This window comes from Halichoerus grypus, chromosome 14, assembly GCF_964656455.1.
Source record: "Halichoerus grypus chromosome 14, mHalGry1.hap1.1, whole genome shotgun sequence".
In the NCBI taxonomy this organism is placed as follows: domain Eukaryota; kingdom Metazoa; phylum Chordata; class Mammalia; order Carnivora; family Phocidae; genus Halichoerus; species Halichoerus grypus.
This window is the reverse complement of record NC_135725.1, coordinates 29,698,093-29,942,517: the sequence shown is the minus strand read 5'-3', so window position 1 is coordinate 29,942,517 and position 244,425 is coordinate 29,698,093. Positions and strand designations below refer to the sequence as shown.

At 40.4% G+C, this 244,425-nt stretch overlaps 3 protein-coding genes, 2 long non-coding RNA genes, 1 other non-coding gene and 3 pseudogenes across 19 annotated transcripts; 4 read left to right on the top strand and 5 right to left on the bottom strand.

Annotated features, from left to right (window-relative positions):
- Positions 1 to 9,209: 9,209 nt before the first annotated feature.
- On the bottom strand, positions 9,210 to 15,279 carry LOC144380110 (uncharacterized). The gene is made up of 2 exons (XR_013443925.1): positions 15,144 to 15,279; positions 9,210 to 9,921 (listed from the first exon to the last, which is right to left on the bottom strand). It is a non-coding gene; the product is annotated as an uncharacterized LOC144380110 (long non-coding RNA).
- On the top strand, positions 15,190 to 25,513 carry PRXL2C (peroxiredoxin like 2C). Its single transcript, XM_036074729.2, has 6 exons — positions 15,190 to 15,399; positions 15,834 to 15,902; positions 16,794 to 16,847; positions 17,007 to 17,112; positions 21,510 to 21,641; positions 24,148 to 25,513. The coding sequence occupies exons 1-6, from the start codon at positions 15,190 to 15,192 to the stop codon at positions 24,273 to 24,275; spliced, it is 699 nt and encodes a 232-aa protein (XP_035930622.1). The 3' UTR covers positions 24,276 to 25,513.
- On the bottom strand, positions 15,740 to 45,497 carry LOC118524528 (uncharacterized). The gene is made up of 3 exons (XR_013443926.1): positions 45,342 to 45,497; positions 42,975 to 43,154; positions 15,740 to 16,069 (listed from the first exon to the last, which is right to left on the bottom strand). It is a non-coding gene; the product is annotated as an uncharacterized LOC118524528 (long non-coding RNA).
- CDC14B (cell division cycle 14B) lies at positions 44,788 to 153,478 on the top strand. Of its 13 annotated transcripts, none has more exons than XM_078062143.1 (16): positions 44,788 to 45,062; positions 52,604 to 52,630; positions 101,451 to 101,541; positions 102,070 to 102,145; positions 104,453 to 104,545; positions 117,550 to 117,626; positions 124,053 to 124,119; positions 126,761 to 126,823; positions 129,547 to 129,634; positions 129,941 to 130,171; positions 134,176 to 134,314; positions 134,485 to 134,644; positions 135,341 to 135,438; positions 144,796 to 144,912; positions 149,319 to 149,370; positions 149,685 to 153,478. In XM_078062143.1, exons 1-16 carry the CDS (start codon positions 44,903 to 44,905, stop codon positions 149,703 to 149,705), a joined length of 1,560 nt encoding a protein of 519 aa, XP_077918269.1. In that variant the 5' UTR covers positions 44,788 to 44,902; the 3' UTR covers positions 149,706 to 153,478. The 13 variants fall into 13 exon arrangements, 12 of the variants coding, with proteins under 12 accessions (XP_077918269.1, XP_035930607.1, XP_035930610.1 ...); XM_036074714.2 differs by having other exon boundaries at positions 149,319 to 149,384; XR_013443924.1 differs by lacking the exons at positions 149,319 to 149,370; positions 149,685 to 153,478 and adding an exon at positions 143,944 to 144,108.
- A 7,423-nt stretch (positions 153,479 to 160,901) lies between these two features.
- HABP4 (hyaluronan binding protein 4) lies at positions 160,902 to 203,304 on the bottom strand. 2 transcript variants are annotated; one of them, XM_036074730.2, is made up of 8 exons: positions 202,809 to 203,304; positions 198,010 to 198,172; positions 191,390 to 191,530; positions 191,089 to 191,157; positions 182,272 to 182,355; positions 166,951 to 167,122; positions 163,965 to 164,150; positions 160,902 to 162,483 (listed from the first exon to the last, which is right to left on the bottom strand). In XM_036074730.2, exons 1-8 carry the CDS (start codon positions 203,197 to 203,199, stop codon positions 162,427 to 162,429), a joined length of 1,263 nt encoding a protein of 420 aa, XP_035930623.1. In that variant the 5' UTR covers positions 203,200 to 203,304; the 3' UTR covers positions 160,902 to 162,426. The 2 variants fall into 2 exon arrangements, with proteins under 2 accessions (XP_035930623.1, XP_035930624.1); XM_036074731.2 differs by having other exon boundaries at positions 202,845 to 203,304.
- Positions 203,305 to 205,465: 2,161 nt separating this feature from the next.
- On the top strand, positions 205,466 to 205,795 carry LOC118524523 (ATP synthase F(0) complex subunit j, mitochondrial pseudogene; annotated as a pseudogene).
- Positions 205,796 to 213,286: 7,491 nt separating this feature from the next.
- On the bottom strand, positions 213,287 to 213,393 carry LOC118524532 (U6 spliceosomal RNA). The gene has a single exon (XR_004911686.1). It is a non-coding gene; the product is annotated as a U6 spliceosomal RNA (small nuclear RNA).
- Positions 213,394 to 226,703: 13,310 nt separating this feature from the next.
- LOC118524524 (large ribosomal subunit protein uL6 pseudogene) lies at positions 226,704 to 237,460 on the top strand (annotated as a pseudogene).
- A 1,546-nt stretch (positions 237,461 to 239,006) lies between these two features.
- LOC118524530 (chloride intracellular channel protein 1-like) lies at positions 239,007 to 239,931 on the bottom strand (annotated as a pseudogene).
- Between the last annotated feature and the right edge of the window lie 4,494 nt (positions 239,932 to 244,425).

The window sequence follows — 244,425 nt, the reverse complement described above, 5'->3', positions numbered from 1 at the left end:
AATTATTTTGAAGGATGCCTGGCTGGTTCAGTCAGTAGAGCATACGACTCTTAATCTCAGGGTTGTAAGGTTGAGCCCCACATTGGGCCTAGAGTTTACTTAAAAAAAACTTTTTTTTAAAGAATTATTTTGAGGGCGCCTGGGTGGCTCAGTTGTTAAGCGTCTGCCTTCGGCTCAGGTCATGATCCCAGGGTCCTGGGATCGAGTCCCACATCGGGCTCCCTGCTCGGCAGGAAGCCTGCTTCTCCCTCTCCCACTCCCCCTGCTTGTGTTCCTGCTCTCGCTTTCTCTCTCTCTCTGTCAAATAAATAAATAAAATCTTTAAAAAAAAAAAAAAGAATTATTTTGAGTAAAATAATAGATTTTTTAATTCCCCCTGCCAGACAAAAAAGTCAAGCCACAGTACCTTCCTAACTAATCTACTTTTATCAAATGTAGACCACCTCATCTTCATCCCCATGGATCCATCTTTTACAGTGCAGCAAATGCAAGTTTTGTGAAGCATTTCAGTGACTTACCATCGCTGATAAGATAAAACAGAGCTCTTTATCCGGGATTATAAGACCCTACACTATCTGACTCCTACCTACCTACCTACACTACCTACCCCTCCACATTCATCTTCCATGAGCTTATGCCTCACTCTCTCAGCTCTGACCAAGAAACCTTTTTTTAATCCCCTTTTTCTGTCTTGCTCCTTTCCACCACATGGCCTTTGTCCTTCTGTTCTCTCTCCGTGGAAAGCTCTTCCTTCCTCATCTTCACCTAGATAACTCTAATCCTATACATATTAAGTATTCTGTTCTTGGGTAAGCCTTCTCTGGCCTCCTGGTCTAGGCCACATCCTACCCTTTTAGGTATTCATAGTATCTGAACTCCCTAAAAGTGTATATCCCAGTTATAGTCCACAAGTTGGTATCAGGCATTTTAAGTTTGATAATTAATAGTATCTTAGTCTCTTCCAGATAAATGGTGTCTTTTAGATTACAGTCTTCAGAAGAAAATTATCTTTCAGACTTCCTCCCTTTCTCTAAGATGACACTATTTAGAGTAGCTGAACACATCTTACCCCCCTTAGCCTTGAGTGAGTGGGAAGCAAACGGGAGCATGTGGGAGAGAGTGGGTCAAAAAAGTCAAAGCAAGAGGTGGGAGCTTCTATTCCTGAGGAGGGAGAGAGTCTGACATCTGGGGAGATTGCTTTAGGAGCGGCCCCAAAGGAACCTAAAGGAATAGGCTCAGTGTTTCTCCAACGTCTTAGGCAGCACATTTGTTTTTTTCATCACTGATCATCAGTCTTGCTCATCTTGGCTTCATCATTTTCTAACAGGGTTTTTTGTCTCTTTTTTTTTTTTTAAGCCCTAGATCAACCTCAGATGGTGCCATAGAAAACATTATCTCCCAGGAGTCTAGGTTCCTGTCTGTCTCCACTGGATCCACACAAGGACTCTGAGTAGTGCAGGAATAATGTATCTCCCTAAGATTCCCACCTAATGGTGAAACCACATGCCAGTGTTTGTGGTAAAAATTTCTATGAACTCCTATTTATCCTACCCCTCACACATATAATGGTAATGTGTTACAGTTTTCACTGGCCTTGTATGCTTTTATATTTTAGAGCCCAAGGGATTTCTAGAAGAAGATGAAAAAGAGTTAGACAGCGTCAAATATAGACATCTTCAAAGGGAAAGAGATCAGTTAAAGTTTCTTTTACTTACTGAAATATGTTCTTGCATATTTTATTGTTTTTGTCATCTTGCTTGTTATAAATATTCTTTTCTATAAGTGAAAAATATGGTCTAAATATATATTTTTGGCTTCATGTTTGAAAGTGTATTAAATGGGGAAGAAACGGTGTCTGAGATTCAGAGGAGGGGACTGGCACAGAACCTGGACGGGTTGTTGCTGGAGGGAGCTGGTTATGTTGGGGTAGAAGTGGGTGTGAATATGTTGAAGAAGAGGGAGCTTCCTCACCCAAGAGCTCAGACTGGAGCTCTTGGGTGAGGAATCAAAGTGAAAGGTGCCAGGCTTATCCTGGGCTCATTTGATTTTTTAGGGAGGAGGAAGTCAGTGAGGCAGAAAAAAAAAATAGTGTCACAATTTTGGTGGGGAGGAGGCGGATCTCCCACTGATCATCTTCAGTTACTGTAACCTCCAGTTACACCCACGGGAGTTTAGGGTAGAACACAGCTTTACAAGGAATATAGCTGGTACTTTCTTATCATGGAGAGAGGAAGTCGTCCAGTTTCTAGGGTGATGCCCTCTAAGTTACCCACCCAAGATGTGGAATCAGTTAACTGGTGAATGAACAAATAAATGCCATTGAGTAATTCAAGAGGCGATACAAATATAGTTTGAACAGGAAGGGCAAAAAAAAAAAAAAAAAAAAAAAAGGCAGATGTATTCCTCTAGCCCTGTTGGGCAAAAAGTCCTGCCAGAGTTTTCCCTCATCATGGGAGTCTTCAGTGGTGAAAAGGGGAGGGAAAGGGTCGAGTCTTTGTGGTTGTTGTCGCCATTCATTTATTCCACACAAACAGTGATTATCCATCATGTGCCAGATTGTGTTCTAGGAACTGGGGTGTGAAACAATGATTCTAGCAGAGAAGACAGAAATAAATTAGTAAAAGGCCTGGAATGTGAGACAGTAACAGGTGCTAAGGGGGAGCTGAAAGCAGAGGTTGCGATTGTGATGGTGACGTGTGAGCTATCTACTGCTACTGGGCAAATTACGCCAGTACTCAGGAGGCTTCAGACAACAGTACATCTTATTACCCTTCACAGATGCTGTGGAGCAGGTGAGCCAGGTGTTTCCGACACAGTCTCTCACAAGGGTGCCGGCAAGATGTCAACCAGGGCTACAATCATGAGCCCCAGCAGAAGCTAGTTCTTGTGACTTATCCTCAGAAGTCACAGAGCGTCACTTGTGTATTTCTTATCTCTTACTGCTTAACAAATACCCCAAAACTTAGTGGCTTAAAACAAAACAAACATTTAGTAGATTGGTCTCTGAGTCAAAAATTGAGACGAGACAGTGGAAATTGTCTCCTCTCAGCCACGTCCTCAGCTGGGACACTTAAAGCCTGGGCATCTGAGATCATCTGAGCTTGATTGAGGCTAAAGGGATCCACTTCCGGGGAGCTCACTCAAATGTCTGGCTAGTTGCTTCCTCTCAGCCTGAGCTGCTTGGCGCATGGGCCCTTCCCCAGTCTGTTTGAATGTCTTTAACATGGCAGCTGAATTCCCCAGAGCAAGCAATCCGAGAAACAGAGACAGAGAGGGCGAGAGGTGTAAAAGCCAGCCCTTGTAACCATTTATGACCTGGCCTCAGAAGTCACATAGTCTCACTTTTTGAATGGAGAATGGGAGAGGTGCCTGAATGGCTCAGTTGGTTAAGCATGCAACTCTTGATTTTGGCTCAGGTCATGATCTCAGTGTCGTGAGATTGAGCCCTGTGTCGGGCTTCACGCTGAGCCTGGAGTCTGCTTAGGATTCTTTCTTTCCTTCTCCCTCCGCCCCTCCCTACTCGTGCTTTCTCTCTCTCAACAAAAAAAAAAAAAAAAGGTAAAATAAACTTTTTTGAATAGAGAATGGGAGCGGGAAAGTGTGTGTTTGTTTTACCATTTATTCAGCATAAACATAATTGTCTATCACGTGTGTTATATGCCCTGTTATATTTTAGGTGTTCTTGGGGTTAGAATGGTGATTGAAACAGGTCCCAAAAGTATCACTTTTTAGTGAAGAAGACAAAAAATAAATTAGTAAATTATAATATGTTTGACAGGCACCTAACTGGCTCAGTCAGAAGAGCATGCGACTCTTGATCTTGGGGTTGTGAGTTCGAGCCCCACATTGGGTGTAGAGATTACTTAAAAATAAAATCTTTAGGGGCGCCTGGGTGGCTGAGTCAGTTAAGCGTCTGCCTTCGGCTCACGTCATGATCCCAGGGTCCTGGGACTCCCTGCTCAGCGGGGAGCCTGCTTCTCCCTCTCCCTCTGCCCCTGCCCCCCATGCTCGCTCTCTCTCGCTCTCTCTCTCAAATAAATAAATAAAATCTTTTAAAAAAATAAATAGGAGTGCCTGGGTGGCTCAGTCATTGTCTACCTTCAGCTCAGGTCATGATCCCAGCGTCCTGGGATCGAGCCCTGCATCTGGCTTCCTGCTCGGCGGGAGGCCTGCTTCTCCCTCTCCCGCTCCCCCTGCTTGTGTTCCCTCTCTAGCTGTCTCTCTCTCTGTCAAATAAATAAAATCTTTAAAATAAATAAATAAATAAATAAAATTAAATCTTTTATATATATATGTTTGATGGTGATGCATGCTAAGAAGACACCTTAGGAGGTTGCAGTATTTGGTAGGCTGATATCCAGTCCCAAGTTTCTTTTGCCTTCTCCAGAACACTTTCTACGGGTGAAGCTCATACTCTCTGTTCCCTCCCGAAGGTCCTCACCTGTCCTTCATTTACCTGGGTTTGTTTTCCTTCCTTAAATTCTATCACAGCAACAAATAAAGTAACAGTAGCAATGACCCCCCCACCCCAGTGAGTCTATTGTACTGCAGCGCCCCTCAAATTGGATCTGATTTTCCACTGGCCTAAGTCCCCAGATCTTCTCACTTGGCCCCAAATTTAGTCTCTCAGTTCCTTGTCAGAGGCCACAGGGAACCCTTTGGCCTTCAGTTTCCCATGTGGCAGGAAGTTTTGGCTCCTATAGGGAATCCCTGTGGCTATCCAGGTCTGCTGAGTAGGATGACCAACCGCAGTCTCTCAGCTGCCCTGGCCCTGGGGAGCCAGAGTTTACATTGGAGCACACCTCGTTTTTCTCACCCACATGTACAGAAGTGGGCCCTGACACAGAGGGTCACTGGAATTCAAGTGGATTCCCTGATGGGCACCAACTCCTCCACCAAGATCCCAGCACACCAGGATGGATTCCACAGCCCTTTGGACGAACTTCTGCTCCTGTACAGCTCAACAGGGCAATGATAACCTTCTTTAATTAAAATAAATAAATAAATAAATAAATAAAAATAATTAATGCTGTTATTTTTGTGCTGAAGGTGCTGTTCCCCAACTCATGTACCCAAAGGACCGTGGTTTCCTATCAAACCCAGGGACAGTTCAAAGTGAGCTGGGACCTTCAAACTGGGATGTACTGAAGTCTTTGAGAAAAAGAAAGGAAAATAAATATTTATCTAAAGTGTTGCAACCCAGTTAATCTGATTTATATGTGAATTTTCTCATCTTCAGCTCACACTTTACCAGAGGGAGACCTCTGGTCCTAGTTCTGGGGCTGCCCTCACAAAAGGGATCATACTTAGCCCCCATCACCTAGAAACGTTTTGCTGGACACATTTACCCCTAATGTCCAGGCCCAAGAAAAGGGGCAAAGAGAGGCTGGTGTCCCTTCTCTGACTGACTGCTAGGAAGAAAGTCTTCCCAAGGCTGTAAGACTCTGGCTCACTCTCAGTAAAAATAATGGCAGCAGTCACCCTTCCAGAAGGCTCTGCCGTACCTGACAAGACCTCCTACAGCTGGCATTCTTGAGAACATCTAATCTACTGCTCTCTCCTCTCTCTTCCTCTCTCTCTCAGTCTATAAGTATTACATGGGCATAATCCTGTGGCCAGGCAATGCATAAACACACATAGGAACACACCAAATCTCCTCATAACTCTTCTGAGTGTGGTTTCCAAAGTCTCCATAGTCTCCAAAATTCCCGGAAACACCTCCCCAGTCACAGCATGTAACGAGTAGGCAGAGGCCAACTCTCATATACTGTCCCTGGGACCCAGCACTTCTTATTTCTGTCTTCGCTTCTCTCCTTGTTAGAAGGCTTTCTAGTCAGGATCATACCCATCCCGGGGAGTCAGCCCGAGCATGCCTCCCCAGCAGCATCTCCCGCAGTGTATGAGAAGGACCACTGGTGGTTCAGCATGGTGAGCCACACTATTCTGAGCAAACAGGGTTTCCAAGAGGTGTGCACGTTTATCAGTAAGGTTTAAAACCAGAATCTGGCCTGCAGTGGCTGAGGCACACGATAGTGTCCAAATCATGATGTCTCGGAATGACGACAGACTGTTAGGCACTGTTGTCTAAATCTTCACTCAGACCTGGTAGCAAAATGATGTTTTTGTTCTGTTTTGTTTTGTTTTTCTAAAGCAAACTCTATACCGAATGTGGGGCTCAAACTCATCACCCTGAGATCAAGAGTTGCATGCTCTACCGACTAAGCCAGCCAGGCACTCCACTCTGTTACTAGTTTTCCCCTCATATTTTAATTCATTTTTCCTAATCTGACAGAATAATTCAAATAAATTCGCCTTCAGATAAATTCACCAAAACTTAGGTTTGATTTTACTTTTGAGCTATTTCCAGTCTATGTTTTCAACTAGCAAAAGAGATGGTGAGTTGTAACTTCATTTTGTCCTAACATACGTCAGGTATCTTCAGAATAAAAAATTCAGTTCTACGTGCTGGGGGTTACAGAGAACAACATATATGAACTAAATCTTCTTGAGAATTAGTTCTTGGCAACAAAAATCACCATCGTCTGTAGAATCAGTATAATTTCGACAGTTAGTTACAACAGTTTTGGTTACAAGTAGGAAAACAGTATGGAAACAGCTTAAGTCACAGAGATATTTGTTATCAGGATTCAAAGGTGACTCACGGAACCTAGGGGCTGAGATGCAGCCCAAACTTAGTAATGAACTGAAACCAAAGATTCAATTATGCCAGGAAGTCTTTATCCTTCGTGCACTCTGTCCGCATGTGTGCTTTGCTCTCTTTCTCAGCGGGCTGAACTTCTATACAACAGGGCAGAATGTGTCTTCTCAAAGGTATACATTCACATCTGCCTTGTTTGAGAGACCAGCCAGACTGAGATTGGAAAGAGGGAGTGGGAAGACTGGGGGACCAGTCCATGAGCTCAGGTTTCCTACAACTGGCATTTTAGAGAACATCTAGTCTAGTACTCTCTCTCTCCTCTCTCTCTCTTTTTCTCTCTCTCAGTTTATAAGTATTACATGGACATACTCTTGTGGCCATGCAATACATAAACATACATAGGAACACAGCAAAATCTCCTCATAATTCCAATTCTCCTTTCTGCATCAAGGATAAGCACCATTAACAGTTATATATGCTTCCAGTTTGCTGCTTCTGTGCCCGTATCTGTACCTATATTCATATCTCTGTCTGTCTATCTATATCAGTACACTTGTAATAAAACAGATTACCCTCCATAATGTCAATGCCTCATCAAATCAATTGAGGCTCTTAAGAAAAACGTCAGGTTTCTTGAGAAGGAAGCAATTCTGCCTCAAGATTGCAACATAGAAGCCCTGCTTGAGTTTCTAGCCTGTGTATCTCAGACTCAAGACTGCAACACGAAATTATCCCTGAATTTCCAGCCTTCTGGCATGCCCAATACATTTCAAACTTGCCAACCCCCATATCCTATTGGTTTAATTTCCCTAGAGAACACCGACTAATACAAATTTTGCTACTGAGAATGGTTCTAGAGGAACACAATCTCAAAGTTGGGTTTCTTGAATTGGTTCTGGGGCTTCTGGATTTGCTTCTCTAATCTGGCTACATTTAAAGGCACTAATAACTCTATTTTCAGTAGGCAAGAGAACACTGATAGTTCACAGCATGATGTGGCAATAGAGATAAACAAATATTACCATTGAATATCCCTAATCAATATTAATAAGAGGCATGGCCCTGGGTGACAATGTATTTGATACCTTAGAACATTTTGTCAAACTAACAAGTATAATGAGATTGGCTGGTTACTCCTAATTGCATTGGACAGAGTGAGAAAAGAAAAGGAAGTGCTCAAGGATTTGAAATCCCAGCTTGATGCTGAACAAATTACTTGAAGTTTTCTACATCTTGAAAAATCCTTATCTCCACAGGGCACCTGGGTGGCTCAGTCGGTTAAGCATCTGCCTTTGGCTCAGGTCATGATCTCGGGGTCCTGGGATCAAGTCCCACATCGGGCTCCTTGGTCAGCAGAGAGCCTGCTTCTCCCTCTGCCTGTCCCTGCTGCTTGTGCTCTCTCTCTCTCTGACAAATAAATAAATACAATCTTAAAAAATAAATAAATAAAACTTTTGTTTTTATCTAATTTTAGATGTACAGATGAACTGCAAAACAGTATAGAGTTCCTATTTACCCTTTACTCACTTACCTCTGTTAACATCTTACATGACTATGATATATTTGTCAAAACTAAAATACTAACATTGGTACAATGCAACTCATTGAAGTACAGACTTTATTTGGATTTCCCGTTTTTCCACTAATGTCCTCTTTCTGTCCCAGGATCCAATTCAAGATACCATGTTGTCTTTCGTTGTCATGATTCTTATCTCTCACTTATGATCTATAATCTTTGACTTTTATGACCTTTAACACCTTTGAATAGTATAGGCCAGGTATTTACAAATGTCCCTCAATTTTTGTTTATCTAGAGATTTATTGTTCCAGTTTTTTCCCTTTCTTCTTTCCTGATGTCTAAAGCTTTCCAGAAATTCTTTTTATTTTTTATTTTATTTATTTTTTTAAAGATTTTATTCATTTATTTGAGAGAGAGAGAGAGCACAAGCAGGGGGGAGCAGCAGAGGGAGAGAAAGAAGCAGGCTTCCTGCTGAGCAGGGAGCCTGATATGGGGCTCGATCCCAAGACCCTGAGATCATGACCTGAGCTGAAGGCAGCCATTTAGCCAACTGAGCCATCCAGGTGCCCTATTTTTAATTTTTTTAAGTAAACTCTACCCCCAACGTAGGGCTTGAACTCACGACCCCAAGATCAAGAGTCACATTCTCTACTGACTAAGCCAGCCAGCGCCCCTCTAGAATTCTTGTGTAGTAAAAATAATGCCTTACAAATGTAGGACATTTTGTGGTTTACAAACCAACATCAAACACCTGGGTTTGTGTGCTTGCACTCTCTCTTTCTTTCTTTTCTTTTTTTTTTTTAAGATTTTATTTATTTATTTGACAGAGACAGAGATAGCAAGAGCAGGAACACAAGCAGGGGAGTGGGAGAGGGAGAAGCAGGTTTCCCCCAGAGCAGGGAGCCCGATGTGGGACTGATCCCAGGACCTTGGGATCATGACCTGAGCCGAAGGCAGACACTGAACGACCCAAGGCGCCCTCTCCCTTTCTTTCTGACAAATAAATAAATTTTAAAAAAAGAGAAAGAAATGGACAAGAAACAAATAATTATTTAATCATAATTGTAACAAATGCTTAAAAATAAAGTGTGCAGTGCACCAAATAACCAGAAGGTAGCAGGACAGGGTTCTCCAGCTGCGCTAGAATAGTGGTGAATTAATAACAGATACCTGGGTTCAACCAGGCAGTTTTGGGGAGTTTTGACTAGCTGTTGGGAGACCACTGTGAAAATTATTGTTGGAGTCAGTGGTTAGAAACAAAGCCAAGGAAATCTGAACATCTACAGTCAAGTGAGGCTCGTCTCTGGAATAATCTGAATGGAAACAGAACTGGCTGGGTGTTAGGTTGACGGGTTTCTGTGGACTGGCCAGCCTGCAGCTGGACGTGTCTTCTGAGCTCGGCCCTGCCTATTTCAACCAGTGGGACACCACAGTCCCGGGAAGCGCTCCGACTGCTCCCCTTCATCCTGGGTCCACACTGGCTGGTGAGCGCTGTCCCAGCACCGCCGTTCCTCACCCGTGCATTCCGCAGTCAGACACGATTCACAGAGGCTGAGCATGCGGCAGGCCTCACGCCAGTCTGTGAAGACAGCACCGTGCTGCACCAGGCAAGGAGCGTACCGTCTCCGTTAGAGCTTCCCAAACATTCTTGGTTCAGAGCACCCTTAGGGGCTTTACAAGTTAGGTCCAAACAACTTAATGAGCATTTATATCTGAATAACTTCATAGCTTTTTGAAGATATACCTATAAATTAAAAGAAAATGAAGTATTTGTATTTCATTCTAGGATGGGTGTACCTGTTGGGCACTACACAACTTCTCAAACTTTGAAATCAGATTGGACACCACCCCTCATTTCCTGTTCCACAGTGATTTTTGTGTGGTTCTAGCTTTTTATCACAACTGTTGAAAACCCAGCTTTGCAAAGATATGTAGTAGGAAGAAATGTCAAATCTTGAATTATCTCTACTCACAGGCAGGATGTCAGACAGATGCCCTGTTTCCTCAAATATTTAAAATATCCTGCTGTAAATATCCTGTGAGTGCACTGTGGTACCCCGACACCTATATCTTGATTTAGCAACAGATCTCTGCTTTAAAATGTCTAAACCCACCGCAGGGCTTCTCAGACTGAGGGCACTTATATATGTGTCCAATAATGTACGTATCTTCACACAAATGAAAGCCAGAGGACTCAGGATCAGTGTCTTCTGCGCTTTGTGGCGGACTACTCACAAATACTTCCTCAGCACTCTGCCCTTGATATGGGGCACTCTAAAGGGCTTCAACTAGACAAATACAGTAGAGGATCATATTTTCTGAACTGCAAATCCGGGTACAAAGGTGGGTGAACTTATAAAGACGAAGACTGTTACAGGGCCCTGCCCTAGGAATTCTGGACACCTGGTCACCACCCATGAAACACCCCAGTGCAGGATTAACCTCCAAGTCCACAGCCAGCTAGGTCTCCTGGAGGAGGCAGGAACCCCTAATCCCCCCTATGCCTGCCTGCCTGCAGCCCGCCTTAGGAGACATTCAGGTGGAACTAGAAGCATGCCTAAGAGACTATCTGGCGTCAATCTCAAAAATAAAACCACCAGTTATTTTACCAGCAAAACGAGTTTACTTGGCAATAGCAGAGGAACTGCAAGTTGGGACAAACTATGGCAAACCACAGGCAAGTCTAAAGAAACAAGGGACGTTCAGCTTTTATTAGGTTTTAGGGAAAATTTGGGAGGTTTGTTTTGAACAAAAGTTCCCTGGAGAAGAATGTGAGGTCTGTCATTGGCTGCGAGCAGTGGTTAGCACACTGCCAGGGCAGAGGGGGTCTCCTACGTCTTAAGAGCAGGATGTGAAAGGTGTCCTCTCTTGTCAAGATGATTCTTATCTTCCTTCCTCCTGCTGGTTTTACGGGCTGCAAGGAGTGGTACTTGCATGAAAGCTTTCCCTTCAGGGCTTCATTTTAAACGAGGTGTCCTTTACTCATTTTCACACTGGTAGAGACTTCTACAAAACTCCACTGTCCCTCCCAGGTCACCTTTTACACACACAGGTGGGTTATCTCACTTGAGGAGTCTGGCAAATAGCTTTAGTTAAAAAACATCTGGGGGAGGGGTGCCTGGGTGGCTCAGTCGGTTAAACGTCTGCCTTCGGCTCAGGTCATGATCCCAGGGTCCTGGGATCGAGCCCCACATCGGGCTCCCTGCTCCACGGGAAGCCTGCTTCTCCCTCTCCCACTCCCCCTGCTTGTGTTCCCCCTCTCTCTGTGTCTCTCTCTGTCAAATAAATAAATCTTTAAAAAAAAAAACAAACCATCTGGGGGAGGGGCGCCTGGATGGCTCAGTTGGTTAAGCATCTGCCTTCCACTCAGGTCACGATCCCAGGGTCCTGGGATTGGCCTGCATCGGGCTCCCCGCTCAGTGGAAAGTCTGCTTCTCTCTCTCTCCCTGTGCCCCTCCACCCTGCTCGTGCTCTCTTGCTCTGTCTCTCTCTCAAATAAATAAATAAAATCTTAAAAACAAAAAAAAAATCTGGGGGAGGGGGAAGACTCTTGAAACACTCTAGTACATTTCTAAAAGAGGTTATTTATTTTAAGTAGGCTCCACACCCAACATGGAGCCCAACGTGGGGCTTGACCTCACAACCCTGAGATCAAGACCTGAGCTGAGATCAAGAGTCAGAGGCTCAACCGACTGAGCCACCCAGGTGCCCCTAAAATAGGTTTATTTTACTGACTCTTTAAAAGTGGATCTGAGTGGTTAAGCATACAACTCTTGATTTCAGCTCAGGTCATGATCGCAGGTTCAAGAGATCGAGCCCCAGTTAGGCGGCGGGGGGTGGAGGGGGGCGGGCGGCGGTGGTGGTGGTGGTCCATGCTCAGCAGAGAGTCTGCATGAGATTCTCTCTCTCCCTCTCCCTCTGCCTCTCCCCCCCTAAAATAAATAAATAAATCTTTAAAAAAAAAAACAGAAGTGGAACTGAGGTTGGAAGTAACCTAAGAGCTCATCAATAGGCAAATGGATAAGGAAGATGAGGTGTGTGTGTGCGCGTGCACCTGCGCGCACACGCACACACACACACAGGAATATTATGCAGCCATAAAAAAGGACGAGATCGTGACATTTATGACAACACACATAAAGAGTATTACGCTAAATGAAATAAGACTAAGACAAATACCATATAATTTCATTCATATGTGGAATCTAAAAAAAATAAAACAATTAGGCAAATAAAAAAGCAGAATCAGACCTGTAAACACAGAGAAAAAACTCATGGTTGCCAGAGGGGGTAGGGAGTAGATGAGCAAAATGGGTGAAGGGGTGTGGGAGATACAGGTTTCCAGCTATGAAATGAATAAGTCACAGGGATAAAATGTACTGCATACAGAATAGAGTCAATGATATTATAATAGTGTTGTATGGTGACAGATGGGAGCTACACTTGTGGTGAACATAGCACGTTTAAACGTGTTGAATCACTCTGTTGTACACCTGAAACGAATGCAACGTTGTGTGCCAATACAACATTCAAATACAAAAATTAATAATAAAAAATTTGGTTGTCCTGCACAAAGAGGTTGAAATTATGCATCTTAGCTTTTTGTTGTCTGTGATAATTCCACAAACTGCTGCAATCCCACCTTGTTCCAAGACTTAATACAAAAATATTTAAATTGCTCTCTCTCTCTCACACACACATACACACACACACACACACACAGAGTGGAACTAAAGGAGTTTTCTCCAGTGATGAAAATGTCCCATATTTTCACAGGGGTGTGAATAACAGAGGTGGACAATCAGGAAAAACTTATTCAACTGTGGAAAAATGCATAGAAAAATGACAGAGTAAAAATTATCGGTAGAAACTAACTGGTCAGTACAGGAGTGTTCATTGTACAATTCTTTCAATTTGGGGGCATGTTTTAAAATGTCCATGATATGTACACCTGAAACTAATATAACACTGTATGTTAACTATACTGGAATTAAAATTAAAAATTTAATAAAAAATAAAAATGAAAAATAAAAACTCCTTGCTTAATCAAGGTAAAAAAAATGCACATCCAATGACCCATTCATTATTCTCCTGGGCATATACTCAACAGAAATGCATAAACATAAATCAAGAGACATGTATTTTAAACCTTACAGTGGCATCATTCATACTGAGCAGAGTTCTATTGGCAAAATGAGTAATATTTATTCACAGATACAAGAATTGGGGGAGAAAGCCCATTCAGGTCCTTAAGAAATAAGTGTCAAAGATAATTTTGCTTTTTATGTTTAATAATTATACAACAAATTATGTAATGACTTATGTTTTGATCATTTCCCAATTCAGGAGGAAAGAAAATTTTTAAATAAAAAAGTAAAATGTCCATGATAAAATGTTAGAAATTTTTAAATTAAAAATTAAAGATTTATTTATTTTTATTTTTTAAAGATTTTATTTATTTATTTGACAGAGAGAGAGCGCTCGAGAGCACAAGCAGGGGGAGTGGCAGGCAAAGGCAGTGGGAGAAGCCGACTCCCCACAGAGTAGGGGAGCCCATGTGGGACTTGATCTCAGGACCCTGGGATCATGATCTGAGCCAAAGGCAGTCGCTTAACCAACTGAGCCACCCAGGCGCCACAAGATTTATTTTAAAAATTTAACTTGGAGCTCCTGGGTGGCTCAATCAAGCCTCTGACTCTTGATTTCAGCTCGAGTCTGGGGTTGGTGAGTTCAAGCCCTGCGTGGTGCTGGGGGTGAAGACTACTTTTTAAAAAAGTCTTTTCTTTTTTTTTTAAGATTTTATTTATTTATTTGAGAGAGAAAGTGCAGAGGGAGAGAGAGAAGCAGACTACCCGCTGAGCAGAGAGCCCTACTGAGGTCTTGATCCCAGGACCCTGAGATCATGATCTGAGCCGAAGACAGACGCCTAACGACTAAGCCACCCTGGTGCCCCCCCAAAAGTCTTTTTTAAATCAAAATTTTATTTATTTATTTGAGAGAGAGAGAGAATGCTCACAAGCTCCAGTGGGAGAGGCAGAGGAAGAGGGAGCGAGAGTCCTAAGCAGACTCTGTGCTCAGGGGGAGATGATGAGGGGCTCAAGCTCACCACCCTGAGATCAGGACCTCAGCGAAAACCGAGTCCAACGTGCTTAACCGATTGTGCCACCCAGAGCCAGAGCCCGCACCCCCTGAAAAAAAAGTCTTGAAAAAATAAAATAAAAATAAATAAAACTTAATTCTACACGTAAGATATGATCATTACACTGTATATTAATGTTACCTCAAACAAAACACCAGAACTAAGGAGGGGATGGGTTAAAAACAGAATAGAAGTAAAATACAACAAATTTGCTGGATCACTGATTTGGTTGTTCTGAGTAGAAAATTCTTTAAGTTGGTAACTGCTTCTGTAGAATCATCGGTAAGTAACGGGCCCAGGCAGCTATGGAGGGAGGGGCCTGCTTCCTTCCTAAACAACCTTTTCTCACCTCGGACCCGTCTCCCTCTTCCTACCTAGGAGGCTGAGTCAGAAAACGCGCGGGCGGTTTGCGCTTGCCTGCGCACCGCTAACCTCCGGGCGGCTGGGTGTGCCCCGCCCAGTCCCCGCACAGCCCGGTCTCCCAGCACCCCGACCGAGCGCCCCGCGGGACCGAACCCCGCGCGGCTCCCTTCCTTGTGCTCCGCCCTGCGCTCCGTCCCGCCCCTCCCGGGTGGCGCCCCGCCCCACCCGCGTTCTGCTCCGCCCCTCCCGGGTTGCGCCCCGCCCCGCCGCGACGAAGCTCGCCTCGGCCTGTAGCGACCGTTTTCTGACTCAGCCAGAGGGGCTCTGGCTCTGTGTGGCACGCAGCTCCGCCCCCTGCGTCCCGCCCCGCTCCGCCCTCCGTTCCGCCCCGCCCTGCGCCCCGTGCTCCTCCCGGATTGCCCCGCCCCGTGCGCCCAGCTCGGCCGCGACCCCGCTCGTCTAACCTGCGCGGTCCGCTTGGGCACGGTGGGCGCGAACCCGGGCAGGCAGATGCAGGGCGCTGTGGCCGAGCCCGCCCTCGCCCCGGTTACGCGGCAGGTCAGCGGCCGCGCCGCCCCAGCCGCAGTCCCGAGCGGCCCCGAGCGCGGGCAGCCCCTGGCCGCAGCGGTAGCCGAGCTGCCGGTGCTGGACGCCTCCGGGAGGCAGGTGCCGTTCGGCGCGCTGTTTCGGGAGCGTCGGGCCGTCGTAGTCTTCGTGCGGGTGAGCGCGGGCAGCGGGGCGGCCCGGAGTAGGGACTCTGCCGGCAGGCTGGGATGGAGGTTGCTTCTACAGCTTCGGCTGGGGGGACATCGGGTCCTTCGAAAGGCCCAAGACCCGAGAGTGCGGTCCAGCTGGGCCTGGCCCTTCCCACTGCCGTCCACTAGAGGCTTCTGGAATGCGAACAGCTCCTCTCGCTTCCTTTAATAGGAATGGAAAAACAGCCCGCCAAGCCAAGTCCATTTTCCCAGCAAAGGAGGAGGCCTAAGGGAGTGGGTGCGGCCCAGTTTTAACGCATCTCGGGCGCCCTTCGCGCCTTTTTCTACCCGCTGTGAGTGGCATTAATTAGCGTCACGCGTAACGAAGTACTTGGGTCTTTTCTGAACCCTGAGGGTATTGGTCGCTAACTTGTCCTTTTTGACGTGTTCGGATTTCAGCATTTCCTGTGTTACATTTGCAAGGAATACGTAGAAGATCTGGCCAAAATCCCCAAGAGTTTTTTACAAGTAAGTTTCCTGAGAGTGAGCAGCAGCGTGCCCTGCTTCAGGGCGACCTTGTGAAAGTCACCTGTCATTTCTAAGTAGACCGGTGGGATGAGGTGCAGAGTACGACTCCTCTCCAGAACAGACCCTCGCAAACCCTGATTATCACCTTCCCACACATCTTCCAACACCTTCAAAAAAGAGAGAGACGTTAGAGATCTATTTCTGTCCTACTTTATTCGCTACTGCCTGCTTATAAACGTACTATAATAATTTCAATGTTAGTAACCTATTTGCAAATGTTGAATGATAATGACCAAAAGCACGGATGCTAGAAATTATTAATATTTTATTTCCCTTATTCTTTTTTAATAAGAACACTCCAAATAGTTGTTCATTATAGGAAAATACTAATATATCTTAAAGGTTAAAATTTGTATTTGTTAGGATGTGCCTTCCACATTCCTGTGACAACCACATACATATGTTCTTTTCAGGCACATATACATTTGTCCCCACGTGAGCTTTTGAGTGAAGCAATTGGGCAACCTTTGTAAAACTATGATCTGTTTTCATCAGGCCTTATTAATTGGGATGTGAAAAAATGAAACTGATTAACCCTACTTCAATAATTTTTATTCTTTTTTAGTGTACGCCTTTGGGGGGAGCATAGAGAATTTTTTTGAGAATTATTGACTACATTATTTTGAAGTTCTTAGCAAGAGATCAACTGAATTAACCGAACATTTTAGCATACATTGCTTTGCTTTGACTCACACAATTTTGCTGTTTATTCCATTCTTCTAGAAGCCTATAGGTGGCATTAGAATGGAACAAAAGAGTTGGACGAGGGGAAGTTTTATAAAATATATATAATTTCTGGTAATATGTACCTGTCCCTTTTTTCTCCTAAAGGAAGCAGATGTCACCCTAATAGTGATTGGACAGTCATCCTACCATCATATCGAGGTAAATATATCGGCAATTGAGAAACTAACAAATTAAATCTATTTCAGACATAAAAATTATTTGAACCACTAAGTGTAGGTTAAATTTGCTAAAATAAAGGTAGGTTATCATTACTTTTCTCTCATTTTTACTTATACAAATCCAAATATCTTTTTTTAGCCTTTCTGCAAACTGACTGGGTATTCTCATGAAATCTATGTTGATCCTGAGAGAGAAATTTATAAAAAATTGGGAATGAAAAGAGGTGAAGAAATTGCCTCCTCAGGTAAGACATGACACGTCTCATCAGAAAACGCTAATGGTGCATTTGCACATTTCTGTATGTATGCATGGGGAAAGAAATGGTAAATTCATAAATCAGCCTGCTTTTTATGATTCTAGTAAGTGGGCCAGATACAGCAGACTCTCAAAGGTTCCTTTCCTGGGCGTAATCACATAGAAGACTATTGGCAAAGCACTAAATGAGTGAAAAAAGCAAATTGCAGGACAGTGTTTTCAGTATGATTCTATTTTTGTGGAAATAAAAACCATTTTTGTAAAGATCAGGAGTACGTGTGTGTGTGTGTGTGTGTGTGTGTGTAATAAAAAAAGTTTTAGGGGCGCCTGGGTGGCTCAGTCGTTGAGCGTCTGCCTTCAGCTCAGGTCATGATCCCAGGGTCCTGGGATCGAGCCCCGCATTGGGCTCCCTGCTCAGCGGGAAGCCTGCTTCTCCCTCTCCCACTCCCCCTGCTTGTGTTCCCTCTCTCGCTGTGTCTCTCTCTGTCAAATAAATAAATAAATACAATCTTTAAAAAAAAAAAGGTTTTAAAAGATATTGCCATGCTTACCCCAAGGTATGGAAGTTAGAAAAGTGGCCTTTGTATTTTTAACAATGAGTACATTTTACTTTCGTAATTAAATGAAAAATAATATTGCTTGAGTCAATATATTTTCTTACCTCAACACCATGGCTTTGAATACTCTATGTTCTTTAATTGATAAAATGTTAGTTTTCATTTGAAGCCCAACTCAAAGGGGCTCTTAATAGCCCCTCCTGTAGAAGTTATTCCTTCCCTCATTGTACCTGAATAGCCCCTTGTACTTTATCATACACTCTATCAGTGCACTTAAAGTGTCCAGATAGTATAGTTAGTTGAAGAGTTTGAGGTTTTGTCTTTATGTGGTCCACATTCCTGCCTTTAATGCAATTCTTTGTAATTTAACAGAGCTTCGTCAGCTTTAGGTGAACTGTTTCTGTATTAAGTAGAAAGAATGGCTTCTGAAATGCCAGTTGAAAGAACTCAAACTCAAATCATTCATTCTCAACAAATATTGTTGAGCTCCTGTCTGTAATCTGCACTTTGTTGGATGCTCCCAAGAGGACAGTGATAAACAGCCCCCTGCCATCCTGAAATTCATACTCTATTCTGGGAGACAGAAGCAAACAGCTGATTACAATACAATTTAAGGGCTTGTAATAGAGAACATGTACTAGGAATACCTATGCCGGAAATATGAGGGGAGAGAAGAATCTCAGAAGGCTTTACGGAGGAGGTGTCATCTAAGCCCACTCTTAAAGGAGTTAGCTGGGTGAAGTGAGGCTGGGGAAGGGTGCTGCTGACCGAAAGCAGCACATGCAAAGGCACACAGGCATGAAAAACTGTGACTCTTGGACAAGCACAGGTCCCTGTGTCAGGCCGGAGTCTAGCCAATTGGGGAATTGGTGTGAGCCAAGGGACAGGTTGTGGCTAATTCGGGCCAAGTCTGGGGTGACATGCCAAGGAGTTTGGATTTGTTCTGGAGGAGTGGGGGTGTCATACAAGCATTTGAAGTGATGAAGTCGTAGTCCTGTGTCCAGAGTGGATGAGTAATTGGAACTCACCAAACCAGAGCCAGTGATACGGTTGTAGTAGGTTGTAGTAATAGACTAGAAAGAAATGACAGTGGAGATGGAGAGGAGATGGGTCAGGAGCTATTTATGACATAGAGTTGACATGATCCCTTTACTGATGTTTTTAAGGAAAGCAACCTAAACTTTATTAAAACTAATGATGAGCTAGCATAAACACGGAGTGTGCTCTTTCCTTTTTCTCCTTGGTATAGGAAATTGCAGTGTGTACATTGTGAGCCTTACTTCTTGGTAGACTGTTTTCTGTGTTGTAACAGTCCCAGCTGTGCAAGTTGTTTATCATTTAGCACTTTAGATCTAAACTGTGAGTTTCACCTTAGTAACACCTCATGGTTCATCGGCTCATCACTCAATAAAAATACAGAATTGCAAAGAAAACAGTTGAATTCTAAACAAAATATATGCTTGTAATTATTAGAGAAGGTATATTCAAATCTTTTAAACTCCTGTGACCTGTGTCAAAGTACTGTATTTCCAACCAGAAAATATTATTCTCTCATAAAATCAACTTTTAAAAGTTCCTCTCTGAAAGAGCAGAAATCTCAGAATAGTCCCACTTGAAGAGTAAGACTCTAAAAAATATAATAATACATCAAAAACTAATGATGTAATGTACGGTGATTAACATAACATAATAAAAAAATAAAAAAGATCAAAAAAATATAATAATTTTAAATTAATGGACATTTTATAAAGACAATAAGAAAATAAGGCCCTTAAATGCCAGGGAGTAATGGGTTTGTAGAAGACTAAAAAACAGGAGTTTTTTTTTTTTTTTAAAGATTTTATTTATTTATTTGAGAGAGAGAGAGAGAGAATGAGAGAGATAGCATGGGGGGGGGGAGGGTCAGAGGGAGAAGCAGACTCCCCGCCAAGCAGGGAGCCTGATGTGGGACTCGATCCCGGGACTCCAGGATCATGACCTGAGCCGAAGGCAGTCGCTTAACCAACTGAGCCACCCAGGCGCCCCTAAAAAACAGGAGTTTTATACAAAAGAACTAAATTCAAATGGGCAAAATTAGGTTGTGTTTGTGGCAAAGATTGTTAAATTTTAGGTCATGGAATCTCCTTCAATTGAATTTCTGAAATTTCAGAAATATTAAATGATCCCTTCTTTGGACATGAAGAGATAGTTTGGGTTTCTGAATATTTATTTTAGACATAGAATCCTAGAAAACAGTAAAATTTAGTCTTTTACTCATGTCTCTAAGGTAATGGGCCTGTATTTGTTTCTTGTTGAGATAAATGTCCATCATAATAGAAATATGAAAGAAATAGAAGAGTCAGAGAGAGGAAGGGAAATGATAGGTACCTGGAAATACTAAGGATTCAGGCAGGTTAAAGGCAGCATAACCATCAAAATAAAAAAATATAAAACTGTTTAAAAAGTTCCTGGAAGCAAGACATAAAAGGCAGGGATGGGGAAAGATAAGTTACGAGAAGGGTAAAGAGAGTGGGTCCCTTTGCTCAGAGGGAGCGGAAGTGAAGTATTAGTCCGTGTGGGAAAGGAGATGGAAAAACTGACAGCCAGGGGGAGCTGGGGAGGCGCTGGACTAGCTGCTGTCACAGACAGCTCCCCAAGTCTCAGCGGCACAGCACGGGAGAGGTTAGTTCTTCTGTTCAAGATGGCATATCTATTCAGATGCCTTTCCTCCAAGCAGCAGTACAGCAGGGAGCCAGGGGGAGGGGCCCAGGCCCCTTTCACCTTGTGGCTCTGTCATTTTCATCCCAGGGCTTCCAGGAATGTAGAAGGAACATGGAGGTTTTAAGGAGCTGGCCGGGAAGTGGCCCGTATCATTCTACTCATGGGTTAGAACATAGTCACATGGCCATAAGGAACTGCCGGGAAGACTGGAAATGTAGTTCAGCTGTGGGCCCAGAAAGAGGAAGTGGGTTTTGAGGAGCATATACTGGTCTGTGCCACAGTGTCTCTTGAAAGGGAGTGTAGTTACGTATTAGTAGGTGAGAAATTAAACAGAGGATAAATGATGTATTAAAAGGGAAAGCATTAAGGGCACCTGGCTGGCTCAGTCAGTACGGCATGTGGCTCTTGATCTTGGGGTTGTGAGTTGGAGCCCCATGTTGGGTATGGAGATTACTTAAAATCTTTTTAAAAAAAAAAATGGTGGGAGAAAGCACTGTCAGTTTGCGAAGTCTGTAGCGGACATTTTTCTGTGGCAGATGATTGGGGTATATCATCACTTCTTTAAAGTAGTAGTTCTCAAGCAGGGTACATTTGGTGTTATCTGGAGACACTTTTGGTTTGTCACAGCGTGGTGAAGGTACGGCAGCATCTAGTGGGTATGCAGGACAGTGATGCTGCTAACCACCCTGCGTTGCACTGGATGAAGACTTACGTGGTCCAGAATGTCAATAGGGAAAGGCTGAGAAACCTTTCTTTGAAGGAAGAAAAGACAAGTTGGAAGTAAGATAACACAAGAAAAAATATTTCAAGGGGGATGGGCAAAAATGGGTGAAGGGGAGTGGGAGATACAGGCTTCGGGTATGGACTGAATAAGTCACGGGGCTGAAAGGTACAGCACAGGGAATAGAGTCAGCGATACTGTACTGGCCTCGTATGCTGGCAGGTGGCAGCTAACCTGCAGTGAGCCCAGCCCGGGTGCAGGGCCGCAGCATCACCACAGTCTACACCAGTGCGTGCTGTGTCAACTACACCTCAAAAAAAAGAAGTTTTATAGAAGCACTAACATTATCTTCTGGTATCTAATTGAATATAAAATGATAATATCTAAAGACAATTCCCAATATTTCAGGAAAGAGCCCCCATATAAAATCAAATATACTCTCAGGAAGCATTCGGAGCCTGTGGAGGGCAGTGACTGGCCCTCTTTTTGATTTTCAAGGAGACCCTGCTCAGCAAGGCGGAACCCTCATCTTAGGTCCAGGTAAGCGTCAAAGCCCAGATCCAGCGGCACACTTTTTGTGCCTTTTAGAAGTTAGGAGGCCACACAGTTTCTTCATAAAATAGATACCAGGTAAAAATGGCAATTTGACATTGTAACAGTCACGATTCTGTGCTTATAGGGGTCACCTTTGTTTTCAAACGCTTCTGTGTATTTTGGTGTCTGTTTATTGGGTGTAATGTGCCCATCATTCTGTGCCTGAGTGATTTCAGGTATTTGGGATAGGAAAGTCAGCGGTGGTTTGGTCAATTCTATTTGTCTATAAAACTGTTTAAAAAGTTCCTGGAAGAGGGGCACCTGGGTGGGTCAGCCGCTTGTGCACCAGATACTTGATTCCAGCTCAGGTCATGGTCTCAGGGTCCTGGGATTGAGCCCCGTGTCAGGCTCCATGTTCAGTGGGGAGTCTGCTTGTCTCCTTCTCCCTCTGCCCCTCCCCACCTCCCTAAAATAAATAAATAAATCTTTAAAAAAAAAAAGTTCATGGAAGAGAGGGGCACCTAGGTGGCTCAGTTGGTTAAGCGTCAGATGCTTGATTTTAGCTCAGGTCATGATCTCAGGGTCGTGAGATCGAGCCCTGTGTGGGCTGCACTCAGCAGGGAGTTTGCTCGAGATCCTCTCTCTTTCCCTTCCCCTCTCCCCACGCTCGAGTGCTCTCTAAAATAAATAAATATTTTTTAAAAAAAAAGTTCATGGAAGTGAACATTTCCACATAGAACAAACCATCAAGCCTTTTTTTTTTTTCCTCAATAGAAGAATCAATCCAGTTACTTATATCTAACAAGGCTAGAAGACTTGCTCAGTGTCAGAAAGCAAGTTAGCTCCAGCGACAGCTCATTCAGTAACAATTACTATAAGCCACATAGTTTTAATAGCTTTATTGATGACTTTGGGCCACCTGAAATTTCTTTGGCTCCACACTGCTAAATGGTTGAGTGTTAGATCTCTACCATGGTCAAGTATTGTAGTCAGGGACAGGCACTCACATATGACAGTGTAAATCACTAAATTGTAAATAGATTTTCTTGGTTCTTCTTCCTCTTGAAAATTGTCCACATTAGCGAGCATAGCTTCTAGGGAGTTATAAAATTAACATTTACTTTAATAAACTCCACATGTCTAAAAGTCTTTAGAAGGAGGCTTTTGACCAAGCATTATGGCTTTTTGGCTTTCTGCAGCTGGAGCACTTTAGCTAGCTAAAACCTGTAATTTAATCCCTCTTTCCCTCTCTTGTGAATTTACACCAGTTAGACTAGAAAAAAAGAGAAGCCCTGTTTTATGAGAATGAGTCCTCTAGATTAGCCCTGAATGACCTTGAGCCATATTTTTGGATGGCTTGTTTCCATCTTCAGACCCGATTTGAGTCCCTAATCTCCATGTCTCAGCATCATTTGACCACATGTTCAGATGTGTAAGGGTGACCCAGCGCACAGAGCATCATTTGTGTGCCAAGTTGGGAACATAATTGAGTATGTGAGGAGTATGTAAGGAGTATATTTTGATACTACCTGCTGGAAGAAATGTAGCTCCTCTAAGGGAAGAGCTGGGTATACTTATTTATAGAAACCTTTCATGGTTAAACCTGTATTTCACTTTGCCTTATTTGATAATAAGCTAATTTATGATATTAAATATACAGTGATTACTGTAGATTACTGATGCCTTTTTTTTTTAAGATTTTATTTATTTGACAGAGAGCACAAGCAGGGGGAGTGGCGGGCAGAGGGAGAAGCAGACTCCCCACTGAGCAAGGAGCCTGATGCAGGACTCGATCCCAGGACCCTGGGATCATGACCTGAGCCAAAGGCAGATGCTTAACTGACTGAGCCACCCAGGCGCCCAAAAACATGCCTCTTATAATATTTACTTAATCTTATGTTTTAAGTTAAAATTCTGGTCTTGAGTCCAAGAATCAAAGTAAAAAAGACCCTAGACCTATAAATTATGACTTTTTAATTTGAGCAGATAAAAGGATTGTGGACGTCTAAGTGTATTGTAACTGACTGTCTCAATGCCCTGATTTTTTAGCCTCTTTTGGTCTATGATTGTATTGCAGATAACCTATTAAATCAGTGTTTGGCAGTGAATTTTTTTTTTTTTTTTGAAGCAAGTGATTTATTCCATTATTACATTTAAGAAACAGATGTGATTTTCCAGCTTGATATTTATGCTAGTTCCATATTCTGCCTGTCTGTTTGACATGATATTTTATTTAATTACATCTAATAAAACCTAACGGAGGTTATAATTTAAGAATCTTTCCCCTTGGATCTCATAAAACATTAAGTATCACTCTTATTTAACCATAATCCATGTCATGCTTTATTACCTTAATTTAAAATTATTAGGGCATTATACAGAGAATATTATGAACTCCAGGCAATCAATTTTTCCCTTTAGACTAATTAAAAGTTGAAAAGATTCCTTGATTCTAATAAGCAATAAATCTAATGAATCTATATGCCTACCTTTGCCTTTTATTCTCTTCTAGGTAACAACATCCATTTTATACACCGTGATAAAAATAGGTTGGATCACAAACCCATCAACTCTGTTTTACAGCTTGTAGGAGTTCAGCACGTGGACTTTACAAGCAGACCTTCAGTTATCCATGTGTAATGGCATAGACTGTTGTCACTTTCAAATGGACCCTTGGGATAGGACCTGAAATGTTCAGAGTCGGGTATCCTTGTGCAGTGTCTAACTTGGCATGTCGCAGCCTTTGACGAGTTATGGAAACATGGAGAGACCATGTACCAGTCATTGCATGCTGGGAGGCATTAGTTGTCAAAAATATGATCTATATTTATAATTCTATAGCTTTTAAAATTTTATGTAAAATACAATTTTATTTATATAAAACTTTAAAAGCTATAAAATTAGAAATACCATTCTATATTTTGCATTATGGTATATCCATTCAATGAAAGTTTCTGTTGGCCATTAAAATAATAAATTCTTTTGAAGAACATATAAATGGAAAGGTAAGCAACTCACCATCATTTTATCTAGTTTTGAAAAAAGCAGGATATCAAATTCTGTAAATAATATAATCATATTTTTTATATGTTTATATTTTTGTATGCTTAGGAAAAAATATAGGAAATAAACACACCAGAATATTGCCAGTAGGTACCTCTATATGGTAGGATTACAGGTGTCTTTATTTTCTTTTCCATACTTTATCTCCGAACTATTGTATAATGAGCATGATTCATTTTCTTGGCCAGGATAAGTTCTTTAAATTTATATGAAGAATATATTCCTACATAACAAGTTCTGCAAAGTTGCATTTATATAGGCTGCTGTCCACATGTTTCTATCCTCACTGCTTTACTCAGAGGACATATGGCAAACCAGACCTTCTGCATAGGCTGTGTCCAAAGCACCTTGTACCACACACCCACTGCCCATTTCACTAGGTTTTTTGTGGGGAGGAGTAAAAGGAGAAAAAAATGTCTTATGTATTTAAGATAATGTATTTAAAATATGCTTCAGTATGCTTTTTGAAAGGATTTTAAGAATTGTTTAAACTAAAAAAAAAAACTTTGTAACTTAAATGTACGCTGGTTTGGTTGCCAGATTGCTTTTATTTAGTGTATTGTTGTCATCTTTTATTTCTCTAGAATCTTAATAGGTTTAGTTGCAAAGAAATTCTGATGAAAAGTATGGTAAGAGCAAAATGTTGGTAATTATTAGCAAGTATATACTGCTTTGAACTTATAAACTTTTATATCAAGCATATGAGGTCACACACAAATATATTTCAAGTATCCAAATATTTTAATGTATGTTTGTGTATATATACATAAACATTTTTTAATCAATAAAAATGGAATTTCTCATGAAATTTAAAATTAAGCAATTTTGTGCTGTTTTTTATAGTAAGGAAGGACTGGTGACCCAGATCCCTTTGCTGATTTTAGACTTACAACTGCTGAATAATAGCTTACACAAAACTTTATATATTTATAAACGTATAGTACATTTTCCTAAGATACATAAATGTTCTTTATGTAGCTTTAGGGAGATAACAGACAAACAGTGCAGTGGTAAATTGCCGACCCAAACAAACATATTTAATACGAAAAAACTTTTTGTTGTTTAAAGATTTTATTTGTTTGTTTATTTATTTATTTATTATTTGCGGGGGGGAAAGGAGCGGAGGGAGAGAGACAAGTAGATCCTGCCCTGAACACAGAGCCTGATGAGGGACTCAATCCCACAACCCCAAAATTGTGACCTGAGCAGAAATCAAGAGTTGGGTGCCTAACCGACTGAGCTACCCAGGCACCCCAATACAAAAATTATTTCTCATAGGCACTGTGAAATATATAAACATGCTCTGTACCCAATAATGTACTAGACTCAAAATTTTGTAAAACCTTCCTACAATAAATACATAGCAATACTATTCGAAGAATACTATCTAGCACTTTTATCGTGCTAATTATTTGCCAGGTAGTATTCCAAGTGCTTAACATACATTAGCTCTATAGAATTGACATCATCATCATGCCCATTTCACAGAGAAGAAACATCTTTTTTTTAAGCTGAACTTTCAGTAAGAAAGGAAACCACCAGGGCCAAAAGCAGAAGTAGAAACAAGGCTGATCACCATGCCCTGAAGCTGTTGATTGCCCTGAGGTTTGTGCTCATCCCAGGAATGTTCCTCAGCCAACTCAAAGGCCTTGTGCAGTAGAGAGTTAAAACTAAGACCACCACATAAGTATGGCCTGCGACCTATGCCTGAGACCTGAGACTTCCTGGGGCTTCTAAGAGCTACAACTGCACCACAGGCAGATCCATCCATATTCTCACCAACTTGTTTCTATTTTTTTTTTTTAGATGTTTGTTTTTTAAGTAATCTCTACATCCAACATGGGGCTCGAACTCACAACCTGGAGATCAAAAATCTCATGCTCTACTGACCCAGCCAGGTGCCCCTGTTATTATTTTTTTTTATATAATGGCCATTCTAATGGGTGTGCAGTTGTATCTTACTGTAGTTTTGACAAAATTTATCAATTTTTTAAACATGTATATACAATAACCAAAGAAAAAATATGAGCAGCTGATGTTGAGTAATAATTTTTTTTAAGTAAGCTCCATGCCCAGTGGGGAGCCCCATACAGGGCTCAATCTCACAACCTTGAGTGAGACTTGAGCCGAGATCAAGAGTCTGATGCTTAACTGACTGAGCCACCCAGGTGCCCCTGAATAATATTTTTTTTAAAAAACAAGCATGACACCCTGGACTTTCTATGTTGTCCACCACTAAGCAGACATTAGAAATGTTTGAAGTGTTAAAGAACTGCTTTTGTAAATCGACCTGTGTTGTCCTCACTGATAACATTTTTTTTAAATGGGTCCTATATGTTTTGATTTCTTTTAAGTTGGAAATCTTTAATGAGTTTAATGAATGGTGTGCCAAAAACTCTCATTTTGAAGCTTTTAGCAAATCATATGACTGGAAACAAACCTTACAAATGGGAAGACACTGAAATCTGGCTTTTTTTTTTTTTTTAAGATTTTATTTATTTATTTGACAAAGTGAGAGCACAAGCAGGGAGAGTGGCAGGCAGAGGGAGAAGTAGGCTCCCTGCTGAGTAAGGAGCCTGATGCGGGACTCGATCCCAGGACCCATGACCTGAGCCGAAGGCAGACACTTAACCAACTGAGCCACCCAGGTCTCCCTGTGGCATAAAGTTTTAAGAAGTATATATATTGTTTAAGGATACCTACATATGTCTGACAGTTTTAAAGAAATGCAAGGCAGTGATAAATAGCAAATTAAGGAGAATGAATATCTTTGGGGAAATGAAGGTAGAAGTGATTAGAGTGTACAGAAATGGTGTTTGGCTGGGTTGGCAAAATTTCATTTAAGTGATGTAGCTGGGTACATGGGTATCTGTTCCATCATTCTTTGTACCTTTTGTATTCTTTTGTATATGCACACATACAAATATATCATAGCCTGTTTTGTAGATGTATTAATTGGGTTGTACCTTATATTATTGTCTAATAATTGCCTTTACAGGATAAATATTTTACATTTATTTATTTTTTAAGATTATTTGAGACAGAGCAATAGCAAGAGAGAGCACGAGCAGTGGCGGGGGAGGTGTGGGGGGATGGGTAGGGGGAGAGGGAGAAGCCAGGCTCCCCGTTGAGCAGGGAGCCCACTTCTCGGCTCAATCCCAGGACTCTGGGATTACAACCTGAGCCAAAGGCAGACGCTTAACTGACTGAGCCACCTAGGTGCCCTGACTGTTTCACATTTATACATAGAAAGTGGAAAAGCAATTTTTACACCTTCAAAACATGTAGCTTTACTAAGCTGTACATTCAGTTCCCGCCTAGAACAGCAGCACAGCGGTGTCTTTCTTGTTTGGGATCTGTGCTGCAGTTACTGCCTTACAGGGGATGTGGTAATGAGGGAGAAGATGTTTTCCAGGGCTAGTTATGTGTTAGGTATTATGGGAGATTTAAATGACAGATACAGCAGAATCTTTGCCTTTAATCATTCAGACTATATTTAAGGAGGGCAGGAAGAGTATCAGGGCAACTAACAAAATAGGTACTAAATGATAAACAGCCCTTTGCAGGGTGCAGAAAACCTTACAGTGATTTGAATGTCTTGGAGGGGAAGGCAGGAGATTGGAGTGCTTGGAGGTTTGCACGTGAATTTTTAAAAGCAGCTCACAAGAACCACAAGTGTAATTAGCCTTATTCATCATGATGAGGTATTTGATCAAAGCTCTTATGGAAGTAAAACTTGTTTCTAGAAAATTATTTTTAATCTTACGCCAGTCTTATATGCCATTTTTAAAAATAGGTAAGCACTCAGAGTATTTTTAAGATTTCTTTAGAAATCATTCCAGCTCTGTTATTTAACTTTACTCTGAGAGCAGCCTCTAATCACTGACATTTCCAGACGTTGACTCCTAAAGACTTAAAATGCCACATGTGAATGTATTTACTAACTTGATATAAATAAAGAATAGCTTCAAAATTCCAAGAACATGCATACATTTCTCATAAGCACAACATTCATCATTCTTTCTGCTTAAACCAGTATACTTTCCTCTCCATTTTTCTAGACTAAAAGCTTATATTTTGATATTTTGTTGCCCATGTCCGTATTGGCAAGTATGAGGGCCTCCTGTGAATTAATGCTGTGTGCCACACAAGAGGAAAATAAAGCAAAAGAAAATGCTTTCAAAAATGTATTGGAGGATTAACAAGTCAGGAAACAACAGATGTTGGTGAGGATGCAGAGAAAGGGAAATCCTCTTACACTGTTGGTGGGAATGCAAGCTGGTGCAGCCACTCTGGAAAACAGTATGGAGGCTTCTCAAAAAGTTGAAAATAGAACTACCCTATGACACAGCAATTGCACAACCAGTTATTTATCCAAATGATACAAAAACAGTGATTCGAAGGGGCACATGCACCCCGATGTTTATAGCAGCACTATCCATAATAGCCAAACTATGGAAAGAGCCCAAATGTCCATTGACTGATGAATGGATAAAAAAGAGGTGGTATCTATACACAACGGAATCTTACTCAGCCATCAAAAAGTATGAAATCTTGCCATTTTCAACAACATGAATGGAGCTAGACAGTATAATGCTAAGTGAATAAGTCAATCAGAGAAAGACATACCATATGATCTCGTTCATATGTGGAATTTAAGAAACAAAACAGATGAACATAGCGGAAGGGAAGGAAAAATAAGATAAAAACAAAGAGGGAGGCAAACCATAAGAGACTTTTTTTTTTAGAGAGAGAGAGCACAAGCAGGGGGAGCAGCAAGCAGAGGGAGAAGGAGAAGCAGGCTCCCCGTGGTGGAGCAGGGAGCCCGATGTGGGGCTCGATCCCAGGACCCTGGGATCATGACCTGAGCCGAAGGCAGACACTTAACTGACTGAGCCACCCAGGCGCCCCAAGAGACTCTTAACTAAGGAACAAACTGAGGGTTGCTGGAGGGGAGGTGGGTGGGGTGTGGGGTAAATGGGTGATGGGCATTAAGGAGGGCCTTTGTTATAATGAGCACTGGGTGTTATATACAAGTGATGAATCACATTCTACCCCTGAAACTACTGCACAAACAAGCAAAAAAACCAACCAAACAAAAAGTATTGGAGGGGCACCTGGCTGGCTTGTTGGTAGAGCATGTGACTCTTGATCTCAAGGTTATAAGTTTGAAACTCATGTTGGATGTAGAGATTACTTAAAAACAAAATTGAAAAAAAAAAAAAATATATATATTGGAGGCATTTTTCCAAAGACAAACAGATGGACAACGGGTATATGATGAGATGATTAACATCACTGATCATCAGGGAGATGCAAATCAAAACCACAATCAGGTATCACCTCACCCCTGTCAGAACGGCTAAAATAAAAAAGATAAGAAATAACAAGTGTTGTTGGCAAGGATGTGGAGAAAAGGGAACTCTCAAGTACTGTTGGTGAGAATATAATTGGTGTAGCTACTATGGAAAACAGTATGGAGGTTCTTCAAAAAATTGAAAGTAGAGCTACAATAAGATCCAGCAATTGCACTTCTGAATATTTATCCAAAAAAATGAAAACATAAACTCAAAAAGATATCTGCACCTTCATGCACATTGCAGCATTATTTACAATAATCAGGACATGGGAGCAACCTAAGTATCCATCAAAGGATGAATGGATAAAGAAAATGCATATATGTGTGTGTATGTATACATATACATATACATGCACACACACAATGGAATATTACTTAGCCATAAGAAGAATGAAATCTTGCCATTTACTGTTAACATGGAGGACCTTGAGGGCATTAAACTAAGTGAAATAAGTTAGATAAAAAAAGATAAATACTGCATTCTCTCACTTATACGTAGAATCTAAAAACGAAACAAAACCAAGTTCATGAATACAGAGAGTAGACAGTTGGTTGCCTGTGGCATGGGTAGGCAAAATGGGTGAAGTGGGTCAAAAAGTACAATTTCCAGTTTTAAAATAAGTAAGTCATGGGAATGTAATGTACAGCATGATGACTAGTTAATACCTTACTGTGGGGCACCTGGGTGGCTCAGTCTTTTGAGTGCCCAACTCTTGATTTTGGCTCAGGTCATGATCTTGGTCATGGGATCGAGCCCCATGTCAATTCCATGCTCAGTGTGGAGTCTGCTTGTCCCTCTCCCTGCCCCTCTGCTCTCCCTCCACCCCTCCCTACCACTCTCTCGCTCTCTCTAAAATAATAAATAAAATCTTTAAATAATACCTTACTAGGGCGCCTGGGTGGCTCAGTTGGTTAAGCGACTGCCTTCGGCTCAGGTCATGATCCTGGAGTCCCCGGATCGAGTCCCACATCAGGCTCCCTGTTCAGCAGGGGGTCTGCTTCTCCCTCTGACCCTCTTCCCTCTCGTGCTCTGTCTCTCATTCTCTCTCTCTCTCAAATAAATAAATAAATAAAATCTTTAAAAAAAATAAATAAAAATAAATAAATAATACCTTACTGCATATTTTTTTTAGAGAAGGGGGAGGGGCAGAGGGAGAGGGAGAGAGAGAATCGCAGGCTCCACACCCAGTGCAGAGCCCAATGAGGGGCTGGACGTGGGGCTCCACGTGGAGCTTGATTCTCCGTCTCACAACCCTGAGATCATGACCCAAGCTGCAATCAGGAGGTGCCACTTAACCAACTGAGCCACCCAGGCACCCCACCTTACTGAATATGTGACAGTAGCTGAGAGTGGATCTTGAACATTCTCATTACAAGAAAGACAAATTTTGTAACTATGTATGGTGACAGATGTTAACTGGACTTATTGTGATCATTTTGCAATATATACAAATATCAAATCATTGTATTGTACACCTGAAACTAATATGATGTTATATCAATTATACCTGCATAAAAAAACATTGGAAACAATGATCCATGTATGTTGTGTAATTAGGAAAATAAAATATTGTACTAGAACCATTCTGGCAGAGAGACCTGTGACCAAGGAGAAACAATTTAAGCATCTTTCAGCTACTTTTTTAAGGAGAGAAAAGGTATTCGTTTACTAATGTTGATAAGTTATTCTCTTTTTTTAAAAAAGATTTTATTTATTTGCGAGAGAGAATGAGAGAGAGAGAAGGAGCAGGGGGAAGGGCAAAGGGAGAGGAAGAGAGAGCAGGGAGCCCGATGCTGGGCTCGATCATGGGACTCCAGGATTATGACCTGAGCCGAAGGCAGACGCTTAACTGACCGAGCCACCCAAGCGCCCGTGTTAAGAAATTATTCTAATATTGACTTAGAATGTATATGCTGCAGTGTAATCAAACACATCTCCATTAAAAATTATCAAATTCATTCTGTAAGTTTTCTTATGTCATTTTGTTTTAAGATATAAAGGTAAACCACTCACAGGGTATATAACAGATGTGAGCTTGTATATGCAGAGACTTATACCTGTATACAAAAATATTGAATTTTGAGCCAGGTGGATATATTATCTATTTAATGAAAAGTTATTTTGTAAGTAATAATCAAATTGTCATTGCATTACCTTGTCTACATTAGTTGACACTTACAGAAGACTCAGCTAAAAATGGAGTGCAGCAAAGAATATCAACCTCATTGTTTTATAATGCCAGTTCTCATGTTCTCTTGAACAATACTATTTTCTGTTTCCCACACAGAAAGCAGATATGCTCACACTGGTAATCGGGCAAATGTAAAGTAAATCAATGAGATGGGTAGAGCGTGTGACTCTTGATTTCAGGGCTGTGAGTTCGAGCCTCCACGTTGGGTGTAGAGATTACTTAAAAAAAAAAAAAGAAAAAGAAATGCTATTTAAACACAAAACAAAAACAGCATTGAGCTGCTATCTCCCTACCATGTGAGAGGGGGTTACAGAGTTAGTGCTGCCAGGGGCACAGGTCAGGGTGGGAAGTGGTGGTAAGGGCCTCCAGAAAGAGGGCACAGAAAGTGCGAGAGTAGAGAGGAGCATGGCACTTTGGGGACTCTGGGAGGGTATGTGGCTGAGCACGCAAGCAGGGAAGGAATCGCAGGAGGAGAAGTTGTAGATGAGGCCAGAGTCAGGTCTCAGAGGCCTTTTAAAATATTTGATCCCAGTGAAGAGAGCCAGACCTTCCTGAAGGAATAACTGATTCCAGGGCAGGGGCGGGGTGAGGACAAGTTAAACCCGGAACATCTTGTGCCAGAAAGTAAGAAAACACTAAACAATTGATGGGGACATGTCAGTGGGACACAGAAGCTAACATGAAGTACCATCCACTAGTCAAGTTGGGGACAATTTGATCAAAATATATAATGACACTATGGGATTTATAGAAAACAAGAAATGAATAATCCATAATCCACCCATCCATATGCATACATACATATGTACATACATACATACATACAAAAAAAAAGCAGCTCCTCTTTCCAAAGAATGCCAATTAATAAACGTAGAACATAATTAGAAAGTCACCAGTCTGTACCATTATAGTAACTGATTCAGAATCATCAGTGTGTACTAAATCACTGGGTGGAAGTTTGTGGTCTTAAAGTATCTCCCCACAAATTATTAATTACAAAGGGAAAAGTTATACCTTTATCGTGGAAAAAACTGGCAGGTAACACCTTAATGAACCCAGTGGTCAATGTTCATAATTACCCAGAATAAGGCAAACTGTCATCCTGGTCCTCCTAACCTGACACATCGAGAATGCACCATCAGGGCAGAAAACTGCAAAAATGCACATCCTCAGGCTAGCTGTTAGGAAAAGGACTGTTTCCTGGGTCAAGGAAAAAAATGCTAAAAAGGACATTATTAGGACAATTGGTGAATTGTGAAGATGGACTAAATATTTGATAATTGTACTGTAGGAATGTTAAATTTCCTGAATTTGACAATAACATTATGGTTATATAGGAAAATGTCCCTGTTCTTAGGAGATAGAGGTCATGATATCTGTAATATTCTCTCAAGTGGTTCAGACAGTAAGCTTTTCTCCCTAAATTAACTTATAGGTTTGAAATTTTCAAACTAAACTAAAATAATAATAATGATGACTCTCACAGAAATGTGTACGATGGTCCAGAAGATAAATTCAAGACTCTCTAAATGGGGCAGGGAGCTGTTAGAACATTTTAGTTGATAAAATGATATGATTAGATTTGCCATTTTGAAAGTTTACTATGGAGCAGTGTGGAGCATGGTCCAGGAAATGGACATGCTGGCCAAAGGACAAGTTTGACCTGCAAACTCTTCACTTCTAAATACATTGTACTGTTATTTTGGCAGCTAGATTGAAGTCAGAAACGTTCTTTTTTATATAATATTTAGTAGTTCATAAGCTAAAAGGATTAAGTTAATACATTAAATGTGAAAACATAATTGCTTTTCTTTCCATAAATATTATTAAATGACAATTCACTTTTTTTTTTTTAAAGATTTTATTTATTCGTTTGACAGAGAGAGAGAGAGAGAGCACAAACAGGGGGAGCGGCAGGCAGAGGGAGAGGAAGAAACAGGCTCCCCGCTGAGCAGGGATCCCGACGTGGGCTCGATCCCAGGACCGCGGGATCATGACCTGAGCTGAAGGCAGACTCTGAACTGACTGAGCCACCCAGGCACCCCAACAATTCACTTTTATGGACAATTTCTAGAAGCTGACTGCCTATATTATGGGTCATTTCTGCTTTCTGTTTTTGTCTTTTGCATAGCCCCTAACCTTGGATAAAACAATTCACTGCTCACTTGAATCTGCATTTAAAAATGAAATTATGGGTGCCTGGGTAGTGCAGTCAGTTAAGCATAGGACTCTTGGTTTCCGCTCAGGTCATGATCCTCAGGGTCATGAGATCAAGCCCTGCGTTGCATGGAGTTGGCCTGAGACTCTCTCTCCTTCTCCCTCTCCACCCGCCTCTCTCAAATAAATAATCTTTCAAAAAATGAAATTAATAGAGAATCCAACTTAATTTGTCCATTTGTGCTCTGGTATCATTGAAGAAGGAAAAAAAAAGATAGTAAAAACCTCCCACCAAATAAGAATATGTATTTTACTCTTTCCTGTCCTCTCTATTCCTATGGAAAATAGTGGGTGGGAGGGAGAAACAAGACTGGGCTAGGATCTCCTCATAGACAAGGCAATTTGTAACAAAAAGACAGAAAAATCACCCAATATATTAGAATTGCTGGCTAGTTCTCTTCCAAAGTCTTTGCAGGGAATATTCTCCCAGCCACAACAGGAGATAAAGAATAAATTGCTTTTACACTTCTACAGCTACAGAAGTGACTTGAAATTGATGCCTTTAATTTACTTCTAACTGTGTGGATAAGGGCAGAGTCAGACAAGGGATGTCTTTCTTGTCCTGCAACAATTGGAAAGACAAATGTGTGTAGTGAAGGTGGAGGCTATTAGCTACTTCACATTACCTGATTATCTCTGCTGATTACTACCCACAGCACGCTCACTTCTACCACTCTGGAGCCCCAATGGGAGGTCTGGTGGAGTGGGGCCGGCAGCTAGGGCCAAATGCAGGGACAACTTGGGTCTGCAGCGAATTTTGTAGCTCAGTGCTGTCTGAGGAAGAGGACCAAGATCCCAGCCAGGAGAGCCTGTCCCACTCAGTCAGGGTGAGTAGGAGGGAAGGTTCAGAAGCTGAGGTATGGTGCCAAAGGGGTGTCAGAGGTGGAGATGGAGGGCAGCAAGGAGGGACAAAGGAAGGGTGGCAGATGGACTGGAATGGCAAGGGGGATGGTCTGGACATGGGCTTGGCATAGGGAATCATGCTTACGTTTCATGAATGGTATTTCTGTAAGGACCACTGATTCTGTATCTTGTTTTGGGTGGTGGTTACACAGGTATATATAACTTTAAAACTCACTGAACTAACATCCAGATCTTTGCTTTTATTGCATGTTAATTATATCTCATTTTTTTAAAAAGCCCATTGGAAGTAAATACAGCAGGAAATCACAATCTTATGGTGCCCCTAGAGCTTACTGTGAACATAAGGTTAATAAATCCTCATAAGAGCCTCCTTGATACTTACAAAAATGAGGTGATGAGACACCACACTGCCCCAAACTCCAGACTAAAATAAAGAGTTTCATTTCAAAGTTCTGTTGGGCCTTGGTGTAAATGAAAGTGTCCCTGATGTAGTGGATTCTGCTTTGGTCAGGCAGTAATAGGTATAATTTCTTTTGCCCCAGTAGGCCTCCGGGCATTATAAGAAGCCAGAAGGAGGAACTGAAATTAGTCGGGACAGTAATTTAAAATACTATCTCCCTTGTGAACAAAAGAAGCTGAGAAGTCTATATTTAATGAAAAATGTTTGCATTCCTATGGATTTAGGCTGTACCTTCTTCCAATAACAGTGGTAGGATCAAAGCACAATACACAAAGTCATGCTCAAAATAAACCTATGGTGGTTTACTTATTGAAGTAAGAAAGGACTTAAATAAATTCAAAGATATACCTTTTCCTTTAAAGAAAATTAACATTTTAAGAAATTCCTGGGGCGCCTGAGTGACTCAGTTGGTTAGGCTTCTGCCTTTGGCTTGGGTCATGACCCCGGAGTCCCGGGATTGAGCCCAGCATTGGGCTCTCTGCTCAGTGGGGAGTCTGCTTCTCCCTCTCCCTCTGCCCCTTCCCCCTGCTCATGCTCTCTCTATCTCAAATAAATTGGAAAAAAAAAATTCCTATTAAAGAAATTCAGTATTCTAACTATGTCAATTTTCTTCAAGTTAATCTAGAAATTGAATACTATCCTAGGCAAAAATCACAGAAAGAATTTTAAAATATGTAAGAATATAGGGGCACCTAGCTGGCTCAGTGGGTAGAGCATGTGACTCTTGATCGTGGGGTTGTAAGTTTGAACCCACGTTGAGTGTAGAGATTATTTAAAAATAGTCTTTAAATATGTAAGAATATAGAGAAAAATTGACTTTGATTATGAAAATTTTCAAACATAAAAAAGTGGAAAGAATGAAAAAATAAATAACCATTACCTGGATTCAACAATTTTTTTTTCTGGATTCAACAATTCTTAATGCTCTGCCATAGTTGCTTCATAGGTAGATAGATACACAGGCAAATGGATAGATAGAATGAGATAAAGAATACATGTTTACTGAACCATTTTAAAGTGTTACACTCTAATACTTTATCCATAAATTCTTCAGTATGAATTTTCATAGATATTATCAGTTGGCTTGGGCTGCTATAACAAAGTATCATAGACTTGGTGGGGTTTTTTTTGTTTGTTTTTTTTAAGATTTTAATTTTAAGTAATCTTTACACCCAACATGGGGCTCAAACTTACTACCCTGAAATCAGGAGTCACATGCTCTACTGCCTGAGCCAGCCAGGTGCCCCAAGACTGGGTGGTTTAAACAAGAGACATTTATTTCTCACAGTTTTGGAGCCTGGGGAGTCCAGGATCAAGGCGCTGGCTGATTTGGTTCCTGGGGAGGACTTTGTTCCTGGCTTGCAGATGGCCACCTTCTAGCTGTGTCCTCATATGGCAGAGAGAGAACTATCTCTTTTCTCTTTTCTACTTCTTATAGGAGTGATAATCAAAATATGAAGGCCACACCCTCTTGACCTCAGCTAAACCTAATTACCTCTCAAAGGTCCATCCCCAAAACACCATCACATTGGAGATTAGGACTTCAACATATGAATTGGGCCGGGGAAGTAGGGGGAGGGGGGAAATTCAGTCCATAGCACTAGAGTAAGTCCATTCTTCTACATAATTGCATTATCATCATACCCCAATTAACAATATTTCCCTAATATCACATAATGCCCAATCCATATTCAAATGTCACCAGTTGTCCTAAACATACCACTTATAGCTGGTTTGTTCAGACCAGAGACTACACATTGCATTTGATTTTATGCCTCTTAACGCTCTTTTTACTTACCACAGGTCTCCTCATCCACTTGACCTGTTTTTTCCCATGACATTTACTTGTTGAAGAGATAGACTTTGTAAAAGGTCCACATGTTAGATTGTTTTCTTATAAGTCATTTAACTTATTCCCCCCACCCCCTGTATTTCCTGTAAACTGAAGTCAGATCTCAAGACTTGATTGGGTAAACATTTTTGGCTCTAATATTTTATCGGTGATGCTGTGTTCATCAAGAAGCATACAATCAAGCCCTGCATTGAGCTCCATGTGGGGCTCTGTGCTCATTTAGGAAAGAAAAATAGTAAGGAGGAAATTACCCACTGGACACCAAACCGTAATACTATAAAGCTACTGTAATCTAAACAGTGTACAGAGATATAGGAATAGGCTAATATTAATAGAAAATTAATATTAATAAAAAGATTACTCAAATAGCAAAGAGACTAGAATCAGGCCATAGTATATATAAGAACTGTACATATATATGGGTAGCAGTTCAAATTAATGGGGAAGGGCGCCTGGGTGGCTCAGTTGGTTAAGCGACTGCCTTCGGCTCAGGTCATGATCCTGGAGTCCCGGGATCGAGTCCCACATCGGGCTCCCTGCTCAGCGGGGAGTCTGCTTCTCCCTCTGACCCTCCTCCCTCTCATGCTCTCTGTCTCTCATTGTCTCTCTCGCAAATAAATAAAAATCTAAAAAAAAAAAAAAATAATAAAAAATAAAAAAAATAAATTAATTAATGGGGAAAAGATAGGTTATGTGATAAAAAGGAAAAGGATAGATCCTTACTTTATTCTATATCTCCAAATAAATTCCAGGTAGATTAAAGAGCTAAATATAATAACATCTCTAAAAGAAATAGAAAATAAAGAATACTTTTAAAATACTGGGACAAGAAAAATAAGATACAACACTTAGAAACCTTAAAAAATGACTGGTAAGGGGTGCTGGGCTGGCTCAGTCAGTGGAGTGTGTGACTCTTGATCTTGTGGCTGTGAGTTTAAGCCCCACATTGGGTGGAGAGATTACTTAAAAATAAAATCTTAAAAAAAAAATCTTAAAAAAAAAGGACTGGTAAAATTGATCAGACATTAAAACACATAAAACTAGGGGCGCCTGGGTGGCTCAGCTGGTTAAGTGTCTGCCTTGGGCTCGGGTCATGATCCCGGGGTCCTGGGATTGAGCCCTGCGTCGGGCTCTCTGCTCAGTGGAGTCTGCTTCTCCCTCTCCCTCTGCCTGCCGCTCCCCCTGCTTGTGCTGTCTCTGTCAAATAAATAAAATCTTTTAAAAAAAATAAAACACATAAAACTTCTGTAGCAACATGAATATAGTAATATGACAAAGATTAAGTAATTATCAGCAAAGATTGAAGAGCTGATATCCATAATATATAAACAGCTCCCACCAATCTAAAAGAAAACAGATGGAGAAATGAACAAAGGACATGAATAAGAAATTCTTAGAAAATATACTGAGCACTTTATAACATGCTCAGCTTTACTAGTGATCAGAGAAATGCAATGAAAATTACAGTAAACTATTACTTTTTATTCTCCAACTTAAAAATATTGGTTCTATCTAGTGATTTCAAGGGTGTACAAAAACAGGTACTCTAAGATATTGTTAGTGTCCATCAAAATTTAAAAAGTGGATACTCTCCGATCCAGCAATTCCACCTCCTGTTGATATACATGTTAGGATATTCAATGCAGGACTGTTTGTAATAGTGCGCCCCCACCCAATACAACCTAAGTGTCCATCCATAGGAAAATAAATTATGGAAAACATACAAGGGAAATCCATGCAGCCATTAGAGTGAATGAAGTTGGCTATAAGGACTGAAAAGGGAAATGTTCAGGATGCAGTATTAAGAAAAAAAACAAAAAACAAAAAACAAAACCCACTTCACAGAATATGCACACTATGAAACAATTTATTTAAATAAATCTTTTAAATCTAAATACAGACTTTTTTTTTTTAGATTTTATTTATTTGAGAGAGAGAGAAAGCAAGAGACAGAGCATGAGTGAGGACAGGGGCAGAGGGTGAGGAAGAGGGAGAAGCAGACTCCCCACTGAGCAGGGAGCCCAAGGAACACAGGGCTCAATACGAGGATCCTGGGATCATGACCTGAGCCAAAGGCAGATGCTTAACCAACTGAGCTACCCAGGCATCCCTAAATGCAGACTGTTAAAGGTGGTTATCTATGAGGGTAGGATTGGGGTATGAGGGTGAAGGAGAACTTTTTTGGTACATGTTTTTATATATATACATATATATATATATATATATTTAATTTCTGTTTCTAAAAATACAATCACACATTCATGCATTATTTGGTCATTTGGGATAAAAACAAAGAAAAAGAAAAATACCTCACTCAAGAATCTTTGAGGTAAAAAGCCACTATCACAAAGTTATACCTACATTTAAGAAGCTACCTACTAAGGAGGATGAGCATGTTCATTCATTCAGTCTTAGAAACATTTAGCCAAGGAGAGCATGCTGATCCTCATGTATCCTTTTCCATTTCTCCCAGGTTACTAAATTCTACTCTACTGATACACTAAATATCTGACAATAAGTCAAATGTGTGTTAGCATTTTTCAAAAGGTGAAGTGAGAGAGAGCTGGGTGCTGCTCGCTCAGTGCCCCAGGCATAGGCCTAGGCTTTGGGGTGTAAGCACTCTTAGTCATTCTCTAATCTCAAGACTCAATATAACCAGAATCCTCACCATTCTCTAGCCCCTTCCACCCTACCATTCCATTATTATAATTATTGTTGTTGTTTGTGTGGGAGGAAGTGTACATAACCCAAAACCACCAAATTAACATCAGGAATATTGTTTTAAAAATCTACATTGTTATGGGACACCTGGCTGGTTAAGTGTCTGCCTTCGGCTGGGGTCATGATACCAGGGTCCTAGGATCGAGTCCCACATCGGGCTCCTTGCCCCGCAGGGAGCCTGCTTCTCCCTCTGCTTGCCGTTCCTCCTGCTGTGCGCGCACTCTCTCTCTCCCTCTCTCTGACAAATAAATTTAAAAATATCTTTAAAAAAAAAATCTACAATGTTAGCATGTGGTCTGAGGTCCAAAAAAAAAACAATCAAACTGTATGACATTTACACAACTATACAGGTTACTTCAGAAACGGACCTACAAGGAAAGATCCATTCAAACTCTGTCCTTAACCTGTGAAGAATGGTGCTGGCCCCAAGAAAGAGCCACTGCAGGACTTGGGATAACTGCCATGACCTGTCAAATGAGGGATTCCTCACCTACAAAATAAAAACAATAATATTTAACAGGGCATTTGTGTGAAGCTCCTACCACTGTGTACAGCATGTGGTGGTAGCTTAATAAACATCCATTTTCTCCCCTTTTTACAATTCTAAGAGATTTTCCGTCTCAGGGTCAGGAACATGGGGGATTTCAGATTAATGCTGAGAATACCAGAATATCCAATGAAATAAAACCAACTCTTTTTTTTTTTTTTAAGTAATCTCTACACCTAACTTGGGGCTTGAACTTATAACCCTGAGATCAAGAATTGCATGCTCTACAGACTGAGCCAGCCATGTGCCCCCAAACCAACTTTTTAAAAAAAAATGCTAGTGAAGATTTTAGTGTGTCCATTTTCCCATATACCTGCCACCTAAACCCTCTAGCTTTATGGAAATTTGACCTTATACAAATTACTTTTTTTTTTTAAAGATTTTATTTATTTATTTGACAGAGAGAGAGACAGCATGAGAGGGAACACAAGCAGGGGGAGTGGGAGAGGGAGAAGCAGGCTTCCCGCAGAGCAGGGAGCCTGATGCGGGGCTCGATCCCAGGACCCTGGGATCAAAACCTGAGCCAAAGGCAGACGTTTAACAACTGAGCCACCCGGGCACCCCTACAAATTATTTATTTTCATATCATTAAGCTATAATTTACTTATAATTTGAAATTGAAACTTAGTATCATTAAAAAAATTTTTTTAAGATTTTAATTTTAAGTTTTTTGTTTTTTAAGATTTTATTTTTTTTTTGACAGAGAGATAGAGAGCACAAGTAGGCAAAGAGGCAGGCAGAGGGAGAGGGAGAAGCCGGCTCCCCGCTGAGCAGGGAGGCCTATGTGGGCCTACATCCCAGGACCTGGAGATCATGACCTGAGCCAAAGGCAGACGCTTAACCATCTGAGCCACCAAGGCATCCCGAGAAGCTTCGAAATTTTAACATAATGTATCTATGGACCAGTTTCTACTAATTTTAAGGTAAGATTTCAAACTTTCAGAGTGTGACTTATCTGAAATATACATACCAGAAAATGTTCCAAAAAAAGTAAATGTTCCATAATTCTATTCTTTTCAGGGTGAATTTACCTAGGAGAAAGGAATATTTTAGAGAACCTCTTCCCTTCTTTTTTTGCTTTTCACTGTGCTGCCCATAAGGTTGAGGATTACAACCAGATGCATCTGTTCTCTAAGCTCAGACAGTTGGGGAAAGACAAGCCGCAGTCCTGAAGACAGTGTTTAGGTTCTCACTCCAGCCCTGCCCCTGTCACTTCTGTGCAACCCCACATCCTCACTGTAAAAGGGCAGCCTTGAACCAAATATTGTGTAAAGTTCCTTCAAGCTCTAAAATTTTATGATCAATGGTCAAACAGTGAACAACAAACTAACCAATCAACCAAGCAAACTAAACTACATTTCCTATGGCCTATTTCTCAGAGCCTGGAGATCAGCTTATTGGACATCAGGAACAGTCAAATTGCTCAAGTGCAACACACAAAAAACAAGTATCAGTAAGAAATAGCACTTTTCTACCACTACCTAAACATGACCTAAAAACAAAATATGAATAGGGTTTAAAATTTCGATGTGTGTACTTAGCATATGGACTTCCTATCCCCAAGAATGTGAAACATTTCTGCAAAATTACCAACTGTAATTATATATTTTCTCTCTTAATGATGTTATGCTAACAAAACCATAAAATTCTGTTTCTAAAACATGAAAATGCTTAAACAACATAATTATCTGTACTTAATATATTTTTTCTCTTTTATTGGAATCATAGGCATTTTGTTAGAATTTCCAGCCTCAACACTAAGTTTGAAGGAGAAAATGAACTGCTGTAAGTGAACTTCCTGGCACTTCAGTCTTAGTTTGACATTTAGGTAAGTCACCCTCAAATAAATAGAATATCATGGGGTATTTGAATTTCTTTCACTCCAGGGATCCAATAAAACAATTCCCATGTAATATCTATTCAAAACAAGACCTAGTCGGATGTTAACTAGACTTGCTGTGGTGATCATTTTGCAATATATACAAATATCAAATCATTATGTTGTACACCTGAACCTAATATAACGTTATATGTCAATTATACCTCAATAAACAAAAGACTTACTTTTGCAAAATTCCAAATAGTCTAGGAAAAGGTGGCCTTTCCACGGCTGAGCCCCTAAGGCCAGTAAGGCCTCCTATTTCCGGTCAAAGCAGAGGACCTGGGAGGATAGGTTTCTGCTGAATTTAGACTCATTTGCATAGCATTCCACAAGCTCCCAATTCTCTTGCTTCATTGCTGCCCCTGCAGACAAACAGGTAGACCATTTTTAATTTAAGGCCTTCACTGATTTCCTTAGGGGAAACGGGATGAAAGAACATGATTACTAAGCTGGTCTAAGTGGCTGATCTGTAGTTCCAGACTGTTCAGCTGAGTCAGTGATGCAGAACCTTCTTTCCCCAGCCCCCTTTCCTCCTTAATTAGCAGCGCTAAAGGGTAAAGGCCTTCAACAATAGAAGTCAAATAGCCCCCCCGGGAAGTACTCCATCAAAATTTGCATTTCTGAGACGCTTCTAGGGGGACTGACTCAAATTCATCTTTCTCTAGAATTCTAGAGGTTGGCAGTAATTGCGGAACTGCAGGATAAAACGTTAAAATGCTGGTGAAAAATTAGGAACAGCTTGCAAGACGTAAAATTCGGGGCGATGAAATCTAAAGATTGCCCTCCAATCTATTCACCTTCTTAGATGCTACCATGCAAATTTGTTTAAAGTCCCTCCAAAATGACAGTTTTGGTTAAGTTCCAGAAATATCAGGCATTATTTTAACCCAGAAGAAAAAGGTATGACTCCAGTTTGCAGGATTAAAGTTCAAGGATTAAATTCGCCACTTGCTTCAATACTTCAATAATTGGACCTGTCGACACTTTAGGTAAGAAAAACTCAGCAACTGGTGTATAAAATTACTGAGTTAAATGCGAGTACTAGATTCCAAGATGAACTACGAGACAAACCGTACGGTGTATCATGTTTCCACGGTAGGTTTATCGACCCCCTAAGAAGCCCTGGCTTAGTCTTTTTGAATGCTGGGCACACTCATAGGTCGATAAAGAGTGTAGGTGATTTAAATAGTTCGTCGGTTGTGATACCAACTTTACCTCAAGTCTACAGAGCGGCGGACAATTTAATCAGTCCATACTCTTTTCCAAGCCAGCAGCCATGGCAAGAATCCTTTTCACTTGGCGCGATTACAAGGAAAACCCTGAAATACTTTTAAAAATACACATGCCAAAGAACTGGAGTTAAGTTATTAGGATGGGGCTGTGTAAAGCTTCGGTGACTCACTAAAGGAAGTTGGGACCTGGGGTCTCAGCACCGGAGGAAAACAGAAAAAACAAAAGTTGGGGGCAGGCGGAGGGTCGCGAGCACACTTTTATATTTGATTGGCGGAACCACTCAGACTTTTCTTTATGGCGTCACCAGGTACCTGCCTGTAGAAAGGCCCCGTCTGCGTGACGTCACGCCTCACTGACCAATGAAAAGCCCCAGTCTGCGGGCCCCGAGGAGGGTTGTGGGCCCTTTTTTGTGAATGAAGCTCCACGGAACAGCCCCCCTGGGGTCCCCGGGAGCCGCGGCCCGCTGTGCTCCCGCGCCTCGGCAGCAGCGTCCGCGGCTGCGGTGGGCGCGCACGGTTACCCCGGGCAGCCCCAGCCGCCGGCGGCAGCACCGTCGCCTCGGCCGCGCCAGCGGGCTGCGGGCACCTGGGGACGGGCTGGGGGGCGCCGGCGGCGGCAGGAGGCGCTGTAGCCAGGGCTGCGGCGCGGGTCCCGCGGCGGCCGCAGGAGGGAGCGGGGCAGGCGCGGTGGGCCCGGCCCCTCCTCCGGCTCCTGCGCGGCCGCCTCCCGCCAGGCTCGACCGGCGCCCGCCGTCCCCGCAGCGCCGCTCTGCGCCCGCCGCCCCGAGCGCCCGCGCGCGGGGCTGGCGGGGGCCTCGGCGGGCGAGCGGGCGCGCGGGGCCATGGTCGTGGCCCCCTGACGGGCCGCGGCCGCCTCCATGAAGCGGAAGAGCGAGCGGCGGCCGAGCTGGGCCGCCGCGCCCCCCTGCTCGCGGCGCTGCTCGGCGTCCTCGCAGGGAGTGAAAAAGAGCCGCAGCTCCACGTCGCAGGAACTGCACCGCCTGGACCAGCAGGACGACCTGTACCTGGACATCACCGGTGAGCCGGCGAGCGAGCGCGTGGCGGGGCGCCCCAGGCACTCGGCACCCCGCGCGGGGGTCCTAGCCCACCCTCCCAGGCAGTGGAGGCGCCTCCCGGGGCCCGACTGACACGCCTCCGCCCCCACTCCCATAAAAGCCCCACCGGCCACACCCCCTTCAGCGGCCCGGCTCCCTGGGAGCGCCCCCCTACCCCGACTTTCCATCTGCGTGTGTTGCGAGCTGTAACTTTATCCGTTTTGCACTCTCCTACCCCGGCAAGATGGGCCGCGAGGGTCACCTTTCTTAAATTGCTGGCGTCAGCTCGGCGCCTCAGGCTTTTTCTAAGTTCGGGTTCATAGCGCCTCCCCGGGCTGCAAGCTCGGTTGGCCCTCACAGGAGCCTGAACCTCTCAATCAGCCCAGAGGATTCCCCGAGCGCGCGGAACGCGCCGGCCGGGGAGCAGCTGCCCTGTTTGTTGGGCGTTCGCCCCACCTCGGCTGCTGTGGAGGAAATGGAGTCCCGCCTCGTGCGGCGTTCCCACGTCCTCGCGCGGGTGCGCACCGCCCTCGCCCCCTCCCCAGCGCGCGCGAGCACACCCGGACCTCCTCGGGCTAGCTCCTCTGCCTTGCTTCCACAAGGAATGTGTCACACTGATGGTTTGTGAGCCGCTCTGCGTGCCGAATGCCCAGAGTTGTCACTTTTGAGAAATCGCAGCCAGCCAGAGCAGGTAGAAAAGCAGCCCTTTGATAGCTCTTTTCTTATTAGTGCTGATTCTACAGTTCTTGAAGACTAATAAATCCAATTTGGCAGCTGTTGGATTTGCCAGGATTGACACTAAAGCGTGTGAAGGCATTAAATGTGATGATGTACGTGGAAACGCTTTGTAAACAGCATAGCTGTCTACAATTTTGAGGGAATTTGCAGTGTTTTCTGTGGCGCGGGATGTGTAAGCCTTGGCGTGTGGGATTTTATATATAAACTGTTTCCCGCCCTTAGCCTTTGATAAGCCAGGTGAGCTGGAGTGGTCAGAATATTAATTTAGAAAGGGTTCGGGCAAACACAAATTTAGTAGAAATTGTTTTCTAGCTTGATGGACAGTTGGAAACTGAAGGTCCATTTTAATAAAGCTGCGAGTAGAGGGGAAGGTTTCTCGGCGCGGGGTGGATGGCCCCTGGGAACTGTGGAGGGAGGAAGGGGTTGCCTTAAGTGCCCGTCTCCGGCTGGCACCTGCCCGGGTCCACCGTAGCGCGTGGCGCTGGTGGAGATGCAGCCAGCTTTCTGAGGCTGAGACCGGGTCCCAACAGGCGGTGCACTCCCGGGGAGATAGCCTCGCCAAGGAGGGCTCCGGGGTGGGGGTGGGGGCGGGTAACGACACCACACATTCCTTACGCCTTTGTTGTCTATACCTCTTCAAAGGAACTTTGCTTCATAGCGTTTAATTTTAGGGCAAGTAACGCACCCTTCGTTCCAAAGGTGCACAGGAGTTTACAGTGAAAAGTTGGTCGCAGCCTCCTGGTGTCCTTCCCCAGAGGCAACTGAAGTTCCGAGTTTCCTATGAATCCTTCCAGAAAGAGACTGTGTGTATATACACCTGTGTATTCTCTATCATACTCAAGCATGGTAGCATACATGTTGTTTTGCACATTGTTTTTTCTTCGCAGTATTCTCTCAGCAGAACGGTTAGTACATGCAAAACTGCTTCATTTGATTTTAATTACTGCGTAGGCCAAAGTAGATATGGTTTTAGAAAATAAAATTATAAAGTACATGTGGATTTAAATGTGTTTTTTTTAAGATTTCATTTTATTTATTTATTTTTAAGTAATTTCTACACTCAACGTGGGGCTGGAACTCACAACCCCGAGATCAAGAATCGCATGCTCTACCGACTGAGCCGGCCAGGCGCCCCCTAAATACATATGTTTTATAATTTGTTTAGACAGCTCCCTATTGATGAGCATTTAGGTTGTCTCCATCAAAAGGAAGTTTTGTAAAGTCAAGCCATTGGGCTAGATCTTCTTCCTCCTTCATGGCGGGCTTTGCTGAACACAATAATGATTTAACTTCAGAAAATATTGCTAAGCCGAATATTGAGGAAAGAGGTGGTGCATTATATAAAATCAAAATGCTGTTATTTAGATTACAAGCCCAGATAATGGAAGGGTCCAGTCTCAGGGGGGACGTAAGGGAGTCAACTTTGCCTGGAATTTTTCCAGGTATCCCTTAGTGACAGTCTTGGCTTCTTAGAAAAATGATACTGAATCAGTCTGTTTCAGGTGATAAATAAGACAAATTAAAGTAACTTTGGGGCGATGGGGTGAAAAAAAATAAAGTAACTTTGGATGCAGGGTGCAGATTACTTTTTATTGGGTTTGGAGGGAAGGCTTGAAACCTCATCAACAAGTGGCAACCTGGTCCCATCCTCCCCAACTTGTTTTTCCCTCTGTTTTCTTAATATTTTTCAAGTTGAGCATTAGGAAAGGAGATATATATAGTTAGTCTCCCCAGTAATATTTTCTTTCCTTTTTCTGTGCATACTTAAGTTTCTATAAATTGTGCCATATCAGCAAGAAGAGTCCTCTTTTAATGGCTGTATGAGATTGCATTGTATGGCTGAATTGTGATTTATATAATGGCAATAAGTAAATGGTTATGTGGGGGGTTTTCAGTCCCTGTAAATGGCAGCAGTCGCATCAGTGTATGTATCTACCTACATGTATGATTGTCTCTGCAGAGCAAAGTAGAAGTGAAGAGGCCAGGCCAAAATATACAGAGGTTTATCCATTCATTGGTGGACTTTTTTGGTGATTATGAATAATGCTGCTATGAACATTGATGTACAAGTTTTTGTGTGGAGACGTTTTCAGTTGCTTTGCATATACACACCTAGGAGTGGAATTGCAGATTTGCATGGTAACGCCATGTTTAACCTGCCAGACTTTTCCAAAGCTGCTGTACCACCAGCATTTCCCACCAGCAATTTATTCCTCATCCTCACCAACACCTTTTACAGGATTGTGAAGATTCTTTACCAGTGGGGTTGGTTCATAAAAATTAATGCACATTATCACTTTTGCCCACTCTGCCCTTAAATACATTAAATTTTTTTTTACTTTATTGCCTTGTTATTTTTATTGCAACCTATTTTATTTGTTAAGTCAAATTCCATTCCCATAGATTGCAGTATATTTCATGGTGGTGTATACATTTTTTTTTGCAGTATATTTCATGGTGGTGTATACATTTTTTTTTTTAAGATTGATTGATTTATTTTAGAAAGAGAGAATAAGAGAGAGTTCCAGTGCCTGCGGTGGGGGGGGTGGGGTGGGGTGGGGAGAGGAAGAGAGAGAATCTCAAGCTGACTCCCCAGTGAGCACAGAGCCCATTGGGGCTCCATCCCAGGACGCTGAGCCGCAATCAAAAGTCTGTCTCTTAACTGACTGAGCCACCCATGCACCCCTGGTGTATATGTTTAATACAGGATGCTTAATGCCTATTTTTGTTCCCTGTAGTCCTTTGTTTTTGTTTGTTTGTTTGTTTTTTTAAAGATTTTATTTATTTCCTTGACAGAGAGAGAGACAGCAAGAGAGGGAACACAAGCAGGGAGAATGGGAGAGGGAGAAGCAGGCCTCCCTGCGAGCAGGGAGCCCAACGCGGGGCCCGATCCCAGGACCCTGGGATCATGACCTAAGCCGAAGGCAGACACTTAATGACTGAGCCACTCAGGCGCCCCATCCCTGTAGTCCTTTGTTATGTGGTCACTTTTTTTAGTTTCTAGCCAGCCACCTGGCTGCACTGGCCATTTACTAGGAGCTGACCGATGTTTTATTCCCATGTGGACCCCATCTACCTCTCATTGGCCATTTACTCAGTTCTTGCCATGTGCAATGACGTGGATTTTTACATAAGCTGTATTCCTGGTGCAGTTCCAGTGTATTATGTTAAAAAAAAGATCATAAAAGATAAAAACTGTAAACTGTATACATTAATGTGAAAGAGATACTGAGCAAAGATATAATCAGAATGAGTTATCAGTCAGGGAAGCTGGGAAAGAAGGGAAGAGAAGAGGGTTTTTGGTCGGCTTTGGAATTAGATCTCTCTCAAGATGGGAGAAGTACCAAAGGAAAAATGTTGGACACAGGTTTTTGATTTTCCTGTGAACCTCCTTGCAGTCAGAAGTCTGAATCTTTTTATCTCTATATTCCTATCCCTTAAATAGGGCCATAAATGATAGTGTACATTCTCCTTTCCTCTTTATTAATATAGGAAAAAATTTTAAAGACTATGAAATTATCGTATTATCCCTATGCTTGATAATTTATAGGATTTAATAGTTGGTACAGAACTTAAATTTATTTTACTTCTTTATTTTTTAAACTTCTGACTAGTAAAAGTAATTGGTAATAACTATTGGCTAAAAAAGATTTTTGATGGTTTGTCTTAAAAATTTTTTTTTCTTTCAGTATCTGCCATGATAGTCTATCTCTTTAAGACTGTCTATATTATAACAGTAAATAATTTTATTGGAGAAGCTCTAGTTGAGGTCAGGATTGTCATTTAAAAGCACCAATTAATGGTATATCAGATACTCATCAAATTAAACAGATACAGCACTGCCTCTACCCCCCCTTCTTTTCTTTTTAGGATTTAAAAAATTCACATTAGACATTATTAGACAGGGAAAATTTATTCATTAATTCAAGAAGTATTTAATGAATGCTTACTATGTAAAATAGTCCTGCATATTCATTGTTTGCTGTGATAGAAGTGTATTTTTCTTGATAAAAAAGGAATACAGTTACCTGGGGCACTGATTCAAGGAGGAAATAAATTCATTTTTCTTCAAGACTTTCACGTAGTAGATTATTGAGTTTCAATAATTGAAGCTCATCAAAGTATGTAGTGTTCGTTTTCCTTCTTGCTTATGACTTATTTCTAATTTATTTTCTTGATTTATGTGCTTAAGTCTTCAACATCTTTACTTCTGATGGTGTCATGTTAGTTACCTGTTTTAGGTCTAAATCCTTAGGTACTGGGGCACCACACACAAAAACTTAACATAGTTGTGTTGTTACTCTTTCAGTGGACAGAGTGGTTGGGCACAGAGATGAAGGGAAAGTGGAATAACTGGATGACAGAGATGGTACTAATGCTAGGAGTCGCCATTTGGTGCCTGCTGTAATTTCTCTGTGCCTTGGAATGGGAATGAATTTCACCAATTCTTGTGCGGGAGAGCTGGAATGAAACCACGTTGTGGATTTTTAGAATGGAAGGATGGCATTGGGTGCGTACCAGTGACATTTCTTGGAAGTTTCTGAGATAGTCTCTGGGGATCTCTGAATTGACAGGACAGGTGTTTTGTTATTTGAAAGAATTTCAAGAGATCATCTTGAAATACCACAACCATCCACTTTTCTCTCAGAAGCTAACACAAGAGATAAGTGATTTTGACCAAATTGATGCACTTTCTTTTGGGGAAAGCCATACTACCTGGCTTTTATTCTTTCCAACAGATAAAGCTATTTCAGCAGAGTTGTACATAAATGATTTGTTGGCCATGTACTATTTAGTCGTGTGTTTACATAGACTAGCAGGTGATGTCCTAGTAGATACTCCATAAGTCGTAGCTTGTAAAGTTGAATTTAGATAATTACCTAGTGAATTTGGAAACATGAGCAAACTACATACACAGTTCAGGTCCTCCTGCACTCATGCTGTTGTCCATATTGGCTGTCATCACAGCCCAGATTTTCTAGATAGTTCATTCATTCAACCAAATTGTAATGAATACCTACTCTGCCAGGCTTTTTTTTTTTTTTTTTCCTTCCCCTCAAATGGTAAAAATAGGTCACTGCTGGAGATAATCCCTGTTCTCATGGAGTTTTCCGTGCTAATTGAGAAAATGAAACTTGGAAGGTCTGGGGGTAAACTAGCTGAAACTTGGAGGGTCTGAGGAATAACTAGCTTAAAGAGGAGCCATATCGTGGTTGAAATCTTTGGGGATGAAAAACTGTTCATCGGGTATTTGAAGAGTTAATTCTAGTGGTTAGGCATGCGGACACCAGGGACAGCTAGTGTCTGCCTTCAGGGGAACTGAACACAGCTGGATTATTAATAACCTTTTGGAGCCTCTTTTCTCTCATCTGTTTGAAAGTAAAAAGTGCACAGCGTTGTTGGAAGAACTGAAGCAGATGCATGTGAAGTGCCTGGCTTGGTGCCTCCTTGACAGCCAGGCTCCATAAACGGTCTCTAGTATTACAAGGGCGCCTGCAGTGGCCCAGGGATACCAAGGGCAGACTGAGACAGTCACCATGGCTGGAAAGGTTTCCAGCTCAGAAGCAAACATTTCCCCCATACGTGTACATGCACAAAGGGTTCAGTGAATCAGCACAGTGAAAATGCAAGTGTGTTCCTTTCTCTGCTTCTGAGAGTGATCTTCAGGGCAGAAGCGCTCCGGGTGAGGCTGGTTCAGTATTTGTCAAAGCGCTGGAAGAGATTTAGCACTGCATTGACAATCTTTTCTGCCTTGGGAAAAATGTTACCGTTTCTCTTTAAAGATTCCTTGTAAGAGGAAGAATAAACCAGAGCCGTTTCTTCCTTTTTGAGGCTGTTACGTATTTTTATTACACTGAAGAGTCTGTATATTGCCTTATATTAAATTGCAGCTAAGCTTATGGGGGGGGGCTTTGTAAAGATGAAAAGGCCTCATGGGAGAGCCTCAGGTAGAAGGTTATGGAAAATAAAACAAATTCTTTACTGATAGAATATAAACTCTTCAGAGTGGTTAAAGCATAACTGTGCCCTGGAACATCGTTTTAAAAGAGTATTTCACAGATCCAAAAGATTGGATACTGGTGGTGCGTATTATAAGCAGTAGGACATTTTTTTGTTGTTATTTTGAGTAAAACAAAATTGCCTTTCATTGGGCCTTTCCGTGCTTAATTTGTGGCATGGAGACCCAATGTATTTGGAAAGGATGGGAATTAGACATAAATAAGAAATTACATGTTTAAATCTTTTCCTTTAATTACACTGAGAACAAAATAATTTTAGTAGCCGGTATTTTATTTTCCTTTCCATACTAGCTACAGAGTATTTTTAATCTTAGTTCCTTAAGGTCCTTCACATTAAAATTACTTTTACATAATTATCTGTCAGTTGAATGAAAAGCATGGATAGACTGGTTTCAAACATTTCAAAGCTGTTCCTCATTTAGGACAGGCACCTTTATGAGTGAGGTAAGTAGGTACAGGGGTTGTGGGCAAAAAAAGTGGTCAGATTGATACAGACACAGAAACTGGTTCGGTAGGAGCTAACCAATCTTCAGATATCATTTCTTTACATTATTTGGTTTTTAGCTTCTGAGGTTAGTCACTTAATTTCTAGAAGTGCTGACTACCATATTAGACAGGGATTACCTTAGAAAACATTTTCTAAAATAAAATTGATTTTAATTTCCTAAATACAAGGCTATTTAACTGGAATGTGTGCGTCTCATCTGGATTCTCTAGTTTATATGAAAGTTTTACGCCCTTCTCTCTCTTTCTCTTTTTTCTATAGCTTTTCATGGATACTGCTCCAACAAAGGTATTCAGATCATTGACTCTACTTTGCAGTGCTTTCTGATGATTTTAAAACTGTAGATTTAATCTGTTAGTTGTCATTCTTGGTTCCGTCCCTTCCTGTTTGCTTTGTCTTAAATTTAGTCTTGGGTAGCAGATTCAGTTTTCTATAACTGTAGAGTATCCTTTGTATGTTTATGACTTAAGTTGAAATTTGTCTTTATATGAAAAGTTTTGTTGGTTTCTGTGTACAGGTAATGCTGACAGTAGTTTCTGTGATATTTTACTGGGTTAATTATTAATGCTATGTTTGCGATAGTGGATGTTTTTGGTAATACTAAACTTTTTCTATTATAATTGAATCTCACTTTTGTAGCCTCTTGCTGAAAGGATGCATAGAATGAGTTGTTATAACCACAGCTTTTCTTGATTTGTTTTTTTCTTTTGCGAAGTCACTTAGTTCTTTCTAGGCATTTCTTTGCTTAATGGACAGGCTTATATCTTATTTATTATTTTTGGCACGAGGAAATACTCATGAAATGCCAACTTAAACTTTGGGAATGGGGAAGCTCTTTCATATTCTGTTAAAAAATTGAAAGTATTCTGATTCCATTTCATTTTCAAGTACCTCAAATAAGGCCAGTTATCAAAAGAACAAATACAAGTGGCTCCATATGTATAATAATTCTAATTAAAAAAATTTCTGCCTTTATTCTCTTGGTCTTTTATTCAGCTCCTTTAATTCTTAGTATTATTTACATTCTAGAGGAGCAGTTCTCTTAGAGGGCTTTATTCACCAGTCAGTTCAAAGATTTGGTCCCATTGTCTTGGAGTCTGAAAAGCTGAGGAAGGTGGGCTGGGTAAATTTATTCTAATTGTGTAATATCACATATTGACTTCATTTCTCAGGTAGTTCACTTTTATACTATTAAAATTTGGTTGCCAGTGTACTTTTCACAAAAGAAAAACATCTTGTTCCCAATGTCGATGGTGTTTGTTGTTCCTTCAAGTTCTAATTTGAAAGTAAAATTACTTTCTTGGCACTGCAGTTTATGACATTGATCTTTTTATACCCAATCCATAATGCTATAATATCATCACAGATTCTGAATTCTGCAAAGCCCTCCATTTTAGGACCATCTCAGCTGAATCATTCTCTGCATTTTGCTCATTTATACTCATTTGTAGTTGTATGAATTGTGCTATGGAATTAATTAGTGTATCCATTTAACAAATATTTATTGAGCAACTACCTTGAACAAGGGATTGAGCCAGGTGTTATTGAGGAAGGGAGGAGATGTGAAGATTTACAGCAACATCCCTGAAAGAATGAGAAGGCATAGACTATTAAGTCATCATCTCAGTGAAGACAGGTAATGAAGGAATCAGTCATTATGTAGTTTTGCTCTCTTCATTTACACAATGTCAGTTTGAGAGAATTTTGTGATGGAAATGTCACTCCGTAATTCCTACACAAAGTGAATTATTTTTTCCAGTGTGTGGTGAAAACGATCTGTCTTAAGGTGTCTTTCTCATGGGAGTGTGGGGGGTGTGGGCGTAGGTGTGTGTTTTAAACCTTAAAAGAGACAAGGGGGAAAAGCTTAATTGTGGTATCTAACTAATCATATCCATATATGAATGCAGTATGTATATGAATAGTATAAATATATATAAATGTATATAGTTAATAATATACTGAAAACCCTATTTCTACAAAACACAGCTGAAGTAAAAGGTCTCCATTCCAATTCTGTATCTCTAATTTGAATCTCAAGAGCATCCCAGACGATATAATTTAAAAATGAGGTACCTTGTTTGTTTTTTAAAAATACATTATTTATTGGTAGGAAGTAATTACAGAGCACCTCTTTTTTTTTTTAAGATCTTGTTTATTTATTTGACAGAGAGAGACACAGAGCAGGAACACAAGCAGGGGGAGTGGGAGAGGGAGAAGCAGGCTTCCCGCTGAGCAGGGAGCCCGATGCAGGGCCGATCCCAGCACCCTGGGATCACGACCCGAGCCGAAGACAGATGCCCAACGACTGAGCCACCCAGGCGCCCCCACAGAGCACCTTTAAAGCTGAGTATTGCTTCTTGAATTGAAGGCAACTAAAGACGAAGATTCCCAAATATTTTAAGAACTAGATTTGGTTTGTGTGACTTGAACCGAGAACTGAAAAGCATTCTGATTTTCACATTCTTTTATAGGTGCTGAGGAAGAATTGCTTTGACATGAATATAACAGAATTAACATTATGGTTTTACATTTTTGGGAGCTGTTCTCAGACTGCTCTTGGAATTTTTTTATTGTAATACCGTCATTAGGTAGCTTGTTGGAAGCACCTTATACATGAAACTGAATCATCTTAACATGCATTTAGTTCCTTTTGACAATAAACTGTCAAATAAAAGCTTAGGATTTAGCTAGCAAACACAATCGAGGTTGGGATTTTAACTTCACTGTTAATATACTCTAAACTATTGTGACTGAAAGGGCTCGAAACACAAATTCACTCAGGATATGTTTGAGTGCATTTTATGGTCTCATCCTTGCAGTTGCTGCTTCTAGGGCTGCAATAGAGATTTCACACTTGACCAGATCTCTGGGAAGTGATAGGAGCCCATGGAACAGGGTGATATATCTTAAATCTGTCACATAGAGGGGCTTATTGGTGAATGTCATGGACATTCAAAGATGGATGTCTCTGAATGAATGAGAAAAGAGGCTTGAGCACTGTTTTAAAAGATTCTCTTCTTCCCTCTACCCCCAGAACCAGCAGGAACCATTCTTTTTTTTTTTTTTTTTTTTTAAGATTTTATTTATTTATTTGAGACAGAGAGAGAGCAAGCGAGCACAAGAAGAGGAGTCAGAGGGAGAAGCAGGCTCGCTGCTGAGCAGGGAAGCCTGAGGCGGGACTGGATCCTGAAACTCCGGGATCATGACCTGAGCCGAAGGCAGTTGCTTAACCAACTGAGCCACTCAGGCACCCAGCAGGAACCGTTCTTGATCACGGTAACACCAGTCTGCTTTCTTCCTGCTGACAGCACCTTGTCCCTACTGTGGTGATAGTTGTCAGGGTTTGGTGACTGCTGGGATGGGGGATAGACTCGACTCCAGTGTGGGGGAAATACCCTCTTCTACCCCCTCAACCTGTCTCACAGTGCTCTCCCATTCTGCCAGCAACAGGAATCAAGATGTGGTAGTTAACCTAAATTAAATAACAGCTCTGCTCCAAAATGAAAAAGTACTTTAATGTAATCTCTCTTACTCCGGAGAGCAGGAGAAGGACCATAAACCTTAAAGCATCCTTTATCTACTGGAACCTATTCAGATTGTTTTGATCAAATAAATTTTTAGGGGTTAAATGGGCGGATTCAGAAGACAACCATTTCTAGGCACAATGACAAAGGAATTTTTTTCTTTTTCTTTTTAAATTTTTCTTTCTTTTTTACTTGAAATATAGTTGGCCCACAATGTTACATTTGTTTCATGTGCAGGACATAGTGATTCAACAATTCTCTACCTTATGCTATGCTCATCACAAGTGTAGCTACCATCTGTCATCATACAAGGCTATTACAATACCATTGACTATATTCCCTATGCTGTACCTTACATCCCTGTGACTTATTCTGTTACTGGAAAACTGTATCTTCCACTTCTCTTCACACATTTTGCCCATCCCCCTACCCACCTTCCCTCTGGCAACCATCAGTTTGTTCTCTGTATTTACATTTCTAATTTTTGTTTATTCATTTGCTTTGTTTTTTAGATTCCACTTATGAGTGAAATCGTATAGTATTTGTCTTTCTGAGTCTGACTTAGTTCACTTAGCATAATACCCCCTGGGTCCATCCATGTTGTACCAAATGACAGGGGTCTCATTTCTTTTTTATGGCTGTGTAATATTCCATTGTGTGTATATATCTTTACACACACACACCACATCTTCCTTATTTCTTCGTCTATGGATGATGGGTATTCAGGTTGCTTCCATATCTTTGCTATTGTAAATAATGCTTCAGTAAATATAGGGGTGCATGTATCTTTTCAAATTAGTATTTTCATTTTCTTTGGGTAAATACCCAGTAGTGGAATTGCTGGATCATATAGTAGTTCTATTTTTAATTTTTTGAGGACCCTCCGTACTGTTTTCCACAGTGGCTGCACCAATTTACATTCCTACCAGCAGTGCACGAGGAGGAGGCTTTTTTTGTAATGTGATACTTTCGGGAATTTCTAAAATAACAATGTGGGATTTTTTTGAAGGCTAAGCAATAAGCATTTTTTTTTTTTTCCAAATCAAAGCTTTGGATTAAGGGCTTTATTTTAAAATGGTCAGAAAACAAATGTTACTCTAATTATAGAGATTTATGAATAGGATTAATAAGTTTTGTTGGTTATGCCACAAAAGCAATTTTTAAATAATGTCATTTAACATAACCCTATGCAGTGCTGCTTTGTTGTAATTATATTGTCTTCAAAATAATTTTACTAAGAATAAATAGGCATATATAAAACTGTGGTCATTGTCTTGTTTTGGCTTCCCCAGCATAGACTGAGTCAAGGATTCCAACACAGTACTTTCTTTGGGATATGATCCCAGAAAACTCTCCAAAGGGAGTGGGGAAGTGAGAGGGTTATGAGTGGGAAAGAATGCTCATTATATTAGGCGGGTTACTTCTGTACTAACTAGAGTTTGATCCCATTGGGAAATCTGACGGCAGTATAGAACATATGAGGGTTGAGGGGACTGGGATATTTTTTAACCAGTAACTTAGAGTGGGGGGTGAGTGATAATTTTAAAGTGCTGTGACGATGGCCAAAATGGGCCCTGTAGTCTAGAGAAAGCCCTGCAGGAGATGTTGGTGAAATTGGAAAGTGCTGGTGGGGGAAGGGTCTAAGTGGAGCTCTTCAGTGTGCCTCCAGAGTCAGGCTATTGTTAAATTTTGTATGTGTCCTCCTAAGTGCTATTGTCAGTTTTCAGCTAGTTAGTGCTCAACTGTTATCCTGAATTGAGTGCATTACTGTCACTCTGTTGTGTCCTGGTGGGGTTTGAGGTATTTTTGATAGCAAATGTTGAGAAAATGTATGCATGGGACAGGGTGGGTTTGTTAGAAAGAAGCAGTGGGAGAGCTAGAGACCCTTGGAGGGAATTGTGTAAGGAAACTAGGTAAAGATCAGCATGCAGTTAAGGATGATTGGAAGTTCTGTGATTTTTACGAAAGGCTTTATAAACACTGTAGCTTGGATGTTTGACTAACAACTGAGTGATTAGCACCTAGAAGAATTATGGCCAGAGACAGTCCTGACTTCAGTGAATGTGAAGTAGCTGGAGGAGCTGAGCCATTGCCAGTGTAGAATGCCAGGACTGGATCTCCATGGAGACTCTGCGGTTTCTGTGCAGTTCCGTTTCCAGAAACTCCTCATCCCCAGCTAAATGAAGTTTGTGCAAGAATGTGAAGTCAACCACCTTATGTCATTTATTTATTATTTTTTTAAAAAGTTTTAATTTATTTAATCTCTACACCTAACCTGGGGCTTGAACTCATGACCCCGAGATTAAGACTTACATGCTCTTCCAATTGAGCCAGTCAAGCGCCCCTATGTTCTTTCTTTCTTTTTAAATATATTTTTTAAAGATTTTATTTATTTATTTGAGAGAGAGAGAGAAGGAGCTGGGGAGGGGCAAAGGGAGAAGCAGACTCCCTGGTGAGCAGGGAGCCCGACGAGGGCCTTGATCCTGGGACCCCGGGATGGTGACCTGAGCTGAAGGCAGATGCTTGACCAACTGAGTCACCCAGGTGCCCCTGTCATTTATTTCTAATAAGGCCAGATAACAAGGTGTCAGGTACTCTTGGGAATGTTTCAAAATGAATCAGTATGCTAGTTTAATTGCTCAAGAGTTGATAACTTGTGTAAACATTACACCAATATAAATTAGAGAAATCACAGTTTTACCATATATGGTGTAAGTTAAGTGCTATTTTCCTACCTTTTGAGATGCTTTCCCTATTTTATGTATGTATATATGTGTGTATGTATTTATTTATTTATGTAAGTAATGTATGTATGAGGTTTATTGTGGTCTTTTTTTCTCTTTTTTTCTTGAGAGAGAGAGCAAGCAGGCCAGCAGGGAGGGGAAGAGGGAGAGAGAGAATCTTAAGCAGGCTCCACGCCACCCAGCACGGACGGGGCTCAATCTCATGACCCTGAGATCATGACCTGAGCCAAAATCAAGTCACTTAATCAACGGAGCCACCCAGGTGCCTGCTTTTCCCATATTATTAAAGTCTTGTACAGTCCCTTTTCATTTTTCTTTGGAAACATTAATTCAGTCCGTTGTTCTTAGTGGAGGAGAAAAAATAAGTCATACTGCTAATCTTGTAAGAGGTGGAATTTAACAATACTGAAGCTTTCTCATAGGATCAAGATTCAGTAATAAAAGCCTTGACTTTGGAAGCATTAGAAATAATTTTTCTTCATTTTTTTGAATATCAGTGGGCAGCTCATAGAACTTATTTGCAAAAGTAGAGCTGGTGATCTTTCTTGCTCTTTAATCATGTTCTATGCTATTGAGGTGCATTTATGATTCTGGGTTCATGACACATTCATCATTGGTCCATGCAAGCCCCTTTAGTAGGCTTTCTATATTTTTGAAATATGACTCACTAAATAACACTTAGTATATCCCTTCACTTAGAGTTGCTTGTTTTTTTAAAAGCTTTTCATTTTATCTGCTTTTTAAATAGATAATGCATGTACATAGTTCAAAATTTAAAAGATAAAAAAGAGGGGCACCTGGCTGGCTCAGTTGGTGGAGCATGTGACCCTTGATCTCAGGGTCATGAGTTCGAGCCCCACATAGGGTGTAGAGATTACTTAAAAATAAAATCCTTAAAAAAAAAAAAATAAGAGATACAAAAGAGTAAATAACACAGTAAGATTTCCACTTTCTCTTGTCACCTAGCTACTTATCTTCCCTTTTCAGAATAAATTGACATAACTTTTTCTATGTCTTACCAGAGATTTTCTATGTATTTACAAACATGTATATGTGTGTACAGATGTATGCATGTTTGTATCTTCTCATGCAGAATACAGCACTTTATTCTCGTGGTTCTGTTCCTTGCTTTTTTCACTGCTGTTGGGCTGCTCTGTGAGCATGGAACGAAACAAAGGGAGCTGAGGATCCTAATGGAGGATGCTTTCAGGCTGCTCTAGATTGAGATGTACAAGTAATAATCTCTGATGGTCAATGTCTGCTTGATGCTCAGGCCCATGCTAAGACTTGTGTCTCTATCCCCAAATAAAGTTTCTAAGATACAGGTGCTCTTTATTTTTATTTTTAATTTTTTTTAAAGATTTGTTTATTTGAGAGAGAGCACAGGCCAGAATGTGAGCAGGGGGAAGGGCAGAGGGAGAGAGAGAATCCCAAGGAATTCTTGGGATTCCCAAATCCCCACTGAGTGTGGAGCCCTACACAGCGTCTTAGGACCCTGAGACCATGACCTGAGGGGAAATCAAGAGTAGGAAGCTTAACCGACTGAGCCACTCAGGTGCCCCAGGTGCTCGTTATTTTTTAAAAAGACAACACAGAAAGAAAATGGTCAGAGATCCTATTAGCAAGGATGTTTTCTTTATCAGTTAGACTTGGTTACACTGTAATCAAGCCCCCCCCCCCCCCCCCGGCCAATCTCAGCAGCTTAAAACAAAAATGTAAATCTTGTTTCTGTTTCACACCCACTGTGGGTCAGCAGGGGGTTCTGCTTGTTGTAATTGCTTGGGGACCTAGGCATATGAGCAGCAATCGTCTCTAATATTGTTGGTTCCTATACCAGAGGAAGAAGAGTGCCTGTGGAGGGTCTTGAATCAACAATTAAATGTTTGTTTCCACTCATAACTCTGTGGCCAGAATTAATCACAAGGTCCCACTCAACCACTGAGGGGCAGGAATGTGTCTGTTAGGCAGGGAGCCAGAAATATTTGGTGAACAGCATTAATGGTTACCACATTTAGCCTTTTAGATTGTTCAGTGCATATTTATATACATAGACATCTCTATAGAGAGATGTTTTTACATTAACAAGATAAACACTATAAATACTATCATTACTTTTTTCCACTTTATATATTATAGTAGAATCTTTAATTGTCGTAAGTATGTGTCCAAATGTATATCTCTTAGATGCATATTATTCTAGTGTACGGATATACAAGGTATTTATTTCCTTGTAGTCCCTCTACTGAGGAAAATGTCCATGAATTCATTTACATAAAATTGGATAGAGAATTTTAGGTTGTAGACCTTCCCCAGCCAAGCCATGGATTCTTGTCATGGTCCCTAGGTTGTAAATATAAGCTCTATTTAGAATAACGTCTCTTTATCCCCTTTGTCCTCTTATAAAGTACCTTTTAATAGTTTTTATTTTTATTTTTTTCTTGTCACTGTTACTTTATTAATATCAGGTAAATACATACGTATTTTTAAAAATTTTAGCTCCAGTTTAGTTAACATACAGTATTATATTAGTTTCAGTTTCAGGTGTACAATATAGTGATTCAACAGTTTCATATATTACTTAGTGCTGTACTCTTGGGGTGCCCAGCTGGCTCAGTGGGTAGACCATGTGACTTTTGATCTTGGGATTGTGAGTTCGAGTCTGTTGTTGGGTGTGTAGACTACTGAAAAAAATGTTTAAAAAACGAAAAAGATAAGTGTATTCTTAATCCCCTTCACCTATTTTGCCACCCCCCCAACCTCCCCTCTGCTAACCATCTGTTTGTTCTCTATAGTTAAGAGTCTGTTTCTTGGTTTGTATCTTTTTTTCCCCTTTGTTTGGTTTCCTAAATTCCACATATGAGTGAAATATGGTATTTGTCTTTCTCTGAGTGACTTATTTCATTTAGCCTTATAGTCTAGATACATCCATGTTTTTGCAAATGGCAAGATTTCATTCTGTTTTGTGGCTAATACTCCCATTATATATATACCACATCTTTATCCATTCATCAGTCGATGGATACTTGGGCTGCTTCCATAATTTGGTTATTGCAGATTATGCTGCAGTAAACATATCCCTTTGAATTAGTGTGGGGTTTTTTGGTATTCTTTTTAGTATTTTAGTATTTAGTATTCTTTTTTTTTTTTTTAAGATTTTATTTATTTATTTGACAGAGAGAGACACAGCAAGAGAGGGAACACAAGCAGGGGGTGTGGGAGAGGGAGAAGCAGGCTTCCCGCTGAGCAGGGAGCCCGATGCGGGGCTCGATCCCATGACCCTGGGATCATGACCTGAGCAGAAGGCAGATGCTTAACGACTGAGCCACCCAGGCCCCCCTAGTGTTTTGTATTCTTTAGGTAAATACCCAGTAGTGTGATTACTGGATCATGTGGTACTTCTATTTTTAACTTTTTTTTTTAAGGATTTTATTTATTCATTTGACAGAGAGCACAAGCAGGGGAAGCAGTAGAGGGTGAGGGAGAAGCAGGCTCCCCACTGAGCAGGGAGCCAGATGTGGGGCTCCGATGTGGGGCTCGATCCCAAGACCCTGGGATCATGACCTGAGCCAAAGACAGATGCTTAACTGAGTGAGCCATCCAGGCACCCCTATTTTTAATTTTTTGAGGAACCTCCATACCATTTTCCCCAGTGGCTGTACCAGTTTGCATTCCCACCAGTAGTGCACAAGGGTTCCTTTTTTCTACATTCTCATCAACACCTGTTGTTTCTTGTGTTGTAATTTTTAACCTTGATACCTGGATACGTAAATATATTCATATGGTTTTGAGACCAGTGTAAAGTGAGCAGTCTCCCACCAGCCCCTCTCTGTTCCATATTTGTCTACTTCTCTTCACCCTGCCATCCCCCAGAGGTTTTAGTTTGTTATGTTTGCCTTGAGTTTTTAAAAATGCACAAAATATGGATCCTTTTAAAATTTACCATTTCAACAAAATTTTTATTGTGGAATAATTTAAGATTTACAGAAAAGTTGCAAAGATAATACAGAGGGCTCCTGTATATGCCTTCCCCATTTCCCTAATGCTACCTTACATTACCATAGGGTTTGTCAAAACCAAGAAACCACCATTGATGTGAACTGTTAACTGAACTCCAGACTTTATTTGGATTTCCTCACATAAACATCTTTTTTTCTGTTCCAGGATACAAGCCAGAATACTACTTTGTATTTAATAGATTCTTTTTGAACTAGAAGATAGCGTATTCTACACATGGTTCTGTACCTTGCTGTTCTTCACTGATACCACATTTCACTGATTCTAAAACACCACAGAATATATTAAATACTTCAAAGAAAGGAGACAGGCTGCCAATTATAACTGAGTCACAGATTTTAAGCTACAACATAATTTCAGAGATATTCAAATGTGAAAAAATATACGTCTTAGAATTGATGGAATATGATATATCTTGGAGATCTTTCAATTTTATTTCATAGAGACTTCCTCATTCATATTTATAGCTGCATAGAATTTCACTTTATAATTCACATAACATCTTTAAGCCCTTATTTATACTCATTAGGATTGCTTTCCGTCTTTAGCTATAAAAAATAAAATACTGTATTGAATAACCTGTTACATATGTCATATGTACAGATGTGTATAGGAATGACTTTTCAAAAGTGAATTGCTGAGTTAGAGTTAGATATATTTGTAATTTTGGTAGAAGTTATACCCATTTACAATCTCACCTGCAGTGTATGAGAGGACTTGTTAAAAAGTTCACCAACCGAGCAGGTTACCAAATTTTTGGATTTTTGCCACTCTGACAGGTGGAAAATTATAGTCTCAATGTAGTTTTCATTTATGAACATAGGTTGAGTTTCCAAAAACTGGCCGTAAATATTCTTCACCATTTTTTTATTGGACTGTTTGCTGTTTCCAATTTATATGCATTGCATTAGGTTCTTTAAACATTAGGGAAGTTATTATGTGTTAGGATTTACAAATGAGTTTTCTATTTGTCATTTGCTTTTTAATTTTCTTACAGTTGTGGTGGTGATGTGTGTTTACCATGCAAAGTTTATAGGTGAACCTGATAATCTTTTCTCTTAAGGCTTCTGGATTTTAAGTCATAGTTGTACTCAACAAAGTTATTAGGAAATTCCTGTGTTTCTTTCCATTTCTCCTGTCTTGGCCCTTATACTGTTGTTCTCATGCATTTTACTTATACATATGTTATATTACAAAAACTCCACAGTACATTACTACTTTTGTTAAAACAATCATCTTTTAAAGAGATTTAAATAAGAAAAATATTATATATTTACCCATGTAGTTATCATTTCTAATACCCTTCATTCTTTCGTATAGATCCAGAAAACTGGTAATTATTTTCATTCTGCCTGAAGGATTTTTTTTTAACATTATTTATAGTGCAGGTCTGCTAGTGATGAACTCTTTGATCTTTTGAATATCTAAAAATGTCTTCATTATGTCATTTTTGATAGATTTTTGCTTAGTATAGAATTTAAGGTTGGCATTTTCTTTTTAATTTCAGTACTTTAAAGATGTTGCTCTCTTGTGTTATCACTTAAATTGATTCCAACAAGAAATCTGATATCCTTGTCTTTGTTTCTCTATGTATTATGTAATTTTTTCTCTGGCTGCTTTCAAGATTTTCTCTTTATCACTGGTTTGGGGGCATTTTGCTTACAGTGTAGTTTTCTTTTATGTTTCTTGTGCTTAGGATTCATTGAACTTCTTGGATCTGTGGGTTTATAGAGTTCATTGATTTAGAAAGTTTACAGCCATTATTTTTTTTTTAAGATTTTATTTATTTATTTGTCAAAGAGCACAAGCAGGGGGAGCGGCAGGCAGAGGGAGAAGTAGGATTCCCGCTGAGCAAGAACTCCATCCCAGGACCCTGGGATCATGACCTGAGCCAGAGCACACGCTTAACTGACTGAGCCACCCAGGCGTCACTTAGCCATTATTTTTTAAAATATTTTTTCTGCCTGCCCCACTTCCTTAATGTATAATTACCTGTATATTAGGCCATTTAAACTCCCACAGCTCACTGATCTCTTTTCATTTAGGGGGATTTTTTTTTTCTATGTTTATTTGGATAGGTTCACTAATGTGCCTTCTAGTTCACTAATGTTTTCTTCTCCTGTCATCTGCCATTAATCCCATCCATTGTGTTCCTCATTTTATAGATCATAGTCTTCATCTTCAGAAAAGCTTGGATTGGGCCTTTTTTATATCTTATGTAGCTCTACTTTTTTTTTTTTACTCCATTTTATTTATATTTTTTACTCTATTTTATTTTATTTTATTTATTTTTTTTTTTTTTTAAGATTTTATTTATTTATTTGAGAGAGAGAGTGAGAGAGAGAGAGAGCACAAGAGGGAGGAGCGGGAGAGGGAGAAGCAGACTCCCCGCCGAGCAGGTAGCCCGATATGGGACTCGATCCCTGGACTCTAGGATCATGACCTGAGCTGAAGGCAGTCGCTCAACCAACTGAGCCACATAGCTCTATTGACATAATTCAAATACCATACAATCCTCCAATTTATTTACTATTATTATTTTTTAAAGGTTTTGTTTATTGGAGAGAGAGAGAACGAGAGGGGGGAGGGGCAGAGGGAGAGGGACAAGCAGACTCCCCACTGAGCAGCAGAAGGCAGGGCTCAGGGCTCCATCCCAGGACCCTGAGATCAGGTCCCTGAGATCATGACCTGAGCCGAAGTCAGATGCTTAACCGACTGAACCACCCCCACACGCATCCAGTCCTCCAATTTAAAGTGTACATTTGAATGGTTTATTTTTTGTAGTAGTATATTTTAAATAACATTTAAATTTTAAATATTTAAAAAATGGTGGTTCAGGGGTAAATAGTGTATTTACAGAGTTGTGCAACTGTCACCATAATCTACTTTTAGAACGTTTTTATTATCCCTAAAAGAAAGCATGTACCTAATAGAAGTTACTCCATTCCCTTCATTTTCCTCTTAGGCGATCTATTTTGTCACTATAGATTTCCTATTTTGGATATTTCATATAAGTGGGATTATACAATTGGTGATCTTTTGTCACTGGCTTCTTAGCAGAATGTTTGTGAGGTTCAATTATATTGTAGCATGTATCAATGCTTTATTCCTTTTTAAGGCTGAATAATATCACATTTTGTTTATCTTTTTTTTTAAAGGTTTTATTTATTTGACAGAGAGAGAGACAGCAAGAGAGGGAACACAAGCAGGGGGAGTGGCAGAGGGAGAAGCAGGCCTCCTGCGCAGCAGGGAGCCCGATGAGGGGCTCGATCCCAGAACCCTGGGACCATGACCCGAGCCGAAGGCAGATGCTTAACGACTAAGCCACCCAGGCGCCCCACATTTTGTTTATCTTTCCTTCATGGACATGTGGGTTGTTTCCACTTTTAGGCTATTATGAATAATGCTGCTATGAACATATATACACAAGTTTTTATGTGGACATATATTTTCATTACTTACTGAACATATGAATACAGTTGTAATAACTTTTCATGTCTTTCTCTGCTCATTCTAACTTATACATCCGTTCTGGGTCTGTTTTGATTGATTATTCTCTTCATATGGGTCATGCTTTTCTGCTTCCTTGTACCCCTGGCAACTGTTGGATGTTGAATTTTACCTTAGTGGGTGCTGGATATTTTTGTATTTGTCAGGCAGGCCTGCATCAGTGCTAAGTCAAGGGCTAATTATTTATTACTGAGGCAAGACCTTCCTGAGTACTCTTATCCAATGTGTCTTAGTTTTTACATAATGGCCTATGAAAACAAGTGCCTTTCCTAGCCTTCTATGAGTGCCAGACACTGAATGGTGTAAACCTTTTGGATGAGTCTTTCCTGGGCGTCCAGTAGTTTCCTAACTTGAATGTTCTATACTTATTCTGTTAATTACTTGGGACCCTTTGCATATCTCTGGAGTTCTGTCTCTGTGCTGCTTCCTTCTCTTTGGTACTCTTTCCTATGAACTCTTGCTTCCTTGGTTTTCTGTACTCAGCCCCATCGCTTCAACTTGGGGAGTCTGCTGGGTTCTGCCTCAGTTTACCCTCTCTGCTGGGGCAGTTACAGGGCTCACCTTATTTGTTTCCTATGTCTCAGAGATCATTGTCCTCCATTGCCTAAGAGCCAGGGTCTTGAAAACCATTATTTAATGTAATTTGTCTGGTTTAAAAAAAAAACAAAACATTTTTTTTAATAGGAATGGTAAGTCTGATTCCTGTTACTCTATCTTGGCTAGTAGTGGAAATCTTCTGTTTTCTTATATATTTTATGTTTTCAATTTCTTACATTTAAATACATTCTCCATTTGAAATTTATTCCGCTGTGAGGACATGGAGCCACTTTTATTTATTTTTTCAGATGGCTATCTAATACAGGCACTTATGGACTTGACATGTAGCTTGATTTATTATGCTTATCATATATTACATTCTTCTATGTGTCTGGGCCTATTTTAGAACTTCTCTCTATGTATATATGTCTATCAGGTGCCAGGAACAGTCTATATTAGCAATGGAGCCCTTTTAATATATTTTAATATCTGGGAGTGCTAGCTCGTTAGAGCTCTTTAAAAAAAAATCTTTTCGTGGCTATCTTGACACACTGGTTATACTTCCCATCACAGTTAAGTTTATTGCAGTGGTGACAATGAGACCTGTTAACAGTTGTGGGTAAAAAGTGAATGTAACAAGACTTTTCAATATTAGAAATGGTTAAGGAAATATATATATATATATATATATACATATATATGTATGTATGTATGTATTTTAAAGTAAACTTTACACCCAGTATGTGGTTTGAGCTCACACCTGTGAGATCAAGAGTCACATGCACCACTGTCTGAGCCAGCCAGGCAACCAGGGGAATAATAATATATTATTATTAGATGATTTGCCAAAATAGCAATCAATGTGCTTCCTACAATTTATCTTCTATGACCCTGAAGTAAATTGCTTGAAGAAATTGGATCCCAAAGATTACAAGTGGGGAATTTTTTTTTAAGATTTTATTTTTAACTAATCTCTATAACCAACGTGGGGCTTGAACTCAACTCCGAGATCAAGAGTTGCATGCTCTATGGACTGAGCCAGCCAGGCGCCTCAAAAATGGTGAATTTTTGAAGTGTTGATATTCAAGTGATGATCAGAGAAGCTCAACTAAAAGAATTGTGTACTGACTGACAATGACAACTGTGGATTGAGCAAAAATTCTTTTTAAAAGGGCTATCTTAAAGATTATGGCCCACGCTTTGGAGGAACTAACGTGATTGATTGGCAGTGGAAAGAATCACATGTGAAATTCCTTAAATAAAAATCCATTGACCTAAAAAAAAACAAAAACCCTCCAGCTATTGTTTGTTTATTCTTGAATATTTTTCCATATGAGTCTAAGCATCAACTTGCCTATTCCATAAACAAAAAAATCCTGCTGGTCACTTAAAACTAACTTGGAGAAAAAAAAGTCTTTAGGATAATGACACTTCTGTCCACAAACACATTATGTCTTGTTTACTCAAGTCTTCTTTTGAGTAGCTCATTAATGTGTTAAGTTTTATACCAGACAGTATCTTACACTTGTTAAACTTTTTCCTAGATATTTAATCTTTGTTGTTACTATTATAAATGGGATTTTTTTCTCTTTTATTTCACATATAAACAAGTCCTTGAACAGTTAACTGAACTCATTATGGAAAACATCTTAATTTTATTTAACTTTGACTCCACAGTGTGTACTGTGGAGTTTAGAAGGTAGAAGTGGCTGTGCTTAATGTTTAGATGTTAGAATAAAGACTGAGGAGTTACTATAACTTCATTAATACTACATTTACATTGTAGATAATTATCTCATGGCTTTGTTTTTTATTATTAAAATTTAGGAATTGATCATCCTGGTCATGTTGGTATTTTTATCTTACAGCTCTTGACTCTGTTAATATCCTTTTTAACTACCTGTTTTTGAACTCTGTTGAGTAAGTTAGTATAGCTAATGGTGACCATAGACTTCCTTGTTTGATAAATGAATAGGAATTTGCTTGAGAAGCAAAATGGTCTTTTAAAAACTTATGGTTTTACATTGCTGTAAGAAATTAAAGATACAAATAAATGGAAAAATATTCTGTGCTTGTGGATCGGAAGACTTAATATCGTTAAAATGTCCATATTACCGAGAGTGATCTACAGATTTCATACAATCTATCAAAATCACAATGGTATATTTAGCAGAAATAGAAGAAAATTCTAAGATTCATATGGAATCTCAAAGGGCCTCAGCCAAAACAATCTTGGGAAAGATGTAAGCTGGAGGCTTCACACTTCTGATTTCAAAACATGTTACAAAGCTACAAAACAGTGTGGTACTGTCATAAATAAAGACATACACCAGTGGAACAGAATAGAGCTCGGAAGTAAACCCTTATGTATATGGTCAAATGATCTTTGACAGGGCGCCTGGGTAGCTTAGTCGGTTAAGTGTCTGCCTTCAGCTCAGGTCATGATCCCAGGCTCTTGGGATCAAGTCCTGCATCAGGCTCCCTGCTCAGTGGGGAGCCGGCTTCTCCCTCTGCCTCTGCCTTCCTCTCTCTGTGTCTCACGAATAAATAAATAAAATCTTTAAAAAAAATTTAAAAATTGATCTTTGACAAAGGTGCCAGAGCTACACGATGGTGAAAGGATAGTCTCTTCAATTAATGGTGTTGGGAAAACTGTATGTCCACATGCGAAAGAATGAAGTTGGATTCTTACATTACATCATATACAAAATTAACTCAAAATGGATTAAAGATTAAATGTAAAACCAGAAACTAAAACTCCTAGAGGAAAACACAGGGGAAAAGCTTCAAGGAAACCCTGGATTTGGCAGTGATTTCATGGATATGGTACCAGAAGCACAGCAGGAAAAGCAACAGTAGATAAATAGGACTATATCAGATATAAAAATTTTTGCACATCAAAGGACATGAGAGTGAAACCTATAGAATGAGAAAAATATATGCAAACCATGTATCTGATAAATGAGTTAATATAAGGAGTTGGTTATCCAGAATATATAAAGATCTGTGAAGAACTACAATTCAACAACAAAAAATCCAAAAAAAAGAAAAAAAAAATCCAACTAAAAAATGGGCAAAAGACTTGCATAGACATTTCTCCAAAGAAGACAAAGAGCCAATAAGCTATATTAGAAAAAGACCTCTCTAGTTTCCCTCCTGTATGTCTCCTTTACTCTTACAGATAATATGTCACTTCTGATACTTCTGGTTACCAAAAATGTGGGGATTTTCCCCACACCAAGCAATTCTCTGACACTAGCTGAATGTCCTGTAATTCAACTTCATTCTGACTCTGTCACCCTGGAGATAGCATCAAATCTCACAGATGAAGGTCTCAGTCCCACAAGACTGCCGTCCCACAAGACTGCCCTCCCACTACTTCAGATGCCAATCACGAATCCCAAGTTGTTACCTGTGCTTTTGACTGATTGGCTATAAATCAGAGATTCCCATGACTCCTCTTCAGGTTTGCTTAATTGCTAAAGGGGCTTACAGAATTTAGGTAAACAGTTTACTTACTGTTTACCAGTTTATTATAAAAGGATATGACAGGATACAGATGAACATCCAGATGGAAGAGATACATAGAGCAAGGTATGTGGGATGGGATGGAGCTTCCATGCCTGCTCTGGGCCCACTATTCTCCTTGTGCCTCTATGTGTTCATCAACCTAGAAGCTTCCCAAACCCCATACTACTGGGATTTTTATGGAGGCTTCCTCACGAAGGCATGGTCAATTTATCAACTCCATTTCTAGCTCGTCTCTCCTCTAGAGAATTCAGGGCAGGGCTGAAAATTCCAAGTTTGTAATATGGCTTGCTCTTTCTGGTGACCAACCCTAATCCAGCGTCATCTCAATAGAACAAAAGACACTCCTATCACCCAGGAAATTTCTAGAAATTTAGGACCCTGTGTCAGGAACCAGGATCAGAGACCAAATATTAGAACAAAAGATATTCCTAGTGTTCTTATCACTTATGAAATTACGAGGGTTTTAGGAGCTCTGTGCCAGGAACTGGGGCAGAGACCAATATGTATGTTTGCCATCTCACACAAGCATATGAAAAAATGCTCAGCATCACTAGTTATTAGGGAAATGCAAATCAAAACCACAATAAGTGACTACTTTATATCTGTTAGGTTGGGCACTATTAAAAAAAAAAAAAAAAGCCAAAATAACAAGTGTTGGTGAGGATGTGGAGAAATTGGAACCTTTTGTGTCTGACTTTTTTTTTGTTTTTAACTAGGCTCCACGCTAGGTGTGGAGCCCAACATGGGGCTTGAACTTACAACCCTGACATCAAGACCTGAGCTGAGATCAAGAGTCGGATGCTTAGCCGACTGAGCCACCCAGGTGCCTCAAAATTTTTTAATGATCAAAGTGGTGGTAATACCCCAGCACCCTTTTTCTCTCATAGATGTTTGGTGTTTTGTTTGTTAGCTTTTTTAATGTAGGCTCCACAGGGGCATGAAGCCCAATGTGGAGCTTGAACTCACAATCCTGAGATCAAGACCTGAGCTGAAATCAAGAGTCAGATGCTTAACCAACTGAGCCACCCAAGCATCCCTAGAACCTTTGTGCATTGTTGATGGGAATATAAAATGGTGCAGCTGCTATGAAAACAGTATGAAGGCCTTTAAAAATTAAAATTAGAACTACTATGTGATCCAGCAATCTCACTTCTGGGTATATATCTAAAAGAACTGAAAACAGGATCTCAAAGAGATCACTTATGTACACTTATGTTCACTGCATTTTTCGCAGTAGCCAAGAGGTGAAAGCAACCTAAATGTCCATAACAAGTGAATGGATAAAGAAAATGTGGTGTATACATAAAGGGGGATATTATTCAGTCTTTAAGGCAATCCTGTCATAAACAAAAACATTGATGAACCTTGAGGACCTTATGCCTAAGTGAAATAAGGCAGTCACAAAATGACAAATATTGTGTGATTCTACATATGAGGTACCTAAAGCAGTCAAACTCTTAGAAACAGAAAGTAAATGGTGGTTACCCTTCTGGGGGGAGGTGAAAAAAGGCAGTTGCTGTTCTAGTGGATATAGAGATATCTAGTGGATCAGTTTTTCAAGATGAAAAAGTTATGGAGATCTGTTTCACAACAATGTGTATATAATTAACACTACTGTACACTTAAAAATGGTTAAGAGGGTGAATTTTATGTTATATTGTTTTGTTAAATATATATCTGATCGATTACAATTATTAATGAGGTCTTTTAAAAATTACTTATTTTTAGTAATCTCTGTACCCATCGTGGGGGTCGAACTCAAAACCCTGAGAGCAAGAGATGCATTTTCTTCTGACTGAGCCAGCCAGGCAACCCCATGTTATGTTGTTTTTGATCACACACACACACACACACACACACACACAAACAATTTAAAAAAAATAAGTTTCACATCTATTTCTATTTGTTAACTGATCTTAATATTGCTATTTGTGTAGGTATTCTTCTGGAATATATTAGGCTTTTGGAGATCAAGAATCCAGATTTCAGAGAATGTTTTACTTGTATCTTAAGCAAATAAGTGCATCTGACAAATATAAGGGTTACTTTTAGGAGTGGAACAGAATAATTGAAATTAAAATTGTTGAGGAAAATTGAGAATGTGTGATTAAGCAGTAACAGAATGCTTGCACATATCCATTCAATTTAAACAAAAACAAAATGTACTTAGGTATAAATTTTATTAGCATCTTTAGCACTTTATGATTTTTTTCAACAGGAAGATTTCACTTCTGCTTTCAAGCAGTGTTTTTCAATACTGTAAAACATAAAGCTGCTTCATTGCTACCGTCTAAATATTTCATTGTTGGGTTACCTGGGCGGCTCAGCAGGTTAAGCCTCTGACTCTTGGTTTCAGCTTAGGTTGTGATCTCAGGGTTGTGGGATTGAGCCCACACTGGGGCTCCCGCTGGGTGGGGAGTCTGCTTGAGTTTCTCTCTCTCTGCCCCTCCCCCTGCTTGCACTGTATCTCTCTCTCTAAAATAAATAAATCTTAAAAAAAAAATCACATTGTTGTAAAGTAGATAATAAGTATAATTTAGCATTGACATTAAATTCCTGGATATTTAATGACTTTTCCTAAAACTTCCCCTTTTTATTATTAACATATAATGTATTATTTGTTTCAGGGTACAGGTCTAAAACTTCCTTTTAAAAATAAACAAAACCTTTAAAAACAAAGAAAACCACCTCAAAATTATGTTAGACTTAGCAAGAGCTATTTCCTCCTCAAATTCAAAATATAAACAAATTTCTCTTAAAATCCTTAGGTTTACTGTTCCATGTAGAGCTGCTACAGAGAGCTAAATGTTACAGCTGTGAAAATCTGTTGTGTCAAAAAATAACCTGTAAGCAAGATAGAATGCTCCTTTGCCGAATGGTGCTGTGTGGCTGGGTTAATAGAGGGCTTTCAGTGAACATCCCACTCTCCTAGATTTCCCCAAAGGTGTGCTGCTTCCAGCGCTTCTTCTGGACCCCCCAGAGTGTTTGTTCTGGTGTCACAGCTCCCCCGAAGGAACCAAAGCTTTGAAGGGAATTGAGCTTGGAAAAGCTCAAATAAAGCATCTCTTTATATGATGCAGATTATAGTGTTTTTGGCCCCTCTTTCTTTTTGAAAAAAAAATATTAAAATATTAAAATTTGAAAGCCATATATAAAATAAGCAGTTTTGGAAGTGACCTACCTGAGCCACTTAATTATTTTTCCATAGGCTTTCCTTGAAGCCAAAATGCAATATAATAATGAGAAATAAGGGGCTTTTAAAAAAATGCTAAATGGCAATTACTGGTATATATGCTACTTTATATATGAATCAATTCTGGATACATTGGTTATATTTGTTAAAAGCTTTATTTTACCCCACTGTCACAAGCTGTGCAAGTTACTTATTCTTCCTTGCACTGCCTCCCATCTGTAAGATGGGGGTGATAATACCTGTATCATAGACTGGCAAAAAACAAAATGAGATAATGTATGTAAAGTGCCTAGCCCAGGATGTACTCAATAAATGACTTTCCTTTTCCTCTGGCCTTGTCTGTTCTTCTTCCATTTATTAAATTGGTTTCTTTTTTTTTTTTAAGTTTTTTTTTTTTAAGATTTTGTTTATTATTTGATAGAGTGAGCAAGCTAGAGAGCACGAGCAGGAGGAGGAGCAGAGGGAGAGGGAGAAGCAGACTCCTGGCTGAGCAGGACTCGATCCCAGGACCTGAGCCGAAAGGCAGATGCCTAACCGACTAAGCCACCCAGGCACCCCTAAGTTGGTTTTTTAAATAGGCATTTATTAAGCACATGTTGTGCCTTAGGCACTGTACTAGGTAGGGTGTTTCTGACTGCAGGTGCTCTCATTCTCAGACCCCTAAGAAAAGCAGAGTTGTGCTCTTGAGGATTGATGTTCAGATTAGGACTCTTGGAACCAAAGGCCCTAAAAGCAGAAGGAAAGCCATAGCTCTCTTGCTTTTGCTTTGCCCATAGTGGAGGCCTTTTGTTTCTTAGTATCCACCTGTCAGAATGTGTAGATTAGAAACCAATGGGTTAGCCTGGTGATGGGTATTAAAGAGGGCATGTACTAAATGGAGCACTAGGTGTTAATACACAAACAATCATGGAACACTACATCAAAAACTTATGATGTAATGTATGGTGATTAACATAACATAATAAAAAAAGGAAAAAAAAAAAACAATGGACTAATTTCCTCTAAATCTGTGTTACAGTTAACCACTGACCATGTTTGCACATGCCACACATATCCATCATTGCAGAAAGTTCTATTGGACAGCAATGTTGTAGGTCGTGTGAGAGAGTTGGATTGTTAGTGGAGCATTACTTTTAAGAGAAGAGAGATAAGAACTCTAGATTATTCTGCTATTTTTGTGTTAACTTGAAGCAAGCCTTAGAGCCATATGACATGGTATTTAACAGAGTCACTGTTCTCCTTATTCTCAATCCAGAGTACTTTATTATTATTATTATTATTTCGAGAGAGGGAACACAAGCAGGGGGAGCGGAGGGGGAGAAGCAGGCTTCCTGCTGAGCAGGGAGCCTGACGCAGGGCTCCATTTCAGGACCCTGGGATCATGACCCGAGCTGAAGGCAGACGCTTAATGACTGAGCCACCCAGGTGCCCCCAGAGTACTTTATTAAATAATGTGTTTGATGGAATGTAAGGAATGGCAGATATTCCTTCTATTAAAAGATAGGCCCTGTATCTGTGAATTAGGAATTAGAGATTTTAGGACCTGAGGAATTGCTTAAAACAATTTTTTTTGTTTTATTTTTATAAACAGTCTTTTACAGACTGAGGAAGAATAAAAATACTTATATTTCAACAATCTTTCTACTAGTCACACTATCTTTTCTGGTAGTTGTCTTTTTTTTTTTTTTTGCACTGTAATTTACTATTCATGGGCCATGCTATACACTTAATTAGGTCAAGATAATTTTTTTTTAAATTTTCTTTTTAAAGATTTTATTCATTCGAGACACAGAGATAGAGAGAGAGAGAGCACGAGCAGGGGGAGAGGCAGAGGGAGAAGCAGGCTCCCCGCTGAGCCAGGAGCTGGACATGGGGCTCGATCCCAGGACCCTGGGATCATGACCTGAGCCGAAGGCAGATGCTTAACCATCTGAGCTACAAAATACCTTATTCTGTAATCATTTCATGAATGTGTACCAGTTAAGATTATTTTTGTCCCCCCTTTTAAAAAGTACAGTATAACTTGTGTACAGTAAATTGCACAGATTTATGTGTACATTTTAAATTTTAACGAGTATATGCCCCTGTGACCCACTGTTTTCTCTGGGCCCCTCTCCAGTCAACTCCCTCTTACACCAAGTATCCACTGTTCTGATTTCTCTCAGTATAGATTAGTTCTACCTGTTCTTGAAATTTATGTATCTGGAATTCTATAGCATGAACTGTTGTGTCTGTCTTCTTTTGCTCAGCATAATGCTTCAGAGATGCATCCATTTTATTTTGTGTATCAACAGTTCATTCTTTTGTTTTCGCTGAGTAGTGTTCCATTGCATGAATATACAGCAATCTGTTTATCCATTCTCCTGTTGGTGGATGTTTCTCATTTCCAATTTGGGCTCTTATAAAGCTGCTACAAATACTTTGTGTACAAGTCTTTTTGTAGACACATTTCATTTCTCTTGAGTATATACTTACGAGTAGGATGGTTGGGTCATAGGGAAAATATATGTCCCATTGTCTTAACACCATTTAAAATTCCCATTAGCAAGTTTGAGAGTTCTAATTGCTCTGTCTTGCTCAGCAATTGGTGCTGTCATCTTTTTTTTTTAGATTTTAAAGTAATCTCTCTACCCAACATGGGGCTCAAACTCACAACCCTGAGATCAAGATTTGCAGGCTTTACTGACTGAGTCAACCAGGCGACTCTGGTGTTGTGATTCTAATTGTAGCCATTCTAGTGGGTGTAGATATTTCAGTATGGTTTCAGTTTGCATTTCCCAGGCTTGAATGCCATTTTCATGAGCTTATAGGCCATTCCTATAACTTCTTTCATAAAATGCCTTCAAATCTTTTGCTCTTCCCATTAAAAAAAATTTAATATGTACTCAGAATCCTCTCTAGGGGCGCCTGGGTGGCTCAGTTGTTAAGCGTCTGCCTTCGGCTCAGGTCACGATTCCAGGTCCTGGGATCGAGCCCTGCATCGGGCTCCCTGCTCCGCGGGAAGCCTGCTTCTCCCTCTCCCACTCCCCCTGCTTGTGTTCCCTCTCTCCTCGCTGTGTCTCTCTCTCTGTCAAATAAATAAATAAAATCTTAAAAAAAAAAAAAAAAAAAGAATCCTCTCTACACCATTTACTTAAAAACCACAGCCAAATTGGCATAATTTTTAAAGATCTCCCCTTGATGTTTTCTTTTTTCTTTTTTTTTTATTATGTTAAGTTAATCACCATACATTACATCATTAGTTTTTGATGTAGTGTTCCATGATTCATTGTTTGCATATAACACCTAGTGCTCCACGCAGAATGTGCCCTCCTTAATACCCATCACCAGGCTAACCCATCCTCCCACCCCCCTCCTCTCTAGAACCCTCAGTTTGTTTTTCAGAGTCCATAGTCTCTCATGGTTCATCTCCCCCTCCGATTTCCCCCCCTTCATTCTTCCCCTCCTGCTATCTTCTTCTTCTTCTTTTTTTTTTTTTTTAACATACAATGTATTATTTGCTTCAGAGGTACAGATCTATGATTCAACAGTCTTGCACAATTCACAGCACTCACCATAGCACATACCCTCCCCAATGTCTATCTCCCAGCCACCCCATCCCTCCCATCCCCACCACTCCAGCAACCCTCAGTTTCTTCCCTGAGATTAAGAATTCCTCATATCAGTGAGGTCATATGATACATGTCTTTCTCTGATTGACTTATTTCGCTCAGCGTAATACCCTCCAGTTCCATCCACGTTGTTGCAAATGGCAAGATGTCATTCTTTTTGATGGCTGCATAATATTCCATTGTATATATATACCACATCTTATTTATCCATTCATCTGTCGATGGACATCTTGGCTCTTTCCACAGTTTGGTTATTGTGGACATTGGTGCTATAAACATCGGGGTGCACGTACCCCTTCGGATCCCTACATTTGTATCTTTGGGGTAAATACCCAGTAGTGCAATTGCTGGATCGTATGGTAGCTCTATTTTCAACTTTTTGAAGAACCTCCATACTGTTTTCCAGAGTGGCTACACCAGCTTGCATTCCCACCAACAGTGTAGGAGGGTTCCCCTTTCTCCGCATCCCCGCCAACATGTCATTTCCTGACTTGTTAATTTTAGCTATTCTGACTGGTGTGAGGTGGTATCTCATTGAGGTTTTGATTTGGATTTCCCTGATGCCAAGCAATGTAGAGCACTTTTTCATGTGTCTGTTGGCCGTTTGGATGTCTTCTTTGGAAAAATGTCTGTTCATGTCTTCTGCCCATTTCTTGATTGGATCATTGTTCTTTGGGTGTTGAGTTTATGAATTCTTTATAGGTTTTGGATACTAGCCCTTTATCTGATATGTCATTTGCAAATATCGTCTCCCATTCTGTTGGTTGTCTTTTGGTTTTGTTGACTGTTTCTTTTGCTGTGCAAAAGCTTTTTATCTTGATGAGGTCCCAAGAGTTCATTTTTGCCCTTGCTTCCCTTGCCTTTGGCGATGTTTCTAGGAAGAAGTTGCTGCGGCTGAGGTCGAAGAGGTTGCTGCCTGTGTTCTCCTTTAGAATTTTGATGGACTCCGTCTCACATTTAGGTCTTTCAACCATTTGGAGTCTATTTTTGTGTGTGGTGTCAGGAAATGGTCCAGTTTCATTCTTGTGCATGTGGCTGTCCAATTTTCCCAACACCATTTGTTGAGGATACTGTCTTTTTTCCATTGGACATTCTTTCCTGCTTTGTCGAAGATTAGTAGACCGTAGAGTTGAGGGTCCATTTCTGGGCTCTCTATTCTGTTCCATTGATCTATGTGTTTGTTTTTGTGCCAGTACCATACTATCTTGATGATGACAGCTTTGTAATAGAGCTGGAAGTCCGGAATTGTGATGCCGCCAGCTTTGCTTTTCTTTTTCAACATTCCTCTGGCTATTCTGGGTCTTTTCTGGTTCCATACAAATTTTAGGATTATTTGTTCCATTTCTTTGAAGAAAGTGGATGGTATTTTGATGGGGATTGCATTGAATGTGTAGATTGCTCTAGGTAGCATTGACATCTTCACAATATTTGTTCTTCCAATCCATGAGCATGGAACGTTTTTCCATTTCTTTGTGTCTTCCTCAATTTCTTTCATGAGCATTTTATAGTTTTCTGAGTACAGATTCTTTGCCTCCTTGGTTAGATTTATTCCTAGGTATCTTATGGTTTTGGGTGCAATTGTAAATGGGATTGACTCCTTAATTTCTCTTTCTTCTGTCTTGTTGTTGGTATATAGGAATGCCACTGCTTTCTGTGCATTGATTTTATATCCTGCCACTTGACTGAATTCCTGTATGAGTTCTAGCAGTTTTGGGGTGGAGTCTTTAGGGTTTTCCACATAAAGTATCATATCATCTGCAAACACTGAGAGTTTGACTTCTTTGCCAGTTTGGATGCCTTTTATTTCTTTTTGTTGTCTGATTGCTGTGGCTAGGACTTCTAATACTATGTTGAATAGCAGTGGTGATAGTGGACATCCCTGCCGTGTTCCTGACCTTAGGGGGAAAGCTCTCAGTTTTTCCCCATTGAGAATGATATTCACTGTGGGTTTTTCATAGATGGCTCTTACGATATTGAGGTATGGACCTATGCCTATACTCTGAAGAGTTTTGATCAAGAAAGGATGCTGTACTTTGTCAAATGCTTTTTCTGCATCTATTGAGAGGATCATATGGTTCTTGTTCTTTTTTTATTAATGTATTGTATCACATTGATTGATTTGCGGATGTTGAACCAACCTTGCAGCCCAGGGATAAATCCCACTTGGTCGTGGTGAATAATCCTTTTAGTTTACTGTTGGATCCTATTGGCTAGTATTTTGGTGAGAAATTTTGCATCCGTGTTCATCAAGGATATTGGTCTGTAATTCTCCTTTTTGATGGGGTCTTTTTCTGTTTTTGGGATCAAGGTAATGGTGGCCTCATAAAACGAGTTTGGAAGTTTTCCTTCCATTTCTATATTTTGGAACAGTTTCAGAAGAATAGGTATTAATTCTTCTTTAAATGTTTGGTAGAATTCCTCTGGGAAGCCATCGGGCCCTGGGCTCTTGTTTGTTGGGAGATTTATGATAACTGCTTCAATTTCCTTAGTGGTTATAGGTCTGTTCAGGTTTTCTATTTCTTCCTGGTTCAGTTTTGGTAGTTGATACATCTCTAGGAATGCATCCATTTCTTCCAGATTATCTAACTTGCTGGCATATAGTTGCTCATAATATGTTCTTATAATTGTTTGTATTTGTTTGGAGTTGATTGTGATCTCTCCTTTTTCATTCATGATTTTGTTGATTTGGGTCATTTCTCTTTTCTTTCTGAGAGGTCTGGCCAGGAGTTTATCAATCTTGTTAATTCTTTCAAAGAACCAACTCTTAGTTTCGTTGATCTGTTCTACTGTTCTTTTGGTTTCTATTTCATTAATTTCTGCTGCAATCTTTATTATTTCTGTTCTCCTGCTGGGTTTAGGCTTTATTTGCTGTTCTTTCTCCAGCTCCTTTAGGTGTAGGGTTAGGTTGTGTATTTGAGACCTTTCTTATGTCTTGAGAAAGGCTTGTATTGCTATATACTTTCCTCTTAGGACTGCCTTTGCTGCATCCCAAAGATTTTGAACAGTTGTGTTTTCATTTTCATTGGTTTCCCTTAATTTTTTCAATTCTTCTTTAATTTCCTGGTTGACCCATTCATTCTTTAGGAGGATGCTCTTTAGCCTCCATGTATTTGAGTTCTTTCTGACTTTCCTCTTGTGATTGAGTTCTAGGTTCAAAACATTGTGGTCTGAAAATATGCAGGGAATGATCCCAATCTTTTGGTACAGGTTGAGACCTGATCTGTGACCTAGGATGTGATCTATTCTGGAGAATGTTCCATGGGCACTAGAGAAGAATGTGTATTCCGTTGCTTTGGGATGGAATGTTCTGAATATATCTGTGAAGTCCATTTGGTCCAGTGTGTCATTTAAAGTCTTTATTTCCTTGTTGATCTTTTGCTTAGATGATCTGTCCATTTCAGTGAGGGGGATGTTAAAGTCCCCCACTATTGTATTGTTGTTGATGTGTTTCTTTGCTTTTGTTATTAATTGCCTTATATAATTGGCTGCTCCCATGTTAGGGGCATAGATATTTACAATTGTTAGATCTTCTTGTTGGATAGACCCTTTTAGTAGGATATAGTGTCCTTCCTCATCTCTTACTACAGTTTTTGGTTTAAAATCTAATTTGTCTGATATAAGGATTGCCACCCCAGCTTTTTTTTGGTGTCCATTAGCATGATAAATGGTTTTCAACTCCTTCACTTTCAATCTGGAGGTGTCTTTGGGTCTAAAATGAGTCTCTTGCAGACAGCATATTGATGGGTCTTGTTTTTTAATCCAGTCTGATAGCCTGTGTCTTTTGATTGGGGCATTTAGCCCATTTACATTCAGGGTAACTATTGAAAGGTATGAATTTAGTGCCATTGTATTGCCTGTAAGGTGACTGTTACTGTATATTGTCTGTGTTCCTTTCTGGTCTATGTTACTTTTAGGTTCTCTCTTTGCTTAGAGGACCCCTTTCAATATTTCTTGTAGGGCTGGTTTCGTGTTTGCAAATTCCTTTAGTTTTTGTTTGTCCTGTTAGATTTTTATGTCTCCTTCTATTTTCAGTGACAGCCTAGCTGGATATAGTATTCTTGGCTGCATATTTTTCTCATTTAGTGCTCTGAATATATCCTGCCAGTCCTTCCTGGCCTGCCAAGGTCTCTGTGGATAGGTCTGTTGCCAATCTAATGTTTCTCCCATTGTAGGTTACATATCTTTTCTCCCGAGCTCCTTTCAGGATTTTCTCTTTGTCTCTGAGACTCGTAAGTTTTACTATTAGATGTCGGGGTGTTGACCTATTTTTATTGATTTTGAGAGGGGTTCTCTGTGCCTCCTGGATTTTGATGCCTGTTTCCTTCCTCAAATTAGGGAAGTTCTCTGCTGTAATTTGCTCCAATATACCTTCTGCTCCTCTCTCTCTTCTTCTGGGATCCCAAGTATTCTAATGTTGTTTCATCTTATGGTATCGCTTATCTCTCGAATTCTGCCCTCATGATCCAGTAGTTGTTTCTCTCTCTTTTTCTCAACTTCTTTATTTTCCATCATTTGGTCTTCTATATCACTAATTCTTTCTTCTGCCTCATTTATCTTAGCAGTTAGAGCCTCCATTTTTGATTGCACCTCATTAATAGCCTTTTTGATTTCAACTTGGTTAGATTTTAGTTCTTTTATTTCTCCAGAAAGGGTTTCTCTAATAACTTCTATGCTTTTTCAAGCCCAGCTATTATCTTTAAAATCATCATTCTGAACTCTAGTTCTGACATCTTACTAATGTCCGTATTGATTAGGTCCCTGGCAGTCGGTACTGCCTCTTGTTCTTTTTGTAGAGGTGATATTTTCCGTCTTGTCATTTTGTCCAGAGGAGAATAGATGAATGAGAGAACAAATGCTGACAGGGTAAAACGTCCCCAGAAAATATACTCTAAACAAATCAGAAAAGACCTGAAACCGGGGGAAAAGAAAGGGAAAGAAAGAAAAAAGAAAAAGATAAAAACAAAAACGCAACAGAACAGAAAAAACAGAATATGATCAAATATGATCAGGCTGGTGCATAGATAAGTGCCACACACTAGATTTTGGGTTTATTTTGGTCTGTTAGAAGATAGTGCCTCCCAAAATTTTAAAGAAAGAAAAACTTTATATGTACAAAAATAAGGGTTAATACGATGAATGGACGGAATATGATTGTAAAGATGAAAATTATAAAAGATTTTATAAAAGGAATTGATAAGATAAGAAGTTGGTTGAAAAAAGAAAGAAGGGGATTTTTAAAAAAAAAGGAAAAAGGAGAGAATGTGATCAGGCAGGAGACTAGAAGAAAGCCATACACTAGAGATTTAGGGTATATTTTGATCTGTTGGAAGAAACTGTATCTCAAAATTTTAAAGAGTGAACAACTTATATATATATGCCAAAAATAAGGGTAACTACTATGATGGGATAGAATATGACTCTAAAAATGAAAAATAAAAAGGTTTTTTAAAAAAGGGATTGATAAGATGTTGGTTGAAAAAGGGAAAAAGAAAAATTCAAAAAAAGACAGTTAAAAAAAATTAACTTTGAAAGACTAAAGAATCATGGTAAAAAAGCCACAAATTCTGTGTGCTGTATTCCCCCAGTGCTGGAGTTTTGCCATTCTCATTGATTGGTAAACTTGGTCTTGGCTGGCTGTTCTCGTTGATCTTCTGGGGGAGGGGCCTGTTGCCGTGGTTCCCAAATGTCTTTGCTGGAGGCGGAATTGCCCCACCCCTGCCAGGTCAGGGCTAAGTAGTCTGCTCGGGTTTGCTCTCGGGAGCTTTTGTTCCCTGCAAGCTCTCCGTGCAGCTTTGGAAGACGAGAGTGAAAATGGTGGCCTCCCAATCTCCACCCCAGAGGAGCCGAGAACTTGGGGCCCCACTCCCCAGTGAGCCCCAGAGAAAAGCAGTCAATCACTCCCGTCTCCCAGGTCTCTGGCCGCACTGCGTGCTCACCCAGCCTGTGACCAAGCGTTTCTATCTCTGGCTCACGACCCCGTGTGGAGTCTCCAAACCCAGCAGATCCCTGCGGTGTGCTCCCGCGCCGGTCCTCCCGGGGGAGGAAGGGGAGTCTCCCTGGATCTGTCGCTTGTTGGGTCCCTGCTGGATGAGCAGTGGCCCGACTGTGCTGCGGATCACGGTTTATGGCAGCCCTGAGCTGAGCGCCCGCTCCTCGGCTCCATCTCTGCAGCCGGCTTCCCTGCTCCGATACCTGGGAGCTCTGCCGCACTCAGGCACCCCCGATCTTTCTGTGACCCTGAGGGTCCTGAGACCACACTGTCTCAGAGAGGGTTCCACCCCCTGCTTCGCCACCAGAGCGATGTCCCTCAGTGAAGCTGACTTCTAAAAGTTCCGATTTTGTGCTCCGTGGCTCTATCACTTGCCAGAAGTGGCCGACCGAGGCCCCCTCCCCTGCCGTCAATCCTCCCGAATATCACCTCGGATGCACTTCTCCGCATGTCCTACCTCCCAGAAAGTGGTCGCTTTTTTGTTCAGAGAGTTGTTGCTATTCTTTTCTTAGATCTCCTGTTGAGTTCGTAGGTGTTCAGAATGGTTTGATCCCTATCCAGCTGAATTCCTGGAACCAGACGAAATCCAGGTCTCCTACTCCTCCGCCATCTTGCTCCGCCCCCTCTTTTTTTTTTTTAAGATTTTATTTATTTATTTATTTATTTGACAGAGAGAGACACAGCGAAAGAGGGAACACAAGCAGGGGGAGTGGGAGAGGGAGAAGCAGGCTTCCCGCTGAGCAGGGAGCCCGATGCGGGGCTCGATCCCATGACCCTGGGACCATGACCTGAGCCAAAGGCAGATACTTAACGACTGAGCCACCCAGGCACCCCATGATGTTTTTCTACAGAAAAAATATTACTTTTTGATAGAACTAGTGGCCTAGAATTGTGATTTGTCCTAATTATTGTTAGGAGGGCCTTAATATACCATTGTATATAATGAGTATTATGAATAAGAATTTGCTTCCAATAAGGTAATTATATTAAAAATACTGATTAAAGTAAGTCTTTTTTACATTCACTTCCAAGAAATGAGATGAGATAGACCACGTACTTACCCCCTCTCGCATCCCCCCGCCACCTTTTGAAATGCTTATTTAGGTAGATAAATTAGAATTTATTTATCAAAGTTCTTGGCTTAGGATCCTAGAAAAATATCTGTCCTCTGAAGTTGACTGCTTTATTTCAGTGTAACTTCCTTTTCTGGCTTGTGTCTTCCATGATGACTATGATGATCCAAATGTTTTAGGATATGTTAGTGATGCCAGATCTAATCTAACTTTTGTATCAGACTGATGGAAACTGCCCTGAGCCAGTTTGGTCATGCACAGCTCTTAGGACTTTTTGATAGATAACAGTAACTGCAGGAAAACTTGAGGTAGATAGGTTATAATGAAAGCTAGTCTCAGATAAAAACAATTCTACACAAGTCATTTATTAAATATTCTTAGCAAGCAGGCATAAATCATGATTCACCCTTTCCTATGGGCTTATCTCCTGAATTTTTAGGTATTCTGACCTCTGCTTTCATCACTGGTTCACTTGAGGCAGATATGACAATATTCCAGGTACAGGATTCCGTTAACCTTATAGTTGGCACCGGTCAATCAGAAATCCTCATAGCTAGTAGCTGGACACAGGCTACTTTACACATGTGGTCTTGAACACTACCCCTAAATAAGAGTCACATTAGATTCTTATAAAATGTTTGTTTAAAATATTTTTTTAAGGATTTTATTTATTTATTTTAGAGATAGAGCGCAAGCACTAGCAGGGGGCAGGGGAGCAGAGGGAAGAGGGACAAGTAGACTCCATGGTGAGCACAGAGCCCTACATGGGGCTGGATCCACAACCCCAAGATCATGACTTGAGCTGAAACCAAGAGTCGGACGCTTAACCAACAGAGCTACCCAGGCGCCCCGTTTGTCTAAAATATTTTATAGACAGATTATACAATCTACATATATGGACAGCCATTAATTTCACCAATGAGAGCCCTTTCTAACAACTATTACTTTAATTAGCAAGCTACTCATTTTACCAATAAAAACCACTAGGCATTCAGTATTTTAATTTTAAATTCTCCAGATAAACGGATAATAGAAAAGCTGTATTATCTCTGGAATGTGATTTTCCTGCTTTAAAGCTGCCCATCTTGGGAGTGTGAGTTTCTGGTAAGAACGGTTGCCCCTAGATCAAGTGATTTGTCCCACAGTGTAGCTTAAACCTAACTGTATACATTTTGACCTTGTCTATGCAGTTTGAAAGCAAATTTAACAATAACCCAGTGCCATTATATAAAACAAAACAAAAAAGAATTCATCTGTATCAGTGCACTCTACCTTCTGATAAATTTATTAAATATGTTAGAAGTCTCAGGTAAGAGTAATTATACAACATTCAATGACAAAACTAGAGTCTAGAACTATGAATTTTGCTTTTTTGTCACATAGCCAGAGAGCATGTGGGACAGAGGGCTGGAGAGATTGCCCCCACCCACTCCCCACCCCAGCCCCCCAGTGATTTAAAGTTTACAGCCTCTGTTTTAAAGAGAAGAACCAAAGAGCCTGATAGAGCAGTCTTATCTTTGCCACCCCTTAGTAGCTCCCCATAAGGTGCATTGAGAGTCAAACCATTCTGAACCTGTAGCCCAGGGAAGACGGATAGACTGAGGTGAAAAGCAGTTGGCAGGAGTTACTAACTCATTCTGGAAACTAACTCACTCTTCCAGTTAAGAGTGCCGGTTACTAGTGCTTCATTTAAACTGATGTTGGCCCTGGGACTGTGGATCTTGTCCTGGCTGAAGACAGCTGTTGATTCATGGACTTATTAACAGGGAATTAGGCCACCCAGGTTGGGAGGGAGATGATACAGAAAGATGATGAAAGGCTTCCCCCCCCATCCCTTCCTTACTCCCCAGAGGACTGTATTTTCAATTACATATAAACTAAGTAAAAAAAGACTTACTTTTAAGATGTTCTTAAAGACCTAAGTAATACCAATAAAATAACTATTTCTTTCCCTGCCCCCCAATCCCAGTACCTTTTCTATAAATTAACTGTTTGGTGGGGTGCCTTTTGCTTTTCTGTTTGTTGCTTTTCTGTTTGTTTTCATATGTATAAATTTGCCTATAGAGATACTGCTTTGTTTCACTGTTTTTACATATTATCTGTTGTTCATCTAGTTTTTTTAAAAAAATAATTTACCTTTGTAGTACTTGTGGAGAGATTTCATAGTGCTCTGCCTCATTAATTTTAAGTCATAGTATGACTTAATTTTAGTTTGTGTAATTATTCTGCTTTGTTAACAATTATTATTTCCGTTTAGTTTTACTGCAGACGGTGCATTCGTAAACATCTTCACAAATGTTTCTTGGTGCCCATATGCTAGCATTTCTCTGAGGTAGACATCAAGAAGGGGGACCAGCTGGGTCAAGGAATACATGCATGACAGACACTGTCAGATCCAGAACACCTCTATCAATGTACAGTCCCACCTTATTTGTATAAAAGTAGCAACTTCCCCACAACTTTTCCCTAATTGATATCAGTATTTAAATTTTTTTCCAATTTGATGGTGTGCAACAGAATTACACTTTTGTAATTTTTATTTTTTGAATTACTAATTAGTTTAAACATCTCACATGGTTTTTTGTAATTTGTGTTTAGTTTTCTGACTTGCCTTTTTATATCTGACTCCGTTTTCTGTTGGACTGTTTGCAATTTTAAGGTATTTGATAGGCATTTTGTTTTTTAAAGATTTTATTTATTTATTTATTTGTTTGTTTATTTGACAGACAGAGAGGGCATAAGCAGGGGGAGCGGCAGAGGGAGAGAGGGAGGCAGGCTCCCCACTGAGCAGGGAGCCCCACGTGGGGCTAGAGCCTAGGACCCTGCGATCATGACCTGAGCCAAAGGCAGATGCTTAACCAACTGAGCCATCCAGGCGCCCCTCTCATAGGCATTTTTAATATTTATTTTATATATATTTATATTTTGTTACATAAGTCACAAATATTTTCTTCCAGTTGCTTTTTTTTTAATGTTTTAGATTTATAGAAACATTGCAAAGATAGTAGAGAGTTCCTGAATAGTCTTTACTAGTTTTAGTTTCCTCCAACTACCCTCTGCATTAGTCACCTCAGGCTGCCAAAATAAATACACAGACTGGGTGGTTTAAACAACAGCAATGTATTTTTTTTTACAGTTCTGGATGTTGGAGGTCCGAAGATTAAAGGTGCAACCAGGGTTGGTTTTGGTGAAGCCTTTCTTCCTAGCTTGCTGTGACCTCACATGGCTTTTACTCTGTGTGTGCAAAGAGAAAGACCTCTGGTATCTCTTCTACTTCTTTTTCTTTTTCTTTGTCTTTCTTTTCTTTCTTCTTTTCTTTTTTTTTTTTTTTTTTTAGATTTTACTTAGAGCAGAGGGAGAGGGATAGCAGACTGTGCTCAGTGCAGAACCCAATGCGGGGCTTGATCTCATGACCCTGAGATTATGACCTGAACTGAAATCAAGATTCAGATGCTTAACCGACAGCCACCCAGGTGCCTCTCTTCCAATTCTTATAAGGACTTTAGTTCTGTTGCTCTAGGGCCCCATTTTTATGACCTCATTTAATTACCTTCTTAAAGGCCCTATCTACAATATAGCCCTTCTGGGGGTTAAGGCTTCAAGATATCTATTTTAGGGGGACACAGTTGAGTCTCTACATTATGTTGAAGTACTGTAGTACATTAAGACACCAACACTGGTATGTTGCTATTAAGTATACTCTAGCCTTTATTCAGATATCCACAGTTTTTCCATTAATGTCGTTTTTCTATTTTAGGATTAATTCTAGGATACTATATTGTTTTTGATGTCATCTTCTTAGTCATCTAAGGTCTTTGACAGTTTCCTTGACAGTTTTGGGGAGTACTGGTCAGGCATTTTGTAGAATGCTCTTAAGTTGTGTTTGATATTTTCTAATGACTGCACTGGGTTTTGGAATGAATACCACAGCAGAATGCCCTTCTTATCACATCGTATCAGGGGGTACATGAAATCCACATGACAACACTGGTTAATTATGACCACTTGGGTTAAAATAGTGTTGGCCAGGTTTCTCCTCTGAAGTTGCCATTTTCCCCTTTCTGTAGTGTATTCTTTAGAAGCAAGTCACTAAGTTCACGCAAAGAGGGGAGAGGTTAAGCTCCACCTCTTGGAGGGAAGTATCTACATATTTTATTTGGAATTCTTCTGTAAGGAAGGTTTGCCTCCTCTCCATTTTTTTAATCACTTATTTGTATCAGCATTCGTGTATATTTATTTTATACATGGGGTTATAATTCAATATTATATACTTATTTTGTTGAGTTTTTTCAGGTTGGCTACAGTATTCTTCTCTCCCCCCACCCCATTTCTAAAAAATATCATTATGGTGTCTTTTGTAAATTTATCAAATCCTTTCTCTTTATAGCTTTTGCATTTTATGTTTTAGTTTAAGACTTTTCTTAAACATCTGAAGATAAGTATCAGGATAGGCTAGATTGTGTTGTGATTACAACTCCAAAATCTTAGTGGAATGTAACAAGCTAAGGTTTATTTTGTGTTCATGACACATACCTATCACTGATTAGGTAAGACCTGTTCTAAATCTCCTTACTCTTGTGACCCAGGCTGGTGGAGCACAGCTAGTACATACATAACTTTTTATTGAGTATAACATAAGTGAACTCTTATTTATTTTAATAATATACACATATTTATAATATGTAATAGTAATACACAGAAATGTGCACTTGATAGACAACTTGTGTACATCATGGGTAAATAACTAGCACACAGACTGAGAAACAGAACATTACTGTACCCCAGAAACTACCCCTTTGTAGCCTTTCCTAATCACTAACCCTTCATGGATAATCCTAATTTTTATTGCCAAAGATCTGTCTTGTTTTAAAAAATATATAAATGGAATCATGTTGTATGTACTCTTTTGTGTCTGGCTACTTGCACTAAACAGTATGTTTGTGAGGGTCATCTTTGATAATTGTACATGGTTATAGTTCATTCATTCTTACTGTTATTTAATATGCCATTGTAAGCAAGTATCACAGTGTTTCAGTCTTCTGTTTCTGAACATTGGTTTGTTTTCAGTTTTTGTTTTCAGTCATTATTTTCAAATGATTCTATGAACCTCTTTTTGTATCTTTCTTAGTGAATATGTATGTGTTTTTGTTGTGTGTGTTATATATATCTAGAAGTGGAATTACTAAATCATAAAATGTGTGATGTTCATTTTTTACGGACACTGACAGTTTCCTTTTTTTAAAAAATTTATCCATTTTTGGGGCACCTGGGTGGCTCAGTCATTAAGCATCTGCCTTCAGCTCAGGACATGATCCTAGAGTCCTGGGATTGAGCCCCGCATCAGGCTCCTGCTCTGCAGGAAACCTGCTTCTCCCTCTCCCACTCCCCCTGCTTGTGTTCCCTCTCTCGCTGCGTCTCTCTCTGTCAAATAAATAAATAAAATCTTTAAAAAAAAATTATCCATTTTAGAGAGAGAGAGAGCGCACTGTGGGGGGGCGGGGGCGCAGAGGGAAAGAATCTCCAGCAGACTCCCTGCTGAGCATGGAGCCTGATGCGCAGGGCTCAATCTCACAACCCTGAGATCTGACCTGAGCGGAAATCAAGAGTCAGAGGCTTAACTGACTGAGCCACCCAGGCACTCCATCTTTTTTTTTTTCTTTTTGTTAAGATTTATTTATTTATATGAGAGGGGGAGGGAGGGAGAGGGAAAGAATCCCAAGCAAACTCCCTGCCAAGCATAGAGTCTGAGGCAGGGCCCTATCCCTCAGCCCTAAGACCATGACTGAACTGAAACCAAGAGTTGGACACCCAACTGACTGAGCCACCCAGGCACCCCTAGACACTGCCAGTTTTCTAAAATGGTTTGTATTGTGACTATAATCTTGAATGCTGCTGGTCAGAGGGCAGGAAAATTCTGCAGGGTTTTGTACCATCAATTTAATGGGCCGGCCTGGAAGCGATATGTATCTCACCTCTGCTCATTTAGCCATAAGGGAGTCAGGATATGCAATCCTACCATGGCCTGGGATGTAGCAAACCAGAATTACTATACGTTTAGCTTTTTAATCAGGTACAGTTTATTTTTTCTTGAGTATTGTGACAAGGAGACATTTTGTAAGCAGATCATTTTTCTTCAGATTTTTGTTTACCATATTCTACAGATTTTAATATGAATTCTTATAGACATTAAATGTGTCGAATTCTGTTGTAATTTCTCTATGTTGCATGTAATTTAGAAATAGATTTTTTTGTGTTATCCTTTCATCAATAAGTTTCAAATATTACTGTATTTTGGTCATTGTATGGTCTGTACAGACGTATGGTTTCTGCTTTCTGGAGGTTCTTGTGATTTCCTTGTGACCTTGATACATGATGACTTAAGTGCATATCCTATTTGCAAAGTTTATGTTCTCTGTTGAAAACAGTATTCTGTATTTACTAGATCAAACTTCTAATTCCTTATTTTATTTTTTGGAGGTACATTAGTGTTTTATGATTATGGATTTATTAATTTCTCCTATTTTCACTAGTTTTGCTTTATGGATTTTAAATCTGTTGTCATAAGATGTGTGATTGTTGTAATCTCTTGGTAGATTATATCTTTAATCCTGAAACATCTTCATCTTTTTATTACTTTTTGCTGTGAATTCTACAGGCATACCACGGAGATATTTGTGGGCTCAGTTCCAGACCACTGCAATACAGTGAATATCACAATAAAGCAAATCAAATGAACTTTTTGGTTTCCCAGTGCATATAAATATTATGTTAGCTATATAGTCCAGTCTCTTAAGTATGCAATAGCATTATATCTAAAAAACCAATGTGTATACCTTAATTAAAAAATACTTTATTGCTAGAAAATGCTAACCGTCATCTGAGCTTTAAGTGAGCCAAAATCTTTTTGCTGGTGGAGAGTCTTGCCCTGGTGTGGCTGGCTGCTGACTGATCTGGGTGGCGGTTGTGAAAGTTGGGTGGCTGTGGCAATTTCTTAAAAAAGGATAACAGTGAGGTTTGCCACATTGATTGACTCTTCTTTTCACGAATGATTTCTCCATAACATGAAGTGCTATTTGATAGCATTTTACCAACAGAACTTCCTTCAAAATTGGAGTCAGTCCTCTAAAACCCTGCTGGCTGCTTTTATCAACTGTTCCATAATATTCTACATCCTTTGATGTCTTTTCAGCAATCTTCACAGCATCTTCACCAGGAGTAGATTCCATCTCAAGAAACTACTTTCATTGCTCATCCATAAGGAACAACTCCTCATACATTTTATCATGGAGTTGTAGCAATCAGTCACATGTCCAGGTTCCTCTTTTAATTCTAGTTCTTTTGCTATTCCATCACATCTGCAGTTACTTCTTCCACTGAAGTCATGAACCCCTCAAAGTCATCCATGAGGTTAAAATCAGTTTCTTCCAAACTCCTGTTTATGTTGATAATTTGACCTCTTCCCATGAATCATGAATGTTCTTAATGGCATCTAGAACGGTGAATCCTTCCTAGAAGGTTTTTGATTTACCTTGCCCAGATCCATCAGAGGAACCACTGTCTATGGCAGCTATAGCCTTACAAAATGTATTTCTTAAATAATAAGACTTGAAAGTCAAAATGACTCCTTGACCATGGGCTACAGAATGGATGTTTTGTTGGCAGGTATGAACATGTTAATCTCATTGTACATCTCCATCAGAGCTCTTGAGTGACCAGAAACATTGTCAATGATCAGTAATATTTTGAAAGGATCTTTATCTCTGAGCAGGGTTCTCAACATTGGACTTGAAATATTCAGTAAACCATAGTATAAACAGATGTGCTGCCATCCAGGCTTTGTTGTTCCATTTGTAGAGCACGGGCAGAGTAGATTTACCATAATTCTCAAGGGCCCTAGGATTTTCAGAATGGTAGAGGAACACTGGCTTCAACTGAAAGTTACCAGCTATGTTAGCCCTTAACAAGAGAGTCAGCCTGTCCTTTGAAGATTTGAAGCCAGGCATTGACTTCTTTTCAGTAGCTATGGAAGTCCTAAATGACATCTTCCAATAAAAGGCTGTTTCACCTACATTGAAAGTCTGATGAGTATAGCCCTCTTCATTAATTACTTCACTTTGTACTTATATGTCATGGAGATGGCTTCTTTCTATAAACCTTATGAACCAACCTTTGCTAGCTTCAGACTTTCTTGCTGCAGCTTCCTCATCTCTCTCAGCCTTCACAGAATTGGAGAGATGGGGCCTTGCTATGGCTTAGGCATTGGCCTAAGGGAATGTTATGACTAGTGTGATCTTCTATCCATACCACAAAAACTTTCCCCAAGTCCGCAGTAAGGCTGTCTCACTTTTATTATCATTAATGTGTTCACTGGAGTAGCACTTTTTATTTTCTTCAAGAACTTTTTCTTTGCATTCACAACTCTGCATTTTGGTGCAAGAGGCCTAGCTTTCAGCCTATCTTGGCTTTTGACATGCCTTCCTCACCAAGCTTAGTAATTTTTGCCTTTGGATTTAAAGCGAGGGATGTGTAATTCTTCCTTTCACTTGAACACTTAGAGGCCATTGTAGGGTTACTAATTGGTCTAATTCCAGTATTGTTGTGAGGAGGGGGAAGAGAGATGGGGAAATGGCTAGTTGGTGGAGTAGACAGAATACACAAATTTATCGATTAAGTTCACCATCTTATGTGGATGTGGTTTGTGGCATCCCAAAACAATTACAATAGTAACATCAAAGACCACAGATCACCATAACATATATAATAATAATGAAAATGTTTGATGTAATTGTAAGAATTACCAAAATGTGACACACAGACACAAAGTGAGCAAATGCTGTTGGGAAAAAAATGGCACCAAGAGATTGCTCGATGCAGTGTTGCCACAAACCTTCAATTTGCAAAAATCATAGTATCCGTGAAGTGCAATAAATCAAAGTGCAATAAGATGGGGTACCATATTCTATCTTTTCATTTAAATGAAATCCCTATAGGCTTTGTTTTAGTAGTCTTTATTAAACAGTATATACTTTTAAATTCAATTTGAATATCTTAAAGATGAATTTAATTATTTTGCACTTTATTAATATGTTTGGACTTACTCTTACCATCTCATTCTGTTTTCTCTTTGCCATGTTTTTCCTAGCTGTTTGGTGCCTTTTTTTTTTTTTTTTAAAGATTTTATTTTTATTTATTTGAGAGAGAGAGAATGAGAGAGAGCGAGTACATGAGAGGGGGGATGGTCAGAGGGAGAAGCAGACTCCCTGCCGAGCAGGGAGCCCGATGCGGGACTCGATCCCGGGACTCCAGGATCATGACCTGAGCCGAAGGCAGTCGCTTAACCAACTGAGCCACCCAGGCGCCCAGCTGTTTGGTGCCTTGATCACATTTTCTTAGTTTCATTTTTTCTTGCTCTAATGATTTGGAATGTGTGGAAACCTTCGTAGTTCTTCTAATGGCTTCCTTTTAAAAAAATTCATTTATAAAATATTTCAGAAATATAGGTGAGTATGGAGACTAATGTAACATTGGGGGAAGATGTTTGGATCTCTTCAGATAAGATTACTCTTTTCCCTACCTTAGTTCCAGACCAGTTGATAGAGGAACACAGGAATTAAATAGATAAAGATTAAAATATAGGCATTATTACTGATAAAATTATGGGACTTGGTTTATATCTGTGTGCATTTAGATCTGTAGGCAACTGGAATTACTTATGCAAGCAGCCACTGGCTAATTGGACAACCAACCACAAGGATAAATTCCAGATGGTGCATCTGCTAACTGATGGAGCCTCTTACCATCCTGGATCCTTGGATGACTGTATAGAATAGAGCCTCCACCCCCTACCGATGATGGACATGTAGCACCAACAAGAAATAAGCCTCTGTTGTAGTGAACTAAATCATTAAGATTTCAGGGTTAGTTGGTTGCCATAGCTTTCCCTGAGCAATAAACTCAGTTCATCACAAGGCATAGCATAGACTAAAACCATCCTCATACTCATAGGTCCTAAAAAGAACAGTTACGTGTCTTTTGTGCATTTCTTATTCCCATCTTCTGCCCATATTTATTGGGGTGTTAGCTTTTTTCTCTGACTTATAGTTGGTTGTAAATTCTGATACTAATCCTCTTTCCTTTTATGCATTGTACTTATCTTTTCCTAGTGTGTGAATTCTTTTTAAATTTTGTTTATGGGGTCTTGTATTGAACAAGCATCAAATCTTCATGTGACCAAATTTCTTAAACTTTTGCTTTATAGTTGATACCTTTTATGTCTTGTTTTTTTTTTTTAATCCATCCCTTTGCTGTTATTTTTCTATATTCTAAAACTTTTAAAGCTTTCTTATCGTATCTAAGATTTTAGTCCACCTGAGATTTTTTTCTTCTTTGGGGACAGGTGACATATGATATGAGATCAAATCTTCTTCCCTCCTACCATCCCTGACAATAGGTACACCCAATTATCCCCATACCATGCATTGAGTATTCTTAATTTTCCTACTTATCTGTAATTCCATCTCTGCCATATATGAAGTTTCCACATATATGTGGCCTCTTTCTGGGCTCTCGTCTTTACCTTTTGTCTATCCCAGCTCTGCCAGATTATTGTAAGTTTTACTATTTGGTAGGGCAATGGCCCCTTTCCTTTCCTTTTTTTTTTTTTTTAAAGATTTTATTTATTTATTGCCAGAGATAGAGCACGCATGCTCGCGCGAGAGACACGGAGCACGCACACAAGCAGGGGGAGCTGCAGGCTCCCCGCTGAGCAGGGAGCCTGACCCGGGGCTGGATCCCAGGGTCCGGGGATCATGACCTGAGCAGAAGGCAGACGCTTAACTGACTGAGCCACCCAGTCGGTTCCCCTTTCCTTTTCCTTTTCAAAGTGGTCTCAGTCCTTCTTGGCCCTGTGATCGTCTAGATTAATTTTAGGATCAGCTTGTCAGGTTCCACGAAAAGCTCTATTGAGATTTTAGTAAGAATTGCCTTTAGTTTGAGGGTAATCACCATCTTTTGATAGTGTATCTTCCCAATTATAAACCTGCTTTATCTTCCCATATATTCATAAAGGATATGCACATTTTTTTCTATTATATTTCCTAATTGGTTATTACAAATATATAGAGAAACTCTTGGCTTTTGTATGTTAACCATCTATATCTAGAAACTTTGCAAAAGTTTATTAGGTCATTTAATAGTTTGTCTACAGATTCTCTTGTATTTTTTAGGAAGATAATCATTGTCTGTAAATAAGGACAATTGGTTCCTTTCCAGTTCTCTCTCATTTCTTTTTCTTTTCTTGGCATCAGCCAGAACTTCCAGTTATTGTAATGATAGGAGTTGTTTTTTATTTCAGGGAGATGCTTACACATTAAAGCATGAAGTACGATATTTGCTAGAAGTATATGGAAGATACTCTTTATCAGGTTAAGGAAGTTCTCCTTTAGGCTCATTATACAAAGACTTAATTGGAACTGACTTGATTTTAATGATTCCTTTTTCTGTATTTAATGAGATAATCATGTGGCTTGCTTCTGTAATCTGTTCATGATGATGGATTTTTTTTTTTTTTATTGATGAGCCACTGGGAAGATTTTCCTTTCATATGCTATTGACCATTTGTATTACTTTTCTGAATTGGCTGTTTATAGCCTTCATAGAGTTTTATTTTCTATTGGGTTGTTATATTGTTTTGTAGGTACTTTTTATCTGTTGTGATGATTAACCCTGTATTATATATTTTTCCCCTAAGTTTCTGTTTTTTACCTCTATGGCTTGAGTTTTGTGTCATGCTTAAAAATTCCCCATTTTAAAATTTTATTTATTTATTTATTTGACAGAGAGAGAGAGCGAGTGAGAGAGAGCGAGCACAAGCAGGGGGAGCGGCAGGCAGAGGGAGAAGCAGGCTCCCTGCTGAGCAGGGAGCCCGATGCAGGGCTTGATCCCAGGACCCTTGGGATCATGACCTGAGCCGAAGGCAGACACTTAGCCACCTGAGCCACCCAGGCACCCCCAAAATTCCCCCATTTAAATTGTAAAACTATTCAGTATATTTTTATAGTTACCTGACATCTTTTTAAGTTATGTAATCTGGTATTTTTTTCTATATAATAGGTAAGATGGGAATCTCACTTTCTTTTTATACATGTAGATATGCCCCTTATTGAATAAGGCCTTCTTTGTTACTGACTTGAAATATCATTTTCCTCATATACTAAGTTTTCATATATGCCTAGGTCCGTATTTGTCTATTGCTGTGCTAAAATCATATTGTTTTAATTATTCATGCTTTATATTAGGGCAAGTCTCTGAGGCAGGGATTTTAAAAATCTAAGGCTTCAATCCAATAGCCTGTCCTAATTCTGCTACATTACTACAGGTTTAGGGACCTTGCTTAGGTTAGTCACTTTGCCTCTTTAAGGTTAGGTTTCACTTCCTGAAAAATACTGATTGTAGCAGTAGTAGTATCTACCTCATAGGTTGTAATGAGCTTATTAATACAATACCTGGCACTAAATTCTCAATAATTCCTCGCTGTCATTATTTTCTTTTTTTAAATCAGTACTTTCGTGAACATTCTTCCTCTGCTCCTCTTGGTCACTTCTTCCCTTCAAAGATGCGTGCTCTCATGCAGATGAGAGCTTGATGTCTCTGTTGCCTTCTCTCTCAGGTGGAGACTGGTTTTTTTTTTTTTACCTGTTCTCTTTTGTTCCATAGGTATATGAATCCTCCTTACTGCTTGTCTTCTAGTGAGCTCCCTTATCCTGTAGGGAAGCTGGTCATGTCTCCAGCTGCTCTTCCAAGATCTGTGAAGTCAGTCCAGTTCCAGGGGTAAAGAGAAATAGTAGGAAATCCATTGTGTCTATTATGTCCAAGTAGAGTTTTTAATCTTTTCTGTTAAAAGGTGGTATATACCATATTATCAGTGCCACCTGACTCCTACATATATTTCTCACTTGGTTTAGATCATACCCCTGTTTGATTAATTATCCCCAAATATTTGTTATGCAGGAAAATGTTTTTCACTTATTTAACATAGTTATTAAAGGAAAAAGTAGCAAACTGGAGACCGAAAAGCCAAGACAAAACAAACAACTTTGGCGTGAGGATGTTGAATGTTTCTGTTAACATTTTTAAAATGGTGAGATTTCAATTCCTTCTGTATTGTATTACTCAGGGAAGCAAGAGAGGCAGCATTATGTGACAGGCGTAAATAGGCAAGAAGGTTTATTACTTTAAAACTTCAGTTTTCTGTTCTTGACAACAGAACCATTAAGTGGAAGATAAGTGGGTTTATAGTGGGTTTATAAGTTTAATCATGAACCTTTAAGCAGAACTTTGTAAAGATCCCTGTTTCTAGCTCCAGGTAGTTTCTAGTAAATAGCTCTCATCATAGCACTCTAGTCTCTGTAACAGTTTATTGCAGTATTATTCTAACAATAGAGTATTGAGAATATATTCTACAAGGATAATTGGACATCAAAAATCAGTGATTCTTTTTTCTTCCCTGTAATATATAAACATCTCTTCCCACTTCCTTCTAGGTATTCCCAGTTTTATTTGGGTTTGTTAAAAGAAACTGGATTTCAAGATATATATAGGTAGAATTCAGAAGAAGTTACTAGTTCTCTTTTTTAAATGTGTGCAAAGGACATTTTCCAGGTTGCCCTGTACTGTGCATACAATATGTTTTGTATCTTGACGAAGAGTAAACTTTGGAAAAACACTGTTAGCCTGCAAGTTCACTTTTCAAAAGCTTCATAATTTTGAATAGGTAATACATGGTTCAAAATTTGAAAGTTTTAAAAAGGCATAAATCTCACCCTTCTGTGTTTCTGAACACCCAGTTTCCCCCTGTAAGGCATCCACTACTACCAGTTTCTTGTATATCCTTCCTGAGATTTGCTATGCAAGATTTCATGTACGGTCATACAAATGTGTATATATACTTTACATACACTCAAATAAACGGTAGAAATGGTAGTATTTAAATAGCCTATCTTGGCAATCTTTTTTTTTTTTAAATTTATTTGAGTGAGAGAGAGTGTACAAGCAGGGGGGGGAGGGGGAGAAGGAGAAGTAGACTCCCCGCTTAGCAGGGAGTCCCATGCAGGGCTCCATCCTAGGACCCTGGGACCATGACCTGAGCTGAAGGCCACCACTTAACGGACTGAGCCACCCAGGCACCCCCTATCTTGGCAGTCTAGCCAGTTTTCAGTCTTGAAAATTTCTGCCAAATTGCCCTTCCTTGTCCTTCAGGAGGTTGTCCCAGTTTATATTCCTACCCACAGGAAACGTGAGAGAAAGTGCCTGTTTCCCCACAGACTCACCAACACTATGCCTTACGAAACTCCTTTGATTTTTGCCAGTCTGAAGGCAAAATAGTACTTTGTAGTTTCAGTTTGCATTTTTGTATTTTGAAATTCAGCATCAACATGAGATGAATTTAAAAATATTTTTCCAGTTTATCTTTCTGGCTTTCTATGTTTATTTGCCATGAAGACCATTTTAAAAATGTGTATCAATTTAGTAGTCGATTCTGGGCTTTTAGATTTTGTTTCATTTAGAAAGGCCCAGTTGGAGAGTACAGAAATAATTCATTGTTGTTTTTTAAAGTCTTTGATCTGTCAGGAAATTTTAGAATAAGGTTAGGAGGTATGCAGGCTTACTTTTTTTTTTTTTTTTAAGATTTTATTTATTTATTTGACAGAGACACAGCAAGAGAGGGAACACAAGCAGGGGGAGTGGGAGAGGGAGAAGCAGGCTTCCCGCGGAGTGGGGAGCCCGATGTGGGGCTCGATCCCAGGACCCTGGGATCATGACCTGAGCCCAAGGCAGACGCCTAACGACTGAGCCACCCAGGCGCCCCTTACTTTTGATGCAAAGATGTATATACTGTGATATAACGCGTATGTTGTATTGAGACTCTAAGTAATTTGGGGGAAAGAGTTGTACTGTATTGCCTTTCTTTGTAAGGGAGAGTCATTACAAATTTTTTCATGCATAAAGCAATACTTTTCTGTAAGAAATTTGGAAAAATAACAGGGGGAAACTAAAATCAGCCATGGCCCCGGCACCAATATATATAACAAAATCGGGACCATAGTCACACTGTATCTTAATTTTTTTTCACTTGAGACTAACACAGTAGCATAGATTTAGAAAATACTTTAAATGGATGCTTAGTATTCTGTCCGAATTTTTTCAACATCCCAGTGTTTTCCTGAGGCGCAATCTAAGGTCTTTAAAGGACCGCATGGCCTCAGTGTTTAGGCTTACCTTTAAATCCTGAACAGTTTTGGAGAGACCATTTTAGATGAGACGCCAGCACTCGCGCGAGCCCGGCACCCAGCGGGTCTGGACCCGACCCGACCGAGGAGTGGACGAAGTCCCGGCCCAGGACCCTGCCTCCCCCGCCCCGCCTGTGACGCTCCGGCCACAGTGCCCCCTACCGGCGGCGGCGAGGGCAGCTGAGTGCGCGGCTGTGGGAGGACCCCCCGCGTCGCTTGGCAGGTTCCACACCGAGCCCTTCTCTTCTGAGAAGTCCTTTTAATGGCTTTTGGAGCCACTTGCTTTTACGAGGCTGGCGTCCGCCTCTCCCGCGCTTTGCTGCAGGCCCCGACTTCAAGTGCAAAATTGCTGCCGGGCAAGGCCTGGCGCTGCAGACGACTGGCTGCAGACTACCGCCCAGCGGCCCCGAGGCGGGCCGAGGCTCAGCCCGGGCGGCTGGGGCTGGTTTCTGCGCCCCACTCCCTCGCCGCTCCGTTTGGGGACGTTTGAGAAGTTTTGAACTTCCGGGGTTGGCTGGCCCGCGTCTGCTGTGTGGTGGGTGGCCGAGGGGCGTCGCTGTGCCCTGCGCTTGGGCGCGGCCCTTTAAACTTTCTGTTTTTTTAAACTTTGGGGGTGTGGTCGTGGCGCCTCCTCTCTCAGCGGCTGGTTGTTCCCTGGCCACCCAGTCCTTCCCTCCGCCCCGCCTTCCAGATGCTTTGGAGTCATGAGCCGGGAGGGCGCAGGGACCCCTCTGGTGGCGGAGGTGATCAAAGGTGAGTGCGGTGGCGCAGAGCTTGTCTGTCCCGGGAGCCGCTGTGACAACCGTATTTAGGGGGTGTCAGGCCGTGCCGGGGGAGGCAAGGAGGCGCCTATTGCCGGCCAAGAGCCGCCCTTCAACTTCAGGGCCGGGCCGATGCTGTCTCAAAGGCGTGGGTGGCCTCCCGGGACTCCTCGTCCCCAGACGTGGTCTTGCTTTGGGGCGAATCCGCACAGACGTGTGCAGTTGGGAACTTGGTGTCCTTACACCCCTGGCTGGCAGAGGAGTTGCCCCTACTCACCCATGGGAGCAAAATCCCAGGTCACTCTGTGCACGGGGATCAAGGATCATTTGTGGTTGGAAAGGAATAAGCTCCGTCATCTGTTTGAGAGTTTGTGGTTGTAAGACATTTCAGTTGAGGAGTTTGCAAGGAAATAATTACAGCGATTGTGTGAGTTGAATTGCAGACAAAAATTGTTTAAATTACCATTTGGGGAAAGGGTGCCAGCTGGCGTTCTTTGTTTTTTACTATTTTGAAGGCTGTACTTGATTTTGCCACAATCTGAGTGTAAGTAAGTATTCTATTAGCACTACTTACTACTTCTAGTAGGTATTGCAAGTGACTGCTTCCCCGTGGATTTTTAGGCAACTTTTTTGGGGGTGAGGCAGGGGAGGAGGGGTGGAGCCTCCGAGCAATACTGCTCCTTACCATTCATGCTAAACTTCACAGCAGCCTAACTGCATTTATGCAACACAAGTTCATCTCACACTCATCTTGGAGAAACCTCTCATTGCTGCTGTTGTAATGGTAATTTGTCTAATTACAAAAGTAGTGATCCCTAAGAACAGTCGAATAAACACATGATTTGTTTTGTTGTTTGTGTTCTATAGCAGTAAACGTTAATTTTGCAGCGATTTTGATAGCATTCTTTAGCTTCTATTTAAAAAAATACAGTTTCCTATTGAAATGACTTTTAGGATGACTTGAAAACCTAGCAAAACATAGCGCAAGTAATCTGCTTAGCTATCAAATGCATGCTGCTGTTTGCTAAAATTTCTTAGCCCAGGGGAACCAAAGTTTTGTAACTAGAGGTTCCTCTAGAAATCTAGCCATATTGCTATGTGAAAAATTACTTACGGCTATTGAAATTCATGGTTTAAGACAATTTCTCCTTTAAAAATGTTGCTTATTTATTGTTACCTACCAAAATAGCAAAACACTTTGAATTACCCATTGGCACTCTTACCATGCATGGAAAAAATAAAAATTTGACTTCATCTGAAAAGAGTTGCATCATGATATGTGAAACGTTTTTTAATAACCTGAAGGAAGGAACATTGCAATTTTTCCATTTCAGATCGCCTTTGTTTTGCCATTCTCTACAGCAGACCAAAGAGTTCATCAAATGTACATTATTTCAGCATAGATAATGAACTTGAATATGAGAAGTAAGTACTGCTTTTTAAATGATTGTTAGTAACTTTTTTATTTTGAAGAATCTAAAGGTATGTTTATAAATAGAATAGCCTTGGAAAATTACAGATCTGTTGATTGATAATTGCAGAATGTTTTTTTCTTGTAGTATAACCCTGGTAATAAGGTAGATCCTTAGGGAAAATATCAAGATGAAGGAACCTTCCTAAATTTAACAATTTATATTTGAAATTCTAGCAGCTTAAGGTACAATGAGATATAAACTAGTATACTAATAAGTAAAATGTGGAAAAACAGCTTTTTTATTCAGATGTTATTGAGGCTAGATTTAAGCATTGTAGCATTTGTCATATTTTTTAATAGGCATTCCTTACCAGAATACCACTAGTTTACCACTAGTACGGCAGTATCATTGAGCTGTATGACCGATAACAATTTGGTGTATGCTTTCTTGTCTTAGATGGATCTTGTAGTTCCAAAAAGGCATTTATATTTAGAGGATCTAGAATGTATATGTATGTTTTTGTTTTTCATTTTTAAAGCTTCTACGCAGATTTTGGACCACTCAATCTGGCAATGGTTTACAGATATTGTTGCAAGATAAATAAGAAATTAAAGGTAAAATCTTTTTTACTTAAGATTTGACTTAGGTAATCATTGTTAGCCTGATTCTGGGGAGGGAAAAGAAAGGAAAACATACCTCTGTTTTTTATTTTTTTTAAAAAAAAAGGTCTTATTTCTCACTGCAGTGGTGTTTGGGACATACGTGTGATTTTTGTTTTATATAGTCATAGTGTATATATGTTTGTTTTCCAGAGTTTTGACTGAATGGTTTAAGATTGATTGGGTCATTTGGTTCTGGTTTGGCTTGGTGATGCTCAGATACTTGAAAAGCCAAAGTAGAAATTGGTTAATAACCTGAAACCTCTTGCTGTCTGATCTAATGGAACTAAAACCTAACAAGAGGAACTTTCCTTGTTTTGGTCATTGTTCTTTCTGCCTTTACTTTGACAGAGTGCTAGCAAAGTAATAAAAAATACTGGCTCATCTTACTTCCATTCTATCTTTAATCTCCCATGATATTGTACTACCTGTGACTCTTCACCCCCACCTTTATACATACCGTTAAGGAGCAGGGAAAGCAAGAGCAAACAGCGTATCTTTAAGACTGTATGTGAGAGTTGCAAAATTGTACTTCTGTTACTTTGAACTCAGACCCCATTCCTTTATTTAAAAAACTTCTAAGTTATGGTCACATCAATAAAAAGTGTTTATGTACTGCTAGCAATTCCAAATTAGTCACTGTAAATTCTCAAGTAGAAAATACTGGATTTAAGGGTAGGTAGTTCTTAAAAAACAACTTTATCCAATTGATAACTTACCATACTAATACACAGAAGAAATAAAATTTATTTTCAATTAAATTTTAAATTGTATTACAAATTTATGAGTGAGCAAGGCAGATTTTTTTTTCCTTGAGCCTCAAACCTAAAATTCCCCGTTATGAATGTTAGAAGCACCTGTCAAAGGAGTTACTAGTCTGCAAAATAGAAGTTGGAGCGTTGCCTTTTCTTTTTTATATTATATGTTTACCCTACAGATTTATGTAGAGATGGAGACTCTTCTTTCTGGACTTTATTTTTCTCTTGAATAGGAGTATAAACATTTATAGCCTTGTATATTTATGTCCACACCTTCCTCCTTTTTTCCAGTTGCTAATGGCAGGTCTTTTGTTCATACAGGGCTGGGAAGCTAAAAATCATTTCCTCCCTGAGGGCCCCCCCCCCCCCCCGCCTTGTGTTTCTTTGCTTTAATTTTGAAAGACTTTTTTTTTTTTTCTTTCCTGTACTCCACCTTTTATCCTTTGACCCAACCAAGAATATATTGGCATATTGGTCCCTTTTTTTTTTCTTTTTTAACTTTTTATCATTTACCAGAACAACTTTCAGGGTGTTGACCATCCAACCTGATGGAAACATTACTGCCTATTCAATTAGTGACAAAAGTGTGTTGAGAGTTTGAATTAAAGTGTCTTGTGCTTGTGTTTCTCTATGGCTGGTTGGGTTTTGTTTTTGTTTTTTAAAATCAACTTGGATCTCTTACTCTATGTAAACAACTAAAGGAAAATATGTACACGTTCATCATTGACTCACAGAAACCAAGAAATATGTGCTTTTTGAACTGAATATATCCTTTTCCTTATGCTTACCTGAATCTGTTTCTGCTCACGTTAGTGAAATACAGGTGAGGAGGTGCTAACTATAATCATACGCTTTTTTGGTTTTTAAATTCCATACCCTTTTTATTTAACTGTTTATGGAAGTATAATGTATGTACAGAAATAGGTGCAGATCTTGAGTACACAGTTCAGTGAATTTTCACAAACTGAATATATGTAGGTAATCATCTTGGTCATCAAATCAAGAACAACATTAGCACCACCACATAAGAGCCCACTTTTGCTCTCTTATCTCTGCTCCACCCTCACCCTGCCCTCTCTTACCCCATTCACCATCTTGATTTCTAACAGAATGAATTATTTTTGCCTGTTTTAATATACCCTTTTAATTATAACGGTTTTGGGAATTGATTTAAAACCAAAAACAGGAAAAGGAAAGAAAAGTCTCCCTCCCCCCTCACTGCCTTTTCCGGCATCTTATGTATTCTTTCAGAGTTTATACTCCAAGCATATATCTGTTCATGTCCCCTCCCCACCCCTTAACTGTACTTTCATCTTAATCCAAGAACATGTCTTTTATGGGAAGGTACATGCATTTTGGGGCATCAAAGTTAATCATTTTAAAGATCTTGCTAAGGTGAATGCTTATACATTGTGAGGTTTGGAATTTATCTTCATCACCAAATGAAGTTTTAGAAAACTTGAAATTAAAGAGAAAATACTAATACCTGCTTATCTTTATGTAGTCCATCACAATGATGAGGAAGAAAATTATTCATTTTACTGGCTCTGATCAGAGAAAACAAGCGAATGCTGCTTTCCTTATTGGATGTTATATGGTAAGTATTTAACTGATTTCCTAGCATATTAGTGAAAATGCATATAACAGTGGTACTTTAAATTGTAGTTGGAATTTTGAAATTACTTTTTCTAAGATAATATTTTGATTTCTTTCCAGAAAGAACATGTTTTGCTTTTAAAGATTTGACCAACAGGGAAGGCTGTGCATATTTGGGGGGGATAGGGTATATGGAAGATTTCTGTACCTTTTACTTAGCTTTGCTATTCTGAACCTAAAACTGTTCTTTAAAAAGCCTATTTTTTTTAAAATTGACCAACTACTATGAAAACCTTTTTATGTGTTATAGCACTTAAGGTTAGAAAATAATGCCCCCGAAGCTGTGTTTTTATAAACCCATGATCCATTTAGTGAAGTTGTGAAAGTGGAGTCAGGACCAATAATTGATTTTTTTTCTAGAAAAACATCAAAGTGTATCACATGAGGTAAGAGTGCTTTATAATTTGAATATAGGCAATTTTTCCTAACTAAGGTGTGGTTCTTAAGTCTATTCTTATGGATTCTCTCCATTCTCATGAAAACATCTAGAATGAGGACATGTTGAGTCAGTGTTGTAGGAAAAAGGTTACATACTATGTAGGTTACATAGGACATTGAGATGTCTATTTGTTGTTATTGTTTTTTAAAGATTTTATTTATTTATTTGTTAGAGAGTGAGAGAGAGAGAGAGCACAAGCAGGGGGAGCAGCAGGCAGAGGGAGAGGGAGAAGCAGACTCCCCACTGAGCAAGGAGCCCGATGCAGGACTCAATCCCAAGACCCTGGGATCATGACTTGCACCAGAGTCAGATGCTTAACTGATTGAGCCACCCAGGTGTCCCGAGGTTTATTTCAATCATTGGAAAATAAGCTTTGGAATAGCCAGTATTTATTTAAGAGTTATAAATTTCATTTATTTATAAGCATCATGGAAGATCTTTGTTTTTAGAATCACATTTTATCACTGCCTAGTACATTCATCTGCAGGAGTACCTTAGCAACTGTTTTTCCAGAGTAGGCAAAGAGCTCCTCCAGAATAGTGCCCCTTATCTTTTTGTTTGTTGGTGTGGAAGCTAGCTATCCTGTTCACTGGAGAATAGTGAGTGGATGTGTCTTCTACTCCCACCCACCATAAGGGGATTGTTTTTGAAGTTCTTTAGATAAGTTTTTTCTTCCCCCAACTTGCTACTTGCCTCTGTCATGCTTTCCTCCTTTTGAAAATTATTTTCTGGTATATAGTTTAATAATTTGGAATATGCAGCGATTAAACCAGAAGTTGGTGGTACTGAGATTGCACCTAAACATTTCATAATTTCCTTTTCTATGTTTAAGGTAAATCATTAGCAAATGTGATTAAAGCCTTTTTGCTTTTGTTTTCCTCTTGTGCTCACAGAAGAAATGTTTCTGGGCTAGCTCTAAGTTTTCTTACCATCTCTGAATGTGTGAAACACAGGTGGTAGATTAGGTCTACTAAAATTTGACTTCTTAAACTTACCCAGATGTGGTGCTTTTGTTTGTTTTTTCCCCCCATCTCTCCTGGTTTTTTATTATGCTTAGCAGCAAAAATTTTTAGGGGAAAAAAAAAAAAGCCTATGCAAGTTCTAAAGAAAAAGAGCATGGAGAGGTGGCTGGGGCATTTGGTGCCATTACTTAGCCCCTTGCTGGGGAGAGGAACCTCATGGATTAGAATAAATCATGACAGCTTTACAGAAAAAGAGATGCAGCCAGAATTCTTGGGGTTTGTAAAATATTAAAGGGAACCCTGGAGATATGGCCCTTAGTGTGACAGTAAAAGTCTTTACATTATCCAGGAGGAAATGGCTAAAGACATTCCATTCAAGAGAATGTGCTTCTGAATAGAACACACAGAGCTCTGCCTGGGCTGCTCTTGTGTCAGTCATTTATTTGTCTCTGGTCAGATGAGATGTCCCCAAGATGGTGGAGGCAGGGGGCAGGCAGGGACGGGTCTCAGGGAGCCAGACATGGTAACTTCAGTGTGAAGAACCGCCAGAGAGGGTGGCTGTGAGCATGGTGGGAACCACATGTTTTGTTAAAAAAAAAAAAAAGTGCTTGATAATTTTATAAATAAGAAATCTCTTTTTAAAAATCTTATTGCTTAACCGGCTGAGCCACCCAGGCGCCCCTTTAAAATCTTATTGCTGTTGTTTTTTACTGTTAGCGATAAAACAATGACCCCTTGGCATGTTTACTGAAAATTTGTTGTCATAGTTGTTCTAAGTTTGGTATTGGCCTTTTGACTTTGTTTATGGTTGCATTTTGGCATGTAGAAGTTTATTTTTCTATATTTAACATATTTAGAGTTAGAAATCCTTTCAGGATTTTACGCTCTCAGATTAGCACTGATTTGATTGGTTAAGAAAGTGCCAGGTAAGCAATTTGGACATTCACTTGAGTTCATTCCTCTGCTCAGTTAGAAGCCAGCTTGCCAGGAGGATTATAGCTCTTGGCTATAGCAAAAGTCTTTGCAGCCATGACTGGTTGGCTGAAGTAGGAGCTTGGAGTTGAAATGATGCTAGGTGGGAAAACAGGAGGAAAACTTCTAAGAAAAGGATATTTATTTATTTATTTATTTATTTTTAAAGATTTTGTTTATTTATTAGAGACTGTGTGAGAGCACGAGTGGAGGTGGGGGATTCCGAGAGGGAGGGAGAAGCAGGCTCCCTGCTGACCAGGGAGCCCGACTTTGGGCTCCAGGCTCAATTCAAGGACCCTGGGATCATGACCTGAGTCAACGGCAGACACTTAACTGACTGAGCCACCCAGGTGCCCTAGAAAAGGAAATTTATTAATAGTAGCAAAGGAGTGTCAAGATATAATATAGATACCTCAAAAGATTAAACATCAAGTGTGGATTTGATGGATTTGAGGTGAGAATTTGATCTGGTTGAAGTCTGAATCCTCTGATTAAAGATTTTTAGAAAGAGTGAAGAGTTCCCTAAAAATTGGTCTGCAGCCTTGATAACCTTTTCTGGAGTTGTTGAGGAATTTTGGAAATAGTAATGCTTTTTAGTGATTGACCTGGAAGATGGTGCAGTAATGTTAGGACAAAAAATCTGGAGGAAGAACTGTCAGGAAGGAAGTATTCTGAATGGATTAACTCTCTCTCCATCCTTTTACACTCGGGGCCTCTGAAAGGAATGCCTTCTCCATCTTCATGTGTTCAAAAGGACCTAATATGGAGTGTGGAGGAGGCTTGAGAATGAAATGTCAGTACTTCTATTTATTTTTTTGTCTCAAAAACAGAGGAGGTTAGGTTTTGCAGATAGTCAAAATACTCAGCTATTAAAACTGGATTGATGCGCTCATGCTCTGTTAGTCCCTTCTGTCAGATGGTCAGGTGCCACTTGTGATGGAAGTGAGATTATTGGCCTAACTATTCATTTGTCTTCAATGTGTGTATTTCCCAGTATTGCACTTTATGTGGCCTAGTGAATGGTTTCACCAACTATCTGAAATGGTAGGAGCTTTGTTAACAAATTATGGTGAAAGTAAAAGTACTCACTCACTGTAGAAGAGTTGAAGAATATAAAAGATAACTGAGTTTTTCTTTTTACAAAAAGGTAAGTGTATCACATCATTTTAGGAAGTAGTAAGTTTACCTTGTTGTGATAAGTCAGTGATTATTACCTAGCCAGATTTGGAGGGATAGTGGTATTTAACCTATCATTGGAAGTACAGGTGAAATTTTAAGTGGAAAAGCAAGTGCCTTTCAAAACAAATTCATGATAGTGAAGAGAGTATTTTGAAAATAATAGTTTGAAACTTTGTTTTGTCATTTTGTTGTGAAAAATGTCATGTCAAAACCCATATTTATACCCTTGAGAAATTTAGAAAACGTTCCTTAAAAAGAACCCCCTTTTGTATTTATAAGAGCAGGACATGTGCATATGTATGTGTAATATACCATATGTTTTATGCTCACCAGGACAGTTTTATCACCTGGTTTTTTTTTTTCGGTCAGTGGCCCATTCTTCCATTTTAATACATACTCCATCATCTCGCTACCTGGATTATATTATATTCATATTTCCTCCGTTGATCCAAAATGTCCAAAGCAATACCTAATCCAGGACCATACATTGTGTGTGATTGTTGTGCCCTTAATCTCTCTCACACATGCATGGCCCCTTTTTGCTAACACTGATTTATGGAAGAGACCAGATCTCTTGTGGAGTGTTCCACCTTTTGAATTTTTCTGGTTTCTTCCTTGTGGTATTTTTTAACTTGTTTCTCCATTCTCTGTATGTCTTGTGAACTGGAAGTTAAGTCTATAGGCTCCTGCATTAGTAGTATATGTTACATCGTATCAGAAAACATATAATACCTAAATTACCATTAAGGATGCTAAAAATGACCATTGAATTCAGTGCTAACCTTCAAATTCTTTCAGTGTATGGTCTTCTCCTTTATGACTTTATGGATTCCATATGGTGTTATTTTGGAACTATTTGTATGTTCAGTTCCCCATCAACCTTGCATCTAGTGTTTTAAACAATTAATAGTACTTACCTCAATCAATTTTATTACGGTTTCAATGTAACTATAATTTCTGATTATTTTATTCATCCTTCATTTATTAGTTGGCTTTCTTTTATGGGAATTGAGCTTCCCCTCTTCCAGTTGAGGCTGAAACCAATTTGGTTATCCTGAAACCAATTTCCTACTGAGAAGGCAGAATGAATGGTCTTTTCCCTTTAAGGACATAGTTTTCAAAGTCAAGTGTTATATTAATAGCCAAAAAACAAAATGTTATAACCCACTTTAAAATCATTTAAATAAAGTTTCAGTGGATCCTAAACTTATTTGCTAAACATTTTAAAAATGTGCAGCACTTTCCCTGTTAGTTTTTAACAACATCTGATTAGAATTTGAGATTTGCTGGGCGCCTGGGTGGCTCAGTTGGTTAAGCGACTGCCTTCAGCTCAGGTCATGATCCTGGAGTCCCGGGATCGAGTCCCACATCAGGCTCCCTGCTTGGCGGGGAGTCTGCTTCTCCCTCTGACCCTCCCCTCCTCATGCTCTCTCTCTCTCATTCTCTCTCTCTCAAATAAATAAATAAAATCTAAAAAAAAAAAAAAAAAGAATTTGAGATTTGCTAACCAAATGTCCATCATTGCTGGATGGGATGAAAGAAAATGAGTGTAATCCTTACTGCATTTGCATTTACTTATCAGAGTAAAGTATCTTTTTAAGTTACAACACCCATTAACATCAACAACTGAAACAGCTGTACATGATTTTATTTATATGAAGCTCTTGGAAAGATGTCTATTCCACAGTGACAGAAAGCATATCAGTGGTTGCCTCAGTCTTAATGGGGAGGAGGGAGACATTTGGGATTAACTGGGAAGGTGCACAAGAGAACCTTTTGGGGAGAGGGACACCTGGATTGTGTGTGTCGTGGTTATACAGCTGAGGACAGCTGTTGAAATCCATTGACCTGTACATTTAAGATGTTTTCATTGATTGTAAATTATACTTCCATAAAGGTTTTTTTTTAACCAACAACAAAAAAATAGCTGAACTCACAACTAGGCTTTTAAATCAAGATACTTAAAAAATGAAGCATTAACTATTAAATTTATTAATATTTTAGTGAACACAGGTTCTTTAAAGCACACTCTATATAATCATTTCAGAAATAATTGTCACTTTATCTCTCTCTTACTATTTAATTTTTTACATGTATATTTTGTAACAGAAGTGGTAGTGCATTATTTTACTAGTAGGTACAAACTTTAATTTCTAGTTGCAAAACAGGTTTTTGGAGGAGGCCACTGAGTTGCCTTTATTTTCAATTTATGTAGAGAATCTGGCGCAAATTAAGCATTCACTAAATGTCTTTTTCTTTTTCCTGCTTCTTTCCACTATTATCATACCTTAAATCTACTTTTCATATTAAAAAACAAGAAAGATGCCATTTTATCTTATTGGTTATCAACTTTGTTTATATCTTATTGCCCTAGCAGTTATATTTTTCTGCAGATATATAGTATTCAGCTCTTCCATAGGTAAGTGTACTTTTGAGGGCTAGCCTGGGAAATTAACCATCGTTTCTAACATTTTTTTGTGGTTAAAGTGTACTGAGTGTAAAATAAATGACGCAGGCAAACTTTTGGTATATAGCTTGCAAATTTGCTTTTCTTTAATGTTTAATAGATTACTTTAGGAGAGCTAATTGTGCTAACATAGATTCCTTGTTCAAAATTTATTGCTCTGTAGTATTTTTTAATTCTAAGCAATTTTTATAACCTTTATAATGGCTTACCTTGTAAACATTTACATTGAAAATTATGATACTAATTAAGTTCTAGGATTTTATTAATTCAGCAGTCTGTGAGTAGAATCCTAAATTGTGTTGAATTTAAGATTATTTCAACAGTCATGCTAAGAGCTCAGGGACTTAATTTGTTATTTAATGATGATCTTTTGAACTTGTGGTCTACTTTTCCTTAAGGATTTAATTATTTTGGACCCAGAGTAGTCAGTACTGGGTTAAGGTAGCTTCAGGGTGAAGGGATCAGATGAGAAGTTAAGCCTAAGGAAGCAGAGAGGAGAGGATCTGAAAGCAGTAGGTAAGAATCCAGTTCAGCAAACAGCAGTCTCGACGGGGCAGCAAAGACTGGAGGATAAAATCAGGTGGACCAGCCCAAGTCTTTGTAAATACTCCTCCCCTGACAGACACCTTCCTGGGTGTCTGCAACAGGCAGGGCAAATAGCAACAGGCTGCGTAAATAGCAGCCAGGAGCTGGGTCAGTGTGAGGTGTGCCTGGAAGGGGACGGCGTGGGCCAGAGGAAGAGGCCATGTGGTGGAGGGAGCTGAGGGCATCACAGCTGATCACAGCCTCACTTCCTTTCTTGCCCTAGTGAGCCTGACCGCTGGTATCCCAGCCGCCTGTGACACTTGCGAGGTGGTATTAATTTGGGGAAAGAGTGAAGAAAAATGGCTCTCTGTTATGAGCTTTGATTGTAGATCTTTTTTTTTTTTTTTTTTTTTAAGATTTTATTTATTTGACAGAGACGCAGCGAGAGAGGGAACACAAGCAGGGGGAATGGGAGAGGGAGAAGCAGGCCTCCTGCCGAGCAGGGAGCCCGATGTGGGGCTCGATCCTAGGACCCCGGGATCATGACCTGAGCCGAAGGCAGACGCTTAACAAGTGAGCCACCCAGGCGCCCCTTGATTGTAGATCCTTTAAGCTCTCTGGGATTTTGGATCCTTGTTTCAGTACTTGTTTTAGATAGTATGGTTTCTTGTCTATAAATAAGGCCTGAGCAGTAGGCCCTCTTCTATCCAGTAACAAGCAGTGTGATTTTGGGTGACCAGTGAATATCACAGGTTGGAAAGTAGTGGCCTGCTAGCTCTATGTAACTGAATATTTATAAATTTATAAATAGTTTATAGTAGTTTATTTGTTTTTGCCAATGTTTAAAAATTAGGAGGTTTCATGCAAAAACAAAATCAAGATTTTTGCTTTGTTTTAAAAAAATATCCCTACTACCCACATAATATAACCATATACACTAATACCCAGGGCCAATTCCCTCACATTTATTAGCTGTCTGGCCTTGGTAGATACATGATTGCTATGCCAAACTTGCAGTTTCCCTTTATCTAAATCGAGGATCATTATACCAATCTGCTATATATATATCTATGTAGATATATATATTCACACATCTACACATAAATAACTGAAAAGTTAAAACTATTGAAATATAAGGCTATCTGATTTTTTTTAACAGTAGTTAGGATTTTTTTTTTTTTGTTTTGGTGCAGGAGCTGTGAAAGTGATTTTACTTTATTTACTTATTTTATCATATAAAATTGTGTGTTATATATAGTCTTGTCCCTACTTACCTTTTTTTTTAGCAATTGGATCTTTAAGCTTATTTCCAACTTGCATTGATTCATGAACATTCTGTGTTAATCTGGAGAGTGATTTTTTTTAAAAGATCATTCAAGTCTTGGCATAGGAAAGACTATGTCATCTGGTTGAAGTGAAAATAGTTAATACCGGAAACATTGTGACATTTCTCCATGAAAAATATTTGAAAATGGTTTACTGGTTTATCAGGCTACCCCTTTGTTATTCTTCATTCTTAGGATGATTTGTGCAATGTTCTGGTTTTTAAAACCGTACCAAAGGCTCTCTGAGTACATAGCAAAAATGTTGTATGTAAGAATAGAAATAAGAAGCATGTGTCTAAATGATTGCGTTTTATTATTTGAGGCCTGAATTGTCAGGATTGAAACTGAATGATCAGGTTGTGATTCTTTTCTTTCAGTCCACTAATTTCATTCACCACTGATCGAGCCCCTCCCAGGTTTTGAGACATAGATCAGTAGTCCAAGGTTAGCAGTCTTCACAGGGACTGGGGCAGGCAGATGATAATTTTGAAAAATGGGACTGTGGAAGTCCTAGAAATGGGTATGGTATTATTCAGCAAAAAATATCTTTGCACTGTGACTTCAAAAAGCACTACTGATGTCACAGGTATTTTTTCCTCGGTATTTTATTCATCCTGTACGATTGCCCTTTGCTTCTTCAGAGAGATTACCTACCTCAGAGAGAGAGAGGTGACAGCAGGCTCTCCCTCCTGGTGCTTTCTAAGCCATGGGGCTTGCTTACATTTACATCTCTGCACTTGTCATTTATTTGCTTATTTATCCACTTCTAACAAACTGATGTGATCATTTCCTTACTCACTGTTCTTTATTGTGCTACCCTGTTACCTTTGCTGCCTGACAGATTACCCCACTGGACTGCAGTCATCTGAAGGCTTGCCCCGGGGCTGGAGGGTACATTGCTAAAACATGGTCCATTCACACCCTGGCCAGTTAGCACTGGTTATTGGCACGAGGTTTCTGTTCCTTGCCACACAGGCTGCCCAAGTGCCCTCATTGAATGACACCTTGAGGTACCTAGAGTGAGGAATCCATGGCAGAAGCCCCAGTGTCATTTATGAGTTAGCCTCAGAAGTCATAGTTTGCCATTTATGCATTGTTTACACACGGGTGCCCTAGTCATTGTGGGAGGGGGCCACCTGAGAGGTTAGAAATACCAGGAGATGAGCATCATGAGGGCTGTTTTAGAAGCTGGCTACCACAGCTGTTTAATATCTCTCTTGTTCCTCATTTGTTGCTTCCTATTTTTGGACAGCAATGTGGAATTAGAATGACCATTCTATATTTGTACATAGCTTCTCATGAAAATATACCAGAGGAATTTGAGAAGGACCTAGCTTCCAAATTGCCAGGAACACAGTGACAGATCATAAAATTGCATTGATTTCGAGTTTACTAATTTGAGGATTTGTGTTAATAGAGGAGTCATTTATAGGATTTTTCTTAAATTTAAAATAATTTCATATGGCAAGGCCTTTTGACTAGGGAAGATGCATGGGTGGTGTACAATTAAAAATGATAGATTACTAGCAAATATTTCCTTGATAGTTATGTGTCTTAGTCCTTTTGGGTAGCTATAACGAACTGCCAGAGACTGGGAGGCTTATAAACACACAGAAATTTATTTCCCACATTTATGGAGGCGTTGAGGTCAGAGATCAGGGTATGTCAGCATGGTCTGGTGAGGGCTCTCACATGTTGGAAGGGGCTAGGGATCTCGCTGGCCTCTTTTATAAGGCACTCATCCTATTCATGATGGCTCCACCCTTATGGCTAACCATCTCCTGAAGTACCCATCTACTAATACCATCACTTTGGGGGGTTAGGATTTCAACATAGGAATTTGCAGAGTGGGGCATGCAAACATTCAGACTATAGCATTATATAAATAGATTTATTCTGAGTCTATAAATTTCCTTCAGCTTATCTCGTTATACCCAGTATCTATTTATGTATGTTATGTACAAGCATTCCCCAACTGGATTTAAAAATAACATTTTTTTAAAGTTCATTACTAAGGATTTAGGTTTTATTCCCTCAAAGGAGAAAATGTTATATTGCTCTCGTGTTCTTTGAATTGAACATGTGTTCCAAGGCATAATTCCAACAGTTATTTAATGTATTAAGGACTATTTTTGTTTTGAAGGTTAGAAGGAAATAATACCATTGCAGTTTTAGTAATTGAAGAAACCAAAGAACTGCAATCTTGAGTAAGAGGAATTATCTTTAATCTGGTGCTTAAGGAAAGATTTCTATAATTTGAGAGAAGGTCTTATTAGAAATTTAGGGAGAATCTGAAAGAGGTCTCTGATTTCATTTAATTTAAATTATATATGTGTGTGTGTGTAACAAATATATATATACACACAAATGAATCAGTCAACCCCTATTCTCACTCTCATTGGCCTCAAGGTGTTTTTTATTTGGTTTTGTTTTTTTTGGTTTTGGGTTGGTCTTTGGAGGGGTGTCTATCTACTAGTAAGTCCTAAAATAGAATGGAGAAAAGACTTTACTGGTGTTATACAGTAAACCTTAGAAGAGAAAGGAAGCATGTTGAAGACTAGAAGTGAATGAAAAGAATGAGGAAATTTGAAAAGGGGGGGAGGGTTGGATTTTAAAATTTTTCCTAAAAGAATTGTCATGCTGTTTTTCCAAATAGTAATAATATAGAAAGTCATGTGATAAGTTGATGCTTAAAAGAGGAAGTAATGTATAGACAAAAATGATGACTGAGATTATAAATGATTATCTTGTGGTTAATTCATGATAAATTGCAATCTTATATGAGTCACAAATAACTGTACTTGAAAATTTATACTAGGTAACAAAACATTTCCTTATTCTTGGAATCGATTGTTCTTTGTATACCTTTTTTTGTGGATTTGTATGCTGCCGTAGATAAATGTTAGAAGATTCTGTATAGTTAATTGAAGTTTTGTGTTTTTTTTTTGTTTTTTAGAGTAAATGGGATAAAACCATATTGAGAAACAGCCTAGGCATTGAGAAAAAGTTCCATTTATGATTCTTGAAACAGAAAATTGGTAAAATGCCCTCTGAAAGCTGAATCAACTGTTATGACCAGTTTTGGGACATGTCCTTCTCAAAGTTTCAAAGATCCTTGTTGGATCTGTGATTTTATAATTTCTCTTAATCCAGTGATTTTTTTAAAACTTAAAGATTTAAGAATTTAGGTTCAGTGAATTAAACATTGAATCAGAGTCCATATATAATATATGAACCAGGAATTTAAAATGAAACCTAAGGGGCACTTGGGTGGCTCAGTCATTAAGCATCTGCCTTCGGCTCAGGTCATGATCCAGGGGTGCTGGGATCGAGCCCTATATCGGACTCCCTGTTCTGTGGGAAGCCTGCTTCTCCCTCTACCGCTCCCCCTGCTTGTGTCCCCTCTCTCACTGTGTCTCTGTCAAATAAATAAAATCTTTAAAAAATAAAAATAAAAAATAAATAAAATGAAACCTCAGACATGGTTCCTCACTTCAGAGAGCTCACAATTAGATTGAGGAAATAGCTCACATATGTAAGTAATGGAGATAAAAATTTTGTAATTAATTTTTTTAGTGATTTCTTTTTTTTTATTTTAAAATTTTAAAGATTTATTTATTTATTTATTTTAGAGCAAGAGCGTGCATGAGAGGGACAGAGGGAGAGAATCTTAAGCAGACTCCCCACTGAGTGTGGAGCTTAACACAGGGCTCAGTCCCACGACCCTGATATCATGACCTGAACTGAAATCAAGAGTCGGACGTTTAACCAACTGAGCCACTCAGGCGCCCCTTTAGTGATCTCTTTTTACCAGTCAAAATTTAAAGTATATTATCCCAAAGTAAGCTTTAGCATTGAGTCTAATTTATGTAATAATATATGTGCCAAATCTAATGCTTGTGGCCACCTCCCCGTCCCCCCATGTATGAGCTAAAATGCCCTGCCCTGCAGGAAGATTCTGAGTTGGAAAAAGACTTGTGCCTTCAAATTGAGGGTCGGAAAGTCCCAGGCAAACTTCATTGGAGATTGAGGATGACTTACTTAGAGGGATGCCAGTGAAATTCTTGAACTCCAAGTTTCTTTCTTTTTTTTTTTTTTTTTAAGATTTTATTTATTTGAGAGAGAGAGAGATAACAAGAGAGAGAGCATAAGCAAGGAGGAGAGGGTTCAGAAGCAGGCTTCCCATGGAGCAGGGAGCCCCACATGGGGCTCAATCCCAGGACCCTGGGATCATGACCTGAGCCGAAGGCAGACGCTGAACGACTGAGCCACCCGGGCACCCCTGGAACTCCAAGTTTCTAGAACAGTTTGCTTGTAAGAAAGAGGAGGAGAGGACGAGGCTAGTAAAATACTTCTGCAACTCTAGAACTGAGAAAACATTGGAACAACATGTATGAACTTTGAGAGAAAGGATCTACCCACCAAAAGTCATATACATAGTAAATGTCAGGGCAGAAAACAAGAAACTATTGGAAATGCAAGGAATACCAATGGTGGACCCAGAATGCTAAAGAATCTACCTGAAGTAACTCTACCAGATAAAGATGGAAGCGTCATGTAGTTCTGAGGATAAAAGAAGACAGTGAAAATAGGAAGCAAATGCAGTTTTATAGGAAACCTGTACAGTATTGTAAACACTTAAGTCTAAATGGGTGGAGTTAGTAAAAATCTTGCTCTGCCTTTTCCCCAGTTTCAGTCCATTTCCCAGCCCCATCCCCCACACACTTCTTTATGGTCATTTCAGTGGATTTGCAGGAAGCAGATGAGGTCAAAAGCATGTGTTCAATCTAATGTCCTGATTTAGAAAATCTGTTTTAAAAATGCTATACTTGTTACCACAAAGGTTGCTGTGAAGTTGTTTGTTCAGTGCTCTTACTGCAAACAATAGAAACTAGCTATGGCAGATTTAAGCCAAAAAGAATTCATGGATGGGGTATTGGATGACTCTCGGGATCCTTGGGAAGGCTGGAGAACCAGGCTCAGTTAATTGGAGAGAAATTGTACAAAACTTCACAGTGACAGCACTATATCTTCATTTAGAAATAAACTGCCTTTTTCTTCTCTTTTCAAATGTAGGTTATATATTTGGGGAGAGCTCCAGAAGAAGCATATAGAATACTAATGTGTGGAGATACATCCTTTATTCCTTTCAGGTAAATATAAGAATGATATGGTAGATTCATTCAATCAGGCCCTTGCCAGAAATATCTTGGTATAGTTGTTTCTGGGGGGAAAAAAGGAAAGACCTGGTAAGTAGTCATTTTAGAGTGGGTACAAATAACACCACAGATCTAGGTTGCTCAACAGTGACACTATTGACATTTTGTTGGGGGGGCTGTCCTGTGTGTTGCATCCCCGGCTTCTGCCTACTGGTTGCCAGTGACACCTCCACCTCCACGAAATTAGTTGTGGAAACCAGAATGTCTCTAGACATTGCCAGATGTCCCTCGTGGCAGTGAATCATTTCTCTGTGAGAACCTCTGCCACTCATGGAAGCTGTACTTTGTAATCAGACGAAGTCCTGGAATTCTGGTACTCAGAGCTACCACTGAGGAGTTTGGGTCCTGAAGAGTTAAGAAGTAAGTTTTCCTGATAACCAGGAGTTAATTTCAGTGGCTTAAAGGAACCTCTTCGTCCTAGTAATATGCCAGCAGAGACAGTGGGTGAGGTTGCTAATGTAGCACCACTACTAGAAAAACCAAATAGCTGTGTCGTAGAGGATGTATAGAAGTGATGTCCATCTGTAAACGGATGATAGCCTCATCCTCAGCTCAAACTTACCAGGTGATTGTGTTGAAGATACTTTGAAAAAGCATGTGTTCTTAAGTTCTAAAAGTTTCTCTACCTGTTTCTCAAAATCCTTGACTTAGCTATGCAATCAAAATATTGTATGGCACTTAACGTGTAATAAACATGTGAAATAATTTTACGGATTGCATACTGTGTTGATAATTTCAAGTACTGCATTATTCTTCCACTCATAAGTTAGTAGTTTTTAGTATTGGTGCATATGCCTTGAATGCCTGATGTTGAAGGTACGGCCTTGCTTTTAAAACGTAAGCTTGTGAATTTGACTTCATTGTAGACGGGCTTTGGGATGGGTCTCCCATTGAACTTAGGCATAATCTTCTTCAGTAACTGTACGACTGTCCATGGACTTACTCTATAAATTGATACTTGTTTCAGTTCTATATTGCACTGAAAACTGTATATTAAGTGATTTAGCAAATTAGAAGAATTACTTTGAACCCAGTCCTACCATCTTTCTTTCTAGTGCAAGGCTTATGTGAGGTCTTTTGTTATTTGAGATGGATAGGAGGAGATGAAGATTATTTTCTAAACTGGAGAGTGCTCTACTTTTCTTCTCAACCTGTAATGTAACAGCAACCATATACTTCCTTTAGAAGAAATGCTTGTATCTGTAGTCTATGAGTCACAGGAACATTGGTATACAGTGTTAATTTTGTTGTAGAGTTCTTTATATTGGTATTCCTTTATAATAGTGCCATTCTTAAAGTTCATAACATAAGGTCCTGAAATACAATAAGCACCCACATTTCACATATCCAAGTAAGGATCCACGGAACACTGTTGATGTAAAAGAGAATTTGCATTAATTTAAATGCAAAGGCCAAAAATAGAATAAATGTTGCTTTTTTGCCATACCTGTGTTTAAGATTATTGAAGTTTGGCACTGAGAAATGAAGTTAGTTACTTCTGGTCCCAGGAGTAAAGTTAGTAATTCTCTAAAAAACAGGACTTCGCTAGAAACAGCTCAAGTTTGTAAAATTTGAATCTTTATAGTCCTAGATGCCAGATATTTGATGTATCTAAAGTATTGTTTCTCCAAGTATGGCCTGTGAATTAGTGTCAGTCTGTGAACTTTTTGTTATCAGCTGTGATAAGTATATTTATAAGAATAATTTGGGCTTGTATTTGATGTGTTTTTTCCTTCTATTTTTCTAGTAATTCATTTTTATTTGTAAATAAAATAAAAAATATTTACATATTTTTATTAAATAGAAAGTATTTTTTATTTACAGAAATTATTATTATTTTTGAGTATGTAATAATACAGTACTATTGTATTTTATACTTACTGCATTTTACAAAAGTATCAGCCTGTGCAGATTTAAAAATCTGGTGCTTCACCACATTTTACTGTTCTTTTAAACTTACTAATAAGAAAGTAGGTCAATCAGAATTAATAAAGCTTGATAATATTTTTTTAAGCTTGATAATATTTTGAAAGAAATTGCGTTGTAGTCTTTTATCCTTGCCACTTTAAGTACGTAGAATAAATATATGCACTTCAAGTGCACAGTATAAATATAGCTGTTAACAAGAATAGCATTTATTTGCAGTTAAACTTTTTATGCTCCGTAGCAATATTTAGATTTAATTCAACTTAGATATAATTCTTTAAGCACTGAGTTTACATGTTTGTATATACATATATATGATTTCTTAATGGATTGTATCAATATTTCTCTGCCATCTAAATGAAAATACAATATAAAATGTAGTTCAGTATTTTTTTGATACCTTAGTGTTATTGTTAGGAAGAGCATATACTGCTGTTCTTTGGTATTACCTGTAATACTCCTTTGCTTCTTAGTTGATTTTTTTGCGGGGGCGAGGGAAGGGGGCCTCTGCTTTCTGTTTTCTTGGGAGATAGTATTGTATAGTTTTTATAGCTTGATTATTGACGTCAGACCAGGGGGAGTTTGACCCTCAGTTCTGCCACTAACATCTCTATGGTTCTTTGCGAATGTGAGCCTTGGTCTCCTACTCCATAAGTGGGAATGACAGTAGGATCTCCCTAATGGGGTATGAGGATTAAGTAACATCCTGCATATAAAACACCTAGTATAGTGCCTGTCCTTAACTAACATTTATTGGACATTCATATTTTTGTTTTTTTTCAATTGATGTGTGTCTTCATACAGCTAAAAGAAACTTACTAATGTCATGTATATGTAACTACCATCCAGTTCAAGGTACAAACACTGCCAGCAATCCTAAGGATTCCCTTCAGCCCCTTTCTAGTCAGTAACCACCTCCCAAGTAACCACTACTTCTACCACATCAGTTTTTCTTGCCTTTGAACTTCATATGAACGGAGTCATACAGAGTAGGCATTTTGGAGAGTTGGGACCTAGCTTTTTAAATACATAATGCCTGGGGCGCCTGGGTGGCTAAGTCGGTTAAGCGGCTGCCTTCGGCTCAGGTCATGATCCCAGAGTCCTGGGATCGAGCCCCACGTCAGGCTCCCTGCTCAGTGGAGAGCCTGCTTCTCCCTCTCCCTCTGCCTGCCTCTCTGCCTACTTGTGCTCTCTCTCTCTGTCAAATAAATAAAATCTTTAAAAAATAAAAATAAAAAAAAATACATACATAATGCCTGTGAGATTTATCCATGTTGTGGCAAGTATCAGTAGTTCATCTTTTTTTTATTGCTTTTGTAGCATTCCATTCTATGAACATATCACAGTTTATTTGCTCTTAGTCCTTTTGATGGATCCTTGTGTTATTTGCAGTTTTTGGCTATTACGCATACAAGCTGCTACAAAAGCTGTTATTCTTAAAACCAGTGTTTGACATTGTTTTGCAGTTTCTCAGCAATGCTCTTTCATTGATTCTCATCTGCCTTATTTATTTATTTATTTATTTATTTAAAAGATTTTATTTTTAAGTAATCTCCACACCCAATTCGGGGCTCGAATGTACAATCCTGAGACCAAGAGTCGCATGCTCCATCGACTGAGCCAGCCAGGCATGCCCTCATCTGCTTTTCTAAGTTGTTTTGTTTTGTTTTTTTCTTTCTTTTTCTTTTTTATTTTATTTCGTTTTATTTTATTTATCTGTTAGAGAGAGCACAAGCACGGGGAGCTACAGGTAGGGGAAGACACAGGCTCTCTGCTGAGCAAGGAGCCCGATGTAGGACTTGATCCCAGGACCCTGGGATTATGACCTGAGCTGAAGGCAGATAGATGCTTAACAGACTGAGCCACCCAGGCGCCCGCTCTTCTAAGTTTGTTAAATGTTCTTAGTGACAAGTACCCCATCTCCCCCGCCCCAGCCTTACATCCAGATTCATAGCTGCTATTCTGCTGTTTTGAAGAAGCCTGATTGCTTGGGTAGAAGGAAGGTTGTGTGGGTGTGTTTAAAGTTGGAGGTGTTAAGAAATAAACATCATGAGTAAAGAAAGATTTTTGTTGTCTATTCAGGTAGTATAATGTATGAGGCAGAACTTTAGCTGAGCCCAGATTAAAGCTTGTGGAATCATCATTGACTAGAGCAGGGCTTGGCCCATTGTAGGTTCTCAAAAAATATGCATTGAATAAATGTATCAAGTTATCACAAAGACTGAATCAACATGCCTTTAACTTGACTGGGGAGGAATTATCAGTAGGTTAAGAAGATAATAAAAGTAACTGAAGAGACATGGTAAAAACACAGGGATGTAATTTGAGAGTTCACCGTATTTCCACTGATAATTTTTTTTAAAAGATTTATTTATTTGAGAGAGCATGTGCAAGCACGGGGGAGGGGCAGAGGGAGAGGCAGAGAATCTCAAGCAGACTCTACACTGAGCAGGGAACCTGACACAGGGCTCAATCAATCCCAGGACCCTGAGATCATGACCTGAGCCGAAATCAAGAGTCGGCTGCTTAACCAACTGAGCCATCCAGGTGCCCCTCCGCTGACAATTTGGGGTTTGGTTTAGGCTAAATTCATTTCCCTACCATAGGTTCTCTTTCTAAAAATGTTCTTTATTCCTTGAAAAAATTATTCCTATAAAACATATGTTTTGTGTTGATTCTATAGGTCAGTGGTTCTTAAACTTAAGCATACATCACAATCACCTGGAGGACCTATTAGAACAAAAATTACCTGGCCCACCCGTAGAACTTCTGACTCAGTTTGGGGTGGAGCCTGGGAATTGGCATTTCTAACAAGATCGGGTGATGCCTATGCTGCTTGACCAGGGACCACACTGGGAACTATTGTGGGTCATTTTGTTTTTCTCCTTTCTGAATATTGCCAATGAACTCTTGGTAAAATCATTTTCTAAGCTGCATAGAGAGCTTTTCTAGCTTTTAGAAGAGAGTGGCTTTTTAAATTCAGAAGCTTACAGGAAAAAATGGTGTGTTTTAAGACTTTGTGTGCAGTCCTATGAAGGCTAACATATAACTTACCTCAGTAATTCTAACCGATTTGGACAGTAATGTCTAAAACTATTTTAAGTAAAAAGGATGTCCTTTTCCTCCTTGTTCATGTTGCTATAAACGTGTGTATTCTAAAGATTTGTGTAAGTTGAAATTTTAAAATGTGCTGTTTAGGGGCGCCTGGGTGGCTCAGTCATTAAGCGTCTGCCTTCGGCTCAGGTCATGATCCCAGGGTCCTGGGATCGAGCCCCACATCGGGCTCCCTGCTCTGCGGGAAGCCTGCTTCTCCCTCTCCCACTCTCCCTGCTTGTGTTCCCTCTCTCGCTGTCTCTCTCTCTGTCAAATAAATAAAATCTTAAAAAAAATGTGCTGTTTAATTTTTCAGGTAAGTAATATTACAATGGGAAAACCCAACCAAGGCAGGCAATTAATGATGATGGCTTCGGTAGCAGCCTGGTTCCACCAAGGGACCAAATAAGGACCATTCAGAGAGTCACAGTTCTTTGGCATTTCTAGAATGATCACAATTCAATTAATTTTTATCTTGCCTAGTTCCAAACATTTTCACTTTGTAATGGCTCAGGGTAGCTGGAAAGGAGAAGCAGGTGGGAGTGGAGGATGGCTTTATTTTTCTGGACAAAATCCTAACTGACATTAAGAGATTTGTGGTAAGATTACTGATAGCCGTTGATGCGGTATTGGGCGGAGTTGTCTGTAAACTAATTTAAACTGCCCAGGAGTACTAAAGGTGGTTGACCCCTTAGTTCCTGTGGTTTTCTTGGTACCCTACTCTTCTAAGAATCAGAGAGAAGTTACTCATGTTAACTTGTTAAAGATTGTGAAAGCATAATGAGAAGAGCAGACTGTTTTTTAACTTGCATCTAGTATTACATATTACCTTGATTTCCCAATATTTTCTTCCTACATGGATGGACATATACCTACAACACATACTTACACTTGCATGCATATATATGTAAATACAGAATCAAAAAGAAGTCTTTCCTGGTAACAGTTTAATATGGTATTTTCCAGTTTGAAGAAAAAATGCAATGCCTTGCCCTTTTGTGGGGAGGGGAACATTTTACTGATTAGAATTCGAGAAAAAACTTTTGAAGCCTAGCCATCAAGGCCGGAAATGATCTTGGGAGATCATTTGAAATTTAGAAAGTGCTTATTATTGATCCACATATATAAAACAGTATCTGCTGGAATAGGTAGAAACTGCAGTGAAATTTATAACAGTGACTTATCTTTGACTTAAAAACAAAAAAGCAAGATTTTTTTTTTTGAGCCTGGTCCTGATTTTGTGGTTTGATTTTAAATTCTGGTCAGCTCTGTCTTGAGGCAAGTATACTACAGAAAATTAAATTAACTGAGCTATATATTTCAATACTTTTGGGATTTCAGAGATGCTGCCTATGGAAGTTGCAATTTCTACATTACACTTCTCGACTGTTTTCATGCAGTAAAGAAGGTAAGTGATTCGTAGGATGCGCCCAGTGTTGAGTTGGAAAACTACAGTTCCCAGGAAGTCTAGGCCTTCCACAAAGATCTTCCAAGATGTGTATGATGTCAGTGATACCCCATTTCCCCACTAATGTTAGAATGATGCCAAACCAGAAAAGTTTTTCTGAATCTGAGTGTTTCTCTGAATGAGTTGGGAGAAAAGCCACTTGAACAACAGAGGACAATAAGAGATAGTTATATAATTAGGTGCTAAATCCAGACTTGCTTTGAGTGTGTTGTGATTTCAAAGAAAAAGTAAATAGATTACTGGTTTCCAAGTTCTCTTTGATTTGTGTATTTTATGTGTCCAATCAATATCCACCAATCCTAATTACAATGGACATTTCTAGAACACAGTAACTGATACAAACACTTCGTTTTGTATCTTCAAGCATTCAATTTTTAGTTCAACAGAAGAATTTGTATAGCCCATTAGTTTGTTACTAGGTTTCATATAAGACTAAGTAGGGCACCACTGCTTTGTCAAGGCTATTTAAAAATAACTCCTGTGTTTTATAACCAGGGCTGCCTGCTGTCTTTGACTCCTAGGGGCACCTTTCATGTCATGGTCCCCTGGAGTTCTGTGACGCAGCAGACTCTGGTTATAACACTCACTCCCTCAGGTATGTGTCTTGAATGTCAGGGCAGCACAAGAAACAAGAATTGCAAATCAGTTGTCCATGGATCAAATAGGCCTTCAACAACATCTCAAGTTTTATGTGACTTGTATTTTCAGAGGCAAAAGGAACCTGGGTTTACTTTCTTGTGTAATGAAACACGGTGGCTTTCTGAGAATTTTGAGAACTAAGTTGTATACAAATTCAGAGATTAACTAGTATACCTTTTGCCTAGTATTAGGCAACAAGGTATGGAACTTAATGTTTTTTGGGGTTTGAGTGCAGTGACTGATGGAACTGGTCGGGTTTGTTGCCATAGGTTTTGAGGCAGCTCCATCAGGCCTCAGGTTAGGCAGGTAACGTGCAGAAGGAGTGCTCAAGAGATGGAGGGAGAGCAAATGTAAATGAACCCCTTCCAATTGCAGTTACAGTTCCTGCCAGATGGGCCCCTAGGAACTGTTAATGTAGGCAGGCATACTTGTCCTGATCCTAGGGCTCCCTTCTGTCCTTTAAAAGGAGAGGTGAAAAACTTAGAGAGCCTTAGAAATGGTCAACTGTAACATTCTATAGAGGTTTCCATTGTTATTTCTCAGCTTAGGTTTTTTTTTTTTTTTATCAGATATTACATCCAAAGTCTAATTAATTAGCAGGAACTATAGGCCAAGATTGCTTTTCTCACTCTATAATCTTATTCGGCAGCTTCTGATTTCCAGTTTAAACATTTTTTTGTTGGTAGCTGATTTGGAATATTACTACATATATAAAACATTTATAAATATAATTGTGACTTAATTTTAATGAGGCTTCTAATAGGCTCTCCTTATGAATAGAAATTGCCTATAAACTACATTTTACTGTATCATTCTGTTAGGAACATCTCTATTTCAAATGGCATGATATATATTGAGTGTTTTGAATTCAAAGAAATATAATTCATCACGGTCTTGGAATTAGAATTTAAATAGCTATATTTTTAAAAATGGGGCTTTTTGTTTGGTATTGTAGCCTTATATTTCATTCGTATTTCAGTAGGTTAAATTTTGAAAGCTGAGTTTATAGAGTCACCCCTTATGAACCAAGAATACCTTGCTGATCAAGAATTATTGCTTATGCACAGAGATGGAAAGTACAGCATAGAGAATGTAGTCAGTAGTAGTGTATAATAACATTGTATGGTGACCGCTGGTGACTACATGTATTGTGGTGAGCACTGAGTAATGTGTAGAATTGTCAAATCATTATGTTGGACACCTGAAACTAATAAAACATTGTATGTCAACTGTACTTCAATTAAAAAAAAATTCTTGCTTACATACTGCTTGGCTCGAGGATCATCGAGCAGGGACAGTGCTTCTCAGGGGCCACCAGCTCATCTTTGTCTCAGAAAGTAGATACTCTACTTATTTTGCTTAGTATGATCTGCCCACTGCAACTCAGAGTGAGGCCACAGAACAGAAATCATACGGTTTTTCTTTTTATTGAAAGAAGAATTTTCTCAAAATTTTGAATTTTGTAGTATCAGGAACATTTAATCTTTTAATTCAAATTCAAAAGAATTTGAAAGTGAAAATATTTACAAAGTGGTGGGATTTGCTTAAGATAAGCTAACCTATAGTTTCTTCTTCTTTTAAATTTATTTAGGGATCATTGCTTGGGCATTATATTTGAAGGCTGAGTGGTGTTCATCTACTAAATTTAGTAGGATTACTTTGAAAACTTGGTTATTTAGCTCTGCATGGATAGGATGACTGATGAAGGAAAGTTAAAAAAATCAAATCTCATTAAAATAAATACTGTTATAACTAATTTTCCAGATAATGGAAACACTTAAAACACATAGTCCACCTTCTTTGAAAACTAGTCAGTGGAACAAAATCTAAATATAATAATATTCTTTTGGGGTATCTCCTGAAGTTTTTAGTTAGGAAATTGGATTGGAAATTGTTTTCTTATTTACATCTTTATTCTTAAAAGCTTTCCTTTGGATTTTAGGCAATGCAGTATGACTTCCTTAATTTCAACTCATTTAACCTTGATGAATATGAACACTATGAAGTAAGTTTTCAAGGATATCACTTTTAACTCCTTTATTCATGTTTTACTTACAGAGATAATATTCTTTTTTAAAGAAGTGAACAATTTAGATGTGTATAGAGTAAAAAAAATTTCAAGTCTTTATCCTCTTACCCCCAGTTCTGCAGTTCCAGTTCTTAGTGGTGATTTCTGCATTTGATGCATCTTCTCAGAATGCATGAATGTGCTTATGGGCATTTTTCTTTAATTTTTTTTTTTTTTTTTTAGTATTGATGATTTTCATATAGTGAGTAAATGAGGAAATCATAAAACCCTTAGCATAGGATCTGATGAGATGAATACATAGTCATCATACATCTAATTACCTCTGGAAAATATGTTTTTATCATAACCTTTTGTTTGTATGAAGTCAAGACACTATTGGTTGCAAGTTACAGAAAGTAAATAGAAATGGCTTAAATAAAAAAGGAAAATTTATTGACTTACATAAATAAAAAGTCCAGGAGCAGGTGGAACTTCATGCATGACCAGATTAATGTACTCCAGTACTTACCAGAAATTGGGCTTAAGCTCCCCAGTAGTGATAGAGATGGCAACCAGCAGCTTTGATTTATTCGCTCAGCAAACTCATCAGAAAAGACTCAAAGGTTCCTTATTGGCCTGCCTTAGATGTGTCCCCAGCCCTAAACCAGACTGTGGTTCTGATGAGGGTGGTTGGTGGGTGGGCCATCTCGGTAGTTGGAGTGGAGTGCTGGGATCAGCCTCATCAAGCCACACAGACAAGGAGAGAGAGAAGAAAGTCCAGGAAGGCAAAGCAATAGATGTCCTCTACATTTTCGAATGTAGTGTATTTGTTTTTTAAAGAATAAGTAATTTGGTTCTACCATTCTACCCTTTAAAGAGTAAGATGCTATGCTAACGGTCTCTTCCCCAAGAATACCTGTGGAATCTTGTCTTTTCGTCCTACTCTGGTTATCTTGAGCAGACATTCTCACTCATAATGGAGGGATTCCACAGACAGCACCTCATGCAGCAGTATCTGGAATCCTCGGATGACTGTCCTTTCACAATCGATTGCTAGAGTAACTATTATTTTAAACTGTTAGGTAAAACTGAACTGTTTTATTAGTTACGATTAGTCACTACTGTGACGTACAAAGATCTAAAGCATAGCTCAAGATTGATTCATTTGGCCAACTGTTTCTTCTCTGTAATAGGAGTACATTTCTGAAGTACAATGTATATTTAATTTGCATCTTAAACTAGTAAATATAACTTAATACCATTATTTTTGTGCTTGTCCTCATAAAATTAAACTAAACTAAAATATACTTTCTCTTTTTAGGCAACTAAAACTAGTAAGAATGCCAGTTGGTGTCCTTCAGTGGAGCAGAGTGATGTCTTTATATGTTACTAAGGAGTAATATAGGTGCTAATTAGTTTCCCTCTCACTAATGCAGAAATTGCAATGTTGCGGAGAGTAGCAGGGTTGCCCACAAAAGCTGTTTACTTTCAGTGAAACTGCATTGAGACACAAGGAACTGTTTAGGTAGCTACAGACCATGGGTCTGTATTTAAAATTTTGGATTAGTGTCTTTCATTGATTCCATGATGCCCATTTTTTCCCATTTTAACTTCTCTGAATTCAGGATCCATCTTAAAATCTGTGATGTCTGCGATTCAATGAAATCTAATCACAGGATTCTCATTAAAAACTCCAGATTTCTGGTTTCATTTCAAAATTGGAATATCTGGGCACGTTCTCATTCCTACTTAGGCCTTTTAGTATGGAACATGGTCTCATTAATTTCCCTTCACTGATAATTAAGTCAAGTAAATTGGATTTGGATTTCCTGACTGGCCAGCAGATATTCAGGCAGCAGTTTATTTTTCCTTGTTCTTGGGTGCACATATGTTATGTATACCCCAATTGTAAAGCTAATTGATCTTGTTTTTATTGCTAGTTCTCTCCTTCTCCACTATCAAGTGTCTTCTACTTCCTGCTTAAGTCTTTGTATATCCATTTCTATTATTGTTAAAGTTTAGCTATATTTATCTTACAATAATTGTTATGGTAACTTAGTTGAAAGGACTTAACAGGAAGTAAAGTGTTTTAAATTTCAGTCTATATTCATGTTTTTTCCTAGAGATCTACTGTGATCTTACTGTACTTGTAATTTCAAATTTCCTGGTGCAGATTTCTCATTGACCCTCTTACTAAATAGCTAACAAAATGATGGAAGTGTGTCTCTAGAAGTAAGGTGTAAATATGGAGAAATCAAGAATTTTGTTTTTTTCCCTTTGTTGAAGGAGTCAAGATTGCTCATATTGGAAGCCAGTTAGTCATTCAGGAAAATAGGGAAGTTTCTGGATTCCCTCATAGTAAAACAACTTTGCTTTCTTATTAAGTAGCAGCAGCCATATGAGAATTTACGTGGATAAAATAACCAAAATACTTAGGTATATTTTAGGTAGCAGCAGTCAGCTCTATTTTCCAAAGGCTGACTACCCTAGAAAACAAATACTGTTCTAAGAACAGTGATTAGGACCAGGGGAAGTTAACTAACTGTTCCCTGGGAATATTCATAGGAGGCTAAATTTTAGTTTCCTGTCTCCTGGTCATTTATAAACAGTTTTTGTGCTAAAGAAAATGGATTTGAAGTCCTTCAGACACTCAGTATTGAGAAGGGATGTGGACAGGAGATGAAGTCTAAAAATGAATTGTACTGATCTTCCATTTGCAGAAAGCAGAAAATGGAGATTTAAATTGGATAATACCAGACCGATTTATTGCCTTCTGTGGACCTCATTCAAGAACCAGACTTGAAAGTGGTATGTGAAACTAGGGAACCTAGTACAGTTTTGTTATTAAAAGAAGTATCCATCCTATATTTTTCCTTTGAAAGAGGCCAAAGAGTTAAACCACGCTTGTCTGTCTTAATTATTTAAATATACGTGGTCATTTTAGTACATCATTCTGCCTGGCTTTTAACTTCTTAAATTACTGCTTTTCCAGTTATAATCAAATTGGTGTTCAATCCTAGTCCAGATACTCTTTCCACCCATTTACAGGTAAAATTGTTATCCATTGTTTTTTTTTTCTGCACTTGACAGCATCTGGTGAATTTCTCTATGTAGGTTACCACCAACATTCTCCAGAGGCTTATATTCCATATTTTAAGAATCACAACGTTACTACCGTTATTCGTCTGAATAAAAGGATGTATGATGCCAAACGCTTTACGAATGCTGGTTTCGATCACTACGATCTTTTTTTTGCGGATGGCAGCACCCCTACTGATGCCATCGTCAAAGAATTTCTGGATATTTGTGAAAATGCGGAGGGCGCCATTGCAGTACATTGTAAAGGTATGTTTCCAGGGCTGGTTAAAGAATGGTGGACGTGCATGTATGTATGTTTAGAAACACACCATGCCCATTTAGATTATATGCCAGGACACATGAAGCTGCCTTTCTTGTTGTTTTTTGTAAGTTGCTTTTTTCTTAAAACCACTTTATTGAGGTATGATTGACATTAAAAAGCTGTGTATATACAGAATGCTTTTAAAACCCTAATTTCATATGAAAAGTATAATCTAAATTATATTCATTGGTAACCCTACAAAACGTTAATCACACTGAAATGCATTCATTTAGGGGTGCCAGGGTGGCTCAGTCGGTTAAGCGTCCAACTCTTGGTTTCGGCTCAAGTTACGATCTCAGGGTCGTGAGATCGAGTCATATGTCAGGCTCGTGCTCAGCAGGGAGTCTGCTTGAGATTCTCTCCCTCTCCCTCTGCCTCTCCCCCTGCTTTCTCACATGTGCGCTTTCTCTCTCTCTCTCTAAAATTAAAGTGAATAAAATCTTAAAGAAAAAAAGATATGCATTCATTTATTCCTCGAATACCTATTCAGGGCCTTTTGTTTGATATGTTCTAAAATATGTCAGTGAGCAGAGCAGACTCCAAGAGCTTGTCTTTGTGGAGCTTTTATTCTAACAAGTTGCTATGTTTTCAGCAGCTAAAGCAGTGCTTTGGCACTTAATAAGTATTTATTGAATGAATGATTGTGTAATAATAATTGTATGATGTACTAGGGTTTATTTAACTTCTCCCACATTTAATAATGGAAAAAAGTAACCAGATAGAGGATCAGTCAGGAAATAGGAAATAGAGGATTTGAACAACACAATAAACCAACTAGAAATAACAGACACACTCAGAACACTGCCCCCAACAAGGGAATACACATTTGTCTCGAGTACACAGAGGCCATGGTGGTAATGGCTGCACAGCAATGAATTGGTTAATGCCACTGAAATGTACCCTTAAAATGGTTAAAATGATCTCCAGACTCCGACCGTAAAGAAACCTAGATTTTTGAATTACTGGGCAAAGAATTTGAAACAGCTGATTTAAAAATGCACAGTGAGCTAAAAGGAAACACAGAAATAAAACCAGGAAAATGATGCATGAACAAAAATGGTAAACTTTATGTCATGTATATTTTACCACAATTTAAAAGAATAAATAAATCCAACACTGGTTATAATTTTTTAAATTATAATAAGCAGTTGAGGTTATTCTCACCCTCATTCAGGGTGGTTCTGCGCCCCCCAGCAGACATTTGGCAATGTCTGAAGACATTTTTTCGTTTTCACAAATTGGTGGGAGGATGCTACTGGTCTCTGGTGGGAAGAGACCAGTGATGCTCTTAAATAGCCCACAGGGCACAGGACAGCACTCATGCCGGCCCCAAATGTCAATAGTGCTGAGGTTGAGAAACCCTGAGGTTGACTGGTGGCCAGTTAAAAACATGAAGAGGATTTGATATGACTGGATCTTTGTTTTGGAAGAAAACTGATGGCCGTGTAAAGCTTGGATTTTAGGGAGTATTAATTTGCTTGGGGGACCACAGCAGAGTACCACAGACTGTGTGGCTTAAACAAAAATTATTGTTTCACAGTTTCAGAGGCTAGAAATCTAAGATGAAGACGCTGGTAAGGTTGATTTCTAGTGAGGCGTCTTCCTGGATTGCAGGCAGCTGCCTTCTTTTTGTCCTCTGTATACACTCAACTCCTGATGTGCCTTCCTCTTCTGCTAAGGACACTAGTCCTATTGGATTTGGGGCTTTCCCCACGTGACCTTATTTAACCTTAATTACCTCCATAAGGCCTTTTTCCCAGAGGTAGTCACAGTGGGAGTTACGACTTTAACGTGGATTTTTGGAGAGGCAGGGAGCAGGGGACACAGTTCAGTCCATAACATTGTGTTCTCTGGTTACCCAATATTTCCTGTCCTCGTATGACAGCCCATCCCAACAGCCTCCAAAGACTTAATCCATTCCAAAATCAGTTCCAGGTCCAAAGTCTCATCTAAATATCCTCTAAGATAATGGATGACACTACAGGTACAGTTCTTCCTGAGACAGAATTCTTCCCCAGCTGTGAACTGTGGAACCTGGCAAGTGAAGCACGTCTAGAATACAATAGTGGGACACCCACAGGGTAGGCGTTCCCATTCCAAATGAGAGAAATCAGGAAGAAGAAAGGTCTGAACGGTCCCAAGCAACTCCAAAACCTGGCAAGGCAAATGCTAATAGATCTTCAGGCTCAGAATGGATGATCTGGTTCATTCCCTGTTACGCAGGCCCATGTGGGCAGCAGCCGTGCCCTGGAGGTTGTGGGCAGGAGCAGCCCGGCCCACGGACCACAGAGCTGGCCCTACCATTTGAAACCCAGGACTAGACAGCCTTGTCCCTGGGCTTACGGTGGCAGTGGCAGCCTTGTTGGTCCCTTGGGGTTATGCTTCCCTTTTCTTGAAGGAGGAGGCATGTTTCCAGTGAGATATTTCTGTTAGTCCTATTAGAATCCCAGAAACCTGAAAGCCTTCCTTTATTTCATCCTGTGTGTATCTCCGTGAGTTCAGACTGCTTGGTATAATCAATCCCAACACTGTTTTTGGCTTCTGCTGAGATGGCTGATTAGATCCATAGGTAATCACTTTATGGAGTGGATCATTGACCATACCCTTGGTGTTCTTTCCAGAACACACTTTCTCACTGTTTGCAATATGGATGGGCCTAGAATTTTTTAAATGTTTAGTTTCTGTTTTGCTTAACGATTCCTTCTTCAGTTCATCTGTCTTCCTCACGTTTTACTATCATAAGGAGAAACCAGGCTGTACTTCCATACTTTGCTTATAAAGCTCCTTTGCTAAATATCCAAGGTTGTCACTCACAAGTTCTACCTTCCATAAAGCACTAAAACAATTTAGTCAGGTTTTTTTTTTTCTTCCATTTTCTAACAAGGATTGCCTTTCTTCTGGTTTCCAATAACATATTCTTCATTCCCATCTGAGTCAGAATCAGAATCACCATTAACACCCATATTCCTTACCAACAGCCCCTTTAAGGCGGTCTAAGTTTTTTCTAACATTGTGCCTTAAAACTTCCAGACTTCTACAGTTCCAACTCCAGAGCTCCTTCCCATTTTTATATATGTTACAGTAGCACACCATTTCGCAGTACCAAAATCTGTCTTAAGTCAGGGTTTTCTAGAGAAATTAGAACCAATGGGATGTAGATATAAAGAGATGTATTATAAAGAACTGGCTCATGTGAATATGGAGGCTGACAAGTACAAAATCTGTCATGTGAGTTGGCAGGCTAGAGACCCAGGAGAGCCGATGGTGCAGCTTAAATCTGAAAGCAGGCTGTTGGAGAATTCTCTCTAGCTTGGGGAAGCCAGTCTTGTTGTTCTCTTCAGACCATCAGCTGATTGGATGAGGCCCACCCACATTATGGAGGGTAATCTGCTTAGTCACAGATCTAAATATTAGTCTCCTCCAAATACACCTGCCAGGCTGACATACAAAATTAACCATCACAGGAGGTAAAGATCATAGTGTAGATGAGAGTAAAGGAGGACAGCAGGAATAGAGTTAAAAAAGAAACCCATGTGAAAATGGGAATAAAAGTAGAGTAGAAAAAACTGTTGGATGAGGGGAAAAATGTAAAAGTTTAAGCCCGTGAGTTTGGAAAGATGGTGGTACCGTTAATGGAAAACCCAGAGTAGAAAACAGTGCACTTAGTGAGAATCATTGCTTGGAAAAAGTGATTTTCACTGTTGACTACTCTCTGGGGGATGTTAGCAATCTCCATGTCCAGGCTGTATCCCATACCAATTATATCAGAATTCTGGCGGTGAGACCCAGTATTTTTTAACACTCTTCAGGAGATTACTGTGTGCATCCAAACTTGAGAACCACTGTTGAGGGACGCAGAATCATGGGAAGCCTTCTAAAACATTGTACCTGCCCAACACAGTTCTGGAATCCATGAGACCAGGTCCCTTTGGCTTGTTTCTTTCTCTAGCTGGCCTTGGACGAACAGGCACTCTGATAGCTTGCTACATCATGAAGCATTATAGGATGACAGCAGCTGAGACCATCGCTTGGGTCAGAATCTGCAGGCCTGGCTCAGTGATCGGACCACAGCAACAATTTTTGGTGATGTAAGTAGACAGAGAACTTTGGTAATTCCTCAGGGAACACATGGGTCTGGAAAATGATGGGAAGTAGGATTTTTCTTAGTCTCCAGTAACAACAGATAGTCTGTAGGAGAGAGTCGTTTGCATGTGTCTTTCTGAAAAAGCTGTATTTTGATGTTATTTAAATGCTCTAGGAAACAGGCAAGCCTCTGGTTGGACGGTGACTATTTTCGTCAAAAGTTAAGGGGTCAGGAGAATGGAAAACACAGAGCAGCTGTCTCAAAACTCCTCTTGGCTGTTGATGACATTTCAATCAATGGGGTCGAGAATCAAGACAAGCAAGAACCCGAACTGGTAATCGAACCATCCCCATCACGCTGTTGCCATTGTTTTCATTGCTGTTGAGGACCTTATAGGGCATGGGGAAAATTGTAGATAAAAATAATAAAGCACATTTTGATGGATTATCGTCACACATTTTTTTTTTAATACTTATAGCCCACTCTAGGAACTTTTTACTCAGAATAGTTAAAATAAGGTCATATGTTCATAAAACTGAAATTGTTTGTTTACTCACTAGGCACTGGAAAAAAGAGGTATGTGAAGTAAGCTCTTTAGATGGACCTAGTGACGCTTCCCCGTGGGCCCCGCTGCCCCACCTTCCCATTTTGCAGCAGCTGATTTAGGGAACCAGTTGTTCTCAAATGGAAAACTTTAAAGAATCAGAGTTTAGGGAGTAGTGGTACTATAGTGAGTCGTGGTAAGTGGATTGTGAAATTTTAAAAAGAATGTTTTCATTATTGAAAACCCATTATGCCTCCTCACAGTCAGTATGTTTTATAACAAGAGTGCTGTTGGGTTCTGTGTCTGTAAAGTCAACATTTGGTTGTCTTGAAATGCAACCTGTAGCTTTATTTTGAAAGCAGCAAAATTTTTTAGAGTTCAGCAGTTTATTTGTATGTGTCTATATGGATAAATGTAGCTGCTATGCTTTACTGCCTTAAGAAGTCCAACTTAAGTCACTAGCTCAGTGTTTCTTTACTTACACAGTACAGTGATGATGACGAAATCCATGGAGTGACACAAGGTGATAGACTGCGGGCCCTGAAAAGCAGAAGACAGTCAAAAACAAACGCTATTCCCCTCACGTGAGTCTGGTTTCCTTTGTGTGGTTGCTGTTATTTAATATGTATATGAAGTCCTTCATGAGCATTTTCTCCTGTACGTTTTTCTCCATGGTCACATGCCCATTATGCCACTTCGCAATGGTTATTTACATTATTTAGAATCGAGGGGTGTTGCCCAGGAAGCTCTTGGCTGTCCTTTATCTCCGTCTTCTGTTGTAACCTCACCGGCCTGTGTACATAGGAAAGCAGTATTGGGAATGCTTTTTCTCCATGGATAAGCACCACGTGACATCCTCAGGAGAGTGGCAGCAGAGGTAAACCACAGAATAACACATTTGTCCATCGTTACTGAAATTGTGAATGTCCTTAAATTCACTACCATATTATAGACAGTTTGTTTGGATATGGTAGAATTTAATCAGTGATGACATGTGGCTTACTGTCCTATTATTTTAGGGCAATAATGAACTAGATTAAATGATAATTTTGTATTAATTTTTTGTTTGAGGAGTTACTTTCAAGTTACAGAAGAAGGTTTAGTATGGGGATAGGAAGTTTTATAGTTAGTATGTGTATGCCCACCTGTACTTGATTATGTAAGTGCTAGTTGGGATTCAACCTCATGGAACATCTAGGATCATTAGAAAAATATGTAGAATTTAAAGACTTGGCCATTGTACTTTTTTCTAGTATATTCTTTAGTATATGCTTTCATTTATGCTGTTGGATTCCTTCCTTGTAGTAACCTTCCTTTTCAATGTGGGGTACCACATTTCTGGTTATGTTCTTTTTTTTTTTCTCTTTTTTGGGGGGGTGGTGGGGAGGGAGAGAGAGCGTCTTAAGCAGGCTCCATGCCCAGTGTGGAGCCCAGCACAAGGCTCAGTCTCATGGCCCTGAGATCATGACCTGAGCTGAAATCAAGCATCAGACGCTTAACCGACTGAGCCACCCAGGCGCCCCTCCAGTTACGGTTTTTTGGTTTTTTTTTTTTTTTTTTTTTGGTGATGGAGACATGTCATTTTGTTCAGTAATCATCTGTAATATGGTAAGGACCTAATGACATCATAAATGTTCATGGCAGAGAAGAACAGGCCTTCTTTTTAATTAACAGTGGTTCTTCACTGGCACCTCCTTGTTATCTAAAGTTCCAAAGTAGAATTACACAGAAGGCATGTGTCTTCATGGGCCCCTGCCGTGGAACGTTCTTAAAAGACCCACGGAAAAGGATGAAGTTATAAAGGGCTGTGTGAATGAGAAGTGTCAGTACGGATGATAGGCATTCACTAAGCCTTCTCAACAGTGTGGTGGTGGTGGTCCAGCACTTAACTGAGAAAGCTTTAAGAGTGGTGCATTTTATGTCCTTTATTTAACTCCAAATGCCATTTTGATTTTAATTTCATAAGTCTTCATCTAAGGCCTTCATGGTTCTTTTTATTTAGAAATATTGTAGTCCCTTCAGATCATCCTTCTGAGGCCAGAGGAGGCATGATAGGGGTAGGTGCTTCCCTAGAGCAGTGCTCAAACTTCACCGTGCGTTTGAGTCTCCTGGGAGCTTGTCAGAATGCAGGTTATGGTTTTGGGCCTGGGGTGTGGTCTGTGACTGCAAGCTGCCAGGCATCGCACGCACTGCTGGTCCGGGGCTTTGAGTCGCAAGCCCTAGGAAATGGGTGATTTGTGGGTTGCTTTTAGTTGTGCCCAGGTTTTTTGTTTTGTTTTTATGAATCTGCAGCATCAGTTTATTTCTCAAAAGCTTCTGATGAAAAGTCAAGTTGGGAGTTGTGATGGGAATTCTGCTTAGTCAAAAGTTCCTGTTATAAATAGGGCTTATAGGAAATTTCCTTCAGCAACTCTGAGTCTGCTACCTTGTGAATATGTGTTCCAGAGAGTTCACGTCAGTTGCTGCCCTTTTCTACAGATGAGACGATAAAAGTCTCTTTCATAGCTGATGAGGTTTGTGGCAATATAAAATAAAACAATGAATGAAGCCTAAAATTCTAAATATTGTTGGAAACCAGAAGGCGACACTAGATGTGATCACATTCACCTTGGTGTGTGAGGTGTCCCGGGGTGAAAGCTGAGTGGTCAGTGCTGGCTGAAGGGGAGACCAGCCTCCGCTATCACTTGTTACGGAGTTACACCCCACCTTACCCCCAGAAGGACATTGGCCCTTTTCTCTGAAGCATTTGGCGTAAGTTCTCAACCAAGGAAAATGGTGAAAGTTAAAAAAAATAATAAAGCAAAGTTAAAAAAAAATAAAGCACTAGTTCAAGATCCCTTTAGTTGTAATTGTAATCTTAAAACCAGTAGAATAGCTCCCAAGCTGTCCCCCTCCCATACACAAAATTAAACTTTTAGGCCACACTTTTAAAGGAAAAAACAAAATGCTAAAATCCTCTTAAGCTCTTAAGTGTAAAACCCTGGGGAATTTTAGATTACTCTGGGTAGATTTCCCTACCTCCTCCTCTACAACATTTTACTTATCCCTTCCTCTGCTTTTTCAGACCCTCCTTGCTGTTGGAATCCTCTCTTTTGCTCTTATGTGTAGTTCTTCTGGCCCTAGAAGAAGAGGTCAGTTGGGGATTGCCTTTCCTTCCCAAGTGGTGGTGTTATTTTAGGAATAAAAGAGTTTTCAATAGCAGCTTGGGTTGAGAAATTTAAGTTCAATCCCCACCTCCTGATGTTGACCCCTCTATCACTGTGGGTAACCTATTTTGCTTCACTATTGGTACTTAGCCGAATGAAAAGACTTATAAGAAAGTTAGTGGAAAATATGTAAGTACTGGTGATTCTTAAGAGCAAGTTTATACTACTCAAAATAGCATTCCAATTATTGTTTTCTATTTTACAAACAGTATTTGGGGGAGAGTTAAAGTTGTTAGATACTGTAAGGTAGTGCTTTTCTCAGAGAGTCTGACTGATCCCGACCATCACGCAGACAGTAAATGATGTAGCACCATGACCTTGACGTGATGGCAAGTATATTATTGTCTGTGCTAAAATAGATTTGGTAGATTTTATAACTTCATCCATGCTGCCTGGCTTTCTGCATACTGATCATTTCTGCTAGGTTTGTTAGGGTTAAATGAAATGGTGCGTGAAGAGTCAAGGGTTCCCTACCTGGGAATAAGGTGAAAATACAGATCTAATTTGCTTTAAATCTCCCTTAACAGCACAGATGGATGGGTGTGCTCTCATCATTGGAAAATAATTCTTATGCCATGAGCTTTCGTAGAAGAACAATGAAAAATCTGTGGCGGAGACACTTGGATATTCAGACGATCCTGCCTTTAAGATCACTGTTAAATCAGTAACTGCAAATGAAACTTGGGGTGGATAGAGAGTCCTCTAGTGTTCCTAGGCCAGTTATTCTATTCTATTCTGTCTAAATACTAAGCCCCTGTAATCTTAACATATATTAGTAGATTTTTGTTTTTGTAGAACTAGTAAATGAGCTGGTGCCAGGGGTAACTTGCAGGGTGAGGTTAAATTTGATTTCAGGTCCATCCTTAGTGTGGTCCCTTGTCGCTAGATACCATATAGGGTACCTGTTCAGTGACTAAGATGACAAGGACACCGATAAAGATCACATAGTAAGCCAGACCAGTCATTTATGACTCGATCAGCACAGTACTTGCACAAAGCGAATGCTCAATAGAGCCTTTTATGTTTGGTCACAGATGTGTCCTAGTGACCATTTGGAAGTAGCTGGACAGAGTCACCACTCTTCAGACTGAGATTTTCTTCTTCACTGCCAAAAACGAGACCACTGGATTAGGAAATACTGAACTGAAAGCCAAGTTTGGCCACAAGAGGGAAATGAATAAGGAAAACAATTGAGGAAATTTATCTAATGTTGATATGTAGGGGAGATTTTCCCCATTTTGTGTTGCCCAGAGTTCGGTGTGCTTCTCTAGTCCTTATTTTCAGAGTATGCAGTTTGCCTTAACTCCTAGATGATCCGGTGTGGGACTGCGTTGAAATGAGATCAGTTCTGCTATGCTGTGTTCATTTATAATTGTGCCTCCAGTGAATCACTGTTAATGATCAGTCCAGGGTTTCTTGTTGTTTGGCTGGTCTTCTCTCCTTTTCCTCTGGTTTGGTTTAGTTTTCTGTGTGTGCATATCTTGTGCTTTTTGAAGAATTTCAATCCTGTAACTACAACTCTGGTTTCTGTATCATACAATTAAGTTAACGTGGGGCAGTTATCCAGCTAGAGATTGGGTCTAATCTTTTGTTACCAAATAGCAAATCAATTTAAAAGTGAAGATAGCATTTTCTCCCCAAATAAAATGGCAAAACTCCATCCTTGTTTCCCACCCCTTTGTATCTATCACAGGGTGTCTAAAATTCACACGTGGCTTTATTTATTTATAATTTTATTTATTTTGGCTTCCCAGTTTGAACATCTGTTCTTTCCCCTTCACCCCTTTCCAGATGTTCCCTAGCTGTGCTGACCTCTGCACTGTGTAGTGTTGTCATCTGGTGGATTGTTTGTGACTACATTCTTCCCATCCTGCTATTCTGTCTTGATGGTTTCAGAACACAGTAGCCGTCGGGACCCTTTGACCAATAGCTGCTGTGTAAGTGTCCCCTTCCATTTATGTGGTCACCTCTGGTGGACAGAGTGTTTCTCATGGTGCATGTTTTTCTCACTGTCAGCTCTCCTAGCTTTGTTGGTTTGCCTCTTTTCAAAGGTTCTTTTTCTGAAACTTCTCAATTAATGGGATGGTGGTGGCAGAAGGCCTTCCCTGATCCTTTCCTATAGGGATATTAAAAATAGTAAGTTTTGTTTTTAAGTTGTGCTTACTCTTAATGCATTTTTTGAAATAGCAATTTATAAAGTCACTGAAATAGTTTCTTTTCCCTATCAAAAATAGTGAGTTCAGGATAATTGGGGTGGTTTTCTTTCAGTCAGTTTCCTCTAATTTTCCAGAGTAAATATCTTCAGCATATCCTTTTCAATCCAGCAAAAAAGAATTTGACCGGGGTGCCTGGGTGGCTCAGTCGGTTAAGCATCTGCCTTCGGCTCAGGTCATGGTCCCAGGGTCCTGGGATCGAGCCCCACATCGGGCTCTCTGCTCAGTGGGGAGCCTGCTTCTCCCTCTCCCTCTGCCTGCCGCTCCCCCTGCTTGTGCTCTCACTCTCTCTCTCTCTGTAAAATAAATAAATAAAATCTTTAAAAAAAAAAAAAAAGAATCTGCCTGCTGCTTTTCTGCTGTTGGTAGAGATTTGTTTGCTTTTGCAGCTAGTGAGCGTTGCATGGTGTTTCACCTCCGACTCTGCCGTTGGACACAGCGCTCTTAGCCGCAGCTGCTTCCCTGCTAAGTCTTCTGTGTTGATTAAGCAGAATCTTCTCCTTGGCTTCATTTCACATCCTGCCCTGTAGGGAGGACAGTTAGTACAGTTTTCAAAAATGATGTTAAATGAAAATAGGACAGCAGAGAAGACTGGAGTCCCTTGTTTAGCTTCGTGTTTCTGCATGACCGTCGCTGTGCCTACTTCCTCCCACTTTCCTTTCCCAGAAGTAATCAAAACGCCCTTATTAGGTGAATATAGCAGATTTTGTATGCTCTTGATATCTTTCACCCTTAAACGAATACCTTAACAGTGAACAGACCTGTTCTGCAGTAGAATGTGGCAGGAAGCTTCCCCGGGGAACACCGTGCAGTTGCCACCGAGAGCGCAGGAAGGAGGGTGTGTCCTGCGAGACTGTGGCTCACCGCTACCCTCTTATGTCTAGGCTGCATTCTTTTTTCTCTGAAACTCTTCCCTTAGCTCATATTTCAAGAATTTATTCTCTTGTTCCAACTTGGACTTGGGAGTTGTAAAGGAATATGAAAGTTCCTTCTAGGATCTCCTCCAAAGTGGAATTCCATTGCAACCAACTCCCATACTTTGTGGCTTCATGGAGTATCTTCAGATGGCTAGAGAAGACTTAAAAATCCAGCAGACACTATTCTTTTCAAAGTTAAGGAAAGGCTGCTTAACATGTTCCTATTATGACATTTTCTTGAATATCTTATTAATACGAGTTTATTATTGCACAGATATGCAATATTTCTGATATAGATGATCTTTTTGGTTTTTTTCCCTTTATTCCTCTTAGTAAGCTTAGATTTCTGCATGTTCTGACTCAAAGAGCATCGTGCATTGCATAGATTTATTCTCAAACTGTTCTAAGTGGGGAAGGTATTTCGAATAGGTGGAATTCTAAACGGGTGGAGTCATTGCTAATAATACTTAGGCACTGTGTGGTTGTATTACTTTTCCCAGGGTAAGTTTAAAAATGGTTTGTATCAGACACCTTTCTTTTCAGCATTCTATGTAAGATATAATTTTTTTTTATTGTTACTACTGATGTTTGCCATTGCATTTGTAGACCCAAAGCAGAGTATTCCGTTTAGCTTGCCTGATTAATTTGGGATTTACAGAAACAAAAGCCTTCAGCAGTAATGATGTAAACAGGTGTAATCCTTGTAGTTATCTTTTGAGGGGACTACTTACGGGCACTGTGGTCGGTGTTCGCCTCTGTTGTGATGACCTAGCGTGGCCTGATAGGTTGTTACCTGGCACGCCTGGTAATCAGACTATCCCACACCTCAGGGATCAGATTCTGGCAAATCAGATTCTGGCAAAGCTGTGTCTGAAGCTTGTAGGACCTCAGGCCCATCACTTTGAAAGCTTGTTTTGTGTCGGGGGATAACCAAGTGTAAATAGTACATAGTCGCACTGATGGATTCTTTTCTTGGAATTGAACATTGATGTTCAAAGCATTTTGTAGTTTGAGAGGGAAGAGAGCTGGCTTGTCAGTTACTTGCTTTGCTGGATGCGTCAAGTTGCAAGTCTCAGTCTGGGAATACTGGGTCTCAAAAGAGGCTGCAAAGAAGAACGTGAACTGTTGTATGGGCAAGACATTAAAAAGTAGGACTGCGGATTTCGCCAGGGAAAGATGGAAAGGAATTTACAGAAACAAAAGCCTTCCGCAGTGGCAATGATGTAAACAGGTATAATCCTTGTAGTTATCTTTTGAGGGGACTACTGTGGGCACCGGGAAAGGAGAAAATACGTATGTAGGATACTGCTCTGCAAAGCCATGTGATCGGCCTGGGTTGCACAAGGTGAGAAGTGCTGGGCTCCCACATACCCTGTGGCAGAGTGAATGCGTCACCGAATCTGCCGGCTTCTGCCACCTTATGTATGGTGTGGTGGGTAGTTTATCACAGGTAATAATCTTAAGTATAGTTGCTGGGGGGTTTTCCAGTTTATTGATGCATAGCCTACAGATACAGTAATTGCTCTGTTATTAATGCAAATAACTGGTGACCTAATCTCTACTGGTGTGATTAATGCATTCCAAATTTCTATCATGCTTTTGTTTTCAAAAAATCCACATGAATTATTTACATTAGTTTTATAGAGAAAGAAATCCTTTCTAAAAGATGTTTCCCGTCAGCCTGAAATTTGATTTAGCAGCGATTTCGTTTTTCAAATAGTAAATATTTCGGTAGTAGTTAATTTAAGAAATCACGATTTAAATTTCCTAAAGCCAAGTAATATATTGGCTCTTGTTTTTATTCTCATGTTAATGATTTTACAGTGTGGTGATTGTCTATACTTTCTCGGCCGTAAGCGGCCTCAAATTATTTGAGAAGTTGGTGTGGTATTTCCAAAAAGCCAACAGGAGTCTCATTTTCTCTCTTTGGATAAATGGAGATAAAACCCAGGAGCCTCGCGGAGCAGACGCGAAGCAGGTGTGAGGCTTCTGGACCACAGTGGCAGCCCCTCACGCTGGGCCTGGGCTTCAGAAATAGCGGTGAAGTTTGGTGGTGGTTTTGTTTTTCTTTATGAAAAATTCTATATTCAAATCCTGTTAACAGAGACCATTAAATATTCTCCTGTCCCTCCCCACCCCATTTGATATGATCAGAAAGATTTTTAAATCCTTGTTTTCAGAGGTAGAATTCATATACCAGGGCAATCGGTTGCCTTCTTTGATCAAACACCTGTCTGCATATACCTTTTCTATGTTGTTAGAATGATAAAACTTTGTGAGAAATCCTGAGGCAAGCATTGGCTCATTTACCCAGGATCCGTTTCCCTCTGAGACCGAAGGCCTGTTTCATAGGCTTTGAGAAATACTATGGGGATGAAGCAAAACAGCTGAGAGGACAGCCCACCCCCCTCCCCAAACAGCTTGGAAACCGCCGGCCTCCAGCCGCAGCTCTGGTACATGGCTACCCGTTGCTTTTTTTAGTGATGAGAAGTTAAGCATTTTACTAAATGCTGAATATACTGTGGTTTGGGTAATACTAAGAATTTACTGATCTTCTCTACAGTTCAAGGCCCTGGCTTTGGTTATTAATTAACATGACAGTAACTTGGGCTTAGGAAGTAGGACTCCGAGTTAGTTGTAATGGTTTTTGTTTACTCTCACGAGCTGCATCCTCCTAAGTTGTTACCGGCTCTCACCTTTGTTTGGACAGGAGAGGAGGAAGCTTATTTTTAAGGCAGTGTTTTCTCTTACAGATAAATAAAAGTTGAGTATATATAAATGTGTGTGTATGCAGTTCAGCATTTTGGTCATTATCTGTTGAAGAAGAGAATTGCACATAAAATCTTTTGATGTTTTCTGCTGTTTTCCCTATGACCATTCAATGAGGAATTACAAAACACCCTCTACTTTTGAGCAAGGTACTTTATGTGGGCTTTAACTGAGGGTGTTCTTTTGACTCATGAATTTGCCTCCTGGGCAATCTACACCCATAGGCGTCAGTTCCTTGGGATTATTTTAGAGTTTAAATCAAGTTTCACAAAATTTAAACAGTTTTGCTTTCATGTTAATGGTACGTAGTGATTTAGTAAGTAGTTATAACCCAGACAAAATTCAAATTTTGCTTGAATATATTTTTAAAATTTGAAATGTTATATAAAATTGGTATGATTTGGGGTTTATTGCCCATACTTTCACCTCTGAAGAGCGACTATTTTATAGATTTTTATATTCATATTCTTCAGAATTTGGGGTTTTTAAATGATTTCTTGCTTTCATGACTAGAATTCTGAGAATCTACTTTTACTTTGGGGAACAATTTGTTTTATTGATTGATTTCTTTGGTGTGGGAATTGCTTAAAATGCCAGGTCATTTGTTTTCTAAAAGCAAAGTATATTCTAGTTATCTTTGTATAACCTTCATGGGGAAATGAAAAAGACTTTGATGTGAAAATGTGTTTCAGATTTTTTTGGCAAATGTGTTTATGGAAAATCCTATCAATTCTCAATAAAATAATTTGCACTAAAGTGCAAAGATGCCTTCCTCCGTCAAGTATTTGAAAATTGTTTCAGTGAATATAATCTTATTTTTTTCCAACTGTTTTCAGAGTAATTCTTCAGTCCAGTGTTCAGAGCTGTAAAACATCTGAACCTAACATTTCTGGCAGTGCAGGCATTACTAAAAGAACCACCAGATCTGCTTCAAGAAAAAGCAGTTTTAAAAGGTGAGAAAAGAATCCTACTCTTCTGAAAAGTTCTAAGCATTGGTTTTCCAGTTTAATCTTCTGGAGATAGAAATGAAGAGAGGAAGAGAGGAGAAAGCAGAGACCCTGTGATAGGAAGTTAATCAAATGTGTTTGACTTGTTCATCATCTAAGAAAATCTGGGCCATTGCTAATGTAGGGTTTGTTTTGTTTTTCAGAGGTGGTTCTCAACACTGGAAATGTGGTCTCGGGGTCAAAATATGGGGAAGTTGAGAGGATTGTACTTATAAGCTCTTGAATTTCCAAAGCTCTCTGTCAGGAGTCGGAGGAAATTTTTCTGTATGTCAGATGCAGCATAATTGTTGGAGGATTAGCTGCAAATAAGTGTGATGGTGGGATAGGAGAACTCCAGTGAGTTTGGAATCCTTGTTTACCTAGGGCCTGGTCTCTTGGCCACAGTGCACACCCGGGGGTTCATGCTTTCACCCGGAGCCCAGCATCTTCCTTCCCTTCGTTATTACAGGCTATGACAAGAAAATGCACATGTTCCATGACCAAATCCATTACTCACTGCTGTTTTGGGATGTTTATCATGAACTGAAAGCAGACATTTCATTTCTAACCCATTCCAGAAGCAGTCCCCTTTTGAGGGAAGAGCAGATAACCTGCTTACTGTCCTCTCGGGGGCGGGGAGGCGGGCATCTTTTTGTGTTTGTGTATCTTTGCCTGGTGTCGACAACACGTGTGGTCCTGTGCCCACAGCCCAGCACCTTCCTTACAATAGACCACCAACGGCCTGAAGATAGTCTGAACCAAACTTTAAAGCATCCTTCATGATTTTCCTTGCTTCTTTTTAACTTCCTGCCCTCATATCCTTGAGGCTATGGGACGGCTGAGTTGGTCTCTAGGGCAGGTCCCAGCAGCCTGTGTCCTGAGGGACTTGCTACAAACCGGAGAGCTCTGTGTGTGTGTGTGTGGTTTTTTTTTAAGGAATTGTTCGGTTCTGCCATTTCCCCCTCTTTGCTGATTTTTTCATTATAATTTTCACTACATATGTTTACTTACACAAGAATGTGATAGTGCCTTAGTACAAGTAGTTGAGGACACCAACTCATAATTTGGGGTATTTTGAAGTTTTCATAGAAAGGTATCAAATATTCATAAATTTTTTACTCTGATTTCATTTGAGAAGAATATCAGAAATACTGACAAAAAGTCAAAGATTTAGGTACATTATAACATAATACCAGTATGGTATTTATAACCGTGAGGAAGAGGAGATGGGCTAAAGATTGTTGAATTATGCCAAATGAATCAAGAGTCATGTTTTTAAAGAAAACTGAATGGCCTGGATAAATGCTCCTGACGCAGTAGGTGAAAAGAGCTACACATAAAAATTATGAAGTATTACTCTAATTTTGTAAATGTACAGTAAACTTCATAGAAATGTATACATCTACAAATATATGTATGTGTTTATACATCTATTTATGTATAATATGTAAGTTTGTGTATATTATACATATATTTAAATATTTATATATACATACATTTCTATGCATGTATGGAAATAAGGTGACCGAAAAATACGCTGTAATATTAACAGTTCTTCTAGTTGTTAGGACAGTTAGGGAGTTTTACTTTTTTATCATTTTCTTTTTCTCCAACTTTTTGCAATAAGTAGGGGGAAATGGGAGCATTTTAACTTTGACACTTTTAGGTGAATTAAACTATTAAAAGTTCAAATAAAAAGCCTGCTGTTGGGGATAGTTAGACATGTCTTGAATGAACATTTTTTTTTTAGGTATAATTACTCAGGCTTCCATTACCGTTTGAGTGTGTCTTGCACATTTAATTCTGCTTTCTGCTTTTCTGGATTGTGCTCTTCAGGCTACAGAGGAATAGAGTCCAGGAGCCAGGACCACGCGTGCCCAGTCACACCGTGTTCCTCTGAGGGGCGTGGCCACACGGCAGTTTTTCCATCTAGGTCTTGTCTAGTGATCTAAACTTGTGCTTCTCAGCAGAGGTGGTTCCTGGTTGCAGTGAGCATCTGCCTGAGGTCCCTGGACCGGATGTTTTGAGGGGTTGAAAGTAGAGTTCAGACTGAATACACTTGACTGAATTTTGAAATGGCGCAAAGCAGTTTCCAAGCATTTGGGATAGTGCCAAAAACCAAAAGGCTTCTTTTCAATTCTCAGAATGGACTTTCAGAGATTGGGAAGGGCGAAGAAATAAACCAGTGAGAGAGAATTGGGTTTCAAGTGTGTTTCCCACCTCCCTTCACGCAGGGTCTCCTTGGCCTCTTTCGGGTCTTTGGCCTGTGTTCACATCACCTTAACTGTGAGCCACCCACCGCTCATGAAACGAAGACAAGTCCATTAGGTACAGGTCCCATTTCCTGCTTCTAGGAAGTAGTGGGAGTTGAGGTAGCCAAGCTGTAGCCTGAAGCTTTTATCGTACTGAATAGTATTCATTTTTGGTTGGAGGGTACTGAGGGAATTAACACATTTGTGCATAGTCTGATTCAGGACAAAATAATATAAGATTGTGGAATAATTGTGAAGTTTTGAATAGAAAACTTTGGTTTAGACAGCAATACGAGGAAATGAAATAGTACACCTTTCAGTATAAAATAAATGCCTCCAAGGCGCCAGGGTTGCCTATCTGCTGCGCCCCCCACCTGTGAAGCCTTCTCTTTGGAGGTTGATGTTCACACATCATCGTCATCGTCATATCTGTCCTGCCACAGGAACTTGACTTTGCATGCCCATGTTCTAGTCTCTTCTTAGAGGCTTCCGGGATGAAGACCTCACCTAAGCTCACTTTCCACTGATTTGGCTCTTCTGATTTTTGACAGTTTACTGAGAGGCTGTACAACTTGGGACAGCTTTTCCACAAACACATTAAAAGAGTAATTATTTGGAGGCTGAAAAACTATGTGTTGTCATAAGTCTTTGTTTCTGGGAAGAAATGCCACCATGTTTCTCTCGTGGCAGATGATCATTGCCTCATGTATCCATGAAACACAAGCCTCATCTGAACCTAACTCCCAGGTGCCACGCTCTGCTCTGGCCCAGTGTGCAGTTCAGGCCCGGAGCGCTGGAGTGTCTGGTGGTGGACGGGGCACACTGACCCTCAGGGCCGAGAGGGTTCTGTGTGGCACCTTCCTCATCCCCTTGCTCACATCCGAATAAGTAAATCAATGGGTTTCCACTCCTCCCAGTTCCTGTTAGAGCTATAAATCATTCTGCTGTTTCTCTTTTAAGAATGATTAAATCCAGTGGAGAATTGGCCTCTTTCTTAACTCACTGACGAGCTCTCTTAGAGGCTTGAAAATCCCATCATTGTGCCTCTGCTTGAGGACCTGCAGCCACCTCACCTCATGGGATACCGTTCAATTCAGTTCATGTCTTGACACAACGTACCATTGAGTGCATGTTTCTGTAAGCTTGTGCTGTTTCTTTGGAGGAGTCTAACTTTTTTTCTTTCCTTCTTTTTTAAAACAATAACTTCATTTTCTAAGAAAATGGTCATAGACGAGTGATTTTTTTTATTCCAAGTTATGTCATTGGGAACCATCACTTTCTGTCCCCCTGTCAAACCAACCTAATGTTCATGGCTTCTGGGGTATTTTGCACCTAATGATTCCTATTGTGGGGGAAGAAAAATGCTCAGGGTGCCTTCCTTGGCCTCTGAAAACGTGAGTGTCTTCATGAGCCCTTCTGTTGGGAGTACTACATTCAGGACTTCTTTGGCTTTTTCAGGCTTCTCATTTGTGACTTTCGTCATCCTCATGTCTGCCACTGCTTCTTGTCCCTTACAGTCTCAGATCTCAGTGTCCATTCCACCACCTCGAGGCTCCCGACTTTCCATTACTGCCATTATCTCTGAAAATACCTCCGTCTCAGAAGCCCCAGAATGTTGTCCCTAAATATCCCTTTTTAAAAAAAATGCTGGTTTCCTCTGATCTTCTAAACTACTGATTTCCCTTTGAAATTCCAGACGTTTTCCCACTGGGCTGCACCAGTTGACCTGGAGCCTTACATAAACTCAGTATTCTGCTGGGGTCTCCAGAAACTAAGTGGTGGGTTCTGGGGAGCTCGCTCCTCTCCGAGAGCACCTGCATCGCTCGGTCAGGGGCGCCTCCGTACGAGAACTGGCTTCTCGGACTCTTTTCTTTTGCTTCCTTTCTCCTCTGAAAGTTGCTGTTGAGTTGAAACTTGACAGAAGGAACGGGGACAGGAAGGAGGGAGGCAGGGTGAGAACCCGTGCAGGTCAGTCTCGAACCAGGGGCCGGCGGCGTGGTCCGTGCACTGCCGCACCGGAAACTGCTTGAGGTGCTGGAGCTTTTCTGTGACCGAGTTCTGGCTTTGGAAATAATCAAGTAACACTTCTTTATCTTTTCGCTCTTTCCACCTTTCCCACAGCCTGGTTCCTCAGAGGGAAGGAAGGAAAAGGAACGCTTTGCAGCAAATGCCCGTAATGGCATTATGGTACTCGCGTTGCTCTGCCGCTTCTGCCCGCCCTCCCTGTCTTCTCTGTTTTTATCGGTTTTTTTTTTTAATTTTTTGCAGAACTGAACCTTTTTCTGCTCTGCCTTTCTCTCCCGTTTGTCTTTACTTTACGGTTGATATTGTACTGTCTTAAAATACTTGTCATTAAAGAATTGCACAAAGCGTATACTTTCTAGCATGTCACTACTTCTCTTATGTTGCCTTCCTTGTCTTTTGGTAACTACATACGGGACACTTGGAAACCTTCATGGTAAAATCCTTTTTTTTCTCCCCCTGTAGTCCCTCCATTTCAAGGACTAAAACAGTCTTGCGTTAAGTAAAAACCTGTGACCAGAACTGAAGGAAGACTCTAGGAACAGAAAACTACAGCAGGACTTAGCACAAATTTATTTGGAAACAAAACAAAATTGCAAAAGCCTTAGCTGCTTTCCACCTAAGAAGTTGATTCAATGAAGACAATGTCCACTGGAGTTTAAATAACTACATGAGTTTGGGCACAAGCAGTGACTTGAAGAAGGCCCGGCTCTCCTTTGGTAGAAACGTCTCAAGTTTAACGACAAAAAAGCCGTTGTAAGTTTAGTCTCAGGTGTAAATATGAAAGCCGTCTGGTGTCGGGAGAGCTGACTCGCCGGTGTGGTGCACGTGTGTCCCTGTGATGGCAATCATTCTAGCTGCTGGCCTTCAGAGGAAGTGAGGATCTGATGGAGGTTTTTTACGTATTTATTTTCTGTTCACCCTGTGTCGAAATTTATAAAGAGAAAACAGGCATTACTGAAATGGTACTCTCTGTAATTTGATACTATTTGGTTTAACCATCTTCACTTTAATATTTGTAACGTTGTTGTAACAGTAACTCTGTTAAGTACCCAAGCTGCTTGTCTTCCACCAAAGAGTGCTTTATTAACAAGAACCTGTGAAAACCCTGTTTGAAGACTGTTGGATGTTGTGATACAAAGTGGTACTTTGGCAACCTAAACTGGTAAGACAATAAGAGTGGTAGCTCTAGAAGACTCAGGAGGGGAAGCTGGCTGCAGAGTTGGAAGATTGTGGGAAGTCATTCCTCTTCGTGTCACTGAGGGACTGGAGGATGCCGAGGCTGCCCACTGTTTGGTTGCCTGGTCATACAAATTAAAATCCTATTTCCTTCCACACATGATTTTAAAAAAAACAAAACAAAACACTGTTGGTGTTTCCCTTGGAAATAGCCATCCCAAATAATGGGGGCTTTAAAAAAAAAAGGTACTGCTTTATTAGTGTCTTTCTCTGTAGCATTGTGGATTTCTTTTTTTTATGTAATCAGCCTAAGACCATTCACACACCCTTTGATTTCAGTGACAGTTATTCGCATCTGGATTTCAGTTGTTTGTAAATAAGAGACTCACTGTTGCCTTTGGTTAGGGAATACAACTAACTCTTTGCAGAGTGCCTTCACCCCTTCACCCTACAGAAACACAGCAGAGTCTGTGATATAAAGCAATCACAAAAAAAACCAATTTATTTGCTGCTAAAACAAAAAAAAGGGGGGGGCCCAAAATATAAGAATATTTTGCAGTCACTTTGGTTACCTCCATTAATAAGAAGTGAATGGTTTTAGTTATTGTTAACCAATTTTTGCCTATCCTGGTTTGGAGAACGGGTACAATATGGAAAGGCTAGAGAAGGCAAATGCCTTCACATTACAAGATGAATGAACCAGGTGAGCAGGCAATTCCATTTTAAAAAGCTGCCTTTTTAACAAAACTATGAGTGGTAAGAAGAGGTTGGAATAAACAGACTAAAGTCTGCTAATGCAGAATTCCAGTTAAAGTTACTGGAAGGCCATGGCTCCATTTTGATATTTACTCTCTCGGAGTAAATTAGAAGGTTGACTGGTGGAGATGGCAGGTGCCACCATCTTGGTCAGACAAGCGCTCTTCCCCGTCAGGTATAACAGGGGTGGGTCGTGCCGGCTTTTAAACACTGGGGACTAGATCGCAGAAAAAAAGGTGGTTTTCTATCCCTGGAAGTGAAGACATACAAAGACCCACTTCCCCGACGGGAAGACCCCTCTTCACTAAGCTCTGGGTGGGAGAAGAAACATTCTATCTGCTGTCTAGGAGACAATACTGAGTATTCAGACTGTGCCCTTGCATAAAACATTGAATTCTCAGGGCAATTCTTCTTCCCTTGACAATTTTAAAGGCCATCTCCTGCATAAATCATCCAGGTAGTTATGAAAATCAAACTTCCATCTGAACTGTCCCTGGTTTGGCTTTTTATTACATCAGAACAAGTTAAATGTGCTGTCTCCCTCACAGTGAATAAGCCATTTGGTGTCTTGGCCAAGAGTGAAAAATCTGAGCTTCAGTGTTAACCACAGTACTTTTTATTTTACAAATTGCCTTCTTGTGTTGGCTGCTCAAGTTTCCAGCTAGCATTGCTATTACTGTGGCTCTTTCTAAAAAATCTTCGTGTTTAACAGGCCCACTGAAATGAGTCATAGGAAACTAGTGATTTGATAAAGAAGCGTTCCGTGGACCGCACCAGGGAGTTGGGATGGTGCGTTTCAGGTGGATTTGATAGCACACCAGTCAATTTCCTGGGGGCACATGTAGAATCCAGGAAGTCTCTGGGTCTGACTGATGGAAAGCTCTTCCTGCTATGAATAAGAGTGGACTCTTTTTTTCCCCAACGGAAACTTCACCACACCCAGAATCTTCTGAGATTCTAACTTCCTTGTCCAAGAGAGACCCTGTTGCTATGGAATATGAAATAGGGCACGTCAGATGGAGAGATTCCTTTAAACTTAAGAGCCTTAAATAGCTTTGAAAGGACACCGAGACGGTTTCCATTGGGATTAAAATTAGAAGTGAATATTTTTAGGTGTTCTCGAAGCTTTTGGGGGACTCACGTCCAAAGTCAGAGACAGTCCAGAGGAAGGGTGTCCGCAAAGCTGGGTATCTAGAAGTATAGACAGACTTCTGTTTTGTAATGCTGAAGAAAAACTAGACCCTCTCTTAGCTGTCGGTGCAGAGGGTTAAGACCTGAGCAGTGCCTCACTGAAACAAGCAGCCTTCCTTGTCCGAGTAGCCACTTCTAGGCGGCACGCTGCTCTTCTGTTCTAACCTTGGCCCCATTAGCCTGTCACCCACCCACTCCCTCTCGTCCCTCCTCCCCTCTCACAGGGGTGACTTCTACCTCTTTTCTTGGGCCCAGACATTTTTTAGAGGAGTTCCCAAGTGTTCTCCTGAGGCGAATGTGCTTGCCTTTGGAGCCTGATGGCCGGTTCGGCGCGCCCCGCGGACCACAGGCGTTCTGGGTGGTGTTGCGTCAAGAGCTCCTGGAGGCTTTCCTTTGCTTGAATCACCGCCATTCATGACAAATGAGCAATGCGCTCTTTTGATATTTGTTCTAAAAGTAGCTTAACTGTTTCTCTTCATACATTTTTAAAAGTAATTATTGCATTTTGGAAAGCAGTGCTCATCAAAGACAACTTTAAAAACCTATTTTAATTCTTTAATAGTTCTCTCCTGCTAAAACTGTCCTGGTAAGGCTAGCTGCTGCTTTTCCATTTCTCCTCAGTCTGAGTATTCCTCGTGTCGCTAAGTGGAAATACTACAGATACGTTTAAAAGACTGGACAATTCACCTATACTGTGTAGGAAATTACCTCCTTAACTGCCCAGTAGAATTAACTGTCAGCAGCAGATAAGTTCATCTGATTATAGTACTGCAGTTTTATATTAATAATTTGCAGACTTTTATCTAACCTGCACTCATGTACAGATTATTAAAAGTTTTAAAATGTAACTGATTAATCAGTATTTGATCAATCATTGTCTTGATTTTTTTATTAAAATGTATATTTCTAATCATATTTTATAAAAGCCAAGAGAACTGGTTGAATGAATGTTTATTTTCCTGAAGGTATTTTTAAGATAAAGCTTCATAATGGCCTGTAAACTTTGCATATCTATGTAGTTTGATATGTATTGTTGAGTTTGAAAATCTTGTGTATTGTAACTGGTTTTATACAAAATATTAAATAGTGAAAATTGTATAATTATAATCATATAATTAAAAGTATTAACCAAACAGCCTTTTGGTTTATTGTATTCACTTACCATTCTGAATCATGGTAGGCAGTGGTCAAAATATAAATTGTATATAACCTTCTGTATTAGTTTGCTAGACTGGGTAGCTGAAACGATGTATTTTCTTCCACTTCTGCGGCTGGAAGTCCAAGCTCAAGGTGTTGGTAGGGTTGGTGTCTCCTGATGATGCCTCTGCCCTTGGGCTTTTCTCTGTGCACTCTAGTCCCTGGTGTCCTTCTGTCTGTCCTCCTCTCCTTTCCCTATGACACTAGTCTAGATTGGAGTAGGGTCCGTCCTAATGGCCTCATTTTAACTAATCACCTCTTAAAAGGCCCGTCTCCAAGTACAGTCACATTCTGAGGCACTAGGGGTTAGGGCTTCATCTTAACTTGGGGGATACACCTTCCTTCAGATGAGATAGTAAAGGGCTCCTGTTACGAAGTCCTCCTAGACACACCCACCACTAGCTCAAGTTATGCAAAGGTTTGACTGGAGAACTTTCTGAGGATAAGACACACAAAAATCAGGCCCCTTGGAGTCTTGTGGGTTGTAGACTGTACTCCCCTCACGTTCCCTGCCAAGGTCAGGATCAAAGAGCTAAGCAAGGGGCAGGACCAACACTAAGGCACCCCCATTCTGATGTCCAAGCCTGGACGCCATCACAAAGCCGTCTGCCTACCTCCCCTCCGCCTGTCTCTTGCTGGCCTGGACCCTGACGACCTGATGCCCACACCATCACGCAGAGGTTGTGTCTGGGATGGAGGAGCTTGTTCTGTTAGGAGTGCTGTCCCGTTCCCCAAAGAACACAGCTTTGATTCATGCTAGGGTACAGGTTTTCAAAGGACAAACCACAGGGACCTGCCTTCCGCCTCCCCATCCAAACACCCACCAGGCACTGCTACCCCCCCACCCCCCCAACCCCCCAGTGTGAGACTCGCAGGCTCTGTCCTCTGCTGAAAGCCGCAGTATCTACCTGCCCCTCCGTGGTCTGCCCTGAGGCCAACACTGGGTTGTGCGCCCTCCTGCCGACAGCCGAAGCTCGGCTGATTGGCACGGGCCAGGCTGTCCAAAGTCCGCAGTGCTGTGAAGGGGGCAGGCTTGGCCCCTGTAAGACTCGCAGTGAAACCCCAAGTCACAGCTTCCAGGGCCATGCAGTGTGGGCGATGAGCCACGGAGACCCAGGCCCTGCAGATTCTCGCTCTCCTCTGTGGTCAACAAACTGTCTGGTGGCACGTATCACACAGACGATTTGCTAAACCCCTCTGCTTCTGTTTCTTAAGTAAAATGGGAAGAAGAGCAATTCCTATCTTAACAATTGGTATGAGAGTGAAATGAGATAATCCATGCAAAGCAAAACGATGCTGGCACATAGCTTTCAATAAATTAATTTTTTTCATACATTTAAGGTAATTTTCTGTAGGTAATTAGCTAACGAAAGATTGTGATCGATTCGGATCCCCCATGTCTGGTATTTTTGGTGCCTTATCACAGGTCCTAGTGCCGGCACAGAGCATCCCATCCGTTGACTGCTTCCTTTCCCTCCCCGTGTGTCTGAGTGCGGTGGTGGTGCTTGCGAAGCGGCGGGAGGGGGGGGTCCCCACGAGCGGGACGTGGAACACCCCACCTCAGCAGTCCGTCTCCCTGGTGCCCACGGGGGTCACCGCTCGCCTTTTGCTAGCACAGCGCTGCCTACACGTTCTCCCCTGCAATTCTTCCTGGGTGGTGCTGCCGATTTCCTTAGGATAAATTCTTCCCAAAGCCATTTCTACTGGCTTGAGAATGTGCAGAAATTTAAAGCTTTTGTTGCTGTACGCTCTGTCAAAAAGCAGCTTGGTATAATGGTTCAGAGCATGGATTCTGGACCCAGGCTGGGTGCAAACGTTTGCTGCTTATTAGCTGTGTCATCTGGGCCAGGATGACGGTCGTATGAGGATTAAATGGGTTAATATTTGTTAATTAGAACAAGTGCCTGGCATGTACCAAGAGCCATACATATATTGTTTAATAAGAAAAGCATACTGCCTTATGCTCTCCCTAAGGTCTGTGACCGGCGCGCCCGCTCTATTCCCTCCCTTAGCAGCAGTCGCAGGCCCTGCCCAGGTAGCTAATGACGAGTGGGACACTGGGCTCAGTGCTGGCGGTCCCGGGGCACATCCACATGTTCCTGCCCCATTGCTTGGATTTGGGGCCTTTTGTCTTCTAAGTAGTCGGCACAGTATGTGCCTATCACAGTCTCACTATTTTTCTCCGCTTATCGGGGGGACAAATGGACCCTTCCGAGAGCCTCCGCAGACACCCCTCGCTTCTTCACCGGGGGTGCTGGCCCAGGCCCTGTAGGGACGCGGAGCCGCGCACGCGGCCTGGCCTTGTCTCTCTAACTGTGTCTCATCTCTTTGCCAGCAAGTCTGCGTGGCTTTGACATGCTCCTGGATGACGGGTGCTCCATCCACACTGAAATGCCCAGGTAAGGAGGCCTCTCCGCCCGCAGGGCCAGACCCCATGTCGGCTGCCATCACCAGGGACTGGCCTTGGCCCCTCGGATTCTCACACTGGCCACGTGTCCTGTTTTTAAGCGGGGAGAGGCTTTGGGTGGGAAAGGAAAGACTGGAGGAGGTAGTATGGTTTGTGCATTCTTTTAATTGGAGAAAGACAATGGTTCCTTCTCATCATGGGTGTGTTTCTTCGTATAAAACAAGATGCCTTTTCAGGCGGGACAGTTCTTGCGTAGGACTCTCCGGAGAATGCAGCCAGTCTGGCATCCGCACCCACTAAATGCCAGTCATATTCGCAGCCATTGGATAGCCCAGACACCCTGGCACATTTTCAGCTGCCTTCAGGAGGCGGCGCTGCCCCCAGCTGGGAGCTGCCGATGAGCTTCCCTGGGCAGTGTCGTGGGAACAGGAGCGGCTGCGCTTACGCCCTGTTCTGCTCTGGCCCGAGCCCCCGTGGGCAGAAGAAGGCGCCGGAGGAACGGCTTCACTTATCGAGGAGGCGGCAGGGGGCTCAGTCCTCAGGAATGGGGCTCATGAGGATTTGTGAGACAGACTGGGGGGGGGGGGGGGGCTTGAGACGGCGCGCGAACCGCCTTCCTGCCTGGCCCTGGCTTATCCCCTGCCGTGTGGCAGCCACCGAGAGACTGTCTCCATCCCTGAGAGCGAGGGGTCTGTTGTGACCGGGCCGGACACCATGCGGGAGCACTGCAGGCAGGCCAGTGGCTGGCAGGTTCTCAGGACAGGACAGGACAGGACAGGGCAGGGCCTTGATCGCCACCCTGGACCCCTCTTGTTCAGGGTGGGTCTGCTCCGGCCAACCCCAGTTTGCCTTGCAGTTACCTGGAGAGTTCAGGGCATGCACTGTGGAGTCTCTTCTCTAGCTGGCTTATTAAACTAGTCCTTGCCACCCCCAGTGAGCCCCTAAGACAGGTTCCGGGGTCATAAATACAACTCTGTCCATCTCCTCCCTTTTCCAGTGATAGTTGGCTGTCTCGAGCTGGAACCTTTCTAGACCGGCTTTTAATCTGGCTTGGGATTCGCCAGGACTAGACCTCCCAAGAGGATCTCTCCCGGACAGCACAGTGCTCACCAACGGAAATTCTCTCCACCTGCAGTTCCAGCCTGTTTCTTCGAGCGTGTGCCTCAGCCTCGCAAGAGTGTGTGTCCGCTTCCTCCACTGGGTATCGAGGTTTCAGGCCGGGGCTAGAGCTGGGCCTGCCAGTGGGTGACCTGGACGGACGGCCGGGATGGGAAGGGGCCAGATTGGCCCCCCTCTCTGGGCGCAGTTCAATCCCAAGCCCCCAGTAAATAGTGTCTCTTGGACCTTTCTTACACTAGGGGCCGCAGTGACTTACCTGATGGAAGCTGGTCTGTCTCCCCAGAACAGTGACTACCCAGAGTGTTTGAGTTCAGAGCTAGGCCCCGTGGGGCCTCACGGCGGTGCACCCTCCCGCCGCAGGAGCGCTGCTCGCTCAGGTGCAGTGCGACCCTCCGCGCCAGTCCCTCCAAGCCCCACTCCGGGCATCTGCAGAGCCTTGGTGAAAATGCCCGAGGGGTGTCCTTCCACCCTGGTTCCCGGGCCCCGGCCGGTCACCACGGCCCTCGCCAGGCCGAGCGGCCTCCTCGTTTCTCCTGCCCCCTTCTGCCCACCCTGCTTTCCCTCTTCCCGAAAACTGCTCCGGGGGCCCCGCTCACGGCCACCGGGCTCTGCCTCACCACGGAACGGGCCAGCGCGGAGCGTTTTGCGTTGCCGAGAGCGTAGGACTTACCGCAGGTACTTCGGCGGTTTCCTGCCTGTGGCCCAGGTGCTGCCAGCTCTAGACAGGCCAAGTGCGGACCAGGGCCACTGACGTGGTTGTGTGCGTGTGCCATCGGGGTGGGCGAGCTTCCCCGGTCGGGCAGCACACACGTGGGGGCAGGTGTTCTCCGTGACCCCGGCGGGATGGCTGTTCCCGAGGGAAGCTCTTACCTCATTTTCTGAGACCATGAGAGAACCACGGGAGCTCCGGGGAGACTAACGTGCATCGGCACCGCTACAATCGCGTATGACAGGCACCCCCACTTACAGATGACTCTGCGCTCCCTAGTCGGCCCTCAAATGGGGCCACGTTTTTGCAAAGTCACATTTTGCTTTGGTTGGGGAAACTCCATCACCGCCCTGAGCCACGGGACACCGCGTGGCCGAGGAGAAGGCTTTCTGGAGCGCTGGGAGCCGGGCAGCAGCGGCCTGGGCCTGGGCCCGGGCCCGGCACAGGAACCCCCTGCTCCGTGAGGCCCCCGCAAGAGCCAGGCTCTGTTCCTTTCCACCAGCGCCTCCCCGGTGACCTTGAACCTAATCTCGTGGCCTCTCAAGCCTTGCCATCTCCACCCGTGCAGGAGGCCTGATAAAGCTTTCTGAGGACACTTCTAATCCCAGCGTGTCTTCAGGAGAACGCCTCATGCTGCTGTGGGCGGTGGCCGTGTAGCCCGCCCTGGCTGGCGCCTCGCCCATCACACAGCACGCGGTGGCTCCGTTGGTCCCCTGCCGAGGAACATGACCTCTGGCCTTTCCCCTGTCCCTCTCCTAGGAGCTTTGCCCTAGGGACTGGTGATTGAAGCAGGAATTTCAGGAGCGTGCAAGGAACACTGGGCATGAGGACTGAATCCTGTGCCTGCCTCGTCCCCTCATCCCAGGCCTGCCCCAGTGGTAGGTAGGGACCGAGAAGACCGTCCTTCCCTGTTCCCTGCTGTGAGATGCGGGACCGTTGCAAGACGGCCCACAACGGCCACTCAAGCCCCCCATCCCCTCAGGTCACCAGGTTCTGCAACAAGGACGGGAGGGGGTCCTGCAGATTTATAAGACATCCAAGTGAAGCACAAAGCCTTAATGTTAGGGGTGACTCTTGGGACCAAGTCGGGACAGTGGCTCATTTCAGAGGGAGGGGAGGCTATGTCCGTTTCTTGACTTGGGTGGTGCTTACAAGGAGGTTTTGCACATTTATCCGTATTGTTTTACAATAAAGATTTCTTTTCCCTAAGATTTTTTTTATTTTTTTAAAGATTTTATTTTATTTGAGAGAGAGAGAGAAAAACGGCATGAGAGAGGAGAGGGTCAGAAGAAGCAGGCTCCCCGCCCAGCCCAGAGCCCGATGCGGGACTTGAACCCAGGACTCCGGGATCACAACCCGAGCTGAAGGCAGTCGCCCAACCACCTGAGCCACCCAGGCGCCCCCCCTAAGATTTTATTTTTAAGTAATCTCCACACCCAACGTGGGTCTCGAACTCACAACCCCGAGATCAAGAGTCGCCCGCTGTACTGAGGCAGCCAGGTGCCCCTACAATAAAGATGTTTTTAAAATACCTGCTTTTTCCCTTCCTCACTCCCTTTACCACATAAAGACAGAGCCTGTGGGACGGAGCCCAGCGAAGCCGCACGCGGGCGGGGCATGTAACGGGTGGTGGCGCCGGCCGCCCGGGGGCCTGACTGCAGGCCAGTGTCAGCACCCCGAGAGGCGGGTTCCGCAGACCGTGCCCCTCGGAGAGGCAGCGGCGGTGAAAGGAAGCTGTGCTTAGCTGGCTGGGTGGTGCCATGCTGCGGAGGGCAGCCCCACCTGCCGCTGGCAGCGTGGCTCTCTCCTGAACGGCCCAGGAATGGCTCAGGAGAGGCCACTTCCTGTTTCTGAGGGCTGACCTTTCCCCGCTTCTGAGAGCCACGTCCAACTGCTCCATAGGACTTTCCAACACCACACGGCATGGTCTCAGAAGAAACACAATGCCTTCACCTCTGAAGTAGCTGGATGGCCTGGAGGAGCGAGTGGAGAGAGGAGAAGCCCTGAACTAGTGACCAGCACTAGGCGGGGAGGGGGTGCCCCTCACGGCCTCTCGGGCCCTGGACGGGCCTGCCTCGCATGGGATGAAAACATCAAATGCTCAGCAGCAACATGAGGCTAAAGATGTAGTAGCCTGGCCGGACGGTAAAACCATCCAGGGCACCATTTTAACCTTCCTGGGGCGATTCCCAGACCTTGCCAGAGGAGCAGCTGGGGTTTTCGTCCCGTCGAGGCCAGGGACCGCCCCCCTCCCTTCAGGGGTGACAGCACTCTGTGAAGCTCGCCCAGCTCCAGGGTATGTGACTACTCCCCGCACCCCATCTTCAGCTGCTTCCCCGGCTGCCTGAGATCCAACCGTGAGCAGCTCCAAGTCGGCCTTGGGGCTGGCACACCTGACCTTGGATTTCAAACATACTTGACCTCTGCCTTCCAAGAGTCTTAGGGCCTGACGGACTAGTTTCCTTTTGTGGGGTTAATTTGCTGGCTAGAAACATGCCCCACCTCATGATACGTCTACACCCAAGCATCTCAGGAGTGTGGTAGGGGAACTTTGATCAGGAAGGCCTTCCCTTGTTTGTAGGTGCGAGCACAGTCCTCCCGCCCACTCTGACTTTTCCCTACGAATGTTAGGGATTTCCCCTGCTCTTTGCTTCTGCTCTGTCTTCTCTGGGACACTGGACTGTGGACAACCACATGACCAAAACCCGCCATCCATCTGCCCCACCAATTCGTAAGAGAGAGTCCTGGTGAGCAAACAGTCTTCCACAGGCTCAGAAACAGTACCCCGCCCCCCAAAACTGTTGCCGACCACAGCACCCAAGAATCTTCAGTATGTCTGGGAAGGATGCAGTGTTTGCAAGTACCACATTAAATCCAGCGCTACGGGCTTTTCAGGCACTATTTACAACACCAGGGACCTCTGTTTTGCCAATCTTCAAAGCCAAGATGGGCAGTGACTTCACACAACAGCATCAAGCCTGCTGAGGAATGACACAGGCTCACGCTGTACCAGCTGATCGTGAGGGCTGAGCCTGACATGCACTCTCCTGAGACCTAGATCAGGGCAGTCCCACTCGTTGTGTCCTTTCCAGGGAGAGGGAACAAAACAATCAATTAATAGATCTTAGTATTCAGACATCAATTTAATAATGGGACCAAGGGTCGGCAGTCATCCACAGCAAAGCTCCTTAACTGGCTATCACATGGTTGGGGGGCGGTGCAGCTGGTTTCCTTCTACTGGGTCTTTTTCCACGTTCTTTTCTCTTGACCTGGGAGTGACCAAAAGGATTCAGCTTTCTATACACAGTTAGGAGGGACTACCAACCTCTATTTACACTTGGGTTCAAGTTCAGAGCCATCTTAAACAGCATAGCAAAGCGGGGGAAAAGCACAGATCCTGGGACCAGGTTCAGATTCCAACACAAGCATGTTAACGGGGTGACAACAGGCAAACGTTATCTTGAGTTTCTGCGGTAACATGGGGAGAGCATCACCCCAGCTGCCCCCAGCGGTTACAGCATGGGCCCCAGTCCCCGGCCCGGGCGCGCGGCCGAGCATGGCTCCTGCAGGGCTCGCTCTGCTGGGCAGGGCAGGACTCAGCGGGTGGCTGAGCCTCTGAGGTAGCCCCGAACCCCAAACATTCACCACAGGCAAGAAATAGGAACTCAAACTGGTGTAGGGGCTGAGTGAGAAAAACCGCACGCGGTGTTCAATAAATACTAGTTATTTACAAGTCTTGCCGGGACAAGGACATTGGGTATCTGTACACAGGCGCTGAGTCCAGATGCTAGTTTTGAGGGGGAAAAGCATATGGTGGTGAGTCGCAATACTCTTTTGCCTGGACCCCTTTCACTTGATTGATGGGTTAAATAACATGGTTTTAACAATCATATGCTTAATACTCATCCTAAAAACCACCCAAGCCCTAAATAAGCACACTTACACTAAGCATGTGTGTATGTGTGTGTACGTACACACGGAAACCACGAGGTAGTTTAAATCACCATTAAAAACAAACCAGTACTTTCCCGAATTCTCTGCCACGAGTGGTGGCCAGTGGCTGTGCACACGAGCTGCTTCAAATTGTGGGTTAAATGAAAACCAGAACTCAAGAAATTCCAGGAGAGTGAAGCATTTACAAGTAAACAGTAAACACAGCTGTATCTTCCTTCCTCCGTCTCTGAGAAGGAGGCTGTGACTGCTCGAAGTTAACGGGCCGAGTTCTGTGTATTTCCTCTAACACTAAAGAACACAGCCTTCCGATTCTGTACAACGTCCGAAGCGTCTCAGTAGATTCTATTTTACATCTTTCCTCTCCCTGTTTTTGTGGAGGATTCAATACAATCTCTATATATACATTTTAAACATTATTTCTGAACTTCATTTGGAATTCCTTAAATAAAAAAATAATCGCCATTCTCCAGCTTCTTGGGAAAGTGCCAGACTAAGCCCCTGACTGAGCTACTGCTCGGTGTCTGGAGAAATCCCCATCCCACAGCCCCCAGGCCGAAAAAGGGCAACGAATTCACACTACACGGGAAAAAGCAACATCTATTGTTCTTAGAGTCTGACTCTCTTCCGCACAGCAAGAAAAGTCTCTTCATAGGTACGCCAATGCTGTTTTAGGTTGCTAAGGAAATAGGGCCCTCTCAAGCCAGAGCAGGAAAGTCCTCAGGGTCATCCGGGTTGGGAGCAACGTCTTGTGTCTAAAGAAGAGAAAAGTTTAGAAACCAACAGTCACTTTACCCATTCCCACTTGGGCAGAGCCCTCTGAGAAATCCGTGCCCGCTCTCACCCAGGGGAGGCGCTGATGGGGGGTGCGGCCCAGACACCCTGGGGAGAGGCAGGCCCCCTGTACGAAGAGGAGACACACGGGGGTATCACAGAAGGGTGCCTCTCCCTTCTCAGACCTGCTCCTGTCCCCTCTGCAGGATGGCCAGCAGTGCCCGCCTCTCTCCTTCCCTCCCACAAACCCTTACCGAGTGACCCTTTTTGTATCTGGCACTACATGATATGGAATGTTTACTACAGGGAGATACAAGGTTGATTAGAGACAGTTCCTGCCTGCCCTGGGGGCCCCTGAGGTTAGGGGAGAAGCCCTGAGGAGGTCACAGTGTGGTATCTTCAGCCAACAGATGGCCGGTGAACGGCCCACAGGAGGGGCGCCCACTGCAGTCTGGGGGCAGAACGCACATCACGGTCAGGTAGGGCTTTCCAGAAGAGAAGGTTCTTCCAGAGATAAGCCTCAGTGAAGGAGCAAAGAGAACAAAGATCCCAAAACAGAGCAACTTGACGGTGAAGGGGTGGGGGCCTGAGGGCAGGTCTGAGCTGGAAGAGCACAGGATGCATAGATTTGTTCAGAAAACACTGACGAAGTCCCTACTACACACTTACACTGTGCTAGGCACAGGGAAACCGATAATGAGCAAAAGCAGACACGGTTTCTGTCATCCACTGGAGAGACGGCAGACACTGGTCAGTGATCACACCGGTGAGAAAACAATTACAAATGAAGATAATGCTTCACAGAAAAATAAAATTCTTTGCTCCAGGACTGGTCTGGAAGGAAATGTGCCCAAAGAAGACTCCTGTGAGGAAGCGAGGTCAGAGGATCTATTACTCTAGGTGAGCAGGCAAAGGGGTAGGAGAAGGACTATCAGGTGCCCAGGCCCTGTGGGGTCAGGAACATGCTTGTCTGAAGAACTAGAGGTAGAGCGGTGTTGGCTGAGAAGTGGGGAAGAATGGTTTGAGGTGAGAAGGCGAGCCTGGGGAAGTCACAAGGAGGCCCTGAAGGCTTAGGGAAGGTTCTGTCTGCCCTAAAGCACCATAAGGGCACAGCGCATACAGTCAGCTCACAGTAAGTAACCATCAGGTGATCTGACTGGATCCCAAGCCCGGGGGCCTTGTCTGAGCAGATGAGTGAGTTTTTCGCTGGTTCTGAGCGGGCGTTCACAGCAGACGGTGGATCTCCCTGGTGACCGTGGAGGCCAAGGCTACTGAATGGTCTGTACCCAACTATGTCCATGCTGCTGCCATCATTGTTCCAAACACCTCGATGTCAGACCCACACTAGACAGGGGCGTGCACAGCAGACCCTGATGGTCCTCCCAGCGGCACAGCCTGGGGCATCCTCATCCTCTCACTTCCTGTGAGAAAACCACCCCAGACCTAGAATACAAACACTCACCACCACTTCTGCTCTGGGTCCGTAGTTCTCTGCCCTTCTGATCCTTCCCCGGCCTCCCCGTGTTCCACCTCTGGCTCCGCGCCCAGGCCGAGGGAGGTTACCAAAATTAATCTCCAGCTGGGATGTGATGTCATTCGCTGCTTTCCGGAAAACGTGGGCATCATCTTCATAGTCATCCTTTACCATCTGAAACAGTTACAGCATCTCAGCATCACACACACACACACACACACACACACACACACACGTCTCCATGGACACTCACTCAGCTTAGCGGCCCAGAGCTACGCCGCCGGGGAGCCGACACGGCATCATGCTGGGACAGCGCCCCCCCAACCGCGTGTCATCGGCACTGGACCGCAGGGCAAGGCAGACGGGGCGACCTGGTGCTCTGGTTCCAGCACGGGGGGGATCTGCCCATTTCCCAGCCATGTGTTCTCACACTCACGGCCTTCATCCAGACATCTCTGAACTCACTATTAATTCAAGTGGGACCAAGTTTCTATCAGTTTGGCAGGTTAAGATGTAAGATTTGACGTGCCTAACAGCAATCGATATAAATGTTTCACATCTAAATGTATTTTGCTGAGATTAAAAAAGTTTTAATTTCTGTCTTCTATTTGTTCACAAATGCTACTTTGATAAATAAGGAAATATCACCTTCCTAGAATAGAACTTGATGGAAAAACTCTTTTCAGTGTGGGTGCTGACTGTACAAATACCGTATGTTAAAAACTGCATGATTTACAATAAACAATTCTGACTCAAAATACAGGGAAATAGTAGAACAACAGAGTCTGGTTATCAGAGGATCACCACCGACGCGGCAGGAAGAACCCAAGCTGCTTTTTAAGAACAATTTCGGTCAAAATACTTTGAGAAATGACATTTTAAGAGGTCAAAATAAGTTCTGTGTCTTGTTAAAAGAAAACTACATTAAATATATCTTGTTCCAAATTTGATTTGGCTTCAATTCCTAATAATAGATAAAACAAGCCTCTCACTTTTGAATAAAATATAAATCTACAGGAAATATGCCAGTGGTCTAAGATGAGAATCTCCGAAGCGCTATAATGCTAAACTTTATTCCTATAACTCGTCCAGGAAATGGAACCAAGTTTCCCTGAACGTATCAAGCCCTTCTGGCCACGTGCTCATTACAGATTCCATGTTGAACACTCGTACTGCCTTCAAAGCTGCACGTTAAAATAAAGCAGAGACCTTAGGTAAATGGACTGCTGAAGCTAAAAGGGTGAAAGAACGAACAGTTCAGGAGCACTGGCACTCTGGTAAAAAGGTAGACACAAAAAAACCCAGTAAGAGGCAAAATAACAGCCCCCTGCGTGCTTCTGCGAACAGCAGGCTCTCGGCTCTCGGCTCCGGGGCAGAGCCCGCAGGTGGCCGTGCCTCGGGGCTGGGCCGAGCGTGCTCTGAAGGGGCCCCGCGCACGTCACAGGCTGCTGTCGCTCTGGACTCGGCGAACATGAGGCGTCACCGCAGTGCTCTATCTCTAAGGGTGCCCAGCAGAAAGTAAACTAGTAACCCCAAGATTTGGCTTTTGTTGCTTTCGGAACAATTCCTGGCTAAAACCTTCAGTGCCCTAAGATTAACAAGGACCAAAGACATGTGCCTTCCTGAGACCAAGCCGGATGAGTCAGCTAACCCAGTTGCTTCAGATATTCCAAGAGACCTCTCTCTGGAGCCAGGGAGGATGAATCTGGTGTGGATGCAGGAAAAACAGCTTCTATTTTTACCGAACATGTCAACTGCACATTTCACATCCTGACAGCACACTTGTTTTAGGCAAAGCTTTATTTACAATGCCCCAGAACCAAAAAGAATAAAAGTGAGTAGGAAAAGAGCCAACCCAGGTAGCTGATGGACTTGTAGAAATACCTCACAGAGATTTCCAAGAGAATAAAATAAGGCTCTGGCCTCCAATGCTGCCGGTGTAGAAAAAGCCACTTCTAGTGGGACAGCTCGAAACTTACTAGTAAGGCATCTAGGAGATCGGACTCCCCAAAACGGTAGGCGGGAGGGGATCCTGGATCATGAACAACCCTCTAATGAAAGTATTCATTCAAAGAATACAACTAGTCAAAGTGTAAATGGAAACACAGACAATCCTACATAGCACAAAAGTCCCAAGTTTCTAACGGAAAATCAACGAATGGTATCCGGCAGAAAGGAAGAGTTTGTTCACCACCATCACCGACAGACAGACGTGTAGCAGGATAAACAGCTGCGACTGAATGATGGCAATTCTAAATTTTAAAATGAGACTGCTTCAGCGTGCCCTTAAGTTCAGGAACGTAAATGGACTGTGATTAAATGGCGTGCTCACCATCCAAACAATCTCTGCGGGAGATCTTTCCAAAGCCGAGGCCTCCCCGGGCTGAACACAAACTATGAGAAATAAGGGCCTGACAGGAGGGAAGAACACTGTGAGTGATCCCGAGCGCGCCGCCTGGCTCTTGGGGGCTCCTCCTCAGAGCAGAGGGGGGCAGAGCTGCTGCAATTAACAGAGCACAGAATTCCGGTCAGTTTAAAATGGTCCACTACTCCCAATTAAATGCTCTTATGAAGAGTCTGAGCTGCAACTACTCTAATCATGGAATGCACAGTTATCCTGTGAAATGGCATTGTTTGTGAAACACTGTACCTCTATTTTGAGACAAAAATGAAATGCCATTATCATACAGTATTTGCACAGTCAAAGCACAGTTCTGGGTTGAGCAGAAAATGCACTGTCACCGTAACTGCTTTGTATGAAGTGTCAATAGGTCAAGTTTCAGCTCTTCTTATGAACAATACAGATAGAGATCCAGATAAAATTAGGGACATATCGTATCTGATTACTCCTAGGTAGAAACTAGCATGCCAACTACTAATGTCCCGTTTTCACCCTAGAAGTGGAAAGGGTCCATTTGGTTTCTAGTGAGGTAATCTAGAAGATTACCTCTAGAGAAGAAAATGTCATGCTTACATCATCTCTATACTTGGACTTGTGTATCACCACCGCTTTGGAAGGGACAGTGGACTCAGGTTTCCGGATATTAAACTCAGGCTTTGGTCTGGTCTGTTCTTGAAGATTTTTCCATTCATCGAGGGTCATCTCTTGAACTTGAGTTTCCTCTTCTAACTCCAACTCAGGAACTCTATGAAGAAGTAGAAGTTTTTGATGGGTCTAAAATGTCTATTTCCTCAAAGACAAAGTCATTACTATTCGTTTACCATACTTTCATGGTCCCGCATCTCAAATTTACGTAAGGTAAGACAATCTCTGAACCATAAAGCTTCCTTATTTTAATCATTTTATGCCATCACTGCCAACTGAAGGTAATTCCTGTCTGTTTTCTTTTTTTTAAAATAATCTCTATGCCCAATGTGGGGCTTGTTACTCAGACGCCTGAGATTGGGAGCCGCACGTCCCACCGACTGAGCAAGCCAGGCACCCCACTTCCTGTCTGCTTCAAAACTGTCTTTGAAAAATGGGAACATCACCATCCCATTAACATTACACTTCACCTCCAGCCAGCCCCCTCCCAGATGGCATCATACACAAAATGAGACAACTGCAGACGAAAAGGGAGAAGCTGTTGCATCAGAACAAATATATAGGCAACCATGAACAGAGTTATAAAACAGTGGGTTACAAATACATAGTTTTGTAAATATCCTCTTTAAATTCATGAGATTTTAAAAGAAAACAGAGGATATATATATCAATGGACTAGAATTCAGAGACCAGAAATAAATCCTCACATTTACAATAAATTGATTTTTTTCAAGCCAGTGCCAAAGACAATTCAGAGGAGAGAGCAGAGTCTTTTCAACAAATGGTGCTGGGAAAACAGGATATCCATATGCAAAAGAAGGAAGTTGGACCCCTACCTCACACCATAAATGTAAGAGTTAGAAATATAAACCCCTAGAAGACGACACAGGCATAAACCTCCATGCTCTTGGTTAGATTAGGCAGTGCTGACACCAAAAGCACAGGCAGCAAAAGAGAAAGTAGATAAACTGGACATCACCAAAACTTCTGAAAACTTTTGTGCTGCAAAGGACACCATTAAGAAAGTGAAAAGACAACCCATGGAATGGTAGAAAATATTTGCAAATCATGTATCTGATAAGGGACTTACATCTTTTTTTTTTTTTTTTTTTTTTTTTTTTAAAGATTTTATTTATTTATTTGAGAGAGAGAGAGAGCACATGAGAGGGGGGAGGGTCAGAGGGAGAAGCAGACTCCCCGCCGAGGAGGGAGCCCGATGCGGGACTCGATCCTGGGACTCCAGGATCATGACCTGAGCCGAAGGCAGTCGCTTAACCAACTGAGCCACCCAGGCACCCAAGGGACTTACATCTTGAATCCACAAAGGACGCTTACAACTCAATGAGAAGAAATAACCCAACTGAAAAATAGGCAAGGCTCTGAATAGACATTTTTCCAAAGAAGATCTACAAATAGCCAATAAGATGCTCAATATCATTAGCCATCAGGGAAATGCAAATCAAAACCACAATGACTTATACCCATTCCATACTCAGTAGGACGATTAGGATAAAAAAAGACATTTAACAGGTGTTGGTGAGGATGTGGAGAACTTGGAACCGTATTCATACATTGCTGGTGGGAATATGAAATGGTGTGGCCACTTTGGAAAACAGTCTGGCAAATCCTCAAAATGTAGTCTAGAGTTACCATCTGACCTAGCAATACCACTCCTAGGTATACACCCAAGAGAAAGACAACATATGTCCGTGGCAATTCGACAATGCTGTTTGTAGCAGCATTATTCATAATAGCCAAAAAGTGGAAACAGCTTGAATGTCCATCAACTGATGAACAGAGAGACAAAATATGGTATATATCTAATACCATGGAAAATTATTTGGCTATAAGAAGAAATGAAGTACTGATACATGTTACAACACGAATAAGCCTTGAAGACCTTATGCCAAACGAAATAAACCAGGCACAAAAAGTTTATGTACGATTCCATTTATATGAAATATCCAGAAAAGGCAAATTCATAGACACAAAAAGCAGATGTGTGGTAGCCAGGGACTGGGGGCAGGGAGGCCAGGGAATGACTGGTTAATGGGTATAGGGTGACAAAAACGTTCTGGAACTAGGTAACAGTGATAGTTGCATAACACTGTGAATGCAGTAAATGTCACTTAGTTGTACACTTTAAAATTATTAAAATTGTAAATTTTATGTTATATGTATTTAGCACCAATAAGAAAAGAGATGAAAAAGAAAGAAATGAAGCACTGACACATCCTATGGCATGGATGAACCTGAAAACATAATGCTAAGTGAAATAAGCCAGGCCCAAAAGGACAAATATTATATTCCACTTATATGAGGTACCTACAGCAGGCAAATTCAGAGAGATATAGAATAGAGGTTACCAGTGGTTAAGGGGAGGGAGTTAGGGGGATTTATTATTTCATGGATACAGTGTTTCTATTTGTGATGACGAAAATGTTCTGGAGATGGATGGTGGTAATGGTTGCACACGGTGTGAATGTAATTAATACCATTAAACTGTACACTCACAAGTGGTTAAAATGGCGATTTTTATGTTATATATGTTTTACAATTTTTAAAAACTAGTAACATAATATAACCCAAACCATTGAATTGTACAGTTTAAATGGCTGAATTTTATAGTATGGGAATTATATCTCAATAAAGTTTAAAAGAAAAAAAAATTAGGTGATGAATGGGAAGGGAATCAAATCCATAATATCTTCACAGAAGGGCTAATGTAACTTACGGTCCTAGGTTATAGGTTAATGATACAAAAACTATTAGTGAAATCAGGAGAGAAACCTAATCATAGAGCATCCAAAACAGGCATATTTATAAAGTAACTTTAAAATATCAAGCAAATGGTAGAAAAAACACCAGAGCAGTGGTTGCCTCTGAAGGAGCATGAGGGAAATTTCTGGCATGGTGGTAATATTCTATATTTTGATAGTGGAGTTTGGGTTCCACAAGTTTGTCAAAACAATGATTGTACACTTATTTTTATACATTTCACAATGTATAAAACTTGTTTAAGTTTTAGGGCGCCTGGGTGGCTCAGTTGGTTAAGCGACTGCCTTCGGCTCGGGTCATGATCCTGGAGTCCCGGGATCGAGTCCCACATCGGGCTCCCTGCTCAGCGGGGGGTCTGCTTCTCCCTCTGACCCTCGTCCCTCTCGTGCTCTCTGTCTCTCATTCTCTCTCTCAAATAAATAAATAAAATCTTAAAAAAAAAAAAATTTAAAAAAAAAAAACTTGTTTAAGTTTTATATCAGTTTAATTGGTAAATTAGGTGTTTAAAATTCTTTAAACTTTGCTATGTTGGAAAATTTTCATAATAAAATGTTAGAAAAATGCAAAATATTAAAATATCCCTATATATATGTATGCAAAAATATGAAAAGACATTAAGAATCTGTAATAGCAAAATACTGTAAATAACCCAAACTCGTCTAGAGAGAAATTTGGTAGAAAAATTATGGATATTAAACATGAATATTAAACCACTTAAAAAGAAATGAAGAATATCTCTATATATTACTATAGAGCATCTCCTGGATATGTTCATGAAGAAGCAAAGTGGAATGTACATTAGCATTCACCTGAGAAACAGTGAGACATACAAATGTATCAGGTATCTCCCCCTTTCTGGAAGTTCACATTAAGCTTTTACAAAAAGCCTACATCAGGGGCACCTGGGCGGCTCAGTTGGTTAAGCGACTGCCATTCGGCTCAGGTCATGATCCTGGAGTTCCGGGATCGAGTCCCGCATCGGGCTCCCTGCTCAGCATGGAGTCCGCTTCTCCCTCTGACCCTCCCCCCTCTCATGTGCTCTCCTCTCTCTCTCTAATAAATGAATAAATAAAATCTTAAAAAAAAAAAAAGTCCACATCAGTACCAGTTTCTGCAAACTGAAAGAATTCCAAAGAGAACTTTAGCTTTTATGAAAAAAGGCAAAAAAGTGAAAAATAGTATTCAGCTTTTATTGTGCAGTGCGGCAGAGTGTATGTATCCTGCGCAGCAAGAACAGCCTCAGCAAGCTCATTCCCTGGGAACTACACTCAGTATATCTCAGCATCAAGCTGACAGCTTTGAACCGTGTCTGGGAGCATCTGTGCTTTATCTCAATTTATTTTGTGCATCTGTTAACAAGATGTGTCCTAAAGTATTAGAAGAGCCTAAGCAGTTAATTTTTGGGTCTAGGAATGCTCAAAAAACTTTTAATATAAATTAATGGTAATCACTTCTTTGTTTTATGCCATTTTGGCCTATGAAATGTTTCAAAGGAATGCCCTACTTTCGGATAGCAGGGGAAACCTGTATACATATAGGTTTTATTTTAAAAAATTATAATATAGGCCAGAGAAAACACAGATAGAAGCTAGTTGGAAAGTGTAATGTTTTATCAGATTGAACTTTGGAAACACAAATGTTTTATAATTATAAAATAGATTTAAATTAAAATTCAATCTAAAATTTGAGAGCAAAATTAATAAAATTAACCTAATGTTTATCAAGTTGGTGATATAACCATCTGGAGAAACTATTTAAAGTGTCTTTAATATGACTTTGATTACTCATTTCTCTCTATATAACTTTTTAGTAATCATATTATTGGACACAGTGTTGGTAATGTTGTTTGTTACCTGTGTGTGTAGCAAATGAGTGATGTTACTGACAACTGGGATTTTTAGCATGGAAGTAAAAGAGAAACAAATGTAAGAAAGCTTTGCTAAAAACTTGTAGTCTTAAATTTCAAATGGAAATAATGAATAAACTCATAATATATTTTATCTAAAAAGTGTGTGCGTGTCCCAAAGAATAATCCAATCAAGAAATGGGCAGAAGACATGAACAGACATTTCTCCAAAGAAGACATCCAAATGGCCAACAGACACACGAAAAAGTGCTCAACATCACTTGGCATCAGGGAAATCCAAATCAAAACCTCAATGAGATACCACCTCACACCAGTCAGAATGGCTAAAATTAACAAGTCAGGAAACGACAGATGTTGACGAGGATGCGGAGAAAGGGGAACCCTCCTACACTGTTGGTGGGAATGCAAGGTGGTGCAGCCACTCTGGAAAACAGTATGGAGTTTCCTCAAAAAGTTACAAATAGAGCTACCCTATGACCCAGCAATTGCACTACTCGGTATTTACCCCAAAGATACAAATGTAGTGAACTGAAGGGGCACCTACACCCCAATGTTTATAGCAGCAACGTCCACAATAGCCAAACTATGGAAAGAGCCAAGATGTCCATCAACAGATGAATGGATAAAGAAAATGTGGTCTATATATACAATGGAATATTATGCAGCCATCAAAAAAAAAATGAAATCTTGCCATTTGCAATGACGTGGATGGAACTAGAGGGTATTATGCTAAGTGAAATAAGTCAATCAGAGAAAGACATGTATCATATGATCTCACTGATATGAGGAATTCTTAATCTCAGGAAACAAAATGAGGGTTGCTGGAGTGTGGGGGGTGGGAGGGATGGGGTGGCTGGGTGATAGACATTGGGGAGGGTATGTGCTATGGTGAGTGCTGTGAATTGTGTAAGACTGATGAATCACAGACCTGTACCTCTGAAACAAATAATACATTATATGTTAAAAAAAAAAAAAAATGAAGAAGAAGATAGTAGGAAGGGAAAAATGAAGGGGGGGGAATCGGAAGGGGAGACGAACCATGAGAGACTATGGACTCTGAGAAACAAACTGAGGGTTTTAGAGGGGAGGTGGGGTGGGGGGATGGGTTAGCCTGGTGATGGGTATTAAGGAGGGCATGTACTGCATGGAGCACTGGGTGTTATATAGAATGAATCACGCAACACTACATCAAAAACTAATGATGTAATATATGGTGACTAACATAACATAATAAAATTTAAAAATAAAATTAAAAAAAATTTTAAAAATAAAAAATAAAACGTGTGTGTATTTCTTAGCTCTGTCTACTTAAATGTCCTAGAAACAATCAAGAACCTAGTAGCAGTGAGCACCCCTAGTGCTCAGACTGTGGTCTCTAACTCCCATATTCTATTAAAGGAAAATGGCTCTCTTTGGAAAAATGACTCTGTGTGAGGTATTTTGTATTGGGTAGGAAGTATAGATGATGAGCTCAGAACACATCTTACCAAAATGCAAGAAAGCCATTAAAGATGACTGTGTGTAAAGGATCAAGAATCAATTTGAAGAAGTTCCCTCTAGCTAAAAAAAATGGGTTAAAGAACCCATAAGAATAAAAAATTCAGTGGGTTGAAATACGTGAAATATGTTTAAATCTCTAAGTTCATAATGACACTTAAGAAAAGTCACTCATAGCTCGGAAGTATGATAGGGAACCGAACCAACTCACTATTCTAAAAGGTACTTCTAGTACCTTTTATTTATCCTACATTTCTTTTTTTTTTTTTTTTTTTAAGATTTTATTTATTTATGTATTAGAGAGTGAGAGAGAGAGAAACAGCATGAGAGGGGAGAAGGTCAGAGGGAGAAGCAGGCTTGCCGCTGAGCTGGGAGCCCGATGTGGGACTCGATCCCAGGACTCCAGGATCATGACCTGAGCCGAAGGCAGTCGCTTAACCAACTGAGCCACCCAGGCGCCCCTATCCTACATTTCTTAAACAAACTTCTACCTCACTATAATCAACTAGTTCTAGGTAAGCGTTTCTTTACAGATCATGCCAGCTAGTAAGTGAAAAAAGAATGAGATTATCCGACCATCACCAGTGTGCAGCCTTAATGGAATAATGCATCAAGGCAATGATGACCAGCAGCCTTCCAAAACCTATGAAACAATCCTGCAAAAAGCTGAAGCTGAATTTGATCAACCCTCTCTCACTTTCACTGTTAATTTTCAGGGAATACAGAAACTCCAGGGGACAGAGAACACACTCAACTACTCTACAAGCAATGCTGTGCTGCAACTGGCTTGCACCAGTTTGAACGGGCTCACAGCCAATTGTTAAATTTTCAGTAATTTTGTGAGCTGGCTGTTAATCACTGTTAAAAATTAAATTATATAAACTTACAATTAACTATATTAAAGTGAAGGAATAAATAATCACAATTCACTATTCCCTAATAGTGAATTTCACTATATTTTACCTTTATCTATGCTCTTGGGTTAATTATACCTAATGTATGTATATAGTGGAAATGTTACATAATAGCGTACTATTGCACATCTCTTTCCGACTCTGCATTCAGATGACACACTGGTAGTTTTAAATCAGCCATGATGGGAATATTTACACCACAGAAACCAGCAAGTGCAACAGATCCAGGCTTTTTCATCCTAGAGAGCCAGATGTTGAATATTTACCAGCACACCATTGCCCACAGGGAAGCACTCACTAAAATTCTGACTCTGAACATACGACCCAGTTTCTCTGACAAATAAACTGCAAGGGAAAGAAAAAACATACAGATTAAGACTTAAGAATAATCAAGATAGTGTAATATTAGTGTAACATAAACAAACCAATGGAACAAGCATAGAGTAGAGAAAGAGGCCTAGACATAAGTGGGCAACTGATTTTCTTTTTCCTAAAGATTTTATTTATTTATTTGTCAGAGAGAGAGAGAGAGAGCACAAGCAGGGGGAGCAGCAGACAGAGGGAGAAACAGGCTCCCTGCTGAGCAAGGAGCCCGACGCGAGACTTGATCCAAAGACCCTGGGATCATGACCTGAGCCGAAGGCAGACGCTTAACAAAGTGAGCCACCCAGGCGCCCTGGGCAACTGATTTTTAACAATGGTGCTTCATGTGCTGTAATAACTGGATATACATATGCTAAAAAAAGAAAGAAAGGGAACTTTGATCCCCACCTCACACTGAATAAAAAATCAACTCAAAATGGATCACAGACCTAAATATAAAAACCCAAATTATTAAACTTACAGGAGAAAACCTTTGTGATATTAAATTGGGCAAAGATTTCTTAGATTTGAGACCAAAAGCAGGATCAATAAAAGATAAAGATGATAAAAAGTAGACTTCATCAAAATTAAAAGCTGCTGCTCTTCAAAGGACACTGTTGAGAGAATGAAAAGACAGGCTACGGACTGGAAGAAAATATTTGCAAATCATATACCTGATGGAGGACTTAAATCCGGAATATATGAAGAACTCTCAAAACACAGTAATAAAAAAACAGTTATAAAATGGGCAATTTCAACACTCTTTATTAAAGAACATATACAGATGGCAAATAACCCATAAAAAGTTGCTTTAACATCATTAGTCAATAGGGAAATACAAAGTAAAACCCCAATGACATATAAACCTATTATAATGGCTAAAAATCATAAAAACTGGAACAACCACTTTAGAAAAGTTTGTCAGTTTCTTAAAAAGTTATATATACACCTGCCATAGAGTCAGTCCAACCATTCCACTCCTAGGCATTTACACAGGAGAAATGAAAAGGTATATCCCAGAAAGACTTACACACAAAAATGTTCATAGCAGCTTCAATTGTAATAGCAAGAACTGGAAACAACCCAAATGACCAGCAGGTAGACGGATGAAGAACCTGCAGTCTATCTGTACGGTGGAATACTGCTGGGCGATAAAAAGGAATGAACTACTGATAGATGCAGCAACATGGATGAATCTCAGAAGTATGCTCAGTGAAAGAACACAGGCAAAAAAGAATACATGATGGATGATTCCATTTACAGAAAACTGTAGCAACTCAAACTAATCTTTAGTGACAAAAAGGAGATCACTGGCTGCCTGGGGGGGAAGAGGCTGGAGGGAGGAATGACAAAAGGATAAAAAGAAACTTTTGGGGTTGCTGGATATGCTCATCATTTTGACTGTGGTAATGGTTTTACAAGTACATATGGATGTCAAGGCTTGTGAGACTGTACATACTAAATACACGTCACCCACTGGATGTGAACTGTATCTCCATAGTACTGCTTTAAAAAGAGATGAGATATACCAATTGAGATGTATATTTCAATATTAATTCAAACAAATAAGTTGTTTTAAAAAGAGATTTTGAGACAATCGGGGAAACTGACAAACTGCCCAGATATGGGATAACATTATTCCAGTTAAAGAGTAGACTTTTACGGGCACCGGGGTGGCACAGTTGGTTAAGTGTCTGACTCTTGGTTTTGGCTCAGGTCGTGATTTCAGGGTCGTGAGACTGAGCCCCCGCGTCAGGCTCTGTGCTCAGCGGGGAGTCTGCTTAAGACTCTCTCTCCCTCTCCCTTTGCCCCTCCCCCTGCACTCGTTTTCTCTCTCTCTCTCAAATAAATAAATCTTTAAAAAAAAAACAGTAGACTTTTAGATAGAACACTCTGAAACATTTAAGAATGATATGATATCCTGGGGAGAAGAGGAAATGGGTAGAGATATATATGAAACAAGAATGGCCATGATTTGATAAAAGTCTAAGAGGAATAACTTAGATGGAGGTTCATTATACTATTTTTTATATACATCCTTCTATAACAACATAATCTCTAATACAGATCCAAAAATAAAGAAATGTTAAGGATTCATGAGGGGAAAGTCCTTTAGGCTACTTGTGACAGAATTAGGAAACCAGCAGAACCCATTTCTTTCTTTTTTTGTTTTTAAAGATTTTATTTATTTATTTGACAGAGAGAGAGAGACAGTGAGAGAGGGAACACAAGCAGGGGGAGTGGGAGAGGGAGAAGCAGGCTTCCCACTGAGCAGGGAGCCCGATGCGGGGCTCAATCCCAGGACCCTGGGATCATGACCTGAGCCAAAGGCAGACACCCAACCGACTGAGCCACCCAGGTGCTCCTACAGCAGAACTCATTTCTATAATGCTATTCTGATTACAGACTATAATCTAGTTCTGATTTCTAAAAGATGCAATGAATTTGAGGATTCTTTCATAACTCAGATGACCTAATAGAAGTTAATAAATTCCAAAAAGTTCAGTAAGAACAGACTTTGTGTTAAGACCACAAAAGAAGTACTTTTTCTGTTTGCTTGCCTTAAAGAACATCATATCTAAACATGAAGGGCTAGAACATAAAAGGGTAAGGCATATGGGAGATGCAGTCTTGAAGTGATACACAGACACTCAAAGTGAAGCAAACAGTGGAGCTCAGAAGAGAGCATTTGCGGCAAGTGATTCCCTCCTTGAAAGTGATCGCCCTGCCCCCGTGCACTCTGGGGCACACCAGTCATGAGTGGATGGACAGACGTGCCCGACGCATCCTCCCTTACCATCTGTCACTGCAACAAGCCATGTTGGGAGCAGTATAAAATCACCAAGGACAGGCTCGTTAACCTTATTCTCTATTGACTACAAATTATTACAAAAACACATTCTATGAAAGCTCTGTGAGGCAGATCCCATTTCCTATCTGAATTGGCACCAAATGCAGTTTTTACTGGCAGTTTTAGCAGACTGGATTTTCAACAGGAAGAGATGTATAATTAATCCCTCAGTTCCAGAGGGATGAAAGCGGTTATATTTCTGTTATAAAAGCACTGTAATTGCTATCACTCTAAATTTAACACCCCCTTTCCCCCCACCTTTTGACTAATTCAAAGACCTTTACAGTTCTTGGTACGTTATTAAAAATCTTGGGAGATGATTTTCCATCAAAGCTGCTTATAGATATAAAGTGGTCTAATCTACGATTTGTAATGCGAATAATGCTATATGCAAATTTTATAGTTAAACATTTGTTTCTAAATGGGCGAAATTATAGAAGAAATAGAACTGTTTTAACAACTGTTACTTAATTTAAAAATAAATGAGGCAATAATGCTAACATTTACTGCATGCTTACTAGGTGCCAGATGCTATTCAAAGCGCTTTACATTAATTTGGTCATGATAATTAATCCCATGAGTTAGATCCAATTAATAGCTCCATTTTACAGGTAAGGAAACTGAGGCAGAGGTCATATGTTAACAAATGAAAGAGCCATGTTTCATATCCACTCATTCTATCTCCAAAGCCCAGACTCAAACTCTGTGCTCTTTAGGGAATAAGAGGGCAGAGAAATACACTCAGATAGAAGACAGTCAAGATGTGGGCAGAGAAAACATACATAATGCCAAACGTCCAAATATCCATTCAGTCAATATCTTTTCACCTCAATACGTGAAAGGGTGTAGGGAACCGAAAAAAAGTGGGTTCTAGAAATAAAACTTGATTGACTACTTAACCAGGGCAAGTGGATTTAACCTAACATGTAAACAATACCTCTTCCTTCCTTCCCAAGTACTGAAAGGGAAGTGAATTTGAGGCTAAACTTGTGAGCTCCTCAGAAATTTGCCATATATGTTTTAAAGAGGTGTTTTCCAGCTTTAAGAAAATTCAATCTTCACTGTCTAAGCAAAAAATACTTGGAAACAAACTATAATGAAAAATATTTCATTGCAGGTATTTTGTAATGATGCTTCCTCAACACTCTCTTTTCATAAGGAATTTTTTACTTTTTTTTTTTATTATTATGTTAGTCACTATACAAGGACTTTTTTACTTTTAAGGAAGGAGGGGAGCATTGTTCCATATTACTGAATAGGGAAGTCCTCAGCCACCCTAGCAGCCCCTCCTCTGCTCACACAACCAACATCTTCTCCCCTTTTCAGTTCTTCATAGCAAATTGGTGTAAATGGCACTTTTCAACCATTCCTGCCATTCACTGCAGGTAAGAGCATGAATGTCCAACAACATCCGCTTTGAACGCTAGCTCTGCAATTCTTAGCAAGTCCTTTCACCTCTATGTCTCCCCATGAGGTCAGCAACAGTGTCAACTCCTTCACTGAGGGGCAGCAAAGGGTTAAGGAGTTAAGACATGGAAGCATTTTGAGCAGCTCCTGGCCCACAACAAATGCTCTGTAAATGTTAGATTTATTCTTATAGTCTTGTAGCAAAATACTCCCAAGATGTCATCACAAGCATCCTCAGACATGAGAACACCATGTGATAAGGAACACGTAATATTTCCGTAATGAAAGGGGGAAGGAGGGAAGAAGAAAAGGAAGGGAATAGCACATTTGTCAACAAAATGTGTCCAATCTGAGGAAAATATATGCTCTTTGGGGTGTATGTCTGAACATAAGTGAGGGTACATTAAATTAATCTATCAGGAAGTTCTAAACTGAGAGGTGTACTGAATATACATTTTGGCTGGGTGCCAGACCAGCCTGAGTGTTAGATCAGCATTCGGATAAAGTGGAGATCAGAGAGCATCACCGTCATCAGATGTACTTCTCAAATGCAAACGTAATTTTGAAATTATCAAAAAACTGTAATAGTATTATTGTGATAATTTTAAAGTTTGACAGGGCAGTGCAGAAACAAGAACTTCACAGCACGGTGGGCCACTGGATGGCCATGCCCCTGCACCACGGCCCAGCTCCTGCAGTTCTAACTAGACGCTCACTGTCCACTGCAGTCAGCAGAAAAGAGGGGGGTCTGCCAGCTAGCTCTGCTAGGACCCTGCAGACCGTGAGACTGCCACCAAATCATTAAGTACTATTTTGTCTTCCAGAGTAGCCAACTGAATTATTTTGTCTAATATTATGAAAGCTAGAGTACCTCAATCAATTCCATAGATTAGAGTTATGCTATAATTGACTCTATTATTCTGCTTTACATAGCCTGAATTTGTATAAATGGTTTATTGGCTCAAAAAAGATACAATTTTTCCTGAAGGTGTCTAGTTAACTCACTTTCTCAACATTCATATAAACTTTAATCTACTTCCTTAGTTAGCTGTCTAAATATTCATATTGTTAACTTATTTCAATTCAAAACATTTCTTAGTTGTTCTGAATAGTAAATTAACAGCTTCCATAATCATCAATCATTGCAGCATTTTACTCTTGCAATAAGGAGAATAATGACAGCAAATATTTATACAGCATTAACTACATGCCAGGTCCTCCCGTGTGACGCACGCGCACGCGCACACACAGCCAACCAGTCCTTATAACAACACTAAGATGTAGGTACTATTATTATTCCCATTTTACACATGAAGAAAACTGGCACAGAGAGAATAAATAACCTGCCCAAACTAGTACGTGGCAGGGTTGGGATGTGAACCCACATGCTGGCCGGGGGTCTGTGCTCTTGACCACTGGACACCTTGCCTCTCGGCAGCTGAAGAATGAGGAAGAGTTAAATCAGTGAAGAGTGAAGGGGTTTGGAAGTGAGGTAGGGAAAAAAAGGCCACAGCACTTGCAGCAGCACCCTGGCATGCATGGGGCGGGGGCAGGAGAAAGGTGCTTGCGAACGCCAGATGGGGCCACGTGCTGCACCCACTGAAGGCACCCGAGCAGCGGCACTTGAGGGCTCTGAGGGGCACAGACCGTGCAGGACTGTACAGGTCAGATCAAGGGGCGGGAAAAGAACAGCAAGCCCCTGGGGTCTTGCACCAGGGGTGAGGACATGACGACCAGAATGCTAGTGTGAAAGCCACGGTGCTGTGGAAATGGCTGGTCGAAGGTGAGAAAGCACGAAGCCCCGTGACAGACCGGATGAGAGGACGGTGAGGAGTGGAGAGGAGAGGAGATGAGAAGGTACCTGTTACCAGGGCAGGGTGACAGACTGGATTTGGGGGAAGGAAGAGGGTCGAGAAGAAGGAAGTCTCAAGGATGACTCCTAGGTTTCTGATTTGTGCAACTGGATGGATGGCAACGGGCTGTTCCACAAGATGGAAACACCTGATGAGGACAGAGGTTTCTGGACTTCTCCTGGACATGCACAGCGGGAGGGGCATCTGCGATGTCTATGGGGAGGTGTCCAGAGTAGGCAGCTAAATACACACACCCGCAGCCCACGCTGACGGTGGGAGCCAGAGATACAGTCTGGGGTCCGCACATAAATGACGATTCAAGCTGCAGAGGTGCATGAGATCCTATAAAGGATACTAAAAAGAGGGCCTGTGGCAGAGCCCTGAAGAACTCGACATTTTAAAAGACCAGAAAGACAAGGATGAGTCTGCAAAGGAGGCGCTAAGAGGCAGAAGGAAAAACCAGAAGAGTACAGATATCACAGAAACCAGGGAAGGCAAGCTTAAGAAGAAATCAATAAAGCCAAATGCTCTGACAGGTCAAGAAAGATGCCGATGGAAACATCTATTAGGTGTGGAGACACGTGGTGACTGTTTCCGAAGGGCAATGGGGACAGAGCCAGACCTGGAGTGAAGTGAGGCTTAAGTGAGAGGAGAGGAAATGAAGAAAGAGTACATACAATACTGAGAAAGGTAGCCGAATGAGAATGTGGGGCAAGAGTAGCAGATTTAAAATAGGTGACACTGAGCATGCCTAAACTGTTGATAAAGACCAAAGTGGGGAGGAAGGTGAATACACCTCAAAGGGAGGGAGCTGACAGTGTGAGGTTTCTCCACAGAAACAGGATCCAAAGCCTGAGCAAGTGGCAGGAGAGATGGCGCCTCTATCTGACCATGAGGGAAGGAGGCTCGGAGGCAAGCTGGTGCAGGCCGTTTGTACCTCTAAGAGCGGAAAGATGATAGAGTTCCCATCTGATGGCTCCCAATTTCTGTGTGACATAGGAGGCAAAGTTGTATCCAGAAAACGAAAGAGGCGGTGTGGGTATGGGAAGGAGGGGGGGAGGGGAAAGTGGGGGTGGTGTCAGGGTTTTAAGGAGACACGAAGGATGGAATTGACCATTGTAAAGAGCGGGAGAAAGAGTGAGCGCAAGAAAAGAGGAATGCTGGGCAGTGTTGAGGGCTCGTTTCAGAATGCAGGGGATTGAGAACTTACAGGGGTTCCTGTTGGCTCTGTGGTGTGAGCTGCAGTGCTCAGCCTGAGGGTGCAGGGAGAGAGAAGGCAGACAGCTGGTGGTCATCCAGGAGGTGGGTTCTGCTAGCAAGGCACAACAAAAGATCCAAGGGCAAGGGAGTTTAAGGACTGGGCAAGGATGCTAGAAGTGGATCAGGGACCTCAGCTCCATGAAGAAAGAGGGAGGATGGACTCAGAATAAAGGGACAAAAGATGAGGGTCCTGATAAAGGAAGATTAATTACAGTACAAGCTGCTGATGGAAAAGAGGTTGTGGGCACTGGGTGGAATACCTAAACTTAACTCATTAATTATCATTAATAATCAGTCACTAGATTACTTGAATTATTAATGAGTTTGATTATTCATTAATATATCAAGATCAACCTTCTGTGATATAATAAAAGGTGAGCTTCCTGCTCTGTGAAGGACTCTTAGGAATCGTTGAGAAAAAGACCAACAATCCACGGGGAAAATGAATAAAATACCCACTTGGCTGGAGATTCCTCCTCCAGGGGGCCGGGGGACTCTTCCACCGTTGTGGTCTCTTCCATTGGTGCAGTCTGCTCCACGTCACTGAAAAGCAGTGAGAATCATTCTGGTCACACAAATATGTTCACACCAATGCTCTTACATACGCAAGATAAAAAAAAATACATTTTGGGGGCGCCTGGGTGGTTCAGTTGGTTAAGCATCTACCTTAGGTTCAGGTCATGATCCCGGAGTCCCGGGATGGAGTCCTGCATGGGGCTCCCTGCTCAGCAGGGAGTCTGCTTCTCCCTCTGACCATCCCCCCTTCTCATGCCCTCTCTCTCAAATAAATAAAATAAAATCTTTAAAAGTAAAAAAAAATACATTTTAATATTCTTTTTTATAAGTAAATACCATTCAAGTAATTATATACACAAACAGGTAATCTGCATCAAAATGAAAATGAGAAAACTGCTAATCCACTGAAGTTACTTGAAAGATGTGAAAAGTACTTTTAGAAAAAGAAGTTTCTACGAATGGCCTAAAATTAAAAATAGCTTATAATAAACAAGAACAATTATTTAAAACTCTTACTGTCCTAGGAAATTTCAAGTATTAGCAGAGGCCATAAAATTGCTCAACCTGTGCTTTTAGAATGTGTTCAAATTTAAGCGACCATCAACAATACAGACTGCTAAATATATAGGATGTCATATATGAACCTCACGGTAATCACAAACCAAAAACCTGTGATACACAAAAAATAAAGAGAAAATAATCCAAACATAATATTAAGAAAGTCATCAAATCACAAGCGAAGAAAGCAAGAGAATAAAGGAAAAGAGAAGAAATAAAAAAAAACAACCACCAGAAAACGATTAACAAAATGGCAGTAATGCACACCTATCAATAACTGGACTAAATGCTCCAATAAAAGACGTAAGGTGACTGAATGGATAAAAAAAGCAAGACCCATCTGTATTCTGCCTACAAGAGACTCACTTAGACCTAAAGACATACACAGGCTGAAAATGAAGAGATGGAAAAAACATTTATCATGCAAATAGAAGCAAAAAAAAAAAAAAAAAAGCTGGGGTATCAATATTTTTATCAGACAAAATAGACTAAAACAAAAACTCTAACAAGAGACAAGGAAGAGTACTATATAATGATAAAGAGATCAATCCAAGAAAAGAATATAACAATTATAAATGTCTATGCACCCAACACAGGAGCACCTAAACATATAAAGTAAATGTTAACAGACATAAAAGGAGAAATCAATAGTGATACAGTAATAGTACAAGACTTTAACACCCACTTACATTAATGGATAGATCATCCAGACAGAAAATCAATCAGTGGCTTTGAAAGACACATTAGGCCAGATGGACTTAACAGATATAGAACAAACCATCCCCAAACAGCAGAATATACATTCTTTTCGAGTGCACTTGAAATATTCTCCAGGATAAATCACATGTTAGGCCACAAAATAGGTCTCAATGAATTTAAAAGACTGAAATCATATCAAGCATCTTTTTCTGATCACAATATAAAGCCAGAAATCAATTACAATAATAAGACTGGAAAAAACACACACATGTAGATGCTAAGCAACATGCTACTAAAAAACCAATGGGTCAACAAAGAAATCAAAGAGGAAATCAAAAATACCTTGAGACTAATGAAAACACAATGGTCCAGGGGCACCTGGGTGGCTCAGTCGGTTAAGTACTGCCTTCAGCTGAGGTCATGATCCCAGGGTCCTGGGGTCAGGCTGCCTGCTCAGCAGGGAGCCTGCTTCTCCTCTCCCTCTGGCCTTCCCCTGGCTTGTGCTCTCTCTCTCTCAAAGAAATAAAATCTCTAAAAACAACAACAACAACAACACAACGGTCCAAAATCTTTGGGACACAGCAAAAGCAGTTCTAAGAGGGAAGTTTATAACAATGCAAGCCTATCTCAAAAACCAAGAAAAATCTCAAACAATTTAACTCTACACCTAAAGGAACTAGAAAAAGAGGAACAAAGCCCAAAGTGAGTATAAGAAAAGAAATAATAAAGATCAGAGCAGAAATAAATGAAATAGAAACAAAAAGCACAATGAAAAGGTCCATGAAACTAAGAGCTGGTTCTTTGAAAAGATAAATAAAATTGATAAACCTTTAGCCAGATTCATCAAGGGAAAAAAAAATAAAAAGAGAGAACCCAAATAAATAAAATTGCAAATGAACGATAAGTTATAACTGACACTACAGAAATACAAAGAATCATAAGAGACTACAAAAAATTATACACCAACAAATTGGACAACTAGAAGAAATGGATAAATTCCTAGAAACAAACAATCATCCAAGACTGAACAGGAAGAAATAAAAAATCTGTAACTGGCCAATTATTAGTAATGAAATTGAGTTAGCAATAAAAAAAACTCTAGGAGTAGATGGTTTCATAGGTAAATTCTATCAAATATTTAAAGAAGAGTTAATATTTATCCTTCTCAAACTATTCCAAAAAATAAAGACGAAGAAATGCTTCCAAATTTACTCTACGAGGCCAGGATTACCCTTACACCAAAGTAAAAAAAAAAAAGACACTACAGAAAGAATTACAGGCCAATATCCCTGGTGGACATAGATGTAAAAATCTGTAACAAAATATTAGCAAACAGCATTCAATTCATTTACCATGATCATATTGGATTTATCCCAGGAATGCAAGGATGAACTCAATACCTGCACATCAATCAACGTGACCTACCACATTAACAAAATGAAGATGAAAATGATATGACCATCTCAATAGATGCTGAAAAAGCAATTCACAAAATTCAACATCCATTCATGATAAAAACTCTCAACACAGTGGGTATAGAGGGAACATACCTCAACATAATAAAGGTCATATATGAAAAACTCATAGCCAATATCATACTCGATGGTGAAAAACTGAAAACACTTCCTCTAAGATCAGGAACAAAACAAGGATGTCCACTCCCACCACTTTTATTCAACATAGTACTAAAAGTCCTAGCCACACCAATCAGACAAGAAAAAGAAATAAAAGGCATCCAAATAGGTAAGAAATAAAACTGTCACTGGGGCGCCTGGGTGGCTCAGATGGTTAAGCGTCTGCCTTCGGCTCAGGTCATGATCCCAGGGTCCTGGGATCAAGTCCCGCATCGGGCTCCCTGCTAGGCGGGGAGCCTGCTTCTCCCTCTGCCTCTGCCTCTCTCTCTCTCTCTGACTCTCATGAATAAATAAATAAAACATTAAAAAAAAAAAAAAAAAGAAATAAAACTGTCACTATTTGCAGATGACATGATAATATATATAGAAAACCCTAAATTACCCACCAAAAAATCATTAGAATAAATGATTTCAGTAAAGTTGCAGGACAAAATGAATATACAGAAATCTGTTGCATTCCTATATATTAATAATGAATTAGCAGAGACATTACAAAACAATCCCATATATAATTGCATTAAAAAGAATAAAATGCCTATGAATAAACAGAACCAAGGAGGTGAAAGACCTGTACTGTGAAAACTATAAGACACTGATAAAAGAAATTGAAGACAACACAAATAAATGAAAAGATACTCTATGCTCATGGATTGAAAGAATTAATATTGTTAAAATGTCCAGGCCACCACAAAGCAATCTATAGATTCAATGCAATCCCAAAATGCCAATGCTATTCTTCACAGAACTAAAACAAACAATCCTAAAGGTGTATGGAACCACAAAAGACCCCAAATAGCCAAAGCACACTTGAGAGAAGAACAAAGCTAAAGAGATCACAATCCCAGATTTCAAACTATACTACAAAGCTGTAATAACAAAACAGTATAGTACTGACACAATAATAAAGATATAGATCAATGCAACAGAAGAGAGCCCAGAACTAAACTCATGCTTATATGGTCAACTAGTCTATGACAAAGGAGGCAAGAACATGCAATGGGGAAAAGACAGCCTCTTCAACAAGTAGTATTGGGAAAACTGGACGGCTACATGCAAAAGGATGAAACTGGACCACTTCCTTACACCATACACAAAAATAAAATCAAAATGGATTAAAGACCTGAATGTAAAAACTGAAACCATAAAATTCCCGAGAGAAAGAAAGAAACAAACCAACCACAGGTATGAAACTCCTGGACATCTGTTTAGCAATATTTTTCTCCTCAGCCAAGGGAAACAAAAGCAAAAACAGACTATTGGGACTACATCAAACTAAATAAAAAGCTTTGCACAATGAAAGAAACCATCAAGAAAATGAAAAGGCGACCTACTGAATGGGAGAAGATCTTTGAAAAGGGGTCAATATCCAAAATATATAAAGAACTCATACAATTCAACACCAAAAAAACCTAACAGTCCAATTTAAAAATTCTTCAAAGAAGACATACAGATGGCCAACAGATACATGAAAAGATGCTCAACATCACTCATCATCAGGGAAATGCAAAAATCAAAACCACAATGAGATACAATCTCACACCAGTCAGAATAGCTAGTATTAAAAAGACAAGAAGTAACAAGTGTTGCTGAGGATGTGGAGAAAAGGGAATCCTTGTGCACTGTCGGTGGGAATATAAATTGGTGCAGCCACTACGGCAAACAGTATGGAGGTTACTCAAACAATTAAAATAGAATTACCCTATGATCCAGCAATGCCACTTTGGGTATTTACCCCACCCCCCCAATGAAAAGATGAATTGTATGTATGTATGTATTTACTTATTTATTTATAAGATTATTTAAGAGAGAGAGTGTGTGCACAAGCGGGGAGAGGGGCAGAGGGGGAGAGAGAATCCCAAGCAGACTCCCCACCAAGCATGGAGCCTGATGCAGGGCTCAATCCCACAACCTGAGTCAAAATCCCGAGTCAGACGCTTAACAACTGAGCCACTCAGGTGCCCCAAAAGATGAATTCTATTTTTTTATTTTTTATTTTTTTTTAATTTTATTTATTTATTTGAGAGAGAGAGAGCAAAAGCACGAGCAGGGTGAGGGGCAAAAGGGAGAAGCAGACTCCTCACCGAGCAGGGAGCCCGATGCAGCACTTGATCCTGGGACTCCGGGATCATGACCCATGCCAAAGGCAGATGCTTAACCAGCTGAACCACCCAGGATCCCCAAAAGATGAATTTTAAAAGCTATATGCACCCTTTTATTTATTGCAACATTTACAATAGTCAAGATATGGAAGAAATCAGGGGCACCTGGGTGGCTCAGTCGTTAAGCGTCTGCCTTCGGCTCAGGTCATGATCCCAGAGTCCTGAGATCGAGCCCCACATCGGGCTCCCTGCTTCTCCCTCTCCCACTCCCCCTGCTTGTGTTCCCTCTCTTGCTGTGTCTCTCTCTCTGTCAAATAAATAAATAAATAAATCTTAAAAAAAAAAAAAATTCCTTTATAAAAAAAAAGATATGGAAGAAATCTAAGTGCCCACTGACAGATGAATGGATAAAGAAGATGTCCTATATATGTACAATGGGATATTATCAGCCATAAAAAAGGATAAAATCTTGCCATTTGTGACAACATGGATGGACCTAAAGATATTATGGTAAGTGAAGACAGAGAAAGACAAATACCATGTGATTTCACTCACACGTGTAATCTAAAAAACAAAACAAATGAAGAAAAAAAGACTCATAAATACAGAGAACAAACAGGCAGTTGCAGTAGGGGCATAAACAAGTCCTGGAGATGAAAAGTACAACATAGGGAATATAGTCAGTAATACTGTAATACTTTTTATGGTGGTGACAGATGGAAACTACAGTTAATGTGGTAAGCATTTCACAGTGTATATCATTGTTAAATCACTATGTCATGCACCTCAAACTAATACAATATTGTATGTCAACTATAATTCAATAAAAAATTTAAAAAATTCTCAACCTACAAGTGTCAAATGACTCACAATACACAAGAATACACCATATCAAACTTTTAGAAAATGATGGAAACATTCCACAATAATGAGTGTGCAGAAAACAAACAGGCTGGTGATAACTGTGCCAGAAAAATAAGGCTCTGAAACATCAATTTATATACCATCACATCTAAATACAACCTACAGATTAGAAATTATAGCACAATGAGACACAATTTGAATTCTAATACACATGATCTTAAATTTTCCTTTTTATGTTAGCGTTAATCCTACATGATTATTACTTTAAAAAAACCAGTCCTGGGGCGCCTGGGTGGCTCAGTCGTTAAGCGTCTGCCTTCGGGTCAGGTCATGATCCCGGAGTCCTGGGATCGAGCCCTGCATCGGGCTCCCTGCTCCGCGGGAAGCCTGCTTCTCCCTCTCCCACTCCCCCTGCTTGTATTCCCTCTCTCACTGTGTCTCTCTCTGTCAAATAAATAAATAAAATCTTTAAAAAAAAAAAAAAAACAACCAGTCCCAGCAAAAGAAATTTCATTTTCAGGGAAATGCTAAAATTAGTCACTATAAGTATATCCCTTAGAAATATTTCATACTCTACATACAGACCCCAGCACTTTTTCATCTCCCATTAAGGAAAAAGTATCACAACATAAGCTATTTTTTAAAAAGCAAAGATAAATTGAACTGTAATAACAGAATTGACTTTACATTTAAGTTTTTTTATTCATCATGCAAAGCTATTGTACTGAACTTTAAAAATAATTTTTTAGATCCAGAATTTGAATAATTAATTTTTTCAAAGTTTATTTATTTTTTTTAGTAATCTCTACACCCACTGTGAGGCTTGAACTCAGGACCCCAAGATCAGGAGCTGCATGCTCTTCTGACTGAGGCAGCCAGGCGCTCCAAATAATTAATTTTTACTTTTAAAAAAATGGTCGGAAATCAAATGCACTCTGAGTTTGGAAGGACGCGGCTGCCGCTCTGCCTGGTAGAGGCCCCTTCACAGAGGCTGCCTCTGCACATCAGCTGACCTGGGCAGGGTCACAGAAGGTTCTGGAACCCAGGAGCCCCGAAGTCTAGCAGCAGCACACAAATTACTCCAACTTTCTCTTTATTCCCCTGGCAACATAATAAACCAAGGGGATAAAAACCATAGGTATATTGGTAATTCATAGCTTTCAACAATTAAAAATCATAAAAGGGCGATGTAAACACCAGCATTTCTTAAACTTGAGCAGCTGATCTTAAAAAAGGAGAGAAATCACAGATCTCCCTCCTGTGTTGATCTAAATTATTTAATGAATAAACAAAAAACTAATGTGCTTACAGCTCTTACAGAACTACAGAACCATGGGGTTTCAAAATTAGCAACAATTTATGTTGGTGGATTTTGTTATTTTGTTGAAAGTAGATAATCAATGCTGGATCTACAGAAAAGAGATAAAGCCCCAGGGCCCATGTGTATATTTTGACTTCAGTTATATGAATGCAGAAAATGTCTGTTTGCACAAGTACATTCCACAAAGCGATGTTAAACACCTCAAGGCTTTGTTATCTAGTTCAAATTCAGACTTCACACTTACCCAAATCTATGACCGTGAACAGATTTTAATCGAATGTTACTTGATTATTACATAAGACCATCTTGCTCTTTGAAATAAAAATTGGAAGGCACCATTACTGAAAACTGCTTTTGTGGGCGTGTTTCAATTGGTACCGAGAAAATAATATCTGATATCTGATTTTTTTAATTACCACAAATAGAGAAAATTCTACTTTCAACACAGGCACCCACTGTCAAACTGCTGAAGAAAACCATTAACATTGGAAATGGCTCACTGTACCATTTTGAAAACATCTTATCCTTAAATTTAGTTAGCACTGCCAATGCCTTCAAAGAGGAATACTAACTACAGCAAAACCCTCAAACTTTTATTTTTTTTAGAAGATTTATTTATTCATTTTAGAGAGGCAGAGGAGCAGCAAAGGGAGAGAACCTCAAGCAGACTCCCTGCTGAGCGGGGAGCCCAGACACAGGACTTGATCCCACCACCCTGAGATCATGACCGGAGCTGAAACCAAGAGCTGGATGCTTAACCAACTGAGCCACCCAGGCGCCCCTGGACTGATGGTGTTAAACAAGGTGATAAATCAGGTGACTCAGAGGTATTACTTTTTAAAGTATATATTATCAAAGTAAAAATAAACAAAATTAAAAGATTCATAATCAAGATCCTATCAAACCCTATACTGAGAAACATTCAACAAGTTTCTTTTTCCTCTCAAGGACAAGGCTTGGAAAGCCTGCCCCACAACATGCGCTGGGGGACGCCTTCCTTGCCCAGCACTGCCCGGAAGCACTTGCTGCCCAGTCTTTGCAGACACAGGAAGGCACTGTCCCTGCAGCCATGAAATGAAACAGCAGAACCAAGTACCTCTTCTAAGTAGTAAAACTGGCACAGATCTGAGACACTATGAAGCCTCAGAAAAATATCAGATTTGAACCTTCAGTGAAACTTGTCATTGAGCTTGACCTGCAAATGATTTCATAAAATCAAGATGCAATGTATACGAGAACTTGGGGAGGTCACAGAAAAGTAAAGTATAGAATATCCAGGAATTTAAAAAGCATTCTGAGGCCTATGTACAGTGCCATGTGCTAGGGCATCAGCAAATACAAATTTGTTTGGGCTAAAATATGATAAAAGAACTTTCAAAGTCGTTTTCAAATCTAATTGCAACATAGCAAACATGCTTTAAGAAGTCATCTCACTAAACAAAAGCCTAAAACGAATCTCTACCTAATGGCACACAAATATAAAGCCACTGAAAGCACAACAGAGAGTACTTTTTACGAAAGGAAAATAAAGATCCAGATTTCCACCTAACTGTAGGTTCACAGAAGGCACACATTTGCACCGTACCTGGTATCTTTACCTGATCCCCAGGTTCGAACTCCACATCCACCCATGTTGTCTTCGGTTCTGATTGCTCTAGAGAAAGAAAGAATATTCCCTTAAACTGGAAGGTGGTCTCCAGTCAATCTCCAAATCAGAAAAGCTGATCAGAAAAGCTGTCCCAGGATCAGCTCCCTCAGGAATAAGAGCACACTATATAAAGTCAACTAAATATTAACACATAACAGATTCGTACCATGTATCACCAAGACCATAAAGCGAAAACAGCAGTTCCAGAGGAACTGACATTTTCTCATTCCCACCATACCTCTCAAAATCTCGTTTCCCTCTCTGGTCAAAACCGTCGAAAGCTCTGTTCCCGGGGCCGCCTCTGCCTCGGCTTCGCATGGCCCCTCTTGGGCCTCCACGGCCTCTCAGGGGTCTGTCTCGATCAAACCTGTCAATGGGTCTAGAAAGAGACGGGTATAATCAAAAGTGGTGAACTGCATTAAAGGGCTAAGAAGACTCTTTTCAGAAAAAAAATTCTAGAAGGACACGATGGCTGAAATATACTGGAAAGAACAGTGGCTTGAAAAATAAAGTAATAGTTAATGTTTACCGAATACTACTTACTACCTGAAGCACTGTTCTGAGCACGTCACATACAGAAATTAATTCTCATAAACAGAACTACAGTATACAACTATCGTCCACAACTCAGGAAACAAGAGGCACAAAGGAGGTAGGTAACTTGCCCAAGGTCACATGGCTGCTAGTGAGGATGCCAGACGAGAGAAGCAGGTCCTGGGCAGGTCTTACTGTGGAGGGGCATCCCTTTCTCTGGATCTGGTTTCCTCATTTATAAAATGAGGTTAGATAAACTCCAAGATTCATCCCAGCTCTAATATTCAATATTCAAGTTAAATTTGGAATGTTTTGTATAACAGAAATAATTTAACTTCAAATTATGCCCCCTCCCAAATCTCCCTCTCCCAAACACAACCAGTCAGTGAGTGACACTTGGGGCTGAAAACATTAACCTGCAACCAACTCAATTCTACCCCCACTGCCCTACACAAACTTCCAAAGACAGCTGAAGCTCCTTGTTGTTAAAGCCAACAGCAACTTTTGTCTTTATGTCATTTGACCCCTATTCATCATTGGACACTGCTGACCGTTAATTTTCCTCTGACCTCTCTGACTTCTCTTTCCCTGCCTGTCCTTAGAAAACTATTTTTGTAATAGGTCATACTGAAACAGGGTACAAAATTCACAAGCTATTCCCCTTGCTCCTTAGCTACCCAATTCCACTTCTCACAGGTAGGCACATCCAGAGTCACATAAAGGGACCAGTTCTATACCTTGCCTCTTTCATCTCACTAGTCTTGGTGCTCCACACACAGATGCCTCCCTCGTTCTTCCGGGTACCTGACTGTCCTTACGTGTACCTGCATTCCTGACTTCCTATTTCTGGCACACATCGTCCTCATCTCTACGCTACTGCTGTGTGACCTTCATTCATGTGACCCTGCGTCTCTCATTGGGGTCTCTGATTCCAGGCCACAAAGCCAGTTACTTCCTGGACATACCCTCTGTCCATGCCCTGGTCCTGCAGATACGTGACCAACACTGACCCCGTGCTCCTCCTATGGTCCCCAACTCACAGCACGAAGTACCTAAGCCAAGAACCAGCGGTCTTCAACTGTCTTCCCTTCGTCCCCTGCCACATCCGCTGGTCCAAGGCCTGACCGCCCACCCACTTCTCCTCACACCCATTCCTGGCCACGTCTCTAGTCACTGTCATTTTTTTATGAGGACTTGAAGCTACTGTAGGAAGGGCATCTTTTTCATCATTACAACCTTACTTGAATAAGATAAATTATATTTTCTAATTTGTCAAGGCTTTACAAAACATTTACAATCATGACAAATTACTTACTGAACCCTAGTGGTGTTAGTAGCTCAAGCACCCAAACCGGGAGATATGTTCCAGTCTACTGCTATGGCTGAAAATGTTACATTAAAAAGCTACTATATGAGAGTGGGTAAAAAGATACAAAACTCACTATTCTCCTATTTAAAAAGATTAAAAAAATACAGAATCACCAATCATTAACTTTATGCAAGGCTCTTACAAGAAACATCATCCTAAATACATTCTCTAGGTTGGCTTTTCTCCTCCCACCTCCTCCACCCCAACCAAAACAAAATTTGTATTCTTTTTTTTTTTTTAATATTTATTTATTTTAGAGAGAGAGAAAAAGAATGTGCGCACGTGGCGTGGAAGGGCAGAAGGAGAGGGAGAGAATCTTAAGCAGACTCCCCACTGAGCGTGGAACCCACACGGGACTTATCTCACCACCCTGAGATCATGACCTGAGCCAAAATCAAGAGTCAGCTGCTTAACGGACTGAGGCTCCCAGGCACCCCAAAACAAAATTTTTAAATAGAAATTGTCATAAAATTGATTACATGTTGATAAATATCTGAAGCAGAGTTCTAAAACAATGACAAAATTAAAGTAACAATAAGTTCTTAACAAGGGAGTTGGACAGGGCCATAAAAGAAAAAAAAAATGTACTTAAATATTGAGAGGAAATGAAACGCCAAAACATACATGGAAAATAATGCCAACAGTCAAAATCAGGTCTAAATTTACATGAAATCTACATCAGATACCAATAAAATACAAAGTCCTTTAAAATATAATAGCGATTGAAACTGACCCTAAAATAGCCCTGTGTGTTCTGGTTTATTTTAATCCCTTGAACCATTTTTTTCTTTACTCCCCAGATTACCCACCCCCTTCTCCCAATTAAATCTATTCTCAATTGCTTCTCTATAATCCCTTGATCATAAAACATATCCTCTCTGTGCTTGTGTTGGCAGCACATATACTAAAAGGTGGAACAATAAAACATATCCTTTTTTTTTTTTTACAGGTTAGTGAGCATTGAGAAATCCTGTACTCTATTTAGGAAGCTTGATTTGTGTTGTACTCACAAGCAAAAGCAAGGAAAATAACATTTCAGCCAAGCACCGTGCTTTACATCCCTGTAATCCACTCTCTGACAATAATCCTCATAAGCAGACACAAGTACCTGTTTTACAGGTAAAGGGAATGAAGTTCATGGAGGGGAAAGTGAGGGGTTAGTGTTTACTGGGTACAGAGTTTCACTCTGGAAAGATAAAAATGTTCTGGAGAAGGATGGTGGTGCTGGTTGTACAACAATGTGAATGTATTTAATGCACTGCACTGCCATACATTTATAAGTGGTTAAAATGGTAAATGTTATGCTATATATATTTTATCCCAATTTTTTAAAATGCTTCCTTATGAGAAGAAAAAAAAACCAAACAAACATCTGAGTAAGTGATTCTTTCAGAACTGGAACAGACTTTGAATGACTAGCAGTAAACTTCAGGAAGAGCCAAAGAGTCAAAATAATCCAGACAGAAGCAGACTAATTTCCTAATAGCCTATGTTCAAAGAGTTCACTTAAGTTCATTATTTGGAGCCTAAAGAAAAATTCCTCCTGCATTAAAAACAGTAGTGGTGCGCCCCCCACCCCCCACCATATGCAAGATACCTGGCTGATCTCTGCACCTGAGCCACACGGACAGCTACTCCCAGCACCATTTCTGACACTGCTTCTATATGAAAATATGTGTTCTGCCTTAGTGGAATAAAAATCCACGTGAGCCAGCTGTGACCAGAGTACCCATCACTGCAACTCTGGGTCTTTGTTTCCCCATTCATAAACATGGACAGGACTGAATTAGATATAGTCTGTTGAGATTATCAAGATTCTAGGGGTGCCTGGGTGGCTCAGTCGATTAAGCATCTGACTCCTGACTTCAGCTCAGGTAATGATCTCAGGGTTGTGAGAATGAGCCTGCACCTGGCTCTACGGTGGGCATGGAACCTGCTTAAGATCCTCTTTCTCCCTCTCCCTCTGCCCCATCCTCTGTGCATGCATGCTCTCTCTCTTAAAAAAAAAAAAAAAAGATTATCAGGATTCTATAATTCTGTCCAATAAACATGTATAGGTATCATAGAAAACGCAAGGTGATACGATTTTTCACTATCAAAAAAGCAAAGAAGAAAGTTCAATTTATTATATTCAAACCTGGAGAAAGAGCTATGAGAAATGCTCTTATAGATTGTTAGTGATAGAGTAAGTGGGCAGGTTAGTAGGATAGTGACTGGGTCACTATGTATCAAAAGATCCCCCCTTACGCTAATTTGTTTTCACACTCTATGTACCCAACCAAACTTGCACTAAAGCACAAACTGGGTCCTAGGATACATGACACCCAGTTAAGGACCACTGCTTTATGGTTCCCACTTCTAGAGCTCCCATCTAGGAAAGGTCCAACCCTAAGGGAATGATTACATTGTACTGCATCCAAACAACACATAATAGAACCATAAAAAATGTTTACCAAACATTGTTAAGGACATGGAAAACACTTCTGCCATGTCAAGTGGAATTGAAAGCATATAAAGGACTCAGTACATATGTATTATCATCTTAATATTTAAGTGTATCTATGTATAAGAAAAAAAGGAAAAAATTAGGCCAGTGTTAAGAGTAATCATCTTAGATGGTAAGATAAGTAGTTTTAATTTTCTTTATAATTGCATGCATTTTCTAAATGGTCAAATTGCCTTATGGATCTTTATTAATAGGAGAGTACTTTTTAAGAAATTAAGGAAAATAACTTTTCTGATAGTACATGACTTATCAAAAATAATTTCAAATTTCCTTGAAGGTAAAAATTACCTACATATACCTAATGTAATACACGAGAAGGACACGAGACATCACTTCTGTGGTATTCCTGCCAGAGTGCATAATATCATTCCATGAAGAAACATCAGACAAACTCAAATTCTGGGCTGTCCTACAAAATAACTGGCCCACACTCTTCCAAAATGTCAAAGTCATAAAAGATAAAGGAAGACTAAGGAGCTGTTCTACATTAAAGACAACTAAGTGCAATGCACCTTCCTGGACTGCATCCTGAACCAGGCATTTTTTTTTCTTTTGCTAAAAGGGCATTATTAGGACAACTGGTCAAATGTGAGTACTCTGTAGATTACATGATTTAGAGGATTAGATAACAGAATTGTATCAGTGTTAAAGAGTTGGATAACTGTACCATGTTTTTAGGAAATACATTTAAAGTATTTAGGGATAAAGAGATATTTCTGTACCTTACTCTTAAATGTCAAAGAAAAAAGGTGAGTGTGTGTGTGTGTGTGTGTGTAAAGGAAGGGAAGGAGGGGGGTATGATAACGGAAATGTTAACATTTGGGGAATCTGGGTGGGGATATATATAGGAATTCTTTGTCTAAGTCTTGCAACTTTCTATAAATCTGAAATTATTTTTAAAGAAAAAGAAAAATCTCTCCATAATCCCATATCCCACCCTACCCCCACCCTTATATACATGTATGATTTCACTTAATAGGCATTGTTTTGTGTTAACATATACTCACCCTTTTTAAGGACTCATTTTGCTACTTAAAAAAGCTGGAAACATGAGTTTGTGCTTTTGAGCTATAATTTCCTTATCTCCACAGAATAAATCCCTGAAGTGAGAAAAAAAATACACATATGCTTCCCCAAATAAATAGCTCTGATCCAGAAGGCTTTTTGTAAGCAAGCAGACTATGGCCATTACACAGCAAAATTGAAGTAATCACCAAAAATAGCAGAATTAAGCCTTTCTCTTCCCTCACCCTCCAACATGGCGGCAGATACAGCATCTTGATGTTCTGACCATGTAACTTCTAGGGAACAGATCTGTTGAAGTCACCGCCTGCCTCTGCCCTCCCAGACTGAGCTACTCTGCTGGACTTTTGCACTTTTGGGGAGGGTGGGGGTGGTTAATGAACATGGTTTTACAAAGCCATGTCCTTTGGTTAACTTGTAGCCAGGATCCTAAGTGGAATCAGTAGTCAAGAAGTTGAAAGACTTTGGGAATAATGGCTCCCTTGTCATGAAACTACTCACAGCTGATAGTGTCAACACACACTGTTCTAGTCTCCCTCAGCCTTTTCGACCTATTTTCCTTTAAATGTGATTCACAAGTTGTTTGTTTAATCTAAACTCAGTGTTGTGCAGGTTGAATTATTAAACAAAAACTTGAGGCAGCGGGCACCTGTCATGTTGGTAGCAAGCAGGAGACCCCAAGAACTGCTCTCCATGTACAGGTAGGCACAGGTAGCCCGCCCACTGCCCCATCACTCAGGAGTGGCGTCCAGCCACACCAGCCTGAGACCACCTTCCAGTTCAGAGTACTTTCTAGGGGAAGGTATGGGAGCCAGAAATTGGTGTCACACACTGTATTAGTTCTTCTTAAAATGTCATCATGATAGCCAATTGGCCTAACCATGGGGCCAGGAACTTGTTTAAATTTGTTAGTAGTCTAATGGACTCTGAGAAACAAACTGAGGGTTCTAGAGGTGAGGGGGTGGGAGGATGGGTTAGCCTGGTGATGGGTATTAAAGAGGGCACGTTCTGCATGGAGCACTGGGTGTTATACACAAACAATGAATCATGGAACACTACATCAAAAACTAATGATGTGATGTATGGTGATTAACATAATAATAAAAATAAATAAATAAATTTGTTAGTAGTCTAAATTAGTAATATTAAGTCAAAACCATAATTATATCCCAAGCCTATACTGCAAAAGAAAATTTAACCAGTTTAACAGACTCCTGTCTAGTTTTTTACAGGAGTGCTTTGTGTAGTTATACCAATAAATAATTCATTTTTCACCATATAATCATTTCCCTCCTGTGTCAACTAAAGTAACTGCCAACTTCAATCGGCAAAATATTCCCAGGACTGGCACCATGAAAAGGTAGCAGTTCTCTTAAAACCCTCTGGCTCCCCACCAACCCTCCTGGCCGAGGTCTGCAGTACATACTTTTCATCTGTGAACTTCTCAGGTGTAAAGTCCGCCTGTCTCTCGGTCTCATAGGGTCGATACTCCCTGTAGGATCTGCGCTCTGCTCGGTCAAGTGTCACCTCCGTCCCCCGGCTGTCATTCCATCCCTGTTGCTCCCCTCTTCTGGGAGCTCGCCTCTGGCCTGCCAGGGACAAATCAGAAGGGACAGCTGGGACACCAGGTCCATGACAGCATGTTTACAGAGAGTTTTAAATTCCACTTTTCTGGAAGTCAAAGTCATAGGAAAATCTGGGAAGTTCAGAAACATTCAGAGAAGAAAAAAGTTGTGGATACTGCCAGGGCCCAGAGTCAACTACAGTTGACCCTCGAGCAACACCGGTTTGAAGTGCGTGGCCCCACGCAGGCCTGGATTTTTTTAGATACAGTACAGTGGTGTCAATGTATTGTCTTCTCTAGCTTATCTGCTGTAAGAATACAATACATAATACATACACAAAATACACACTAACTGACTGTTGTTGGTAAGGCTTCCAGTCAACAGTAGGGTATTAGTAGTTAAGTTTTTGGGAAGTCAGAAGTTATATGTGGATTTTTACCTGCACGGGAGGTTGGTGCCCCTAATCCCCACCACGTTACTTGAGGGTCAACTGTACTTCCTAATAAAACTTCTAAGATACTTATGTTCTCTCTCTTTTGTCCTAGGAAATATAAACTATACCAACTAACCTATAATGACAGGTATCTCAGAGTGTGACAGCTCTGGATAGACATGTTTGCTAAACTAACTACTTTTGACAAAAGCAACTTTATTAAAACATGGTAGTTAAGCTCCATACAGAAAAATTAAAGGATAAACACTCTGTATTTCAGATTGCACTTTAGATAAACTATGGTTTATCATTGGCTACTAAGGTTTTCATTTCTAAATAGTCGTACTGTTTATCTTTTTTTGCTTGAAAACAGATTTTCCTGCTCTTGTGCTTTGTTGAGTTTTATGCATTTATGATCATACTTCTCAATATGAGGCCAAGCTGCTATTTGCCAACTCATACAAGGACCAGTCGGCACTCAAAGGGACATCTCATTTGCAGAGAAACCAGCACTCAGCCATGGCCACTATAGGCTTCAATCTCTCCCTCTCTCTCTCTCACTTTACTCCTCTCTAGTTTTGATGCTTTAAAAATACTTAGATTCCATGTCTGAAGGCAGCTAATACTTGGTAAATACACTGTGAAGAAATCTGTCGCCTCTTAAATCATCTCCCAAATATGTATTTATTTTTCATTATATGCATTTAAAAGGTCTCCATCTCAAACAGGGGATGTACTATTTTTATTATAGTAGCTTTGATTTTCCTTGGTATAGCTTACCCTTCACATTGGTTGTATGGCTATAAAAATATTAAATGTATTTGAGTTAACGGGTATTTTTTAAATTCCTAGATTCCTCTCTTACTTAGATAACACATGACTCTTAAGGAATATATGTTTATACATATTTTTGTTTTCCTACCGAATATTTCCTATCTGAACTTTTTATTGGGCACATGTAAATATTAACATAGTTCCAATACCTTACTGATCCCATTTTAAAGCAAAAATCAAGTCTGTGACACCACTAACATAAAATTGTGCAATTTATTACTTGTTAGTTAACATAAACTATTTTTTTCAAATGTGAAAAGTTACATAATAAATCTAAGTTCAATCTTAAGTTAATGTCCCATAACCTAGAGATGCTTAAATCCAGTTTGCATCCTGTACTGATGCCACAATCTAGCTTATGACATGTTTGGGATATGGGAAAGATGTTGTCATAAATAGATCATTAAGCTTCTCTTGCAGAAACAAAAAAGAGACTGACACTTGTCCCAGGAGTATGCAATGCCAAATCTGAGGGCATGTATATTACTAATAGAGATCCAATTTGAAATGTTAGGTAGAAAATGTTATTACGAAAGTTAATTATCTAACAAGTTGAAAACTACAATAGACTATGAAATCAGCTAATATGCCAACAGCAACAATACTTTTCAATACTTTTCCCTCAATGTAAAAAGTTATTTTAATGCAGCTTCAAATTTCCTATTTATAACCTATTTTTAAAAATCTTAGTATTTCCACTTAACTACAGAATTATTTAGGAGCTATCCCTTTTTGCTTCCTCAAGGTTATTTTTTTAAATGTATCAATTAAATTTGGAATTCACCATTCAAAACTTAAAGTGACATTTACTGCATACTTTGTATTAAAACGTCTTCCAAAGTTTTGGTGTACAAATTAAAAACCATTAAATACAACTGGCTACTTATTAGAATAATTACAAATACACTGCAAACATTTCATTCTCTCCCCAAAACCCAAAGATAAAAGGGGTCCAGTTTTTTCCCCACAATTTACTGCTACGAGATCAAGACTGCAACTGAACCTAGTTTGTTTCTGTGCTGGGTCAGCAGCTCCAAGCAGATAATGCAAACACTGAATTCCTCTAGCCCTTTCCAATAAAAGCCTGGCACATGCTGTCTGATCACTGTTCTAAACCCAAGCCCGTATGAAGGGACAGAATACAATAAAATTTACAGCGAGATTTCCTACAAAATAAAGTTGAGCTTTGACTCAAAGACAATAGTTCTGAAAGGTTAGGCAAAGTGAAGCTGAAATAGCCTCTATGGATTTCAAGAATGAATTTCTTGAACAAGGCTCATCCAAGGATCTATATATGTTCTTAAATAGTGAAGGGCATTAAAAACCTGTTTCTATGGGAAAATCTTATGATTTCCACATCCACATCCAAAAATGTTTCCAATAAATGTCAAATATGTTTTGACTTTGATTCTTGTCCACACTGAGCATTCACTTATAATATTCTAACTAAATTAAAAATTTTGAATGTTAGAAAAGTACAGTCCATATCAGTTAGGGCTACAAAACCTTTAGAGAGTAGCTCTCTATAAATTTAGTACAGTAACTACATGAATGGAAATTAATGAGTTGTTTGCTCCTGAAATAACACGTCTGAAAAAGAACTGACAAATGACAAAATTGCCATTTTAACTAAAAAATTCACAAAAGATCTTTAATATAGATCTAGATATAAAAGCCAGATCATCTGGATCATGAACAATTGACAGAAAAATGTTATAAACCCACTAGTTAAAATGCTAAGTGAAAGCAGGTTGTAACTCAGTTTATATATCATTTAAATTTAGGAAAAAAGAAATAGCTCTGTATGTACATAAATGCAAGGTGTTAACAAGTAAGAAAAATAGGAGATTTTTACTTCACACATTTTGGAATTGTTCAAAATTCTTATAATAAAAATGCATGATTTTTAATATTAAAACGGTTAAAAAGCAATATGTTAACAGATAGCACTGAATGCAGTTTCATACTATTCTAAAGGATACATTATTTTCATTTGTTAAAAAGTAAAGGGAGAGGAAACGCTTAGCCTTCCTCAGTTCTTTCATTACTATATTTATCTAAATAGATATATGAGAAAAATGAGAACATAACACAAAATGTACAATATATCTCGTCTCATTCACCGTTTAAATAGGCTCATAAACGTACTGGCCTACCAGCATGGGGTTTTCAGATATCCAGTAGCATTTAAAATAATTTTCAACATCTTTATTACAGTGACTTTTCTCATTCTCTAGTGATATTGTTGGACTGAAGTTTTCACAGATAAACATTACCTAGCTGCACCAAAGTCACTTAAGTCAGAAGTTGTAATCTCAGGGCTGGGAAGCACAGTTGTAATCAAGGAACAAGCCAGTAAAGCCGAGTTGAATACAATGGCTCGAGTGGTCGAACCACACATCTTAACACTCTTTTAAAAGCAAACCCTAGGACCACTGCCTTACTTTAGGAAAACATTGGAAACACAGGTGGAGTCTTGCAGACTATGAACTGATGCAGTTCAGGTGATAAACGACTCTTAAGCACCCTCCCTGGCTAGATGCGGACAGGGGTATCTGGCTAAGCAGGGTGTGGGGAACTTTGAATATTCTTGTTGAAAAGGTTAAAGGTTAAAAACGCTTTTCTTAAAGCAGCCTGAGTTAATGACAAGTTACACATCCCAACGACACTACATGCTGTGTTGAAAAATGATGCGGGCTGGCTGCTGGAAGCCACCGTAAGGGGATGGGTGTACGGTGATGGGGTGAAGTTACGGAGCCTGCAAAGAGCCGGGGACCCCGCGTCCGCCCCCGCCGCATTCTGCTCGCGGCCCTGACGTCACAGCCCGCCCCCGCGGTCACCCAGGCCTTCGCTCCATCACAGAGGCCCGAGCCCCTCACCCCCGCGATTCTTCACACACCCTGGGCTCTCGCCACCACCTCCCGGGTGCGCCCTCCTTCCTCACTCTCCCCCCACCACGCTTCTCTTTTTTTCCTCCCGACCCGAATCTTGCAGTGGTTGGGCTGGAGGATGGAGCCGGTCCCTGCTAGCTCTAGATTTGAGCTCCCCGGGGTAGCGAACCCCAGTTATCCCCGCCACACACACCACCCCACCAGTACCCCTCAACTTTGCCCAACTTGTAAAGGCTCAGTTCCAGAATTGTGAGACCCTTACTCCACGCCCGCACTCCCCCCCACCCCCACAAGGGGCTGGGAAAGGCCAGAAGGGGCGTGACACCCCCCTCCCGTCCTCTTTTCCTACCTTCCTCCGCCACAAGGACCCTCAGCTTAACCCAAGCCTTCCCCGAGGCCCCTTCCGTTTCTGGATCTGGACCTCCCTGGGGGTCGAGAGGCGGCCGAGGAGGGGTGACCTCCATGACCCCATTCTCCTTCCCCTCCCGCCCACCGCGCCTACCCGGGGGTGCCCAGGTGCCGGGCGGGGCACGCGTACCGGGTGGCAGCGGGCCGCCCCCGGGGCTGTCCGGCTGCTGCGCGCCGGGGGCCGGGAGGCTCTTGCGCTCCTTCTGGGACTCCCTCCGGCCGCCGCCCGCGCCAGGTCTGTGGCCCGAGGCCCCGGCCGGACTCCTGCCGCCGCGGTTGCCGGCCCCGGCCGCCGCCGCCTCGTCGCGCCTCTTGCGCTGCAGCTGCTGCTGGCGCCGGTGCTCGGCCTCGCGCAGGATGTCGAACGGGTCCGACTCGTCGTCCAGCAGCTGGTGGAAGCGGTTGGCCACTACGCAGCCGAAACTCTCTTGCATCGCGGCGCCTGCGGCGGCCGCGGCCACGGGGCTCCCCAGAGCGCCCTTCATGCCCCGCGGCCACTGCGGGCCCGCCGCTGGCAGCCCACGCGAGCGAATCTCAGCAAAGCCGGTGGCGAGGGCCCATCCCGCCCGCTGCTGCCGCCCTCCCTGCCCTGCCCGATCCCGTCCCTCCCGGCGCCCGCCCCCACGCCGCCGCCACCGCTGCCCGCCCAGGCGCCGCCCGACAGCCAATCAGCGCACGCAGACACGCCCTCTTTCCTAGCCGGCATCCCTGGAAGCCCAATCAACGGCGGGCTGCTGTCACGTCACGCGACCTCTATGCCCCTCCCCCGACTCAGCAGAGAGGGGCGGGGCACGAGGGGCGGAGCTACTGGGAGGAGCAACGAGTCTTGTAGTCAGTCCAGGCAGCTCGGCTGTGCGGGTGGGTCACAGCCATTATTTGTATTCTTTCTGGGACTGGGTCTGTATTCATTATGGGCCACTCTTTTTTGAAGTTTATATATTCATCTAGCCATTCAACTACGTATTGAACACTTATGTGCCAGGCATTATGTCGTCAGAGATACTAGCTCCGTGTTTTCGTGTATCTTAGTCTATAGACAGAAAACTGCCCTAAACGAAAGGCACAGACTTTTTTACGCGCCCGAAGCAAAGGGACCTGACCTAATTAGGAGACCTGGAAAGGCTTTCCCTCGGAAGTGACGGTTAAACTGAGATACGAGGGATGACAGGGGCAGGAGCAACCGCAAGTACAGATGTCTTGAAGTGGGATGGAGCACAACCCATTGAAACTCAAAAGAAACCATTGTAACTGAATTGCAAAGAGCTGGGGGAGACCCTCACTTTGGTCTTTATTCTAGGAGCAGTGGGAAGCAAATTTTAAGCCTAAGCATGTATTTAAAAAGGCCAAAAGGCCACTCTAGCTGAAATGCGAAGGACTAGGTTGGAGGCAGGTCAGAATGGCTGCAACGAGACCAAGCAAAAGATTGTTGCCGAGCTCCAGGGAAGAGTTGATGCATGTGACTTGAATTAGAATGGTGGCAGTGGAGGTGAAGAGACTAGTAGATTCAAGAGCTATTTTGGAGGTTATCATAACAGGACTTGGTGATGCACTAGATAGGGGTGTTGAGGAAAAAGAAGAGGGTATGATGACTCCTGTATTTCTAGCTTCTACAGCTGGAATGGTGGTGCATTCCAAAGAAATAGAGCACTGGAAGAGACCATTTTGATCAGAATCATGAATTCAGTTTTGGACATGTTGAGGTTTTGTTTCATTTGTTTGTTTGGTTTTCAATTGAGGCCTGGAGCTCAGAGAGCTCTGAACTGGGCAATCCTCCAGGAAGTTGTGCTGGCACTTGCCTGCCTATCCCATAGCCCTTCCTTTTCCTCTTACATTTTCCCAGAACCTGTATTTTGTTAGGGCATCAGGTGGCTGTACAGCCCAGGGGAAGCTGGGCCCCCTTCCAGCCTCAAACTTGATTAATCTTAAATCATGCACTGTAATTCCATACTCTTGCCAATGATTGGTGTAGGAATAGGCTCTTGGTGCAGATCTTCTCTGAGGGGAAGTATTCTGGAGGATTCCTGAGAACATTTTTCTTATATCTAAAAACAGGTTGAGAAGGGATCTGCCGTTTCCCACCTCTATTCTTTGCTCCTTGTTATGTGAAGAGGACATGACGCCTGGAGTTGCTGTCCCTTATTGTGACTATGAGAATGGCAGAGCAGAGGGATGAAGAAAACCTAATTCCTTGATTATCCCACTGGGGAAACTCCCAACTCAGACTTATTATGTAAGATGATAAATAACATTATTGTTTAATATTAGATTAAACAGCATTCAAAAGCATCCTGTTAGAGCATCTTGCTCAGGTGTGTGATCACCAGCTTTTGTTTTCCTTTAATAGCAAATGGAAAAGGAAATCTTTAGCTTGACTGCTGCCAGGTTTGTGTTTTACTCACTTATTCAATTTTCTGTCATTCCCAAGGAGGACAGGGATGATGCCTGTCTTTCACTGCATTCTTATTCATTGCAATTTATATTCCCAGTGCTTAGCATTCTAGGTAGTTGTATGGTAGGTCCTCAGTAAGTATTTGTTGAATGACTAAAGATTTTAAGATATTTGGTCATCTCCTTTTTGGAGTCAGCAGAGGTTTATGATCAAAAGCTTATTCTATTTACCCAAAAGAATTGAGAGCAGGTGTTCAAACAAAAACTTGTACATGAATGTTCAGAGCAATACTACTCGCAATAGCCAAAAGGTGGAAACAACCCAAATGCACAATAGTGCACTTGGTGAACTTTCGGAGTCATTGGCCCTATGGGTTGGGGCAGCCTGAACCAGGGATCCTGTGCCAACATGCTTCAAAGCCTTGTTAAAGATGTTTGGGTCCCCATGAAGCCCTACTATACCCAGGTTTACCAGGAGATTTGGGTAGGAATGGGGTGGTGGGTTTCATTGTTTATAAAATCAGGAGTGCTGTTAAAAGAAGTAAAGCTTTGAAAGCTTCAAGTCCTGCACCTGCTCATGGTCATCATAAACCAGCTTTACTTGGGAAGACACATCGGATGGAATGTCAGTTTGGCTGTAAATTTCAGCAAGCTCTGTTAAATGGGAACATGGAGCATCGGGTACACTTGTAGACATGTTGTTTCCTTTGTGGCATCAATAAATGTACCTGTGATGTGCCAAAAAAAAAAAAAAAAAGGCTACAATAGTAAATTTTATGTGTATCTTACCACAATTTTTAAAGCATATATTTTGGAGTTAGACCAAATTTGAATCCTGGCTCTGCCACTGATTCATTTTGTGACCTTGGAAATGTTCCTTATTTCTGTGTCTCAGTTTTCTTATCCGTAAAATGGAAAAAAATAGTGATACCTACTTCAGGGGATTATTGTGAACACTGGGTCAGATAATCCATAGGAGGTGTTCAGCACCATGCTTGGCACAAAGTAAGTGGTCAGCAAAAGTCATCAACTTTATTAGTATCATCATCATTTTGAATCAGACTTAAGACTAGGTAGAGTCATAATGAGACCTCATCATTATGAGGTGGATGAAATTTCCAAAGATTCTTCATGCAACATCACCACATGCACCAGAGACCATATTTGAGAAGCACTGCTTCAAGCCAGAGTTGTCTCTGGTATCTTTAAGCTGTCCATCACCAAGCAACAACACCAAAGAACCATTACCACATGAGAGAGGGCCTGTCATCTTCCTACTGGACATCTGGAGACAGCCCACACCCCCATTTCCTTTCCGACATAGCCAACCACAGCAGGTTCTTAAGGTATGCCCTGTGAGCACTGCGTCCTAATTTCCAAATCATAACTTCCTAAAACAGTTGTAAGTCAACCAATCCTGGGTGCTTCAAGTTTAAGAACACCTTTAGAACCACTGAAATAGAGATGAGTAGCCTCTAGCTGGCATTAGCTGGCCATGGGTTTCCTTTGGGGCTATTGATTACCATAGAATTTACTGATGGTAACTTATTAAGCAGCCTCACATTTTTTCCTATTTTTCTGCGGGAGATTACATCCTTAAATGCATTCCTGAAATACAACTCTACCACATTAGCATGAGTTATTTGTAACGTTGTGTTTAATGTGGTCAATTTAATAGACTGATATTTTTAATAATCCAAGATATAAAAACCATCTTTGGTAATTATAATACCAAACAGAAAACACACACACACACACACACACACACACACACACACACACACACAACTTAGAAAATAAAGCATACCAAAAAAGCAGTGGGGAGTGGATGCTGAATAACACCACCAGCATTTCCATAGCAGTCATTTATCGGCACCAGTGGAAATGCAGTAAAATTTAACTATTTACAAAATGTTAATTACCTTGAGTTACTTAATATACAAATTCCATTAGGAATAGTAAAATACAATACACTAAAATCTTCCAGATTGACTTGAAATTCACAGAAAGATCAGAGTTTAAAGACATGTAGCTGTATTACTGTTAGATACATGCAGGGATCAAGGCACAGGGGCCAGTCAAGCTGTAAGGGGTTTGAGTTTTTGTGAATCACCAATGAGTTGCATTCTATATATTCTGTTTTGCCACTGGATTACTGCTACCTGTTTGCCTACATTTTCTCCTCTATAAAATTAGGATGATTATAATCAGTCCTATGTTCCTCATATGGTTGATGGGAAATAAAACCAAAGAAGTAAATTGAAAAGGGTAAAAAATATTATATTATTTTACAATTGTTTCTACTTGCTTATATAATATATGTAAGAACAAAAATATTTTTCTTAACTCTAAGAGGATCTCATATTTTTCATGTCAGTTGAGTCCATTGTGATAAGATCAATAAAGTTATAGTTCCTGATCTAGTTGTTACAAGATTGGTAAGTGAATTTAAATTCAGTTTCCCACAGGAAATGAATAAAGCAAGTATGTAGTCTCAAAGTTAGGGGTTGTAGAACCAGAAACCAATAATAATCAGGATGCGACAAGAGAATATTTTGCAAGCCAAAGTCCGTTCATGATGACCAGATACAGAATATTTAAATCCAGAAAGGACCTTACCCAACCTGCTAATATTTGTGGTCTTGGTATCACTGAGGTTTCCTCCAGCTTTTCTCCTTACGGCGAGATGTCACAGGCTAGCACAGTTGTTTGTACCCGCAGACCCCTGTGCTCATGGAACAGAATTGTATTCTAAGTTCCTACCATTAAAATCTTGATCTTGGTTGAAACTTTAATCAAAGCTAAATAAAATAATTCGGAATTCAGACCTTTTTCGTTCCACATTTATTCAGGAACCACAGAATTGGATCACTGTCCTCTCTTTGGTCATGTGTACACCTTTGAGCCAGTTGCTATAGTAAAGGGCATTTAGTTCTCTGATCGGCCTGGCCTGGGTCACCAGGCCAAGCTGGAGGCTGATTGTAGTCAGCCCCCTGAACGCTGGGACAGAGTGAAGGGGGGTGGTTCTCCGAGGAAAATACGGTTTCCGATACTGCATATTGAATAGACGCTGGCAGGAAACGTGATGACTGGCATGAACATGTTATTGCTGTGCCTCCTGCAGCATTGGACTCTTGCGCCCTGCATTATGATTCTTTCTTCTTCTTTCTCCTCTGTAAGGCCAGAAATTATATCTATCTCGTTTCTGTATCCTTCTTTCCCTTCTTTCTGGCCCCTTCTTTCTGGCCTCATCTTCAGTGCCTGGAGAGGTGCCCTTCATTCAGGAAATATTTGTTGTGTGAATGAATGAGTTTCTTGTTTGTATGCATGCGCTCCTGACAAATAATTTTGCATGGGTTAATAACAATGCAACAAATTAATTAATGGGTGAAAATTAATTAATACATGCTACATGATCAAATGGATGTGATACTGTTTCTGAAAGATTCATTATTCTACACATTCAGTAATAATCATAGCTAAATTTTATATAATTTGCTAGGTGTTAGCCGTCATCCTAATTCTGTTCATTTAATCCTTACAACAACCTGAAGAGGTAGCTGCTTCTACTGTCCCCGTCTTAGAGTAAGAGAAGTGCCTCAGTAAGTGGGACATGAGTTGGAACATGAATGCAGGCAGTCTGCCACTTCTAACCATTATGCTTTCCCACTAAGTAGTGAGCTAAAAGCTGAGGTATGAGCAGGACATGGTTTCTCTCCTTAAAAAGCTGTATGAGGGCGCCTGGGTGGCTCAGTTGGTTAAGCGACTGCCTTCGGCTCAGGTCATGATCCTGGAGTCCCGGGATCGAGTCCCACATCGGGCTCCCTGCTCGGCAGGGAGTCTGCTTCTCCCTCTGACCCTCCCCCCTCTCATGCTCTCTCTCTCTCAAATAAATAAATGAAATCTTAAAAAAAAAAAAAAAAAGCTGTATGAACAGAGGGCAGATATTATGTGCACATAATCCCTAAAGAGGAGCTGAGTGGAAGTCCATAATTATATCACCAAGAGAAATTATGTGGGGGAGTGTCCTGAGAGGCACTCGTGGGAGAAATGGTTTACTTAGGACCCCCCCAATATCATTTTGTGGCGTGAAAGCTGTATTGTGTCCATGCTAAGGTTGAGTTGACTAAGATGTAGAAATAGGGCTGCTTTTCTTCTTAGATTATATTTCAAAAATGTATTTAGAAATAAGCTAATACTTCCCTCTCTAAGGATTGTCTATGGACCAGCACCTGCACATCTTGTTAGAAAATCAGGAACTTGTTAGAAACGCACAATCTCAGGCCTACCTCAGAGCTACTGAATCAGAATCTGCACTTTACAACAACCGTAAAAGATTTCTGTGCACGGTAAAATTTGAGAAGCACTGAGCTAAAGCCAAAGTACAAAGCCAGCAACTGGATCTGTCAGTATCATCTGATGGAAACCTGGTTGTCCTTTGTCCCTGACATAGTTTAGCCTTATCTAGCAGCTGGTATGTTTGAGGTGCTCAGCCTGGTATAGCAGCTTACAATGAAAAAGAGCCTACCCCCCGCCCCCCAAGAAGGACAGAGATCCTGCACCAACAGGGGCTCAGACCACCTCTTCCATTGAAAAGTCCCTAGCCATATAACTTTTGATGAATTTAACACCATAACACAAGGTTAAGGGGAATGAATTGGGAAAGGTTCTAAAAAGGAGGGAATTTTAGACCAGGTCTGATGAATGACTGACCTTCCGATTAATTAGAATTTCTGTGTAGAATGACAGATTATGGGGTTAAACCAATAGGGAGGGGCTAGGCCTTAAATTACATCATAAGCCGTGGTAAGGAGTTTGGACTTTACCTTTTAAAATCAAGGGTGTCACCCAGTGCAATGTTGTGATTTATAAGAAATATCTATTTGGTCATTCAGATGACCAAAATACATTTCTCATATATATTGGGTCTTTGTTCACAATTCCTGGCTCACGGATCCCCAAACCCTCAGAATTTGGTAGCAGGTTGGTTGCCAATGGAGGCAACAGATGATTAGAGGGTTGGAAGTTGCAGTCCCACCCCCTGACCTCTGGGAGGGCAGGGGAGCTGGAAGGTGAATCAATCACCAATGGCCATGATTTAATCAATCGTTAGAAGCCTCCATAAAAACCCGAAAGGATGGAATTCAGAGAGCCTCCAGGTTGATGAAATATGGAGATTTGGGGAGACTGGTGTGCCTAAAGAGGGCATGGAAGCTCTGTGTCCTTTGCCTATACCTTGCCCTATACATCTCTAACACCTGGCTGTTCCTGATTTATATCCTTTTATAATAAACTAGAAATCTAGTAACATGTTTCCCTGAGTTCTGTGAGCCGTTCTAGCAAATTAACTGAATGTGAGGAGGGGGATCATAGGACACCTCTGATTTATAGCCAGTCAGTCAGAAGCATAGGTAACAACCAGCACTTGCGACTGGCATCTGGAGCAGAAAGCAGTCTTATAGAAGTGAACCCTTAACCTGTGCAATCTGATGCTATCTCGGGGTAGATAGTGTCAGAACGGAGTTGAATTCTCACTCTGTTGGTGTCTGGAGAATTACTAGATGCTGTGTGGGACTCCCCCTCCCCACAACGCACACAATGGAATTGGTGCCAGAACCAGAATATCACCTGGGTTTTTTGAGGGTTGGAAGGAATTAACTTTATTGCTTTGGGTGAAATTATACACACTCATGGGAAGAAAGTAAAACTAAGAACAGTACAAAGACAGTAAAACTCATACAATCTCATTACCTGGAAATAACCACTAACAGTTTCTGACACCCTTCCAGTCTTCTTCATGCATATATACACATATAATTTTACTTTTTTCACTCAGCAATGACATAGATACAGTTAATACATCTACATCATCATTTTAATGGCCACAATATATTCTGTTGTGTGCTAATGCTTTATATATCAGTCTGAGCCCAATCAAAAAACAGGAACACACAGCAATTTAAATGGGAGACTAAACATAGAGAATTAAGTTGTGATAGGAGGATAACTATAAAGATAGAAAATACAAAAGAATGAGACCTTGCCATTTGCAAAAACATGGATGGACCTAGAGGGCATTATGCTAAATGAAATAAGTCAGAGAAAGACAAATACCATATGATTTGACTTACATGTGGAATCTAAAAAAAAAAGAAGAAAAACAAATGAACAAACAAACAAAAAGCAGAAACAGACCTGTAATACAGAGAATAAACTGGTGGTTGCCAGAGGGGAGGAGTGGGGAAGGGGGAAAATGGGTGAAGGGAATGGAAGGTACAGCCTTCCTGTTATGGAATGAATAAGTCACAGGGATAAAAGGCACAGCATAGGGAATATAGTCAATGGTATTCTAATAGTGTTGTATGGTGACAGATGGCAGCTGCATTTGCGATGAGCCTAGCATAATGTATAGACTTGTTGAGTCACTATGTTATACACCAGAAACTAATGTAGTATTTTCACTTATACTTCAATAAAAAAGGAAGAAAGATAGAAAAGGAATTCTAAAAAGGATACTTCAGGGGGAGCCTGGGTGGCTCAGTCAGTTGAGCATCTGCTCAGGTCATGATCCCAGGGTCGTGGGATTGAGCCCAACAGTGGCCTCCCTGCTCAGCGGGGAGTCTGCTTCTCCCTCTCCCTCTGCCCCCGCCCCCCACTCATGCTCTCTCTCTCTCAAATATATAAATAAAATAAAAGAGGGAGCTACTATTGTTTCCTCTCTACAGGTGAAGAAACTAAGGCACAGGGAAGCCAAATAAGTTGCTCAAGATCACCTACAGTATAATGTCAAAATAGACTAAGATATATGTGGTAACCAATAATCCCTACATCTCAGCAGTTTAATACAACAAAGGTTTATTTCTCACTCACACTGCAAGCCCACTAAGGGCCAGGGCAGAACACTTGCTCTTCATAGTTATTCAGGGCCCAGGCTCATGAAGCTTCCATCTCAGCCTGTTTCTGTGGTGCTTGAGGTGGGGAAAGGATATGTGATGAATCTCTCATTGACTTCCTCTTTTAATTTTTAATTTTAATTCCAGTTAGTTAACATACAGTGTTATATTTGTTTCAGGAGTACAACGTAGTGATTCAACAATTGCATATGGCACCCTGTGCTTATCATGACAAATGTACTCCTAAATCCCCATCACCTATTTAACCCATCTCCTCCACCCCTTCCCCTCTGGTATCCGTCAGATTGTTCTCTGCTGTTACGAGTCTGTTTCTTGGGGCACCTGGGTGGCTCAGTCATTAAGCATCTGCCTTCAACTCAGGTCATGATCCCAGGGTCCTGGGATCAAGCCCCCCATCCAGCTCCCTGCTCCGTGGGAAGCCTGCTTCTCCCTCTCCCACTCCCCCTGCTTGTGTTCCTTCTCTCGCTGTCTCTCTCTCTGTCAAATAAGTAAGTGAAATCTTTAAAAAAAAAACAAACAAAAAACAGTCTGTTTCTTGCTTTCACTGGCTCTCTTATTTTTTTCCCTTTGCTTGTTTGTTTTGTTTTTTAAACTCCACATATGAGTGAGATCATATGGTGTTTGCCTTTCTCTGACTGACTTATTTTGCTTAGCATTATACTCTCTAGTTCCATCCATGTCATTGCAAATGGCAAGATTTTATTCTTTTTTATGGCTGAATAGTATTCCATCATATATATGTGTGTGTGTGTGTGTGTGTGTATCGCATTTTATTTATCCATTCATCAATTGATGGACACTTGGGCTGCTTCCATTCCTTGGCTATTGTAAATAATGCTTCTATAAACATAGGGATGTGTGTATCCCTTCGAATTAGTGTTCTTGTATTCTTTAGGTAAATACACAGTAACAATTGCTGGATTGTAAGGTAATTCTATTTTTAACTTTTTGAGGAACCTCCATACTGTTTTCCAGAGTGGCTGCACCAGTTTGGATTCCCACCCACAGTGCACTAGGGTTCCTTTTTCTCCACATCCTTGCCAACACTTGTTGTTTCTTGTGTTGTTGATTTTAGCCATTCTGACAGATGTGAGGTGATATCTCATTGTAGTTTTGATTTGCATTTCCCTGATGATAAGTGATGTTGAGCATCTTTTCTTGTGTTTGTTGGTCATCTGGATGTCTTTTTTGGAGAAATGTCTGTTCATGTCCTCTGCCCATTTTTAAATTGGATTATTTGTTTTTTAGGTGTTGAGTTTTATAAATTCTCAAAAATATGGAATGCTTCACGAATTTGCATGTCATCCTTGTGCAGGAGCCATGCTAATTTTCTCTGTATTGTTCTAATTTTGGTGTACATGCTGCTGAGGCGAGCACAATCTCTCATTGCCTTCTAAAGCTTCTGCTTGCTCATCACTTCTACTTACATTTCTTCAACTAAGGCAAGTTATCAGACCATACCTATCTTCAAAGGGGTTAAGGAAGCACAATCCCATGTACTCAGGAGAGGAGAATGAGAATATTTATAAATTAGCATCATGGCAACCACATGGGGCAGGCCAGCCCAGGCAAACTAAAACCTATACTCTCAATGTGTATTCCAAAATACAGGTAGGTGGTGCATGCTGAGGAATTAACTTTACCCAAAGGAGGGTCTGGCTTTTCTTTCAGCTAGTGGAAGTGCTCTTTAGGCCCCTGGAATATCCTGTCTTGATCAAACCCCAGATTTCCTCTTCAGTTTTTTCCACCATCTCCTCTACCCTTTCACATGCTCCTAAGGTCCTGGGTTCCCCCAAGCACCACAGGCTCCTTCAGGCCTCAGCAGGCTCACATACACTATTTCCTCTGCCTCACCTGTCCTACCTGAGCTTCCCAGGGAGACCATTCATCATTGAAGATTTAGCTTGAAATCTCCTTCCCATCAAAGTCATTTTTCTCCCTGCCAGAAAGTATTGGTTATTCCTTTTTCTGTGTTTGCATAATACTTTTTCCCAGCATGTGTTATAGACTTTCTATTTGGTTATGTAACAAGAGCAAACACACCTAACAATGAAGCAGGATGAGAAGGTGCTATAATTGGTCTCTAAAGATGGATCTCAATGCACTACAATTCCATGCTACTCATGTACTTGTGCAGTCCTCTCCTTCATTGAATCTGGACTGGCTGTGACTCTGTTAACTAATAGAATGAAGTGGAGATGATGCTGTGCCAATTCTGCGCTCAGCCTTTAGAAAGAATGGCAGCTTCCATTTCCTTATGGAACCTAGTTGCCATGCTGTGAGGAAGCCCAAGCCGCCACGTGGAAAGCTCAAATAGAGAGGAGAAGCCCAACACTATTTGGGGGAAGGAGAATCAGCTATTCCTGCATCACTGGCAAGCTTCCAGATGACTATAACCTCCCCCACCATGTGGTGCAACTGCCTGAGAAACACCAAGAGGACCAGCAGAATTGCCCAGTTGAGTTAGGTCAACCCACAGAATCATAAGGTAATAATATGGCCGCTGTTTGAAGTCATGAGTTTTGGGTTTGGAGGTCATTAAACTCGGAGGTCAGGGACACAAAACACTAAATATCCTGGTTATTTCCTTAGCATAAAGCCTATATCTGAGGAAGGCAAACAAACATTCTGAGCAAGAAGTGTGGTTTCTATAACACAAAGGGCAGTTCAGCTCTTCAAGTGCCCAGCTAAAAGAGCATCTCTCCTGATTGTTTTCCCTGGTCAACTAAATTTTTCAAAAGCCCCGTGCTATGTAGCTTTAGTCCTTTAGGTAAAAATTCAATTTATTAAAAAAAAAAAAAAGAAAGAAAAAAGACAGTGTCTATGTGGGGAAGATATGAAGGTAAAAATAAATAAAGAAATAAAATGTTCAGTATTTTCTTTTTTTTAAAAGATTTTATTCATTTATTTGAGAGAGAGAGTGAGCAAGAGAGATGGAGCAAGAAAGAGAGAGAGAGAGCATGAACACAAGCAGGGGGAGGGGCAGAGGGAGAGGGAGAAGCAGGCTCCCCATGGAGCAGGGAGCCCGATGCAGGGCTCAATCACAGGACCCTGAGATCAAGACCTGAGCCGAAGGCAGACACTTAACTGACTGAGCCACCCAGGCGCCCCTCAGTATTTTCTTTTTTAAAAAGTTTGATAATGGGGTGCCTGGGTGGCTCAGTCAGTTAGGCATCTGACTCTTGATTTTGGCTCAGGTCGTGATCTCAGGGTTGTGGGATTGGCCCCCACAGTGGGCTCCTCGCTGGGCATGGAGCCTGCTTGGGATTCTCTCTCACCCTCTCTCTCTGCCCCTTCCCAGCTCGTACTCTCTCTCTCTCTAAAAAAATTTAAAAATTAAAAAAAATATATTTGATATTATTTAGGCAACAGAGGCAAAGTAGTTTTTACTATTTATTAGAAATGTTATTTTAAATAAAAGCAATCATGTAAATCCAAGACACCAGTCACCAATCTTGGGAGAAAGTGTAGATTTGGTGGCTCTCTATGGATCATTTGAGGATGAGGTAGTTCCTCTTCTACACTTTTAAGAATGACAGAGAGAATTTTCTCTCCTGCCCCAGGGCCTTTCTATCTGTTATTCCCTCTGCTTGGAGGGAATATGGCTCACTTCCTACATTCTTTTATGTCCCGCTCAGATGTCTCTTTATCAGAAAGACCTTCCCTGGCCAGCCCATTTAAAGCTCCATTTCTTCCTCCATAGCATTGCCCATAGTGTATATTCATTTGTTCGTTGTCTGTCTCCCTCCACTAGAGTGTGAGCCCTGAGAACACAGACTCTGTTTTGTTCACTTCTGTATCCTCAGTGCTGAAAAAAGGGATTGGCATGTACTTGGCACTCAATAAATATGTGTTGAATGAATGGGGGTGGAATGTCTAAAAACTCTACTTGCAGCTAAATAGAAATGCTAAGCAATACAGTGTACTTGGTTCTTTTGCTTAGCATCGCAGATAATTTCACCATTATAGTAAGTTTTTTAAAGTGGCTGGGTTTCCTAAGTCATTATATATTATATAATTACCCTCTTAAGGCCGAGTGAGCATTTAAAAGTGCAATCTCTAAATTGTTTTGCCTATATAACATCTCTGTTATTGACACTATCATTTAGCAAACATTGTGATGGGGCATACCATTAAAACGTGTCTTAGAGAAATCAGGCTGCAATTAGCACCATAGCATAAAAGAGGAGTGGACTTAGTGCTAGTTCCAACCCATCCCATGTCAGCCAGATGGCTTAGGAAAGCCACTTAATCTCTTTGAGATTTTTCTCTTCACCTGTAAAATGCAGATACCCTGCCAAGTCTACCTAACTTGGTATTGTGAGGGCCAAATAAGAAAATATTTGAACACCTGAAAAGCATCATGAAAACATAAGGTGTTATAACTATGCCAAAGTAATAATCAATCATCAACTTTTTTTTTTTTTTAAGTAGGCTCCATGGCCAGTGCGAAGTCTGATACAGAGCTTGAACTCATGACCCTGGGATCAAGACCTGAGCTGAAATCAAGAGTCAGATGCTTAACTGACTGAGCCACCCAGGCGCCCCTGAGTCATCAACTTTTAAGCACCTGGTATAACTGGGGGACTGTGCTAGAGCTGTAGGAGAAGTCTATATCTGAGCTCACAGAGAGGCTTTCTGTTTCGTTGGAGGGATGGGGGACAGCATGCACCTTAAAAATTTGCTCATCTAACTAATAATGCAATCATCTCCAAAATATGTTTCAGATACAAACGTAATTTTTAAATTTTTATTTATTTATTTATTTATTAAAAATGTTATTTATTTATTTATTTATTCATGAGAGTCAGAGAGAGAAAGAGAGGCAGAGGCAGAGGGAGAAGCAGGCTCCCCACCTAGCAGGGAGCCCGATGTGGGACTCGATCCCAGGACCCCGGGATCATGACCTGAGCCGAAGGCAGACGCTTAACCATCTGAGCCACCCAGGCGCCCTACAAACGTAATTTTTAAAATAGTTGGCTGATTCAAACTGTATCTTGACATGTTAATTTATATCAAAGGAGACTAATTGAGCCATAGACCCCTTATCAGTTAGAGTGTGTGTGTGTGTGTGTGTGTGTGTGTGTGTGTGTGTCCTTTGGGCTTTATTCTTCTGTTCATATTGCTTTTTAAAAATGATATAAGTAATAGGGGTGCCTGGGTGGCTCAGTCAGTTGAGTGGTTGACTCTTAACTTCAGCTCAGGTCATGATCTCAGTGTCCTGGGATCAAGCCCCGCATCAGGCTCCACGCTCAGCTGGGAGTCTGCTTGAGGATTCTCTCTCTCTCCCTCTTCCTCTGTTCCTTCTCCTGGTCATGCTCTCTCTCTCTGAAATAAATAAATAAAATCCTTTAAAAAATTATATAAGTAGTACATGAATATTTCCACTGGAGAAGAAATGTAATATAGAAGTGCACCAAGAAGAAAAAAGTCTCCTTTCATTCCTTCACCCATCATATTGGGTTTCTTTTGTTTCTTTATTTATTTAAAAATATTTTATTTATTTATTTATTTGAGAGAGAGAGAGAGCTTGAATGGGGGGGTGCAGAGGGAGAGAATCTCAAGCAGACTCTGTGCTGAATGCAGAGCTCAATGTGGGCTCAATCCCATGACCCTGAGATCATGACCAGAGCTGAAATCAAGAGTCAGACGCTTAACTGACTGAGCCACCCAGGCGCCCCATACTGGGTTTCTTTTAAAACACACTTTAGGGACTCCTGGGTGGCTCAGTCGATTGAGTGCCTGCCTTCGGCTCAGGTCGTGATCCCAGGGTCCTGGGATCGAGCCCCACATTGGGCTCCCTGCTCAATGGGGAGCCTGCTTCTCCCTCTCCCTTTGCCTGCTGCACCCCCTGCTTGTGCTCTCTCTCTGACAAATAAATAAAAAGAAAAGAAGAAAAAAGAAAAGAAAACACACTTTAAATGAATATCAAGGGAAAATAACCACTAAGACAAGAAAAAACTTGTAATCATATAAGACTTCCATACAAATGGTAAAGACATTGATTATTTCCTAGGGAAATTCAGATTGGCAAAATTGGACCCATTAGAATTAGAAAGTTTTAAAAGACCAATCTCCATAGAGAAGACAGAAAATTATTAAGTAACTACCCCCAAGAGAAAGCACCAGGCCCAAATGATTTTACAGGAAAATTCTACCAAACCATTAATATAGGACATTAAGAAGGAAGGAAAACTTTCTAATTTCTTTTATGAAGCAAACATAATACTGATATCTAAACTAGACACAGTACAGAGAAAGAAAACTATTGGCCAATATAATTCATGAATATTGATACAAAAATTTTAATTAAAATATTAGCAAAAAAATTCAATGCCACATTAAGAAAATAAAACATCCAGACCAAGTGGGATTTATTGCAGAAATGCAAATCTGGTTTAATATTCGGAAATTAATTAATATCATACCACAATAATAAATTAAGAAAAAGATCATATTATATCTGTATCGAAGTTGAGAAGGCCTTTGAATAAATCAATACCTATTCATCATAAAAACACTCAGGAATATAGGAATTAAAAAATATTTTTAAAAAAAGTTTTTATTTAAATTCCAGTTATTTAACATACAGGGTATTATTAGTTTCAGGTGCACAATATAGTGATTCAACACTTCCATACCATACCCAGTGCTCATCACAAGTGCCCATTTAATTCTTTATCGCCCATCGCCCATTTAACCCATCCTCCCACCCATCTCCCTTCTGGGAACCATCAGTTTGTTTTCTATACTTAAGAGTTTGTTTCTTGGTTTGCCTCTCGCTCTCTTTTTTTCCCTTTGCTCATTTGTTTTGTATCTTAAATTCCACAACTGACTAAAATCATAAGGTATTCATCTTTCTCTGACTGATTTATTTCTTTTAGCATAATACTCTCTAGCTCCATCCATGTCATTGCAAATGGCAAGATTTCATTCTTTTTGATGGCTCAATAATATTCTATTTTAAGGGGCACCTGGGTGGCTCAGTCGTTGGGCGTCTGCCTTCAGCTCAGGTCATGATCCCAGGGTCCTGGAACCGAGTCCTACATCAGGCTCCCTGCTTGGCGGGAGGCCTGCTTCTCCCTCTCCCACTCCCCCTGCTTGTGTTCCCTCTCTCGCTGTGTCTCTCTCTGTCAAATAAATAAATAAAATCTTTAAAAAATAATATTCTATTTTAATATATACTATATTTTCTTCATCCATTCATCAATTGATGGACACGTGGGCTATTTTCATAATTTGGCTATTGTAGATAATGCTGCTATAAAAACATTGGGTGCATGTATACCTTTGAATTAGTATTTTTGTTAAAGAATACTTTCTTAACACACACACACACACACACACACACACACATGCTCCTAAAGCTAATTTCTTATTTCATAGTCAAATGCTACCAGCAATGCTTTTAGGACTGGAAACAGGACAAGAATGCACATTATCCACTGCTATCCAACACTGTACTAGAGGTATTAACTAATACAATTAGATAAGATAAATCAACTAGGGGCATTAGAATGGATAAAGAAGAAGTAAAACTATTTATATTTGCAGATGATATTATTCTATACCTGGAAACCCCAGGAAAATCAATGATAAATTTAAGTTAAACAATAAAAGAATTCAGTGAAGTAGTAGGATATAACATTAACATAAAAATCAATAGCCTTCATATACACAAACAATAAACATAAGACAATGTTAGAGACAACACTGTTTACTATAGCAACAAACAAGATTAAGTACTTAGAATTAAATTTAACAACAAATGTATAAGAGCTATATGAGGAAAATCTTAAAGCACTACCGAAGGACAATAAAATAGGCTGGATAGGATGACTGAACATTTTAAAGATGTAAGTTCTCCCTAAGTTAATTTGTAAAGTTAATGCAGTCCCAAAAAAACTATCAGCAAACCATTTTATACAGTCAGACAAGTTGATACTAAAGTTCATATAGAAAAACAAACACGCAGGAATAGCCAAGAAAACATTGAAAAAGAAAAGCTGTTTGGGACTAGCTTTACTAGGTTTTAATACATAAAAGTCATTATAATCAAAACAGTGTGGTACTGGTGTATGAATGGGCAAGTGGACCAGTGGAATACAACAGAAAGTTAGAATTAGACCCAAGTACATATGGAAACAGTGTGTAACAAAGGTGACATCTCAAATCACTAATTTCTAATAAATTTGTTTGACAAAAATTCCATGAACCAAGTCAAGAGACAATTGACAACCAGGGAGAAAATATTCAGAAAATATACCATAAACAAAAGACTAATATTTAAAAATATACAGAACTCTTCAAAATTATGGGACATAATGTCCATAATGAAAAAGACAGATAAAAGCAAGTGTTGCTGAAAAAAATGGAATCCTTATGCACTGCGGTGGGAATGTAAAATGGTGTGGTAGCTTTAGAAAACAATTTAGGGGACACCTGGGTAGCTCAGTCATTAAGCATCTGCCTTCGGCTCAGATCATGATCCCAGGGTCCTGGGATCGAGCCCCGCATCAGGCTCTCTGCTCCGCAGGAAGCCTGCTTCTCCCTCTCCCACGCCCCCCCGCTTGTGTTTCCTCTCTCGCTGTGTCTCTCTCTGTCAAATAAATAAATAAAATCTATATTAAAAAAATAGAAAACAATTTAGCAGTTCTTCAAAAAGTTAAACATGTAGTTGCCATATGACCCAGCAATTCCATTCCTAGGTATTATCCAAAAGAAATAAAAACATACACCCACATAAAAACTTGTACATGAATGTTTATAGCACCACTCTTCATAATAGCCAAAAAATGGAAACAACCCAAATGTCTGTGAACTGATGAATGGATAAACAAAATGTGGTGTGTGTATATACATATACACACACATAAAATATAGCCATGGAATAGAATATTATTCAGCCATAAAAAGGAACAAACTACTGATTTACACTACAACACAGATAAACATTTAAAAAATGCTTAGTGAAAGAAGCCAGTCACAAATCCAAGTTGAGGGATGTCCAACTAAATAACTAATCAATTTTTTTTTCAAACTGTCAAGATCATGAAAGACAGAGGAACACTGAAGAACTATTATTGGCTAGAGGGAAGTAAGGATGAATGATAACTTAATGTTCTATGAGATCCCAGATAGGATCTTGGAAGAAAAAAAAGGCATTACTGAAAAAAATTGGTGAAAAAATTGTTTAAGTTTATTTATGTAAGTAATCTCTATCCCCAACATGGGGCTCAAGCTCACGACCTTGAGATTAAAAGCCACATATTCTACTGACCAAGCCAGCCAGGCACCACAAATTGGTGAAATGTGAATAAGAACTGTAGTTTGCTACAGTTGTAGTAACATTGTACTAAATTAACATTGTACTAATGTTAATTTTCTGGTTTTGATCATTGTCTGTGATTATACATTAGAAGGAGCTGAGTGAGGGATATATGAAAACTCTCTGTGCTGTTTTTCATCTTTCCTATAAATCCAGAATCAGATCTGAATAAAAAGCATAAAAAAGAATATCAACAATAACTGTACTGACACCATTCTTCAGAATTAATCTCTGACACCAGAAGTAAGGAGAAATACAACTTAAACTAAAGATGTATTTGTCCTTACTTGCCTTAATTTAATGACAATAATTAAGATGAAATACCACAGCAGAAACTTTCCATAGATACAAAATGTACTGACTACCTTTGGTATAAGCCCCCAACATACCTACAGATCTTAAGCGTAATGAAGAAGGAAGCCATCCCAAGAGTCAGCTCAATGACTTCTTACAAGATTTAAGTGCTTGTTGAACGTATTATTAATCAGCTATTTAATTAAACTGCTTCAATTTAGTCTATTTTGGATTTTATTCCAACAAGACAAATTATATAATTTTTTAAAGATTTTATTTTTCTATGTAATCTCTATCCCAACATGGGGCTTGAACTCATGACCCTGAGATCAACATCCAGCACGCTACCAACTGAGCCAGCCAGGCTCCCTGCCAAATTATATTATTACTTATAATAATATGTATTATTACATATCCCATTTTTGAACTTGATTCCAAATCAAGCTGACAGTTAAATCATTGTGGGTCTAAAATAATGAAATTTATGTCTTTTATGGATCATAAGAGAGTCAATATGAGTACCTCACAGTAGTAACTCAGTCACTATCAATACTAGGCAGAATGGTAAAACTGCCCAGTGTGCTATGCTTGCTGATGGGGGGGGGGAGGGTTGAGGAGTGCTTAGAAGATCCCCCAAATCACCACCTATGTCAACAAAAACAATTCCAGAGGTAAGTAATAATAGTAAAATCCATCTGCATGAATAATGGAAACTGCCTCAATCTTGTGCAAATTTTGTAAAAGTGTTTGCTATTTTGTATTGATATGTAATATACATTATTTTACATAAAAACATCATGCTTGCTATGAGACATGGCATTAAGGCAAGTCTCTTGGCACTGTTTTCCAATAGGACTGTCCCTCTCAACCATCTTGTGTGACAATTCTGGATCCCTCTTGTTTCTATATTACTATGAATGTGGCAATCACGAGTTGAGGAGGTTTATCAGGTTATCCCCAGTATTATTAGGCTGCTAACAATGATTTATATCTGGTTACTCATGTTACCCAGTCGACCAAGAAGAATATTACTGTGCTCCCATGAGGGTATGACTATCTTTTCTATGCCATTTACACGAGTACCAAATTTACAAAACCATTGTATTTATGACATTGTAGTCCTTTTGTTACAAAAGGTCTTTTGTGGGTTTAAGTCACATAGCAGGGCCTGCGTAGGTACAAAGTTGCAACTGTGTACTGGAGAACATTTCCATCCGCATTTTTCAGCATGTGGCCCTGGAGCTGACCACGTGGGTACCATAGGAAGGCACTTATGCACTCAGACTATGATGACGCTAATGGCCTGATTCTTCACCCTTCCCTATAACCACATGTTCAGCCATGTAACTTTGCAGTGTCCTGTCACACAGCACCAGAGTGTAATTTCCTACCCTGTGTCCTGCCATTGTCTCGCTTTGGCCAATGGGATGTTAGCAGAAGTGAAGCAACCTGCCATGAATACACCATTAGGCCTATATACTCTTGTGCTTCCAGCGTCCCCAGGAAGGCATACCGGGGCTAGCCATCTAGTCCCAGGAGGATGAGTAACTTGTATATCTGAACTGCCTCAGCCAAGGGCATAGCTCCCAATCAACCTGCAGATGCATGAGGAATGTTTTTTTTTCTTAATGTCCCTGAGGTTTTGTAGTTATTTGTTATGAGGCTATAGCTAACTGGTACACATATCAATTTGGTTGCAAAGATATAGAAAGACTTTGTGGTATACATTAGTCAAGGGCATGACTTGTTCTTCATGTCCCTCATTGACAACAGAGGGAGAGAAAAATTGAATCAGTCTGGGAGGTCAAAATTTTATAATTGGCATTCATGAAAATGAGAATGGCAATATCCAGAGTGAATTTAAAAATTTCTGGCACAAAAAAGGCAAGAATCTCCAGATTTAAAATGTCCACAAGTGAAGAGCAAGGTATATAAATTCATGGCGAATTTTCAGAATATGAAGAATAAAGGGAAAATTCAAAAAACCTTCTGGGGAGTGGGGAGGGGTAAGAATCAGTTTGCATTGCACCTTTCATCAATAAAATTAAATACTGAAAAATACTAAAGCAATATTTTCAAAGCTTGATTTTAAAAAATATATATAGATAGACGAATATCTAGTCCCGGCTAAATTAGCAATCCAATGGAATGACAAAAATAAGCCTTGTTTAATGTGAGGACTCAGAAATTTCCCTCCCACAGTTGCTCACTGAAAAAAATATTCCAGAGGATATAATCCAGTCAAGTGCTCCCTTAACCTTTGCAGAGCTTAGGCAGGAGTACAGATGAAGATGTCCAAATTGTGACATCTCTGTCTCTTTCTTCCTACCACGAGCTCCATCTTTTTCTGCAGGGGAAACCACATCATGCATGTAGAACCTTAACCTGCAAGTCCAAGTTCCATCCTACCTTGCCTTAAGTAGCTTCCACCTTGCCAGCCCTCAGGTCTAGTTAGATGTGTGATTTAACTAGAGGTAAGGAAGAGGCCTGCACAGGTCCTGGAAGTGGGGCCATGTGGGCAGGAAATTCTGAAATCCCAGGTACTTAGAACATGATCTTGAGGGTATAGGCATGGGGTCTGTGTAGTCCTAATGGACTCTTTATACACTTCACCCACTCTTCACCAGCCTGGAGGAAGGCCAGAGCAGAGCCCTATAAGCCTTGGGGCCCACGACAGAGGCCCAGTTGCCCAGGTCTAGGGGTAGTACTAAGTCCAGCAAAATGAAAGTTTAATCCCAAGGAAAGACATAGGGCACAAATAAACAAACAAGGAATGGACAAATATATCATAGAGTGGAATAGACACATGCTTAATGGGATTTAGCATATAACAATTATAACTTCAAAAACTACTAACATTTATTGAGACCTCACTATGTACCCATACTCTCATTGACCCCATTTTACTTATGGGGAAACTTAGATTACTTACAAGGCCCATGTGCACAAAACAATGCCACGGCTGTACTCTTAACTGCAATACTATTGTACAGTAAAGGTAAAATTCACTAGTGAAGGGACAAATTTTTCAGTAAATAGTACTGGGAAAATTGGCTCTAAGATTAGTGAAGGTAATATTTGCTGCTGTAACCTCAGTGGTTTAATAATATGAAAGATTACTCTGTTACTTAAAGTCTACAATGGGTGTTCCTGATTGGCAGTGGTCTTCCTCCAAGCAGTGATTCAGGGATCAAGACTTTCCCCATCTTAGGATGTTTCTTTTTTCAAAACATAGTTTCCAAGGGTGCATGCTTGGCTGCCTCAGCCACGAGGGGAAAGACAATCAAGGATGAGTGTGGGAAATTTTCATAGACCAGCCTGAAACAGGGTCCATAATCTCTGCCACATTTGTTCCCTTGAGCTTAGTCACATGGCCACACTTAACTGCAAAGGCTTAGAAAGATAGATTAATGTATGTCCAAGAAAAAAGAAGAAATGGTTTGCTGAGCATCTAGCATTTTCTGCCATACCCGTCCATTTGGATTTAAAAAATAAATTGGATTTATACTTCATATCATACCCACAATAACAAATTTAAGATAGGTTAATAAGCTAACACCTAAAAAATAAGCTAACACCAAACTCAACTATGAAAGAATTACAAAAAATATTTTTTTATGGTCTTGGGGCTGGAAAGGGCTTAAGCAAATCACAGAAACCAGGAAAAGACTGGCACATTTAAATTGTATGTAAACTAAAAACATCTGAACAACCAAGGATGCTGTAAACAATGTAAAAGAAGTATGAGATCAGAAGAAAATATTTACAACATATATATTACTGACAATAGATAAATATGTAGAATATGCAAATACTTATACAAATCATCGAGAAGAAGACAACTCAATGGAAAAATATACCAAAGATTTGAATAGGAAATTTTCTGAAGAAAAAAAGCAAATAGCTAGCAAACATATGAAATGCTGCTCAAAAGCAACATAATCAAGGAAATGCACATTTAAATAATAAATGATTTTGCCCATCAGTTTAGCAACAATAAAAAATATTTATCATGTTTATTATTAAAGTACATGTAAGGAAATATGTCCTCTTTTATACTCTTGGGAGAAATGTAAATTATCACAGCATTTTGAAGGGCAATTTGACAATTTCTATCAGTTAAAAATTTCTATAGCTTTCAACCTAGTAATTATTCAATACAGCAACATTTTCCCCCTGTGCATAAGGTGGTTATGTGCATAAGGTCATTTTCCCCTGTGCATAAGGTCACTGCATTATTGTTTAAAATATTAGAAAAAATTTGAACAGTCTAAATGTCCATCAGTAGAAGAATAATATGGAATAACATTGTCAAACTATGCTATTAATACATACCATGGAATACTATGCAGTGAATAAAAAAAATAAAATGAAGCTGAATGTGTGGCATGGAGAAATCTCTAGGACATATTTTTCTAAGTGAAAAAGCAAATTACAAAGCAATAGGAACAGCTTAATCTCAGTGAGGTTTTTAAGAAAAGCCATAAAATATACTGTGCATTTTTATAAGTGCATTTTTATATGCACATGTATACAAGTGCATTTTAAGGAGTTTGGAAAGATAGTACTAAACTGATAACAAAGGTTATGTCTGAGGATGAACATAGGAACTGAATTTAAAAGAAGCCATTGGGTTTTGATATTGGGAAATCATTGATGACTTTTGAAGATCAAATCTCATGGAAGTTGTGAGACCAGAAACAATAGTGAAGAAGTAAAAGAATGGAGGAAGTTGGAAAGGGGAATTGAGCATAGAAAGAAGCAACACACAAAGTTCCAGAAAGAATGGAATAGAAATGTACAATGAATGCAAGGCACAGAAAGGAATGGTATGGTGGTGTGGATGAGCTCAGGAGACCAGCCAGTGATGTCTGGAGCCAGAGGGACTTGTGAACTACACTGCAGCCAGATTTCATGATGAATTTGGGGAGTATTTTGGGCTCAGAGGTTGGCTGTGTGTTGGAATGTTACTGATTGGAGTTGGGGGGAATGGCAAGAAGTCTTCAGTTGACTTCATCTTGTTGTTAAAGAAAATTAGTGGGCTTTTGCCACATCTACTGTGAGAATGAAGACCATTCTCAGCAATCAGACTGTTGACATTCCAGAAAATGTCATTGACCTCACTTTGAAGGGATGCACTAGTATTGTGAAGGGCCCCAGAGGAACCCTATGAAGGGACTTCAATGACATCAGTGTGGAACTCAGTCTCCTGGGAAAGAAAAAGAAGAGGTTCAGAATTGACAAGTGGTAGGGAAATAGAATGAACTGATTACTGTTCACACCATCTGTAGTCATGTACAGAACATGGTCAAGGGCTGGGCTTCTGGTTCAAGATGTGGTCTGTGAATGCTCACTTCCCCATCAACGTTGTTATTCAGGAGAATGGTTCTCTTGTTGAAATCCAAAAATTCCTGGGTGAAAAATATATCCTCAGGGTTCAGATGAGGCCAGGCATTGCTTGTTCAGTATTTCGAGCCCAGAAAGAGGAGTTAATTCTTGAAGGAAATGACATTAAACTTGTATCAAATTCAGCTGCTTTTATTCAGCAAGCCACAACAGTTAAAAATAAGGATACCAGAAAATTTTGGATGGTGTCTGTTTCTCTTGGATTTCCTGGGAGATAGCAGTGTCTTTTGTTCTAATGAGGTGACTTGGTAGGCTCCTGGATGGGGGCTGGTCACAAGAAAGATCAAGCCATGATAAGGAGCTTGGAATTTTCAGCTCCACTCCTCATTCTCTAGGGAGAGGGGAGGGGCTGGAAATGGAGTAAAAGATTGATCATGCCTATGTGATGAAGCCTCCATAAAAATTCCAGTGGGGTTTGGGGTGCCTCCAGGTTGGTGGGCATGTGAAGGTGCTAGGAGAGTAGTGTACCTGGAGAAGGCATGGAAGCTCTGTGCCCCTTCCCATATACACGTCTACACATCTCTGAATGTTCATCTGTATGCTTTATCATATCCTTTTATAATAAATTGGTAAACGGTAAGCAAACTGTTTTCCTAAGTTCTGTGAGCTGCTCTAGCAACTTAACTGAACCTGAGGAAGGGCTCACAAGAACCTCTGATTTATAGCTGATCAGTCAAAAACATGGGTTAAAACCCGGGCTTGATGTTGGCATCTTTAGTGGGGGGCAGTCTTGTAGGCCCTTAACTTGTGGGATCTGATGCTACCTCTATGTAGAGAGTGTCAGAATTGTTTTAAATTGTAGAACACTCAGCTGGTGCCGTGGAATTGCTTGGTTTGGGGGAAAAACCGTATCTAGTGTCAGAAGTGTTATTAGTGTGTAGTAGTGTGACAGTAAAGGAGAAACTCAGAAGTGAGTTTTTCCCACTCAGGTCGCAACAAAAAAAGAACTTCCACAACTCAACAACAAAAAGCCAAAATAATCCAATTAAAAATGGGCAGAGGACCTGAATAGACATTTTCCCAAAGAAGACATACAGATGGCCAACAGGTACATGAAAAGGTGCTTAACATCATTAATCATCAGGAAAATGCAAACCAAAACCACAGTGAGATATCACCTCACATCTGTTAGAATGGCTATTATCAAAGAGACAAGAAATAACAAGTGTTGTCAAGGATGTAAAGAAAGAGGAACCCTCCTGCACTGTTGGTGGGAATGTACATTGATACAGTCACTGGGGATAACAGTATAGATGTTCCTCCAAAAGTTAGAAGATCCACCAATTCCACTTCTGGTTATTTATCTGAAGAAAATGAGAACACTATCTTGAAAAAATATCTGCAGGGGCACCTGGGTGGTTCAGTCGTTAAGCGTCTGCCTTCGGCTCAGGTCATGGTCCCAGGGTCCTGGGATCGAGCCCCGCATCGGGCTCCCTGCTCAGCGGGAAGCCTGCTTCTCCCTCTCCCACTCCTCCTGTTTGTGTTCCCTCTCTCGCTGTCTCTCTCTCTCTGTCAAATAAATAAATAAAATCTTAAAAGAAAAAAGAAAAATATCTGCATCTTCATGTTCACTGCAGCATTATTTACAATAACCAAGACACGGAAACAACCTAATTGTCCATTGATGGATCAATGGATAAAGAAGATGTGCTATATGTATGCAATAGAACATTATTCAGTCATAAAAAAAGAAGGAAATCTTGCCATTTGTGACAACATGGATGGATATTGAGGGCATTATGCTAAGTGAAATAAGTCAGGCAAAGACAAATACTGCATGATCTCACATGTGAAATCTAAGACAAAAACAAAAACAAAAAAATCCCCCAAAACCCCCCCAAAACAAAACAAAACAAAATCCAAGTTCATAGAAACAGAGAACAGATTGGTGGTTGCCAGAGAAGGAGGTAGAGGATAGGTGAAATGGGTGAAGGTGGTCAAAATGTAAACACTTCCAGACAATTTTTTAAAATCTTACTGCTATGAATATGTCATCCCACTGCCTTCTGGTTTCCATGGTTTCTGATGAAGTCATGGAGATGTAATGTACGGCATGGTGACTATAGTTAATAATACTGTTTTGCATATTTAAAAGTTGCTAGGAAAGTAGTCTTAAAAGTTCTCATCACAAGAAAAAATTTGTAACTATGTATGGTGACAGATAATAGACTTATTGTGGTGATCATTTTGCAATATATAGAAATATATGTATACCTGAAACTAATATAATGTTATATGTTAATTATATCTCAATAAAAAAAGAGATGGGAAGAATATATTACAAATCACACATCTGATAATGGACTTGTATACAGGATACATAAAGAACACTCAAAACTAAATAATAAGAAAACTAATGACAAATTGGGCAAAAGATGTGAAGACACTTCACCAAAGAAGATCTATGGATCAAATTAGCACTTGAAAAGATGCCCAACATCATCAGTCATTAAGAAAATACAAATTAAAATCACAATGGGATACCATTATACATGCAGTATAATGGCCAACAAAAATGAAAAGGACTGACTATATACCAGGATGGCAAGATCGTGGAGAAACCACAACTCTAATAAACTGATGGTGGGAATGTAAAATTATGTAACTACATTGGAAAACTGCTCGGCAGTAGACAATTTTTTAAAAATCTTACTGCTATGAATATGTCATCCCACTGCCTTCTGGTTTCCATGGTTTCTGATGAGAAATCAGCCATTGATATTATTGAGGATCACATGTACATGATGATTTGCTTCTCTTGCTATTTTCAAGATTCTTTTTTTTCATTTTTGGAGAATTTTATTAAAAATTTTTAATTTGAATATAGTTGACACACGATGTACAACATAGTGATTCAACTTCTCTATATGTTATGCTATTCTCACCACAAATGTAGCTACCATCTCTTACATGATCCTATTAAAATATCACTGACCATACTCCCTATGATGTGCCATTTATTCCTGTGACTTATTCATTCCATAACTGGAAGCTTGTATCTCCCATCCCCTTCACTTCATCCATTTTGCCTATACCCCAAACCCCTTCTCTCTGGCAACCATCAGTTTGTTCTCTGTATTTATAGGTTTAATTCTGTTTTCCATTTGTGTGTTTATTCATTTGTTTTGTTCTTTTTATATTCCACATATGAGTGAAATCATATGACATTTGTCTTCTCAGTCTGATTTATTTTGCTTAGCATAATACTCTCTATGTCTATCCATGCTATCCCAAATGGCAAGCTCTCATTCTTTTCTTATGGCTGTGTAATATTCTATTGTATATGCATACCAATCTTTATTCTCCATTCATCTATCAATGGACACTTAAGTTGCTTCCATATCTTGGCTATTGGAAATAATGCTGCAATGAACATAGAGGTGCATACATCTTTTCAAATTAGTGTTTTCATTTTCTCTGAGTAAATACCCAACAGTGAAATTATTGGATCATATTGTATTTCTCTATTTAATTTTTTGATGGATCTCCATATTGTCTCCACGATGGCTGTACCAATTTACATTCCCACCAAGAGCACACAAGGGTTCCTTTTTCTCCACATCTTTGCCAACATTTTTTATTTCTTGTCTTTCTTATTTTAGCCATTCTGATAGTGTGAGGAGATATCTCATTGTAATTTTGATTTGCATTTCCCTGATGACTATTCTTTTTATTTTTTAAAAAGATTTTATTTATTTATTTGGGAGAGAGAATGAGACAGAGAGGGAGAGCATGAGAGGGGGGAGGATCAGAGGGAGAAGCAGACTCCCTGCTGAGCAGGGAGTCCGATGCGGGACTCGATCCTGGGACTCCAGGATCATGACCTGAGCCGAAGGCAGTCGCTTAACCAACTGAGCCACCCAGGCGCCCCTTCCCTGATGACTATTGATGTGTCTATTGGCCATCTATATGTCTTCTTTGGAAAAATGTCTAGTCAGGTTTTCTGCCTATTTTTAAAAATTGGATTGTTTGGGTTTTTTCATGTTGAGTTGTATAAATTCTTTATATATTTTGGATATTAACCCCTTATCAAATATATCATTTGCAAATATCTTCTTCCATTCAGTAGGTTGCCTTTTTGTTTTGTTGATAGTTTCCTTCACTGTGCAAAAGCTTTTATTTTAATGTAGTCCCACTTGTTTATTTTTGCTTTTGTTTCCCTTATGTGAGGAGACATATTTATTTTATTTTATTTTATTTTATTTTATTTTATTTTATTTTAAGATTTTATTTATTTATTTGAGAGAGAGAGAGTGAGAGAGAGCATGAATGGGGAGAGGGTCAGAGGGAGAACCCGATGTGGGACTCGATCCCAGGACTCTGGGATCATGACCTGAGTTGAAGGCAGTCGCTTAACCAACTGAGCCACCCAGGCACCCCCTGAGGAGACATATTTAGAAAAATGTTTCTATGGCTGAAGTCAGAGGAATTACTGCCTGTGTTCTACACTTTTTAACTGAAGTATAGTTAACATTCAGTGTTATATTAGTTTCAGGTATACAATACAGTGATTTAGCAATTCTATACATTACTCAGTGCTCATCACGATAAATGTACTCTTAATCCCCTTCACCTATTCTTCTTTACCCCTTCTTCTCTGGCAACCACCAGTTTGTTTTCTGTATTTAAGAGTCTGTTTTTTTTGTCTCTTGCTTTGTTTGTTTTGTTCCTTAAATTCCACATATGAGGGAAATCATATAGTATTTGTCTTTCTCTGACTGACTTATTTCACTAAGCATTATACCCTCTTCGTCTATCCATGTTGTTACAAATGGCAAAATTTCATTCTTATTATGGCTGAGTAATATTCCATTTTACATATATACCACATCTTCTTTGTTCATTCATTTATTGATGGACACTTGGATTGCTTTTATATCTTGGCTATTGTAAATAATTTTGCAATAAACATAGGAGGGCATATATCTTTTCAAATTAGTGTTTTTGTTTTCTTTGGGTAAATAACCAGTAATGAAATTATTGGATTATACAGTAGTTCTTCTTTTAATTTTTTGAGGAAGCTCCATACTGTTTTCCACAATGGCTGTACCAGTTTACATTCCCAGCAACAGTGCATGAGGGTTCCTTTTTCTCCACATCAGTCCCAACACTTGTTATTTCTCGTCTTTTTTATTTTAGCCATTCTGACAGGGCTAAAGTGATAACTAATTGTGGTTTTAATTTGCATTTTCCTGATGATGAATGATGGTGAGCATCTTTTCATGTGTCTATTGGCCATCTGTATGTCTTCTTTGGGAAAATGTCTATTCAGGTTCTCTGCCCATTTTTAATTGGATTATTTGGCTTTTTGTTGTTGAGTTGTGTAAGTTCTTTATATAGGGATATTAGCCCCTTATTGGATATGCCATTTGTAAATATCTTCTCCCATTCAGTACGTTGTCTTTTTGTTTTGTTGATAGTTTCTTTCATTGTACAAAAGCTTTTTATTTTGAGGTAGTCCCAATAGTTTAATATTACTTTTGATTCCCTTGCCTTAGATGTCTAGAAAAATGTCTCTATAGCTGCCTATACGTTTTTCTAGGAATTTTATGGTTTCAGGTCTCACAGTTAGGTCTTTAATTTATTTCGAGGTTTTTTGTTTTGTTTTGTTTTTTGTAGTTTGTGTATTTTGGTGTGAGAAAGTGGTCCAGTTTTATTTTTTTGCAGGTAGCTGTCCAGTTTTCCCCACACCACTTATTGACTAGGCTGCCTTTTCCCCATTGTATATTCTTGCCTCCTTTGTCATAGATTAATTGACCATTAAGTATGGGTTTATTTCTAGGCTCTATTCTGTTCTATTGATCTATGTGTCTATTTTTTTGTGTCCATACCATACTGTTTTGATTATTACAGCTTTGTAGTATATCTTGAAATATGGAATTGTGATACCTCCGGCTTTGTTCTTCTTTCTCAAAATTGCTTTGAATATTCAGGGTCTTTTCTGGTCCCATACAAATTTTAGTATTATTTGTCCTAGTTCTGTGAAAAATGCTGTTGCTATTTTGATAGGGATTGCATTGAATCTGTAGATTGCTTTGGGTAGTGTGGATATTTTAACAATATTACTTCTTTCAATCCATGAACATGGAATATCTTTCCATTTGTTCGTGTAATCTTTAATTCCTTTATCAATATTTTATAGTTTTCAAAGTACAGATCTTTCACATCCTTGGTTAAGTTTATTCCTAGGTATTTTATTCTTTTGGTGAGATTGTAAATGGCATTGTTTTCTTAATTTCTCTGTTACTTCAAATTATTAGTGTACAGAAACACTACTGATTTATGGGTATTAATTTTATATCCTGGAGCTTTACTGAATTCATTTGTTACTTCTGCTTTTTGGTGAGTCATTAGAGTTTTTTGTGTATAATATTATTTCATCTGCAAATAGTAACATTTTAACTTTTTCCTTACCAATATGAATGGCTCTTATTTCTTCTTCTTCTTTGATTGCTGTGGCTAGGACTTCCAGTACTATGTTGAATAAAAGTGGTGAGAATAGATATGCTTGTCTTGTACCTGATCTTAGAGGGAAAGCTCTCAGTTTTTCACCATTAAGTATGATGTTAACTATGGATTTTTCACATATGGCCTTTATTATGTTGAGGTGTATTCCCTCTAAATTCACCTTGTTGAGAATTTTTATCATGAGTGGATGTTGAATTTTGTCGAATGCCTTTTCTGTATCTATTGAGATGATAATTTGATTTTTATCCTTTGTTTTGTTGATGTGCTATATATATCATGTTGACTGATTTGTGAATACTGAACTGTTCTTGCATCCCTGGTATAATTCCCAGTTGATCATGATGAATGATTCTTTTAATGTGTTGTTGAATGCAATTTGCTGATTATTGAGGACTATGTTCATCTATGTTCATCAGGGATATTGGCCTATAGCTTTCTTTTGTGTGTGTGTGGTGTCTTCATCTGGTTTTGGTATGAAGGCTATGCTGGCCTTGTAGAATGTATTTGGAAGCTTTTCTTCCTCTTCTGTTTTTTGGAATAGTTTGAAGAGAATAAGTATTAACTCTTCTCGAAATGTTTGGTAGAATTCACCTGTGAATCCATCTCGTCCTGGATTTTATTTTGTTGATAGTTAATTGATTGTTTTTAGATTTATTTATTTATTTAAGTAATCCTACATCCAATGTGGGGCTCAAACTCATGACCCCAAGATCGTGGAAAAGCATGCTTTTCTGACTGAGCCAGCCAGGTGCCCCAATAGTCAATCAATTATTGATTCAATTTTGTTACTGGTAATTGGTCTGTTCAGATTTTTTACTTATTCCTGATTCAGTTTTGGAAGATTGTATGTTTCTAGGAATCTATCCATTTCTTCTAGGTTGTCCAGTTTGTTGGCATATAATTTTTCATAGCAGTCTCATAATCCTTTGTAATACTGTGGTGTCACTTGTTACTTTTTCTTGCTCATTTCTGGTTTTATTTGGGTCCTTCCTCTTTTTTATTTCATGAGTCTGGCTAAGGCTAAGGGTTTATCAATTTTGTTTATCTTTTCAAAGAAAGAATTGTTTTTCTTTCTTTCTTTCTTTTTTCTTTCTTCCTTCCTTCTTTCTTCTCTTTCTTTCTTTCTTTCTCCTCTTTCTCCTCCTTTTTCTTCATCTCTATGTCATTATTTCTGCTCTGATCTGTATTTCCTTCTTTCTAATCACCAGGGGCTTTGTTTGTTCTTCTTTTTCAAATTTTTTGGGGGGTTTAGATTGTTTCTTTGAGCTTTTTCTTGTTTATTGAGATAGGCCTATATCACTGTATATTTCCCTCTTAGAACTGCTTTCACTGCATCCCAAAGATTTTGGACATTATGGTTTGTTTTCATTTGTCTCCATGTATTTTTTTTAATTTCTTCTTCATTTTCTTCATTGACCTATTGGTTGGTTAGTATCATGTTGTTTGGTCTCTACATGCTTGTGTTTCTTCCAGTTTTTTTCTTATGATTGATTTCTAGTTTCATATTGTGGTGGTTGGAAAAGATGCATGGTATGATTGCAATCCTCTTAAATTTATTGAGACTTGTTTTGTGGCCTAACATGTGATCTATTCTGGAGAATGTTCCATGTGCACTTAAAAAGAATGTGTATTCTGTTGTTTTTGGATGGAATGTTCTGTATATGTCCATCTGGTCTGTTATGTCCTGTTATGCCTATCTGGTCAAATATGTCATTCAAAGACATTGTTTTCTTATTGATTTTCTGTCTGGATGATCTATCTATTGATGTAAGTGCGATGTTAAAATCCCCTACTATTATTGTATTACCATTAATTTCTCTCTTCATGTTTGTTAATATTTGCTTTATGTATTTAGGTTCTCTGATGTTGGGTACGCTCAATGTAGATATTTACAATTGCTATCTCCTCTTGTTGGATTGATCCTTATATCATTATGTAATGTCGTTGTTTTAAAGTCTATTTTGTCTGCTATAAGTATTGTTACACTGGCTATTTCTTTGCTTCCATTTGCATGGTGAATGTTTTCTCATCCCTTCACTTTCAGTCTGCATGTATCTTTAGGTCTGAGGTGAGTCTCATGTAGGCAGTATGTATGTACATATGTATGTATATATGTATTTGACACTGGATGAAAGAGAACTTTTTATTACTTTTATGTAGAGAAAATTTAACAGCATATACTTAGCCCAGTATGGTGGCCAGTTCTTTAGCCTTTACCTTTTCCAACTTGGCAATGTGATCCACTGATTTTGGATCCAGGAGGTTGCCTCCCCAGTGACAGTGGATCTCATCATATCTGTCATTGTAATTGGTCTTGACAGATTTCACCAGCTTAGCCAGAGCTCCTTTGTCTTCCAAGTTAACCTGTGTGAAGGTAACAGTGATGAAGGTCTTCCTGTGGATCAGAGATCCCAGCCTGGCCTTCCCATTGATAATGCATAGGGAGCCCCCAATCTTACGACACAGGGCAGGCAGGAAGACAACTAGCTCAATGGATCCACATCATGAGCAAGCTGACACTTCTCATCATCCACTAGGGTGATGACAGTATTAATCCCAGGCTCAAGGACAGGCAGCCCCTCAGTGGGGACATCCCCTTCACCAGCAGCTTTCTTCTGAGTCCAGACCAACAATCTGCTTCTTCTCTTGCTTTGTACATATGTATGTATGTATGTATTTGACACTGGATGAAAGAGGACTTTTTATTACTTTTATGTAGAGAAAATTTAACAGCATATACTTAGTCCAGTATGACTGTATTTGTAGGACAGCTTAAGCAGTGAGTAGCTGTTTAGCAGTCCAAGGCCTGGGTGAACCGGTTAATTGTGGGAAGCAGTTTTAGATATTTATAGAGAATAGCCCTTTGCTGCTGCAGCTGGATGTAGTGGGACCATTTGACAAAGTGGGTGAGGTCCCTTTTGGGCTGGATGTCCTGTCTAATGCCAAAATTCTTGGACCTTTTCTCAAACGGGGATTGACCACCTTCTTGGCCTCTGGCTTCTTCACAATAGCGGGGGTTGGGGCCCTGTCTGCCCCAGCCTTCTTTCCTTTCAGCATCTTGGATGGCTAGAGGTAAGAGCTCTTGTAGGCAGCATTTAGATGGGTCTTGGTGGTTTTTTTTGTTTTGTTTTGTTTTGTTTATCTATTCAGTCACCCTATGTCTTTTGATTGGAGCATCTAGGCCATTTACATTTAAAGACATTATTGATAGATATATACTCATTGCCATTTTGTTAATTATTTTCTGGTTGTTTTTCTTTTAATTCTCTGTTCCTTTCTTCTTCTCTTACTCTCTCTTTTTTTTTTTTTTTTTAAGATTTTATTTATTTATTTGACAGAGAGAGACACAGTGAGAGAGGGAACACAAGCAGGGGGAGAGGGGGAGGGAGAAGCAGGCTTCCTGCGGAGCAGGGAGCCTGATGTGGGACTCGATCCCAGGACCCTGGGATCATGACCTGAGCCGAAGGCAAATGCTTAACGACTGAGCCATCCAGGTGCCCCTCTTTCTTTCTTTGTCATGAGTTTCTCTAGTGTTATGTTTGGCTTCCTTTCTCTTTATTTATTATAGGTTTTGGGTTTGTGGTTACCATGTGATTCATATATAACATCAAGACTCTTTGTCTTTGGCCTTTCACAGTGCAATTATAATATGTCTAGGAAAGGATCTATTTGATCTATAACTGACTGTGAATAATCAACTGAAATAACTATCTCTTGACCAGCCTTATTTGAGTTTCTTAACTGTAGTTCATTGAGTTTCTTGCATGTGCAATGTTTTTCAGTAAATTTGGTCATTCCTTCTTTAAATATTCTTTCTGCCCAGCTTTATATTCCTCTCTTTCTCGAACTCCCACTATGCATATGTCAGTATGCTTGGTGGTGTCTCACAGGTTTCTTAGGCTCTGTATTTTTCTTCATTTTTTTCGCTCTGTTTCTTAGACTGGATAATCTCAAATGACCTATCTCCAAGTTCATAGATTCTTTCTTCTGACAGTTCCTATCTAAATTTGAACTACTCTAGTAAATTTTTAATTTCAGTTATTGTAATTTTCAGCTCCAGAATTTCTATTTTGTTCCTTCTTGTAATTTCTATCTTTTTTTATTGACTACTTGATGAGACATTATTCTTATACTTTCCTTGTTCTTTAGACATGATATACTTTAGCTTTTTGAACATGTTTTAAATAGTTGATTTAAAATCTTTGTCTGGTAAGTCCGATATCTGCATCCTCAGGGACAGTATTTACTGATTATTTCCCCCCAATAAATGGGCCACATTTTCTTGTTTCTTTGCATGTCTTTTAAGTCTTGTTGAAAACTGGACATTTTAAATAGTATAATGTGGCAACTTTGAAAACCAGATCTCTCCAGAGCTTTGGTTGTTGCTACTTATTTTAGTTGTTGTTTGTGTGTGTGTTTAGTGAGTTTCCTGAATGAATGCTATAAAATCAGTATATTTTGTTGCATGTGTATGCTAAAGTCTCTGCTTTGTTAGCCTAGTGGTCAGCTAATAATTGGACAGAGATGTTCTTAGATGCCTGGAACCAATAAATCTATAGTCTTTACCAAGGAGACTCTTTGTGCATGTTGGTACACACTTCAGCTATATAGTTTACCACTCTGCCTTAGCCTTCACTTTCTGCTTATGAAGAACCTCAAGGTTAGCCAGAGGTGAGAACTTAAGGCCTTTTCAGGTCTTTCCTGACCAAATGCAAAGCTTCACGTATTTGTTTGACCTCCTGGATTCCAAAAAAAAAAAAATCAGAGCTTTTCAAAGTCCCAATGGATATCTCATTTTTCATCCTTTCCTTTCAAGCTTTTTGGATAGTGTACTGTTTGCCCCAACTGTTACATTAAACTTAATTGTTATCTGTCACCTCTGTCAGTCATAACATTAAAATATTGCCAGTAAATATTTTTGACAAACACTCCATTGGTGTTACTTTTTTGGTAGGTCCCACAAAGTATTAATACTAATATCTTGGGAAAATAAAATAATCACAATCTGTTGTTTCTATTTTTAAGAGCTTTTTAGAGAGGCTTTAAAAATCATCTTTATTGAACAAATAATCCACAAACATAAAGTAATTATATGTAGATCAATATTCTCTTTACCTCCCACCATTTCATTCTGATGCTTGAAAAACAATTCTTATGTCTTAGATAAAATTTGATTACTTGAAAACTGCCTAAAATAAACATAAAACATCGTTTTGCTTTTCTCAGTGTATCTCTCCATTTCGTTTTTATTTTTTTCATTCTGTATTTTATCACTGAAATACATTATCCTACCCACACCACCCCACAATAAAAATCTTACCTAGATTCCCCATCTTTCCCCTCAGCCCCCCAGCCAGCCCTGCACAAAGTGCTCCAGGATTCTCTGCCCATGGGCCATTTTGGAATGTGTCCCTTGGATAGCCCGTGGAAACCAGCTGGCACCTTTATGGAGAAAATGGAGAGGGGAGAGGGAGCCTCGAGCCTCAGGATGGACTTATTTGAAGGCCTTGGCCACTTGCTCGTGAGCCAGCTCCATCTCTTCATCATCTGGACTCTTCCCAAGCATAGGCAAGTTGCAAGTACCACGGAACACCTCCGGGATGGAGAATCCCCTGTACTTCTTTTTTTTTTTTGAAGATTTTATTTATTTGTTTGACAGAGAGAGACATAGCAAGAGAGGGAACACAAGCAGAAGGCAGAGGGAAAGGGAGAAGCAGAATCCCCACCGAGCAGGGAGCCCGATGTGGGGCTCGATCCCAGGATCTTGGGATCATAACCTGAGCTGAAGGCAGACGCCCAACAACTGAGCCACCCAGGCGCCCCGAATCCCCTGTACTTCTTACATACCACCTGTACTATGTGGAGCTTTGGCAACAGGTTGCAGTCAGTCAGAATGAGCTCATTGCCATCCAGAAACTTCCCCTGAGAGATGCCTTCATCTTCAGCACTGGTTTCACCCACTTCTTCTGGGAGGGGGGATGTCAAGTAATTGTCTAAAACTTTCCGGGCTTTCAGGAGCCCGTTCTTCACATTATCTTTGAGTGCCGGGTTTGAATTCTTGATGTAAGCAGAAAATTTGGCAAATATGTCCAGCCCAGCTGTGTGGGATTCAGGGTTCAGAGCTGCCAGCTTGGGGTACCTGGGAGGGCGCAGCACCGCCTCCGGAAACTCCTCAGTCTTGTTGGTGTCCATGTGCACTTCGGTGCCGGTGCCCTACAGCAGGAACGGGAGCTGCCCCCCGGGGCTCAGCTTCTGTACTGTCTCGGTCCACCTCTTGGTGTCAACAATGGTGACGTTGACGGTGACTCCCTTGAGCCAGAGTACCACGAACAGTCTCTGGGAGAAGGGGCAGTTCCCAATCTTGGCCCCATCCTGCCAGCCTTCGCGAACAATTCAACCTGAAGTTGTTCTTCAGCCATCGGTGCTACGGGGACCGGAAAGCGGCCCGCATTGGTGGAACTGGGAGGGGCCCGGGCCAGGGAAGGCGGGTCTCACCGGCCGGGATTCTCTCCCCCAGACGCAGGGCTGTTCCTTCAGCGCGGCCCAAGCCCCAGGAGACCCGCTCACGCGAGACTCGGCTTCCCCACCAGCCCAGCGGACCCCACACCACAACCCCTCCATTTCTTGTTTTTAAAGATTGCTTTTAAAATTTCAAAACTTCAAAATGTTAATAAACAACACCTTGTAGTTATCAGTGTATAGGTCTTTCACAAGTTTTGTCAAATTTAAGCCTAATGACTTCATATTACCTTTTTTTTAAAGATTTTTTTTTTTAAAAGATTTTATTTATTTATTTGACAGAGAGAGACACAGCGAGAGAGGGAACACAAGCAGGGGGAGTGGGAGAGGGAGAAGCAGGCTTCCCGCTGAGCAGGGAGCCCGATGCGGGACTCCATCCCAGGACCCTGGGATCATGACCTGAGCCAAAGGCAGTCGCTTAACCGACTGAGCCACCCAGGTGCCCCCCCCCCTTTTTTTTGAAAGAGAGAGAGACACAGCGAGAGAGGGAACACAAGCAGGGGGAGTGGGAGAGGGAGAAGCAGGCTTCCTGTGGAGCAGGGAGCCCGATGGGGGGTTCGATCTCAGGACCCTGAGATGACCTGAGCCGAAGGCAGACGCTTAACGCCTGAGCCACCCAGGCGCCCCTGACTTCATATTTCTGATGCTGTTATAAATAGTATTCTTTATAGATTTTAATTTTTAGAACAGTTTTACATTTACTGGAAAAGTAAGCAGTTAGTACAGAGAGTTCCCAAATATTGCCTGCACACAATTCTCCCTATTATTAACACCTTATGATATGTTATGATATGTTTGTTACAATTAATAAACTAGTATTGCTGCATTATTATTGACTAAAATATATAGTTTATTCAGATTTCCTTAGTTTTTATATAATGTCCTTTTCTTTCCAGGATTCTACCCGGAATACTACATTACACTCAATTGTTACATCAGGGAAACTTGGCTCTTCTTGGCTGTGACAGTTTCTCAGATTTTCCTTGTTTTTGTTTGTTTGTTTATGACTGTGACATTTTTGAGGAATTCTGGAGATATATTATAGGATGTCCTTCTGTTGGAATTTGTCTGATACTTTTCCCATGGTTAGAATAGGGATATGGACTTGTAGGAGGAAGATCACAGAGGCAAAATACCATTTTCATCACATCATCAGGATACATACTATCAACATGGTTTATTACTGTTGATATTTCCCTTTACCCCCTGGCTGGAGTAGTGTTTGTCATGTTTCTCCAGTGTAAAGTTACTCTTTGATTCCTCCCTTCTCATACTGTATTCTTATTTGGAATTCTTCTGCATGGGAGATTTGTCTCTTCTCCCCCATTATTAATTTAATCAATCATTTATTTGTATAATATGGACACATGGATATTTATTTTATACTATATGTTACAATCCTATACTATATTTTGTTGTTCAAATCACTTCAGTTTTGACAATTGAAAGCTCTTTCCATTTACTCTTCTGTCCCTTTGACATACTCATATCAATGTAGGGATTTTTTGTTTTTTGATTTATCTATTTTTTAACCACTTTTCTTACTTTCTGGCACTACAAGATGCTTCAGGCTCATCTTCAGTATTTCTTCGTATCAGCCATTTCTCCAAGGAAACGTGGTTCTCAATATTGACAATTTATATTAGAAGCCAAGATCTAAGAACTAGGTGTGAAAAATACTTATAAAAATGATATAAAAAGTAATGGTTAATGAGTAGTTTCTCGAATATAACATCAAAAGAACAAGTAAATTGACTTCATCAAAATTTAAAACTTTTGTGCATCAAAAGACACTATAAGGAGAGTGAAAGGATGCACAGAATGGGAGAAAATATTTGCCAGTCATATAGCTGAAGGGTCTAGTATTAAGAATATATAAAGAACTCTTACAACTCACCAACAGAAAGATAAACAACCCAATTAAAACTAGGCAAAGTATTTCAATAGACATTTCTTTCAAGAAGAAACACAAATAGGCAATAAGCACATAAAAAGATGGTTAATATTATTAATCATTAAGGAAGTACAAATGAAAACCACAATGAGATACCACATCACACCCACTAAAATGGCTATAATTTTTAAAGGAACATAATATGTGTGTTGGGAGGATGTGAAGAAATTGGAACTCTCATACGTTGTTAGTGGGAATGTAAAATGGTGTAGCCACTGAAGGGTAACCACTTGGCAATTCCTCAAAAAGTTAAATATAGAGTTACCATATGACCAGCAGTTCCACTGTTAGGTATCTACCCAAGAGAACCGAAAACATGTATAGACACAAAAACTTATATATGAATGTTCACAACAGCATTACTAATAATAGCCAAAGAGTAGAAACAACCCAAATATTCGTCAACTGATAAACTGATGAGCCTTAAAAACATGTTAAGTGAAAGAAGCCAGACACAGTAAGTCACATGTAATATGATTCCATTTATATGAAATACCCAGAATAGGCAAATCCATAGAGAAAATAGATTAGTGATTCCCAAGGGACTGGGGAAGAGAATTGGAAACTGTGGGGTTTCTTTTAGGGTGATGGAAATGTTCTGAACATAGGAGAGTGACACTGGTTGCACAACATTGTGAATCTATGAAAAATCCTGAATTGTATATTTTCAAAAATGGTTAAAATGTTAAATTTTATGTTGTGTGAATTTTATCTCAATAAAAAATAAATGATATAAATAATGTGATCATTAAAGGAAAATTAGAAAATAGAGATAAGCAAAAAAGAAGGAAATCAATATCCTAATTCCTTCCCCCCAGTACACAATCTTTCACATTGTCTTCTATGCATACATACATATACATCTAAATAAATGACATCACAGCTTATCATCTCTGGTTTGTCAGAGCAGATCCGGAGACAAGGATCTGAGTACAACAAGTTTATTTGGGAAGAGAGGAAACTACTGGCTGGAGGGTAGGGAAGTGAAACAAGGAAGGGAAAGCAGTCAGTAAAGTCTGCCTCTTCAAGCAAGCAAATGACCACTGTGGGCAACTGAAACTGAATCTCACTGGGGAAATGCTGGGAGCCCATGAAGATCATGCGCCTGAGACATCACACCCGAGAGGAGCTGAATATGTAAACACCAACTGTCTCCATTGTTGGAGAGGTGCTGGGAGGAGGCAGTGGTATTAGTCCCCCAGCACTTCGGATGTACTGCCCGGACATAAAAAGGGGATTCTAGGGTTGAGAGCAAATTCTCAGGTAAAGAGTTGCAGGTTCTGGCGGCTGGAAGTCCAATGAGTATGTGCTGAAGTGATAACTGTGAGGGGAAATGGCCAGGGCACTGATAACATATACTACGTATATTGTGCATATATAAGATATAGATCGATAGATTAATATAGATAGAGTTGTATTTAGACCTCAATCTATATTTATCAGAAATATTTCCACTGAAAGCATTAATTTGGGTATACAGATTAATCCTTTATGTATGGCTAAAAGCGTTTTTACTTTATTAAAAGGTTGGTCACAGATGTTGGCGGGGATGCGGAGAAAGGGGAACCCTCCTACACTGTTGGTGGGAATGCAAGCTGGTGCAGCCACTCTGGAAAACAGTATGGAGGTTCCTCAAAAAGTTGAAAATAGAGCTACCATACGATCCAGCAATTGCACTACTGGGTATTTACCCCAAAGATACAAATGTAGGGATCAGAAAGGGTACGTGCACCCCGATGTTTATAGCAGCAATGTCCACAATAGCCAAACTGTAGAAAGAGCCAAGATGTCCATCGACAGATGAATGGATAAAGAAGAGGTGGTATATATATACAATGGAATATTATGCAGGCATCAAAAGGAATGAGATCTTGCCATTTGCAACGACGTGGATGGAACTGGAGGGTATTATGCTGAGCGAAATAAGTCAAACAGAGAAAGACATGTATCATATGACCTCACTGATATGAGGAATTCTTAATCTCAGGAAACAAACTGAGGGTTGCTGGAGTGGGGGGTGGGATGGGAGGGATGGGGTGACTGGGTGATAGACACTGGGGAGGGTATGTGCTCTGGTAAGCGCTGTGAATTGTGCAAGACTGTTGAATCTCAGATCTGTACCTATGAAACAAATAATGCAATATATGTTAAGAAAAAAAAAAGAAGATAGCAGGAGGGGGAGAATGAAGGGGGGGAAATCGGAGGGGTAGATGAACCATGAGAGACGATGGACTCTGAAAAACAAACTGAGGGTTCTAGAGGGGAGGGGGGTGGGAGGATGGGTTAACCTGGTGATGGGTATTAAAGAGGGCACGTTCTGCATGGAGCACTGGGTGTTATGCACAAACAATGAATCATGGAACACTACATCTAAAACTAATGATGTAATGTATGGGGATTAACATAACAATAAAAAATTAAAAAAAAAAGGTTGGTCACA

Coding starts and splice junctions, on each gene's coding strand:
- PRXL2C (XM_036074729.2), top strand. CDS start 15,190: ATGCAGGGCGCTGTGGCCGAGCCCGCCCTCGCCCCGGTTACGCGGCAG. Junction 15,903..16,793: donor TCCCCAAGAGTTTTTTACAA/GTAAGTTTCCTG, acceptor TTTCTCCTAAAG/GAAGCAGATGTCACCCTAAT. Junction 16,848..17,006: donor CATCCTACCATCATATCGAG/GTAAATATATCG, acceptor ATCTTTTTTTAG/CCTTTCTGCAAACTGACTGG.
- HABP4 (XM_036074730.2), bottom strand. CDS start 203,199: ATGAAGGGCGCTCTGGGGAGCCCCGTGGCCGCGGCCGCCGCAGGCGCC. Junction 191,158..191,389: donor GGGAAACGAGATTTTGAGAG/GTATGGTGGGAA, acceptor TTCTTTCTCTAG/AGCAATCAGAACCGAAGACA. Junction 164,151..166,950: donor AGTCCAAGTATAGAGATGAT/GTAAGCATGACA, acceptor TAACTGTTTCAG/ATGGTAAAGGATGACTATGA.
- CDC14B (XM_078062139.1), top strand. CDS start 44,903: ATGAAGCGGAAGAGCGAGCGGCGGCCGAGCTGGGCCGCCGCGCCCCCC. Junction 124,120..126,760: donor GTTTTCATGCAGTAAAGAAG/GTAAGTGATTCG, acceptor TTTGGATTTTAG/GCAATGCAGTATGACTTCCT. Junction 134,315..134,484: donor CAGCAACAATTTTTGGTGAT/GTAAGTAGACAG, acceptor TAAATGCTCTAG/GAAACAGGCAAGCCTCTGGT.